General features: G+C 42.5%; 2 protein-coding genes and 1 long non-coding RNA gene across 6 annotated transcripts; 2 read left to right on the plus strand and 1 right to left on the minus strand.

Annotated features, from left to right (window-relative positions):
- Positions 1-52,288: 52,288 nt before the first annotated feature.
- On the minus strand, positions 52,289-207,858 carry LOC137383907 (ras association domain-containing protein 5-like). 3 transcript variants are annotated; one of them, XM_068057289.1, is made up of 6 exons: positions 207,437-207,858; positions 146,330-146,451; positions 61,848-61,958; positions 58,376-58,673; positions 56,282-56,397; positions 52,289-53,086 (listed from the first exon to the last, which is right to left on the minus strand). In XM_068057289.1, the coding sequence occupies exons 1-6, from the start codon at positions 207,756-207,758 to the stop codon at positions 52,937-52,939; spliced, it is 1,119 nt and encodes a 372-aa protein (XP_067913390.1). In that variant the 5' UTR covers positions 207,759-207,858; the 3' UTR covers positions 52,289-52,936. The 3 variants fall into 3 exon arrangements, with proteins under 3 accessions (XP_067913390.1, XP_067913391.1, XP_067913392.1); XM_068057290.1 differs by lacking the exons at positions 146,330-146,451; positions 207,437-207,858 and adding an exon at positions 123,055-123,608; XM_068057291.1 differs by lacking the exons at positions 146,330-146,451; positions 207,437-207,858 and adding an exon at positions 92,178-92,304.
- Positions 119,327-121,197, plus strand: LOC137383908 (uncharacterized). Its single transcript, XR_010977485.1, has 3 exons — positions 119,327-119,383; positions 119,769-119,793; positions 120,946-121,197. It is a non-coding gene; the product is annotated as an uncharacterized lncRNA (long non-coding RNA).
- A 50,836-nt stretch (positions 207,859-258,694) lies between the features above and the next one.
- On the plus strand, positions 258,695-276,060 carry psma5 (proteasome 20S subunit alpha 5). 2 transcript variants are annotated; one of them, XM_068057292.1, is made up of 9 exons: positions 258,713-258,925; positions 259,131-259,197; positions 265,086-265,212; positions 266,985-267,052; positions 268,278-268,385; positions 269,060-269,118; positions 273,302-273,404; positions 275,049-275,135; positions 275,742-276,060. In XM_068057292.1, exons 1-9 carry the CDS (start codon positions 258,897-258,899, stop codon positions 275,823-275,825), a joined length of 732 nt encoding a protein of 243 aa, XP_067913393.1. In that variant the 5' UTR covers positions 258,713-258,896; the 3' UTR covers positions 275,826-276,060. The 2 variants fall into 2 exon arrangements, with proteins under 2 accessions (XP_067913394.1, XP_067913393.1); XM_068057293.1 differs by lacking the exon at positions 275,049-275,135 and having other exon boundaries at positions 258,695-258,925.
- The last annotated feature ends 12,298 nt before the right edge of the window (positions 276,061-288,358 follow it).

The raw sequence follows: 288,358 nt of genomic DNA on the forward strand, positions 1-288,358 counted from the left end.
CAGATCCACACACACACACACAAAACATTTATTATTATCCTCCCGCCTTCTAGAATTGAGGAGCTGTTTCTATCGTCGAATGGAGCTGCCTTTTACAGTTACTGTTGCAATTGACAAGCCTGCTCGATTGATCACGAGAATTACAACAAACTCCTCTGTATCGTTGTTCTGACACATTATCACGATATGTTAAAGTCCACATTGACTGGAGGCGAGTGTAACAGGCGCTGAATGGGGTATTTGAAAAGCATTTTACACTGGAATACATCATTGCAGATTTAACAATTGTGCAATGTCTCACCCAACCTGGCTGCAATGCTTTAAATAAAAACAAAAAGTGCTGGAAATACTCAGCAGGTCCGGCAGCATCTGTGGAGAGAGAAGCAGAGTTAACGTTTCAGGTCAGTGACCCTTCCTCAGAACTGGCAAAGGTTAGAAATGTAATAGGTTTTAATCAAATAAAGTAGGGGGTGGGGAAAAAGAGAACAAAATGGAAGGTGTTGATAGGACATGGTCACAGAGAATAACTGACCAGGAGGTCATGGAGCAAAGGCAAAGGGTGTCTTAATGGTGTGTCCTATCAACACCTTCCCTTTTGTTATCTTTTGCCCCACCCCCACTTTATTTGCTTAAAAACTATTACATTTCCAACCTTTGCCAGTTCTGATGAAGGGTCACTGACCTGAAACATAAACTCTGCTTCTCTCTCCACAGATGCTGCCAGACCTTCTGAGTATTTCCAGCATTTTTTGTTTTTATTTCAGATTTCCAGCATCTGCAGTATTTTGCTTTTATTGCAATTCTTTAAATGTAGTCTGTAGGCGAGACACATGTTAGAAATGAAACCAAAAGATTTGGGAAGAAAATTTCTCAAACTAATCATGTTCCAGCTTCCCCAAATTTTGGAACATCCCCAACCGCTGAAGTATTACAGATGGAAGAGTAGATTGACCCATAGATCTGTAATCTGTGTGTGAGGCACCACTACACATCAGGGTGTGTTCTACCCTGTATCAAAGAACAAGCATCTGTCTGTATCAAGTGGAGAGGTTAACTCTATGTGCGCCTGGCGACTTTTTCACTTTCCCTCTGGACCTTCTATATTCAGCCTGGTTCTCAATAGTATTTTCTACCTGGCATCTGTCATAAGCACACTTTTTCTTCTTTATCTTAATCTCTATCTCTTTTGTCATCCAGGGAGCTCTGGATTTGTTTGCCCTAATTTTCCGCTTCGAGGGAACATACCTTGACTGTGCCCAAACTATCTCTTCTTTGAAGGTAGTCCATTGTTCATCTACTGGTTTTCCTGCCAGCTTTTGATTCCAATTTATTCGCCTCAGCTCCATTCCTATCCCATTGAAGTTGGAATTCCCAAGTTAATTATTCTTATCCTGGATTGCTCTTTGTTCTTTTCCATAGTCAGCCTAAACCTTACGATACAATGATCACTATCCCCTAAATATTCTCCTACTGATACTTGATCCACTCGGCCCACCTCATTCCCAAGAACCAGGTCCAGCAGTGCCTCCTTTCTCGTTGGACTAGCAACATAGTGTTGTAGAAAATTTTCCTGAACACACTCTAGGAACTCTTGCCCCTCACTGCCTTTTGCACTACTATTATCCCAGTCTATGTTTGGATAATTAAAGTCCCCCATTATAACTGCCATATAATTTTTGCACCTCTCTGTAATTTCCTTGCAAATTTGTTACTCCATGTCCTTCCAACTAGCTGGTGGTCTGTAGAAACACCAAGCAATGTAACTGCACTTTTTTTGTTCCTTAGCTCTAGCCAAATTGATTCTGTCCTCGACCCCTCTGGGACATCCTTTTTCTCCAGTACTGCGATGCTCTCCTTAATCAATACCACCACCCCTCCCCCTTTTTTCCCTTTCCTATCTTTCCTGAACACCTTGTATCAGGGAATATTTAACACCCAGTCCTGCCCTTCTTTGAGTCAAGTCTCTGTTATAGCCACAACATCATATTTCCACACGGCAATCTGCGCCTGTACCTCCCCAGTTATTAACCACACTCCATGCGTTCACATACATGCACATTAACCCTGATTCAGACTTTATTACTTTCTCCCTTACTCTGACCCCACCTAATAACTTTCTATTCCCTACTCTAGTGCTATCTATCTCTCTCAGTATTTTGTGCACCTTGGTATTCCTCTCTGATACTTGCTCCTGGTTCCCACACCCCTGACAAGTTACCAGTTTTGCTTCCATCCAATCTGAGCTCCCTCTCAGGTTCCCATCCCCCTGACAATTTAGTTTAAACCCTCCCCAACAGCACTAGCAAATCTCTCTGCGAGGATATTCGTCCTACTCATGCTAAGATGCAACCCGTCCATCTTGTACAGGTCCCAGCTGCCCCAGAACCGGTCCCAATGTCTTAGAGATCTGATGCCCTCCCTCCTACACCAGTTCTCCAGTCATGTGTTCAATTGCTCAATTCCTCCCATTTTTGTGATAGGGATCAAGTAAAAACACATATGGTGGAGATTGCTAAAATTTCAGGATTACTATATCGGATTTTGCTTTTAATATTTACATAATAGAAAATGTATAGCTTGGGTAAGGACTATCAAACTGATGCTCCAGTCTCTGGAGTGTCACACTGCACAGAAAGAGGCCATTCAGCCCATTGTGCCCCTGCCGGCTTTTTGGTAAAGCTATCCAATTAGTTCCACTCCCCTGCTCTTTCCCCATAGCCCTGTCAATGTTTCCCCTTTTCACAATTATTATTGAATCTGCTTCCACCACCCTTTCAAGCAGTGCATTCCAAAGCATAACAACATTGCATAAAAAAACTTTTCCCCATGTCGCCTCTGGTTCTTTTGCCAATCAACTTAAATCTTAAATCTCTGGTTACTGGACCTTCTGGTAGTGGAAACAGTTTCTCCTTATTTACTCTATCAAAATCCTTCATCATTTTGAACACCTCTATCAAATCTCATCTTAACCTTCTCTGTTATAAGGAGAACAATACCAGCTTCTGCAGTCTCTCCACATAACCAAAATCTCTTATCCCTGGTACCATTCTAGTAAATCTCTTCTGCAGTCTCTCCAAGGCCTTAACATCCTTCCTAAAGTGTGGTGCCCAGAATTGAACACAATACTCTAGCTGAAACCTAACAAGTGTATTATAAAAGTGTAACATAACTTCTTTGATTTTGTACTCTCTGGGGGGAATTTTAACCTAACAAAGTGAGTGGGTTTGGGAGCGGGCGGCTGGTTAAAAGGGATGAAATTGACAACACATCAGTAAGCCAGCAACAATCCACCAACTTCTGTTTATAACAACAGCGTGTTCGACTCCATATGAGGAAACTCCTCAGGAGAGGCGAGTTGCCAATTTAAATATGTTAAATTAGCAGCTGTTTTAATTGGGCTTTTGGAATTTAACTCAGTGCACGGGTTTCCCAGATTTCCTGGAACTTGTCAGTGAAAGCAAGGCTAGAGGACAGCGAGAACTGAGGGGGCTGAACAAATGGCAGGCAAAAAAATCCGAAAAGTACTCAGACCTCACACCTGTTTCCTTTCCTAAGTAAAAGGCTGAGGTTGTGCTCTCAGTGCTTTGGAAGTGATTTCCAATACTTTAGAGGCCATTTCTACTACCTTGGAGTTTAGTGTATCTGATCCACACTTTCCATCTGTCAAGTATCAGTTTAGCACGGGTGCTGCTTATGCAGCTTTACCTTAGTCCTCAGATGAGGATAAAGATGAGCAGCAACAACAGGACTAGCAGGAGCAGCAGCTGCCTTCTCCTCACTGATCTGCCACTCCACAGGGCAGAGGAGATGAGCTCAGACGTGCAGCTTGCAGGAAGCGATACTCCAACACAGGGTTTACAGGAAGAGAATCAGCTTCCTGGACATGTCCGAGCATCTGTGCTTCAGGAGGCTCAGGGTATTGTGTCAATTGGTTGCTGACATTTGCAGCCTCCTAGAAGAAGAACTGCTGCCAAGTGGACCAGGTGGGCACATATTGCCAGTGGCTGTCAATGTCACCAACAGCCTTAATTTCTTTGTCTCTGGCCCCTTCTAGGGATCAGCAGGAGACATTTGCAGCATCTCACAATCTGCTGCCCACAAATGCATCCCACAGGTGGCAGATGCCATGTTTGCCAGGGCCAGGAATTAAGGGCATTTTGTGGCCAATGAGGCCAGTCAGAACTAGCGGGCACTCGGTTGTGCGGCTCTGTCTGACTCCCCACAGGTCCAGAGAGTCATCGACTGCACACATGTGGCAATCACGATGCCCCCAGATCACCCCAGAATCTTCATCAACCACAAGGGTTTTCATTCCATCAATGTGCAGCTCATGTGCAACAACAAAAAGATCATCATGCAATTTGTGCAAGGTTCCCAGGGAGCTGCCATGATGCTTTCGTCCTGTGCCACTTAACCCTCCTGAACTCTTCGTAGCTCAAAGTAGATTTAGCATCCGGCTCCTTGGAAAGAAGGGTCACTGAAGACTGAGCTGATGACACCCGTTGGGGGCCCAGGCAACGATGTCCAGAAGAGATACAATCAACACCACCTGACCACAAGAGTTGTCATTGAGCAAGCAATTGGAATGCTGAAGTTGTGCTTTAGATGCCTGGGCAGGGGAAGAAACCATGATCTTTGGCCTTTGATCCTGTTCCAGGTGGGTTTTGAGTGAAATGGCTGTAACCAGTTCTAGAGCTTCAGGCCAGGGAGTGTGTAACACCGTTCGGGTGGTGGTGCAGGATAATGGAGGAGGTACACCTGTTGACCGTACCTTCTTCATTAAGAAAATCCTTATTGATTGCTGTGGATTCCAAGCTGTGGACATCCTTTGTCTGCAGGACTTCCCCAGCAGTGAATATTTCGGCGTGACGTTCAAGAACGTGGTGGATGCTTCAAGTTCCTGAAGGTGTTCAAGGAGAAGGGAAACCAGACGCCGCTGTCAATCCTCACAGTGGAGCCGCTCTTCACGCTGCCGTCGCAACGCAACCGGGTGGTGACAATTCACCTCTACAGCCCCCATGTTCCTGTCATGGATGTACTCACCTTCCTCATCAGATACGGCGAGGTGTCCGGCAGCAGCACTGATGTCAAGGACCTATTTGGGATTTGGACCAGCAAGCGGCAGGTCAGGGTGACCTTGAAGGTCGATGACAACAGAGCCATCATCCACCCTCCCTCCAGCTTCACTATTGGGGGAAGTCGAGGCTTCTTGGTCTATATGGGACAGCCCAGAGTTTGTCACACCTGTGGCAAATCTGGTCACGTGGCAGCTAACTGCAACACAATCATCTGCAAGAAATGCAAGAAGGAAGGCCATCAGACCAAAGACTGTAAGCAGAGTAAGTGTTGTAACCTGTGTGGTGGGGCAGGCCCCCTCTACAAAACCTGCCCAAAATGCTGCCTCAGTTATGCTCAGGCGACAAGGTCCAAGAAAAGGCTGGGAGAAGGAATGGTGAATGCGGCTGGTGCTGAGAATGAGACAAACAACTCTTTCCGCAGTGAGGAAAGTCTACCTGAGAAGGAAAAGAAAGGGGAGGCAGCTGCAACCAGTGACCCAACACCTACCCCGTGCTCGGAAACCCCTCCTCTACAGACAGAATCAATGGAGGAGGAGGCAGCAGATGGACAAACTGGGCAGTGGCAAGGAGTACAAAGGAAAACCACAAAGAGAAAATCTCCAAAAAGGAACAGGCCACCACCCAAACCAATGGCAAGAGGAGGCTACCATCTGAGACAGACTCCGGCAGCTCCTCCTCATTGGACGAGGAAGGGCCAGAACGACGGCACCTGCAAAAGAAGCGGCAGAACTCAAAGGAGCTGGAAGATAAAGCCCCCCAGCTCCGGGGCACTGGAAGCTGTGATGGGCCCAGCACGCTCCAAACACAAAGTGCCAAACGCAGCGACATGACCAGTGCACCCCAGCTCCGGGACACTGAGAGCAAAGAAGCGTCTGGCGCACTCCAGCTCCGGTAAGCCGGAAACAATGATGTCTTCGAAGAGGAACAGAGGGGAAAGACACCAACAGCAGAGGACAGCCCAAGCCTTGCTGCCTACAAGACCTCCCCCCACCCCCCACCACCGATGTCACCCCAGCGGAGCAAACCCCCGATGAGTAACCAGGAGGGGTTTCTCAGCCCAACGGATGTGAAACAGCTTGTGTTCACTATGGGTATGCGGGAACATACCCAAGGACTGGGACTAGCAAGGACAACTGGTGTGGGAAGCAACAACCAACTTTAAAATGGGTATAAAGATTGCTTTGATTAACGTGCGTAGCATTAGATCCACTACACGATGTGTTTCAACCTTGGACTACGTCACCAAGGTCAAATCCGACCTACTGTTTCTGCAGGAGTGTGGAATACCACACCTCAGCACCTACAGGCAATGGTCACGATAGTTGTCCCACGGGCCATCAATCTGGTCAGGGGGTAATGATTCCCATTCCTCCAGCCTGGGTATTCTGCTGTGGTGAGGCAACCTCATCATCTCCAAAGTTAAGGAGGTGGTAGGCGGCCGCATCCTCATAGCAGATGTAATGTACAATAATGCTCCGCTCCGGTTGATCAACGTGTATGCCTTGGCTCAATGCAGCGAGTGACTGACGGTCCTCCAGCAGCTCCCATTGCTGCTGGCGACGTCCAGGCCGGTCATTCTAGGCAGTAACTTCAACTGCATCATTAACGCAGCTGGACGATCCAGCAGGGACGACAGCAAACTGGATGCTACGTCCAGATTCCTCATGGAAACAGTAGAAGATGCCAAGCTGCACGACGTCTTCAGCAAACCTGCAGATGGAGCGCAGCATAGATACACCTAGTCAAGACCGGAATGGGTCTACCCTTTCCAGGATTGAATTCCTGGTTGTGTCACATGCTGTCACGGTCAGATCCACCGACATCAAGCAGGTGTTCTTCTCCAACCATTGCCTCTTACTGGCCGACTGTCATTTACAGGATGACCAGCGGGTTGGCAGGGGGACATGGAAGCTCAATGCTACACTGCTAACCCTAGAGAACATTGAGGAACTCAAAAGGGATTACAAAGGTTGGAGAACTATGAAACCCCTCTTGGAGTCTCCTGTGCATTGATGGGAGGCGATCAAGCAGAACATCAAGAGGTTCGTTATCTTCAAAGGTGTTCAGCGGGCGAGAGAGAGACAGAGGGAACTGTCCTGACTCCAGAAAAGAATGCAAAATCTGCTCTGGTTGCAGTCGATGGGGGTTGAGGTCAAGGAGAATCTCCAAGAGGTGAAGAGCCAGCAGGCCTCACTCTTTGCCACGGAGGCCTCCAAGATCATTTCCAGTCCAGAGTCCGCTCCGTTGAGCAGGATGAGATGTGCTCATGTTACTTCTTCCAAAAGGTACACACAGAGAGCTCTGTGATCAGCAGCCTGAAGGAAGAGGATGGCTCTGTAACGTCATCCCAGTCCAACATACTAAGGATCAGCAAATCCTTTTATGCTGGGCTGTACAATGTGAAGCCCATGGACAGCACGGCCTCCCAGTCCTTCCTGTCATCTATCACAGAGGCCTTAGATGACAGGGTGAGGGAGAGACTGGACAAGCCGCTAACTCTGGATGAGCTGACAAACACCGTCAGGTCCTTCGAGACGAGTAAAACTCCTGGAAGCGACGGCTTACTGGTTGAGTTGTATTCGGCCCTGTGGGACTGGGTCGGCCCAGACCTGCTGGAAGTATACGAGAGTATGCTTCTGGCCGGCAGCATGTCAGAATCCATGAGGAAAGGCATCATCACCCTCATCTACAAGCGGAAGGGGGAGAGGGCAGAAATCAGAAATTGGCGGCCCATCTCACTGCTTAATGTTGACTACAAGATTCTGTCCAAAGTCATCGCCAATTGAGTCAAGTCTGCTCTGAAGTTGGTGATTCACCCTGACCAGACCTGCACTGTACCCGGCAGGAAGATTTCTGATAGTCTCGCGCTATTCAGGGATACGATCACCTATGTACAGGACAGGAGGGTGGACACCTGCCTCATCAGCCTGGACCAGAAGAAGGCTTTTGACAGGATATCACACACATACATGATGGATGTACTCTCCAAAATGGGGTTTGGGGAGGGAATCTGCAACTGGATCAAACTGCCCTACACAAACATCAATAGCGCAGTCTCAATCAATGGGTGGGAATCAGAAAGTTTCCTGATCAAATCTGGAGTCAGACAGGGCTGTCCTCTCTCCCCTGTCTTGTTTGTTTGCTGTATCGAACTTTTTGCTGAGTCCATTAGAAAGGATGCAAGCATAAGAGGGTTGACAATCCCAGGCAGCGGAGGCACTCAGGTTAAAACCTCCCTTTACATGGACAACAGCGACATCTTCTGCTCGGATCTGCTGTCCGTTCGCAGACTGATGAGCATCTGCGACCAGTTCGAACTGGCCTCAGGAGCCAAAGTTAACCACGGCAAGAGTGAGGCCATGTTCTTTGGGAACTGGGCTGACCGAACCTTTGTCCCCTTCACCGTCAGGTCAGACTACCTGAGGATGCTGGCGATCTGGTTCGGAAGGGCTGGGGCATGCGCCAAAACCTGGAAGGAACGAATATCCAGGATACACCATAAACTGAGCATGTAGGAGAAGCGATCTCTCTCCATTATGGGTAAGAACCTGGTCATCAGGTGCAAGGTGCTCACGTTGTTGCTGTATGTGGCACAGGTCTGGCCCATACTCCACTCCTGCGCCGTGGCGGTCACCCGAGCCATTTTCCACTTTATCTGGAGATCCAAAATGGACCGGGTCCAGAGGGACATGATGTTCAAACCTCTGGATAAGGGCGGGAAAAATGTACCCAATGTCGCCCTCATCCTGACGACCACCTTCGTGTGCGGCTGCATCAAGCTGTGCGTAGAGCCCCAGTACGCAAACAGCAAGTGTCACTACGTGCTGAGGGTCTATCTGTCCCCGGTGTTGTGAAGGTTGCGTCTGGTCACATTGCCGCGGAACGCTCCATCCAGTTGGACCGTGCCGTACCACCTATCCTTCGTGGGAAAGTTTCTGCGCGAAAACACCTTTGACCACCAATCCATCAGGCAGTGGTCTGCACAGAATGTCCTCAAGGCCCGACAAGAAAAGGAGATGGTGGATTCTGTCGGATGGTTCCCCGAGCAGACTGCCAAAGGCATTTGGCGGAATGCCTCATCACCAGAACTTTCAAACAAGCACCAAGACGTAGCTTGGCTGGTGGTGAGAAGCGCCCTCCCCATCAGATCCTTCCTGCAGCCCGGAGTCTCGCCCCCTCCACACGCTGCCCTTGAGGTGGCTGTGGTGGAGAAGAGATAGTTGCCCACCTCCTTCTGCAATGTGTCTTTGCAAAGTAGGTGTGGAAAGAGATGCAGTGGTTTTTGTTGAGGTTCATCCCAAGCAGCTCTGTAACACAGGAGTCTGTGCTCTACGGGCTGTTCCAGGGACACACACCGAGATAAACATCAACTGCTGCTGGAGGACCATCAATTCGGTGAAAGACTCTCTTTGGTCTGCCCAAAAGTTTCTGGTCTTCCAGCGCAAAGAGTTGTCCACGACCGAGTGTTGCAGACTGGCACATTCCAAGGTCCAGGACTATGTGCTGAGGGACGCACTAAAGCTTGGGGCAGCCGCTGCAAAGGCTCAATGGGGAAAGACCACTGTGTAAGGTTCTCCCACCAAAGTGAACTGAGGGGCTGGACCCATGGGAAACCCCTCGGGCTGTACACACCAAATATGGGTTTGCTGTAAAATATACATGGCATGTAAAATGGAATGGAAGGGTTGTGAGGCAACTCACTCCTGTATTGAAGAAAACTGATTTCCTTTTCACTTTTTGGAATGTCAACTTGGTGCTGTTTTGAATTGTTGTTAAGCATTTTTTTTATAGATTAAGGGAAAAAAATGTGCAGCAGTGAAGACTGGAGCTCCAGGAGGAAGACAGTGCTGAGCTCACTGCCTCTTCAGAAAAGGAGCAACATGAGGAACAGGAGGACGAGAAAGAACCTGATGTGGTGAGGGCACCAGCAGCAGCTGCCCGAGATGGCCTAATTTTGGCATGGTTCAGTTAGAATGAAGCAGTGCATCATCTGGTAGCCAAATTCTGAACCCACTTGGCCTTCCATCCCCCAACACACGCAGTTGCACAATCAGTAAAGCTTCCCTGTCACAGACACCCATTGTTCATTTTTAACACTTCTATTACCATTCATCACAATGAAAAGGCCACTTGCCAGGCAGAAGCAAAATTGGGAAAAAGGGGAACACGGTGCAAACAAATCATTTTAATCTGATAGAAAATTTAAACAGAAACTTAACAATCTAGCATTGTGTTAAACCATGTGTTTACCATTGTTCAACTACAAATCATCCTTTTTCTACAACTCCTACGTGATGCAACCCCTGTGGCTTCAGCAGAGCTGGAGGCAGGCTGCACATATCCTTACTCTGACTGCTCAGATACCCTTGGCCGACATCCTCTGCGTTTTGGAGCCTGCGAGGACCCTGTTAAAGACCGTCCCACCTGCAGCAGTGCTGGGGCAGACTTCACCATTGGGACAAGAGGCAGCATGTGGGGCACTGACTGAGGGGTGAGTGAGGAGGGGAAGCAATGGGCTCGAAATGGAAGCGCTTTGAACAGAGATCCCCCTTCCATATCTTTTTTCTCCAACTTCCCTCATATGGTGCTGGAGAGCACTTCGCTGCACCTCAGGGAGGCACTGAAGGGCCAAGGCTAGGTTTTCATCAATCCTGTTTAAGGTAGCAGTCAGAGTGCGTAAATCTAACCATCTCCCCTTCACACTCAAAGGCATTACCGTCACTGAATCCCACACTATCAACATCCTGGGGGCTACCATTGACCAGAAACTGAACTGGAGTAGCCATACAAATACCGTGGCCACAGGAGCAGGTCAGAGGCTAGGAATCCTACAGCGAGTAACTCATCTCCTGACTCCCCAAAGCCTGTCCACAATCTACAAGGCACAAGTCAGGAGTGTGATGGAATACTCTCCACTTGCAGCACCAACAACACTCAAGAAGCTCAACACCATCCAGGACAAAGCAGCCCGCTTGATTGGCACCACATCCACAAACATTCTCTCCCTCCACCACCGACACACAGTGGCAGCAGTGTGTACCATCTACAAGATGCACTGCAGCAATGCACCAAGGCTCCTTAGACACCACTTTCCAAACCACGACCTCTACCAACTAGAAGGACAAGGGCAGCAAATGCATGAGAACACCACCACCTGCAAGTTCCCCTCCAAGTCACACACCATCCTGACTTGGAACTATATTGCCGTTCCTTCACTGTCGCTGGGTCAAAATCCTGGAACTCCCTTCCTAACAGCACTGTGGGTGTACCTACCCCACATGGACTGCAGCGGTTCAAGAAGGCAGCTCACCAACACCTTCTCAAGGGCAATTAGTGATGGGCAATAAATGCTGGCCTGCCAGCAATGCCCACATCCCATGAATGAATTTTTAAAAAATCATTGGTCAGGGCCAGCATGGACTCATTTGACTGCTGCGTCTGATGCTTATTGCATGCGGCCACTCTTTCAAGGAATATGGGTATCATCTCAAAAGCCTACAACATCATGACAGTCATGCTAAAGAGGACTCCTCCAGTCTCTCTCCAAGAGTGCACACTGCAGCTGGGATGGTTCACAGCACCTCACACATTTTTGCTACTGCTCCAGAATTATCCTCTTCCTCAACGGCCCCAAGGCTCAGCATCTGCGTCCCGCTGGGCGGATTTTGGAGTGTCCTATACCCTTGAAAGGGGTCTCTCCCTCACTGATCCTGTCTCCAACTTGTAGTGTGTGAGACACCGTGTGAGAACCTAACTACCTGTCACAGCGGTCCTACCGAGGTGTGTGTATTTGAGCTGGTGGATGGTCTGCATGAGTCCTGTGACTGTGCATCCTCATAGTGAGTGACCTCTTCTGAGGAGTTTTCACCGTCCTCTTGAACCACACCCTGTGGGATTTTTGATGGGCCTGCGAGAGATGAAAGGCATGATTTAGAACTCTCAAGGCAAGACGATGTTAAGGAAACATTGTGCACATGATATTTCACTGGCTGCTGACATCATCAACATGAATGAGTGTTATAGGCCATGTGGCTGTGTGATTTTTAATTCTGTCACTAGATATGGCCAGACATGCTGAGATTCAGGACTTTTCTTCTGCCCCTTCTCTTCTGACTGGATGGATGGGCAACATTTGCGGAGGGTCACTTTGAGGATTAGGTAGACATTGCATTGAGATAATGTTGAGTGTCAGTGGTGGATGGTCATATGGGGATGTGAGGAGGTCCTAGACAGAGAGGGATTGGTGCACCTGCAAGGTACGTTGGTGTGAGTAATGACGTGCAGGAGTAGGCTTGGGAATGCAGAGTGAGGGGGATTGGATTAGACACACATCAGGAAATAATTGAATGTGTCATGCCTCTCTCCTGTCCTGATTGGATCATTAAACCTCTTCTGGCATTGTATCCAGCAGCATGGCACCACATCTCCTCCGCAATCTCCAACCATGCCTTCCTGTTCTCTGAGGCAGGCTTCTTCCTCTGATCAGCTGGGAAGAGAATCTCCCTGTGGGCCCGCATCATCAGCTCTAGGGAGGCATCAGTGAAGCGAGGTGCAACCTTGCAACATTGAGAATCTATTGTGCAATTTCTTGCTCTGTTCAAACACCTGAACAATCTAGCAGGATCCCTTTAAATAGCTCAGCTGAAATACACTCTAATTGGACGGAATAGCAGATGCTAATGTAGTGGCTGGGTTAAAAAGGGATTGACAAATACACTGCTGAAACTTCTGTGTTCTCCATGTACTACTGGGCTTAGTCATAGAGTCGTTATTTATGGCATAGCAGGAGGCTATTCAGCCCATCAAGTCCACACTGGCTCTCTGTGGAGTAATCCAGACAGTCTCACTTCCCCACTCGATCCCCGTAGCCCTGCAAGTTTATTTCCTTCAAGTGCCCATCCAATTTCCTTTTGAAATTATTGATTGTTCTCGCTTCCACCACCAACATGGGCAGCAAGATCCAGGTCATCACTACTCTCTGCGTAAAAAAGTTCTTCCTCACATTCCCCCTGTATCTCTTGCCCAAAACCTTCAATCTGTATATCTAGTCCTTGTACCAGCAGTTAATGAGAACAGTTTTTCCTTGTCTAATTTATCTAAGCCTGTCATAATTTTGAACACCTCTATCAAACCTCCCTCAATCTCCTTTGCTCCCAGCTTTTCCAATCTAACTTGTAACTAAAATTGCCCCATCCTTGGAACCATTCTGGCAAATCTCCTCTGCACCCTCTCAAGGACCCTCACCTCCTTCTCAAAGTATAATGGCCAGAACTGAGAGTGACAAAGTTGATTCTGAGACTAGGGTCCGGAATCTTAATAAAGGAAACTACAAAGATTATGAGGCTCAAGTTAGCTATGATGGATTGGGAAACGTTACTTAAAGGGATCAGGTGGCAGGACTATATCTCCAACACAGAAGTCCTTGAAGCGGCCAACATCCCCAGCTTATACACACTACTGAGTCAGCGGCGCTTGAGATGGCTTGGCCATGTGAGCCACATGGAAGATGGCAGGATCCCCAAAGACACATTGTACAGCGAGCTCGCCACTGGTATCAGACCCACCGGCCGTCCATGTCTCCGTTATAAAGACGTCTGCAAACGCGACATGAAATCGTGTGACATTGATCACAAGTCGTGGGAGTCAGTTGCCAGCATTCGCCAGAGCTGGCGGGCAGCCATAAAGACAGGGCTAAATTGTGGCGAGTCGAAGAGACTTAGTAGTTGGCAGGAAAAAAGACAGAGGCGCAAGGGGAGAGCCAACTGTGCAACAGCCCCAACAAACAAATTTCTCTGCAGCACCTGTGGAAGAGCCTGTTACTCCAGAATTGGCCTTTATAGCCACTCCAGGCGCTGCTTCACAAACCACTGACCACCTCCAGGCGCGTATCCATTGTCTCTCGAGATAAGGAGGCCCAAAAGAAAAGAACTTAAAGGGATGATGGTGGATAGGCAATGGCAAACATTCAAAGAGCACATGGATGAACTGCAGCAATTGTTTATTCCTGCCTGGCGCAAAAGTAAAATGGGAAAGGTAGCCAAACCATGGTTTACAAGGGAAATTAGAGATAGCATTAGATCCAAGGAAGAGGCATACAAATTTGCCAGAAAAATCAACAGACCTGAGGATTGGGAGCAGTTTAGAATTCAGCAAAGGAGGACCAAAAGATTGATTAAGAAGGGGAAAATAGAGTACGAGAATAAGCTTGCAGGGAACATAAAAATTGACTGTAAAAGTTTCTATAGGTATGTGAAGAAAAAAAGATTAGTGAAGACAAATATAGGTCCCTTACAGTCAGAAACGGGAATTTATTATGGGGAACAAAGAAATGGCTGACCAACTAAATGCATACGTTGGTTCTGTCTTCACAAAGGAGGACACAAATATCATACCAGAAATGTTGGGGAACACAGGGTTTAGTGAGAGAGAGGAACTGAAGGAAATCAGTATTAGTAGAGAAATGGTGTTGGGGAAATTGATGGGATTGAAGGCCGATAAATCCCCAGGGCCTGATAATCTACATCCCAGTGTACTTAAGGAAGTGGCCCTAGAAATAGTGGATGCATTGGTGGTTATCTTCCATAGACTCTGGAAAAGTTTCTACAGATTGGAGGGTAGCTAATGTAACTCCACTATTTAAAAAGGGAGGTAGAGAGAAAGCAGGGAATTATAGACCAGTCAGCCTGACGTCGGTAGTGGGGAAAATTCTAGAGTCCATTATCAAAGATTATATAGCAGAGCACTTGGAGAACAATGGTAGAATTGGACAGTCAACATGGATTTACAAAAGGGAAATCGTGCCAGACAAATCTACTGGAATTCTTCGAGGATGTAACTAGCAGAGTTGATGAGGGACAGCCAGTGGATGTGCTTTATTTGGACTTTCAGAAGGCTTTCAACAAAGTCCCACATAAGAGATTAGCGTATAAAAGTAAAGCGCATGGGATTGGGGGTAGTGTATTGTGATGGATAGAAAATTGGTTGGCAGACAGGAAACAAAGAGTAGGAATAAATGGGTCTTTTTCCGAATGGCAGGCAGTGACTAGTGGGGTACAGCAGGGATCGGTGCTTGGACCCCAACTAGTCACAATATATATTGATGATTTAGATGAGGGAACTAAATGTAATATCTCCAAATTTGCAGATGACACAAAACTGGGTGGGAGGGCGAGTTGTGAGGAGGATGCAGAGAGGCTTCAGGGTGATTTGGACAAGTTGAGTGAGTGGGCAAATGCACGGCAGATGCAGTATAATGTGGATAAATGTGAGGTTATCCACTTTGGTAGCAAAAACAGCAAGGCAGATTATTATCTGAACGGCTATAAACTGAGAGAGGGGAATATGCGGCGAGACCTGGATGTTCTCATACACCAGTCGCTGAAGGTAAGCATGCAGGTACAACAGGCGGTAAAAAAGGCAAATGGTATGTTGGCCTTCATAGCGAGAGGATTCGAGTACAGGAGCAGGGACGTTTTGTTGCAATTATACAGGGCCTTGGTGAGGCCACACCTGGAATATTGTGTGCAGTTTTGGTCTCCTTATCTGAGGAAGGATGTTCTTGCTATAGAGGGAGTGCAGCGAAGGTTTACCAGACTGATTCCTGGGATGGCGGGACTGACATATGGGGTGAGATTGAGTCGGTTAGGATTATATTCGCTGGAGTTCAGAAGAGTGAGGGGGGATCTCATAGAAACCTATAAAATTCTAACAGGACTTGACAGGGTAGATGCAGGAAGGATGTTCCTGATGGTGGGGGAGTCCAGAACCAGGGGTCATAGTCTAAGGATACAGGGTAAACCTTTCAGGACTGAGATGAGGAGAAATTACTTCACCCATAGAGTGGTGAGCCTGTGGAATTCGCTACCACAGAAAGCAGTTGAGGTCAACACATTGTAAGTTTTCAAGAAGGAGTTAGATATAGCTCTTGGGGCGAAAGGGATCAAAGGATATGGGGGGAAAGCAGGAACAGGTTACTGAATTGGATGTTCAGCCATGATCATAATGAATGGCGGATCAGGCTCAAAGGGCCGAATAGCCTACTCCTGCTCCTATTTTCTATGCTTCTATGTTTCTAACTGGATGCAATACTCTAGTTGGGGCCTAACTAGAGATTCATAAAGGTTCAGCATAACTTCCCTGCTTTTGTACTCTATGCCTCTATTTATGAAGCCCACGATCCCATAAGCTTTGCTAACTACCCTCTTAATATTATCTCCAGCCACCTTCAAAGATTGACGCATACGGACTCTGTTACGACCAGGTTAGAAAGAGTCTAGGGGTCCCTCTCAGCCTTCACCTGGTCTTACAGTAACAGGGTTCAATTTCAAACACATCGTGTTTTTAGCTCCCCCTTGGTGAATCCTTGTTCACTGCTTTCCAATTCTAAGGCAAAGAAACCAGCACAAACAGGTTTTCTTAAGTTTAAAGAAGAAAAGTTGAAATTTATTAAACTTGATCTTAAACTCTAATTCAGTTGATGTCTATGGATACACAACGTGCCCACGCTAGCATGCATACATGATACACACATGCAAATAGTAACAGAAAAGAGCAGCAGAAAAATAAAGTGGAAAAGTTTGAGGCAATATCTGAAGAGTTTTTGTGACAGTTCTTCGAGCTCACTGTAGAATCCTTGATTGTAGGTGGATCTTGCTTTTCATTGGGCCCCAGTATTCTTCTTAAACCTTATTCGCTGTAGGAGACTTTTCTCTCTTGGGCTTCATGTGTCTTCAGTGGATTCAGAGTCTTGCGAGAAAGAGATGGGAGGAGACAGGAGACAGATCTTCTCAGTCCAGGAGCAAACAATCTTTCTTAGTTCAAACTCTCTGTGGCTAGTTCAAAACATTGGAACAGCCAGTTAGTCATATGACCAGCTGGTCTAACCAGCCCTGGCCCCTGTGGATTGCATCACCTCAGCAGGCCCTGGAATGCACTTCCCCATCTTCGATGTCTGTTAGTTGTCATGGTCCTGTAGATTTTTTCCAGGAATATGCAGTTTGACTTTAAGGCTTGCAAGGGATCAGTATTGCTTTAAAAACCAGCAAGTCTCAAGAGTTATAGGAAGGTGCATTTTCGTTGCCTTAGAAACAGCAATTTGGAGACGGCGATTCAAAGGGTACATTCTCGTTACCACAGAAACAGTCACTGGGAGTGAGTCTCATGCGATACATTTGTTACAATTCAGTTTTGAACTGGTTTTTAGTTGAAGCCAGTTTGTTCTAACAGAACACACAGACAGAGGACACAGACAGACAGCTGTGCTGTTTCGCACTTGAAAAAGAGCTCTCAACAATTTAAACTGAAGGAACAGGAATTTAGTCTGTTTATTATTATCTCTCAAAATTCTAAAAAAAGCCAAAACAGAGATAATTTAAATTGAAGAAAAGGAAGTTAGACTGTGACAATTTTTTATCCCTCAAAAACTCTAAAGATGGCTTGATTCCATTGAAAGTGTTTGCAAGTCTTTAATTGTTGAAATTCGCTGGAGAAGGAAAGCAACATTCCGGGAGGACTTCAAGAAACATTGGACTGTAAATTTGCAATTTTTTCCATTTTTAATGTTATTTATATCTTCATAGTGTTTAAGAATTTAGTTTTTTTTAATTAAACAGTTAATTTGTTGATTGAAAGACACCTGGTTTGGTTAGCCTTATTCAGGGGTTAATAGACGGTACAATTTGGCTGGGTCTTTCTTTAACTTGGAAAGTTTTAAATGATATGTTAGCCGATCTGTGGAGCAACGGTTTGGATTAACAGTGCGTTGGTCCCACCACAATCAGAATCGCATATGTTGATTGGGAGCTTTGACAGGAGCGGTCGGTCATAACATAGGATGTAAATGTTTTTTTTTCCAGCCCTGGCTGATCTGTTTCACAAGTCATTTCCTCGCTCCAACAACAGTTAAAAATCAATGTTCATGACAAAATTATGTGCATTATTTTTGGCAGGTGGGGCCTAGCATGACAACCCCCAGGTTCCTCTGTTCTTACACATACTTTAGAACTGTGCTATTAACTCTATATTGCTTCCCTGCAGTCAGTGCTTCAGACAGTTAAAATCCAGCCCAATGCTCTATTAATAAAGCCAAAGTTCCTATATACTTTTGTTAACTGTCTTTGCAACTTGTCCTGTCACTTTCAAAGATTGTGTACATACATCCACAGGTCTCTCTGTTTCTGTACCCCTTTACAATTGTACCTTTTAATTTACATTGCCTCTCCAAAAATGTAACTCTTCACACTACTCCTCATGACATATTGTCTTCCATGTGCCTGCCCATTTCATCAGTCTGTTGACTTCCTCCTGAAGTCCGTTACTATCCTCCTCATTGTTTACGACATTTCTGAGTTTCTGTCATCTGCAACTTTGAAATTATACCCCGTATACCCACTTCTAGGTTATTAATATATGTATCAAAAAGAGCAGTGGTTCTAATAGAAAGCCATGGGGATATTATGTACTTCCCTCCAGTCTGTTTATTCGTTGTGGGGATTTCAGAGGCACCATACAGAAACACAATAAAGCGTTTCAAAGACACAATTTAAAAAAAAAATGTTATCATGATGTGGCCTTACACTTTGGAATGTTTCACTGTGTTAAATAAGCTGTACAAATGTAAATGTTTATACTTGTTAGTTATCTACTAACAGGGCGAGGGAGGTAAGAGCTCTCTTTGGGATTAATTTAGCTGCAAAAGGACTTGTCTGGCAGGCAGACGAATCCCTGAGCAAGGCAGGGTCACAGTGTTAACCTTAGTGGCAGAAATACATGAGCTGCAAACAAGATAGTTTTATGAATTTATTGCAAGCCAAAGTTGCTATCTCAATCCGGTCAAGCTGATTGAACGGAATCCAAGGGTTTGACATACTTTGAAACAGCGTAATCAACCAAGCCAATTGTGGATTCCTAAACAACAAAGATTAGACATGTCTAGTACTATATATGGTATGTCAGCAGCTCCATCGCAACAATATTAACTTACTCTTGTATGATCTTCAGGTAAGTGAATGTCTCAGAGTATTATCCAACAGATAGCTGGATGGCAAGTAGGAAATGAAGGAATTTAAGAGGTGGTAGAAGGTTTGGGTTTGGGTGGGGGTTGGGGGGAGGAAAACAAAGGCATGCTCAAAGGGATCTTGGGTGGCTTTTGAAGGGAGAGACAGAAATAGCAAGGTAAAGTTCCACAGAACATTTAAAAAGAAAGTCCGTCTCACATCCCCTCTCTGTTATTGTCCTATTGCTGTACTTTATATTCAGTAATACTTTCTGCTGTATCCTGCAAGCTCTGAATCAGTCCGGTTTTTATGCAATCTAAAATACAGAATGGATTGATATTGTTCTTTTAAACTAGAAATGGTTATAGAATTTCCTTTGAATGCTATTTATATTGACTGCAATCTCCAGTTCACGGAGGAATAGGAAACAAAAGGCTGTTCTTTCTTTCTCGTGGCCAGAGCTATGAAGGCTGAACTGTATATTGAAAGTCTAACCTTGTAAGTCAGTTTCTATACATTTATTCAGTGAATGTACTGTAAAATAAACCAAAGACTAATTGAGTCTTATCCATTGGAGCAGAAACTAATACGATAAAGTGGGGCTAGGAATTAAGACCATTTTATTATCCAGACTTTCGGTAATTAATTACACAGGCCTAGAAATTAGCCCACGCCATACCCGCTTAGGGGCACTGCTCAGACTACGAATGCCCCAATACAGAGAGGGCAGGAAGTCTACACACATTTAGGGACAGAAATGTGCTGCCCTAAATATGCCCCTATCTCGATCCCTGATGCAGGCTTCAATTCCTGACCCCAGACCCACAGACCCCATCCTGATCCCTGACCGTGGCCCCCATCCCAAAACTATTAGTGACCTAAATTTGGAGTCTTCTTCATCAGTGGGCTCTTGTTGCTTCACCAGCAACGTTAAAATGAGGCACAAGGCCCAATATTTGGAGAGCCTTGGATTTCATCATTCAGTCGTGGGTGGTGCGCATGACATGCACCCAAAAATGGTCGTGGCCCAGTTTCTAGGCCATAGCCTCTCAATTCAACTACTGAATGCGTAATTTTCTCTCACCAGCAGAGGGTGCAAGCTACACATTCAGTACCTGCACTAAGACAGTATAATTAGGAACATCCTTTTATATGGCGTTATTTATTTATTTACGGCATAGAAGCAGGCCATTTGGCCCATCGTGTCCATGCCATCTCTCTGCAGAGCAATCCAGTCAGTCCCCCTCCCCACCCTAGGCTATTTGTCTGGTAAATGCAGGATAAATCTGAGAATAAATATGACTACCCTTTTATTAAGTATATTTGGCTGATAAATTCAGGATAATTGTATGAATTGATACTGTGTCTTTTAACAAATTTACTAATGTGATTGGTGGCAGTGTGTCGAGTATTCGGTGACAAAGGATATAGTAGTGCAAACGAAAGAACATAACAGCTAGAAATAAGCAATTGGATTATTTGATATTTATTAATGATTTTGCCTTTTTGGAGTTAACTGCAGTAGGATGACTAAGCAAAACATACATGAGCCACATTTCAGGTAATGTGAGCTGCATATTTTTTCATTATAAAGAGAAAATCAAAAAGCCGTTTATGTTCTTCCTATTCAGACTAGAGAAGTATTTGGAAAGGGAAAGTATAAAGGAAATGGGAAAGAGACAAGACTGATAGAATAGATAGCTCCAGTTAATGAGTCATAATCGGCAGAGGTAATGAACTAATTGGCCTCCTTCTGTGTATTAAGGTCGATGATTTACAATAAGAGGTTGTTGAAATTGGAAGTCGATTTACTCAGAAATCAAGCTAATTATCAAACTTTTTAAAATTATGTAATAATAACCTGCAATAATAACAACAACCTACTTGTCGCTTTGGAATTGAAGACTTTTGGAACTCTGCATCCAGAACCCTTTTCTTCAGAGCAGAAAATATTTGACGATTTAGATAAGAAATGTGAAATTGAATTCTGTTGGATCCTGCATTTTATCATCTGGGTTCTATTTTCCTTGCTGTATCTAAGTAGAATGCAGTTTATCTTTTGTTTTCTTAAAACAGTTGGATACACTGCATTTCCATTTATCCCATTTTTTACTATCCATTTAACAGAACTTGATAATATAGCTAAAATACAATCATTATAGTTATTTTGTAAGAATCAGATATTTAAAAAAACTCAAACATGATTATAGGAACATAGCACTTAGGAGCAGCAGCAGGCCATTTGGCTCTTTGAGCCTGCTCTGCTATTCAATAAGATCACGGCTGATCTGGTTATGGTCTCAACTCCACTTTCCTGTCTGCCCCAAGAACCCTTGCTCCCTTGTTTATCAAAATCTATCTAACTCAGCCTTGAATAAATTCAATGACTCAGGCTCCATTACCTTCTGGGGAAAAGAACGGCCCTCGGAGAAAAAAATTCTCCTCATCTCTGTCTTAAAAGGGAGACCTCTCACTCTTAAACTGTGTCCCCTATTTCTAGTCTCCACCACAAGGGGAAACATCCCCTCAGCATCCACTCTATTGTAACATAGTTAATGGTAATGTCCACCCAGGATTCTCATGTATATATATATATAGCAGGTAGATGCTAATTGTTTATCTAATTGGAGGGAACTAGTTGATCTTACTTTAAATGTGCTGTACAACAACAACTTGTACTTCTATAGCACCTTTAACATAGTAAAATGTGCCAAGGTGCTTCACAGAAGTGTTATCAAACAAAGTTTGATATCGAGCCACATACGGAGATATGATAATAGATGGGCAAAGTGGTGTGCTTTAAGTGAGCATCTTAAAGGAGGAGACAAAGGCAGAGAGGTTTAGGGAGGGAATTCCAGAGCTTCAGGCCAAGGCAACTAAAGGCACGGCTGCCAATGGGGGATGCATGAGAGGCCAGAATTGGAGGAGCACAGAGATCTTGGAAAGTTGCAGGGTTGGAGGAGGTTACAGAGATAGAGAATGGTGAGGCCAGGAAAATATTCGAAAACAAGGACGAGAATTTTGAATTTGAGGAGATGCAGGACCAGGAGTCAATGTAAGTCTGCGAGCACAGGAATGATGGGTGAACAGGATTTGGTGCAAGTTAGGATATAGGCAACAGCGTTTTGGTCGAACTCAAGTTTATGGAGGATGGAAGATGGGAGGCCAACCAGGAGAGTAATAGAATAATCAAGTCTAGAGGTAACAAAGGCATGGATGAGTGTTTCAGCAACAGATGAGCTGAAGCAGGAGCAGAGTTTGGTGATGTCACAGAGGTGGTAATAGGTGGTCTAGGTGATGTTGCAGATATGTGGTCGGAAGCTCATCTCGGAGTCAAGCTTGCAAAGAGTCTGATTCAGCCTCAGACAGTCATCAGGGATGAGGGATGGAGTCAGTGCTAGGGAATAGAGTTTGTGGTGGGGACTGAAAACAATGGCTTTTGTCTTCCCAATATGCCGTTAGAGGAAACCAGCTTTTTCAGTACTGGATGTCGATAAGCAGTCTAACAATTAGAGATGTTAGAAGGGTTGAGAGAGGTTGCAGTGAGTTAGAGCTGGGTGTTATCAGCATTCATTTGGAATATGATGTTGCACATAGATTCAGCACAGAACATGCTGTAAGACTTATTGCTGGTGTTATGACCAAGGTTGGAGTAATGCACTGTTAATTCAGTCTCACCACTCCACAGGTCATAGCATATCAAATAAAGTTTCCCACCTAATGGAGACTAGCCAAATTAAACACTATATTTTTCCCCCAGAATAAAACACACCAAACCAGGTTTCTTTAAACAACTACAACATTAACTATTTATTAGAAAAGAAATAATAGGTCTAAACTACTAACAAGATAAATCTATATATATGAGAACATTCCTTAATCCCTTAACCCTCATGCATACACACATACATTCAAGGTTAACCGGTTTCAAAAGGGTGTTTTGCATTACAACTGTTTCTTAGGAATAGAAGGAATAATAAAAAATAATTGAGGTTCACGTTCTGGTAGGATGTTTTTGGTATGGGGAGGTGTCCCAGAGTCAAATAGTTGGATGCCTCGAAGTCTCTCCAGGCGAGGTGTTTACAGCAATTTAACTCTAGCAGGCATCACATAGGTCTTCCATCAGGGGTGTAGCAACAGGTCTGCTTGGGGTTTGAAGCAGCAGTCTAGCTGTAGAAGAATTCTTCAGATTTCAGGATTTTCTTAAAACACAGGAAGCAGTAGGAATCTTACTGGTTGCAGAAATTCTTCAGCGACTGGAGGCAACAGGAATTTGCTACCTTTCAAATGTAGGATTCCTTTTCAAGAGATGCAAGTCTCCTTTACAGAGAGAGGTAACACTTTTCTGGGTCTTTTCTCTCTGGCTCCAGGCAGGTCAAGCAAAGATTTCAAAATGCATGCTCTTTGTCCAATTCACAGGCTTTTAAAGGGGCCAAAGAGGGTCACATGTCCAGACAGTGTCTCCCCAGTTTAAAAGCTGCACTGAAGAAATGTCAAACCCCTACGATATCCTTGAAACTGCTGACCTTCCTGTCCTTTTAGTAGTTTAACTACCTTTCAAAACACCCATAAAGTTTAACTCTTTGTTCTGAATTTTCTTCCAAAACATTGCTGGAATTCCAATTATTTTTGCAGGTGTCTTTCACTGAGCAATACCCTTTTTTCAGTTTTTTTAAAAACACATAGAAGTCCAAGATTTTAGTACTGTCTCAGAACTGTTTCTCCTCCTCTGATTAAAACAGTGTGTCTTTAAGACTGTTTAAAAACAGTGTGCCTTTAAAAAGCTAAGAGGCACAGTGTGCCAGCTGCACCTGTTTCCTATGCCACAGCAGGAGAGGGAGGTCACATGGTAACTTTTGACTGTGTGTAAAAATGGCTAAAACCAGTTTGAACTGGGATACCAGCAAAGCGTGCTGACATTGAAGGAAGAGAATTTTCTCACCAGAAATTCTACAATGAGCTACAGGTTGTGTTAATTGCCTAAGGAGGAAAAAAAACTCTTTGAAGAAAACATTTGTATTGCTGGAGGTAGCAAAATTCCTTTTCTTTACTTCCAATCGAAGAAGACTTTGCTTCAAGACTGACTCTCTCTTGACTGATTGTGTTTTCTGGAATTCGCAGTAAAGTTTCAACTGAAAGACTACCATTTTTAAAATCCAAATATAGACCTGTTGTTATACTCCGTGTTGAAAGGACTTTGTGATGCCTGCTGCAGCCGAAGTGCTTTGAATGCTTATCAAGTAAAGACTGTTCATCGAATTCGCGTGGAGACTTCGAGTGGCATTGATTGTTCTAATCTGGACACCTCATCAACCAGGAATGTATCTCACAAAGACTTACAACCCAGTTATTTATTTATTCTTAAAAAACAGCTAATTTTTTAAAACACTGTTTTTAAAACCGGTTTTGAATGTATGTGTGTGAATGGGGGAGTTAGAATAAATAAGAAGTTATAAGGTCTTTGGACATAAATTTATCTTAATAGTGTTTAAGATTCAGTTTATTAATAAATAGTTAATTTGTTGTCATCTACAGATGCCTGGTTTGGTCTATTTTATTCTGGGGGTTACTAAAATGTTTAATTTGGCTAATTTCTGGTAGGCGGGAAAACATTAATAATATGCTGCGACCTGTGGAGTATTGGGACTGAATTGACAGTGCATTACTCCCGCCTCAGTCGTAACAGTACAAAAATAAAACCTTTTGTGACACTGGTTGGCTTATTGTTATTCGGTTCATCTCTAATTAATTGGTACTTTGTCATTGAACAGGAATATGCTAACACTTATGAATAGTTGTGATATTTAGAAGCTTACAGTAAATACAGCAACGGTAGGTATATTTCTGAACCATCATCACTGTAAGTGCGAAATAGGAAATAATGTTACAAAATTAATTTATCTAGTAAACCTTGTACATTGAATGAATGAAAATTTGACCAGGAAAAATATAAAATGCAGACTGAAAATTGAAATCTAGGGCAAAGCAACAAACATCAAATCAGAACTGATGTCTAACAGCAATTCATAGAATCATAGAAGGTTTAAGGCACAGAAAGAGGCCACTTGGCCCATCGTGTCTGTGCCAGCCTAAAAAGATCCACCTATTCTAATCCCACCTTCCAGCATTTGGTCCATAGCCCTGCAGCTTACGGCACTTGAGGTATATATCCAGACTCCTTTTGAATGAGTTGGGGGTCTCTGCCTCAACTACCCTTTCAGGCAGTGAGTTCCAGATCATCACCACCCTCTGGGTGAAAAGGTTTTTCCTCATCTCCCCTCTAATTTTTCTACCAATCACTTTAAATCTATGGCCCTTCGTCACTGACCTCTCTGCTAAGGTGAATAGACCCTTCACCTCCCCTCTATCCAGGCCCCTCATAAATCTCCTCTGTACACTCTCTCGTGCAATTTCATCCTTTCTGTAATGAGGTGACCAGAACTGCACACAGTACTCAAGTTGTGGTCTAACCAATACAGTTCCAGCATAACCTCGCTGCTCTTATATTCTATACCTCGGTTAATAAAGGAAAGGATTCCATATGCCTTCTTAACCACCTTATCGACTTGTCCTGCTACCTTCAGGGATCTGTGGCCATTCACTCCAAGGTCACTTACTTCCTCTACCCTTCTCAGTATTTTCCCATCAATCGTGTATTCCTTTGCCTTGTTTGACCTCCCCGAATGCATCAACTCACACTTCTCTAAGTTGAATTCCATTTGCCACTTCTCTGCCCATCTGACCAGACCATCAATATCTTCCTGCAGCCTACAGCTATCCTCCTTGCTATCTACCACACAGACAATCTTTGTGCCGTCCGCAAACTTCTTGATCATGCCCCCTACATTTACGTCCAAATCGTTAATGTATACCACAAAAAGCAGGGGACCCAGTACTGAGCCCTGCGGAACGCACTGGAAACAGCCCTCTAGTCACTAAAACAGCTGTCAAATATTACCCTTTGTTTCCTGCCACTGAGCCAATTTTGTATCCACCTTGCTGCATTTCCCTGGATCCCATGGGATATTATTTTTTTAACCAGGCTGCCATGTGAGACCTTGTCAAAAGCCTTGCTAAAATCCATGTAGAACACATCAACTGCATTACCCTCATCTATCTTCCTTATTACCTCTTCAAAAAATTCGATCAAGTTGGTCAAACAAGATCTTCCCTTAACAAATCCATGCTGACTATCCTTGATTAACCTAGGACTTTCTAAGTGACAGTTTATCCTGTTTCTCAGAATAGATTCCAATAATTTGCCTACTACTGAGGTTAGACTGACTGGCCTGTAATTATTCGGTCTATCCTTCGCTCTCTTTTTAAACAGAGGTACAACGTTAGCAGTTCTCCAATCCTCTGGCACAACACCTGTGTCCAGTGAGGACTGGAAAATGATGGTCAGACCCTCCGCAATTTCCTCTCTTGCTTCTTTTAACAGACTAGGATACATTTCATCTGGCCCTGGTGATTTATCAACTTTCAAGGATGCTAATCCCATTAATACTTCCTATGTTTATCACATCCAATACTTCACACTCTTCCTCCTTAACTACAATATCTGCATTGGCCCCCTCTTTTGTGAAGACAGATGCAAAGTATTCATTAAGAACCATACCAATATCTTCTGCTCCTACATATAGATTACCTTTTTGGTCTTTTATGGGCCCTACTCTCTCCTTTGTTATCCTCTTACTCTTAATGTATTGATAAAACATCTTTGGGTTCACCTTGATTTTGCTTACCAATATTCTTTCATGCCCTCTCTATGCTTTCCTAATTTCCTTTTTGATTTCACCCCTCCACTTTCTATACTCCTCTCGGCTTTCTGTAGTATTGAGCTCTCGGTGTCGGACGTAAGCTTTCCTTTTTTGCCTTATCTTACCCTGTAGGCTCCTTGACATCTATGGGGCTCTAGATTTGGCCGCCTCACCCTTTTTCTTTGAGGGAACATGTTTACCCTGAACCCCTTGAATCTCCCATTTGAATACCTCCCACTGTTCTAACATCTTCAAGTAGCTGTTTCCAGTCCACTTTCACTAAATCACTCCTCAGCTTAGTAAAGTCGGCCTTGCCCCAATTCAGAACTCTAACTCCTGTTCTATCTCTGTCCTTTTCCATAATGATGTTAAAAATGACTGAATTATGATCACTACCACCAAAATGCTCTCCCACTGCCACTCCTTCCACCTGCCCATCTTCATTTCCTAAAACTGTCTAAAACTGCGCCCTCTCTTGTTGGACTTGCTACATACTGGCCAAAAAAGTTCTCCTGAAAGCACCTCAAGAATTCTGCTCCCTCAATTCCTTTCACACTAAAACTATCCCAGTTAATATTGGGTTAGTTAAAATCCCCTACTATTACTGCCCTATTGTTCTTGCACTTCTCAGAGATTTGCCTACATATCTGTTTGGGGGTCTATAGTACACTCCCATCAGTGTGATTGCCCCTTTTTTGTTCCTTAGCTCAATCTATTTGGCCTCACTTGATGAACCTTCCAACATATCATCCCTCCTCACAGCTGTGATAGTTTCCTCGACCAAAATTGCCACTTCCCCTCCTTTCTTATCCCCCTCCCTACCGCGTCTGAAAACCCTGTAACCAGAAACGTTGAGCTGCCATTCCTGTCCTTCCTTAAGCCATGTTCCCGCAATAGCTATGATATCATACTGCCATGTGTCTATCTGTGCCCTCAGCTCATCTGTTTTATTTGCTATGCTCCTTGCATTGAAATAGATACCCTTGAGCACTGCCAAACTCTTTTAAAACATTTTCTAACCCTCATTTCCTCTGTCTTCCAGACTCATCCATTAATTTTCTGCCTCCCATTTTAATTTCTGATTTTGTCCCAGCTGAGTCTACCCTCAGGTCCCCATTCCCCTGCCAAATAGTTTAAAAATGATTGCACAACGTTCAGCACCATTCGGAACCCCTCAGATACTGAAACAGTCCGTGTAGAAATGCAGCAAGACCTGGACAATATCCTGGCTTGGGCTGATAAGTGGCAAGTAACATTCGCGCCACACAAGTGCCAGGCAATGACCATCTCCAATAAGAGAGAATCTAACCATCTCCCCTTGACATTCAATGGCAATGGCTGAATCCCCCATTATCAACATCCTAGGGGCTACCATTGACCAGAAACTGAACTGGAGTAGCCATATAAATACCATGGCTACAAGAGCAGGTCAGAGGCTAGGAGTCCTGCAGCGAGTAACTCATCTCCTGACTCCGCAAAGCCTGTCCACCATCTACAAGGTACAAGTCAGGAGTGTGATGGAATACTCTCCACTTGCTTGGATGGGTGCAGCTCCAACAACACTCGAGAAGCTCAACAACATCCAGGACAAAGCAGTCAACTTGATTGGCACCACATCCACAAACATTCACTCCATTCACCACCAACGCACAGTGGTAGCAGTGTGTACCATCTACAAGATGCACTGCAGCAATGCACCAAAGCTCCTTAGACAGCACCTTCCAAACCCAGAACCTCTACCAACTATAAGGACAAGGGCAGCAAATGTATGGGAACACCACCACCTGCAAGTTCCCCTCCAAACCACACACCATCTTGACTTGGAACTACATCACCATTCCTTCACTATCGCTGGGTCAAAATCCTGGAACTCCCTTCCTAACAGCACTGTTGGTGTACCTACCTCACATGGGCTGCAGCGGTTCAAGAAGGCAGCTCAGCACCACCTTCTCAAGGGCAATTAGGGATGGGAAATAAATGCTGACCACATCCCATGAATGAATATTAAAAAAAAGCACTAGCAAAACGTCCAGCAAGGAACTCAGTCCCGGCTCTGTTCAGGTGCAATCCATCCGGCCTGTAAAGGTCCCACCTCCCCCAGAGCTGGTCCCAATGTCCCAGGAATCTGAAGCCCTCCCTCCTGCACCATCTTTCCGACCACGCATTCACCTGTCTTATCCTTCTATTTCTATACTCACTTACGCGTGGCACTGGACGTAATACGGATATTACTACTTTTGAGGTCCTACTCGCTAATTTCTTACCTAGCTCCCTAAATGCTGACTGCTAGACCACATCCCTCTTTCTACCTATGTCGTTGGTTCTGATGTGGACCACGACTGTTGGCTGTTCACCCTCCCCTTTCAGGATGCTCTGCAACTGCTCAGAGACATCCTTGACCCTGCACCAGGGAGGCAACACATCATCCTGGATTCACATCTGCGGCCATAGAAATGCCTGTCTGTTCCCCTGACTATTTAATCACTGATCACTATGGCTCTTCCAGTCTTCCCTGTACCCTGCTGTGCAACTGAGCCACCTGTGGTGCCATGGACTTGGCTCTGGCTGCACTCCCCAGGTGAAGCATCACTTTCCTCAGTATTCAGAACTGAATACCTGTTGGAGAGTGAGATGCACTCAGGGGTCTCCTGCACTAACTGCCTGATTCTTTCTGACTGTCTGGTGGTCACCCATTCCCTCTTCCTCTGCATACTCTTAAGCTGTGGGGTGACCACATCTATAAATGTGCTAGCCACATAACTCTCATCCTCATGAATGCATCACAGTGTCGCCAGCTGCTGCTCAAGTTCCAAAACCCATAACTCAAGCTGCTTCAATTGACGACACTTCCTGCACAAATGGTTCTCCAGGATACGGGAAGCATCCTGGAGCTCCCACATAGCACAGGAGGTGCACCTTTGAGGTTGAAGCACCCCTGCCATTTCTTTATTTATTAGTTGACCCTTTGCTACTGCTAGAAAACCTTACCACTACTACAACAGCTTAGAATTATTGATAAAACCTAACTGGTACTGATAATTCCTACTAAAAATCAATACATTCCTCAAGTTAAAATAAACCTTACTCAAAAAATACAGCTCCTCACATGTTACTTATTATTAAGCTATTTACACACACACCCTAGCAGTTCTGTACTAACCCAGCTATTTAGAGTTATTCCCTAACAGCAGTTACTCACCAACCAATCACCATGCAGCTTTCCTGTGATGTCACTGCTCACTTTATTTTCAAACTCCAGTGTGCCTGGACTCCTCTCCGCTGCTCTCCCAGAAGGTAAGTGCTCTAGGCCTAGATCTTCAGGCTATATTTATCCGCTTCTCGTTCCATGTTCCTCCTGCAGGTCCACTTCAAAATTGCCTTGGATGAAACCATCATCAAATAATTAAAGACAATACAGCATGGTCTAAGAACAAATTAAAATGGGTAAAATGAGTATCACAGATCCTCTGTTGTATGGGTCAGCACAAATCACGAGTAGCACAGAATTTAATAATGATTTTAAGATATAGAGCCATCAGTAAGCAATGCTTCATAGTCCTCACTGAAATGTCAATCAGAAATTTTAAATTACTGTAACTGCTAAAAATAAAGAATCTATGAGAAGTGACAGCTCATTAAAACATTTAGCTTGTACTGTTGCTCTTTTGACATTAATTGAATTCACTGCTGATGCGGAGAAATCTAAAGCAGCGCTATCCTTAGATTATGTTGGTGTACATGCGTAGATCAGTAAACCCAACCAACATTTCTGTCAAAGTACAAATACAAATGCTATCATATCAAAGTATACTAAAGACTTGTCAAAATATGTGTGAATTATTTGTTCCTTTGCCTAGAAGTCTACACTATTTATACCTTTGATGAATAAAAAATGAATATAAGCTTTCAGGTGTGTGGTGAGGTGTCAGTAACGAAACTATTCAATTAACCAGAAACGTGGATATTTTAGGTTCACATTTCCATAATATATCAAAGGTTCTTCCTTTAGCATTTTATTTATTACGACAACGTGAGTCTCAAAGTCCTTTCCGTGTGGAGGTCAGGAACTGTTCATCATCCCTTATAGAAAATGAAACACTTTTGCCATAACATTATAAATACAATTACTCAAATTTAGTTCTTAATTTTGCATTGCACTCTCATTTCCTCAGTGCACCCCTTCATATGATATAACCTGCCATCAATACAAGCTAAGCTTTATAGTAAAGGACATCAGAATTTAATGTCCTGTTTTATGGAGAAGTTGCTTTTTATTAGTTGTGCACAGTAAGATGGAGTTGCAAAATGCTATGAGTTCAAAATAGTTTGCAATGCCCTTTTGAACTCACAGAAATATTTTTGGAGAAAATTATAGCTTTTAGTTTAGTTCCATCATGTGGAATACAGTTGTTAACATTTCTCCAATTCAGCCCAGAAAGTTAAAAGATGCTACGGTGAATTTTTAAGAAATAGGTAGCAGCACGCAGAAAATGGTGGTCAGCAACCTACTGCCCCATTGCCACTGTTGCTATGGTCATGGGAATGATACCCTGGGCCTATCACTGGGTGCCTAGAGCAGCCTCTTAGAGTCAGGTTCCTTTAATATGCTAATCAGGGTCATATAATCTACACAGGAGCCTGATTTTTGGACTGAACAGGGTGGAGACGTGGGTTGCTTCTACCAGGCCTCCTGGATGAGCAGTGTGTCTTGTGATAACTAACAACCAAAATATTATATCGGACTGTACAATAAACTGGAAGAAATTAATGGTCACAGTGTAAATTCTGAAGTTAAGTTTGATACATTGCTGAGGGGAGAAAACACTTTCCAATGGATTTGCTGCTGCACTGAGCAAGATACATCACACCTGTGGCAAACGTATTCTCACTTTGTGCATCCAGTGTTATTTACAAAGCCAGAAATAATAATATATATTATGAAACCGCTCACAGTTACAGCTTGATCTGGCAAGTGGACCAACAAATTCAGAAACAGCACTGTTATTGTATTGACAACACCATACTACCTCTTTTGGCAATCTGTTCCAAAAGGAGAGCTACATAGCAGAATTAGTTTTGAAAATTGCATTGTGAACAAACTTCTGCTTTTCATTCAACAACTATTCAAATTGAGCTTCCCACCCTGCTGAATTGGAGTGGAATAATCGTACAGTCATAATACCCAACTTTTTTAAAATCACAGTGTTGTTTATTTTGGGAACATAGGCCTATTATTGATTTTTGTATTTGCAAATAGCAACAAAACTCCAGCTTTTCAGCCCACAGATGCAGTTGTCTGGTTATGTACAAATGTCACTTTTGGGAAATTTGTGAAACAAGTTAAAAAATAATAATATAAAAAGGGAAGAACTGCACATGCCGGAGATTTCAAACCAAAATAGAAAATGATGAAAATGCACCGCATCACAGTCAGCATCTGTAAAGAGAACCCCTTGCAGGTTCCACCCAAAGCATCAACTTATTCTATGAAAGGTTACCCAAAACAAGGTGGAAATAATTAAGATTCATAATTTTTGTCTTTTTTCGTGATCCCATCTTCTGATATAGTTAATTATCCTCTCTTCTCATTGTTACGACCAGGTGAGAAAGAGGTCTAGGGGTTCTCTCTCAGCCTTCACCTGGTCCTACTGTAACAGGGGTTTAATTTTAACTGTGTTTTTAGCTCCCCCTTGGTGAATCCTTGTTCACTGCTTTCCAATTATCAGGCAAAGAAACCAGCACAAACAGATTTTCTTAGGTTTAAAGAAGAAAGGTTGAAATTGATTAAACTTAAACTCTAATTCGGTGAATGCCTATGGATACATGACACGCCCATGCCAGCATGCATATGCGATACACACATTGCAAGTAGAGACAGAACAGAGCAGAATAAATAAAGTGGAAAAGTTTGAGGCAATATCTGAAGAGTTTTTGTTACAGTTCTTCGAGCTCACTGTGGAGTCCTTGATTGTAGGTAGATCTTGCTTTTCATTGGGGCCCAGTATTCTTCTTAAACCTTATTCGCTGTAGGAGACTTTTCTCTTTTGGGGTTCATGTGTCTTCAGTGGATTTGGAGTTCCGTGAGAAAGAGATGGGAGCAGACAGGAGAGGCTGTGGTGAGCCAGACAGGAAAGGTCTTTTCAGTCCAGGAGCAAACAGACCGTCTGACTTTAAACTCTGTGGCTAGTTCAAAAAACCCTGGACCAGCCAGTTAGTCATGTGACCAGCCGGTTTCACCAGTTTGTGGATTGTATCACCTTAGCAGTCTCTTAAATGCACCTCTTACACACAATACCTGGTGATCAAAGTCCATTTTAGGATATGTGGATAAGGGAAGTAACCTCTCTTGTCCCTGTTGGTATGAAAATGTCCTCCATTCAAGTCTGGAAGCCCTTGTAACAGGCCTTCTCTTCTTCCCAGCAACAATTTGAAATTTAATGTCCATATGGTGAAATTAATATGCTTCATTCTTGGCAGGTGGGGGCCCTGCATGACATCATATACTGGCTCCCTTTCTTTCAAATATGCCATCATCACCCTTTCCTCAAAAGATACATCTTTGACACCACCCCCCCAACTACTGCCCCACCTCCAACCTCACTTCCCTCTGCAAAATCCTTGAACATGTTGTCGAGTCCTAAATTCATGACTATCTTTCCTGAAACTCCGTACTTGAATTCATCCAAGCAGTTTTCTGTCCTACCACTGAACTCTACCCCACCACCACCTTCCTCTACCCTTACACCGTCACTGATTTGTCATGCTGCTTGTCCGACATCCAGTACTGGATGAGCAGAAATTTCCTCCAATTAACTATTGGGTAGGAAAAAGCCATTGTCCTTGGTCCCTGCCATAAACTCTGTTCCTGAGCCAGTGACTTCATCTCTTCCATGGCAACAGTCTGAAGCTGAACGATACCGTTCACAACCTCGATGTCGCATTTGACTCTGAGTTGAGCTTCCGACTGCATAGCTGCTCCATTACCATGACTGCCCACTTCCACCTCTGTAAGATCGCCCAACTCCACTCCCAACACAGCTCATATACTGCTGAAGCCCTCATCAATGCCTTTATTGCCTCGAGAATTGACTATTCCAATGTGCTCTTGGCCAGCCTCCCATATTCCACCCTAGTAAACTTGGTCATCCAAAACTCTACTGCCCGTGTCCTAATTTGCACCAAATCCCGTTCACCCATCGCCACTGTGTTCGCTGAACTACATTGACTCCTGCTCTGGCAATGCCTTGGTTTTAAAACTCTCATCCTTGATTTCAAATCTTTATATAGCCTTGCACCCTCCTTATCTCTGTAAACACCTCCAGATCTACAACTCTCTGAGATTTCTGTGTTCCTTCAATTGTGACCTCTTGCACATCCATGATTTTCATCACTGCACCATTCACAGCCATGCCTTCAGCTGCCTAGGCCTCAAGGTCTGGAATTCCCTCCCTAAATCTCTCTCTGTCCTAACATCTCCTTACATGGTTTGGTGTCAAAGTCTGCTCGATAACATTCCTGTAAAATACATTCAGATGCTTTACCACATTAAAGGTGCTATATAAATGTAAGTTGTAGTTAGTTGGTGGATGGAGGGCCCTGAGCATTGTTCTTTGTTTGTCCCGACCCAACAACGAGATTCCATTATATAGAATATTGATCTTAATGTAGCATTGGGGTGTGAGATACCGATCTTAAGGAAACATAAGGATTGTTGCAAAAGGCTACGGCAGGTTGTTTCAGGTTCAAACTATATCTGATAAATATAGAGGAACATTTTTGTAAGTCTTTGTACTGATCTTGGCTTCTTTCAGTACATAAGAGGTTATTTTCCAATCTGTGCTCTCAGTGAGTGAAACTCCTTGTTGCGAGGAGAATTACCCTCAAAATATCAGCATCAAGGGCCTATCAGATACAGCACAGTTTGATGGCAAAGCAAAGCTGCTGCTACACCGCCACACCCTCAGTGGGATAAATTTTCAATTTGCATACGAGCCGTAAATGTGGCTTTTCTGAGCGAGACAGGGAGTTTTTGTGTGCCAAACAATTGAACAGTTTTGTGGTGTGAACTGAGACTGCTCAAACATATTTTATGTCTGACCCTTAAAGCCAAATTCCTGGAGGCTCACTCGGCCACACAAAGTGTGGCAGGTTGGTATTTCTGGCCATCAGATTTCTCTGCCTTGACCTGTCCCAAATCCCTGCACTATTTACATAGAGGAGACAAGTGCCCTTAGCATTTACAGCACTCCCTGGGAGTGCTTTCTGCAAACACTAAACTTTCTGAACTGCGTCTTGCCCTCTGGCTCGAGATGTAACATTTAATTAAAAAACTATTTTTTGCTGCTGCTACTACTTTCCTAGCAGCCATCAAGCACCGAAGAAACTGGCATCGGGGTCCCACTTCCACCAGGATGATCTCCTGGCAATGTAAGCACGCTTTTGTGCAGGGTGACTTTGTGGTGGCAGAGGAAGCAGAAGTGAGAGAATTTCTGGCAGGTGACAACATCCTGTCAGTCTCTCCCCTTTTGCTGACGTCAGCTGTTGTGAGGTGGGGTTGGAGAGAGGGAGGAGTGGGAGGAAACACCTGCTTCTGAATTTGTTATGGTTGAATAAAGGGGTGGAGACCCAATGAAATCTGGTGAGGTACTGATTGGCCATGATCTAATTAAATGCCAGAGGAGACTTGAGGGCCAGCCTAGCCTGTTCCAAAAATATGTTTATTTGTCCTAAAACATGGAATTTTCAAGTTGAGCACTTCATCATGCCACTTTATATCATTTTGAGAAGATTTCTTTAGGATATGGAACATGCAAATCTCCTCCTTTTGTACTCTATTGTTCTTCTGAGTTCATGCTCTTATTTTCAATGGTCACAAGACAGCACAGAAGAAATCATCATTCAGACCATCGTACTTGTGGTAGCTCTTTGAAAGAGCCCACCAATTATCCAATAAATACAAAGCCATATCGGTTGGCTTAATTTTGCTGACCATATAGGTTTATCACACAGAAAGAGGCCATTCAGCCCATAATGCCAATGCTGGCTCTTTGCTAGAGCAATGCAAAACTCCTCTCTCTGCATATCCTTACAACTTCCTCTGCTTCCTATATATATATCTAATTTTCCCATTAAGAATGAAAAGACTTATGTCCTCAACCATTCCATGTCAAAGCAATGCTCCAAAATTTTGATGAAAAATCTATTCCAAAAATGTTAATACCTTTTTCAGATGTTTATTGACCTATATGTTTGCAGAATTTCCATTGCTGCTTCAGATTTCCAACTTTTCCTTTTAGATTAGATTAGATTAGAGATACAGCTCTATTCATTTTGGTTCATGAGTTTCCTCCAAATGTGATCATTATATTCATAATTCATGACAAGCAGAGCTGACATCTGCACTTGAATGCTTTCTATCTGTTTAATAACCTGCAGTTCAATGTTGAAAAATGGAAATTCTAAATAGATATGTTGAAAGCAAGAAAAAAATTGCTTGCTAATTGCGTGCATTTGAGGGTGTTGAAAACTTAGAGATCTGCCTCGTCTGTTTTCAGATAACCAGTTTTAAAAATGAAAAATCTACACCTATAATACGCAATGACTGCACCTTAATTATCTAACACTTGGTGTGATTTTAATGTTTAGTGCAAAGAGGATGCAGTATACTGCCCGTTGCTGCTTCTGTGAGGCTAGCCAATTTGAGGCCCGGGCCGCACATGCACGGATCCAGTTCGTCACGTGCCACAAATAAAATTAGCTGCACTGTTTTATTTTTACAGTAAAGCCTCAATAAATGAAACCAATTCTTTACTTATTTGGGTAAGTATTACAAATTCATGTTCCTTATGTGCGGCTTCACCTTAACAATAAAAACATATCGGGAATTCGGGTGCAAAGGTCAATAGACACTGCAGGATTTTCTACGCATTAATTTCACAGCTGAAAAATCCCAGAGGTCATGCTGCTATCTACACTTGAATTCTTCATATGTATTCCTGGCACACAAAACTCTGCTCCGGGAGTATTTTTTTTTTATTTCCAAAATATACTTTATTCATAAAAATCTGTAAAAATTACATTGCCAAACAGTTTCCAAACCGCACCAAAATTACAAACATTGCAAGGGAGATCAGTTTCCTTCAATACTGTCATGAGTTTCTTCCCAACCCTTCCGTTTCACAATTGTCATGTCAATTACAGTTTTACATTTACAGCAATTGAGAATATTAACGATACAGTTCGAGGGGTTTCCCATGGATCCAGCCCCTCAGTCCAGCTTGGTGGGGGAACCTTACACTGTGGTCTTTCCCCATTGAGCCTTTGCTGCGGCTGCCCCAAGCTTTAGTGCGTCCCTCAGCACGTAGTCCTGGACCTTGGAATGTGCCAGTCTGCAATATTCGGTGGTGGACAACTCTTTGCGCTGGAAGACCAGCAAGTTTCGGGCAGACCAAAGGGCGTCTTTCACCGAATTGATAGTCCTCCAGCAGCAGTTGATGTTTGTCTCGGTGTGCGTCCCTGGGAACAGCCCGTAGAGCACAGACTCCTGTGTTACAGAGCTGCTTGGGATGAACCTTGACAAAAACCACTGCATCTCTTTCCACACCTGCTTTGCAAAGGCACATTCCAGGAGGAGGTGGGCGACCATCTCTTCCCCACCACAGCCAACGCGGGGGCACTGTGTGGAGGGGGCGAGACTTCGGGTGTGCATGAAGGATCTGACGGGGAGGGCCCTTCTCACCACCAGCCAAGCTACGTCTTGGTGCTTGTTTGAAAGTTCTGGTGATGGGGCATTCCGCCAAATGACTTTGACGGTCTGCTCGGGGAACCATCCGACAGGATCCCCCGTCTCCTTTTCCCGTAGGGCCTTGAGGACATTCCGTGCAGACCACTGCCTGATGGACCGGTGGTCAAAGGTGTTTTCCCGCAGAAACTGCTCCACGGTACGGCACGTCCCAACTGCACGGAGAGTTCCGCGGCAATGTGACCAGGCCCATCCTTCGCAACACCGGGGACAGATAGAACCTCAGCACGTAGTGACACTTGGAGTTTGCGTACTGGGCATCTACACACAGCTTGATGCAGCCGCACACGAAGGTGGTCATCAGGATGAGGGCCACGTTGGGTACATTTTTCCCGCCCTTGTCCAGAGATTTGAACATCGTGTCCCTCCGGACCCGGTCCATTTTAGATCCCCAGACGAAGCGGAAAATGGCTCGGGTGACCGCCACGGCGCAGGAGTGGGGTATGGGCCAGACCTGCGCCACATAGAGCAACAACGTGAGCGCCTCGCACCTGATGACCAGGTTCTTACCCACAATGGAGAGAGATCGCTGCCCCCACATGCCCAACTTTTGTCGTACCTTGGCTACTCGCTCCTCCCATGTTTTGGTGCACGCCCCGGCCCTTCCGAACCATATCCCCAGCACCTTCAGGTAATCTGACCTGACGGTGAAGGGGACAAAGGATCGGTCAGCCCAGTTCCCAAAGAACATGGCCTTGCTCTTGCCGTGGTTAACTTTGGCTCCCGAGGCCAGTTCGAACTGGTCGCAGATGCTCATCAGTCTGTGCACGGACAGCGGATCCGAGCAGAAAACGGCGACGTCATCCATGTACAGGGAGGTTTTGACCTGAGTGCCTCCGCTGCCTGGGATTGTCACCCCTCTTATGCTCGCATCCTTCCTAATAGACTCAGCAAAGGGTTCAATACAGCAAACAAACAAGACCGGGGAGAGAGGACAGCCCTGTCTGGCTCCAGATTTGATCGGGAAACTTTCAGAATCCCACCCGTTGATTGAGACTGCGCTACTGATGTTTGTGTAGAGCAGTTGGATCCAATTGCAGATTCCCTCCCCAAACCCCATTTTGGAAAGCACGTCCATCATGTAGGTGTGCGATATCCTGTCAAAAGCCTTCTCCTGGTCCAGGCTGATGAGGCAGGTGTCCACCCTCCTGTCCCGTACGTAGGCGATCGTATCCCTGAGTAGCGCGAGACTATCAGAGATCTTCCTGCCGGGTACAGTACAGGTCTGATCGGGGTGAATCACCAACTCCAGAGCAGACTTGACTCGACTGGCTATGACTTTGGACAGAATCTTGTAATCAACATTAAGCAGTGAGATGGGCCGCCAATTTCTGATTTCTGCCCTCTCCTCCTTCTGCTTGTAAATGAGGGTGATGATGCCTTTTCTCATGGATTCTGACATGCTGCCGGCCAGGAGCATACTCTCGTATACTTCCAGCAGGTCCGGGCCGACCCAGTCCCACAGGGCCGAGTACAACTCGACCGGTAAGCCGTCGCTCCCGGGAGTTTTACTCATCTCGAAAGACTCGACGGCCTTTGTCAGCTCGTCCAGAGTTAGCGGCTTGTCCAGTCTCTCCCTCCTGCTGTCATCTAAGACCTCTGTGATAGATGACAGGAAGGACTGGGAGGCTCTGCTGTCTGTGGGCTTCGCGTCATACAGCCCAGCATAAAAGGATTTGCTGATCCTTAGTATGTCGGACTGCGAAGACGTTACCGAGCCATCTTCTTCCTTCAGGCTGCTGATAACAGAGCTCTCTCTGTGTACCTTTTGGAAGAAGTAACGCGAGCACGTCTCATCCTGCTCGATGGAGCGGACTCTGGACCGGAAGATGATCTTGGAGGCCTCCTTGGCAAAGAGCAAGGCCTGCTGGTTCTTCACGTCTTGGAGGTCCTCCTTGACCTCGACCCCCATTGACTGCAACCGGAGTAGATTTTGCATAATTTTCTGGAGTCGGGACAGTTCCCTCTGTCTCTCTCTCGCCTTCTGAACACCTTTGTGGATGAAGAACCTCTTGATGTTCTCCTTAATCGCTTCCCACCAGTGAACTGGAGACTCAAAGAGGGGTTTCACGGTCCTCCAACCATTGTAATCCCTTTTGAGTTCCTCAACGTTCTCTGGGGTCAGCAGTGTCGCATTGAGCTTCCACGTCCCTCTGCCAACCCGCTGGTCGTCCTGTAAGTGACAGTCGGCCAGTAAGAGGCAGTGGTCGGAGAAGAACACCGGCTTGACGTCGATGGATCCGACCGTGACAGCACGGGACACAAACAGGAAGTCAATCCTGGAACGGGCAGACCCGTCCGATCTTGACCATGTGTATCTGCGCTGCGCTCCGTCTGCAGGTTTGCTGAAGACGTCGTGCAGTTTGGCATCTTTAACTGTTTCTATTAGGAATCTGGACGTAGCGTCCAGTTTGCTGTCGTCACTGCCGGATCGTCCAGCCGCATCGATGATGCAGTTGAAGTCACCGCCTAGGATGACCGGCCTGGACGTCGCCAGCAGCAGTGGGAGCTGCTGGAAGACGGTCAGCCGCTCGCTGCGTTGTACCGGGGTGTACACGTTGATCAACCGGAGCGGAGCGTTGTTGTACATCACGTCTGCTATCTGCTCCGGGAGTATGAATTCATAAAGTACCCCGTTAAGACAAGCTGGAATCCAATCTAGCTTTTAACTCTGTTCAGTTCCTACAAACACTTCCATATTACACTTTTGCTAGCCAGATATTTGAACAGGAACAATCATTACAATGTAAAGACAATAAATAATTCAATCGGCTAAATCCCAGAGGATAAATTTTTATTTCATCCTCTTTTATTGGGGTACAAATCCCACACATAAATTGGTACATTCCCAATTTATTATTAGAATATGCGTGTTGTATTAAATCTACAATTTAATTGGCAGTTATTTTTACTTGTGGGGTTCAGAGAAATGCATCAATTGTTTGGGTCTGCAAAATATGCAAGTCGATCATGTCATGGGTAGCTGCTGCTTCATAAAAAAATACTAATTCCTCATCAGATGTGATTTGGTTAAAAAAACAAAATCCAAAAACAGTTTTTTGGCACACAAAACCATTCAAGAGAAATATGTGTTTTCTCTCTGGATGAATGGAAATTTCTCCAACTTTCTAAAGATTTTCTATCAAAAACTGTAACTGTTTAACCAATTACTATGATAAACTTTCCCAACACGAGCAGGATGATTATGAGTCACATTTAATCCTATAGACAGATCCTTTTTTGTAGCTATTCTGGAGTCTATCAAGCTTCCCTAACTGTAACTGGTTTGAAGATCTCTTCTCAGGGTAAACATTAATTTCCAGAGCAGGAAAGAAGAAAAAAGACCTTACAAAGTGGACTCTTTCACCAGAATGGTAAAGATTAGCTTTCGGCTTAAGCATTAATGTGATTTCTAGTGATACTGGCAGGACTCGAATAACTTTTAGAAAGATTTTTCGAGCACGCATTTCTATCACTTAGACTTTTTGATATTGAGTTTTATTTGTTGCACAATTCCTGGAAAAGGCAGTAGTGGAGCTTGTGAAATGAACTGCTCCAAATCAGGTAAATCCAGAAAACAATTCAAGATTGACCTGATTTACATTGGGAACTGACTCTGAATTTCAACCCAAGTGAATGGCATGACTACTGTTCCACTCTTCAAAGATGCACTTTGCAACATGAACCTCAATTTTTTTTAAACATGTGAAACTCAATTAATTAGCCTGAAGTTCGGGAAATGATACTTTGGCTGAGATTTAATGAGGAGGCAGTGGCCCTGCCCAATGGCTGGAAAGCTGGGGGTGAGTCAGCCTCTGCCGGCTCTGGAAGCCACAATGCTTTTTTGTGTGGCTCAGGCAATTAATTGCCTGAGGTCATAGCTTCCGCCCCTCTGAGGCAGGATGTCCAGCCTCCAAAATTTGCCAGCTAGCTGGCAGCTCTTCAGTCCCAGCAGCACCACCAGTCCCAGTGATGGAGGCTGGAGAAGAAAGGAAGTGAGGTTGGGGCTCACCGGGGCCAATCAACCAGGACCTGGCGAGGAGGAGGGGGTGCCAATTGCAAGGGCACGGGAGGGGGGGGATCTTCCAGCAATAGCGGCCCGTGCTGCTGGGGACCCCCCCCCACAGCCAGCAAAGAGGCTGCCAGGTTTTTCTGGGTGGCCTCCCCAGATGGCAAAGTACCCATTCGCCGTTAACAGTCGTGGCACAAAGAGACCCTTTAGTGACAGTTGATTATTAAGTCTTCTACAGATTATATTTATAATACAAAATTCTTGGCAGAATCCTGAGTTGTACAAATTATGAATTGCCAATGAACTCCTTACATAATAGTTACAGTGACAGTGGCCTAGAAATTGGTTGACCCAAAACAGGTGCAAAATACATGCCAAAGCATCCAATATAGTGGGCAGCCTGCCACATTGGTATGGGCATCAAAACAGGCATCCAAGGCCTGCACATGGAACTGATGTTGGACTGTTTGCAGATAAAAATAATGGTCCTTAAGGTTATTTGATGCTCCCATCACCAAATCGATTTCCCCTGAACACAGCTGGTGTTAGACCTGCTACGTTCAGGAAAACCAGCGCTACATGCTGCCAAACCAGTGGTCCTTAAAGGGACCACTGAAGACTGCCAACAAAAAGGTAAGCTTTTTAAACTTACCTGAATGTGTTGTTGGGTGACGCAAGAGTGCTCCACCCAGCTTTACATTGAAACAATGGGTTGCTTCCGACCATCACTCACCACCCCATCATGATACCTAAGTAACCCCTCCTCCCTAACCCTGACCCCGAGACCTACCTGAGGGATGCTGTTGGCAAAGCGGCAGCAGAAAATTTAAAATCATCCTCAGTCGTGAGGTGCCTTGAGATGCTCCGAAGGCGTCTGCAGCTGATTGGTCTGATGTAAGAGAAGGGCAAAGCCCAAAATGGGGTGGGCCATGTACCTACCTATTCCAGCACAGGAATTGCTCCCAGTGCCCAGTTGGCACTACCTTTCCAGCATACACCAATGTCTAGGTCAGTAAGTTGTTATATCCAAACACAGTTATAAGTAAACATGTCTACTCTTATCTGTTACATAACTGTGTCAAGGCATCACTGTGTAGAACCATGAAAAAGCTCTGAGTTGTAATTACTGAGGTGCCAGGTGCAATCATGTTTGAAAACACAGGTTCATGATTGACAGGGTTCTGAAATTCAGTCAAAGAAACTCTAATGTGAACCTTTAATGAATGATAAAATGTCAATCATTCACCCTTAGTGGCAATAGACCACTCAATGATGAGTACTCTGTTTGATGTGCTGCGATTTTAAAGATATTGGACCAGAAATTGCCAGAAAAATGATGCATTAGCAGCGCTTACCATTATTAGCTTGTAAAAAATCCAGTAATTTCTGATGAAGATGAAATATGCCACGAGTTTCACTGTAAATTGCTGGATTATTTGTGCTTTGCCCTAAGCCTCGACAAAACCGACAAATTACCTTCATGAACTGCCCCATTGAAGTTCATTGCAGGTCATGAAATTACTGGATTTATGATGTTAATGCAAATTAATCTCACTGCAGCCACTTAGGGCTGGTAATTCACATTGTAAGGGTCCTGTTAATGACATGATTTATCGTCCCAACGTCACACTCAACCTTGGAGGTCCAGAAAGGCAACAAGCTATGGAATTCCACTTCAGCAGGTACTGAATTATTCCAAGGGGTTGTAATAAAAAATGTTTTATCTGTCTTGACGGTATTTTTGTGCCAGTCTTGCCATTCATACACCAGATAGTGTTGGACTGGATCATTTTCAGGACACTCAGATATGCAAATTAGATAGACTTCTTTCAGAAAATAACATTTTGGGTTACAGTAAATGAGTAATTTGAGACATGATGTGGTAAGTGTAGCATGCCTTGGAGGAAAAAGATAACTAGACCTACGGGGGATGGTCAGATATGCGAACCGCTGCTTGAAGTAGCACTATACAGACTTATGTTAATTCTGTAGGGCCCACTTTGTTCCTTATTGATATCATTGAGGAATACCATGTGGGCCACACAGGTAGCCATCTGTGATGCTGTCTGTCCCCGGAGAATTGACACAGTCTGCCAAGCACTGCTTGAAGTGGCAGTACACAAATGGATTTTACTCCTAAGTTCCCAAAACTCTCCATCACTGGGGTTTTCCATGTGTCATTTCTGGCTCTGTTTTAAACTAATTCATAGATAACTATGATTAGTCAACAATATTGTTGTATCATGTAACTTCCAGAATGGTAGAAGGCCAACTAGAAGGTCCTTGGTTCTTTTCTTGTCTAGCAGGTCTGGCAGCATCGGTGGAGAGAGAAACAGAGATAACGGGCTGAATTTTATGAGCCCTCTAGGAATGGGCAGGGGGCCCTTGCGTGAAAAGATGGTGAAGGGAGTGCCCGTCGCCTTCCTGACGCCATTGAATTTTGTCAGGGGCTGGACGGTCGAGGACGGCCTTCCCACCCGGAGGCCAATTGAGGCCCTTAAATGGCCAACTAATGGCTACTTAAGAGTCTCATCGCGCTGCCGCTAGGATTTTACGAGCTACAGGCGTCCCACTGCCACATGCGGAGGCTGCCCAGTAGAACCAGGCTGCCTCCATGTGGGCTGGTGTGGGGCGGAGGGGAGGGAGGGGGGTGCTTCCCTCTGTGGCAAAGGCTACCCCTGCGGCATAACCCACCCTACCTGCCCTCAACAACCCACACCCCCACCGCCCCTTGCCAGGGTCAGCCTGACTGGCCCCAGCGAGCCTGTCCCCCACTTAATTGCAGACCTAGGCTCCATGGCTGCGCCATGTCCAGAGACTGCTGTAGTTTCCCAGTGGCAATGCTGAGCTGACAGCCCTCTGATTGTCCAGCAGCTCTTAGAGGCGGGATCCTCGTTCTTAAAGTTAATTGCCGAACACCATGTAGTGCAGCCAGGGGTCCTCCAAACAGCAAAGGCGGGGTTCCCCTTGCCTTTTTTGGCCCAGCATTTGGACTCTCACCTGTTGCACAAAATCTAGATCCACGTTTCAGGTCGATGACCAAAAAAAGTCATCGACCTGAGAAATTAACTCTGGCCAGAATTTTATCTGGGTGACTCAGCCTCCGGCACAAGGACTGCCGAGAACTTGTGTCACTCCTTCTGTGGGAGGCCTGCTGACTCAAGTGTCAATTAGGCACAACTGGATAGTGGCGGGCCTTCCATGTGATCAAGGACCCCAGCGACAGAAGTCCTGACCAATCAGTGGCTGGCAGTTCATTAACTGAACAGTGCCACCACAGAGGTGGTAGATGCTGCCAGGGGAGCACCCACCCGAGGCCAATGAGCGGCACTGGACCCAGGCGACAGGTAGGTCAGGACGAGAGGGGTCTCTGGGGTGGTGGGTGTTGGGACATCAGCACCAAAGGTAGGGGTGTGGCTCTCAGTGACCACCCCCCCCCACTTCCAGATGCCGGGCCCCTCTTTCAGGCACTAAGTGCACACTTAAGGGCCTCCGTTGGCAGACTTAATTTTGGCAGAGGCAGGAAGGTGGCAGGGTCCCCCGCCACCATCCTACCCGATTATATGCTCTCCCCGCCTCCAAAGCTGCCGTGAGGGAAACAACAATATTCCCCCCCTGTTTCTCTCTCCACAGATGCTGCCAGACCTTCTCAGCAATGCCAGCATTTTTCTGTTTTTACTTCAGAATTCCAGCATTCACCATATTTTGCTTTTGTGACAATATTTGATCCATTTAAGAGTTTCTCTTTATTTTTAAAAATCCAGGTTTTCCCCCAACCATACACAATGTGCTGCTCCTCAAGTAGAGGGAAGGAAGGTGGCTGTTTCTCAGTCTTGAAATGATGACACTCAGTGAATTGTTGCTACAAATTTAAGATTAGCACAGGGGAACTTGGTGACTGACTGCTCCTCTCCGCTTCTATGGGAGAAGAAATTAGTCTTCTGTTGGCAGCTACTCCTAACAATCCCACTATTACACTAGTTTTAAGGAAACTTGTTTTACATATTCACATGATTGGGACTTTTATTTTCCCAATTTTCTCCTCACATGGTGTCTGTGAAACCAAAGGAGACAAACAGCCCTCTTGCTGAAGTGACCATTCTTGATGAGCAATCACAGACAATAAGTAAATGCAGGCTAGTTGGTTATGGATGGCATCGTAGCTAGACCCATTCTCATCACTAAACATCTACACATGCTCACGTTTCACATGAAGAATGTGCAATCAATCTGTGTGGGTTTTATAAATGAGGAAAATGATGAGTTTAGTTGGGAGATGGTGGCATAGTGGTAATGTCACTGAACTAGTAATCTAGAGGTAATAAAAACAAGAAATGCTGGAACCACTCAGCAGGTCTGGCAGCATCTGTGGAAAGAGAAGCAGAGTTAACGTTTCGGGTCAGAGTGGTTCCAGCATTTCTTGTTTTTATTTCAGATTTCCAGCATCCACAGTATTTTGCTTTTATTTTAGTAATCTAGAGGCCCAGGCTAAAGCCCGACAGGGGTTCAAATCCCACCATGACAGCTGGTGGAATTTAAATTCAATTAATTAATAAAAATCAATTAAGTAATTAAAATATGAAATTGAAAGCTAGTTTCAGTAATAGTACCAAGAAACCATCACTGATTGTCGTAGAAATCCATCTGGTTCACTAACGCCCTTTAGGGAAAAAGATCTGCCATCCTCCTTACCTGGTTTGGCCTACATGTGACTCCAGACCCACAGCAATGTGATTGACTCTTAACTGCCTTCTGAAATGGCCGAGCAAGCTACTCAGTTCAAGGGGAATTAGGGATGAACAACAAATGCTGACCTGCCTGCGACACCCACATCCCATGAAGGAATATAAAAAAATTAGGGGCAGGAACCTGAATTTTCTTTCCCGCTTCTAGCCCAAGGCTGCCCTGGCCAAATGCATCATCTTAGCTACTGTGTTGGCTGAGACCAACTAACTCACCACAGGGCTCAACACGATTCTGGGGTAAGGATCCTTATATCCACTTCTCATAGGGAAGAAGAAAATCTGCTGGGCCTATAGAAAAAAACGCCTTTATGTAAACAACAATTGATAGTTTTAAAGTTTTTTTGTTCAAAATAGTTTTTTTTAAGATTTATTTAAAGAAAAAAAGTCATAAAATACAATACTTGTAAAACCTTCCACTCGACAGTTCTGCCAAATATATTTTGTAATGAAAATATGGGCCCGAGTCCATACTTACTATTAGCAGCTTGCCAATAGCAATGTCTACGCATGAACAGAAACAGAATTCTCTAAAGTGTAGCCTTTTATTGATCATTGTTATTTCAATATTTATATTGCATTTTCCATTCCTTCCTATGGTTGTTTATTGCCAGCAGCATTCTCAGTGCTGTGTTCCAGGGCAGAATGACTGATCAATGTGCAAGTAAATCCAGAGCCATATCCCTTGTATAAATCAAATAATTAGTACAGAAATGAAATAAAGTTACCACATTGTATTCCTGGGCATTTATCGCACTGGGGTCAAGTCCTTTTTTCTGAAGATTTTATTTAATGTAAAAAAAGAGTAATGATCTTGTTGGTTTAGGTGATAGTTCATGGCAGCAAAATAATATTCTGCACAATATATAAAGTAGTAACAAAAAAAAGACACATTGTACAGCGAGCTCGCCACTGGTATCAGACCCACCGGCCGTCCATGTCTCCGTTATAAAGACGTCTGCAAACGCGACATGAAATCGTGTGACATTGATCACAAGTCGTGGGAGTCAGTTGCCAGCATTCGCCAGAGCTGGCGGGCAGCCATAAAGACAGGGCTAAATTGTGGCGAGTCGAAGAGACTTAGTAGTTGGCAGGAAAAAAGACAGAGGCGCAAGGGGAGAGCCAACTGTGCAACAGCCCCAACAAACAAATTTCTCTGCAGCACCTGTGGAAGAGCCTGTCACTCCAGAATTGGCCTTTATAGCCACTCCAGGCGCTGCTTCACAAACCACTGACCACCTCCAGGCGCGTATCCATTGTCTCTCGAGATAAGGAGGCCCAAAAGAGAACAAAAAAAAAGCAATGTGACAAAGTGGGACACCAAATTTACATGAGTGTAACTCTTCCACAATTGTTCAAGTGCAAATTTTAAGAAATGGACAAGATTCATTCACAGAAAAGAGCATTTACTTGTCAAGCAAGAATATAGAATCAACACTGTTTTTGTTTACCCCATTTCTTACAAAAATATTTGGAAACAAATCCTACCCAATGCCATCAGATAGATCAAATCCTAATTAGATTTCATCACATTGTAGAAAATTCAATGAACAGGTTTTGTCCTCATTTAATATTTAGTTCTTTATTTAACTGTGTTTTATATGTTAGAGAAATAAATTACACAACAATTGGAAGAGAGAAAATATGATTTTTTTAATTTAACAAAATCATCAGAAGGGATTGTATTTTGTTGCAAAGGTCTTTGGAAAAGGTCCGTTTAATCCTAGGATATATGATCAAGACCCCAGTAACAATATGCCGTGAAAATTTAAAAAGAAAAATGTCAGTTTTTCTCTAATTAAAGACCTGCTAATGAAATTTAGGGTTTATAACATGCAATTTCTGCTAATTTCATTAATGGGTCTTAAATTAGAGAACACTAGACACTCTTCTGTTTGTTAAACCAGATATTTCATTGTCAATCATTTCTATGGGATAGGTGTAATTTTCTGCAGGATTGTTCAATAAAAGGTTTGTTCTGTTTTCGGAAGGTAAGTTTATAAAATAAAATAAATTAAAAAGCACAATATACACATATGCATCTCCTCTGCCACTTAAGGCTAATGGTTTGTTGCTGTAACTGTTTTTACAATATGCAGTTACTGTGCTAAAAGCAGACACTGCCTGCAGTTAGATGGGATGTTTCACTAAATACTGAACATCACTGCCTTTCTTCCTGAGGCTGTACTGCAGAAGTATTCCACTGCCATAATTACTGCCTGTCAAAGGAGGTTTGTCCTCTTTCATAAGTATGCAGCCAAGCTGACTCAGCATCTATATCAGTAGTCCATTAATAATTGCTTTACAATATCTAATTATTCCTTGAACGCTGACTGATTCAGAAAGAAAGAACTTGCAATTATATGCACTTATGTCCTCAGGGCATCTCAAAGTATTTTATAGCCAATTAATTATTTTTGAAGTGCTGTAGCTAATCTGTACGCAGCAAGATCCCACAAACAGCAGTAAGATATATGACCAGTTAATCTATTTTGGCGGTGTTTGTTGCGGGATAAACATTGGCCAGGATAGTAGGAGAACTCTACTTATCTTCAAACGGTGCTGTGGGATCTTTCACATCCATCATACGGCCAAATTATTTCTGAACGTTAAATTAGTCCATTAGTTTTCAACTATTGGTTCACAAACTGGATCTACTTACTTCTTTCATACAGCAAGAAATGTACATTCAGCTTGTGATATCCCTTTAATGTATATGGTAATAAAAAGGTCACTTAAAGGTTTTAGCATTCTGAGCGATACGGCATTTGCAAAGGACTCAACTAAATTTTGCGAAAAGTTGGGAGTCCAGAAAATTTATTAAAAAAGATTTTACAAATAGGAAATTAGTTAGGTATTTAATCTGCAAAGTGAGTTTATGGAAGGAACTATACAGGAAGTTGTTAAATAGCAATTTTCAGAAATCCCTATTTAGAGAATCAGATAATAGATGCGAGTCCGCCAAAAGGATTTTTGGGTGGTTTCCGAAAGCATAATTTTAGTGGAGAATCTTTAATGAAATAGTGCCCCATTTTGTTGGCCTACATAATGAAAACCACTATTCAAAGCCACCAGATAATCTAGTCTCATCTGTATTTAGCCTTCTTAGAATAAGGAAATTTGTGGAAAAAAAAGTTGGCAAGAAAATTTTATTATGACCAGGATAATAATCCTTTTTCTAGATAAAAACAAGTCTGGACGTTCTTTTAAAATTGCAAACTCATTCAAAATTCTAACACAAGCTTATGCACTTTCAAATAGAATAGAAATGAGTTACAGTTTCAAGAACAGTATTGCCTAAATGTTCCACTCTAAATAGCTATATTTCCCTTTTCCCCTTCAAGAACTGAGACAATAGGGATAACTTAAAGAAAACAAGGTGACAATAGTTTTTTGCTAAATTGTCTCAGCAAACTTACTGGGGAAATTCGGTTTGGCTTCAGGTTAACGGATGTGCTTCAGTGCAATTATTTGAAGTCGGCAGTCTTATTCTATTCATGGCATTATATCTGTTCTTGAGCTTTCACTGTGTCAAAGTAATACGAATAGGGTAAATAGAACTATCTTTCGCTCTGCCATATATGTATTCGGGGGATGAAATTCTTCTTGTGCAAAATGGTGATAGCACATTGGCAGCTCATTTTACACTCCACCCAATTGTCTATTGACTACAATAGAAAAGAAAATGTTGAAATGGGCTGCTCACACCGGTTTTGCACCAGTGCCCAAGGTGAATTTCACCCCCTTGAAAAATAAAAGCATAACTGTAAAATGAAGTGTCATAATCCATAACACTGGAAAAATAATTCAATTTTATGAATATTTTCAGTAAATCCTAATATCACACCACTATCCCAAGGTATGTAAAAGAAAATACTTTAAGTCACTTGGCATGATGAAGTTTAGCAAGAAGCACCTATGCAAAAAGGCCTAAAAATGTCAAGTTTCGGTTTTTATAGTGCAGCCAGAGTCATGAATAGAACAGATGTGAGGAACCAAATTTCATGGTTATTGTTTAACGTCATCATTGCATTCTGAATCAAGATAGCCAATCATAACAATGGGACATTATCAAACTCACGGAATCTTTGTGCTTAAATCCCATGGATTCACTCTTTTCTTCCCAGTAATTTTCTCCAGCTGTACAGCCACCCCTGTTCTCCCCGTCTTGTGCATCTCCCCATCACTAGGGTTTCAGCTGTCTAGGCCACATGCTCTTGAAATTTTCTCCCTAAACCCTTCTTCCTCTCCACCTCTCTCCTCCTTAAAACCAAACCTCTGACCAAGCTTTAGGTCATCCCTCCTAATCTTTCCTTTTTGGCTCGGCATCTATTTTGCCTTATTCTTCTGTGAAGTGCCTTGCGAGCTTTTGCTATGTCAAAGGCACTATACATATGCAAATTGTTGTTGTTGAAACACTTAAGCAGCAAAATTCCCAGATGAGGATTAGCACAGTTGCATAAGAATTTCTTTCCCTCTGCCCCAAAAAGTGCATTAGCGCACTTAACCTTAACCTCACTTACTTCTGTTGTGTGATAAATTGCATTTTCTACACTAGTTATCCTTTTAGCCTTTCTGAGATAGATTTCAGGAATAGCACTACATCCACCAGCAAATGCCTAAACTCACTGCACACAAGAAGACAGAGGAGACTTCCAGCCCTTGAAGGCTGAATTCAAATCCAAGTCCTAAAAGTGATAAGACAATGATGTGCTAACTCACTGCATTATCCAGAAAGTAATCTCTCAAAAGTAATTTTTAAATTAAAATCAACTGCGATCAAAGAGGAGATAATACAGAAATGATGGTGGAAGCAGAAAGGCACACTACCCCATGCAGAATGTCATCAGGCCACAAGAATAAAATATGCAAAGCCATTTCCAGCCAGTTACAAACATCAACATTAACAGGATAAAATACTTAATTTACTCAACACTGTTAAGAAGGACAATTTCTATCATTAGTTTTATAATAGAAGCTTAAACCCACTCTGTGGGCTGAATTTTACCAGCCCCTCGACGTCGGGGGCTTGGTGGGGAGGGCCCATAAAATACTTGCAGGAGTGGCCCGCCACGACCCCCGGCACCAAGAAGGCCCCGCTGCATTTTACCGGCGGTGGCGAGGCCTCAGTGTGGCCCTCCCGCCGCCAAGTGGCGGGGCCTTCATTTAAATATTACAATTAATTAAAAAAATATACAGATGAGCTCACCTGATTCTGGTGGCCTCGGAGTTCCGAGATAAAACACTGGTGGGGAGGGGGGAGGAGTGAAATTATCAGGGCGGGTGGGGGAGGGGGGAGTGGGGAAAATATTTTTTATTGGCTGTGGGGATGGTGGGAAGGGGCTGAAGTGCAAATGTGACGAGGTTGGGGGGTGGGGGGGCGGTTGAGGGTGGGAATAGAGTTAATGTCCGTCATATTGGCCAATAAAAAAATTATTGGGGGGTTGGGAAAGGGCCTCCAGCTTTTAATTATTTTAGTGAGATAAATGAACACTAATATCACTTTAAGCCCTTTAAAAATGGCGCCGGCACCTGTGCGGTGGCGCCAGATGCCATTGCCAGAGATGGAGCAGCCGCCCCCTCTACGTCATCAGGCGCAGCCGCTCCGCCCCCTCCATTTAATTGGGCCTCCGCGCAAAATATTGCAGGGCCTCAGTGGCGGTGCCTCCTTTTCTGAGGGCCGCCAACTTTAAAGTGTGCCGCCGTGATGTGCGGCCTGCTGATAAAATTCAGTCCTGCGTGTTTGTTTAGGATATTATAAATGCCAAATAGTGTAAATCTTTTCTCAATCTTTTTTTTTTTAAAAAGAGATATATAGGTGCTTCATTACTATGGATCAACACTTCAGATAATTATGTTTGGTACAGCTCTCCTTAAAAGTATCCAATTAAGAAAGCTGTATACTTTGAGACAACTTTAATTACATGATGACATTCTATGCAATTACATTCAGCACCCAGACATGCAACAGTTAATGAGAATTTTTTTTTAAAAAAAGGACAAGAATTAAAGAGTTTTGTCTAACATGCACAAAACAACTACCTGTTTTAATAGACACTTCTTCTAAAGCCCCAAATAGTGATTTGGTGCATTGCAGAGTAACCAGCATAACCCTCTAAGCACTGAATGCTCTCTGCAGCTTCTGAACTGCATGTCCATTTCTACCATACATTTTCTATAAATTTGCTATGCTGAGTATTAAGAAGCAAAGAAACATACAGAACCCGAAAGGGGTTTTTAGTTCACAGTATTCTTTGAATAGACTTTAAAAAATGATCCAGAAATATGTTGTAATTATGGTTTTGTCTTCAGTACTCAAAGAGCTAAATTAAAACATTATGAAAAGCAGCTGTTTTTGGTCAGTCCAACATTGGTAGCTCCATTGAGGCGGTAATGTTGCTAAATCCTGGCACCAGCTCTGCACTTTTATAGTTTTAAAGCAACATTTGTTGTTGCCTTGTTGTTGCACTTGTCCCTTGAGATAATCCTGCCCAAATGTCCTGAGCAACATTTAAAGATAGTCTTTTTTTTGGTTTCTCTGCAATCCAGTTATCCAGGCTTTCCAACTGCCTTCAAGGCCTGCTCCAGCTTTTGACGAAATGTGATGTATTTCTGCTGCACCTGTTGGATCCGTTCCTTTTCCTCTTTCTCTAATATAATGAGGAAATTTTGTAATTCTGGCACACTAAAGGCATCCCACTGTAGGAATGAAAATAAAATATAGAAAGTTAGTATCTTGTTTTAAAATATTAGTTTGAATATAAAATACAACTTGAACCTTTATGACCATTGGAGGTCATTTTGACTTGGGAAATAGTGTACAATAGGCAATATCGAATTGGCCACTTAAATACTTACCAAATTTCCTTCCATTGATATCAATGGAAAGGAAAATCAGGCATGGTGTTTAATTCAATCTTGCCTATTTTACACCATTGGTCAAAGGTAAAATTCCTTCACTATCTGATAATGTAATGAATCTAAAGGGATCCATTATCGTGTAGACATTGATGGAGGTGCAGAAGTGTTAGCAATCTGGTGCAGAAGTGTTAACAATCTCAAACAGCTAAAAAGGAAGAATTACTTTAAAATAAATGATATTTTCTCCAATGTATCTTTCCTTTTCTGCTGAAGGAGCTAATTCTTCAAGGGGTATGGTTGCCAAAGTACTCGCATCCTTCTGGTACTTCACCCAATTCCTTTATGTGAACCTGCACAGTGAGTGCCAACAGGGCATCACAAATGAGCTCAATCCTGCTCTCACTAGGGAGTTCAAATTTCTGTTATACATTATTTTTAGCAAATTGGTTAGTACATCTATGTCAAATTCCTATATGCACTATTTTAATTAAGTTATTAATTGGGGTAGCAAAAATGTCAATTTATATAGCATAAAATTTTTTTACAGTCCAGCATGTATAGTCTAAATTCAATTTTCTGTTAACATAATACCCTTATGTACTTCAAAACTTTGCCTATTACATTACTCAGATAAACATGACTGGCAGGACAGAAATCAGCTGCTCACATTTTCTCTGGGTCCTTTCAAAGCTTTCCAGTTTGTTATTTATATATACTATACATGCAGCTGTAATCAAATGTCAAATAATTAATTATTTACTTGCTCAGAAAGTTCTATGTTTCTGACAATGTAATTTAGCAAAAAATGTGGAAATATTTTAAAATACTGTCCAAAAAAATTTACATTACAAATTTGAAATGTGTTCGCATGAATAAGCCAACAGATGCAACAGGTTGTTTGCAAAATTGTTGTACTTCTATAAATGGCCTTGGCATTTACAAAGTGGGATCGGGTGTTTCACAGGAATCAGGTTTAGGACCACTGTTGTTCAGTATTTACATAAATGAATTAGACTCGGGACTTGGAAGCACAATATCAAAATTTGTGATGACAGCAAAATTAACAGAGGATATCTGTGACAAAATACAACAATAGGTGTCAAAAAACCCCCTGCAGAATGGGCGTGTAAATGGCAAATGAATTTCAGTATAGGGAAGTGTGCGGTGGTGCATTTTGGTACTGGAATAAGAAAGCCATCTACTCCTTGGAAATTAAGAGTCTAAATGAGGTACAAATACACAAATTATTAAATGTAGCAACATAGGTCAATAAAGCCATTTCTAGAGGAATAGAAATCAAAAGCAAAGAAGTTGTAGTAAATGTATATAGAACCTTGATTAGATCACACTTGGAATATCGTGCACTGTTCTGGTCTCCATATTACAAAAAGGATATAGAAACACTGGAGAAAAGGTGAAAAAAGATTTACAAGGCTGATACTGGAACTGAGCAAGATCAGGAAAGACTGAAGAAGCTGGACTCTTTGCTCTAGAAGACGGAAGACCAAGAGGTGACCTGACCTGATAGAGGAATTTAAAATGATGAAAGGGTTTGATAGGGTAGGCATAGAGAATAATTTTTTTTATTCTTTCATGGGATGCAGGTGTCGCTGCCCTTGAATTGAGTGGCTTGCTAGGCCATTTCAGAGGGCAGTTAAGAGTCGATCACATGTAGGCCAGACTGAGTAAGGACAGCAGATTTCCTTCCCTAAAGGACATTAGTGGACCAGATGGGTTTTTAACAACAATCGACAGTGGTTTCATGGTCATCATTAAACTAGCTTTTAATTCCAGATTTATTAATTGAGTTCAAATTTCACCACCTGCTATGGTGGGAGTTGAACCCATGTCCAATAAGCATTAGCCTAGGCTTCTGGATTACTAGTCCAGTGGCATTACCACAACGCCACCGACTCCCCTTAATAATGTTTCCACTTGTGGGAGAGCGCAAAACTAGGGGCCATAAATATAAGGAATTCAGGAAAACATCTTTACTCAGACTGGTACGAATGTGGAAATTTCTACAACATGGGAATGGGGGTTGACAATAATAGCCTAGATGCATTTAAGGGAACTAGATAAATACATAAGGGAGAAAGGAATAGAAGGAAATTTTGATAGGAGGAGATTAAGTAAGGTGGGTGGAGACTTGTGTAGAGCATAAACACCAGTGCAGACTAAAGCCTGACTCAGGTATAAAATTAAAACCCGAGCCGGGCCCAACCCGACCACAGCCAACCCGAACCCAACCCGAGCCCGAGCCCTTTAATTTTTGTTCGTGCCCGACCTGACCCAATCCTACATGAATATCCTTCATCTGTTCCAGCAGCAGGTTCTTCCTGCAGCTAGAGTTGTGGGGAATCATGGGTAAGCCTGATCCCGTGTCTTCCCGGAAGCAGCACTGTCCAGCCCGACCCGACCCGAGCCCGAATGCTGGACTCGGAATTTCGACCCAACCCTGTCACATGTAGTCGGGTCTAGTCGGGGTAGGGTCAGGTAGCCAGGCTTTAGTGTAGATCAGTTGGGCCAACTGGCCTGTTTCTGTGCTGTATTTTCAATGTAATTTGGTGTAATGTGATTACTCATGCAGCTAACTAGTTAGCAGTAATTAAAAATGAATCTTGAGTGATTCTATTGGCTTTATTGTCTCTTGAAAGAAAGGAAAGTAATGTTGGTCACATGTTGTTCTCTGTTGATTTGGGTTTTGAGTAACAAGAAGCAGGGGTTGGCAATGGTCATGTGGATTTTCCAGGTAAATTCAATCCTCTTTCAGAAACTCTAACTTCCAATAGTTTGCCTGCTAACATAATCTTACAGTCAATGCTCTTATGCATTCAAATTTCTTCTGAAGAAATTCAGCTTGTAATGCAGCAGTTTTTCCTTACAAGGGAAATCCAATAAATCACTTCACAGTTGTTCAGAAGTTTAGAATAACATGAAGCAATGAATAGCTCCTGTGGTGCTTAAATAAAAAAATGTACAACACAACTAGTGCTGTTTATTTATTGCTGCAAGCTTATCACTTTTACATACCTCAACTTCCCCAGTTTCATTCTCCTTCAATGCAAAACTTGAGGCATTTGTGTCCGGGCCAGCCAAAAGACGGATTAAAAGGGGATGCTCATTTTCTTTAAGTTTCTGCAGGTGCACTAGCAAAGATATTTTTTAAAAATGGGTTTACTGATTATAATTATTAAGTCCTTAGTGTTACACCAAAATAACAGACATAGGAATCAACATTATTACAAACCCCTGAAGTACTTGCTGCTGCTAATATAGAAGTCTAAGGATGAGATATGAGTATCTACTTTGGGTGCAATTGGGAAATTACGCACAAAATGCACCGATTAGGATAGGCTAGGCTAGAGGTTTCTTCTAAAATTAATTTGCATAACCACAAACAAAATTTTCCATGAACCAGTGCAATTGGGCAGTGTAATAGTGTCTTCTTTTTTCATTAAAATGTATTTCTTGATGTATTTCAGAGTGATAACCTGGTGTAGTTCTATTAATACAGCTGAAAATGGGTTTATCAGCAAAAATAAGCATTTTAATTAAGGTTTTCAGGCCTCCTGTCATGAGAAACCTGATGCAGAAATAAAATCACTGAAATCAATTACAAACACTATATTGAATCATTTAATAGTTTGATTGATTTTTACTGCCTGCTGCGGAGTTAGTAGAAGTGTTAGTAGAAGTAGCCTTTTAGTAAATATTTTTGATATAATTTTTTAAAATGTGCCTGCTAGTTTTTGTGCAAGAAAATGAGCGCAATTTGAAGAGCCTTACCAAACCAGCAAAATTTTGCAATTTTGACCTGGGATGTGGCCCGGACACCCCAACTGGCCACACTGTTGCTTCATAGCTGATTTGTACACTGGATTAATTCAGACATCCAGGTCACTCATTTGAAAGGAGAGTTGGAGCTGAGAAAATTCCTGGCAGGGCAGCTCGTTCCCCTAGTTTTTCGAACATCATGGGTTATGTTAGGGGTGTTCCCACAAATAGGGCCTGATGGGAACTCGTATTTTGATCTGAGACCAAGGGCAGGATTTTCTCCACAGGCTTCAGGACACCAACATCAGAAACAAATGGGGGTCAGAAGCCTGTCCCTGTAGGGAAGTTATCCGGATGTGCTTTTCAGCGAATTGGCTAATTAGCAGCCAGAGGGTGGGCTCGCCGTCTAAGGATGGCAGGCGAGCTCTTGAAGCTGGAGGACAAATAGGAGGCCCTCCTGCACTGAACAAGCAGCAGGCTGCCATTTCAGGTAAGAGAAATGACGTTTCGTTTTGAGGTGCCTTCTCTGCAACTTTTAAAAATATTAAATAAAAAGGTCTCCTCGGCAGCCAGCCCACCATTGTGCAGGGGAAACCCCACCTCAGGGTAGCCTGTGGCTGCAGCCAAGGCCAGGCAGGCGGGCAGGGCCTCAAAGCCTGCCTGGACTGCGGCCCACCACCCCCACCCTCTGCCTCCGCATGACTGGAAAATTCCAGTTGGCTTCTAACAATGGGCCTTAATAATCCTTTCAATGGGCTAAATTGGGGTAGCCCTGCCACCCCACCCCTCCCACCCACCATCCATCTCCCCTCCGGGAAAAAGGCTCAGGAGCAGGATGGTGTCGGGGAAAAAGGCACACTGGCTGGCGGGTAGAAATTCCTGTCCGCCCACACTGGGGCCTAAAAATTCAGCCCCGAGAGTAACCTAGTGCTTGTTCATTTTCCTGCGACCATGCTGTGATCCTGGCTAGCTCATACCAGGAGTGCGCCACTAGCCTTGTACAACTTTGGGCCATTAATATTCTCACTGTGAAGGTTAACCAGAATTTTTTTCTTTTTATTCCTACTTAGGAGTCAGAAACACTTGTTTTTAAAAACAACTATCAGACACCGCAGCTTTAAAATCCTGCATTAAAAACTCTTTTGTACTGGAAGCAATAGATATGAAAATGGATATAAAGGCAAGTCATAACTACTTTTTGGCAGTTATGCATAGATCTATATTTCTTTAGTATTGAGCAGCTGCTGTGTTTTGATAAGGTTTAGAAAGTTCTCCAACTACATTCTTCCTTTCCCTCCCACCCCCAAAAAGTGAACATAATTTAAAATATGTAAAATAAATCATGATTACCATCATTGCCCTTTTGTGTCTGGTAGAAGAGAGCAAATTTTTGAGGGTTATCAATCACCATGAACTTTTTTAGCAGGCCTGTGATCACTTCATTAACAGTGGTTTCACTACTGATGTGAAGCTGTTTGATTGCGTCCACCGGCAGGTAAAATGATGTTCGTTTGTTGGTGATTTCTGCCGGATTCACTTCCTTCAGCACATCGTAGATTGATTGTGGTCTAATGCCTGCTGGAACAGTGACAGGGCGGCGTAGTTTGAGATGAACTTTGATAAACCCAGTGTATGTGCCATCCGGATTCTGAAAAATAGCATGAACTTCGAGAATTTAAAAGAAAATGCCTATTTCAATAACTGCTAAACTATATGCACACTCAGGCAGTATGAAGTAACTGTTTCATGAACTCTCCAAACTCTCAGTTCCTATGTGTAAGCCAACATAAGTTTGTTTGTAGTTGATTATTATTTTTAAGATAACATTAAAAATATTAGTTTTTTGTTTGGCCCATATACCAGGAGGAAGATTTCCTCAGAACACTATGGGGGAATTTTATGCTCTCCCCCACGACGAGTCTGAAGATGGAGAGAGCATTTAAATTGGGCAGAATGGTGGCAGGAAGGTCCTGCCACCTTCCCACCTTCACCCCAATTATGTCCATGGCGGGAAGGCCCGTGGATGGCCTTCCAACACCACAGCCAATTGAGACTCTTACGTGGGCAATTAATGCCTAACTAAGGGCCTTATCCTGCCGCCACCGGTATTAGCTAACCCGTGCTGGTTGCTTGCCAGCTCCGGAGTGGGGGGGTTGGTTACTCATTAGAAGGCACAGTGCCTGATCGAGGGACCTGGCATTGGGAAGGGGGGTAGTCTGCTGAGAGCCACCCCCATGCTCGTGCTAGCATCCCCCATGCATCCCTTTCCCCGCAACTCCCACCCCGCTAAAACCCTCCCGCCCTGACTCACCAGTGGTCTGAGTTCCTCGCCTCCGGTGGGTCCATTACTGGAAGCAGCAACTGCTTCCACAGTGGCACTGCTCAGTAGAAGAATTGCTGGCCTCTGATTGGCCAACAGCTCTCAGCAGGCAGGACTTCTGTCGCCAGGGTCCTTAATCCTGAGCAGGCCTGCCGCTGTCCACTTAAGTGCCCAACTGGCACGTAATGCGGCAGGCCTTACCCAGAGGAGGCAAAACTTCAGCCAGTGGCTGAGACCCCACCATATATAGTGAAACAGACAAAATCTTTTCCCCTCCCCCAGAAAGGTTGAAATAGTTAAAAGGAAAGATGCAAAGAAGAAGTGGTTAGCTTGGGTTTTAAAAGCCTGTAGACAGTAAGAGGAACCAATGACTGAGGTAAATAAGCTATTCCACAGTCTTCAAGTCCTCAGAAAGAAACAAGATATCTGTTTACACACATGCTTATAATAAATAACATATTCCTACAGGCACTATTATTACAACTAGCTCCAAGATACTTGGGCAATAAGATTTTACCTGCCATAATACCTGCATCAATGGTGTTATTCTGTTATTTAACATCTTGGGTACAATTGCAATATTATTAGATTTTGTAGTTAATGCCAACCGTATGTCTAATATTAAATGACATGGTCTTATTTACAACTGTATGGACATAACTTTTGCATATGTAAGGACTGTCTAACCTGCTGAGATAAAATTAACTAGAAACCTTACAACTTGTTCTATTAAACAAAGTAATAATATAAATTTGTGTTGCTGTAGAAACTAACAAATACAGCTATAGTGAAGTTATGCAAGCAGGTCAATGGTGATCATGGTGGATCATTCTCATTTGTTAAACCAGTCTATTGCATATAGTATAAAATACAAAAAAACTGTATACTATAGGAATCAAGTTATGCTTTAAGATTACTATGTATTGCTCCAGCTGCTACAGGATCCCAAAAATGCATCAGTGCCAGACTTTAACCAGGTATACGTAGGAGCTGGAATTATTACCATTGAAAATACTTGTGTCTTACAGATTTTCTTTGCAGTGTATTACCATATTATGTTATGTATATACAATATAGAAGTAGAAATGAGAAGTAATGTGGTATGTTGGAGGACTAGCATATTGCACCACACAATGGTGAGACGCAGTTTATTGTTACATATTGTTACAAATGGGGAAAAGAGTGAAATATACTAACACACACCAGGCTGGATTTTAAGAGCCTGCTGCCGGACTTGGTGGCAAGCTCAAAAAATGGCAGCCCGCCTATGCGGGCCGCACGCCAAAGAGCCGCCATGATCTTAAGCGCGGCTTATTTAAATATCCAGGGCAGCCCACCAATCTCATGGAGGGGGTGGGCTGTCCGTCCCCAGCAATGGCGTCAGTTGCCTGTACGTAGTGGGGTGCTGGAGCCATTTTTCAAGGGCAGCCAGCCCTGCCATCCAATTTAAAATTTTAAAGTCCAACCCCCAAAACTAAATAAATAAATTTCAAACAACCCTTTCACACCCCCAATAACAATTACAAAAACTATTTGCCCTACCCTCCCCAAAAACTACATAAAGTTTAAGGTTGAACCCTTCCCACAATCCCCTACACCCATTATGTGTATTTGACCCCATTCCCCCCTTTTCCACACTAATAAACTTACCTCCTCCCCCCCCCTCCCCACCATTGTGGCGCCTTGTTTCCCTGGACGGGGATCTGAAGATGCGGGAGTGCCGGCCGTCACGCTGAAGATCACAGTGGGCCCTCAAGATCACAGGTAAGTCGATTTAAATTTATGAATTTTATTCATTTGCATATTTAAATTGTGGTCCTGTTGCCCAGCGGTGGGGCAGTCGCCACGTATTCTCGCCACCACCTGGAGGATCGGGCCGGGTCCTCCTCGCGTCAAGGTTCGAGGCAGGCCTCATCCGGAGCTATCTTCAGGCCCCCTCCTGCCATGGTAGCCAAAGACTGGGGGAGAACAAAAATCCAGCCTGCCATCTTGGCTAAGCATTCCACAGATGATGCTTTAGTTCCTGATGAAGTTCAGAGTGCTACTGCACAGGCATATATTCCTGAGTCATGAATGCCATGTGTATGTCCACAAATAATCATCTGATTTTTCAATGAAACTGGAGTATCCAGAGGGCATGTTTAATTTAATCCTGTTACAAACAGTTACATCTACTCAATAACACAGGTTTACCAGCTTGAGTGGCAGTTAAAAGTCATGTTGGTAAATAGCTAGGATAGTTTAAATGTGCATCTGACATTAAGATATGTGACTGCTTCTGCTTTTATCTCGCTGCCAGGGCAGCATTACTTCTGTGTTGACCAAACTTAAGTTAGGGTCACTGCAGGGAAAGCAGGTGAATCAGGAATGCAATTTTACTCCACATCAGGATTTTCTTGGGAAATTAAAGTGTTTTATGAAACTCATAGAATAAAAGAATTATTTACTGTGACTTCTATAACTATTACATTTAATTCTAAAACTGGTAAATTGAGTACTTACCAAGCGCATTCCCAAGCAATTTTTAGCCTTTCCATTATATTCCTCAATTTTTCGCTTTATCTCTTTTTCTGTAAAAACCTTAGGTTTTTCTTCTTCTTTTGTTGCCACATTCTGAAAAATGAAAACAAACCATAATTAGAAATCATTAAGATGTATTATACGCACTTAAATCCTAAGGAAGATTACAGAAAATTTAAAATTACTTAAAACACAATTTAAAACCTACGTTTATACCAACAGTGGCTTGAGTAGTATTTATAAAGCTTGCACTTGCTTCAGCCAAATATGCCCAATATTGTCACATGATAGTTAAAATAAACTGAAGTTACAATTTCTTCTATGTTCAAAGCTACACCAATGTAAAAACAGCTATGTCAATCTGGACAACACCTTTGAAATAACCCAGAACCATAAAGTTTATTTTGGGCGACATGCTGAATATCCTCAAATTTATCCCATTTTTAATACTGTGAATTACAGTCACAATCTTAGGAACAACAGGGCCTATTTAAGAGTACAGCTAGGGTACAACAATGAAGTTGAACATATATGCAAATAGTAATAACTGCAGATGCTGGTCCTCCTGGCTCCAGCTTTAGGTAATTTAAAAAAAAAGGAACTTACATTTTTTGGTTACAGTCTCCAGGAGTTCCTTAAGGACAGCCAAATTTGGCTGCATGTGGACCCAGTTAGCCTAAATGCAGCCAGGCCGGTTCCAGCTGTGTTCAGGGCAGCCCAGTTTTGGAACAGGATCCAAAAATAGGAATTCAATCCCTCACTACCATATGCACGGACCTAATGGATACTTTAGGCGTCTGCTCGAAACGTCTAATATTGGACCCGGCGAACATGGCAGTGGCACCAATGCTTGCATAGATTGGATGCAGGCCATCCCGTTGTTAAATGGAATGCTTTGTGCCCATTTTATGCCTAAAAAAACAAGCGCAACACACCAATTTCTACCCCAGAGGATATACGGAGGATGCAGTAATGATGCATTCTCTTCAAACAGTGGTTTGCAGGATAGAGTTTATTTTGAATAGACTTATTTGCATATACACACTATTACACAATCCTGTTTTACAGGAGGTATCGAGTCACTCACAAGCAGTTGAGGGGGGTTATTGAGCAAGGCAAATTAACAGGATCCTGTTCTTTTCTGACAAAAGCGGTGCTGTACAGGCAAACGGGAGGGTTTGGGGTGATTGTCGCTCTCAATTTTAATTCAAAAATGCCTATATATTATTCAAAACCATTAATCATAATCTACTATAAAGACATTGTTAAATTAATCTAAGCTATAATTCAAGCAAAAAAAAGCTGTCTCTCTCACTTATCTGCTAACACTTCTATGTGCCAGACTGTGGTATGGTTTTCTGGCTAAATCAGTTGGCATTCGAATCACCACATAGGAGTAACAAGATGAAATCAGGGGGGAGAAAAAAAAAAGAGCATATTAACTGGTGTGTTCATGCACAGCCCTGGGCAGATAGCTCAACAATACTCTTGAAAGAGGTCTGGAAGTAGAATACATATGTCCATGGTAAAATGGAAATAAAAAAGAAAAATTATGCAAATACATAACTGGTTGGTCAGAATTGATATAGGGGAGTTGAAGGGTGTAGTATACTTGGATTTTCAGAAGGCTTTTGATAAAGTGCCCCCACAGGAGGTTGGTTAGCAAAATTAAAGCACATGGGATTGGAGGTAATATACTGGCATGGAGTAAGAATTGGTAATAGGCAGAAAACAGAGAGTAGGAATAAATGGGACATTTTCGTGTTGGCAGGCTGTGACTAGTTGGGTATTGCAAGGATCAGTACTTGCGCCACAGTTGTTCACAATATATATCAATGATTTGGATGTGGGGAACAAATGTAATATTTCCAAATGCGCGGATGACATAAAACTAGCTCGGAATGTGTGTTGTGAGGAAGATGCAAAGCGGTTTCAAGGAGATTTGGACAGACTTAGCGAGTGGGCAAGAATATGGCAGATGGAATATAATGTGGAAAAATGTGAGGTTATCCATTTTGGTAGGAGGAACGGATGTGCAGAGTATTTAGAGTCATTTCTTAAACGGTAAGAGATTAGAAAGTGTAGATGTACAAAGGGACCCTGGTGTCCTAGTCATCAAGTCACTGAAAGCTATCATGCAAGTGCAGCAAGCAATTAGGAAGGCTAATGGTATGTTAGCCTTTATTGCAAGAGGATTTGAGTATAGGAGTAGTAAAGTCTTGCTTCAATTGGATAGAACGTGATATTATTGTCATAGAGGGAGTGCAACAAAAGGTTCACCAGATTTGTTCCTGGAATGGCTGGACTGTCCTATGAAGAGAGATTGGGGAAACTGGGCCTGTATTCTCCAGAGTTTTGAGGAATGAGAGGTGATCTCATTGAAACCTACAAAATACTTAAAGGGATAGACAGGGTAGATGCAGGTAAGATGTTTCCACTGGTTGGGGAGTCTAGAACCAGGGGACACAATTTCAAAATAAGGAGGAAGCCACTTAGGACTGAGATGAGGAGAAATTTCTTTACTCAGAGGATTGTGAATCTTTAGAATTCTTTACCCCAGAGGGCTGTGGAAGCTGAGTCATTGGGTGTGTTTAAAGCAGAGATCGACAGATTTCTAAATACCAATGACATAAAGGGATATGAGGATAGTGTGGGAAAAAGGCATTGAAGTGGATGATCAGCTATGATCGTAATGAATGGTGGAGCAGGCTCAATGTACTGAATGGCCTACTCCTGCTCCTATGTTCCTATCTGAAGAAGCTTAGGCTAACATTTGATGTAATTGTTCATTAGAAAACATTAAACATTGAGGCCACAAAATTCAGTGTTATGGTGCCCCTATTTTTTATGCTATGGGTGCAGTTTCATGTTCAAAATGGCATCTGCATGATATGTGCAAATTTCTGGTGTGGGTCATGCTGGATGACATTTTGATAAGGGTGTTAAGTGCAAGCATAGGAGGTATGCAAATTATGATCGTCAACGTACAATGCTGATTTGACACCAGTGGTGCCATTTTCGATCTTAATGGTCCAGCTAATACCCTCTCAACCTCACACAGCTGAACATGTATTTAGCAGCAGGAAGGACTTCCCAAAGTGCAATTATAAGAGATCATCAGGTTAGTTACTGATTGATTTCTACTGGCTGCTACCGGGTTAGAAGCGTTAGTAGAAGCGGTTTGTATTGCATTTTAAAGTTGAAGTCTAAAGGGAAGTCTATGGCATGTGGTGAAGGTTTTGGTTCTGACTTCAAGGGTTCTGCTCAGAGAGGACAAGGGGGGTGGGGGGGGTAGGTGGTTGAAGAGAATGTTTCTCAGCAGGAGTGTCTATCTGCCCAGGGTCATCAACGAGCAATTATCCTGCCTCAATTTCAGTGAGGGGAACAGAGCGTTAGGCGCTTCTGCTGCACCAAGAGGGTATTCACTGAAATCTGCCACCTGCTGCAACCCAAAATACACCCGCAGAACAGGGTGAGGATGCATCGCCAGTGACTGTGAAGGTGATAAACAAAGAACAAAGATAATTACAGCACAGGAACAGGCCCTTCGGCCCTCCAAGCCTGCGCCGATCCAGATCCTCTCTCTAAACATGTCGCCTATTTTCTAAGGTTCTGTATCTCTTTTCTTCCTGCCCATTCATGTATCTGTCTAGATACATCTTAAAAGACTCCATCGTGCCCGCGTCTACCACCTCCGCTGGCAACGCGTTCCAGGCACCCACCACCCTCTGCGTAAAGAACTTTCCACGCATATCCCCCCTAAACTTTTCCCCTTTCACTTTGAACACGTGTCCTCTAGTAATTGAATCCCCCACTCTGGGAAAAAGCCTCTTGCTATCCACCCTGTCTATACCTCTCATGATTTTGTACACCTCAATCAGGTCCCCCCTCAACCTCCGTCTTTCTAATGAAAATAATCCTAATCTACTCAACCTCTCTTCATAGCTAGCGCCCTCCATACCAGGCAACATCCTGGTGAACCTCCTCTGCACCCTCTCCAAAGCATCCACATCCTTTTGATAATGTGGCGACCAGAACTGTACGCAGTATTCCAAATGTGGCCGAACCAAAGTCCTATACAACTGTAACATGACCTGCCAACTCTTGTACTCAATACCCCGTCCGATGAAGGAAAGCATGCCGTATGCCTTCTTGACCACTCTATTTACCTGCGTTGCCACCTTCAGGGAACAGTGGACCTGAACACCCAAATCTCTCTGTACATCAATTTTCCCCAGGACTTTTCCATTTACTGTATAGTTCACTCTTGAATTGGATCTTCCAAAATGCATCACCTCGCATTTGTCCTGATTGAACTCCATCTGCCATTTCTCTGCCCAACTCTCCAATCTATCTATGATGATGGCCATGAATTTTTATGTGTTCTTCCAAGCTGGAGCTGGCAATGTTTGCAATGTCTCTTGGTTTGCCGTCAACTGTTGCATGAGATGAATGAGGCTCTGTATACAAAGAGAGCGCAACACGTTTCATTCTATCTTGCCAGAGAGAAGGAGGCAGAGAGAGCACGCGGCTTAGCCAGGATTGCAGTCTTCCTCGTGGTGCAGGGTACCATTGGGTGCACACACGTTGCTTTGTGGGCACCACATGTAAATTCTGAGATGTAGCGTAACTGGAAAGGATTCCACTACCTCAATGTCCAGTCGGTGTGCAGTCATACTCAGTTCATCATGCAGGTCAATGCTCGATATCCTGACAGCAGTTATAATGCCTTCATTCTGCAGCAGTCCACTGTACCATCTGCATTTGAAACACCATGGCAAACCAAAAGATGGTTACTGGGTGACAAGGGATATTCACTGACCACTTGGCTCATGACTCTGGTGCACAACCCACAAACACATGGGCAGCATGCATACAAGGAAAGCCATGCACAAAATTTAAGTACATTGAGGTGCTTAAGAAATGATTCCGCTGCCTACACTGCTATGGAGGAGCTCTACAGTACTTGCCAGAATGTGTGCCACAATTCATTGTGATCTGCTGCATGTTGCAGTACCTCGCCATCCTAAGGGCACAGCTTTTTCCACCAGGTATAAGGTGAACAGCTGAGGAGGAGGAGCAGGAACAAGTGAAGGAAGCAACTAACACATCCCCTTCCTGGCTGGGCAATCCATGGTTGGCTCATCTGACTATGTATTAGTGAACACAACTCCAATTTCCCAATCACTAACAGTCCCATACTTTACCTTACCTCTGGTACGGACCATCACAGCATCTTCTTGGCCACATTGCTGAAATAAATATCAACACAAACAAAAGTTCCAAAGCAACTTTATTAATCAAACTATCCAATATTCCATACAAAAGTCAACTAATCACCCTTGTACATTCCTTTAGTGTCTGTCTTCTGTGTGCCTTTGACTGTCCTAGTGCTCCTACACAGTGCTACCTCAGTGGCTGCAGCATGGCTGGTAAAAGGCTGCTGACTTTCAATGGGGTTGGGTGGGGAGAGGGTGCGGGGGTGGGGGGTGGTGGAAGAGTGCAGATGGCCTTGCAGGACAACCTTGAACAGCTCTGGCCCTAGAAAGCCTGGCTTCAGACCACCTCGGCATGGGCAGCAGCAGTCTGGGCTGCCTGGCTGACAGGCAACAGCAAAGGCACTGGCAGAGTGACAGTGGTGGGAGGGCGAATGCTGTCATCCTGAAAGAGGACAGCATGTTCATGCTCCTTGGAGCCACTGCCACTCCTAAGCAAATCATAGCAATGTGCTGGAATACAGACTGCTGGACTGCCATGAGACCCTGCAAGCCCCTTTGAATACTCATATCCACAGGATGATCGCAGTCGTCTGAACTTGCATGATTTCACTCTGAGTTTCCACTGCAAGCAGCCAGACATTGGCTCACTTCTGCTTGTGTTGCAATGGAAGCTGAGAGATTGGTCAGACACTGTATCATGGTTGGATCCACAAGTGTTTTAATTAAGTTGGTCACCACTTACACACAGGAAAAGATGGGCTCCAAGCTCTGAGCAAAGCCTTGTGCCAGGATGGTGGAAGACTCCTCCATGCTCCTTGACATTGACTGCTGACTTTCTGACTGGTCTGCCAATGCACCAAGCAATTCAGTGTGCATCCATCAGTCTTTTTCTGTAGGCCTGCCTAACAAAGTTCGCAAAGTCCTCTGCAGCAGAGCATATGTGTGGCCTCACCCTCCAGCAAGCTGGCACATGCGCTATCCTTGTACCCCACAGGCCACACATACAGTGTCTTATCACATGCAGATCCCGCCTTTAAGCTATTCTCTAAAGTATGTGCAATCACTATCTGAGCTGCTGGTTGTGAGTGTGGAAGCAAGTGATGGTGTTTCTTCTTCATCACAGTATTCTTGCTCTTCCACCACTGTCTGGCCAGGTTGCAGTTCTTAGGTATCTGAAAGGAGAACGGTTGTGGTGAAGGGGGCAGGGGGCAGCTGCATGTTTCTACCATCTGCAGCTTGTAAATCAGAAGAGATTGTGGGATAAGGGGCAAGTGATACGTCAGAAGGAGGATTAGGGATTAGTTTATGAATGTTAGGTTTGAGTCATGACTGATGAAGATTGCTGGTAGGTGAGTGTTGGGGGTGTGGTGCATTGAGCAGTGTGTGAGGCTACTGGGGCTGCTGATGGGATATGGCATTTGAAGATGCATTTATTGACCGTGACCAATCATGTGAGGTCATTGAACTTCTGTGGCACTGCACCCAGGTCCTCGGGCTGTAGTCCTCACAATGAGTGCCACAACTATCCATTCTAACTTGCTTCTGAGAGCTTGTCCTGTGATTATATGACATTTCTCCTCCTCTGCATCCCCTCGACCAAGGTCTCCAGTGCAGCGTCAAAAAATCTTAGTGTCTGTTTATTGTCATGTGTAGCCATCATTGTGCTCTTGCTCACACTTTCTTCTGCAACCAATTGCAACATCTGCTGTAGCCAGAATGCACCTCCCATTGAAGAGGTGCAGGCTGGCTTTACGTAGTGGAGGCTAGCTTTAAGTGGTGCTAGCCTGTCAATTTTGCGTCCCCTGCTCAGGTGTGTCGCCACTCAACAGCATGCTTAGCACTGGCTGCTCACAGCATTTAAATGAGCAGGAAGCACAAAATTTGTGTGCATGCGGGTTAAGCGCGCATCACAATCTTCAAGCCTGTTTTTGGGTCTTATTGAATTTTGCAGCCCCTAAATTTAACCTCTTAACCAGCATCTTTCAAATGTTGAAATTGTTAACTCTGTTTCTCTCTCCACAGATGCTGCCAGACCTACTGAATATTTCCAACACTTTCTGTTTTTATTTCAGATTTCCAGCATCTGCAGTATTTTGCTTTTATTTCTTTCAAATGCTGACCAACCTGATGTGTGTTTCCAGTATTTTCTGCTTCTATTTTGCATTACAGCATTTACATTTTTCTTATGCGAATTTCTCCCCTTTCTGCTCCTGAAGCAGAGAGCACCAAACACACTTCCTTAACTCGCACATATTCATATGTTTGTCATATGTGGGTAGCGACAGTGAACACAGATTATTTTTATCATAGGGACAACACAGCAGAGCTCAATCTTGTATGAACATTGAGTAAGGACAACTGCAGAGGACAGAGTTGGAACCTTAGCTGCACAGATCAAACAGAGAACCTGGGAGCTTCTGGTTACTATAGCTCAGCTATATGCTGCCTCTACCAATCGAGCTGCCCAATTCTTGTTTTAATCTCTGGCAATTATAATGGAGCACTTACCCATTCTCCAGAGTTTTGGATGAATGTTCTCCAGCCACTGCTTTCACACATTATAGAAATGACAAAACTTCTAATAGGGACTTGTTTTCATCAATAATGCAAGATTTTAAAATTAAGTAATTACACACTGAATCAATCTCCCTATGATGCTGAGGGATTCTTCACTAGATTGGTAACTAAACTAGTCCAGGTTGAGTTTATCTCTCTTGCTGCTGAAATGAATACAGTGGTACATGGTTCAGGCTTTCCTGCCTGTCAACATGTAATTACAGCAGAGAACTCCTTTGTTTAATTTTAAGTATAATTGTTTCTTACCAACAGAAATATCTTTGAAATATTTGACTTCAACAAAATATCCAAAATTTCTGCGTTTTTTTGTTACAGCAAGTAGATATAAAATTTTTTTTTATTCAGATAGTTTAATTAAAATTTTCTGCATGCTAATCAATAAAATCATTAGTTCTCACTTATGATATACCACAGATGGTGACAATGTAATTTGGATTCTGCAAGATAATATGTGGAAATATGGCTAATAAATAATTCAAAGCAGAATAACACTACTGCATTTGGCAAATTTGTAGAGATACAGGGTGAGGATCTAAAATTTTCTATTTCTATTCCATTAACAGAAAAAAGGCCCACTGAAATAACTGAACAAATTGGGCCCATTCCCCCTCTTGTGCCCAATTGAGATTCGAAGGGAGATCAGAAGTTAACCATGGAGGCTGATAACCAGCACACATTTGGGCACAGTGGCGCAGTGGTTAGCACCGCAGCCTCACAGCTCCAGGGACCCGGGTTTGATTCTGGGTACTGCCTGTGCGGAGTTTGCAAGTTCTCCCTGTGACCGCATGGGTTTTCGCCGGGTGCTCCGGTTTCCTCCCACAGCCAAAGACTTGCAGGTTGATAGGTAAATTGGCCATTGCAAATTGCCCCTTGTGTAGGTAAGTGGTAGGGAATATGAGATTACTGTAGGGTTAGTATAAATGGGTGGTTGTTGGTCGGCACAGACTCGGTGAGCCGAAGGGCCTGTTTCAGTGCTGTATCTCTAAATAAATAAATTACCTTCAGTAGGTCCTGCTCTGTCTTTGATTGTCATTGTATTTTATAATCTTCCTGAAGTGACTCACAGATGATTTAGGGGTAATAATTAACTATACAGATAAGAGTGTCTCACCTTCAGCCTCTCTTTGTGCAAAGTCAGCCAGGGCTGCAATGGTGTTATCATTGCTTTCTGTGTTATGCTCTAAGAAGGCAAAAGAAAATCCCAGCTCTCATCACATCCCGTGGAAATGTGACTCTGTAGATGTCTGGTGAAAACACCACTGGTTTGGTTTTGTCGCTGTGTAGTCAAGTAGCTCATCAACATTCACTATCCAGGCTTATTTATGAAGAATAACCATGCAGGCAAAGTAACAGCTCAAGCTGCTGAGACAGCCCATTGAACCATGTCCCAGTAGTAGTCACCACAGTCAGGTGGGGTAGGGAAAATAGTTAGAGATCCAATGAAAAGAAGCAAGATGATTTATGCTAATAAATCTTCATTTGAACAGGATACAATGAATTGATTACATATCTCTCTTTCACTAAGGTATCATTTGGTAATGTTTAGCGAGAATCACAACAACTGCTTCCTACTAACAATGCTCTCGAACAATGCAGCTTCCAAAATAGATCAATTTCCAAATGTACGAAGTGTATTAAGCATTGAAGACCTTTACCAAGTGATATACTGATCCTACAAGCTACATGATTTACCCTCTATTTAATTTCTTCTTATTAACTTTTACTGATTAATTTTATTAAAGCTTTTCTCAAAGGAGACAAATTATACCGCAGCCTCACAGCTCCAGCGACCCGGGTTCAATTCTGGGTACTGCCTGTGTGGAATTTGCAAGTTCTCCCTGTGTCTGCGTGGGTTTTCTCCGGGTGCTCCGGTTTCCTCCCACAGCCAAAAGACTTGCAGGTTGGTAGGTAAATTGGCCATTATAAATTGCCCCTAGTATAGGTAGGTGGTAGGAAAATATAGGGACAGGTGGGGATGTGGTAGGAATATGGGATTAGTGTAGGATTAGTATAAATGGGTGGTTGATGGTCGGCACAGACTCGGTGGGCTGAAGGGCCTGTTTCAGTGCTGTATCTCTAAAAAAAATATATAGATCAACTCAAACTCAAGTTTTATTGGGCCATATAGCAGTTTTTGGTTCTAATTAATGGGAAACAATAAACAGTGCTTAATGTACAGAGTTATTTCTTCGATTGCTTTTCATCTTTTTCTTTTAATTTCTTAACCTGCCAATTTATATACCTCCCTCCTACATGAGACTATAGTAACCATCAAAGAATAGGCTCCTTCACTGTTTTCAATATTCTTGTTACAACAGTAACAGTTTCCTTATTGAGTTCTGATGAAGCATTCCACTCAAAATGTTAACTTATCGTTTTACTTTCAGGTGCTGACTGATCTGCTGTTCATGTCCAACCGTTTCTCTTTTTATTTAACTTTGCTTAATGTTTTGGCCATTAAAATTAATAACTAGAAAACTGGAAGGGCTGTGAATAAGGCTAGATGAACTCCATGCCCAATTATCTGATATGCCCACTAGTCGAGGGAGGTTCTGTACTGAGTGCCACCTTGTACAAGTGACATCTGTGCTATGGTGCCAACTCATAAATTTTACCGGGACATAAAATGTTTGGTCCAGTGCACTCAGACTCTCCCAAATATATTTAACCCCACAGTAGAACAAGCACAACTAGAGTTTCATAGAGAAATGTCTCCCATCTTTGCTCCATTTCGTGTATTTCTGAATGGCTTCCTAAGTGGATTGGTTTATTAGTCTGAACATTTTACAATATTATAGCAACAGAAGTTCCACAATTTAAAACATAGAAAAGCAGTGTGCGATAAAGGCAGGATTTTGCCTTTTGGGTTGGGCATGTTGGAGTGAGGTTCTGTGCTGTGGTGTGGTACCAACTCACAATTTACCCAGTTATAAAATGTTGTTTGGTCCTGTGCACTCACAGACACTCCCAAATTTATTTCATCCCACAGTTGAATAAGCACAGCTAGAGTTTCTCAGAGAAATGTCTCCCATCTTTGCTCCATCACTGTACTTCTGAATGGCTTCCTAAATTAATCCACTTATTAATCTTCATATTTTAATAGGATTATAGTAGCAGAAGTTCCACAACTTAAAATGTAGAAAAGTAGCGTGCAATAAAGGCAGGATTTTGCCTTTTGGGTCAGGACCCCAATGTCAGGGTCCAATGGGGCTCTCAGAATCATTACAGTGCAGAAGCAGGTCATTCGGCCCATCGTGTTCACACCGGCTCTCTGAAAGAGCAACTCCCCCAGTTCCATTCCCCTGCCTGCTCCCCGTAATCTTGCACATTCTTCCTTCTCATATAACTGTCTAATTCCCTTTTGAATTCTTCAACTGAATCTGCCTCCACCACATATACAGGCAGCGCATTCCAGACCTTAACCACTCGCTGTGTGAAAAAGTTTTTCCTCATGTCACTTTTGCTTCTCTTACCAAATGCTTTAAATCTGTGCCCTCTCGTTCTCGATCCTTTCTCTCCATCTACTCTGTCCAGACCCCTCATGATTTTAAATACCTCTATCAAATCACCTCTCAGCCTTCTCTTCTCCAAGGAAAACAGTCCTAACTTCTCCAATCTATCTTCATAACTGAAATTCCTCATCCCTGGAACCACTCAGAATCTTTTCTGTACTCCCTCCGATACCCTCATGTCTTTCCTCAAGTGCGGCACCCAGAAATGGATGCAATACTCCAGCTGAGGCTGAACTAGTGTCTTATACAGTTCAACATAATTTCCTTGCTCTTGTGCTCTATGCCCCGATAAATAAAGCTCAGGATTCTGTATGCTTTATTAACCGCTCTCTCAACCTGTCCTGCCACCTTCAATGACTTATGCACCCCCTTTAGAATTGTACCCTTTATTTTGTATCGTCTCTCCATGTTCTTCCTACCAAAATGAATCACTTCACATTTCTCTGCGTTGAACTTTATCTGCCACCTGTCTGCCCATTGCACCAACTTGTCTGCTCATTGCACCAACTTGTCTATGTCCTTTTGAAGTTCTACACGATCCTCCTCACAGTTCACAATGCATCTGCAAACTTTGAAATTGTATCCTGTACACCAAGGTCTAGGTCATTAATATACATCAGGAAAAGCAACGGTCCCAACACTGATCCCTGGGGAACTCCACTACAAACCTTCCTCCAGCCTGAAAAACATCTATTAACCACTATTCTTTGTTTCCTGTCACTCAGTCAATTTCGTATCCATGTTGCTACCGTCCCTTTTATTCCATGAGCTACATGTTTGCTCACAAGTCTCCTGTGTGGCACTGCATCAAACGCCTTTTGAAAGACCATGTACACCACATCAACAGCATTGCCCTCATCAACCCTCTCTGTTACCTCCTCAAAAAACTCCAGCAAGTTAGTTAAACATGACTTTTCCATGAAGAAATTCATGCTGGCTTTCCTTAATTAATTTGCATTTGTCCATCTGACTACTGATTTTGTCTCGAATTATTTGTTCTCGAAGTTTTCCCACCACCGAAGTTAAACTGACTGACCTGTAGTTGCTGGGCTCATCTTTACATCCTTTTGTCATGCAGACCCCCGCAGCAAGAATGAGGCATATTAATTTTGTCACATGAACATTGATTTTAAACTGTTGCTGGAGTGAAGAAATGACTTGTTTGAAGATCACCAGACACTGGGCTGGAATGACATTTGCATACTAAGAGACACAGTTTGTGGAGACAAAGGGCTATTCCATGCTCCGATTAATCCAAATAGATTTTGATTACCAGACATTGAAGGAAGAGCATTTCAGGCCCTGCTAAGATGATACAATCCACAGAGCCAGGACTGGTTAAACCAACTGGTCACATGACTAACTGGCTGGTCCAGGTTTTTTGAACTAGCCACAGGACAGTTTGAATTCAGAAGGCGCTGAAACAAGCAAGTCTCTCGCCTGGCTGTCTCTCTCTCTCTCTTGCTTTCTCCCAAGCCACCGGACCCACTGAAGACACGTAAACCTCAAAAGAGAAAAGACTCCCACATCGGAACAAGCTGAAGCATGAACTGGGTCCCAACAAATTGCAAGAACTATCAGCAACCAAAGACTCCACATTGAACTTAAAGGACTGTAACTACCAGATATTGCCTCAAACTTTTCCCCTTTATTCCTTTTACTTTTTCTGTCTCTAATTGCGTGTGTGTTTACCACGTACGCAGGCTAGCGTGGTCGCGTCGCATATTCGTAGTCGTTAACCGGATTAGAGTTTAAGATTAATAAACTTCTACCTTTCTTGTTTAAATCTAAGGAAACTTGTCTGATTTCTTTGCCTTACAATTGGAGCAGTGAACAAGGATTCACTAAGGAGGAGCTAAAAATACGGTGTTTAAAAATTAAACCCTGTTACGGTTAAACCAGGCAAACGCTGAGACGGAATCCCCGAGACCCCTTCTCACCTGGTCGTAACACGTTTTTGAACAAGGGTGTAACATTTGCAATTCTCCAGTCCTCTGCCACCACCCAGAGTCTAAGGAATACTGAAAAATTATCGCCAGTGCCTCTGCGATTTCCACCCTCACTTGCCTCAGTATACTTGGATGCATCTCCTCCGGCTCTGGTGTTTTATCCACTTTAAGTATAGATAGCCTATCAGCCTATCTAATACTTCCTCTATCAATTTTAAACCCCCCTAGTGTCTGACTTACCTCCTCTTTAAACATTGCCTGGGTTGCATCTTCTAACTAGGGACCACATAGTTAATTATAACAATTTAGTAAGGATTTAATAAGTATTTATTTATTTTATATTATTTAACTAATTAGTGCTAGAAATGACAGTTAGAGGGGTGAAGTGCTTCACCTGTGAGATGTGGGAGGTCCGTGACGCTTCCAGCGTTCCGGACGACTACATCTGCAGGAAGTGTACCCAGTTGCAGACCTCACAGACCGCATGGATTGGTTGGAGCGGCAACTGGATGCACTTAGGAGCATGCAAGTGGCAGAAAGTGTCATAGACAGGAGTTTTAGAGAAGTGGTTACACCCAAGGTGCAGGCAGATAGATGGGTGACTGCTAGAAGGGGCAGGCAGTCAGTGCAGGAATCCCCTGTGGCTATCCCCCTCTCTAACAAGTATACCGTTTTGGATACTGTTGGGGGGGATGGCCTATCAGGGGAAAACAGCAGCAGCCAGAGCAGTGGCACCACGGCTGGCACTGTTGTTCAGCAGGGAGGGACAAAGCGCAGAAGAGCAATAGTTATAGGGGACTCTATAGTCAGGGGGACAGATAGGCGCTTCTGTGGACGTGAAAGAGACTCCAGGATGGTATGTTGCCTCCCTGGTGCCAGGGTCAAGGATGTCTCTGAACGGACAGGGGGCATTCTGAAGGGGGAGGGTGAACAGCCAGAGGTTGTGGTACCAACGACATAGGCAGGAAGAGTGATGAGGTCCTGCAGGGGGAGTTTAGGGAGTTAGGTAGAAAGTTAAAAAACAGGACCTCTAGGGTTGTAATCTCGGGATTATTACCTGTGCCACGTGCCAGTGAGGCTAGAAATAGGAAGATAGTGCAGCTAAACACGTGGCTGAACAGCTGGTGTAGAAGGGAGGGTTTCAGATATCTGGACCATTGGGATCTCTTCAGGGACAGATGGGACCTGTACAAGAAGGACGGGTTGCATCTAAACTGGATGGGCACAAATATCCTGGCTGCGAGGTTTGCTAGCGTCACTCGGGAGGGTTTAAACTAGTGTGGCAGGGGGGTGGGAACCAGAGCAGTAGGACAGCAAGTGAAATAAATGAAGGGTAACTAGTAAATAAGGCCAGTAAGAATAAGAGGAAGAGCAGGCAGGGAGATGTTGCGGAGAACAGCAGGACTGGTGGTCTGAAGTGCATTTGTTTCAATGCAAGAAGTATAACAGGTAAGGCAGATTAATTTAGAGCTTGGATTAGTACTTGGAACTATGATGTTGTAGCTATTACAGAGACTTGGTTGAGGGAAGGACAGGATTGGCAGCTAAATGTTCCAGGATTTAGAAGCTTCAGGCGGGATAGAGGGGGATGTAAAAGAGGTGGGGGATTTGCATTACTGGTTAAGGAGAATATCACAGCTGCACTGCGGGAGGAGGACACCTCGAAGGGGTCATGCAGCGAGGCAATATGGGTGGAGCTCAGGAATAGGAAGGGTGCAGTCACGATGTTGGGGGTTCACTACAGGCCTCCCAACAGCCAGCAGCAGGTAGAGGAGCAGATATGTAGACAGATTTTGGAAAGATGTAAAGGTAACAGGGTTGTAGTGGTGGGTGATTTTAACTTTCCCTATATTGACTGGGACTCACTTAGTGCTAGGGGCTTGGATGGGGCAGAATTTGTAAGGAGCATCCAGGAGGGCTTCTTGAAACAATACATAGATAGTCCAACTAGGGATGGGGCCGTACTGGACCTGGTATTAGGGAATTAGCCCGGCCAGGTGATTGAAGTTTCAGTAGGGGAGCATTTCGGGAACAGTGACCATAATTCCATAAGTTTTAAGGTACTTGTGGATAAGGATAAAAGAGTAGTCCTCGGGTGAACGTGCTAAATTGGGGGAAGGCTAATTATAACAATATGAGGCAGGAACTGAAGAATTTAGATTGGGGGCGGCTGTTTGAGGGTAAATCAACATCTGACATGTGGGAGTCTTTCAAATGTCAGTTAATTAGAATCCTGTGAGGAAGAAGGATAAGTTTGGCAAGTTTCGGGAACCTTGGATAACGCAGGATATTGTGAGCCTCGTCAAAAAGAAAAAGGAAGCATTTGTAAGGGCTGGAAGGGTAGGAACAGACGAATCCCTTGAGGAATATAAAGACAGTAGGAAGGAACTTAAGCAAGGAGTCAGGAGGGCTAAAAGGGGTTATGATAAGTCATTGGCAAACAGGATTAAGGAAAATCCCAAGGCTTTTTATACGTATATAAAGAGCAAGAGGGTTACCAGGGAAAGGGTTGGCCCACTCAAGGACAGGGAAGGGAATCTAAGTGTGGAGCCAGAGGAAATGGGCGAGGTACTAAATGAGTACTTTGCATCAGTATTCACCAAGGAGAAGGACTTGGTGGATGATGAGCCTAGGGAAGGGAGTGTAGATAGTCTCAGTCATCTCATTATGAAAAAGGAGGTAGTGTTGGGTATCTTGCAAAGCATTAAGGTAGATAAGTCCCCAGGGCCTGATGGGATCTACCCCAGAATACTGAGGGAGGCAAGGGAAGAAATTGCTGGGGCCTTGACAGAAATCTTTGCATCCTCATTGGCTACAGGTGAGGTTCCAGAGGACTGGAGAATAGCCAATGTTGTTCCTTTGTTTAAGAAGGGTAGCAAGGATAATCCAAGAAATTATAGGCCGGTGAGCCTTAAGTCAGTGGTAGGGAAATTATTAGAGAGGATTCTTCGGGACAGGATTTACTCCCATTTGGAAACAAATGGACTTATTAGCGAGATGCAGCATGGTTTTGTGAAGGGGAGGTCGTGTCTCACTAATCTGATTGAGTTTTTTGAGGAAGTGACGAAGATGATTGATGAAGGAAGGGCGAAGATGATTGATGAAGGAAGGGCAGTGGATGTTATCTATATGGACTTCAGTAAAGCCTTTGACAAGGTCCCTCATGGCAGACTGATACAAAAGGTGAAGTCACATGGGATCAGAGGGGAGCTGGCAAGATGGATACAGAACTGGCTCGGTCATAGAAGACAGAGGGTAGCAGTGGAAGGGTGCTTTTCTGAATGGAGCGATGTGACTAGTGGTGTTCCGCAGGGATCAGTGCTGGGACCTTTGCTGTTTGTAGTATATATAAATGATTTGGAGGAAAATGTAGCTGGTCTGATTAGTAAGTTTGCGGACAACACAAAGGTTGGTGGAGTTGCGGACAGTGATGAAGATTGTCAGAGGATACAGCAGGATATAGATCGGTTGGAGACTTGGGCGGAAAAATGGCAGATGGAGCTTAACTCGGACAAATGTGAGGTAATGCATTTTGGAAAGTCTAATGCAGGTGGGCAGTATACAGTAAATGGCAGAACCCTTAGGAGTATTGACAGGCAGAGAGATCGGCGTACAGGTCCACAGGTCACTGAAAGTGGCAACGCAGGTGGATAAGGTAGTCAAGAAGGCACACGGCATGCTTGCCTTCATCGGTCGGGGCATAGAGTATAAAAATAGGCAAGTCATGCTGCAGCTGTACAGAACTTTAGTTAGGCCACACTTAGAATATTGCGTGCAATTCTGGTCGCCACACTACCAGAAGGACGTGGAGGCTTTGGAGAGGGTACAGAAGAGGTTTACCAGGATGTTGCCTGGTCTGGAGGGCATTAGCTATGAGGAGAGGTTGGATAAACTCGGATTGTTTTCACTGGAACGACGGAAGTGGAGGGGCGACATGATAGAGGTTTACAAAGTTATAAGCGGCATGGACAGAGTGGATAGTCAGAAGCTTTTTCCCAGGTTGGAAGAGTCAGTTACTAGGGGACATAGATTTAAGGTCAGAGGGGCAAAGTTTAGAGGGGATGTGCGAGGCAAGTTCTTTACACAGAGGGTGGTGAGTGCCTGGAACTTGTTGCCGGGGGAGGTGGTGGAAGCAGGTACCATAGAGACGTTTAAGAGGCATCTTGACAAATACATGAATAGGATGGGAATAGAGGGATACGGACCCTGGAAGTGCAGAAGGTGTTAGTTTAGGCAGGCATCAACATCAGCGCAGGCTTGGAGGGCCGAATGGCCTGTTCCTGTGCTGTACTGTTCTTTGTTCTTTGTAAAGACTGATGCAAAGTATTCATTTAATACCTCAGGTATGCCCTCCATATGTAAATCCCCTTTCTGGTCCCCAATCGGCCCCACCCCTCCTTTTACCACCCTTGTACAATTTATATGCCTATAGAAAAAAATGGGATTTCCTTTAATGCTAGCTGCCAGTCTCTTTTCATACTCTCTCTTTGCTTCTCTTATTGGCTTTTTCACTTCCCCTCTGGACCTTCTATATTCAGCCTGGTTCTCAATAGTATTTTCCACCTGGTATTTGTCATAGAAACATAGAAAATAGAAGCAGGAGTGGGCCATTCAAAAAAGATCAAGGCTGATCGTCTAATTCAGTACCCTGTTTCTGCTTTATCCCCATATCTCTTGATCGCACACTTTTTCTTCTTTATCTGAACCTCTTTTGTCATCCAGGGAGCTCTGGATTTGTTTACCCTACTTTTCCCCTTCAAGAGAATATACCTTGACTGTGCCAAATTATCTTTTCTCTGAAGGTAGCCCATTGTTCATCTACCCGTTTTCCTGCTAGCTTTTGACTCCAATTTATTCGCCCCAGCTCCATTCTTACCCCATTGAAGTTAGCCTTCCCCCAGTTAATTATTCTTACCCTGAATTACTCATTGTCCTTTTCCATAGTCAGCCTAAACCTGACGATACAATGATCACTATCTCCTAAATGCTCTCCTACTGATACTTGATCCACTTGGCCCTCCTCATTCCCAAGAACCAGATCTAGCAGTGTCTCCTTTCTCACTGAACTAGTGACATACTGTTGTAGAAAATTTTCCTGAACACACTCTAGGAACACTTGCCCCTGACTGCTCTTGACATTACTATTATCCCATTCTATGTTTGGATAATTAAATTCCCCCATTATAACTACACTATAATTTTTGCACCTCTCTGTAATTTCCTTGCAAATTTGTTCCTCCATGTCCTTCCCACTAGCTGGTGGTCTATAGACAACACCGAGCAATGTAACCCTGCACTATATGGGAAACAGTCACTCGACAGTAATTTTCCCTGAATTAGCCAATTAGTGGCCAGAGTTCGGACTCACTGTCCAATTAAGGATGATGGGTGGGCTCTCAATGCTGGACAGCCAATAGGAGGCTCTCCAGCACTGAAGGAGCAGCAGCCTGCACTTCAGGTTAAAAAAAAGGACAGTGGGCACCCTCATTTTGAGGTACTCTCTCTCCATTTTTAAAACACTCAAATTTAAAAATGTCTTCAGCAGCGCAAGCACCATTATGGAGCGGAAACCCTTCCTTGGGGTGGCTTGCAGCAGGTGGGGAGGGCCTCAAAGCTTGTCTGGAGTGCTGACCTCCAGGTCTGGTGCTGGGAGCCACCACCAGGTAGTTGGCCTAGTCCCCGACACCTCATGCAGGCCTGTAGGCTGACTGGAATGACAACAAGCCTTTAACTTTCGTTAATTGGCTACCTGCTACTTGTGGGCAGGTAGTCCTGCTGACTCTGATCCCACCTCCAGAAAAATGGCCCAGGGGTGGGATGGAGCCAGAAAACCAGCACACCTACTGGCAGCATGAATTTTCACATTTGCCCACCTCAGCACTCGCCCCCTTTCAGGATCTAAATTCCTGCCCAGAGACAGTAATTCTTAAATTTATGTCAAACCCCACCCCTTCTCTTCCCTTCCCCCAACTCTTACTCAACTCAGAGTAAGTCATTTGGTTAGCTGAAACTAGGTTATATATCAAAGCAGTTCATTGGCATTTTTATCCTCTAGTCTGCTGCCTGTGCAATAAAGACAGCTGCATGTGGGTAATCTGTGAGGATTTATTTTGATCTACATCAGACTTCAATGTCACAGACCTTGCAGAATAGGTTTCTGACATCTTTTCTTTCTCAGAATTCCAATTTGTGCACTCATAACTTGAAAGCAGAAATGGACATTTGAAAGAGGACATTCAATTATAACCAAAAAGCTGAAAGTTCATCTGTTTCTTGTTTGTGTTTATTGACAGCATTAAACAATACTGTAAGATCACTTCTATCAAATTAGAACAGAGGTACTAAATTAACGTTTCATCGTTAAAGGCCATATAGAGAGAAAGACCTACTTAAGTTTTTCCCCCCGATTAAAATGGCCTACTTGAAGGTAAAGTTTATTAACAAAATGTTCAAAAGAAAATATGATCTTGAAGAAAACTTCTTTCATACCATTAATGTTTGTACATTTTATGAATTATTCAGCTGACCCCCCCCACCCCCAACCTGCACCCACATTCCTCAGCGCTAAATACATAAAATTTAAGCAGATGACCACCAAACAGTTCCTCCACAGAAATCAGTTCCCTCACTAGAGAAACTAGTTATCATAAAATCAACCTGGTCGTAAGTACATGGTTTTTGTCTTTTCTGCTTGTATTGTATTGTATGATCAGTGGCCAAGTGTGTATAGACAGACCAGCAAAATAATAGTTGTAAAAAGTGGTTTAAAACTGCAGAAATTGCTCGTGAAAATCTCCAGCCTTCTGACTCAAACTCCTCACTTCTGCTGTCTCAGCTGATGCAAGCAACTGCTGTGCCGTATAATTCTTAGTTTAAGTTACCCAGTGCTTTGCATGTGTAAAAGCAGGAAACTCTGAACTGCAGTATCACTGGTCCTCATTATAATATGAGTAAATACATTTACTCAGAGCTCAGTGGGTGAGCCTTGTGAAGGGAAAAGTGCAAGCAAAATCGGGGAGCAATTGTGTGGTGGAAAACTAGCGTAAATCTCATGACCATTTTCCTGCCACAAGATGTTCCTTATGTTGATTATGTACTGAAATTACGGCGAAGGTGACATGGAAATTCTTATCAATGTGTATTATTGGAGATTAAATAGGATTTGGTTTAAAATAATGTTTATTTACTTAATACTGCAGCATTTCTAGAAAAGGCTTCCACTTCCAAAAATATTGGCACCAGGGAAGACGTTTGGAACGTTTGCACATTTCTCTTTCAAAATGATTAGAAATAGACCACAATGGCATACAGGAAGCAGAAAGTTTGTGCTGAGCTGCAATGTGGGTTGGTGCAATCAATGCACATCATCTGTTTATCAGCACTGAAGGCAAAGCCGATCACTAGCTAGTGAGTTCCCCAAAATACTTTATAAAATGCATCAAAGAAAGTAAATGTTGATGACTTACCCAAAGAATTTTTTATTCATTCATTATAAATGTATATATGTTTTAAATGAAACCCAGCAACTGAATTGTTTGTCACCTTTCTAATCACAATTTCTTCTTCTTTTGGGCCTCCTTATCTCGAGAGACAATGGATACGCGCCTGGAGGTGGTCAGTGGTTTGTGAAGCAGCGCCTGGAGTGGCTATAAAGGCCAATTCTGGAGTGACAGGCTCTTCCACAGGTGCTGCAGAGAAATTTGTTTGTTGGGGCTGTTGCACAGTTGGCTCTCCCCTTGCGCCTCTGTCTTTTTTCCTGCCAACTACTAAGTCTCTTCGACTCGCCACAATTTAGCCCTGTCTTTATGGCTGCCCGCCAGCTCTGGCGAATGCTGGCAACTGACTCCCACGACTTGTGATCAATGTCACACGATTTCATGTCGCGTTTGCAGACGTCTTTATAACGGAGACATGGACGGCCGGTGGGTCTGATACCAGTGGCGAGCTCGCTGTACAATGTGTCTTTGGGGATCCTGCCATCTTCCATGCGGCTCACATGGCCAAGCCATCTCAAGCGCCGCTGACTCAGTAGTGTGTATAAGCTGGGGATGTTGGCCGCTTCAAGGACTTCTGTGTTGGAGATATAGTCCTGCCACCTGATGCCAAGTATTCTCCGAAGGCAGCGAAGATGGAATGAATTGAGACGTCGCTCTTGGCTGGCATACGTTGTCCAGGCCTCGCTGCCGTAGAGCAAGGTACTGAGGACAATTTCTTATTTAGTACTCATTTCTATCCCCTGATGCGTCACAGAACAAATGCTTCAGTACAGATAAACTGATGATAAATGAACTGACTGCACCACAACGGGTTGTCTTTTACCTACTCCAGCTGGCATACTGTAATATAAAAGAGCAACTCCATAGGGTGGACTTTTTCTGAGTGTGAGGCATTACCTGGACACAACACAAAGACAAGAAATGGACAGGAAGGATTGCATGGTTGTAACAATGCTGACCCAATTTTTATTCCATTTAAATTAATGGACAGAATATTGGATAGGCTTTGTCAAGGTTATGCGACACTCCCTACCCAATATTCCTCTATGCTGCAGCAGCAACAACTTGCATTTTATATAGCACCTTTAACGTAGTAAAACGTCACAAGGCGCTTCAAGGGAGTGCTAACAAACAAAATATAACACTGAGCCTTGAAGGTCGAGAGTGTGGTAGAGAGGCAGAGTTTTACAGAAGGAGTTCCAGACCTTAGGGTCGAGCAGCTAAAGGAACAGCTGCCACTGGGTGTGGAGTGAAGGTAATCAGGGATGCACAAGAGGCCACAATTGGAGAGGAGTGCAGAGATCTCAGAGGGTTCTAGACCCATCTTTTGTTTCGTTCATTGTGTCATTACCACTTCTGCCTTGAACCATCCTCACTTTTATAATTTATCACTCCTGCCTTAGACCCTATCAGAGGCTTTCCCTTTTGTTTTGTTTTTGTCCTCTCCTCCTTTCCTGGCCTCTGTAACTGCTTAAAACTTGATATCTACAACATTTTCCAGTTCTGATGAAAGGTTATCAACCTGAAATGTCAACTCTCCTCAGAGATACTGCCTGACCTGTTGAGTACTTCCACCATTTTCAGTCTATATTCCAGATTTCAAGCATCCGCAGTATTTTTCTTTTGAGATGAGGGTTGTAGGGCTGGGCGAAGTTATGAAGATAGGATGAGTGAGGCCATGAAGGGACTTGAAAACAAGGATGAGAATTTTAAAATTTGGGGTGTTGTTGGATCAGGAGCTGACGTAGGTTGGCGAGCACAAGGGTGATGGGTGACCGGGACTTGGTGTGAGTTATGAGATAGGCAGCAGAGTTTTGGATAAGCTCAAGTTTATGGAGGGGTAAGGTTCGAGGCCAGCTAGGAAAGCATTAGAATAGTCGAATCTACAGGCAACAAAAAAGCATGGACTGGCCTCTGTCAATGCTTCACGCTCAGGCACTAAAGATGAAAATCCACCACCATCTTTTCAAGGCTCTCCAGGACCAGACTTTTCCTGAGTTATAGGAGCGGTTGGCAAATGCATGGATCAGCTTCCTACTGACCTTTCCAATGCCTTTAACAGCTAAAGTAAAAGGTGGCGAGTAGCAGTAGGAGGTCACAAATTTCCATTTGAACTTCATTCTCTTGGTGCTCCAGCATGAATATAAAAGTGTCAGACGAATACAAATAAATTTACGTTGTGCCTCTGATCACAATGCTAACTAGCTGTACTTTAACAAAATATATTTCTTCTTCATTTCAGGTAATAAGGATCGTAAGCTTTAACGACCTTTGGATGTCAACCAATCTACTGGCCCCTCTTCTACTAACCCAAGTTCTTCTTCCAATCTCACCCCTTGCTGTATTTTCACTATCCTCTCTAACAAAGACTCTGGACAGAAATGAACTAATTTGTTGTGTGTGCCCAGATGTTTCAGATTTCCAGCCTTTGCAGTTTTTAGCTTTTTGTTTACAACGGTAACCGCATTGTATTATAGTCGGAGATCAGAGAATATAGTCTGAGACCAGTCTTCAGCCTCAGTACTGGTTCTGTAGTTACAATGTTCAATGCATAATGACCTCTAAGATGTTTTGCACATCCAGATACTATAAATAATTCAAAAGTATTTCCCTACTGGATCTTGCAGAAGATACTTAAATAGCAATACTTTGATCTAGTTGCCATAATCAGTTGGCAGGCATTCTTGGGCAGAGTATTAATGATACATTGATAACATATGTAAAAGGATGAAGTTTTTGTATAGTAATTGGTGTTTGTTCACCAGAATGTGGCCTGCTTACTGCACAGATCTGATTCTAGTTGATTGCCAACTATGTATATATGTGACAAACAATTTAGCACCAATGTTTACTGTAATTATTACAATTTCTTAGAGACAAGGCAACATTAACAATTTGTGGAGAATAATTTCTTTTAAAATTTCATTACACAAGGTACGGTTGCATCTGACCAGGTTTTTAAAAATAATTGTGCCTTCACATTTCACCCTTTTGACCTGAAGGCACTGAATCCATTGAAGCACAGTTCCAAAGGGCACCAGACATTCTCAGGATACTTTATCCAAGTGAAGGTAGTGAATATTAGCAGGATATTCAACATGAGGCATCACCATGAGCCCGAAACAAACTTTCACCCATAGTTTACCTACTTTATGACTCGCAGGTGTCAGTGGATAGTAATCAGGAGTAATGACTATTCTAATTTTCTCTCTTCTCTGGCCCAGAGGTGCTGAAGTCAATGATATCACCCCTGTTGTCTCACTGGCTGAGATCAGCTAACTCAGAATAAATCAGCAATGGAATCTCAGGCTTTCCTAGTCTGTTTGGCTTAGTTTGATTGGGCTGTGAATTCACCCACTGAGCCACTCGGGCCCCCATTTCTTCTTTCTGGAAGGCATTATCTTTTTAAAATCCCATTTTGCCACACCACACAAGACTTCAAGAATGAGGTATAGTGAGATACATGTTTTGTGATTCATTTGCTTTTGTTGTCATACAGCACATTGTCCTAAAAACATGATCAGAGTACTGAAAGATGGGTTACTGCCCTTCCCACAAGTAATCCACCTGAACATCTGACTAAAATCCAGCAGCAATATCACTATTTCTCTGGTATTGAATCAAGTGCAATATTTTATTTTAAATCAGTATATTTAAAACTAACAGAGTCCTTCAAAACATTTACAATGAAATTAGTATTTTTTCTTGCCACAACACATCTTTAATTCCCCATCCCACGCCATTGCTCTCATGCCATCCCCATCCCATTTCTTTCATCCCTCTCATATCATCCCCATCCCATCTTCCCAAGTCATCCCCCAGTCCTCCCATGCCATCCCATACCTCCCATGCATTCTCCAACCCCCCCATACTATCCCTCATTCACCCTCCTCTCATTCCATCCCGTTTCTGCCATCCCCCCCCCCCCCCATCATCCCCAATTCTTCCTGTCAGGGTAACTTTGTTGTTGGATTCCCCTGACCTCCGAACCGCAAAACATTTGTGGTGCAATTAGTACCTTTATTGCAACAGTACTTGTTTAAATCCCCATCCCTTTATTTTTTCATATCACTCCCATCCCATCTTCCTATGCCATCCCCATTCCATAACTCCCAAGTCATCCAAACCCCCCATGTCATTTCTCCTCCCCATGTGTCACCCCCTCCCTCCCATGCCATTTCCTCCCACCCCCCAATCCCTCCAGCCAGGGTAACTTTGTTGTTGGGCTTCCCTTCCCTTCTGACCCACAAAACATCTGTGATGAAATTATTATCTTTAGGGAACAATACTTCATTAAATCCCCATCCCATCCCTCAATGCCGTCCCTCCCGAGCTAGTCCCATCCCATTCCTTTTGTCCCTCTCATATCATTCTCATCCCTTATTCCAATGCTATCCCCATCCTATCCCTCCCTGCCATCCCATTCCCATCCCCCAATACATACCTTCCATGCATTTCCACACCTTCCCTTCCCCTCCACTCAGCAATCCCTTCAGCTAGGGTAACTTTGTTGTTGGGCTCCCCATACCTTGCGCGGTTCTTTTTTTCCAACATCCCCCACCCACCCACCCCACCTCCACTAGCAACCATCGCCCCCATGTGCCTCACGCAGTCCAGTTAACACCACATCAGAGCAGCTACTCCTCAAAGCAGCAACCACCAACTAAAGCTCACAGAAAAGTTGGGCTCTCTTTGGTGTCAAAGAGCATGTAGACAGACACAGGTTAGAGCGCTGCTCCTCTCACTTTCTGATCTCTTGACCTACATTCACGGAAGAAATTGAAATGTCTCCCAAACATTGTTTCACTCAGTAACCTTAGCATTGCAGTTACAATATCTACTTAGCCAACTGTTATGCCACAGGTGCAAAACATCCAACCAATCAAAACAGTCCAGACAGACAAAAACTGTGTCGCATTATTATAGATTCATATGAAAGGTTTGATGAAATTTGAAATGTTAACTCTGTTTCTGCCTCCGCAGCTATTGCCTGACCTACTAAGTATTTTCAGCATTTTCTATTTTTATTTCAGATTTCCAGCATCCGCAGTAGTTTGCTTTTGTATTGAAAATGCATTGTACTTTGTCAGCAGCAGTATCTATTGGCAATTTTACCACTAGCACAGTGCTGTGGCATAATACTTCCTTAAGAATTAGAAGTGAAGTTAATTTTACACATTCTGTCAGTTGTTTTTAAAACAAAAGACGTACAATCTGTCATGGAAGATCTGAGTAAAAACAATTTCCCACACATTGGACTTAACCAACTCTAAATGCCTCCTTTCATTCATTATTGCTGCAATCCAAACAAAACCACCGAGCTCCCAGGGTGTTGCTACGAGTCTATTTTTGGAACAATCAGTGTCAGTCTTGTCTCAATTTGTTTTCTTTTGCTTTGTCTTTGAGCTTAATACCCTGTCGTTTAATATTAAGAGACAGGTACTTAAAGAGGTGAAAATAAAATTGAGTAGGATCTAATCTCGCAAGGTAAATATGAGGCGAAGCAATAAAATGTACAATTTAACAGCCTAACTTTTCATTACTTTCTCCCCACAGTTTCCTAAATCAAATACTTCCAAAATAATAAGCATGCATTCATTTTATAGCAGAATACATTGGGCAACTTTTTCTTTTACCACCAGAAAGAGTTACTGGATTTGATGTTGAGTCTAATCCCGTCAATGATCAGCTGTAATTGAATTACAAGGGGTGTTGTGACATAGGTGCACACTTCCGTGTGACACAACAGTAAACTTTCTTTCATTTTTTGAAGTATGGCCTTGAACACAAAGTAGAGTACTTTATATTAAAAGTAATTTTCAGCTGATTCTGACGGATTAGATGTTTGGTTCTAAATGTAAATTAAGAACCAATGAAATTTCCCAGTTTTACAATAGTATTTTTTCAATACCACAAAAATATTATAGCTCTTCCTGTTTTGTACAACACGACGATTACTGACCATCATGAAGGATACTCATACAATAACAGACTCCATAGTCAGACACATTAAAATACTTTAACTAGTCCTAAAGAGCTATGCATATAAAACAGAAATTTGAAAATGCTGTAAGATCTTAAGCCCAAGATAAATCTAATCCAATTCTGAACGAATTGTATTGTTTCTTAGACAACAGAAGAATGAGATCTAATTGGCCAACACATAGCATATTGGCCCAATAGGCTCATCTTTTAAAGAATTTTTTGTTAAATGTTCTGCAATAAACAGTCACATAAACATATGTGCAACTTTCAGATAACAAACTGCTCCGAGGCTTTCTTATAATTGATTTCAACACATTTGTCAGTGCAAAACAGTTTCAGCCTTGCACCAGTGTTAAGCGTGTGGAGTACAAATCGGGTGTCAAGCCTCAAATTGATCCCTCAGTGAAGTTCAGGGAGAATACTTCCACCACCCCTCTCCCAACTGCCAGGGAATCTCAGGTCAGGTCTCAGCCTCAATTCAGGTTTTATTTACAATGTAACTTAGCTGTACTGTCAAATGTCCTCCAAGACTGTTACTTGCTGTGGCTCTGCTGAACTGTTCTTTCTAAAATGTATTACTTGTCAAAATCAATTGTAATAAAGCCTTGGAGCATTTTGTGATCTGAAAGTTTATGTAGCTATTATTGTAGAACGCTTAACACAGAAAAATTATCTTTAAATGATGAGTTATTTGGGAAAATATGCTGTGTTGGCCAACTAATTCTAAAATTCTTATGTTGCCTATGAAATTATACTATTGTTATGAAAGTGCTTCTATTTTTTGTTAAGTTTTTTTTGAGGACTCGTATTTTAGAATTATGGACATTGTTTTATTTGGGACAATTGAAAAGGGTTCCATGAATGTTTTTTTTCCACTGAGGTTATTGAAGGGACACTAAGAGGTCTTGTTTGAAAACAACATTTGCTGGAAGGCACCTGTCTTCAGATAAATACCCAACAGGGATCTTTTTTTGACCTGGGGAAGATGTTTACAGAGAAGTGACAGGTCAAGATTTCTAAGGGTCAGGAGGCTTGACTCGAGTAGTTGTTTTTGGTTTCGCTTTGGACAGTGAGTTGGGGTGTGGAGTGTTTTGAAAGGAGTTTTAAAAACCAGCCAAGAGAGCATCACCCCAGCTCAGCCTTTTCCATCTCTTAGAAAAGCCTGCCAGCCCTTTCATCTCTTTAAGAATCTCTTTGAAGTGAGTGTACGAAATAGAGAAATTCATGCTGCATTCCTCCTGAATGGCCTACCAGAAACCCCTGATGCCACATTTCACCCGGGAAACCTGCCAAACAGATCTTCAACATCGCCTGAAAAGAACTGTTCTAAAAAGATCCCTGTGACAGCCGTCTATGCACATTTGGGACGTCAAACCTAAAAAGGGACAATGACATCTATCCATATCTTCGCTTTTTTCCCCCCAAGATTTAGCAAGTATTTGGCCAAAGTATTCTTGTTTGTCTTTTTTTTTGTAACAGAGCTCTAAAAGGAACATCTCTTTTTTTGGTTAACCAGTGTGTGTGTCTGTGAGGGGCTAAGGTAAAAGGGAACATTTGTATTTCAATCTGTGTGATAATACTTTGCTTCTTTACTGATTATGTCTTGTTTTATAATAAACTGAAACTTTTGTTGTTTAATAAAGAAACCTGGTTGGTGTATTTTATTCTGGGATAAAGAGTAGAGTCTATGATTGACCGTATCGGTAACTGGGTCAACAATTAAATATATGTTGTGATCTGTGGAGAAGTGGAACTAGAAAAGACAGTGCACTCCTCCCACCTCGGTCATAACGCTATTCAGCCAGTCTTTCAGAATTGGATTAGACTTATCTTGGAAAAACAATAGGGCTTCTGGGAAGGGCTTTTTCCCATCTTTAAGTAGGATATTTTCCAGATTTGGCAGTCAGAGACATTGGGGTAGAGTTTAACTATTGGACAGACAACCAGGGGAACACACCTGTGGGCCACCCGCCAATGTCAGGGGAGCACCCAGTACATTACCATACATAAATGTTCTTTCCGCAGAGGGTGGTGGGTGCCTGGAATGCGTTGCCAGCGGAGGTGGTAGACGCGGGCACGATAGCGTCTTTTAAGATGTATCTAGACAGATACATGAATGGGCAGGAAGCAAGGAGATACAGACCCTCAGAAAATAGGCGACATGTTTAGATAGAGGATCTGGATCGACGCAGGCTTGGAGGGCCGAAGGGCCTGTTCCTGTGCTGTAATTTTCTTTCTTTGTTCTATTTCACAGATCGAGCCTCATTACCATGCCATTGGCAGGCTGCGGGTGCCTAAGAGGTGTAGTGCTGCAGTTTACCACCTCTGGGCCAGTGCAATACCTTGTGATCCAAATGCTGACCTGACCAGCAACAAGGCAGGTCTAAGGGGCTGGGGGAGACCACGTCGGTGGGGGCTACCAGGGAAGTGACCCACATTCTTCTTGTGGAATCCAGAGGAACTTTCTTGTTTTACAAAAATAATTTTAAACTTCCTCCTCAGCTGTGCTGATAGATAAAACTGGGCATGTCCTGCTGTCTCCTGAAAGGTAACAGGTATGTCAAAACAGGTAACAGGCTAGGTATGTCAAAAGTTTCAGATATGCATATTAAAACTGGGGGCAGTTGGATGGGGAGTGAAAATCAGCTGATAATTTCTCTTGCGATTTTCAGGATGCTACTGCCCCATTTCAGTCCATTAGAGCCAGTACATATCTGTCTTATTATTTCATTTCTGTAGGTTTATAGATGGAAAGGTTTTTTTAAAAAAAACAATTAAATAATTAACTGGCTGAAACTTTAGGACAATAAACTGAGCAAAAATGTAACAGAATCAGCAATATCACTGAAGTGCTGGAAGCCCAAGTATGTGAAATGTTTGTACTCCTTTTGGTTAGCACACTCTAGTAACTTCTTGTTTTCAAGAAGTATTACATTAACCTTTATTTGAACTTTACTCATTTTCCCTGAAATGTTGTATGCATTTTTTGTGCTATTTCCAGTTCAAAAGGCAAGTTATATATTTTGATGAGTACTTTAATTCTTTTGTATAGTCTTGTAGTCTAGCTCTTCTGTTGGTTAACTCCTAAGATTTAATTTCCTCTGGCAGCACACTACCTAATGTTTCAGTGTTAAATTCCTTTACATGTTATTTTAATGCAGGTTAAAACAAACTGGTTAACAACAGTATTAAAATAGTGTGGAAAAAAACATTTACATTAACATGTAAAGCACTGTACCGTAAGAAATTAAACCCAACTGTACCAGACAACAGGTGCGTGGGGGGTTAGGCAGCACTGCAACATACATGTTCAGTTGTCCTGGGTTGCATGTTATACTCACCCCAAGATTGCATTAAAATGATTCAGACATGCAGTCATTGCATACTATTTGTTGGCTGCATACTTATTTGGGGGGTGGTTGGAGGGGGCGCAGTGCAGGTATGCAGAAAAGTGGAAGATTGGCCAGATTCCACCCACAAAAAAAAACAAATCTAGCCTGACCAATTACTGTCCTATCATCAGTAAAGTGATGGAAGGAGTCATCCATAGTGTCCTCAAGCAGCACCTACTCACCAATAACCTGCCTGCCGATGCTCAGTTCCAGTTCTCAAAACCCCTCAGCTCTTGACCTCATCATTGTCTTGACCCAAACGACACAAGAGCTAAATGGCAGAGACATGCCTTCAACATCAGGGCAGCATTTGACATCTTACCTAGCAAAACAGAAGTCAATGAGGCGGGAGGTGGTGGTGATCAAGGGAAAAATCGTTCAATGGCTAGAGTCATAAACAACACAAGCGAAGATGGTTGTGGTTGTCACAGCCACAGGAAATCACTGCAGCAAAGTGTTCTCAGCCCAACCATCATCTACTGCCTCATCAATTCCCTCCATCGCAAGGTAGAGATGCGGGGTGTTCACTGACAATTCCACAGCATTCAGCTCCATTCTCAACTCCTCTGATAATGAAGTGGCCAATGCCAACCTATTACAGGAACTAAATAACATCAAGAAGCAGGCTAACAACGGGTGGCACAGTGGTTAGTACTGCAGCCTCACAGCTCCAGCGACCCGGGTTCAATTTTGGGTACTGCCTGTGCGGAGTTTGCAAGTTCTCCCTGTGACTAGGTGCTCCTGTTTCCTCCCACAGCCAAAGACTTGCAGGTTGATAAGTAAATTGGCCATTGTAAATTGCCGAGGGAAGGTGGGGATGTGAGAGGGAATATGGGATTAATGTAGGATTAGTATAAATGGGTGGTTGATGGTCAGCACAGACTCAGTGGGCCGAAGGGCCTGTTTTCAATGCTCTATCTCTCTATGACTAACAACGTAACATTCATGGTACACAAGTGTTCAAGTAACGACAATCTCAAACAAGAGAAAGCTGCTACCTGCCCTTGTCCTTCAATGGGATCACCATCACTAAGTCTCCCACCACCAACACCCTTGGGGTCACCAATGACCAGACGTTGCACTGGATCAGCCATATCAACATCATGCATACAAAAGCAGGCCATAAACTGGGTACTCTGATGAATGACTTACCTCTAAAATCTATCAAACCCTCTCCAGTATCTACAAGGCTCTAGTCAGCAGCGTGAAGGAACGTTCACCTCTCACATGGATAAATGCAGCAATAATTGCACTCAAGATGTTCATTATCCAGGACAGAGTAGTTAATTTTTGCTATGGCATTGGACTCATCATACAGCATGATGCATTATGGCTGCAGTATGTACAATCTAGGGACCACAGCAACTATTCAAAACTACTTCAAAAGCATTTCCCTTCCCTGCAACCTCCACCACCAAAAAGAAAATGAGGTCCAGTGTTGTGAGAACAGCAATCATCTCCAAGTTTTCCTCCAACTTACACACTATTGTTACCAGGATTCTTTTGTATTAAAACTTAGGATTCTGTGTTTTTAAAAACTGAAAAGGTTTTCAGTGGACATTGAGACATCTGGAAATAACTGAATTTTTTGAAAGGAAGTTCAACAAAAGCTGAACTGAAACAAGAACTGGAATGCAGGTAATTTCAAGGAAACCAGCAGGGGGTTTGACCTCCGAGCTACCCTCTGTTATGACAAGAGAATTTATGACTGGGCATGTGACTTGTTTATGGAAGGTTTTGGTTTCATTTTTGAACTTTAAAAGCCAGTGGGTTTGGACTAAAGCAGGCATTTTGAAATTTGATTTTGACCTGCATGGAGATCAAAAGAAGGACTAGGAAAAAGTATTACCCCTCTGTAAAGAATCCTTGCTCTGGAGAAGCAAAGGCTTGTATGAAGTTGCACTGTTGACTCCTGCATTTTTGAAGAAAGCCTGAATTTGCAGAAAATCTTGCATCTTTAAAAAAAAACGACTTTTGCATCGAATGTGAGAACTGACACCTGTTGCTATACCCCTGATGGAAGACCTATGAGACGCTTGTTGCAGTTGAATTTTCTTGAATGCCTACCCATCAATATATTCGCTGGAGTTCAGAACAGTGAAGGGGGATCTCATAGAAACCTAGAAGATTCTAACAGGACTTGACAGGGTAGATGCAGGAAGGATGTTCCCGATGGTGGGGGAGTCCAAAACCAGGGGTCATAATCTAAGGATACGGGGTAAACTTGTCAGGACTGAGATTAGGAGAAATTTCTTCACCCAGAGAGTGGTGAGCCTGTGGAATTCACTACCATAGAAAGTAGTTGAGGCCAAAACATTGTATGTTTTCAAGAAGGAGTTAGATATAGCTCTTGGGTCTAAAGGGATCAAAGGGTATGGGGTGAAAGCGGGAACAGGTTACTGAGTTAGATGATCAGCCATGATCATAATGAATGGCGGAGCAGGCTCAAAGGGCCGAATGGCCTACTCCTGCTCCTATTTTCTATGTTTCTATGTTAACTTCACCTGGAAAGACTTTGAGTGGCATCCAACTATTCTACTTTGGGACACCTCATCAAACCAAAGAACTTCTTCCACATCATGACTGTCTACGTTTATTATTCCTTTCATTCCTTTTGAAACAGCTGTAACCAAAAATCCCTTTTTTCCCAGTTAACCAGTTTTTGGATGCGTGTGCATGAGGGCTGGGGAAAAATAAGGAGCTTCAATATCTCAATTCATATATAGATCTACTTCATTATTGGTTAAGACTTGGTTTTATAATAAATGGTTAATTTTGTTGTTGATTAAATAAACCTGGTTGTTGTGGTTGATTCTGGGGACAAACAGAGTATCTAATTGGCTGTTTTGGTAAGTGGGAAAATTTATTGATATGCTGTGACCTGTAGAGAAGTGGGACTGAATTAACAGTGTACTCCTCCTGCCTCAGTCCTAACACTATACGTAGTTGAACATATCACCCTTCCTTCATCATCAATGAGTCAGAATCTTGGAATTCTTTACCAACGCCATTGTGAGAGCACAAGGACTGTAGCCATTCTCAGAGCATATCAGTAGAAGTGGCTTTATCAGAATTCGAAAAACATGTTTGTTTTTTCAAAAGAAACACTGGCAATCAATTGTTTCCTAAATCATTCGAGGTTTTTTGTCTACTACTACTCCACCTGTAAGCTTATTCTTCATTGATCAAAAGTGTAGCCTATTTGGGAGAACCAATGCAACATATTTATGTCTTGATGCTGACTGCTGGTCTGTTGAGCTTCAAGAAACTGCTTTTGTTTTATTGAGCTGTTTCCAGTGCTCTAATGAAACATTATTTTATCCCTCAATCACCATCAAATGCAAACTAGTCATTTATCTGTTGTAGGACCTTGCTGTGTTCAAGCAGGTTGCTACATTTGTCTATATAACAGGGACCATTAAAAAAAAGTCATAGGCTGTAAAGTGGCAAGGGATGTCCCAAGGATGTGAAAGACGCTGTATAATTTCAAGTGTATTCTTTCTTTTTTAGTGACACAGTAATGGCAGTAAGTTTCACATGTGCCTTTGCTCTGTAATAAGCAGGAAGGTTCATATGACCCAAGCAGAGCCTTAATATCTTTGGCTACGTTTCACCTTCAAATGCCTCCCATACTTACTCCATTTGAGTTCCAAGGGCTTGAATTACTGAATAAAGACAGTTGTTAACTCACCCAAAGACAGACATTCAATCAGCTGTTGAAAGGCTCAACGATAGAAGCAAGAAAGTCCAACTTCGTACTGACCATATGCCTAACAGGCACACTGCCAAGGTTAGAACTGCTGTCCACATTTTTTGTGTTAATCTACCATGCACAGCATAAAAAAGACACAGGGGTAGGAATTGTTTGTGCTCCCACTGAAGATTTTTCATCCACCTTTATTGAAGGGAAAATCATGCAGTGGTGAGTGCAGAAGCTGAGTTTTTACCCATCAGTCTGTTTGCAAAAATAATTGCACAACTGGAGTTGCAGTGATGAGATGTCTTTGTGGCAATTGACAAGAAGCTGCATCATTCTTCTTCCCTCATGATCAAATTAATGCCTCTTTAAAGGAAAAGTTATGCTATACTGGGGACATTTCAATAACCAGGACAATCATGAATTATCTGTTTAGAAATTTGCAGGGAAAATTGGCACTGTTGCACATACTTTATCAGATGCATTGAAAATATTTCCATGTATTTATCTTCCTTGAAAATAGTCAAAGTAGTCCAAAATAATGAATATGTCATGATGGGCATAGTTTTTGAAATAATTACATCTTGCAAGACTACCAGTTGGGAGTGCCCTCTTAACCTATATAGAAGGCAACCAGAGAAGTAACCCTTGCCACAGTTAACATTGTAGATGTTTGCCAAATGGTACACATCTGAAATGAAAGGGCCAAGGAAGAGATCAAATTTCAATTTTAAAGAGGAGATTTTCTGAGTCCTTGCTTGCAGCTGCCATTGGGTGAAGGTTCAAAATTACCCACTATCCTCCAGAATAATTGGCTTGGGGCACAAGGGACTGAATTTTCATTCTGAGATTGGGACCCTGGCATTGGGTACATTTCTGAGTTCCAACCCATGGGCAGGGTGCGCGCTTGCCATTCAATTAAGAATGACAGGCAGGCTCCTGAGGCTGGAGGGCCAATAGGAAGCCCTCCAGCACTAACAAGTCAGCAGCCACACTGTCAGAGGTGGGCGCTGCTGATGTAGCTAGGAGAGAGAGAGGGCACCTCAAGATGGAACTACCTTCTGAACAGCTTTTTAAAATTATCAAAAAGGCAACAGCTGCCAGGCTGTCATCCACCCCCTCCACTGGACTGCCTATGGAGGCTGCACAGGGGGTGGGATGAGTCCTAGCTGGATGGAGCGCTGGAGCCCCCCACCCCTCCAATTTTGGTCCACCACTGGAGGCCCCCTCCATCCTTTGGCAGTGTTTTGGCCTCAGTGGGGGCCCGCAGGCAGACTGGAAAATTCCAGTCAGCTTGTGAAGGGTGGCCTTAATAGGCCCTTTAATTGGCCTAATGGGCTACCCAAACCCTCACCCCATCACGATCCTGCCTGAATGAAAAAAGGTGGGAGACTGGCACGCCGGCTGGCAGCAGGAAGTTGTGGGCCCATCCGCTTTGCATCCCGCCTCCATGGCTGTTTGAAAATTCAGCCCAAGACTTGCTTTACAGTTGGATTCATTTACATCATAAATTATACAGGACTTTGTCACCCTCCCTGCAATGTTTTATTATATAAAAGAGACACAATTAACTCTAAGTGCTTGAAGCATTTGAGCTGCCGTAACAATCACATCACAAAATACTGGAGCGAATTATAAGTGGGATGCTAAGAAAAGCAAAAATCAGAATATAAAAAAAATACACCTGAAATTAGGAGGCTGGAAAGGCCAAAGTGGCTCTCTCTTTTTAAAACAGCAGCTTTCATTTATATAGCGACGTAAAGAGTAGTAAAATGTCCCAACGTGCTTCATAGGAGCATTATTAAATGAGTTCTGACGCAGAGATATTAGGACAGAAAACCAAAAGCTTGGTCAAAGAGTTGAGTTTGAAGGAGCATCTTAAAAGGAAGAGAGAGGTAAAGAGGGAGGGAATCCTAGAGCTTAGGGTCTAGACAGTTGAAAGCACAGCCGCCAATGGTGGAGTGATGAAAATCGTGGATGCGCAAGAGGCCAGAAATGGAAGAACACAGAGATCTCAGAGGGTTTTTCTCCCAGAGGTCATAGAGGGATTTGAAAATATGGATGATTTTCTTAAAATGCAGCCACTGCCAGACCAGGAGCTGATGTAGGTCAGATTCTATATTAATCAGAGCTTTCCCTAAGAGAGGAAATTGCCTCCATTTCATGCAGCACTGTGATGCACTTTATTCTCATTTTATCTTTACACTTCGAGTGTGTCAATACAAAGGCATGCCAGAAATAATATAAATGGCCTCATTCATATCTTAAAAAGATGAAGTGCATAGACTAGTTTAAATATTGTCTTGAGGTATGTGCATCAGTGCATGAATGTCAAATTAAACAACATCCCACAAACCATTATTAGTTTGCAATATTATCTGATTCAATTTTCATAACAAATTGTAAACCTGAACAGTGCTAAAATTAGCAGTTTCACACCAATAAAAAGATTCTTGTGAAACCTTAACACATATTGTAAATTTCAAACATTTTCCTTTGTTTAGCTAATCATTATGTTCCATACTCAACGCAGAATTTTTCCAGATGAAGTACACTAACAGTTGCTGCCTACACTGCCAGCTCTTGCCAGAATTTAAACAAAGAAACGTGAATTAGCCTCCTAAATTGAAACACTAACAGCAAAATATTAATAACACTGATCTGAACACTTTCATCAGATCACCATCTGACATCCACCAAGTTGTGTGATACACACTAGCCTATTAAATAGTACGATGCACTGTTGAAAAACATGCCCAGAAACTGGAATAAAGACAGAAAATGGTGGAAATACTCAGCAGGTCCGGCAGCATCTATGGTGAGAGAAATAGAGTTAATGTTTCAGGTCGATGATCTTTCATCATAACTGGAAACAATTAGCAATTTAATAGGTATTAAGCAGGTGAAATAGGGGAGGATGAGTATAAACTAAAGGGAAGGTCTGTGATAGGGTGGAAGACGGGAGATTAAATTATAAAACAGTTAGTTGTGCAGGGCCAACGGCAGTGGTGATGGGACAAGAAAAGAAACAATGAAAAAAGATGTACCCAGAGCAGGTGTGAATGACAAGATGATGAACAGCTGCCATTCGAAATCAAAAGCAAGAGAAAAACAAAGGTAGGACGGAAACGCGCAAAGAAAATGAAACAAAATGGGGACAGAGACTATGGTCTGAAATAGTTAATTGTCAATTTTGCGTCTGGAAGGCTAAGGTGCCTAATTGAAAGATGAGGTACTGTTCCTTGAGCTTCTTTGGAACATTGCAGTGGGCCAAGGACAGAGAGGTCAGCAAGAGAGCAAGGTGGAGATTTAAAATAATAGGTGACCGGTAAGTAGGGGTTACGCTTGTGGATTGAACGGAAGTTTCAATCTGCATTTGGTCTCCCCAACTGTAGAGCAGACTGCATTGTAAATTGAAAGAAATACACGTAAATCACCGTTTAATTTAGGAGGGGACACAGTCTCAGAATAAGGGGTAGGCCATTTAAGACTGAGATAAGGAGGAATTTCTTTACTCAGAGGGTGGTGAATCTGTAGAATTCTCTAACCCAGATGGCTATGGAAGCTCAATTATTGAGCATGTTCAAGACAGAAATTGATCGATTTCTGAATACTAACGACATCAAAGGATATGGGGATAGTGGGAGAAAATGGCATAGAGGTAGAGGATCAGCCATGATCTGTTTGAATGGCGGAGCATGTACAATGGGCCAAATGACCTACTCCTGTTCCTATTTCCTATGATCCTATGAGTGTTTGGGGCCTGGGACTATGAGGAGAGAGGAAGTAAAAGGGCAGGTGTTGCATCCGCTATGCTTGCATGGAAAGGTGCTATGGGAAGGGGATAGGGTGATTGAGGAGTCGACGAGGGTGTCGCAGAGGGAACAGTACCTTCAGAATGCTGAAGGGAGGGAGGGGCCGGAAGATGTATTTGGTGGTGGCATCATACTGAAGGTGGCGGACATGGCGGAGGAAACTGGAAACCTAGAAATGGATCCTACAGCAACCATTTTTCAAGCCAAGATTTAATTCTTCAGTGCAGGGCCCTAATCCCAGTGCTAGATTTTAAAAGCCCGCTGTCAAGTTCAAAAAAATGGCGGCCCACACGCCAAAGAGATGCCGCGATCTCATGTACGGTGGCTCATTTAAATAGCCAGGGTGGCCCGCCCCCCCCCAATCACGTGGAGGAGGCGGGCTGTCCATCCCCAGCAATGGAGTCAGCTGCCTGTGCGCAGGCGCTGGCACCATTTTTAAAGAAACACCTTCCAAAATGTATTAAATAAATTTCTGACGCCCCTTTCCCACCCCCCAATAACAATTACCCTAACTATTTTCCCTTCTCCCCCATCAAATCTGACCACCCCTCCCACCAAGACTGCACAAATGTTTGAAGTTCATCTCTTCCAACTATATCCTACACCCATGATGTTTATTTGACCCCGTTCCCCCCACCCGCACTTAAATTCTTCACTCCTCCCCCCTCCCCACCAGTGTCACAGTGCCTTTCCCCAGGCAGGGAATTGAAGATGCAGGAATGCCAACCGCCGCGCTTAAGATCGCGGCGGGCCCGCAAGATTGCTGATAAGTCCATTAAAATTTCTGCATGTCATTAATTTAAATATGGAAATCCAGGTCCTTTTGCCCAGCGGGGGGGGTGGGGGGGTACCATGGCATCTCGCTGGCGGCGGGAGGATCGGGCCGAGCCCTCTTGATGTCAGGCTCCATGGCGGACTGCCGCCGACCCCATCTTTCATACTCCAACCTCCCACCACAGAGCCAGATGTCGAGGGCTTGGTAAAATCCAGTGCCCGGATTTTAACTCAGAGTAAACTGGTTGGGTGGAAAGCCCCATGACTCAGTCAGCTTGAGGCTGGAGCAATTTTAACTCCCAGACTTCATTTCATCCCCCTGCTTAACCTGGTGACAATCACTATCTGGCAGAATTTCTGGCTGCTGGAGGCTACTGCCAAAGACCTGAGGGAATGGTAATTGGTCAGGAGAGTAGAATCCAGAGAGGATTATTGTCAGGGAAGGGAAGGCCCAAGGTTTCCTTGTGGAGCTTGAAGGAACTGTCCTGTTCATAAGGAAACTATAGAAGTTATATTTGCATATCTTCCTGGGGCTCCCCTAGCTCTGCTCTTGCTTCTTTGGAGCTTCCAGTAATGTGTATGACTTCCACAATGGGGAGATAAAAAGGCCTCAGGGTTCAAACTGTACTACAACGTCTACATATTAATGACATTCCCCATCTCGCCTATGGTGAGCACCAAAACTAAACCAAAACTGGCACGGTTAAAATGGAAGAAGGTCAGGAGTGCATCATGAACCAGCAGGAAGTGCATGACTGCCATTTTAACTACCTACCCATCCCATTCTCATCAGGCAATTAGGGTTAAAATTGGGCCTTTAGTTTCTATAGTTTATACAGCAGATGTTGCGGAGAGAGTTAAAGGCTGTAATTCTCTCTCAAGAATCTGCTGACATTCATAAATTGCTTACATTGCTTTCCTTGGGTTTAAGACGTCCCCAGAGTGCCTGAATTAAATTATAGCCTTCACAGTATCCAATATTCTGAATGGATTTCAGAACAAGCTGTTAAAATTTATAGTTGAGTATACTGGGGGATGTCATTAGATATTTACCAGAATATTCAAAGTTAAGGGAGTGAAAGTTATCTTGGGCGATAACACAAACAGGCACAAGCAATGGAAAAGAAAATTGCACAGAGTGAAAAACAGGTTGCTGATTCCCTACTACCCATTTTGTGCTTCTCCCAAAGATGAATGCCACCATTTAGATTGCAATAGTCTTTTAGAAATTGTCATATAAAAATTAAATACAGATTCTCATTGCAGATACTAAGTTCACCTGGTATTTTTATTTAGTAGCTGTTTTAATTTGGTTCTTTTGTAACAGAGCTTTTATCTGATTCTTCAGGACAGGCTTATAAGTCACAATTTCTTAGTATGTGCTCAAAACTTCTTGCATGTCATTTGTGGGCACAACTTCCTCTTTTTCTACTATGTAGTCTGTTGCAATATCTGTAAAATATAATTGAAGTGTAGAAACTGGCTAAGTGACCTGCTGATATGCTTCTGTTATTGTTGCTGTAAAACCAGTTTGCAACTGTATGAATTTTCCTTTCAGGGCTCCCTCCATTTGGGGGATGTGCAAATTTTTTTTGTGCCAACCCTTACATACCAGACAAACCAAGAAATCACCACATGAGGGAATTGTAGGCAAAAATCTATATTCAGTTACAGTCCACTGGAGGACAAATGCATTACACTGCTGTTTAGGCCACTAGTTCTACTTTTAATTATGCTTCAATCCCAGGTCTTTGATAGTAATGCACTTCCTTTATTTTAGTGGCTGCATATGGAATTATTCAGAACCAACATCCTCTAAGATTCACATGGATCGTTAAATTGCTAAATATATGATCAAAATACAAAACATAATTCATCCTACAGGTATGTGAAAGTACATACAGTTAGGCCCTAAACTTTAAGAGCACCACTTACAATATAATCAATCAGTAATCTTTTGAAGTTCAAAATATATTAACCTTATAAACAGTATAACACAATGGTGAAATCTTATTTATTAAAATCTAACATTATTTGTTCTAGCTTTGATAGAAAATATTCTGTATGTTAGTATGTATTTGGTTTTATCCATTAAATATGTATATTTTGCTTTCATGACTGACATACTACATTTGACACCACCTGATCTAAAACTGTAAAATGCATCAAATAAGATTTCATACTCTTCTCAAGTATGAACTGATTATGTCAGTAAAATCAGGCATCAAGTGAGCCAGTACAGCTGTGATCCTAAAATGTGCCAGGCCTGGAATTTGGTAAACATGCAGTTGTACTTTCCACTGTCTAGCAACAGTTGTTCATCTAGAAAGATCAAATAACATGCTTCACATCTTCTGCTGTTATTTTGAACAAAGAGGCTGAGGCAACTGTATTCCACAGAAGCTATTAAAGTTCAGCACTGTCACACAAATTCATATCAAATAAAACTAGTTTTGGAAAATTGTACCTGACACTCAAATTTAGAATTGTTTATTTATTTTTAAAAACTTACCTTATTGTGGAGCTAGAAGAAGCAGGAGTGTTCCTCAGTCACCTCCCAATTGCCTGTCTTCTAATAGTCTCAGCTGGTGTTGAAGCCAACTCGATTTTGCTGTCTCTCCCAAAAATCCCTTTTCATCTCACCACCCTCAGGTCAGGTGATCTGCCTCTCGGGTACGACTGGTGCCTGCAGCCCATCCATAACAAGCAAATGAGTCCAGCAGATTAAGTTGCTGTGGTCCTGGCGTCAACCTCACTAGGATAGTCAGTTCTTTTTATTCATTAGGAATTAAAATGTGGTATGGTGTGTCGCCTAAAGTTTCCTCTAAACTTAGAAATCTTTTCCAAACCATGTCATAGCCATCAACACAAAATCTCTGCCAAGGTTGAATCAACCAACTCACATGGCAAATCCATCCACATTTGAAACAAACAACCAGCATTTTGGAAGCCCAGTCTGTTTCTTTACTTACAAACAAAAATCAGTTCAGACCAGGCCCCAGCCTCAACGTAATTCTGTGTAATTCCTATCCAAGTCCTATGGCTGCACCTGCTGTAAGTCATAGCAGTTGCATATAGCCGCAAACTGTGAGTGGGAATTATAAAAACAATCAGAAATTCTTGCTCACAATATGCAGTTGCATTCAATCACTTTGGGTTGCAGCATCACCAACAAGTAAGAGAGCTTGGGAGCAGCACAGGAGTAAGGGTGATGCAGAAAGATGGTGGCAGCAGGAGGGGAAAAGGGAAGAATCCCAGCATGGAGGTAGGGGAGGAGAATGCCAACATGAACTGCAGCAAAACCATGGGAGGATGACCAAATGAACTCAGCCAGGAAAGATTGTCAGTATCAATCCAAGGAGGGGGAATTGAATGCTGTCAGTATCAATCCAAGGAGGGGTAATTGAATGCTGGCATGAACAGGAGAAGGTAGGGGCGGAGTGTGTCCCAGCATAGACTGAAGAAGGGGAAAGGAGGGAACAGAGTGGCAGCATAAATTGGAAGGATTTCAATAGGAGTTTGTTTCTCTGTGAACTAAATGAGGATCTAGAAGAGTGTAAATTGTCTCTGTAACCTTAGAATGGATGAGTTAGAGAGTCTCTATGTACAGAAGCAGAATTGGAGGAGATAGTTGGTGAGATTTTAACTAACTCAAAACTCATTCACTTGTACATAGTTAAAATCAAGTTTAGTGTGTCTGTGAACTGTGTGAGCAGTTGAAGAGGAAGAATGACAGTTGAGGTAACTTATGGGGAAGTGATAGTCTGGTTGGTTTTTTGAAAATCCATAGAACACTTATTATTCCTATTTTTCTTAGATTTACTTATGAAGTCTAAAACTATTTAAAATGAACCAAACTGCAATATTGTTAACGTAAAAATTCAGAATTTACAACATCCCTGACTAGAATGATCAGTGGGCTTGAATTTTCTATTTGCTAGTCAGTAATTTTTATAATATAAAAAAGATTAATCTCCAAATGTAACAGAGAGTAGTTTTTAATAAATTAAGCAAATTTATCTTCCATTTTAGCTGAAAAAATTGCAATGATACTGTTCATTGTAGGTACCAACATGTTTGGGAAGGTAGTTTTTTTTGATGGATGTCCCCAAACCCCTCAAGAAATGAAAAACTAGGCAGGAATTTTACACTGGGCAGGACCTCCCGCCCACCTGCCAAAAAGTCGGGGGCAAGCATGCCTCCACTGGGCCTGTGAGTTATGTGGCCCAGGCCCTTAATTGGATGAGGACGGGACTTCTTGAGGCAAAGAATGGGGGTGGGGGAGGGGAAACTTTCTGTCAGTGGGAGCGGTTGGAGCTTTGGGGGATGCCCTTTGTGGGGCACAGGGTGCCCGATCAGGAGGGCCCCCTCAGCCCGCAAGGAGGCCGCCAGGTTTTACCTGGCAGCATTCTGGGAGCCTGGGGCGCCCACCCACCGCTGGTAAAATACCAGCGGCAGCGGGAGGAGGCCCTAAAGTAGCAGTTAATTGGCCACTTAAGGGCTTTGATTGGCCTGGGGCGAGCAGGTTGTTTTTCACCGCTGCTGCCCCTGGTAAAATTGTTCCTGTGGGGGGGCCATAAAACTCCGGTCCTGGATTTTCTGAGAATCAATTCTTCTGTTGGTAGAAAATCGTAGAACCGAAAATGCAGTCTAAAACTTATGCCTTCAACAGTGTATCTCTCTTCAGGTTTTCACGTACTCATCATTCTTTTTTCCCTCCAGCAAAAAAGAAGAAATTTTGGATGTAGTTGTCAGCAATAGCTCAGTCTTCGCATTTTTGCCTCAGAATCAGAAGGTTGTAGGTTCATGTAGCACTACAGAGACATCCGCACATAATCTAGGCTGACGCTCCAGTGCATTTCTGACAAAGTAATGTACTGTCAGAGGTGCCAAATGACAAAATGATTCAGGATGCGAGGTCAAAGGGAGTGGTAATGGGACAAGTAAAGTAAAGTGTCTAGAGGAGATGTGAATGGCAGGATCCTGTATAGCTGCCATCCGAAAGCAATCTTGTCATTTAATCTCTCCTGCCTTCCACCCAATCACAGACCTTCCATTTTGCTCTTCATCCCACCCTCCCCCTTTTCACTTGATCAAAACATATTACATTTCTAATATTCCCAGTTGTGATGAAAGATCACAGACCCGAAACGTTAACTCTGTTTCTCTCTCCACAGATGCTGCCAGACCTGCTCAGTATTTCCAGCATTTTCCGGCTTTATTTCAGATTTCCAAGATCTGCAGTATTTTACTTTAGTATAATTAAACACTTGGATATGCAGCTGAGGCGACATAACCTACAGGGCTACGAAGCAAGAGCTGGAAAGTGGGAATAGGCAGGATAGCTATTTTTTGACTTGCATGGACAAGGTGGGCTCAGTCGCCTCCTTCTGTGCTGTAAATCTTTCTATGTTTCTATGTTTCACAGCCAACCACTCATACATGCCCTTAGGCTGTGTACATTTGTTATGAATACCTGCTCATAGATTAATGCTTATTGTGAGGGTAATAAAGGTAATTTCCAATTGTGAAAAGTAGTTGAAATGCTCGTTTTCAATAACTTGGCACATAAAAAGAGGCAACAACTAATTAGCAATGGATTGCAAAGGTTATACAGCAGATATTTCAATGCAGCAGTATAAGACCACAATGCAGAAAAACAAACTGTGTATATAAGGTAGCCACCACTACCAAAACCAAAAATATAGTCATTCACATTATAAATCATACAAGGCTACACCGTCATCCTGCAGTTTAGGCAACAGCTATAAATTGGCCAAATTTTAGTTTTGGGGTCTGCAGTGCTCTCTGAATCAGATTATCACCCCATTCCCAGGTATGCATTATTCTCTTGCCTTCTCCCCCTCACCCACACAATCCATAATCTGGAACAGAAAGGTTCTTGTCAATAAATGTTTGGATTTAATTTGTTAACTTTAGATATGCTACCTTGCAGAGTAAATTTCAGCATTCATAATCTGAGCACCTTAATGATACATCACAGAATTTTAAAGACTATGTAGTTAACTTTAAACAACTATGACTCTAGCAATTTAAATGCAGATTGAAAATAGCAGTGGATTTATTGCAGAATGCTTAATTTAGCCACCATTTTGAATACATCCCATTGTGAAAATTGAGAGTGTGAACAAGGTTTATAATTTAAAGTTACCTCAGTAAATACCAACAATTTACTCATGTTGATAATGTTATACTCACTCCGATCATTTGTGTTCCAAAATTTGGGGTGGCATTGTGCATACACAGCACACATGAAAACATCATAACATGTTTTGCCTGCTGGAGCTCTGTGCTGCATTAAGACTACTATTTGAGTGGGTTTCTCTGAGCTAGGCAATTAAAGCAAAAGTCATTTAGCTTCATCACATTAGGACTTTCATGCCATATTAATGCCTCTACTGACACAAAATTCACACCATAAACACATTTGTCAATTTTATCCCATTAGTTCTCAATTAACAGCAGTTTTGTGCTACAGAATATGCTCAGTCTAAACTGGGGCAAGACTGCTCCAAACCCATTTCACATATCTAGATGCAATGAGAGGAAATGTGATTTCATCTCATCAGTATGGCTTGTTTTAAACCAAAAAACAATTGAAACCAAATAGGAACTCTCAGGGAGTGAGGGAAATAAGTGCTAGGATTCAAGATCAGGAAAAGACATAACTTTTTCTGATCCAGTATTGTAAGCACAGCAAAAGGTCCTTACACAGATAAAGAGACAAGCCATTTTATGATAAGTTTTCAAGAAGAACTTAATTTATAAATAATCACTTTTTGGTATGTTTTAAGAATGTGACAATTTAGGGCTTATCTAGGAATATTCTTCAAAATATGCCCATTTTCTTGGAAGGAATCATTATTGCAGCTTTAGCAAGCACAATAGCAATCTCCTTTCTTAGGGTGCTGTAGATGCAACTATAATTTTACATTCAGGTGATTAAGCCAGTTACTTGTGTCAGGAGTAGTGGAGTATAACACTGTGAGGTTTCCTTCATATCTGAATTGGGCATTGAGTCATTATATGTTCATGGTCCGTTCTGGGTGACCACAGTCGCACACTGGGGAGTTTTTAATTTTCTATTTGTGTATCAGGTATCCACAGCTGACATGCAGTTTAGGGTTGCCCATTCGCTTCATGGAAGATCAAAAGCAGGAATTTTTCACATTGGGTCTTTCACAAGGTGTGTGTTTGTGACATCTCGTGAACTCCATTCAGTTTTCCAAGCTTCATTAGGGTTGAAATTGCATTATCAAAGCATTTTGGTCCAAGAGCGCTTGCCAACTTCAAGCGTTTTGGATGGATGTTGTTGAGCAGTAATGTTTTTGGACATGGATTGCATTTGGGAATTGAGGTTAGGCAGATTGGTTTACAGTTTGGTCATTAAATGCCCCATACAAATCTTCTGTTATCCATTTAGGTACAAGTGGTTGTGGAATACTGCCAAGATTACTGAATTGTCGTTTTTATTTAAAAAAAAAATCAAATCCACAAAATACCTGTATAAATCTTGGATTGTTCCAGAATCTCATACAACAAAAATGAAATTTAACTTATTTAGTCACCATAATCCTTCTTGGCCCTCTCATCACTCCCAGCTCTGACCCTGTGGACTCTGCCAGTGGATCTGCTGTCATCACCGTTCTGCACGCCCCCTCCAGAATGTGAACAAGGCCTTTGACATCCATGAACTTATTGTGGATGATCACATTAATATCATGGCCTTGATAGAGACATGGCTGAGGGAGTGATGGCATCTTTCCCCTTAAGGAAGCTTCCCCACCTGGCTATACTTTCCACCATTTGCTCTGCTCAAACCAGCATGGTAGTGGTGTAGCCTTTATCTCTAAATCGCACCTTGGTCCGTCTCCATACTTCCCTGGCAACCTTGCCTTTGAACATCTCACCTTGTTCCACCCCTCACACCTCTTATTTAACATTCTTGTTCTGTACCGCCCATTTAAGTATCACACAAAGTTTCCCACCAATTACCTTCTCTGCTTTCCTCCCTCTCAGCCTCTGTACCAATTTCTCATCTTCAGTGATTTCAACCTCCATCTTGACTCTTCTTACACTCCCTCCTGAGTTCACAGCTGTCATTTACTCCCGAAATCTTTCCCTCCATATAAACACTCCTCTTATTCACGGCCACGCCCTTGATCTTACCATCTCACATGACCTCACTACTCCCATCATAAATATCACTGATAAGGCAATCTCTGATCATTTTCTTGTATTGCTCTCTATCCTTATTCTCCTTCCCCCTTCAAACCCCACATCGTTGTGTCCACCCCAAGAAAACCTCTCCCTCAAGTCATATACCACTGTGAAATTCCCAACTATTTTACCTTTAGACCAAAATTCATGACTTTTCTGCACCTAACACTTTGCTAAATCACACCATCTCCACAACCTTTTAATGGTCTTGTCCCCATAAAACCATTACTCTCTCTCACCCTAGTCATTTGTCCAGTATACCCCTCAACTCTGCTTCCTTAAGTTCAAGGGACACAGATTTGAATGTCTTTGGTTTAACTGGATTGACCATCCATCGCCAGATCTGACTCGACCACAAAACATTAACGAATCCTGCTATCCATCACTAAAACTGCTCACTACTGAAAGGTCATCCACCAATGCAAGGATTACTTCTGGCTTCTCCTCTCTACCACAGACCACCTTCTTGAACCACCCCCTCCACCCTCACCTCCAACAAGTATGAGAAGCTCATGGATTTTTTTTGTAACAAAGATTAAGACTATCTGTTAAGCTGTCACTGCCGCAATCCTCCCTTTCCTGAGCCCACCAGGCCAAACCTTTCCTCATGCTCCCCACTGCCTAAACTCGTCTACCTCTAGATTCTGTCCCATCTCCAGCCTTGCTCTCTCCAAGCTCATCTTGTCCATGAGACCCACCTCTTGCTCCCTCGATCCTATTCTAACAAAACTGTTGAATACCAACTTCCCTTCCTGGGCCCCATGTAAGCTGATACTGTTAACGGTTCCCTCTCTTCAGGTACTATCGCTTCCCCTACTTCAAATCTGCCATCATCACCCCTTTCCTCCAAAAACACATGCTTGACCGATCTGTCCTTGCAAACTAACACCCCAACTCCAACCTCCCTTTCCCCTCCAAGGTCCTTGAAAGTGTTGTCGCCTCCCAAATCAATGCCCATCTTTCCTGCAATTCCATGTTTGAATTCCTCTAATTACTAAGTCCTAAAGTCACAAATGGCATTCTTTGTAATTGTGACCATGGTAAACTATCCCTCATCCTTCTTGACCTACCTGCAGCTTTCGACAGAGTTGACAACACAATCCTTCTCCAACACCTCTCCTCTGTCATCCAGTTGGGTGGAACTGTCCTTGCTTGGTTCCCTTCTTATCTATTGAATCATAGACAAAGAATCACCTGTAATAGCTTCTCTCCCCACTCCCATACTGTTACCTCTGGAGTCACCCAAGGATCCATCCTTGATCCCCTTCTATTTCTCATCTACATGCTACCCCTCGACAATATCATTTGAAAACACAACAGGTTTCACATGGACAATGACAATGCTCAGCTCTATCTCACCACACCTCTCTGGAGCCCACCACTGTCTCTGATTTGTCACACTGTTTGTCCGACAGCCAACTTTAGATGAGCAGAAATTTCCTCCAACTGAATATTGGGAAGAGGGAAACCATTGTTTTTTGTCCCCACCACAAACTCCATTCCCTGGCCACTGTTTCCATCCGTAGCAACTGTCTGAAGCTTGGCCAGACCGTGTGCAACCTTGGTGTTGTGTTTGACCAAGAGACGAACTTCTGACCACATGTCTGCTCCAGCACAAAGACCACCTCCTGCAACCTCTATAACATCATTCGGCTCTGACCCTGCCTCAGCTCATCTGCTGTTGAAACCATCATTCATGCCTTTGTTAGCTCCAGACTTCACTATCCCATTGTTTTCCTGGCCAGCCTCACATTTTCCACTCTTCATTAACCTGTGCTCATCCTAAACTCTACTGCTCGTACCTTAACTCACACTCTCATTCAAGTCTCATTCATCTATCAGCCGAGCTTGCTGACCTCCACTGCCTCCTGGTCTAACAATGCCTCAGTTTCAAAATTCTCATCCTTGTTTTCAAATCCTTCCATGGCCTCGCCCCTCCTTATCTCTGCACCTTCTCCCGACCTGCAAGCCTTTGAGATCTCTGTGTACCTCCAATTCTGGCCTCTTGCGTACCTGATTTTAATTGTTCCACTACTGACAGCCGTACTTTCAACTGCATTGACCCAAAGCATTGGAATTTCCTCCCTAAACCTCTCTGCTGCTATCTCTCCCTTTTCCTTTAAGATACTCCTTAAAATCTACCACTTTGACCAAGCTTTTCATTATTTGTCTTGATACCTCCTTCTGTGGCTCAGTGACAAAAATGTTTTTATTGCTATTGCTCTTGCTAAGTTCTTTAGGAAGTTTTGCTACATTCAAGGTGGTACATAAATGCAAGTTGTTGTTGTAAACCAATCACCATAATGTTAAAGACAATCTTGGAATGCGATCCCTAAAAAAAAATTGAATCCATGTAATGAAAACAAAATTTGACTTATTCAAGCGCTGTAAATCATTGGCCTGGATTATTGGTCAGTTGAAAATGTTGATCCCGATCTTTACTGTGGTGCGCTTTCAGGGCGGGGTTGGGGGGAAGGAATTATGAATGGATCTATGGGCTTCCTGAACATCATCTAGTTTTTAAACTTTAGGGCACATTTGTTTCTACATTTTTTCTTCCAGATTTCCTGTCCAGCAGCCAATTAGCAGGCTGTCTGCCAGTCAGGTGGAACAGAAGGATGCAGTGGAGGAGCAGGTAGGTGGTGGTGGTGGAGGTGGGGTAGAGCGTAGTCAGAGATATGGGGCAATATTGTAGTCAGGGTGGGGAGGAATGGGCGGGTGAGATCGCAGGGGATATTTACAGGGTTGCTTGTTGGGGCTGAAGGAAACACTCCTACTCATTCTGGCCCACAAACATTTCTGTAAAGGCATTTACTTTGTGGGTCAGTCCTTGTTGCCTCAACTGTGGTACCAGAAGACCCCAGGCAGAAAAATAGAATGCACAAAGCCCACATGCAAAACAGAAAAGTGGCAACAAAGATATAAACCGACAAGGCAATATATGAATGTAAAGATGTAGCAGATAATTGCAATTTTTTTAACTTATTAACCTGGTTTAATTCTGTGCGACTTGAAACACTCCCAAGTCAGATGTGATGCTCAGCATAATTCTTTGCTGTACCAGTTTTACATTCCTATTTGCCTAAGTATCTTTGTGGGCTTCCTAAGTGATACCGCCACTTTAATGTCCAGTCCTGGGTAGTTTTGTGCAGTCAGCTTCCAGTTAGAAATGGATTAACACTTAGAGCACCGCTGCAACTGTGAGAGAGAGACACAGAGAGAGAGAGAGAGACAGACAGAGACAGAGAAGAGCTTTCAACCTCAGTCTAACCAAAAATGTAACTGAATTTTCCAAGCCACTGTAGGTATATAAAAGACAATTAGCAAACTTTAGCACCAGATATCCATATTTTGCCATTGCGTTGCAGCACATAATTAATTTGAATATAGTTTAATGTAGTAATCTAACAATGTAATAATTTGTGCTGCTTGCAAATGAGAACGTTTTCATTAATTAACCCATGACATTAAAGCATGAATATAAATGAAAATGCACATTTAAAATTGTTATTTTTCGGTCTAACCTGAAAAAGGTTACTATAAATTCTTAAGTAAGTATAATGATACGATCTGACCAGCTGCAAGTCATTTTTCTTGTGGTTGCATCTCTCAGAAAACGGAAATTCATGGCTGTTCTTCCTCTTTCCATTCTTTTCACACGTATTAAAAATGGTTAAAAATAAAGCACTTTTTATAATTTTAGGGTGTCTTTAACTGATGATTTCAAGGGGTAAAATTACAATTGATGAGATTGGAGCTACAGCACAGCTAAAGCTTGTGTCAGTAATAAAAATGGCTATCAAAAGCTGTCCACTCTAAGGTTGTCAGCCATTTTATTAATACAAGATTCTTCCAAATACTGTAATTAAATCTGTAAATACCCGAAAAAATTAAAAACTATACACACTTCTGACTAAACACAGCTAAGCAGATGTTCTGCATCTTTCAGACGGATACATTATTGAAACCAAAGCAAAATACTGCAGATGCTGGAAATCTGAAATAAAAACAGTAAGTGCTGGAAATACTCAGAAGGTCACGTAGAAGATACATCAGTGCCCTTCCTAAATAAATCCAACTCAGTCAGGTTGTGTTTCTTATCGTATCCTACATCAAGTCAAGCTCACCCATCATACTTATTCTCATTGGCCCACATTGACTCCCAGCCCCTCAATGCCTTAAATTTTAATTTCTGATATTTGGTGTTTAAATCCTTCAATGGCCTTGTCTCTTCCTATCTTATTCTTCAGTATAGTGCCTTGGGATATTTTTCTACATTAAAATGGTACAATATGATTAGTTGTTGTTGATTCCATTATATATAGTTCTCAAACTAATAAACTGAGCAAAGATACATTTTAATGTCTCATCACAACAATTTCAGCACAGTTTGAAGGACCCAAACATCTGTTGTGTACAGGCCCATACCCAGTGTTGTCAAAGCAATTGATGGATTTAAATTTCCAGCAATAAAATATTTTATAATTAATAACAAATTTAGCATAATACTGTTGTTGCTTCTATATGGAACTTCAGCCAATTATCTTAACACCCATACAATCAATGTCATGCAATCCTCTTGGTAGCTGGTAAAATTTAGATTGGGAGACTTATTTTAATCCTGTTTTACTGAACTTCAAAATAAACTGTAATAAGCTTGACACTGCATTGCAGCTATATTCCATGCAGTGCGAAGCTGAAGTGCACTCCTCTAACAGTCCGATTGTGACATGGCCCTAAAGGTATACAACAACTTTTACAGCGATGCAAAGATGGCAATATAACTGCATCTCGATAATTATTGCATTACTGGCAATCAGTGAATTCTTTCATGACCACATTTTTAGTTAAGAGTTCACAAAAGTTATATAGTTAATAGGTACATGGTTATGAATAACACAGGGCTATGGGGAAAGAGCAGGGCAGTAATTGGGTAGCTCTTTCAAAGAGCCAGCACGGGTATGATAGGCTGAATTCCTCCTCGGTGCTATAAGATTCTATGATTCTAATGTCTTAAAAACATACCGGTGTATGTTGCAAAAGCAGTTTCAAGAGGAAGCCAAATTAGCAAACATGTACAGTGGAAGTGCTGGCCATACTCATTTTAGTCATTTCCTGTTCACCATGAGTTAACAAAATGGAAGGAGTAGACTACTCAATAGTATAGAAACATTTCTAAAATAGTTTTTCTCCATTGTTATCAATGGCTTTCTTCTCCAAAAATTAGTTTTAAAGATTAATAGAAAGATCACTTTTATTTCTAAACTGACTTACTGTATGGTACTGCTGTTGATGATGGCACTACAGATAGCATATCTATATTTCTGGAAACTCCAGGGCTGTTTAGGACAGTCAGCAACTGTTCCCCAAATTTAAAAGGCTCTCAAATTCCAGAGAACAGCTCTCTCATGTCTAGCCTCTGAAATCTCATTGACACGGAGAGCAAGCTTATAAATACTTCTAAATCTTGTGGTATATAGAAATACTGAATTAGCAAAATAAATAACACACTACAATCTGCTATAAAAGTGGCTCAATATACACTTGCTGGATGGGGCCTACTGACATGTCAACATGAACTGCTCCTCTGCTGATTTATGAGCAGCATGGGCAGAGTCTGGGAACTTGTTGCTTTCCAACTTCTGTTTTCAAAATGGTACAAGGTGTGGGAGAACCTCAAAGGATGCTCATATTTTCCCTGCACTTCATTGTACTGAATTATTAAAATTTGTTCTAAATCAAACTGCTCTGCGCTGCACAGGTTATAGCAAAACATGGGACAGAAAGTTTCTGTTGCAAGCTCTCACTAGCATAAAAAAAAAGTCTAAGCTGCAAAAGCTTTTCAAATTTTTACTCATAGTTTCTCAAGGGCAATTAGGGATGGGCAATAAATGCCAGTGCTGCTTACATTCCAGGAACAAATTAAAAACAAAAATTATTCTATTAACTTGCATACAGCCTGCACTTTTTAACAAAACAAAACTGTTTACATTGGACATGTTAATAATTATTATTTGTTGTAGGAAATACTCAATGCAGATGCATATGTCAGTACGGTGGCTAACTTCTTATTCAGTCTTATGTAGAAAGAATAGTATTTTTTTTAAAGTACCTTATCTTAGCAAGAATGTGGTAGCTTTATAGAACTGCAGGTTAAAGGCACAGTTATACTTTAATGCCTGTTTTCATGTCATTTTAAATGATTAATGAATAGATGCAAGTTTTCACAACATTTCATTAACGCTAATTTTGGGTTGCTAGTGTAGGGCACTTGTATAAGGTGACAGCACAATAAATATCATGTAGTACACCAATATAACAGGTACCCACTCTCCAGGTTAAGGAAAACTTATTCCTGTGACTAAACAAAATGGTGCATCACTGCACTGTCTAATCAAAGTAATAGCGAACAACTCCTGTTTCCCATAAAGTAACTCCCATTCTCAGTAAGGTAATTAATGGTTTGGGATGGTGGATGAGGGCCTAATGACATGTCAACATCAGCTGCTCCTCTGCACCTCCTAATGCTGGTTTGTGAGCAGCAAGGGCAGAGGCTGGGAACTTGTTGCTTTCCATCTTCGGTTTGCAAAGGTGCGGGAGAACCTTAAGGGATGCTCAAATTTTCAAATGACTTAAAAATAAAATTGAATCTATAAAAACAGAACTCCTATATCAAAAATTCATTGAAAATTCTTACAATTCGAATAAAAGCAAGTTGGAATGCTTTTGCGAAACATATTCTTACAGTTGCACCTCTCTGTACAAGAAAAATATAGATCTATTTAAGGATAGTTATAACACCAAGTCCACTCCAAGTAGATTTGTCTTGAAAGTGATGTTAGATTGAAGTGAAGAGAGATTGATAACAAAAACTTTAGCACCACACAAATGGCTGATTGATAAAACTGTTCATAGTTTACATGGTGTTTCTCAAGATTGGGTTCAACAGTGGTACTTCATATGCAAAAAAGTGTCAATAATGTGGATCATGGGTGTAATAATTAAACTTCATTAGAGATGAAAAATGGTCAATGAATAACGAAAATATATAAACAACTAACACTTATACAAAATTACATCTATATCTCAGTAAACTAATTGCAGATTAGTTACAAGAAGATCAGATGAAAGAGGCTACAGCCTGAATTTGTTGTTTTCACACCATTTTTACTTTTACTCCAGTGCACAGTCAACATCACAAAGGAAATGAGTTGACCACTTACATTGTCTGTTAATTTGACGCGAGACTTAAACTCCTTTAATTTTTTGTTCTGAATTAATCATGGTGAAAGACCTTATAGTAAGAAAGCATCCAATTGTTGTTTATCTCCACAAATGGACTTGATCTGCAATGTATTTCAGGCATTTTCTGTTCTTGTTTCAAATTTTTACCATCTGGAGTATTTTGCTTTTTACTTGTTGGTAAATGCAACCTGATGTTAGAATAAAGCAGTACAAAGATTCCCTTGCTATACCTTGGAAATACTTTAAACCTTCATATTTCATTCACACAGCAAGTTTAGTGGTCTCACAAAGCTAGTTCCTTTGCAACAAACATAAATCTATGGAATGTGAATATACCATTAGTGCTGGAAAAGGGAACATTTTTAGCATCAATGTCAACTTCAACTCCCAAGTCAGGTGCAACTCAATTAGATGCAGGCTAAAACTTTTTAATATTAATTCCCAACAATTTGTATTAGCCACAGCCTCAAAAGAGCAATTTGAAATGCATTAATGTACTATTTTTCAATTACCTAGAACTGTAGTTGTGTGCTGTTTCTAGGGAAGATTGCCAATTGTGGTATGGGCTCCCATTCACTGAAAACTAGAATGAGACTGTAAAAATCCATTTCAAATAGGACCCTAACAGTCAACAGAGGAAATTTTCATCCTATATGAACCCAGTTCCCAGGAGTAAAATATTGGTATCGACCCTGTTTCCATTTTAACCTCTGTAAAATTCGAATTCCTTTTGTGGAGTTATATGTGAACAGTAACATTCTTTGGGCATATTCCAAGGACATAAAAAGTATAGCTTCAGTTAAACAAGTGAAGAAGCTTCATTTCACTCCAATTAACCCTTCTTCCATCTTGCCTCGTGGTGATTGAGCAGAATCTAAGACTGGAGCAGGAGAAGAGGAGACTTTTACTTTATATAATATCTTAAATGTACATGTTGGTGTCTACTGAAATCTAGTAGTGTGTAGCAAACTGGAAATTGTTGAAATGGAAGCTTCAATGATGACTCTGAAGCACCAAAATATAAACAACTCTGCTGGGACCTTCAGCAGTTTGTACAGGCTCCAGTATCATCCTGTACAAATTTCAGACTATGGTCGGAATTTTACATTGTGTGGGAGGCCCCACCCACCGGCCAAAAAGCCGGGGGCGTGCCTGCCTCCACCGGGCCTGGGGAGCCACGCCGGGATTTTACGTTCCCCAGGCCCTTAATTGGCACTGGGCAGGACTTCCACCTCTCTGAGGCAGGAAATCCCGCCTCAAAGAGTTGCTGGTCAATCACCGCGCCAACAGTGCTCAGTCCCAGCAGCACCATCAGGAGCTGTGGCCACTGATGGGACTGCACCCAGCCAAGAGCAGCAAGAGGGATGACAACCCCGGAAACAAGTTAAGTTTTTGAGGCCTCGCTGGGGACAATCGGCTGGGCCCCAGCAAGGCAAGGGGTAGGCCTGGGGGTGGGGGTGGGGCGGTTAAACGGCAATGGGGGCGGGGGGACGACTCTATTTCAGTGGGGTGGTTGAGGCTTTGGGGATGCCCCTCCGTGGGGCACAGGGTGCCCGATCAGGAGGGCCCATCGCAGCCCGCAAGGGCTGCAATGTGTTTCAGGCATTTTCCGTTTTTGTTTCAAAATTTTAGCATGTGGAGTATTTTGCTTTTTAGTAAAATACCAGCAGCAGCGGAAGGAGACCCTTAAGTGGCAGTTAATTGGCCACTTAAGGGCCATTATAGGCCTGGGGCGGGTGGGCCATTTCTCACCACTATCACCCCTCGGAAAATTGCAGCGGGGACAGGAAGGCATCAGGAACGGCAGCACCCGCCTCCCACTCAATTTTACGACGCCACCCCCCTCCACCAGCCCGCTCCTGTGGGGGAGCATAAAATTTTGGCCTATATTGCACTTTGCACTAAAGAATCCAATATAAATAAGCATAAAGATCAACTATTTGAAAAAGATACAGTTAACTCATTCAACTGTCTACAAATAAAACAATAGATGCCAATAATGTATGTCATCATAAGTGCTAAACTTAGTAGAAATAAGTAGCAAATTGTTTTTTGCTCAGAAAAACAATATTGCAACCTGCTAAAATTAAGATATTCTTTTAAAACAGTGAGATTGAAAGATTACATTTTTCACAAAAAACTGATCACTGCAAATCAGGGAGACTGGACAGGACTGATAACCTCAAACTGCTCTATTTTTGTCAAACAGCTAAAATGTGTTTCTTGAAGCAAACCAACTTCCTGTCCTACTTAACTGAACATTAGAATAAAATGGGTTGTTAATAATTGTTATATGAGCTTCAGTCATTGACTGGGTTGTTATGGTACCACACATCAACTAGCACCAATATGATTGTTTGGAATTCTCTGGAAACGAGGAATATTCACCTGAGATAATACAGTCACAAATACATTCTATTAATTATTGTTAGATAATTGAATTTATGTTTTGCAGCTCATTTGCAAACTTACATGTGCATTCTACCACATAAACTAATGGAATAAGCACCAATACTCTATATCCTGCATGTGCAGGAAAACAATCTTTATTCAAATTTATAAAGGCAAAACAGTTTGTACTCTATTAAAATTGAGTTGATTTGCCTCAGAGATCAAGTGCTAAAATTTCCTTTGATTTTGTAACCAGCATATTTGGTATGAACTATCCTCTCTGCATCATTCATTACATTTCCTCGAACAAAATGAATTCTGTGAAACTCGTAACTGAGATACTTACTTTGCTTGTTTTAGACATTGAAACCAGTTTATTTAATATTAATTTTCTATAATCCTTAATCATAGGATTTACATCATGTCACTAATGAATTGAAAAGATCACTTCCAATCACACAATAGCACTCTGTATTATGGTTTACAAAATATAGAAAAAAGGGCAACACCAGGGGGAAGTTACATCAATGCAGCAATAAATCCGTCAAATAACCTCTGACAATTGTATACTTGTATTATTACTTCACTGATGGAAGAACTGCTTCATTATACCCTGGAATAAAGAGTCATTTACAACTTTTATAAGCAAAGATAGTCATTAATATTCTATTCCCATTGACTTCTTGAAGACACATTGGGCTGAATTTTTGGCACGGTATATGTGGGACTTGTGCACCGCTGAGCCCCCGCGATATTTTGCACGGGGGCTCATATAAATGGAGGAGGCAGAACAGCCGCCCCCGATGACTTAGATGGGGCGGCCGCACCATCCCCGGCAATGGCATCTGGCGCCATCGCACAGGTGCTGGCACCATCTTTAAAGGGCTGCAGGCCCTTCATTCTCATTTCAATTTTTAAAGGCGCCATTTCACTACAACCTGCTGTACAATTTTATTTCAACTTAGATTCCCCTCTCCCACTGCCCCCACTGAGTCCTCATTTAATACATTGACATTTCCCCCCTAAAAAGCACCTTTTGATTTTCTGAACTCCCCCCCCCCGCACCCCCCCAACTTCAGAACCTTCCGATCATCCCCAAACCAATTACAATAGTTCTCCCCGCTCCCCCTCCCACCCTGAGAATTTCACTCCTCCCCCCTGCCCACCAGTGCTACGCCTCGGATCTCCAGACAGAATATCGGCATGGGATGGCCGTCAGGACAAAGTAAGTTTATTTGCATCAATTACAATGTATTTACATATTAAAATTAAGGCTCTGCTGATCAGCGTTGGGGGGGTGGGGGGGGCCGCACCAAGGCCTCGCTGTGACCGGTAAAATGCGGGGGGGCCTTCCTGGCGTCGGGGGTTGTTCAGCCCATTAAGAATTCTATTGGAATTTTTAACATGTTTTCTCATTTTCAAAATTTTAATTTTTGTTTGAACTGCCAAATTTTAAACATATCATAGACTTTCTCTTTGCACTCGCATCCATTTTCTAGATTATGAATATTTTGCACTGTGTAAAGAGAATCCCACAAGCAATAAAAATGTTAATTAGCCTTGTCTATGTTTCGGTCACTAAATGAATCCTTATCATTTGACCTTTACAGGTGCCTTTCTTTTTGCATCAAATAGGTAAGAGTAAAATATTCTACCGTTCAAAGAACATTTGGAATGTAGGAATAGAATGGTGCTGTGATATAAAATAATATTGTGCTACTCTTAAAGAGTGTGCTTTGAAACATAAAAGCCACTCTGCACCAAATGATCCAAGGTATATTACTCATATCGATCAACTCTTAAATGCGTTGTACTTTTGTGAGTCAAATTTTACCATCTTATACTAACCATAAGAATTATTTGTATGCAAAATATGTTTCATTTGGTTCAACCACTAAATAAGATCTGTACAAAGGCAAGACCTTTTATTATATCATTGGTCCATGGCTGATAAATGTGTGCATGTTCCCTACCAACTTTATTTTAATCTGTTTCATTCTATTTAACCCACTGTACACTGAAGAGGCACGGCCATTTGTGTGTGGGGGTCTAAGTAAGGCCAACTTAATTCTTAAACTTTTGTTGGAGGAGGAAACCTTCAAACAAACACAAAATTCTTTTGCACAAACATGATACATACTATAGAGGAGGGTGTGGTCAGAGTTTTCAGGCAGGCTCAGTTCCTGGCAAGAACAGCCCAATTCAAAAACTCCATCTCAGATTTAGCATGATGGATGCTTTATACTGTTGGAACCATATCTGCTTCAACAAAAACAATGCCATTTTTTTACTGCTAAACTCAATCCATGTTTTTTTAAGATGACCCACCTCAATCACCTCAGTGTACAAAGCTGGTAAAGTGTTCTCCAAAATACCTTAATATAGCAAGGCCATTCTTGTTACAGCTTGTACTATTTAACTTGATCTAGTAATGATACTGATTAACTTCTGATGAATTCTAAAATCATTTTTAAATCTAAAGTATGGTTCAGATAATTCAGATGGCCCCTATTAGGCACGAACAATGACAAGATGTTATGACAAGCATCCCCTGAAGCCGAACTATAAAATCAATATCACAAATCTAAAGTCCAGCTTTATGCTCACTTTCTAACAAAGAAGACAAAGCATCATCAAAAAGTCTGATAAGAACCAGCTGAATTTTAAAAACCAGGAAGAGCAGTCAAAAACCTAAATCTGAAAAAAATCCAAATGCTCGTGGCCAGCAACTCTTAAAGCACGAATAAGAAAAGGTCCCTCAGTCCAATAAGCCCATTCTTTCTACAGATAGTGGATATCTGCCGTGAATACATTTAATCGGCGATGGAAATGGGTTTGCAAGACCACACTGAGGACAACACGATGATGCATCAACAAAAGTAGTTTACCAACATTGAAATGTCCACTAAAGATGAGACTACTGAACTTTTCAAATGTATAATAAATGCTTGAATCATGTTTTGTACAGATTATTTGTATGAATACCAATTACTAATCTCACTACTAAAGGATAGGGTATGAGCTATTTTTGTCTCAACATGTGGGAGTTGAAATGTCATTTATTTTACACAAATGTATTTTTTTTTCCAAATTCTTATACTCCAAGTCTCAAATGTTCCTTTCTTGATTTGATTCTTCAGCATCATTTACATGTTAACCTGCTCTGGATATTCATATATGCTAATGACCAATCACAAATAAGGCTCTTGGCACAATGAGAATGGTGTTAAACACATTAGAGATGAAGTATGAAACAGCCCTAGACTATTGCTGTGATGTTGGGAAAAAGCACAGAAAGCAAAGTAAAAAAAGTCAGACTTTTAAAAGGCAACAGATTATAATATATCAGCCATAAAGGCAAGTGTTTTTCTAGATGTTAATAGAAATATCTGTTGTAGTACTAGATCGGAAAGTGGGGGGTGGGCTGAAATCCATAATGTGTTGCATATCTTGCATTATTACTGAGTAAATCTCTTATGAACTAGTGATGGCATCATAGTTACTTTTACATAGACTTTATGTTGAAAATGTGCAACAAATTTACATTGCTGAAGAAAGAGCTATGGAAAATTAAACCACTCTCACTCAGTTGCAGGGGATTACCTTAAGTTTAACATCTTCCAGTGGATTTTCAAAATCTAACTTTGAGATGGCTACGTCAATGGATTACTAATACGAATATACTACACATAACATTTTCCTGAAAATTTTCATTTCTTCTAAAAGAAAATGGCAAAATTAGATTTGATAGCTAATACTTGAAAGTCTTTTACTCCTAAATGTGCAAAGAGTGACCTATTAAAAACCAAAAATCATTTGTGTGAAACCCATTAATTTTGTATTTGTTCAGGGGTGGGGCGCAGTGGAAGTAATCAGTATTTTAATCAAATTGCTAAGTCTCCAAATAGTTTCTGTAAGTCTTAATTATTAATTAATCTAATTTTTTAATTAGCCATGGCTCAGTTGGTAGTACTTGTGCCTCTCAGTCAGAAGGTTGTGGGTTCAAGTCCCATTCAAGAGTTTCAAGCACAAAAATCTAGGCTGGCACTCCAATGAAGTACAGAGGCCATGCTGCACTATCAGAGATACCATCATTCGGATGAGATGCTAGAGCAAATGGGGCCACTGTTTTTCAGGTGGATGCAAAAGATCCAATAGCACTATTTTGAAGAGCAGGGCAGCTATCTCCTTGCACCCTGGCCAATATTTATCCCTCAATCAACAACATCACACAAATAAAGTTACTTGGTTATTATCACGCTGTTGTTTGTGGGAGCTTGCTCTGCGCAAATTGGATGCCACGTTTCCTACATTACAACAGTAACTACACTTCACAAAGTACGTCATTGGTTTTAAAGTACACGGAAGTTGTGAAAGGCACTAAATAAATGCAAGTTTTTTTTTTCTTTTTAATAACTGCATCTGCTTTAAAGCAAACTATATCTTAGCATATTCATTTGACACATTTAATTCTGCTCAAAAAAAAAATGTTAATTACATCATTACCTATGCTTGTCACCCAAAATCTACTTTTAACTACTGGCCATTGTTGTGATTGAAATATGAAATGATTTGAAAGGATATTTGGAGTAGATTCTTATATTATAAATAGGCTACTGGCTGAATGAAGAGAGCATCAATTTGAATCTCAAATCTGGCACTTTCACCATGCAATTTTGTAAAATACTGATTAAAGCAGACCAATCTCTGTGTCCTTTCTGAAGCCAGTTACTGTCAAGCAGCTGAGAAACACCTTTCTTTCAATATTTGCAATTTTACATGGTAAATAGTTTCATTGCCTCAAGAGATTTTCTCAGTATAGTAACTAAAAAGTGGACTTCTTACAGACTTCAGTCAATACAGCACTCAATCTCATTGCATATTCAAAAAAGTTACCTTTTCTAAAAGCTTGTTCTGAGGTTTCCTGAAGAATGAAGTCTTAGCAGTAAAGAAACAGTCTTCTAAGTCTTCATCTAGGCTGCAATATCCACTGCTCATACTGGTATTCCAAGTCAGCCAATGACTTAATTTGGTGGTCAAAAATCATCAGAATATCCTAGAGGATTTAGTGTGATCTTTAACAGACTCAAGAGCTTAAAATACAGGACCCCTGTACTGTGATTTCCCAATGCAGTCAGGAGTTGCCTAGCATAAGGCAGGAAAAGGGCATCATACAACACATACACGCAGAGTCTTCACTATTCCTGGAGCAGCAGCAGCAGTTTGCTTTTATTTCAGTTGTTGTTAATGTTTAACAACTTAATCCTCTATGCACTTTACGTCTTCGCCTCTGTCACCAAATTACTGTATTTACACATGGGCTGTGTATCTATTTTTCACTGCCATAGAGAAACTCACTGCTGGCAGCCGGTTTAACATGCTGTAGTTGACAGCCTGGCTGTGGAGCTTTTGGCTGCTGTGCTGCACACCATCTGTGGCTAATCAGCTATTTGCATACATACACGAGCTGAGTGAGGTCAGCTCCTTCCTGCCTCTACTTCTATGTGTTTCAACAAAGCAAAGCCACTTCCTGCTGCAAGATTTAAAATACTAAGTTCACACATACATGTTGATTTATTACAGCCATTTTAAGTGCCCCTGAAATTCTCAAAGAATGTATATGGCATTGTATTTATAAGCAGCCGTGACATTCTTAAAGAATGCACACAGCATTTAAACACTCATACCCTGTTAGTTTTAATTCTATTCCAGACTACACCATCAGCAATGTTTCATTAATCCAACAATCTATCTTTTTAATTCCTATATAACATTTAAAAAACTGAAACCGTTATTACATGTAAGATGTCAGGACATGATTGTCATTTATTTGCAAAATATATGAATATAAGTTAATTCGCCTAACAGCAAAACCCTTTAAATAAGCAGGCTCATCTGGTGAAAAGTCTTGCAAAATTTCTAAACATGACACAATGATGCACGTTGCATCACTAACTGGATTGTTTGATGCATTTAAAAAAAAAGGTAAAAATATGCATTGCAAAATTTGAAACTATGAAATTTAGTCTGCAGTCAACAGAGCAGCATTTGAAATGTAATAAAATTATACCAGGAAGTTTGTCTTTCCAAAAACTCCATAATGTAACAGTCCTATCAGAGCATGTTCCTTGTATATACCAACTCTAAAGTCAAATAGAAATTATGAAAATGTAAAACCTTCAAGAGTTTTATTTTGGGTTACTGATAATGCTTTTGTTGGCAAATCCTGTTATAGTTCATCCTTTTTAAATAGCTTATTTGCTTATAAACTAAGAATAAATTGAGTAGTGAAAGTTAAAATCTAGTCTACCCTTCTGCAGAGCAGGCTCGAGGGACTATATGGCCTACTCCTGCTCCTATTTCTTATGTTCTTCCTCAATTAGAAGGTCATATTTCCATTAAATTCCAATATAAAGTGATGGCCATTGATTTTAGTGCATTTTTTGTGCCAAACAGAAAGGAATGCGCTTGCATTTATATAGCACCTTTAACGTTCTCAGGAAGTCTCAAGCGCTTCACAGCCAATGACGTGCATTTGAAGAATAGGCACTATTGTACTGCAAGCTCTCAAACAGCAATAAGATCAAGTGACCAGATAATCTGTTTTAGTGGCTTTGAGGGATAAATGTTGGGGTCAGGACACCAGAAGAGCTCTTTTACTTTCACCTAAGACATACTCATTTTAACATCTCACTCAAAAGATGGCACCTGTCACGGTGCAGCACTCCCACAGTATTGCACAAGTATCAGTCTAGATTATATACTCAAATCTTCAGCCTGGGACATTAACCCATAACTTCTGCCTCAGAAGTGAGAGGTGAGAGCTATATCACTGAACCAAGGGATAATCAGTGTGCTGAGGATTAAAAATATTGAATCAAATTAACCTAATGGCTCAAGGAGTTTATCTATCTAGTGTCTGAGCTATGTGAACCATAATTGACCCCAAGTTTATACTGAGTTATCTTCCATCAGTTATGGATGCTATAGTTAGCCCTCATGATCTTGGGTTATGGAAGGGAGAAAATGACCTCTGCTGGCAGGGCACTTGTGTAGATTTTATGTCATGATAGGGAATCCAGCTTGGCTGTTACGACTTTATAGATGATTAAGTTGTATAAGACTTTGGTTCGGCCACATTTGGAATACTGCGTGCAGTTCTGGTCGCCACATTACCAAAAGGATGTAGATGCTTTGGAGAGGGTGCAGAGGACGTTCACCAGGATGTTGCCTGGTATGGAGGGCGCTAGCTATGAAGAGAGGTTGAGCAGATTAGGATTATTTTCATTAGAAAGACGGAGGTTGAGGGGGGACCTGATTGAGGTGTACAGAATCATGAGAGGTATAGACAGGGTGGATAGCAAGAGGCTTTTTCCCAGAGTGGGGGATTCAATTACTAGGGGTCACGAGTTCAAAGTGAGAGGGGAAAAGTTTAGGGGGGATATGCGTGGAATGTTCTTTACGCAGAGGGGGGTGGGTGCCTGGAACGCGTTGCCAGCGGAGGTGGTAGACGCGGGCACGATAGCGTCTTTTAAGATGTATCTAGACAGATACATGAATGGGCAGGAAGCAAAGAGATACAGACCCTTAGAAAATAGGCGACATGTTTAGATAGAGGATCTGGATCGGCGCAGGCTTGGAGGGCCGAAGGGCCTGTTCCTGTGCTGTAATTTTCTTTGTTCTTTTATTAGCTCACACATAGAAGAATATCATTTAGGTGAGCTACCAAATGGAGCTTGGCATCTGTCATAGAGTACTGAAACAGGCCCTTTGGCCCACCAAGTCTGTGCCAACCAACAACCACCCATTTATACTAATCCTACATTCATCCCTACCACATCCCCACCATTCTCCTACCACCTACCTACACTAGGGGCAATTTATAATTGTCAATTTACCTATCAACCTGCAAGTCTTTAGCTGTGGGAGGAAACTGGAGCACCCGGTGGAAACCCATGCGGTCACAGGGAGAACTTGCAAACTCCGCACAGGCAGTACCCAGAACTGAACCCGGGTCGTTGGAGTTGTGAGGCTGCGGTGCTAACCACTGCGCCACCCCCAGGGAAATATTCAATGTCTTGAAGAGCAGAGGGTTGGAAATGCACAGGCAGGGAAAAAATAGAATAAAACATCCTGGGAGCTATAGACCATATAGATGTATCAGTGAGATGCACCCTGGGAACAATGGGACAGTGGAATATATTCAATTTAACATTTTTGTAAAGACTAAAACCAGGCATACTTTATTGTATTTAATTAAAATCTGGAATTCTTCTAAATCTTCATTATTTCAAGACAACTCACTTTAGAATTAGTGGCTGCACTTACCTATGGTAAGATAACACCACTGACTTCTCGACTGATTCAGTATAATGCATAGCTAACCTACAGGACGTCTTTGGGCATCTTGAATCAAATTAGGGCTGAAAGTTGCATCATAATAAAAAGTGATTGCATATATTCAATTCAGCAACTGTTTTATTCTTTTATCTCAAATGAAAATGCATTTCATATCCAGAAGCAATTTATTTTGAATGAAGATTGCAAGAGGGCATGCCAGGAGCAGCACCAGGCATACCTCAAAATGAGGTGTCAACCTGATGAAGCTACAATCCAGGACTACTTGCGTGCCAAGCAGTGTAAGCAGCATGCAATAGACACAGCTAAGCGATCCCACAACCAACGGATCAGATCTAAGCTCTGCAGTCCTGCCACATCCAAACATGAATGGTGGTGGACAATTAAACAACTAACAGGAGGAGGTGGCTCCACAAATATCCCCATCCTCAGTGATGGGGCAGCCCAGCACATCAGTGCGAAAGATAAAGCTGAAGCATTTTCAACAATCTTCAGCCATAAGTGCCGAGTTGATGATCCATCTCGGCCTCCTCCTGAAGTCCCCAGCATCACAGATGCCGGTCTTCAGCCAATTCGATTCACTCTGCGTGATATCAAGAAACGACTGAAGGCACAGGATACTGCAAAGGCTACGGGCCCTGACAACATTCTGGCAATAGTATTGAAGACCTGTGTTCCAGAACTCGCCGCACCCCTAGCCAAGCTGTTCCAGTAGAGCTACAGCACTGGCATCTACCTGGCAATGTGGACAATTGCCCAGGTATGTCCTGTACACAAAGCAGGACAAATCCAACCAGGCCAATTACCGCCCCACCAGTCTACTCTCGATCATCAATAAAGTGATGGAAGGTGTGAGTGACAGTGCTATCAAGCGGCACTTGCTTAGCAATAACTTGCTCAGTGACCCTGAGTTTGGGTTCCGCCAGGGCCATTCAACTCCTGACCTCATTACAGCCTTGGTTCAAACATGGACAAAAAAGCTGAACTCAAGAGGTGAGGTGAGAGTGGTTGCCCTTGACATCAAGGCAGCATTTGACCTCGTATGGTATCAAGGAGCCCTAGCAAAACTGGATGCAATGGGAATCAGGGGAAAACGCTCCGTTGGTTGGAATCCTACATAGTGCAAAGGAAGATGGCTGTGGTTGTTGGAGGTCAATCATCTCAGCTCCAGGTAGTGTCCTAGGTCCAACCATCTTCAGATCCTTCATCAATGATCTTCCTTCAATCATAAGGTCAGAAATGGGGATGTTCGCTGATGATTGCACAATATTCAGCACCATTCGTGACTCCTCACTGAAGCAGTCCGTGTAGAAATGCAGCAAGACCTGGACAATATCCAGGTTTGAGCTGATAAGTGGCAAGTAAAATTTGCATCACATAAGTGTCAGGCAATGATCATCTCCAATAAGAGAGAATCTAACCATCTCCCCTTGACATTCAATGGCATTACGATCGCTGAATCTCCCACTATCAACATCCTGGGGATTACCATTGACCAGAAACTGAACTAGAGTAGCCATATAAATATCGTGGCTGCAACAGCAGGCCAGACGCTAGGAATCCTACGGCGAGTAACTCATCTCCTGACTCCCCAAAGCCTGTCCACCATCTACAAGGCACAAGTCAGGAATGTGATGGAATACTGTCCACTTGCCTGGATGGGTGCAGCACCAGAAACACTCAAGAACCATCCAGGACAAAGCAGCCCACTATATTGGCACCCTGTCCCCAAACATTCACTCCCTCCACCACCGATACACAGTGGCAGCAGTGTGTACCATCCACAAGATACACTGCAGCAATGCACCGAAGCTACTCAGGCAGCACCTTCCAAACCCACAACCTCTACCAACTAGAAGGACAAGGGCAGCAGATGCGTGGGAACACCATCACCTGCAAGTTCCTCTCCAAGCCACACACCATCCTGACTTGGAACTATATCGCCACTCCTTCACTGTTGCTGGGACAAAATCCTGGAACTCCCTTCCTAATAGCACTGTGGGTGTACTTACCCCACATGGACTGCAGCAGTTTAAGAAGGCAGCTCACCACCACCTTCTCATGGGCAATTAGGGATGGGCAATAAATGTTGGTCTGGCCAGCGACGCCCACATCCCATGAAATGAATAAAAGAAAAATTTGGTGAATGCTATTGATTTTAACAAAATTTATTGTCGGGAAATATAGCTTTGACTTGGATTTCCAGCTAAGATTAAGGAAAACTATACCGGGTGTAATTTAAAAACAGTTTAGGTTTAAAAGTTCCAATTACTTGAACAGAAATAGTCACATATCAGGTATCCATTTTAGTGGAACTAATTATACTGTATCAAAAACAAAAATCGCTCTGATGAAAGGCTTTATAGAAAATTTACAATACAGAAGGAAGACAGTTAGCCCATCGTGTTTGTGCCGGTCGACGAACAACTACCCAGCCTAATCCTACCTTCATACAATAAGTCCGTAACCCTGCAGGTCATGGCTCTTCAAATAGACATCCAAGTACTTTGAAAATGTGGTGAGAGTTTCTGCCTCTACTACCCTTTCAGGCAGTGAGTTCCAGATCCCTCTCACCCTCTGGGTGATAAAATGTTTGCTCATCTCCCTTCTAATCCTTCTACCAATTACTTTAAATCTGTGACCCCTGTTTTTTGACCCTTCTGCCAAGGTAAATATGGGTCATCTCTATTTACTCTATCTAGGCCCGTTATCATTTTATACACCTCAATTAAGTCATCCCTTAACCTCCTGTGTTCCAAGGAAAACAACCCCAGCCTATCCAATCTTTCCTCACAGCTAAAATTTTCCAGTCCTGGCAGCATCCTCATAAATCTCGTCTGCACCCTCTCCAGTGTAATCACATCTTTCCTGTAATGTGGAGACCAGAACTGTACACAGTACTCAAGCTGTGGTATAACTCGTGTTGTATGCAGTTCCAGCATAACCCCCCTGCTCTTATATTCTATGTCTTGACTAATAAAGGAAAACATATCATATGCCTTCTTGATCACCTTATCAACCTGTCCTGCTACCTTTAAGGATCTGTGGACACACATTCCAAGGTCCCTCTGTTCTTCCACACTACTCAGTATCCTCCCATTTATTGTGTACTCCCTTACCTTGTTGCACTTCTTAAAATGCATTACCTCATATTTCACTGGATTGAATTCTATTTTCCACTTTTCTGCCCAACTGTCCAGACCATCTATATCAGGGGTGTCCAAACTTTATCGCATGAGGGGCCACATTACAATTTTTGTCCTACATAGGGGGCTGGTGAACAAATTTCAGAAAGATAAAGGCATTAGAAATTTATCTTACTATTACTCAAAACAACAAAAATAGTGCATTTTTGTGAACAAGTTTTAAATGAGAAGACTAATTTATTAACTTAACTTTCTCTTCACTATGTTGAACATCAATTTAGTGAGATACCTGCATTGTTTTTGCTTGCACAATGTCTGCCCACACACTTGATGTAGTGATGCAGAATATTCTGAATAGATGTCCATTGTCAGGACTGATCTTTCTGTCTCCCCTACCCTGTGTGTCTCCCCACCTCTCTCTCAATCTCTGCATCTCCACCTCACTCACCTCCTCTGTCTCTTCACCCTCCCGCGTCTCCCCGCCTCTCCTCTATCCCCACCAGTACTGTACCTGTGTTATACAGTGACACACCTGTCTCCGCCAGGACTCTATCTCAGTGTTATACAGTGACACCTGTACAGCAATGCAGTGGAACATCCATCAGTACTGTAAATATTTCACAAGGGAAGTGTTTGCACGGTAGTGGCTTCTTAGTGGCAATAACAAGCCAGTTAGGGACAATGGAGAGGCTCCAGGCAGTGCCGTGACATTTCCGATTAGAAGTGAGAACTGATGAACAATGCCACTGCTTGAGTTTCAGTTGAGTCTCCTGACCAAGCAGGCCCTCGGTCGGATGCCTTTCCAGTGAGCTCCTTATTCCTACAGTGCCAGTTCTCAGTACAAGCCCAATAACACTGGCGAGTCATAGCCCTTCACTAAAGAGCAAACAGGGGAACAAAAATAAGATGCTAATCCCCACTGAGACACATACTTATTTCCGCTATAAGAGCGACTGGATATGCAGCAGCTGTCCCCACACGCTCAGGTTAAATTGCTTACCTGCCTCATGAGGCAGGTAGGACAAGTGTGCGATATCCAGTGCTACAGGCTGGGTGAGTGTTGGGACCATCACTCTGCTGGAGCAGCCAAGCCACGGGAAGCCTGCTGTCAGTCACACAGGATTGGCAAGCCAGATTCAAACCTTTGGCAGGCCAGATTCTGGCCCGTGGGCCGTATGTTAGACAATCATGATCTATAATGTTCCTAGTCGAGCTTTCCCCCTCAATATCAACCACACAGCCAATTTTAGTATAATTTGCAAACTTCTTTATCATGTACCCCACATTTGAGTCTAAATCATTACTATACTACTGTTGTGTATTCAGAGTAAAACTAACATGAGGGACTGAATTTTACCAGCCGCTCAATGCGGTGGATCGCGGCGGGGGGGGGCCTGTAAAATTCAGTGGGGAAAGGCCCGCCTTGACCCCCAACATCAAGACGGGCCCGCTGCATATTACCGCTGGCGGGCGACCTAGGTGCGGCCCCCCCACTGCTTAGCAGCGGAGCATTCATCTAAATATTTAAATAAAGAATAATGCGATATAAATTGACCTATCTGCAGGCAGCAGCTGTGCCATGCCGATTTTACCGCTGCTGAACGTAGTTCATGTACCTTCGGAACGCTGTACAGTGGGGGAGCACGGAAAACAATTTTAATTGGCTGTGGGGATGGTGGGAAGGGGTTGAAGGGCAAATGTTAGAAGGTTGGGGGGGAAATTTGAGTAGGGAATAAAGTATGTTTTGTCAAAAAGGCCCAATTAAAAGACCATTGGGGAGTGTTGGGGAAGGCCCTCCATATACTAATTGCTTATTTAAAAAAAGTCAGGACTACTGTAACTTTAAAAATTAAAATCTCTGCTAAGGGCTTAAAGCCCTTTAAAAATGTCACCGGCGCCTGCGCGGTGGCACCGGACGCCATTGCCGGGAACACAGCAGCAGCCCCCTCTACGTCATAGGAGGCATCCCCCTCTATTTAAAGCAGCACCCGCACGTAATATCGCGGGGGCTGTGCGGTGGCACTTCCATGTCGGAAGGCCGAGTTCAAAGCGTGCTGCCGCAGAGCGCAGCATACTAATAAAATCCAGCCCAACGTCTTTGCTGGGAGCACCCAAGTTGGAAACCTTATTTATGCCTCCCAACAGAGAGGGCAGCAGAAAGGCAGTACATAAAAGATATTACGCCCATAATTGTTCGTGTCCCTGCCGCTCCGCACATCAACATCCGCCCGATCAAGCGCTAAGTCATCAATTAGCGTCTTGCCAGCAGAGTTTTGAACAGAAAATGGGCACATGGATGGGAAGGTCAGTATTAGCGGGGGCAGGACAAGAGCCGGAAGAAGGTGCTGAAAGCTATTTAAAAGGGCTGTCAGCACCTTTAGTGGCTGAGAAGGCTGCTGTCCTTTCACTTAGTCGATACCAGGCTGCAGGGAACAGGAGCTGTCCTTTCACTTAAAGGGGCGACCCACCATCATTATCCATAAAGCTACCTGTGACCTTGGAGGATCAGAACCCACTTGTGGCAATAGCAGAGAGAACCAACCGCATGGCCCCAAGGTTCACAGATGACTCCCTGCATGTCCTCCACCAGGCGGCTGAGGCAAGATAGGAGATCCTCTTCCCAACAGACATAAGGAGGAGGCCTCCCCAGATCACCAAAAAGGCCTGGATTGAGTTTGTGGAGGTCAGCAGCCAGGGTATAGTCAGGTGGACATGAATCCAATGCCGCGAGCGGGTCAATGACCTTCTCCGCTCTGCCAGGGTAAGGGGCATGTCTCAGTCCTCATTGCTTTGTTCTCATATGGGTGGGTAAGCAGGTGTTGATGCTGCAAAGTGGAAGCCATCCATCTGGAGTGAATGGCTGCAGCCCTGTCATGGGGCATATGCCAGGCACATCTGAGCCGCACAATGGACCAGAAGCATGCCAACTGTACATTTGGATGGCAATGGTCCCAGAGGCAGCATGCAGCACAAGAAATGAGCGGGTGCTCCTTCAAATCAAGAAACCTAAATGATTGTCACGTGTCTCCACAGGAGAAGAGGGCCCAGAATGCTTGTGAGAGAGCATGGACCAGTGGCAGCATGCCTAATCAAGCATTTCGCACATGTGTGGAGGAGGAGGCATTGTTGCTTGCTGGGCAGGACGGAGGCTGTTCAGTTGCCGATGGTGAGGACAGAGCACCTGGCCAGGAGGGTGAGTTCCCCAGCGTGTGAGCATGGGGTGCGGGGAGTTGGGGGGGGTGGTGGTTGCTGGCTCAAGCAACGAAGGTTGTTTGCGAGTTCAAACTCAGATATTTGGCCACACTGCAGTCTTTGACATGCCCTTCAGTCCAGAGTGTCGCTCACACCTGATCATTCTGTTTTTTCCTGCAGGGGAAGAGCAGCAGCGGCCAGGCAACGTCTCAGGTGGACATCCGACCACCTCTCAGGAGGAGGAGGGGACCTCAGAGGGTGCAGAAACACATATTTTCCCAGCACCAAGCACCAGCTCAGATACAGTCCCCTCGGTTGGGCTGGTTGTGTCTTCGGATTCGTGGTCACAACCTTCTGCTAGCACCGCACAAGTGCTGCACCAGCTGCCAGCGGCAGTATCGGCCGATGCCTCTGACACTCGGAAGACTGTGGGAGGCTAGCCAGTGCTGGGCCCCAGCTGATGATGAGCCTCTGGAGGTCAACCATTCGGCGGGAGATGCTGCAAGTGCAGCGTGAGATGCATGGAGATCTGGCAGAGTTACCAGAGACGATGCATGCTCTGGCACAGACTTTTGAGGTATCCTTCCAGGCCATGAGTTCAGCACAGTCCCTGTCATTTGCGTGACTGGCTTCCTCCATTGACAGATTGGTGACTGCAGTGGAGGGCCCGCTCCAGCAGGCCAACTAAAGCCTGCCCGAGATGCGCAGAGAGTGCAAACCCTCGCAGTGTCTGTGAGCTCAATGCAGCAGTGGCTCTGCGAGGTAGGAACAAGGCTCCTGGGGTATCCTCCAGGTGCTCATCCCTCTGAGGTCAGCAGGGAGGCCCAATTCAGCCTCGTGAGGGCACAAGAAAAACAGTAGTATGCATCAGGGGGCTCGTCTCAAGGCGCTCTTGATGCATACAGCAGTTCCGTGTCCCCTCTGCTAGTGACATTAGCACCTCAGAATCCCAGGATGACAGAAGGTGGTCCTGAGATTGCTCAGGGTCACCTCAACATGCTGGGGCGCTCATGGCCTCAAGCAGCCAGAGGACGCCCACCAAGGTCATCCCAAGCCAAGAGGCATCCTGATCAGCCACCTGCCTCTGTCGTGGCTGGAGGCGAGGGGTCTTGGACACGCGTGAGCACCCACAAACGTTTTAAGAAATCACATTAACAGCACTTAGGGTTTACTGATGCGATTTGGAATGATGTTAATTTATGTTCTACTCTCCACAAAATTTATTAAATTTCTCATTTGGCTTATTTATGTCTCAAGGCACTGATGATGCAGGAGGCGATCTTTTTCTTCTGCAGGAGATGGAGACTTGGGGGAGGTGCACAATTGGGCCATGGTGTGTTAGATGGAAAGGTAGACCATTGCAGCGGAGATTAGCACCTGCAGGTGAGTGCCTTTGCGCTTCCAGTAGATGTGAATGGCTGAATTCAGATCGACATATCAGTCACTGGCATACTACATGGGTCATGAACTTTGGTTGGGAGAAACGCCCAAGTATTAGTGCCTCCCAAGCATCCCATCTCCTGCAAACCTCCAACTGCTTCCCCCAGTCGTTCAGGTGGCTGTGCCCCACCCACCTCCTCAACCCCTTCTCGTCTGAGGATGCCTCGTGCTGAACAATGTCCTCAGCATCCAAGGCCTCCCCCCTCTGCAGCGCCAGGTTAGGTAAGGCGCAGCAGACAACAACAATGAGAGATACCCTTGCTGGCGAATGAAGGGTACCACCTGAGTGATCCAGGCACCTAAATCTCATCTTTAGAAGACCTATAGTCTGCTCAATGGTGACTCTGGGTGACCATCCAATGCCAGTGGCACTAAAAGTGACAGTTGTTCTGAGCCTCTATGTATCAGGCTCACCAGGCTTCCACAGGAGACATGTGCAGAATCTCACAATTATCAATGCAGCACTGTATAAAGGTGGTAACTGATGCCATATTCAGGCGTGCCAACAAGTTAATCAATTTCCAGACAGGCTCCACCAGTCAGGCCGAGAGACCCAGAGGCTTCAGCGCCATCACTGGGTTCCACGTGGTCCAAGGTGTGATTGACTGTACACATGGCCATCGGAGCACCTGCAGGTCTGCCAGGGGCATTCATTAATCGAAAGGGGTTTCACTCAATGAATGTGCAACTTGTCTGTGACCACTGTAAGAGTATATTGCAGGTGTGTTCTCGTTATCCAGGAAGCAGTCACGATGCATTCATTCTGCGGAACTCACAGGTGCCAGCGCTTTCCAACGCCCGAGTGCCTAGAAGGATGGATACTTGTAACGTTCCTCTGCTTCATTCCGTGAGTTCCTCACAGGTGTCATCAGCCATGTCTTCAGCGGGTAACCCCTGTCACCAAGTATCCATCCTTCCAGACACTCAGACACTCGGGTGGGGGAGGGGGGGGGCGGGGCTGGAAAGTGCTTGGGAGTTCTGGAGAAATGAATGCGTTGTGACTGCTTCCTGGATAACGAGCACACACCTGCAATATATTCTTACGGTGGTAACAGACAAGCTGCACATTCATTGAGTGAAGGCCCCTGACAGACCTGCAGGTGCTCTGATGGCCACATGTGTACAGTCAATCACACCCTGGACCACTGGGAACCCAGTGATGGCGCTGAAGCCTCTGGGTCTCTTGGCCTGATTGGCAGAGTCTGTCTGGAAATTGATGAACTCGCTGGCATGCCTGAACATGGCATCAGTTACCACCTTTATGCAGTGCTGCATTGATGATTGTGAGATTCTGCACATGTCTCCTGTGGAAGCCTGGAATGAATCTGATGCATAGAAGTTCAAAGCGATTTGTCACCTTTAGTGCCATTGACATTGGATGGCCACCCATGCAGTTGGAGCTGACCTCCGCTGCCATCATTTCACACAGAGATGTGACAGTCTCTCGGGACAGGCGCAGTCTAAGGCACTGGCGCTCTGAAATCTGCAGAAAGCTCAGCTGCTGCCGGTACATCCTGCCTACTGGGTAGACACGTCTCCTCTTAGGTGTTTGCTCACGGTGCACTCTGTGGCCTTCTGCCCCTCACCCAATACCAGGCTGCAGCTGGCCAGCAAGTCTCCGATTTCCCTGGCCACTTGTCCTTCTGTCCCTCCATGTGGCGTTCTCTTCCTCGCTAGAGGACCCTCCTCCAGAGTGGACAATGCCCATGGCTGCAGTGTCCCAAAGATGTATTAGGGACAGCTATTTGCTGCCCACTGCAAGGACAGGCACTCGCAAACCCCCTCCCCTACCCAGGATAATTCACATGCTATGGCCCTACCAGGAGTTTTACTCATGCAGGTGAGCCCTGGTGAGCCAGCAATATCAGCCCTGACCTTGCAAATTAACTCATAAATGCAACAGACAGAATTGAAAATTCAAGTACCTCCAGCTCCTTCACTGCCAATTTTGAATCCAATTTGCCACTCACCCTTAAATCCCAAGGGCTTTTATTTTTTTGACCATCCTGCCATTTGGAACCTCGTCAAAAGCCTTGCTAAGATCCATGTAGACTACCATATTGCCCTCATCAACCCTGCTTGTCACCTCCTGAAAAAATTCAATCAAATTATTCAGACATGACCTTCCCTTAACAAATCTTTGCTGACTTTCCTTGATTAATCTATGCCTTTCTAAATGACCTGAAGTGTTAAGTCTGCTTCTTTCTCCACCAAAGCTGCCTAACCTGCTGAGTATTTCAAGCATTTTCAGTGTTTTTATTTAATTATACTGTGGTTGGGATTTTATCCCAGTGACGGACCATAAAGGAGACCCCACGTTGGCCTTCCGTCGGACCCCCGTTGCAATTTCAAGGCGAGCAGCCAATTAAATGCCCACCATCAGGGATGGCATCACTTTAAGGGACGAGCTCCTGACCAGAGGGCCAGCAGCTCTGCAGAACTGGCAGCGCCGTGAGGAGTAGCGGCCACTGCCAGTATTGCAGAAGGCCCGCATTGCTGAAGATGGAGGCTCTGGGATGCAGGTAAGTGGGGTTGGGGTCACCAGGGCTAGTCAGGCAGGCCCTGGAGACGAGCGGCGGGGAGGGTGTTGCCGGGATAGGCGGTGGCCATCACTGCCGAGGGGGCCCCTCCAGCGGCCATGATTACCCCCAAAGGAGGGACCCACCTCTCCATCCATCGTCAATAAAATCGGAGCAGAGGCGGGAAGCTGCCCTTAAGTGGCCACTAATTGGCCACTTGAGGGCCCCAATTGGCCTGGGATGAGAAGGCATCCTCGGCCTTCCCTGCTTCAGAAAAAATGGCAGGGGGCCAGGACTATGTCAGGCCCACCACCCCTTGCCATTTTGTGTGCCTTCCCCCCACCAGCCTCCATTCCTGTCTCCAAGAGCAGGATAAAATCCTGTCCTGAATCTCTATTGAGTAATTGGCTGTTCATTTATTTTTATTATACTGCTCACCAAAAAAATTAAGATTGTTTTCACTGGTATATCGCTGGTACTGCATTTTATTTAAATTACAATTAAATTATTTATTTGTCCTATAGTTGCAATGTAAATTACTATTCAGACTGAATGACTTGCTAAGGAAAAGAGTAAGTAAAGTTGGTCCTCTAGAGAGTGAGAATGGGGTGTTAATAGTAGATAATAAGGAAATGGCAGATGAAATGAACAAATATTTTGCTTCTGTCTTCACTATAGAGGATACAAAAAACATTCCAGTAATAGCTATAAATCAGGAGGTGGAAGGAAGAGAGGAACTTGGTGAAATTACAATCACCAGGGAACCGGTACTGAGCAAACTGATGGAGCTGCGGGCTGACAAGTCCTTGGGTCTTGATATAGAAGCCTACTTTAGGTCGGGAAAACGAACCTGACCTGAACCCGACCGAACCATCGTGGACCCGAGCCCGACCCAGCCAGAGACCCTCCGCTTTTGCCCCAAGCCCGAACTGACCCGACCATCCGTTTACTTACCTCCCAACTCGGAACCTATACGAAGCTGCCGCGCATGTGTGATGACATCATAGTGACGTCACTCGTTCACTGTGCAGACTCAAGTTTCCTCCTGGACTCCCAGCTCAGGTAAGTTTTTTATGTTTAATACTTACCAGCACAGCACTGACCCTGCATGTCCGGCCCGACCAGACCCGACTCGACTTGGACTCGGCCCGACCCGACACAAGCCTGAAACATGTTGTCGGGTCCCATCGGTTTCGGGTCAGGTAGCAGGCCTCTATCCCGATGCGATTCATCGTAGGGTATTAAAAGAGGTGGCTAATGAGGTACTAAATGCGTTAGTGTTAATTTTTCAAAACTCGCTAGATTCTGGAAAGGTTCCATCAGACAGGAAAATAGCAAATATAACCCATCCATTCAAGAAGGGGGAGGGAGGCAGAAAACAGGTAACTACGGCCTAGTTAGCTTGACGTCTGTTGTGCGGAAGGTGTTAGAATCGATCATTAAGGCGGCTATAGCTGGGCACTTAGAAAAACTCAAGGTAAATCGGGATAGTCAGCATGGTTTTCACAGAATCATAGAATCGTTACAGTGCAGAAGGAGGCCAATCGGCCCATCGTATCCGCACTGGCTCTCTGAAAGAGCAATTCCCTCAGTTCCATTCCCCCACCTTCTCCCCGTAACCCTGTCTAATTCCCTTTTGAATGCTTCAATTGAACCAGCCTCCACCACGTTCTCAGGCAGTGCATTCTAGACTGTAACCACTCATTGCGTGAAAAAATTTTTCTTCATGTCACTTTTGCCTCTCTTACAAAATAGCTTAAATCTGTCCCCTCTCATTCTCGATCCTTTCACGAGTGGGAACAGTTTCTCTCGATCTACTTTGTCCAGACCCCTCATGATTTTAAGAACCTCTATCGAATCACTTCTCAGCCTTCTCTTCTCCAAGAAAAATAGTCCTAACTTCTCCAATCTATCTTCATAACTGAAATCCCTCATTCCTGGAACCATTCTTGTGAATCTTTTCTATACCCTCTCGAATGCCCTCACGTCCTTCAAGTGCGGCGCCCAGAATTGGGTGCAATACTCCAGCTGAGGCCGGATTAGTGTCTTATACAAATTCAACATAACTTCCTTGCTCTTGTACTCTATGCCCCTATTAATAAAGCCCAGGATACTGTATGCTTTAGTAACCACTCTCTCAACCTGTCCTGCCACCTTCAATGACTTATGCACATATACACCCAGGTCCCTCTGCTCCTGCACCCCCTTTAGAATTGTACCCTCTATTTTATATTGTCTCTCCATGTGCCTCCTACCAAAATGAATTACTTCACATTTCTCTGCATTGAACTTCATCTGCCACCTGTCTGCCCATTCCATCAACTTGTCTATGTCCTTTTGGAGTTCTACACTATCCTCCTCACAGTTCACAATTCTTCCAAGTTTCGTATCATCTGCAAATTTTGAAATTGTGCCCTGTACACCAAAGTCTAGGTCATTAATAAATATCAGGAAAAGCAAGGGTCCCAACACTGATCCCTGGGGAACTCCACTACAAACCTTCCTCCAGCACAAAAAACATCCATTAACCACTACTCTTTGTTTCCTGTCACTCAGCCAATTTTGTATCCATGTTGCTATCATCCCATTTATTCCATGAGCTACAGGTTTGCTCACAAGTTTGTTGTGTGGCACTGTATCAAACGCCTTTTGCACAAGTAATACAGTAGGCTGAACTTTGTTCTCAGTGGCCGGTGAACGAATGGCACCAGCCAATCACTCGGTACACTTGCCCACAGACTTTATATGGGTTTTTGCACTGGAACATACTGTAATTATAGAGCTAAAATGATGTGAGCCCCTCTACAGGGGATCTGGGAGCTGTGTGAACAGGGTAAGCAACTGTATATCTTCATAACCAGATCGAAGAAGGGTTAATGAGGCTGCACCAGGAAGTGTCAGTCTGAATATTTAATTCAATGTTAAATCAAGTGCAGAAAGCGAAGTAAAGAGAAAGGGGATGAATGATGGGATAAAAAAAGAGAGATAAACGAGATGGAAAGTAAGAAAAAGACTTTTTTTTTAAAAAACTCCAATAATTAAAATCTGAAGGAATGAGACTCCACACCTGTAAAAATTAATTTTCAGTGCCAGAGAGGTTGTTTGCCAATAATTAAGGCTTATCAGATCACTAGTAAATTTACTGACACTGGAATGGCAAACTCAATATGTAACCATCATGCAAGTATAGCAACTTCATATCATTGCATGTACTTCAATGCAGAATCTCTTGGCGAGATACTGGTATAGCGCAGCTTCTGGAACACTACCCAGAATGTTAACTTGGAGAGGAAATGGGTAGGCAGGTTCTTTCTATACTTTTGCATCTGCATTACTATTGCCGTCATATGATAGTGTATTTTCCCATGAACTGTGTGCTTTTACAGAGATAGCAGAGAGTTTAAATGTCCAGTTTTATACATGACATACCTCATTACCAAGATTATTTTCATTCACATATGAGTAAAACAAGGCACATACAAGATTGGGTTGCCTCCTGATAATGGCTTCTGCCCACTTCCTGTTTTGCAGTTGTAGAATATTTGTTGAAATTCTAGTTCAGCTGCATTTTACCGATGACTCTACAGCAGAAGATATTGAAGTAGTAATTCAAAATTCAAAGGGAAAGGATAAATAGGAAGCTACATAAATTATCTAGCCTAAAAGGTTGAAAAAGAGCAAGATCTAACTTTAGCACAGTCAACAATTAGCCCCAGTTAACTGTTACTGTAATTTGTATTTCTATTGTGCAAAATTCACTTACTTTGTTTAGCTTGATGTTGTAAAAATACAAATGGTACATCACTTGCAGGACTGGAAAGTACAACCAGGAACACAAGCAGACTTGAAATGAAGCTCCAGCAATCAATATTTTATCCTACAAGGTCATTTGCAATTTAGCTGGCCAGAATAGCTGCATGTATGCTGTACATATTATTCCAAATAACAACTATGATTTATTTAACATCTGAGGGGCATCTGCCTGAATAATCTACTTCATTTCAATTATTAAAATATTTTATAGAGGAAAATATACCATTAGATCTGCAGAACCAAGTAAATTCACATGCTTATTGGAATGCAATTCTCCCAAAACTGTACTGCACGTGCATACATGTCCACTTCCCTCCTCTGGCCTAGCTATGTTATTGCAACTGTTCAAGGCCCTTTTGCAGGTCATCGCGAACACTGAGAATAAAGGTTTCAGGCATGTTGCTGTATCTTTGGATGCCATTTCCAAGTATTCTAAAAATAATTTTTTGAGAGAACCTAACATGGCAATACTAAATGTTCATTTAGAACAATGTTAGCTTAATTTCCAGCCCTGCTGAGGAGGACAGAGATACTGGCTTTAAAAAAAAAGAATAAAAAGATTGCATTTGTACAGCACCTTTCATGACCACTGGATGTCTCAAAGCTGGTAACCAATAAAGTACATTTGAAGTGTAGTCACTGTTGTAGGAAACATAGCAGCCAATCTGTGCATAGCAAGCTCCCACAAACAGCAATGAGATAATGTCCAGATAATCTGTCTTTGTGATGTTGATTGAGGGATAAATATCGGCCAGGACACCAGGGATAATTCCCCTGAACTTCTTCGAAACAGTGCCAGGAGATCCACCAGAGGGAGCAGACAGGCTCTCAGTTTAATGTTTCATGAAAAAGACAGCACCTCTGACAGTCCAGCACTCCCTACATACTGCAATGGAGTGTCAGTTATGATTTTTGTGCTTACATCCTGGAGTGGGACTTGAACAGACAGCTTTCTGACTCAGAAGCAAGAGTGCTTCCAACTGAGCCATGGCTGATATCAGTCCCTAAAAGAAATCCACTTTCTGCACACATACAATTTTTTATGGTATTGGAAAGCCAAACTAGAAGCTGTTGCATCATGGTGTGATCCACTTCCAGATTGTGTTGTGGTTTTCTGTTGCAGGGAGTCAACACTCTCTAGTCGACCACAGAGTGTATGGTCATCACAATGGACATTACAGCCAGGCTCTCACATCAGGGGTCTGTCACCAGCTCTTTTAGCTTTGAAACAAGCCATTCAGGTTCTGCACCATCTGGGAAAGGCTGGTGGACACCTCAATAGAGGGTTCAACCATGCAGCTGATCTCACTTGAACATCGGCAGTCTTCCACTAGCCATGCTGAACCCACTGCAGCAGCATCTCATGGGAGTGATAGGGCAATTAGGAAAACATTTTTAAAAAGTACTATAGATTGGCACATAAATGACAAATGATGTTGAGCTATATTGTGTGAGCCAATAATGTCATCTTTAAAAAAACTTTTCAATTTTGTCTGCAATATATTTTCATAGCAGGAACTGAGCCTGCAACTTCAAGTGTTGTATATACGAAGTTGACTCAGGGGTTGGTATCGCAGGTGGAAGAGCTGACTGCTAGAGGTGGTTAATATGGGGATGGGATGTTTGAGGTGAATGGTTAAATTTAGACAAAGCACTGAGCAATCAACTGGTCCCAAACATCTCTGGCTACCCTTCCACCATGTTCCTTCCTCAACTTCATCCGAATCAGATGTGGGAAGGTCCTCTTACTGTCCTGACTCTATGTGCATTTAATATTGCACAGAATGATTGTGCACACATCCACAATGCAGGAGGCTCTCTGTGGGCGTTACTGCAGAGAGCACCCAGACAGATCCAGACAATAAAAATATTACTTGAACAGTAATGTTCAAGTTTCTTGTCTTCGATAATGATTCTGGCATTTCAATGGCTCAGATTTTATCCATCTTGGTCAGCGAGCTTGGGTTACATAAAGGCATCATAAATCATGTGTTCAGGAGGTAGCCCTTGTCCCCTAGCAGCCATCCCTCGACTTCAAAAGTACTTCATTGGCTGTAAAGTGCTCGAGACGTCCAGTGGTTGTGAAAGGCGCTATATGAATCCAAGTCTTTTCTTCTTTCTGAGATGGGCCAAATAGTGAGGAAATAATTGACTGGTGCAGAATCAAAGCTTTGTGATAGCTGCCAGGAAACTGGCTCGTATCAGCGTGGGCCCTTTGTACATCTACACTTTCTTCCAGATTTATTAATGGAATTCAAATCTCACCATCTGCCGTGGTGGGATTCAAACCCATCACCCAAAAGCACTAGCCTGGACTGCTACACTGTAGTCGCCACTACACCATCCCCCAAGGAGTCAACAAGCAGTTTATAACACCTGCAGTTGTAGGAAGCCAGATACTGCAGCAAAGCCCACAGCTCTTTCATGCTGACATGACTCTAGGCCTGTAGATCCTATGGGTGGGTAAGGCCTTCTGCAAGCAGCCCCCTTCACGACTGATCTCCAAACAGAACCAACTGTGCTGCTTGTGGCTTCCCAGCCTCATGCTGCTGCTTTGGTTGCTTCTCTTCCTCTTTTTTATAAGAACATAGGAGCAGGAGTAGGCCATTCAGCCCATCAAACCTGCTCCGCCATTCAATATGATCATGGCTGATCATCCACTTCAATGCCTTTTTCCCACATTATCCTCATATCTCCTCATGTCATTTGTATTTAGAAATCTATCAATCTCTGCTTTAAACATACTCAATGACTGAGCTTCCACAGCCCTCTGGGGTAGAGAATTCTAAAGATTCACAATCCTCTGAGTAAAGAAATTTCTCTTCATCTCTGTCCTAAGTGGCTTCCCCCTTATTTTGAAATTGTGTCCCCTGGTTCTAGACTCCCCAACCAGGGGAAACATCTTACCTGCATCTACCCTGCCTATCCCTTTAAGTATTTTGTAGATTTCAATGAGATCACCTCTCATTCTTCAAAACTCTAGAGAATACAGGCCCAGTTTCCCCAATCTCTCTTCATAGGACAGTACTGCCATCCCGGGAACAAGTCTAGTGAACCTTCGTTGCACTCCCTCTATGGAAATAATATCCTTCCTAAGAAAAGGGGACCAAAACTGCACACAGTACTCGAAGTGCGGTCTAACCAAGGTTCTATACAGTTGAAGCAAGACTTCACTACTCCTGTACTCAAATCCTCTTGCAATAAAGGCTAACATACCATTAGCCTTCCTAACTGCTTGCTGCATCTGCATGTTCACTTTCAGTGACTTATTGATAAGGACACCCAGGACCCTTTGTACATCTATACTTTCTAATCTCTTCTTTTTTCTTTTCTTTTCTTTCTTTCTTCTTTTGGGCCTCCTTATCTCGAGAGACAATGGATACGCGCCTGGAGGTGGTCAGTGGTTTGTGAAGCAGCGCCTGGAGTGGCTATAAAGGCCAATTCTGGAGTGACAGGCTCTTCCACAGGTGCTGCAGAGAAATTTGTTTGTCGGGGCTGTTGCACAGTTGGCTCTCCCCTTGCGCCTCTGTCTTTTTTACTGCCAACTTTTAAGTCTCTTCGACGCGCCACAATTTAGCCCTGTCTTTATGGCTGCCCGCCAGCTCTGGCGAATGCTGGCAACTGACTCCCACGACTTGTGATCAATGTCACACGATTTCATGTCGCGTTTGCAGACGTCTTTATAGCGGAGACATGGACGGCCGGTGGGTCTGATACCAGTGGCGAGCTCGCTGTACAATGTGTCTTTGGGGATCCTGCCATCTTCCATGCGGCTCACATGGCCAAGCCATCTCAAGCGCCGCTGACTCAGTAGTGTGTATAAGCTGGGGGTGTTGGCCGCTTCAAGGACTTCTGTGTTGGAGATATAGTCCTGCCACCTGATCTTACCATTTAAGAAATACTCTGCACATCCGTTTCTCCTACCAAAATGGATAACCTCACATTTTTCCACATTATATTCTATATGCCACATTCTTGCCCACTCACTAAGTCTGTCCAAATCCCCTTGAAGCCGCTTTGCATCTTCCTCACAACACCTAGCTTTGTGTCATCCGCAAACTTGGAAATACTACATTTGGTCCCCACATCCAAATCATTGATATACATTGTGAACAGCTGGGGCCCAAGCACTGATCCCCGCGGCACCCCACTAATCGCAGCCTGCCAACACAAGAATGACCCGTTTATTCCTACTCTCTGTTTTCTGCCCGTTAACCAATCCTTAATCCATGCCAGTATATTACCTCCTATCCCATGAGCTTTAATTTTGCGAACCAAACACCTGTGGGGGACTTTATCAAAAGCCTTCTGAAAATCCAATTATACCACATCCACCAACTCCCCTTTATCAATTCAGTTAGTAACATCCTCAAAAAACTCCGACAGGTTCATCAAACATGATTTCCCATTCATAAATCCATGTTGACTATGCCCAATCAGATCATTATTATCCAAGTGTCCATTTATCACATCCTTTAGAATAGATTCTAGCATTTTCCCAACGACTGATAGAAGACTAACAGGTCTGTAATTCCCTGTTTTCTCTCTCCCTCCCTTCTTAAAATAGTGTGGTGACATTTGCGACCTTCCAATCTGCAGGAACCACTCCACAATCTATAGAATTTTGGAAGATGATCACCAATCCATCCACTATCTCCGTAGCTACAAATTAAAGTGTCAACATGGCATTTATCCATGTTTGTTGGATAAAGCAGAATAAATGTTCAACAAATAAATGTCTAAAACAATATTGCCTGTGGAAACCCAAACACTATAGCAAACAGAATCCAATGATCTGCGTATTCGGAAGTTAGTGCCCCTTTAAATGCCACTTCGGTCTGCCATTTTAAAATTAATTCCATCCAGTAGTACTGAACGGGGTCAGGGCTGTTGGAATTAAAATAGATTGAGAATCCAAATTTAATTATAAGGCCCCAATCTGAATACATCAATGAAGCTCCAGCTTGCTTCAGACAGATAACCTTGGTTGCCTATGAAAACTTCAGAGGAAATATGGTAGGCAGAAAGTAAGTAGAAAGAGGGCAATTTTAAACTCAGTTAGAGCCCAGTTTTGCTGGGCAGAGGGAGTTAAGTTCACTCCCTTTATTTCTGTTCATGCTACTATCTTGCTACCCATTGCACACACTCTCATAACCCTTCAGCATTACATAACTAAGGGCACAACAGAACTATTGAAAATAAACACAGTCATGTAAAATAAATCCAGCATTAAATTTGAAATAATAGATCACCAATTTCTAAACATTAATCGTTCTCTACAAGTAGCCCCATGTGCAAACAAGGTTCAAGGTTCTTTTCAACCTTGGTAGTGTCTGGCACTGATTGGTCTTGCTCCTCCACCTAGGTTTATCAATAAAACAACGTGGACCCATTAATTAAAATCTGGCAACTTTGCGCAGTCACCCGAGAACTGGTAAATAACTACAAGAAGAACTTCATTGTTCCAGAAGTTCAAATTCAAACTATTACCAGACCAAATAAATACTGAAATTACAGAACTTGGTCAAAATAACATGACTAAAGTAAAAAAGCAAAATATTGTGGATGTTGAAAGTCTGAAATAAAAAACAGAAAATGCTGGAAAAATTCAGCAGGTCAGGCAGCATCTGTGGAGAGAGCAACAGTTGACATTTCAGGTCGATGACCTTTCATTGTGCAAATGGAAACATCAAGAATCAATACCTCACTTTCAGGCTGGACCACTGTGTTTTCAGGAGAGATTTTTTCTTCTGAAAGTTGCTCCCCTTGCTGGCAGTCAAGTTTGATGAAGTTCCTGCACACCTGATGAGTGGTGTAATTACAATCTGTATAGGTGGAGGAATAAATTAAGAAACATAAATCAAAATCAAATGGAATTCTGCTTAACAATGCAGGTTTTGTATATAGTTTTAAGACAAGAGCAAGAAATATAGCAAAGTGAGCTAAGAACATGGGAATTGCTAGACAAAAAAGGTCAAGATTTGAATTTATCCCCTTCAAGTACAGCCTATGTCCTCTGGTTCTACACTTCTGGACAAGGTAAAATAGCTCGTCATGGCAGTAGATGCATAGAGATGTGATAATTCAAGTTTGCAGAAGCAATCAAATAGTTACAATTTTGAATATTATGAACAAACTAGAGATTTTCGATCACTAGGTAGCTTTGGCAGAATAACGACACAATTTTGTACAACTCACTCAGTACAGAACCACAATTGGCACTGAGACTCTTGAATTAAAGGTTCAAATTTTATCAATGAAACCACTGCAGCAACAAATTAAAAAATGAAGAAATGTTAAATGGCACTGAAAATTATATGGAGTAATTCTTACATAGTGTCTGTACTCAGCTGCCGGGTAGGATCCTAGGGTTAACTGTAATGTACTTAAATAAAATGTGTTAAGGAAAGGGTTGCAGGTTTAAGGAAAAGTACTTTCATCTGATAAAGAACTGGAAGGCTACCAACATCTGGAGAATTGTACCTCAGCAAGGAATCAATGCCTTAGGGGAGACAAAGGTAGTGAGTGAGGTAAATAAGACTGAATAATTGTAAAAATAAACAGGATTCTCTGTGTTTCCCCCAACCCCATCATCTTCCCTTTCCTCCAGATTAACCACTGCATAAATGTTGTGATCCTCAAACAAAAACAAAGTCCAGCCCATAGCTTTTCAACCACATTTTTCCATGATCAACCCACTAGAGGGTGCAGCTGAGTGGCTAAAGTATTGCAGAGGAGAGAATTCAACCATACGGAGTTTCTCTTCTCTCCTCAGACTTATCCCTTCTTTGGTGCAAAGAAAAAAGGTCAGCAAAAGCTAGAATTGGAACTCAACTCCTAACTGAGGGTGCAGCACTTTAACATTCCCCATTAATTTTCGTATTACAGGGCAACATGGGTCTGTAGAAGTTCTACGGGAATGGTAATATTTTCAGACTGCCCTTTGTGTTAATAGTTTCATAAATTTACTCTGGGTTGTTTTAACTAGCATTTAAATAAAGAAAATCACACTGCAGACTATTTTAAAAGGGGTTTAGATGTTACTATTAATATGAAATCTATATGCAAAAGCTATGCATACAAGTAGATTCAAAAAATAATCACCATTCTGTACCAGAGTTTAAAAAGCCACCAATACTTTATTCTCCCCTCCTTCCACTGTAGCTATTTGATCCCCAAATCTCACTGTGTAAATAACAGCTATAATCTTTGGTCGGAAGTTCCCCCACAACAGAGTAGGCAACTGGATGTCAGCTGTGGCTCAGTTGGTAGCACTCTTACCTCTGAGTCACAGGATTCTGAGTTCAAGTTCTACTGCAGGGCTTGAGCACAAAAAACAAGGTTGACGCTCCAGTGCAATATTGAGGGTGTGCTGCAATGTTGAAAGTGCTGTCTCATGGATGAGATGTTCAACAGAGGACCCATATGCTTGCTCAGGTGAATGTAAAAGACCCCATGGCATTATTTCAACGAAGAGCAGGGGAGTTATTTGTGGTGTCCTGGCCAATATTTATCCCTCAATTAACAACACAAAACAGATTATCTGGTCATTATCACATTGCTGTTTGTGGGAGTTTGCTGTGTGCATACTGGCTACCGAGTTTCCTGCATTACAACAGTGACTACACTTCAAAAAAAATACTTCATTGGCTGCAAAGCGATTCAAAGATGTCCACTGGTCATGAAAGGCCTTATATAAATGCAAGTTTTTTTCATAATAAATCTGAAAAATATTCCCTTTTCCTTTCTTCCTGGATTCTTGTTGATAAAGGCTCCTTTTTCTAAGAAATTTGAAATGCAGATCACTTCAATTTAGGAACACAGCCAATTCTGTCAGATGAAAAACCAAACAACTTTAAATACAACTGAAGCAGCTGCTACACTTCTGCATGAAAAGATTGTAAGTTGAATGTTTTCAGTAGCTGAAATCAGTCCAATTTGAGCCTTCAGCTTTGGTGTTGCTGCAACTTCATCCAGTTCAAAATGAACATATTAATTCTTCAGACATACCATTTTTAGTTTAAAGAGGGAACTGGTCAGAATACTAAAATAAATTCTTTCACCACTTTAATCTTTTGTTGTTGATTAAGCTGTTAGCAATATGGTCAAGTATATTAAAAGAATGCAAACAATAAATAACACCCTATTTCAGTCTGGCAGTATGATATTTTCATGCTTCACAGATTGATGAGGTTGGGGCTGGGAAATTTCTCTTGCTCACTAACTGAGCAACTGATGATCCATTGGGGATTTTTTTTTTTTTGAGTGTGGTGAAGTCACATCACACATGGAGTTACCCTTAGTTAAATTTAACTGCAGTGTCATGTACAATTCACAAACCATCTCCAGTTTTGTCAAAATGTAAAATCAATTTATACTGGGCGGCACAGCGGTTAGCACCGCAGCCTCACAGCTCCAGCGACCTAGGTTCGCTTTTGGGCACTGCCTGTGCGAAGTTTGCAAGTTCTCCCTGTGACCTGTGTGGGTTTCCTCCGGGTGCTCCAGTTTCCTCCCACATGCCAAAGACTTGTGGGTTGTTAGGTAAATTGGCCATTGTAAATTGCCCTTAGTGTAGGTAGGTGGTAGGAGAATTGAGGGAAGGTGGGGATGTGAGAGGGAAATGGGATTAATGTAGGATTAGTATAAATGGGTGGTTGATGGTCGGCACAGACTTGGTGGGCCAAAGGGCCTGTTTCAGTGCTGTATCTCTCTATGACTCTAATTTCTGATTTAAAATCTCTTCCTCAAACAGAAGAAATAAATGGAATGTCTCTTGATTTTTATTGTGGCAGTGAGAAAGGAGTTGTTCAATTAGAATGTTATTTGTAACTTAAAGAAGGGGCAATTCTCCTCTTTGTTATGATTGGGGAACATTCAACTCCCATGCGCAGTTAAGTGGAAATGGGAAGGGAAACACAATGCGTCAGTTCTCTGCGACCATTACATTTTCTCAAGATTTTCAGGGCGCGCAGGCCCAGCATAAGCATTATAGTGAGGCAATGTTCCTGGGCTCCTGACTCTGAACTCAAGTGTCAGATGACTTATCACACCAAAAAAACCCTAATGGGTCATCAGTTAATGAGCAAGAGAAATTTCCCAGCCCTGACCTCTTCAATTCATGAAACATGAAAATAACATACTTTCTTTGAACCAATGGGATACCCAAACAGAAGAAATTTGCAGCCAGACCTGTTGAGGACTAGAGGATCTGCAGGAGTCCTGGGAGCATCCTGAAGAAAAATTATGAGTTTCAAATATTTTTGCTTAAATTCACTCATGACTAGAACAATTTTCAAGGCTCTGGGACTTCTGGTTAGGCTCTGATGCCAATAACCAGGAATATAGCTGCAGGCCCCTCAGATCTGCAACTTTGCTTCAGTTTTCAGTTCCCCAATCCCAGTGGTTGACCCTACCAGAGTGTGTCCATGCCATATAAATAGAATGCATCCTGTCCTTACAGACACAGTGCGTCTCTGACCTCTGACCCACTTGGACTGAATTTGGATAGCACTGGCCTACTGGTACAGTAAGGATAGGCCAGATGTCTGATTAAAATTACGCATTTAATTAGACCAGAAAGCTGGAGATGTCTGAGCCTGCAGCTCATCGGGGACTGTTGGTTAGGCTGTGTTATATATCTAGTTGTTATGTGTAACTGTTCCAGTGGGGCCACATTCATGGCTGCACTAGAGAGTCATGTGATATGTAACACAAAAAACAGTTTCACCAGCCCTACAGCAGGCAGCATGGTGAGCTGTATTAAATACAAAGAGCTCCAGCCATTCCAAGTCTAAAGTGTGGTTATTTCTAACATCTGGGAACCAGAAAACAACAAGAAGACATAACAGGCTGCATATAGCCTTGGCTATCCTGAACGCAGTAGGCCCAATTAAGTCTGCATTCAGGGTAACACAATTTAAGGACAGTGTCCTGAAACAAGTGCTGGGCCCCCTATTTGCATTTGAAAAGGGCATGTAGTATAAGGGTCAGAAAGAGTTATTATGAGACAGTGTAAAAAATACCTACCATGATGATGTAAGAGATCACATGCGAGAGAGACTTGAAGATAGATGCAGCATGGCTTTAGAGGAGTCACAGAGACTGGTGTGAAGCTGTACATTGTTATAATGCAATACAGGTTAATGTTCTAATTACTCCAGACTAAGGAATCTCTTTAAGCTAGACTAACTAAGCATATTAAGGTGGCAGCATACCAAACAAACATACAATATGGTGATCAGTGGTAAGATCGAGAACAACAGTGGCTCTTACCATGCGATACCCAGAAGAAGAATTTGAAGACATTTTGAAGAGGGCTCACCTGTAAGAGCACAAAACTACAAAACAAGAAAAGGCTGTGGAAAAGCTCCAAAATTCCAGACACGAAGAGTCAGGGAAATGGCAGGAGAAATCTAGTCCAGCGATCGCAGGCTTTGAGTCGGAGAGTCAAGCAACGATCGAGGATCTGATGAGCAACCCTGAAAGAGGGTAAAACATTTGTCCCTAATGGCACTAGGCAGGCAGCACCGGGAAAATCTTTAGCGAGCGAGGGCTGATCAGAGGTCGGTACCATTACACTTGGCAACCAGAGCGAAAATATAAAAACAAACAAAGAGGCTGTAAATACTCGATTATCAAAAAGAAGGGAGTTAAAGGAGTATAGCAGTAATGTTATAAAACTGAGTTTAATAAAAGGAACAAATAAATCCTGAGTCTAGTGGCAAGGTTTCAAAGGGAGAAATGTTGGCCATAGTGGGAGTCAGCGTGGGGCTGAAAAAGCGTGGGAAGCTTCCGATACTGGAGGGAAAAACTCAAAAGTGAAAGTAAAACAATTGAAGCTATGGATCTTAAATTCACAATACCAGAGAAGGAAGAACCAAATCAAACACAAAATTGGTCACTGGCGAAAAAGATTCCTGAGATACAGAAATGCTTCTAAATTAGAGAGCCAGTCTGAAGCAGAGCAAGTTAACACATTGTTATATTCTATTGGGACTATAGCAGATGATGTTACTGCAAGACAAGGCATTAATGAAACATATGCCAAATTCGACAAAGTTTTAAAAGCTTTTGATTCTTATTTCAACCTACAGAGCAATAAGGTTTTAGAAAGAGCAAGATTCAACAGCAGGGTCTAGAAACCAGGCGAAACAGTCAATGCTTTTATCAATGACCTTTACAGACAAGCTGAAGGATGTGAATATGGAAACCTTAAAGCAGAATTAATAAGAGGCCGCATTGTAGTAGGTATTGCTGATGAATCCCTATCAGATTTATTGCAGTCTAAAGACAACCTCATCCTGGACAAAACCATTCAGCAATGCTGAGAGGTCAAGAATTCTGAGGGGGCTTGACAGGGTGCATGTGGCCAGGACGTTTCCTCTTATGAGAGAATCTAGAATTAGGAGTCACTGTTTAAAAATAAGGGGTCACCCATTTAAGACAGAGATGAGGAGAAATGTTTTCTCTCAAGAGGGTTGTGAGTCTTTAGAACTCTCTTCCTCAAAAGGCGGTGGAAGCAGAGTCTTTGAATATTTTTAAGGCAGAGGTAGATTGATTCTAGATAAGAAAGGGGGTCAAAAGTTATTGGGGGGGGGGGGGGGGGAAAGAGAGAGGAAGGGATGTGGAGTTGAGGTCACAATCAGATCAGCCATGATCTTATTGAATGGCGGAGCAGGCTCGAGGGGCCGAGTGGCTTACTCCTGCTCCTAATTCGTATGTTCGTATGTAAGAAAGACCTTTATTCAGGAAACCCCCAGCAACTGTACATTTCCTTAACAAGAGGGCTGTAAAAGAAGCACCAGAAAAAAAAAAGTACGGGGGTGCCAAAAAGTACCCACAGGTGCAAACAGTGTCCTGAAAACAAAGCAGAATGCCTCCACTGTAAGAAAATAGGACATTTTGGTAAAATGTGCCAAAGTTAAACCTCTACTCCACAAGTTCAAAGAAAAAGCATTCAAGCATAGAGTGGTTAATCAAGTTAGAGAACCTCCATCAGGAGTCAATCAAAACACTTTCTTCGTAAGATCAATGATCCTAATCAGACACTTTAGTCTGCAGATATATAGGTCAATGGACATATCGCTAATTTTAAACCGGACACCAGAGCAAGTGTAACGGTCTTAGCAGACAAAGAGCCGTAGTTCTCAACACATTTCCTGCAGCCAACAGAAACGCAATTATGTGGCCCAGGAGGGGTTGAACTTGAATTAAAGGGGAAGCTACAGGCAATACTCTAGTACAAGGGAAAGCAGATATAGGAAACACTGTATGTTCTAAGGAATCAGGAATTCTCTCTCAAAGTAGAAGAGCTTGCATTGCCCTTCATCTTATAAACAAAGTGGAAGAAGTTAAGCAACAAGATTCCAGGAGTCACTTCCACAAAGAATTACCAAAATTGTTTACTGGTCTAGGGAGAATGAAAATCGAATATAGTATTACTTTGCGAAAAGATGCTGTACCAGTATGTTTTTTCATGCCTTGGAAGATTCCACACCCACTAATGCAGCAAGTCCAACATCAATTAGAAGACATGACCAGGATGGGAATCATTTCTCCTGTTACTGAATCTACAGAGTGGTGTTCAGGAATGGTTCCAGTTCCTAAACCGAATGGTGATCTTCACATTTGTGTAGACTTAACTCAACGTAATAAGGCTGTGACAAGAGAAGTTCATCCGATGTCCTCAGTGGATGAAAATTTGGCAAAATTATCAAAAAGTACCATCTTCACAAAGCTTGACGCGAAAAGTGGCTTTTGGCAAGGTCCATTGGATAAGCAGTCAAGGTTATTGACAACCTTCATTACTCCGTTTGGAAGATTTTGTTTTAACCGTCTACCACTCGGTATCACATCAGCATCGGAAATAGTCCAAAGAACTATGTTGAATATTCTACAGGGCCTTGAAGAGGTAATATGCCATATGGACAACATCTTAGTTCACGGTGAGTCTACTGAAGAACATGACCTAAGGGTTAGAGTGGTTTTGAATCGTCTGCATGACAAATGCCTGACACTTAATCAGAAATGTGAGTTTTCAAAAACGTCCATTTGTTTTTTTAGGACGCATTGTCAGCGGTAACGTCATAATAGCAGACCCCCAAAAGAGAGCCCTTAGCAGATTCTCACTTCCTACTTCTCTCCATGCCCCCATGATCTTCAACGGTTTCTTGGCATGGCCAATCAGTTGGCAAAATTCCTACCTAATTTAGCACAAGTTACTGAGCCTTTGCGACAACTATTCAGGGAAGCTCAAGCACTGTGCTGGGATGCACATCAGGATCAAGCATTTCAAAGGATCAAGGAGATGCTGATTTCGCCGGATGTCTTCATGCATTATAACCCTTCACTCCCAACCACAATTGCAGCAGACGCCTCGTCTACAGGGATAGGGACAGTCCTTTTCCAAGAACAATCAGATGACCTGTTTATTACACGCCACAAACATTGTCTGACACTGAGATGAGGTATTTTGTGATAGAGAAAGAAGCTCTCGCAGTCACCTGGGCTTGTGCAAAGTTTTCAGACTATATTATCGGCTTAAAGGTTGTTATAGAGTCAGACCAGAAACCCCTAGTTTTCTTACTTGTCGAAAAGGAACTCGCTAGGATGCCTCTGTGGATCCAGAGATTCCGGTTGAGGCTAATGAGGTTCACATACGAAACAGTATACGTACAGGGCAAGCAACAAATGACAGCAGATGCATTATCCAGAACTACGATTGACCATCCTACTCAACAGGATGTTAACTTTATTGATGAAATTGAGTTATATTCTCAGGTCACTGCATCACAACAACAACAACTGAAGCAGTCATTCGAGTATTACAAGAAATCTTCGCAACACATTGTACACCTGATCAGATAGTGTTCGATAATGGTCCACAATGTGCAAATGACTATTTCACGCACTTTGCGGAAAACTGTGATTTGTACATCTAACAAGTTCCTCTAGGTATACAATCTAATGGAGAAGCTGAGCAAGGAGTCAGAACTAGGCACCTGTTTTACGCCTGCAAAACGTTGCAGCATTATCAAATTTCTAGGCCAGGTTTCCAATGTGCTTCTGTCAGGCACCCACCAAAGAGCCAGAGGAATGAGAAAAAAAAAATCAGCATTGTGGTTCCCATTTTGCTACAGACTGATTCTATTATTGGCCTCAATCTGTTTCCTTTTTGATTGCCCATATTCAAACTGATTATCCAAGTAATGAACAATGTAAAGGTTTCCATCGGAGTTTTATTAAATTACTTCCATTTGTTATTACTACAGAAATAAAATTTAGAATACATCTGCTACGTTCAGTGGATCTGGCATTGCAAACATGACTGGTTGCAGGGTCCAAAATCCCCATAATGCTGCAGTCTTTGTATTTTATATACATCTATTCTGTAGGGATGAATGTAAATCTGGGCCAAACATCTTTAAATAAAACATTTTATTGATTTTCCAGAACACAGAAAGCAGAAATCCCAGAAGAAAACGTTTTTGTTGCATTCCAAGTTTCCATTGTGTAATTCCTGTCTATAAGCACAAGAGCATTTTAAGTATTTCCATAGACTTGTATTACAATGTCTCAGAGACAATCAACTTGCAGGTTATAATTCCATCTAAAGACATGTTTATATTAAAATGAAAGATTTTTTAAAAATGTGAAGTGTTTAAACTTCTGAATCTACCGAGCCATTGCTAGCTTATGCATGACAATGTGCAATTTGGTCTTTTCTTAAGAAGTTATAATCAATCATTCAGTCCACTTGGGTCACCTGGATGTCTGGTGTCCTGAAGAGCCTCAAAAAGGCTTTAAGATTCCACTGGAATTTAGACAGAAAGTTGTTCCAGAAATTTAATTCAGATCAGTTTTCAGGGGCCAAATGGGAGGTTATGGAAGCTCATGGGCCTCAACATTAGAAACACAGTGAGCTGCTGACACCTATCAAGCCTCTAGAGACAGCTCACCCAACTGAAACAGCGGATTTTGGGTCGCTTGCCTTACCAGCACTCAGCTAAGTGCTGAGGAGAGGGGAGAGAAGTGTGAGGACAGCAGATGGTGCTTGATTGTTGCCCCAGGATTGCTGTGGAATTAAACTTACTTTAGTGTGGCTTCTGGGTAGGCCACATCCAGCCCTAGAAAGTTCCACTTGGGCTGCCCAATTTCCCTGAGGAGTCGTAAATTAGGTATTTGACCTCTTTCATGTTAATGAGTGGCTTGATGCCAGTTTTTGTCAGTTGTCTCAGATGCCTGAAAAAAAAAGTTCAACCCAATTTTGGCTCAGATGTTTTAGGTATCCTTTTTTTTTTGCGAGGAGCAGCTTTGACAGAACGAGGTGCGGAGCGAACTTACAGCTGAGAAGTCAATTTCAGTAAGTTACAAGTTAATCCCCTTTTGTTTCGGAGGACCAGGGGACTGCTGGGTAAGGGAAAACTATTTATTTGGGCAGTTTTAAAATCTTTTTCTTTTTGCGAGGAGCAGCTTTGACAGAACGAGGTGCGGAGCGAACTTACAGCTGAGCGGTCAATTTCAGTAAGTTACAAGTTAATCCCCTTTTGTTTCGGAGGACCAGGGGACTGCTGGGTAAGGGAAAACTATTTATTTGTGTCCCTGCTGACTGCATCTGCGGGAAGTGCACCCAACTCCAGCTCCTCGCAGACCGCGTTAGGGAACTGGAGCTGGAGCTGGATGAACTTCGGATCATTCGGGAGGCGGAGGGGATTATTGACAGGAGTTATAGGGAGGCAGTCACACCTCAGGTAAAAGAAGTAGGTAGATGGGTTACCGTCAGGGGAAGGAAAGGGAACCAGCAGGCAAGTGCAGGGATCCCCTGTGGCCGTTTCCCTCAACAACAGGTATACCGTTTTGGATACTGTTGAGGGGGACGACTTACCAGGGGTAAGCAATGGGGTGCAGGTCTCTGGCACAGAGTCTGTCCCTGTTGCTCAGAAGGGAAAGGGGAAGAGGAGCAGAGCATTAGTCATTGGGGACTCCATAGTTAGGGGAACAGATAGGAGGTTCTGTGGGAACGAGAGAGACTCACGGTTGGTGTGTTGCCTCCCAGGTGCCAGGGTACGTGATGTCTCTGATCGTGTTTTTGGGATCCTTAAGGGGGAGGGGGAGCACCCCCAAGTCGTGGTCCACATAGGCACCAACGACATAGGTAGGAAGAGAGATGGGGATTTAAGGCAGAAATTCAGGGAGCTAGGGTGGAAGCTTAGAGCGAGAACAACCAGAGTTGTTATCTCTGGGTTGTTGCCCGTGCCACGTGCTAGCGAAGAGAGGAATAGGGAGAGAGAGGAGTTGAACACGTGGCTGCAGGGATGGTGTAGGAGGGAGGGTTTTGGTTTCCTGGATAATTGGGGCTCTTTCTGGGGTAGGTGGGACCTCTACAAACAGGATGGTCTTCACCTGAACCAGAGGGGTACCAATATCCTGGGGGGGAGATTTGTTAGTGCTCTTCGGGGGGGTTTAAACTAAATCAGCAGGGGAATGGGAACCTAAATTGTAGTTCCAGTGTACAGGCTGTTGAGAATAGTGAGGTAGGGGATAAGGTTACAGGGACGCAAGAGGGCACTGGCAAGCAAGAACTTGGTTTAAAGTGTGTCTACTTCAACGCCAGGAGCATCCGGAATAAGGTGGGTGAGCTTGCAGCATGGGTTGGTACCTGGGATCCTGATGTTGTGGCCATTTCAGAGACATGGGTAGAGCAGGGGCAGGAATGGATGTTGCAGGTTCCGGGATTTAGATGTTTCAGTAAGAACAGAGAAGAGGGTAAAAGAGGGGGGGGGGTGTGGCATTGTTAATCAAGGAAAGTATTACAGCGGCAGAAAGGACGTTTGAGGACTCGTCTACTGAGGTAGTATGGGCCGAGGTTAGAAACAGGAGAGGAGAGGTCACCCTGTTGGGAGTTTTCTATAGACCTCCGAATAGTTCCAGAGATGTAGAGGAAAGGATAGCGAAGATGATTCTCGACAGGAGCGAGAGTAACAGGGTAGTGGTTATGGGGGACTTTAAATACTATAGTTCGAGTACTTTAGATGGGTCTGTTTTTGTCCAGTGTGTGCAGGAGGGTTTTCTGACACAGTATGTGGACAGGCCAACCAGGGGCGATGCCACATTGGATTTGGTACTGGGTAATGAACCCGGCCAGGTGTTCGATTTAGATGTAGGTGAGCACTTTGGCGATAGTGATCACAATTCGGTTAGGTTTACCTTAGCGATGGGCAGGGACAGGTATATACCGCAGGGCAAGAATTATAGCTGGGGGAAAGGAAATTATGACGCGATTAGGCAAGATTTAGGATGTGTAGGATGGGGAAGGAAACTGCAGGGGATGGGCACAAACAAAATGTGGAGCTTATTCAAGGAGCAGCTAATGCGTGTCATTGATAAGTATGTACCTGTCAGGCAGGGAGGAAGTTGTCGAGCGAGGGAGCCGTGGTTTACTCAAGAAGTTGAAGCGCTTGTCAAGAGGAAGAGGGCGGCTTATGTTAGGATGAGACGGGAAGGCTCAGTTAGGGCGCTTGAGAGTTACAAGCTAGCCAGGAAGGATCTAAAGGGAGGGCTAGGAAGAGCAAGGAGAGGACACGAGAAGTCATTGGCGGATAGGATCAAAGAAAACCCTAAGGCTTTCTATAGGTATATCAGGAATAAAAGAATGATAAGAGTTAGAACAGGGCCAATCAAGGATAGTAGTGGGAAGTTGTGTGTGGAATCAGAGGAGATAGGGGAAGCGTTAAATGAATATTTTTCGTCAGTATTTACAGTAGAGAAAGAAAATGTTGTCGAGGAGATTACTGAGATACAGCCTACTAGGCTAGATGGGATTGAGATTCACAAGGAGGAGGTGTTAGCAATTTTGGAAAGAGTGAAAATAGATAAGTCCCGTGGGCCAGATGGGATTTATCCTAGGATTCTCTGGGAAGCCAGGGAGGAGATTGCAGAGCCGTTGTTGTTGATCTTTATGTCGTCATTGTCGACAGGAGTAGTGCCGGAGGACTGGAGGATAGCAAATGTTGTCCCCTTGTTCAAGAAGGGGAGTAGAGACAGCCCTGGTAATTATAGACCTGTGAGCCTTACTTCGGTTGTGGGTAAAATGTTGGAAAGGATTATAAGAGATAGGATTTATAATCATCTTGAAAAGAATAAGTTCATTTGTGATAGTCAGCACGGTTTTGTGAAAGGTAGGTCGTGCCTCACAAACCTTATTGAGTTTTTCGAGAAGGTGACCAAACAGGTGGATGAGGGTAAAGCCGTGGATGTGGTGTATATGGATTTCAGTAAGGCGTTTGATAAGGTTCCCCACGGTAGGCTATTGCAGAAAATACGTAAGTATGGGGTTGAAGGTGATTTAGAGCTTTGGATCAGAAATTGGCTAGCTGAAAGAAGACAGAGGGTGGTGGTTGATGGCAAATGTTCATCCTGGAGTTTAGTTACTAGTGGTGTACCGCAAGGTTCTGTTTTGGGGCCACTGCTGTTTGTCATTTTTATAAATGACCTGGATGAGGGTGTAGAAGGGTGGGTTAGTAAATTTGCGGATGACACGAAGGTCGGTGGAGTTGTGGATAGTGTCGAAGGGTGTTGTAGGGTACAGAGGGACATAGATAGGCTGCAGAGCTGGGCTGAGAGATGGCAAATGGAGTTTAATGCGGAGAAGTGTGAGGTGATTCACTTTGGAAGGAGTAACAGCAATGCAGAGTACTGGGCTAATGGGAAGATTCTTGGTAGTGTAGATGAGCAGAGAGATCTTGGTGTCCAGGTACATAAATCCCTGAAAGTTGCTACCCAGGTTAATAGGGCTGTTAAGAAGGCATATGGTGTGTTAGCTTTTATTAGTAGGGGGATCGAGTTTCGGAGCCACGAGGTCATGATGCAGCTGTACAAAACTCTGGTGAGGCCGCACCTTGAGTATTGCGTGCAGTTCTGGTCACCGCATTATAGGAAGGATGTGGAAGCTTTGGAAAGGGTGCAGAGGAGATTTACTAGGATGTTGCCTGGTATGGAAGGAAGGTCTTACGAGGAAAGGCTGAGGGACTTGGGGTTGTTTTCGTTAGAGAGAAGGAGGAGGAGAGGTGACTTAATAGAGACATATAAGATAATCAGAGGGTTCGATAGGGTGGATAGTGAGAGTCTTTTTCCTCGGATGATGATGGCAAACACGAGGGGACATAGCTTTAAGTTGAGGGGTGAAAGATATAGGACAGATGTCAGAGGTAGTTTCTTTACGCAGAGAGTAGTAGGGGCGTGGAACGCCCTGCCTGCAGCAGTAGTAGACTCGCTAACTTTAAGGGCATTTAAGTGGTCATTGGATAGACATATGGATGAAAATGGAATAGTGTAGGTCAGATGGTCGGCGCAACATCGAGGGCCGAAGGGCCTGTACTGCGCTGTAATGTTCTAATTCTAATTGGCAAACATAGGAACATAAGGTCCAATTTCAAACCCTATAATATCCAGTAATGAATTTGTAGTCCTCTTTGGTTGGCAGATTCACTGAATTTCAAGACTAGTCCAGGGCCTTAATTTTTACTTCTGGGCAGAAATGCAGCAAAGCGAGTGGCAAGCTCATCCAGGAAGGCTCAGCTGATTATAATGGCTGGGCCTCATTTGCATGCCACTTGTTGATCTCCCAATCAAGTCATTTGGGAAGTTGGCAGCAAGCAGCTGCCTGGCTATTAAAATCAGCAGCCCTCAGGAACCAAATGGAGGCTAAAATAAATGGATAGCCAGGGCTTGGGTAGAATCCTATTTTGGGATGGGGGAATCTCAGAGCAAGGAAGGCCCAAGGTTTCCTTGTGGGGCCAGGAGAAGCACTATAGTAAACTGCGTACAGCTCATTTGACTCCCTTTGATATCGAAAATCATTTATTAATTCACAACCTGTATTTTGATTTGGTAAGTGTGTTTATCCATTTAAACACAGAGAGAGTGAGAGTGAGAGTGAGAGAGAGTCATTTAGTAAGATATTTGGGATAAAAAAAAAGTGCACTCCAGATCACGCGATCTGGCTAACAGAATTTGAAAGCCCATTTTGTGTAATAATCCAAAAATGAGAAACAAATATAAAATTTGATCAAGTACACAGGAAATTAAGAAAACAGTTTCTTCTACAAATGAAAACCCAGTTAAAAAGAAAATTAGGTCAGTCACACTGTACAGCTACACAGATTATCCTTTCAGATGGGGAAAAAGCACAGAAGAGCGTGTCTGAGGCGACCACTGGAGCTCCAAGTTAGAGACCTGAATTTAGCTCATGTCCTAACTATATTAGCATACGGAGTTAATTTATCACACCTAATTTCCCTTCTTTCTTAAGATCAAGTAATAATTTGACATAAATGAATTAGTAACTTGTACTTGTAGATACTGAAAATGTACGAAGTTTTACTGCACAATAGATTGTAGAATGCGTATTTTTACCAGATCAATTGGTTTAATGTATTGCATTACAAAAATTCATACTTGGCCTCATTTTAAGGTGTGCAGAGAATACACAAGGTATGATGTGCAGACTAATCATTTTGAAAGGGCCATAGTTATCTTCAAAAATTAGTCATGAGTTTTATATGGTATATAAATGGTAATGCAATTCACATTGTTCAAATGCTCTTGCAATGCAAATGACACACAGTTGTACATCTCAAAAGGACTACTTTTCTGGAATCTATTTAAAAAATCTTCCCTCATACACAAATTTGTTTCAAACAGGATTTAAATGAGGCCCAGGAGTTAAAATAGCTCAGGACTAATTTCTGGAACAGCGGATGAGTTTCCAAATCACTTCACTGCTCAACCACCAAAAACCTACCCAGAATGTTTTTTGGTAGCTGCCACAGATCAAGCATGCCAATCTTGTTAAACCTATTGCTGCAAACACAATGACCTTTGCAGTATCCTACAAAAGCTGTTTTTTGCCTGGATGAAACAAGATGTTGCTGTTATACATAACCAAAAAGGTCCATTAAAATTGAAACACATCAAATTTCTGAGTCATTTATGCTTCCAACAGGAAATTTAACAACAATGCCAGCCCATTGTGTATGATATTATTGAAATTAGTGGTCAAAAAGCTGTATTATTGTTTCATATAGTAATTTTTTTTACTGCATTGTTTTACTGTAAAACTCATTTTTTTCCAGTCTGTAAATTACAGTGATGCAGCTTTTTTGAGATGTAAAAACACATAACACTAGCTTTCTATAATATCCCAGCATAATATATCAAGCTTATATCGAGAATAACGAGTTCCAATTTCCACTGGAATGTTAAGTTACAAGATTTCATCTGGACTTTTACTTTGCGGATGCACCTTCACTACTAGAATAACTTTGCCAAAACCATAGTAAGTATGAACTTCAGCTACAGAATTTCATATGGCTAATAGCAATGTCTCCATTCCCAACTTTGTGTATAGTTTTATATGTATTGCATTATGTGTATTGTGTATAATCTGATACATCAGAATTGTTCATAACTTTCAGGAAATATATTTATTTTTTATATTTTGAGAAGGCACAACAGCAGCATTATACTGACTTATTCACAGTGTACATTAAAGGGCAGAAATCTAGCTTGATTTGACGAATCTAATCCCTCCATCTCCTCAAATCAATCATTCTGGTTGCCCTCTTCTAAAGTCCTGCTCAGGTCAGGAAAAAAAACCCGACCCGAACCCGACAGAACTACAACGGACCCGAGCCTGACCAGGCCCGAGTCACTCCATTTTTTCCCGCGCCCAACCCGACCCAACCACCAGAATGTTCACTTTATCTACCTTCACATTCCAAATCTGCAGGAAACTGCAGCATGAGCGCGATGACGTCATAGAGACGCTCACTCGCTCCCTGTGCAGTCTCAGTTTCCCTTCTTGATGTCCCAGACTCCCAGCTCAGGTAGGCTTTTCAACTTTTGACAACTACCAGCAGAGCAAAATGCAATACTTACTGCGTGTGTCTGACCCGACCACAGCCCGAAAGCTGGACCCAGAAGAGCGACCTGACCCAACCCAAACCCAGGGATCAGGTCAGGTAGCAGGCCTTTACTCTCTTCTGTATGCTTTCAATAGCTGCAATATCATTTTTGTACTGTAACATGCAGCAGAGCATACAATATTCCAAGTGCAGTCACACCAATGATTTATAAAATGGCAGGATTACCTCACCATTTCAACTCAGTAGCCCTGGGGTCAGCATTTTGGAGTCTGCCAAGTTCTCCTGGTAGGCCAGCATAAAGGGAGATGTGCCACATCCTCAACTGCAACACAGATACTCATCAGGCTGTTCCTGCACCCCCAGATCCAGTCATTTACCGCACACCTGACCACCATACATCTAAAATGGTTGCACGTGTACCAAAGATGTGTGGTAGCCATGCAGTCTCATCAGACTGGGTGACTAGGAAAGAGTTTATTTTTAAATATAAAAACACAGAGGGAGTAGTTCATCCCCATTCTGTACATCAGGAAGATGGAAAGACAATATAATCAGATTGGTCTTCTGTTGGCAGGGCGCTTCCCATGTAGCTTTGAAAAGTGACCATTAATGATATCTTCTGGATTTTCTCAAGGAAGTTCTTTACTGAAATATGATGCTTAATGCTAGGAAGCCAAATATTTGAGAGGACTACATCATTTGATGTTTGGTGGTCTCATGGTCCATGTTACTATTCTCATTGTTTGATTTAATTGTACATCAACTTGTTTTGTGGGGTAAAATGTTGATATGTTTTTGTCATGCATCCTGTGATTACTCTTTGGGGCAAATTAAAGCAGCAAACAGCAGACTTAATCTGAACAGCCCAGATCCTGTTACAGTGGGACTGGAGAAGTTAACATTAGTTCTTCCATTTTATTCTTTAACTTAATGTCAAGTGGCCATCAGCTGCAAAGCACTCAGTAATAGAGAACCTCGTGGCCTGTTAAAGTTGATATCAGTCTCCAAGACATTGATGTGGAATCCTTCCTTATTGGTAGGCTTCATCAGAGTCTATGACATTATTAGCTGCATCTTCAAGTGATTTATACTCTTTCAAAATGGAAAAATATTATAATGTGGATCACTTAAAAAATGTAATAAGATTCCTAAAAAATCTTGCTTAACCACTACTAATTCAGTTAAGATTTGTAGCCTGTACATAATTCATGTTACGACCAGGTGAGGAAGGGGTCTCAGGCCCTTTCTCTGGTTTGGCCGTAACAGGGTTTATCTTTTAAAACACAGTGATTTTAGCTTACCACCTCAGTGAAGTCTTTCTCACTTCACTCTCATTACAATTGCAAATGAACCAATCAGGCAGGTTTTCTTAGGTTTAAACAAGAAAGATGCAAGTTTCTTAGCCTCTTATCACTCCAACCCAGTTAAAATTACTAAAATACGCGACGCAACCATGCTCGCATGCATATGAACGGCACACACACCCAAATAGATACAGAGGGAAAGAAAGAATTGTGGGGGTGAGGGATGAAGTAGAGTTGGCTATAAATGGAATACAGGCATTGATGTAACGTCCTTGATCGAAGTTAAGGTCTGAGAGTCCTCGCTGGGGCCACATTCACAATTCCAGACTTGTTTCTCTAGTACCAGAAGGCCGATGAGGGGCTTTGTCTGTAGTCTTGAAGTCTAAGCTTCCACTGTGGGTTCCCTGGGACTTTGCTGGAGAGAGAGAGAAAAAGAGAGAGAGAGAGAGTGTGAGAGAGTGTGAGAGAGAAAAAGTGAGAGTGAGAGAGTGTGAGAGAGAAAAAGTGAGAGTGAGAGAGAGTGAGAGAGAAAAAGTGAGAGTGAGAGAGAGTGAGAGAGAAAAAGTGAGAGTGAGAGAGAGAGAGAGTGAGAGAGAGAGAAAGCGAGAGAGAGAAAGCGAGAGCGAGAGAGCGCGGGAGAGAGAGCGCGGGAGAGAGAGAGGGAGGATGTCCCACCTCAATGAGCTGCCAGCCAATCAGTGGGCCGACAGCTCTTAGTCCCAGCAGCGCCACCGGGAGCGCTGGCCACTGCTGGGACTGCTGAACACATGGAGCTGGGAAGACAGGTAGGTTTTGGTTGCCTTGCCAGAGGGTAATCGGTCAGGCCCTGGCGAGGCATGGGTGGTCGGTTGGGGGAGCAGGCGTGTTGGGTGCTGGGGGTGGTTGGGGTAGTGGGAGCGGCCCTCCATCGGGCACTCTGTACCTGATGAGTAGGGCCTCCCGCCCCGGGACAATCGCAGCCGCCTGGTTTTCACAGGCGGCTTTTCTCGGCTCCAGTACGCCCACTTGCCATGCGTAAAATCCACGTGAAGATGGGCGAAGGCCCTTAAGTGGCCACGTAAGGGCCTTGATTGGCCTGGGGCAGGTGGGCCATTTTTCGCACCCCCCATCCCTGCCCTACGTAAAAGGGGGGAGGAGGCAGGTTTCTCAACAAAAAAAAGTGCTAAATTTGAAAAACTTCATTTAACTCCAGAATTGATGAGTACTCGTCAGATCATTCTTCTTACTGTGCAATTCTGGCATAAACAGCATTTTATTCATCCAGATCCCATTCTTTACAAAATAGGATTCTACTGCTCTATTGGTATTATTCTGGAAAAATACTTTTACAACCTGCAAAAGCTAATCAGCAACTACAGAAGAAGTGTAGTTTATGGACAACATGGACACTTTCTAAACTGGAACAAATTAAAAGCAGACTTTTTTCTTGTAATATATCTTTGTAAAACTACTCATGGTGCAGAAAAACTTAAATAGCATATAAATCCAGAAAAATCTCCAAAATTAAATAAAAAACAGTTTCAATCACTTCTACTTGTCTAATACTCATTTCACAGGACTAAGACCATGCTGAACTGGACCAAAGCCAGACATTCTTTGTTGCATTAATGATCAATGGATTGGTTAATGAGAAGAAAAGTTTCCACGGAAGGAATACATTTTCTTTTCACTGAAAATCATGTGTTGGCTGACATCATTGACCATTACAGTGCTGATCAAATATAGTCAGTCTAACTGCATAAATTTTAAATTTTACTTGGATTATGACCAACAGTGTATGTAACGATACTTGCTTTTTAAATACTAAATGCAAAACTTATCCCAACAAAAAGAAACAAAAAATATGACAGCTCTTATTTTATATTGTCTATGTTAACACTGCAGTCAATGCAGAGCCCATTTAAAAATAATTAGTAGCATTTAATATTTCCAAGGACTGAATATAGGTAACTGTTCGGTCTGCTCTTCTGAATCATTTAAAATATCAGTGATCAGATGCCAGTAATGATGTTCCATGTGTCCGAGTAAGTATTGTAGATCTCTACATTCTATACTCCTCAGCAATGCCAACATGCTGTATAAGTATTGTTCCCTGAACACAATTTTTCAAACTGTTCTTTTCATCAACACACAACAGCACCCAGTTAGAAAGGGTGTGATTCTCTCAATGTATTTGCATATAGTTGGAATCCTTGATTTCGGAACTATCAGCTTATGGTATCTGCTGTCATTTAGACACTAGACCCTTGTGACACATTTGGTGTGTAGCTGAAACTTGATTCACAGTTTCTTTAAAAGAGTACAATGATAAAGGTAATGTTTTTTTTTAAATCACAATACCCACAAGAGTCCCTTGAAGAAGAGTGTTTTATCCTATTGTTTGTCATCAACACCAACAAATAATATTAAAAGTGGTATTTTTGTGATATCTCCTCATCATCTGAGAGACAAGCAATGTCCACAACATTGGAAAATACAATCTCATATATATAAATGGTTAGCCAGCACCTGAAAGAGAAAGGCAGTTAATAATGTGGGGGGGGGGGGTCTTCTTTACAAACTCTTCCACTTGATGCATTAATCTGTCTCATAATGCAGACAGATATAGACAGAACTGGAAAGTGAGTGGATAAACAAACTGTATTTTTAATGCTGTAAAGAACAAGTCAATGGGTTGGTCAGGAAACAGTAAAAGTTATATTGGCCACCCGTGTCTATTTCAAAAGAATACAAAGTTCTCCTTGTTATAAGAGTTCTTTTTTTTTGTAAAATATGTTTAAGGAATAATCGTTGAATTATGGACATTGATTCATCTGGGATCTTAAGGAGATGCTGAACTTTTGTGTTTTTTAAAAAGTCACTAGAAGGTTCCTGGATTTGGCTTGTAAACAAGCTCTTACTGGTGACTTGGGGAGATGTTTACAAAGAAGTGACACGTCAAGATTTATAGAGGTCAGGAGGCTTGACTTCTGGAATGTTTTTGTTTCAATTTGAATTGTTACAAAAGACAATTGTTTTTTGTCTGCCAATAAGATCCAGCTCATCTCTCTCTCTCTTGAAAAGAAACCCAGCATACAGTGTGTCAGTTTCCTATTTCCAACTGTATTTGAACAAACCCTGCATACCAAATGTGTGGGAACTGAAACCCTTGTTGCTGCATTTCTGCTGTAAGACCTGTCTGAAGCCTCTGTAGCTGCATTTCTTGAAAAGCCTACCCAAACCGATCTTCAACATCACCTGGAAAGAACTGTTCGAGGAAAATCCCAGTGACAGCCGTCTATATGCATTTGGGATGCCAAACCAAAACAATGGACATCTTTCCATTTTTCTTCTTCAAGTATGAGCAAGTATTCAGCTGAAGTGGGGATTTTTCTTTTTTTTTTTAAAAACCCAGCACTTTAAATAAAAATCCCTTTTATTTTTCCAGTTAACCGATGTATGGCTCTGTCTGTGTATGAGGGGCTAAGATAAATAAGGGGCTTTAATATTTCAATCTGTGTGCGTATGCTTTACTTCATATTTGGTTAAGACTTGATTATAAACTGATAATTTTCTTATTTATTAAATAAACCTGGTCGGTGTGTTTTATTCTGGGATAAAAATAGAGTCTATGATTGACTGTATCAGTAAGTGGGAAAAAATTTAAATATATGCTGTGACCCATGGAGAAGTGGAACTAGAATAAACAGTGCACTCCTCCAGCCTTGGTCATAACATATAACTGGGGGCTCTTGCCAGGATAAGCCCAATGCCGATGACGTATAATTGTAAGTGGGGTAATAATAATTGTGTCAGGCAAACCTCACTTGCCAAGACCGAGGCATACATTATTTCGCCACATGAACATTAAAACTTTAAAAATTGCAATCTCTGACTGGAAGGACATTTGCATAGTACCAGACAACATGGAAAGAAAGGGAGCCAGAACCCTTTTCCTCCAACATACAGAAGTGGTCAGAGCAGTTTTGGGTCACATGACTGACTAGCTGTTGTAGAGTGTTTGAATTCCCAACAAATGAATTGCCAGGCAGACAAAGCCGGGTGCTCACGGAGTAAACACCTCTCCTGGAACTGAAGCAAGAATTACAGTCTCTCCTGTCTGCCTGCTTCATCTCTTTCCACGGAACTGAATCTTGTGAAAACACATGAAACTAAAAGAGAGAAAGATTTCCTACGTGAACAAGGTTTAAGACTAATACTGGGCCCCAATGAACCGCAAGACCATATCTTCACTCAAGGACTACAGCAAGCTCGAGAAACAGTAAAAAGATATTGACTCAAACTGTTCTACTTATCTTTTCTTCTGTTCTTTTCTATTCCTATCTGCATGTTTTTATCGCGTGTGCATGCTAGATTAGATTAGATTAGATTAGAGATACAGCACTGAAACAGGCCCTTCAGCCCACCGAGTCTGTGCCGACCATCAACCACCCATTTATACTAATCCTACACTAATCCCATATTCCTACCAAACATCGCCACCTGTCCCTATATTTCCCTACCACCTACCTATACTAGTGACAATTTATAATGGCCAATTTACCTATCAACCTGCAAGTCTTTTGGCTTGTGGGAGGAAACCGGAGCACCCGGAGAAAACCCACGCAGACACAGGGAGAACTTGCAAACTCCACACAGGCAGTACCCAGAATCGAACCCGGGTCCCTGGAGCTGTGAGGCTGCAGTGCTAACCACTGCGCCACTGTGCCGCTAGCGTGAGCGCGTTGTATATCCGTAGACGTGAACTGTTTTAGAGTTTAATTTTTAAGGTTTTAATAAATTTCCTCCTTCTGCTTTAAACCAAAGAAAGCCTGTTTGTGCGTAGTTTTATGCCTTATAATTGGAAACTGTAAACAAGGATTCACACAAAAGGGGAGCTTTCAACACAGTAGGCTGAATTTTATTGGGGCGCTGCCATCCGCCACGGCGCCCTTTGAACTCAGTACAGCGCCCGCCGCAGAACTCCCGTGATATTACACGCGGGGGCTCATTAGCATGGCTGCGCCAAGCCTCCCACCCCAATATTACGTGGGGAGAGGCAGGACATTCGGTGCAGTGAGGAACCCTTTGACAGCTGTGCAGCAGGTGCTGTGGCCCTATTTTAAGCGCCCCAGCACCTGCTTCCTGACAGCTGACAAAGAATACTTACCTGACTGAAGAGTGGGGCTGCTGTCAATCTGGCAGCAAAGCAGAAAGTGCTGCAGAAATCCAGCAGGTCAGACAGCATCTGTGGAGAGACGCAGAGTCAACTTGTCCAAATTCACAGAGCTGAAAGTTAACTCTGCTTCTCTCTCCACAGATGCTGCCTGACCTGCTGAGTTACCCCAGCACTTTCCGCTTTGCTGCCACGTACTTACCCTGCTGTGTCCCAGTGTCCTGTGAAGTTGCAATCCTCTTCTTCCATCAAGTGTAACATTCCTTCTTGTAGGCGTGCTGCACCTGGGTGAATAATCTTAAATTTGCACATTCCAGGACGTGAGACTTAAATACACCATAAAAGGTATAACAGAGGGTTACAGAGAATACACTGACACAAATAGGAATGCATGAGTGTCACAGCAATGTAAATACGTCTTTCATTAAATGTTCTTCACCAACATGTGTGTCCTTTTCTCTGTGCAAATGATGTGTGCCAGCATGTAGCGCCAATGTCACATCCCTTTGCACCGTTGGCCCTTCAGAAGAGCCAACGTATGCAATATCATTGCCATGCCACAATTACACATGAGCGTCTTCACGGATGCAGTGACATGGACATTGGCTCAGTCAGCTGCTGCCTCTAATGGCTTACACAGGGATGCTGCAGATGTGGACTGGTGCACAGCAGGTGAGCGAGAGTGATGTGTGGCTTGCAGAGCTCGTGTCGGTTCCTACGGAGCAGACAGTCTTTGTTTGATATGCCACTTCCGTACATCCCTACCTCACTGCTAGCCCTGCGTGCAAAGCCTGGGTGCCATCTGCCCTCCCATGCGTCTTTCATATTGTAGGTCCTCAGCATCCGCATAGTCCGAGGGAGGAATCCTGTTGACGTCTCTCATCATGCCAGGCCTATTGGGTGCGTAGTTGTGCAGAGCAGCAAAGGAAGGAGCTGGCCTTTTTGGCCCATCGTACAGGGCATCACCCTATCCATACAGGCACTAGAGGCACGCTTTCAGCATGCCGATCTCCTGCTCATTGGCAGCTCATGTAGCTCAGTGGTTGGCATTGTATCTCTCCACTGCAGCAGTGGTGGAGTCTCTCACCGGTGTCGGGAGCCATGTCTGCAAAGGATAGCCCTTATCTCCAAGAAGCCACACCTTCATCTGAGCCAGCTCAGTGAACAGCAGTGGTAGCCGGGACTGACGCAAGACCCAGGTGTCATGGCAGCTGCCTGAGAAGCGGTCATACATTCGCTGCAAGCATTGCAGTGTTCACATACCAGCTTCACCTAGATTAAGAGGGCTCCTTTAATGGTGACATCTGCAGTTGGTAGCCTGGCAGTAGACTTGATGGCCACATGAGTGCAGTCTATAAACATTAGAATCTATGGTTCTCTGGCAATGGTGCCAGAACCAATGGCCCTCTGGGCCTGGCTGTGAGGGTCCGTCCTGAAGCGGACATCCTCACTGGCCCTCCGATGCAGGGCATTGGTGACCTCCCTAATGCAGCAGTGCACTGCTGACTGTGTGACCCCACAAAGGTCTCTGGTGGGCCCCTAAAAGGCTGCAGAGGCGTCAGCCTTGAGAACAACTGCCACTATGAGGAACAAAGGCATGGGATGTCCACCGGAGCTACAGGTCATCCTTGAGCAGGGCACAGAGATGTGTCACCACACTCTCTATATGCGCAATCTCCTCTGACACTGGTGCTCTGACATCAGATGGCAAATCATGTGAGGCCTGTAGATGCACGGCAACTGTAATGGCGGTCTCCCCTTGAGGGCTGCTGCTCACGACTGTGGGCCTCTACATGGATCACACCTGCCTGTTGATATTGCCTCTGGCGCATACAGATCCTCACGTGCAGAGGATCACACAATGTGGTATCAGCCATACCTAGTTCCATGTGATAAATAAAGTTGAACCGTGCATGTATTTGAAGATTCCTAACAGGGCATGGATTGGTGTTGACGGGTACATCAGATGCTTTCCTAGATCAACTATGTGGCGTGCCATGGCATTGTCCATCTTGGCCAACACACAGAGTGGCACAACATGACACATCAAGATCCTACCAGCTGAATCGATTGTCCCCATCATCCATAAAACCTTAATGCTCCTGCCCTTTCTGGCACCCTCCCCACACATAGGGTGCCTAGTGTGCCATTGCCCCCTCACAAACACAGAGTGTACATGGTTAACGAAGGGATGATACAGGGTACCTCACTTCATGGCAGCAAAGCTTTCCCTCCAATAAGCCCAGACGCCCTCCCTTTCAGAATGCAGAGTGTGACCCCTGTGTATCATGCCACCCAAACCCCCCCATACCCCCCCCTTTAGGAATGCAGAGTTAGACCCCTGCATATCCCCCCTCCCTTTAAGAATGCACAGTTAGACCCCTGTGTATCCCCCCTCCCTTCCATAATGCAGAGTGGGGACCCGCCGGCATTTTAGATCATGAACGGGGCAGCATGTGACGGCCGCCCATTAAATGAAAAATCTGGCAGTGTCAGTGCAGAGGCGGCGGGCTGCATAAACAGCATAGGTAAGTAATCGTTACCATACGTTGATTGTGGTGCCGTCATACGAGGAAAGATTGGATAGGCTAGGCTTGTATCCGATGGAATTTAGAAGAGTAAGAGGCGACTTGATTGAAACAGATAAGATCCTGAGGGGTCTTGACAGGGTGGATGTGGAAAGGATGTTTCCCCTTCTGGGAGAATCTTGAACTAGGGGTCACTATTTAAAAATAAGGGGTTGCTCATTTAAGACAGAGATGAGAAATTTTTTCTCTCAGAGGGTAGTGAGTCTTTGGAATTCTCTTCCTCAAAGGCAGTGGAAGGAGAGTCTTTCAATATTTTTAAGGCAGAGGTAGATAGATTCTTGATAAGCAAGGGGATGGAAGGTTATCGGGGGTAGGTGGAAATGTGGAGTAATCAGTTCAGCCATGAACTTATTGAATGGCGGAGCAGGCTTGAGGGGTCAAGTGGCCTACTCCTGCTCCTAATTCGTATGTTTGTATGTTCAAGATTGAATCTCTCTTGACTGATTGTTTGCTGGAATTCGAAGTAAAGTGTCAACTGAGAGACTGTCGGGTTTAAAATTCAAGTTGACCTATTGCTGTGCTCATCGTTGAAAGGACTGTTTGATGCCTGCCACAGCCGAAGTATTTTGAATGCCTATCAAGAACAGAGTATTTCATCAAATCCGCATGGAGACTTCAAGTAGCATTTGGTTATTTTCACATTAGAATATCTCACCCATTAGGAATGTAACCCACAAAGACTTACTTATTTATTTATTCTTAAGAAACAGCTATTTTTTTTTTAAAAGACTGTGATTTTTGAATGTCTGTGTGTGACTGGGGGTGTCAGATTAAAATAAGATTTATAAGGTCTTTAGAGATAGATTTCTCTTAGTGTTTAAGATTTAGTTTTAATAAATAGTTAATTCGTTGTTGTCTAAAGATACATGGTTTGGTCTGTTTTATTCTGGGAGTTACTAGAGTGTTTAATTTAGCTGTTTTTCTGGTTGGGTGGGAAAACTTTAATAATATTCTGCGACCTATGGAGTGATGGGACTGAATTGATGGTGCATTGCTCCCACCTCGGTCGTAACAAAGGCTATTATATTAAAATGGGGTTCTTATGAGGAAGTGGAGACCTCCTCACAGACCTGCGGACGAAGAATGGACGGTAGTTCACCAGAAAGTGGTACCACCAAAGTATTGCTGGGCCCTATTAAAGATAGCGCAGGAAATTCCTATAGCGGGATAGGTGGGGATCCGGAAGACCCAATTACGGACAAGTCAACAGGACGTGGTGCAGTTTTGTAAAACATGCCATGTGTGTCAGAATATGGGAAAACGGCAACCTGCCATAAAACCATCACCTCTAATTCTCTTACCAGTTTTTGGGGAACCATTTAGTAGGGTGTTGGTACTGTGTAGGACCTTTACCGAAAACAAAAGCAGGCCACCAATATATACTCACCATCAAGGATATGGCTACTCAGTTCCCAGAGGCCATTCCCTTGAGAACAATTTCTGCTAAGGTAGTGGTAGAGGCGTTGACCCAGTTCTTCACTCGATATGGATTACCAATTGCGATTCAGTCGGATCAAAGTTCCAATTTCATGTTTAAAATTTTCCAGGAAGTTATAGGTAATTTGGGTATAACACAGTTAAAGTCTTCAACATACCATCCACAGACACAGGGAGCTTTTGAAAAGTACCATCAGACCCTGAAAATGATGATCGGGGCATAGTGTCATGAGTATCCCTATGATTGGGATAAAGGGCTAGAATTTCTTTTGTTTGCCACTAGGGATTCACCTAGTCTGAGTCTACAGGCTTTCGTCCTTTTGAATTAGTTTACGGACATGAGATAAGAAGTCCTCTAAAACTAATTAAGGAAAGGTTTTAGAACAGAGGGACCATATCCTCTGTGCTAGATTATGTATCAGTGTTCCAGGAACAGCTCACAAGAGCTGGCAAAGTGGCTCAGGAACACCTTAATGCTTCCCAAACAACTATGAAGAAATGGGCAGAAAAGCATGCCAAGACCCAGACATTTCAACCAGGTGATGAAGTGTTAGTATTACTACCTTGCAGGGTAAACTGCTGAAAGCACGATTCAGTGGTCCATATAAAGTGGTCAAGAGAATTGATGAAGTAAATTATTTGATTGGCACCCCAGATTGCCAAAAAAAGAATCGACCGTGTTATATAAATATGTTAAAACAATATTGTCGCCAGGAGGAGGAAAGGCAAGCACAGGTATGTCAGGTAGTAAGGACAGTGAAGAATGAAAGAGATAGGTGAGGATGAGGCAGAAGGAGGCCAAGACAATTCTTAATTGAATGTCCTACTACCTGCTTAGCCAATTCTGAACTGCTAGGGACATTGGACACTATGCTTTCATATTTAGATGCAGAACAGTGGGCAGCACAGTGGCGCAGTGGTTAGCACCGCAGCCTCACAGCTCCAGCAACCCAGGTTTGGTTCTGGGTACTACCTATGCGGAGTTCGCACAGTGACCTGTGACCGCGTAGGTTTCCGCTGGGTGCTCCAGTTTCCTCCCACAGCCAAAGACTTGCAGGTTGATAGGTAAATTGGCCATGGTAAATTGCCCCTAGTGTAGGTAGGTGGTTGGAGAATGGTGGGGAAGTGGTAGGGAATATGGGATTAATGTAGGATTAGTATAAATGGGTGGTTGTTGGTCAGCACAGACTCAGTGGGCCAAGGGGCCTGTTTCAGTGCTGTATCTCTCTCGATGACTCTAACAACGAGAAGACCTAACAAGGCTACTCACAGCATTTAAAAGAGTCTGTAGGGATAAGCCAGGATGTACAACCTTAGCCACACATGATGTGGATGTAGGGGAATCCTTTCCTATAAAACAGCATGCTTACTGCTTAAATCCAGAGAAACAGACACAGATAAAAGCAGAAGTCCAATACATCAAATTAAAATTTAAACAAATGTCATTATGATTTCATCCTCAGGACACATCTTCTAGCAGCTAGTTTAGAACAGTATTAAAGGAGATTCTTACCTGCCTGCTATTTAGGCTAGAATTGGTGTCTGACATAAAAAGAAATGAAAGGCATTTATATGGCACTTTCCAAGCACTTTACAGCCAATTAAGTACTTTTGAAGTTTAGTCACTGTTGCAAGGTAGAAAACATGGCAGCCAATTTGTGGACAGCAAGCACCCAAAAACAACAATGTGATAAATGACCAGATAATCTTTTTTGTTATGTTGATTGAAGGATAAACATTGGCCAGAACATCAGGGATAACTCTCTTACTCTTCAAGATAGTGTCATAGGATCTTTTACATGGACCTGAAAGGACAGATGGGGACCTCAGTTTAATGTCTCTTCAAAAGACAGCACCTCTGACAGTCCAGCACTCCTTCAGTACTGCACTGGAGTGTCAGCCTTGTGACTCAGAGATGAGGGTGATACCAACTGAGCCACAGCTGACACACAACACACATAGATGAAGAAATAGGGAGAAAAGTACAGTGTTACCCCAAAAGTAGTAATATTCTACATGGTAAATCTCTGGCTAGTGCTACACATTTTCCAAAATTGTAACCTAGACTCTACAACCAATGGGACTCAGCTTTTTTAAATCTCATGTTATTAATGATCATTTGTATACAATGAGTCTGACATGAGCAGTTAGCAGCTCATCTGGTAGAGGAGGGAAATCAAACAAGAACTTGTGCCAAAACATACAGCTCCAATTAGGGAAATAACTTGCAGGGCTCTTCAATACTGAGAAAATACCAGACAAAGCAGAACCCACATTAGCATAAATGGAGAACCTCACTAAAAACCAACAACTGAAAATTCCACCAAGTATTTCTGCATTTTTTTCTTGTGACAGAAAAACTCAAGTGGGGTTTCCCTTTATAACAGAGGATGACCAGAATGTTGTGGTGCATTCCATCCTCTGAACAGAAAATGCAGTGCTATTTCCATCATGTTAATTTCTGTTTCACAGAATCACAGAATTCGGCCCATCGAGCCTGCACCGATGCATTAAAGACACCTGACCTGTCTACCTAATCCCATTTGCCAGAACTTGGCCCATAGCCTTGTAGTTATGACGTGCCAAGTGCTCATCCAGGTACTTTTTAAAGGATGTGAGGCAACCCGCCTCTACCACCCTCCCAGGCAGGGCATTCCAGACCGTCACCACCCTCTGGGTAAAAAAGTTCTTCCTCAAATCCCCCTTAAACCTCCCACCCCTCACCTTAAACTTGTGATCCCTCGTAACTGACCCTTCAACTAAGGGGAACAGCTGCTCCCTATCCAACCTGTCCATGCCCCTCATAATCTTGTACACCTAGATCAGGTCACCCCTCAGTCTTCTCTGCTCCAGTGAAAACAACCCAAGCCTATCCAATCTCTCTTCATAGTTTCTAAAAAATGATTCCCCTTCTCTTATTAGTACAGTTTGTTGAAGGCAAGGATATTCAACAAAAACAATGCACTGCCCGTCTGAAATATGAAAAGACAACACATTATATTTCCAAGTTTAAAAACCTTGGTCCAGTAAAATACCTCTCTTCCTGTTAAATGGTGCAAAGCCAAATGGCAAATCTTTTGTTCTCTCTGATCTGACTTTAGGAAACAGCTTCCTACATTACAACAGTGACTAAATAAGTACTTCATTGACTCGCATTTATATAGTGCTTTATAGTCATTCTTTTGTTCTTTTCCCCATTACTACTGGTTTGATTTGTAACTGCAAAACTATTAAAGGCCTAGCAACAAAACACAGATCTAGCACTTTTCTTCTAAATTGCCGTGACCCCAAAACTAGCAAAAGTGAATGCAGAATGTGTTATCACTGTTTAAACACACAAATAAACAAACAACAATTTATCTTGGAGCATAGGAACAGAGGTAGGCCATTTAGTCCCTCCAGCCTGTTCCGCCATTCAGTGAAATCAAGGCTGATCTGCAACCTAACTCCAATTACCCGTCATTGTCCATGTCCCTTAATACCTTTGATTAATTAAAACCTATCAATTCTGGTTTTAAATTTGACAACTGATCTAGCGTCAATCGTCATTTTCAGAAGAGTTCCAAACATCTATCACCAGTATTTCCTAACTTCACTCCTGAAAAGGTCTAGCTACATAATGTCCTCTAGTCTTGAACTTCCCAACCAGTGGAGATAGTTTCTCGCTATCTACCCTAACTGTTCCCCTTAATATCTTGAAACTCTCAATTAAATCATTCCTTAACCTTCTAAATTCCAGGGAATTCAACCCTAGTTTGTTTAATCTCTCCTCATAATGTAATGCTTGGAATCCAACCGGAATATAGATTAGTGCCTTTGATGTGGAAAAAACATCCCAAAGAACTAATGAACGGTCACAGACCTGAAAGGTTACCTCTGTTTCTCTCTCCACAGATACTGCCTGACTTGCTGAGTATTTCCAGTACTTTGTTTTATTTCAGATTTCCAGCATCTGCAGTATTTTGCTTTTATTCCAAAGGACTTCAGAGGTTTAAGGAAAAATAGATATTCAGCCAAAGAAGGAGGTATTAAAAGTAGTGATCATTGGTCAAATAGGTAGCTTTTAAAAATGGCCTTAAAAGGTAGAAGGAGCAAGAGTGGCAGAGGGGTTTAATGTCAGACTCCCACTGCAAGTGATGCGGCGAAGGGAGAAACTGATATGTAAAGAGGGCTGAGTCAGAGGAATGGGGGGTTTAAGAAGGTGGGGTTTTAATGCTGGAGAAGACTCCAGAAGTAGGGCTTTTAAGACTACAGAAGGATTTCAACAGAAAGATGAAAATTTACCATTTTACATACTGGAGGACTAGAAACCAATGAAGGTCAGTGAGGGTGGGGGTGATGGTCATGGAATTGAACAGCAAAGTTTTGATTAAGGTGGTGTTTATGTTGGCTGGAAGAAGGGAAGCTGGCCAGGAGAATACTGAATAATTGAAATTGAAGATTACAAAGGCTCGGAGGAGGTTTTCAGTGGCCAGAGACAGAATGTTACAGAATGTAAAGGAAAGAGGGACATCAGCTCTGCTTGGGGTCCGATTCAGTTTAAGAAAATGGCTTGGATCTTTCTAATGTTTAGCTGGAGGAAATTGCAGCTAATTAAATACTGGATGCCAGACAGAGGAGTGAAACCAAGCAAGGGCATTCCCACTTGGCTTGACAACAAAGATGAGCCTTCGGATGAGGATGGTGTGGTCAACCGTGTCAAAGGCTGCAGAGAGCTCAAGGAGGAAAGAAGGTATAATGTACCATGGTTACAGTCATGCAATTTTGGCACATTTTCCCCTTCATTGCCATATTTCATGGTCCTATTGCATCTAAATGTTATGCAGGCATTTTGGCGACACTCAAATACTGATTTGGGACCATATACACATACACTATAGTGATAGTTAAATGCTTGAAACCAGAAGCAAGATACAGTTCAATGGTTTTGGAGACATAACATGCATTTAAAAAATACCTAAAGCTAATTAACTTTCCCTCCCTGGTGTACTTTATTCATATAGAATCTGAGATTCATAAACATTCACAAAGCAAAATACTCTGGATGCAGGAAATATGAAATAAAAACTGAAAATACTTGAAATACTCAGCAGATCAGGCAGCATCAATGGAGAGAGAAACAGAGTTAACATTTCAGTTCGATGACCTTTCGCCAGAACACGTAGCAAGATGGGCCGAAAGGCATCCTTCTGTGCTTTAAGATTCTATGATTAGCTCTGGGCCACAATTCAACATAAGATTATTTAGTTTCAGTTCATTCGGAGTTTTAGCTTTTAGAAAATTTTCTGTATTTCTCTATTCAGTTCTCTAATCCTAATTTAGTACATTCCTCATTAGCAATATTGTCATGCAGGCCCTCACCTGCCAAGAATGAGGCACATTAATTTCACCACATGGACATTAAACTTCAAATTATTGCTGGGAAGAATAGAAGGCCTGTTACAAGGAATTGCCAGGCCCCTGGCCGGAATGACATTTTTGCATATTAGCAAATATTATTGGAACAAAGGAGCTATCCCCTGCTCTCAATACACAGAACAGACCTGGTCAAACCAGTCAGTCACGTGAACATCCTACTAGGCAAATTGGGGAGTTTCAAATTGTAGAGAGAGTGTTTGAACTAGCAGAAAGCTCTTGGCTCCTGGATTGAAAAAAGAGCCTCTCCTGTCTGCTCCCATCTCTTTCTCGCGGAACTCCAAAACCCACTGAAGACACATGAACCCCCAAGAGAGAAAAGTCTCCTACGGTGAACAAGGTTTAAGAATACTGGGCCCCAATGAAAAGCAAGACCATATCTTCAATCAAGGACTCTACAACGAGCTCGAAGCACAATAACAAAAATCCCTCCTCAGAGATTGCCACTTCATTTTTTCTTCTGCTCTTTTCTGTCCCTATCTGCATGTCTGTTTCACGTATGCATGCTAGTGTGGGTGCGTCATGTGTCCACAGACGTTAACCAAATTAGAGTTTAAGTTTTAATAAATTTCACTTTTCTTCTTTAAACCTAAGAAAGCTTGTTTGTGCTCGTTTCTTTGCCTTATAATTGGAAAGCGGTGAACAAGGATTCACCAAGGAGAAGGTCAAAACACAGTGTGTTTAAAATTAAACCCTGTTACAATAAGACCAGGTGAAGGCTGAGAGGGACCCCGAGACACCTTTCTCACCTGGTCGTAATAATATAAATAATCCCTAATGAAGAAGAGATAGACATATTTAGAAAACTGAAAAATTAATGGGTGGAGGTAAGAGTGAATTTACAAATGTTAACTGGCATTATCAGAAACAATTCCTTCTAAAATAAACTCTGTATTTAAGAATAATCAAGTCTTGACAGTACACTGTCAAAGCCAGACAGCATTATGCGCACTTTAGGAAAGATGTGAAGGCATTGCAGAGAGTACAGAAAATTTTCACAAGAATGGTTCCAGGCACGAGGAACTTCTGTTATGAAGACAGATTGGAGAAGTTGGGACTGTTTTCCTTTGAGGCTGAGAGGTGATTTAATAGAGGTATTCAAAATCATGAGGGGTCTGGACAGAGTAGATAGGGAAAAACAGTTCCCACTTGTGAAAGGTTCAAGAACCAGAGGGCACAGATTTAAAGTGATTGGCAAAAGAAGCAAAAGCAACATGAGGAAAAACTTCTTCATGCAGTGAGTAGTTAGGATCTGGAATGCACTGCCTGAGAGTGTGGTGGAGCCAAGTTCAATCGAGGCATTTAAAAGAGAATTAGGCTGTTATCTGAAAATGAAGAATGTGCAAGGTTACGGGGAGAAGGTGGAGGAATGGCATTAGGTGGATTGCTCATTTAGAGAGCCAGTGCAGACACGATGGGCCGAATAGCCTTTCTCTGCATTGTAACAATTCTGTGATTATAATGTGGGGTCAGTCTCTAAGGAAACCAGTGTAATACCAAAATGCCTTCAGCACAGTATCTATGTCATGGGTGTAGTAAAGCATACAGTCTGTAGATGATCCATTTACTCTTACTGTCTGCATATTAATGTTTCGGTAACTATTTCTAACTACTTACTACATATGATTCCTTTTTCCTCCTGGCCGTCAGCCTGTATTTTCTTCCCATTATTGTAACCTTTTGTCAAACTTTATCCAGCTATGAGACATTTCATCCATTTTTTGACAAAGATGGGAAGGGAGAGTGGAGGAAGTGCCCATACTAAATTTCCAGTCAAAATCATCAGAAAAATAAGTGAAAATATAAAATTGCTAATGTCAAAAATAGATATTTTGAGTATAAAAAAGTAGGGAAGTTTTACTGCATCCGTAACCTTGGTGAGACCACATCTGGTGTACTGTGTACAGTTTTGGTCTCCTTGTTTGAAAAAGGATATAATTGCAGTAGAAGCAGTTCAAAGAAGGCTTACTCGACTAATTCTGGGGAGGAAGGGCTTATCTTATGACGAAAGGTTGAACAGGTTGGGCTTATATCCATTGGAGTTTAAGAGAATGAGAGGTGATTTTTTTGAAACATATAAGACCCTGAGGAGACTTGATAGAGTGGATACTGGGAGGATGTTTCCTCTAATGGGGGGAGATTAGAACAAGGGCAAGAATAAGAATAAGAGGTCTTCCTTTTAAGATGGAGATGAGGAGTAATTTTTTTTCTGAAAGGGTTGTTAGTCTGTGGAATTCTCTTCCCCAGAAAGCAATGGAGACTGGATCATTGAATTAATTCAAGGCTGAGTTAGATAGATTTTTGGTAGACAAAGGAGTCAAGGGTTATGGGGGGCAAACAGGGAAGTGGAGTTGAGACCACAAGCAGAGCAGTCATGATCTTACTGAATGGCAGAGGAGGCTTGAAGGGGCAAATGGCCTACTCCTGCTCCTAAGTCCTATGTTCCTATATTTATTACAGTGGGACTGTGCCCTGCTGAATAAAGCAGTGTCAGGTTTTTAAAATCTTCTGTCTACAATATGTGATTATAAAGTCAAGTGTGTAAATAAATATATGGAAGTTCATGGACTAAAATTAACTCCAAATTGTACTGAATGACACCAAGAGTAATGACATTCAAATATGAGGTCAGTCAATCTCTCTCATCAGGATCTATCCCCCAGAGATGAACTGTAGGTCTAATGATTATTAACTGCATCTCACTGTAAAATATTGGATGAGATATTCTACTCAAAGCTATATTTGTGATGGAAATGCAACAGGAAACTGTAAATCCTTTGCGTTTTTAAGGTCAAATAGTCTAATGTGCCAGAAATTGTGAAACCTCCAGGACATTATGTTGTGATTAGTCAGTCGTTATATTTTCTGTAATCTTAATTTTAGATATAGTTATTAGAGAAAAAATACATTTCATTATTTAAGTACAAGACCTTATTCATTGCATTCCCCTTAAGTGTCCTTGGGTTGTATGTACTAACAATCTACTGCATACCACATAGGCTACAGTTCCATTTACAATGCTTCATTGATTCTATTAAATGCCTACGTCCCCTGCAGAGATAAATCCAGAGAGCAGTTACAGAATTCTAGTTGGCCTCCTCACTTATAGCATTTGCCAGCGACCATTTCAAATTTCAGTAGCTCAGCAACTTATTCCTATTGCAGGTCAAGAATCTTTCCTTAAAGTTAAGCTAAACAAACTTGATCAAGAAGATAATGGATGTTCTTTGGAAGAATAAACACATTCTTCTCAAAGACTGAAGGTCAAAGATTTTCCATTCTTTGAAGCATCATGTTACAAGTACGAAAATAAAATTGGTCCGGATTTTGATGTGTTAATGAGAGCAAAGCGATCAACATTTGCCATGATTACACTGATGAGAGGGCCAGCAACTTCATAAACACTGTAGTGCAGAATTCCCGTAGTTGCGGCGGGCCTTTCTCCGCTGCTCGAGGGTCCAGTCTTTAACTCACCAAAATTAACAGGGAAGAAATGGTATTGGCGAGAATTTGGGCTAACTGCCAACTTATAATGAAGTCTTCTCGGTACAATATTTTAGGGTTGGTGTTCCCAGGTGGAAGGAGCCTCCAGAATCAGTTTGCGGATAATTAAAAAATCTGAACCAATGGGGCCACTGGTACTGAAAAGCATTTCATATTTTAAAAATGGTTGTGGGAGGGATTCTGAATCTGACTTTTTAAAATAATTAAATTTAAATGACTTAATAAACATGTTTCTGATATGATTTATGACTTTATAAAATGTATAAATGTATGACTTAAAAAATGTATAATTGCTCAAATATATCTGAATCTTTTGTTCCAATGGTTTTTTAACATAACTATTATGACAGGTACTGCACCAGCTTAATTGTGACAGGCTGTGTGGGCGCGGCTTCTACTAATTGCACTATGTGATTTATCCTTTACACGGGATCCACGTTGTGAGGGAATTCTACAAGAGAAATTTTGCCGCTGACTCCAGAATCTGGCCCATTACTTTTCAAGCCAAGACACAAGACTAAAATCGCATAATTCACGTCTGGCATGAGTGACATTAACAATAATTCACTTTGGTGTTTCCTTTTAAATTCATGATCAATTGTTCGGCCGATAAAAATAAACATTTATTTGTATCTGTATTCCATAAATGATTTTTTTGTAACAGATTACTGGTAAATGGGGAATAAAAACAAGAAATGCTGGAACCACTCAGCAGGTCTGGCAGCATCTGTGGAAAGAGAAGCAGAGTTAACGTTTCGGGTCAGTGACCCTTCTTCCAGTGACCCGAAACGTTAACTCTGCTTCTCTTTCCACAGATGCTGCCAGACCTGCTGAGTGGTTCCAGCATTTCTTGTTTTTATTTCAGATTTCCAGCATCCGCAGTATTTTGCTTTTATTATACTGGTAAATGGGGGCTGGGGGAAGCCTATGTGTTAAAATTTTAAGATTAACAATATAAGTGGAAAACAAGTGCCCAAAATTCTGTTTGGTCATTTTTTAAAAATCCAACTGTGAACACATTTTCCAAAGTTCTTCCTACCCATGCCCTGCATTCCCCACAAATGATGTACAAGGAGATTAATAACTTCGCTGACACATTCCTGGAAAACTTAATGCTTTTGTCAATTGCTGCTGAAGGCAGTTAATGAAATATAGCATCTCATCTTTTAAAAATATTAAAATTTAACAGATTTAGATGAATGTTGGGTAAAAATTGATCACAAGCCAATTATGTGGATTTAAATAATGAAGTTTTCAACAGTAAATTTTAGCAATATTGTAGACCATTAGAAGGTTTTTGTATCAAGGAGGAGCATTTACAAAGCAAGGTGTTCTACAAGGTTCTCTGAAGCAGTTATCGCAGATTGCCACACAGTTGAGTGTGTTTTACTCTGGAACAGCAGTTTAAAATACTATTTAATTTATAAATAGATGAGAAGACTTCCAAAACTAGGAAAAGTAATGGATAACTACACATTCTCAATTCAGTGCACTTTTGTTTGAGGTGCCAAATAATTTTTTTATTGTCAATTAAGTGCTAATTCAGTTTTTCATGTTTAAAAATTATATCTACACTAAATTAAGACTGCATGAATTATGTGAGTTTTCTTTTTCTAGAGAAATACACTCTGGCAATAAAGCGTAAATGAGTAAGAAATGATTACTCTGGCTATGGCATTCTGCTTACTGCTGTTTAAAACAACACAAATTCAAGTTTTGCAATCTGGTTTTGTTTTATTTCTGCTTGGCAAAACCCTTTCCTTTGTGACAATTTCAAACATTAAAACAAATAAATCATTAATGTAACAAAATAACCTCACAATTTAATTTACTTTTAAAAAAACTTGTAATCAATGGACTTGTTTAAACTGTTGAAAAATGCAAACCTGGCATCTGAAAAATTAATTATATGATTAAAAATTGTCTCTGAACTTAGAAGGATCAAAAAATTAAGCCCCTTTTAACAAAAGTTTGCAAATGCCTAGTATCTGCTGCATTTTTATAACATAACAGCTTGTGATTACAACAAGCGATATTGCAGTTTGCTATTCTTGCCTTCTTTTATATTGTAATAAGGAATGCAATTCCAAAAAAACATAACTTTCCTCTCAAAGCCAATAGTTGATTAGTAATTTAAACCAACTTTACTATATAAAATAAATAAGTTACTGGGGGCTCAGAAGTATAAACTCACCTGCAGATCTCCAACATGGTTTTAATCTTCCTGAAAGAGACCCCAAGGTGGGGAAATTGCAAAAACATCTGCTGATTCTCCAAATAATTTTACCAAAATACACCACCATCTCTATCCTGTTTGTAGTCATACTTGCTGATGGGAATAAGCAGCTTAGGTTAGAGCAATCCAAAAAACTAAGACTGCAGGGAGTTAACACCATAGTGTAGTATGCAGTGTGTACCATCAGTAGCTACGTGCCACTTTACGGACTTTCAAATTAACCCAAACCTACACCAAGTATGTTGTACTTACTTATCACTGCTATTCTTGATTTCGTGTGGGTGATTGTGGGGGTGGGGGGGAGGGGTGAAGGCAGAGCAGTCAGTTCAATTTGCTCCAATGTACCTCAATTTCCTACAGAAAACATTCTATTTTGTTTCTTCATAAACAAGATATACCACTGCAAACTGAGCCTGAATTGGGAGTTGATGAAATTTTCCCATACTTACTGAGATCATATTTAAGTATTAAATCAAAAGACCACAGAACCTAAACCTATGTAAACTGAAATCAAATGTGCTTGCTTTATAAATTCACTTAGCTGTTAATTTGCAAGTAACCTGGAAAAAGTTTGAAAAAAATCATTTTCTAATTCCTTATTCTGTTTCCATTTTTAAACTGAACTTCAATATCGATTCCAATTTCTTCTACTTATTCTATAGTTGCTAAAAAGAGTTTTAAACACTTACAGACCCACTTTCCTCTGCCTCCTGATTCCTTTCCTCCTTTCCAGAAATGGAAGTTAAATCCAGCAAACTGAATTTAAGCTTCAAAGGCCAGTTTTTCCTGTCAAAGCAAATACTATAAAAATATTGGTATATGTCACATACACGAGGTCAACTGTTAATGCAATTTTTTTGCATCAAATAAACTTGTCCTACTGTTCAACATGTTGTCTTTCAAGTAGCCCAGTCAGCAAAGTGATGACAAAACAGCTCAACTGCAGTTCAGCAAGGGTTAATACTCATCTATGACCATCACATATTTAGCTCTGAATTTACAGCTGACCACAGAAATGATTCAGGAGCTAAAAATGCAATATTTTACAACAGCAGTGGAAAAATATTGAAAACACGGAAATTATTTTCAACGTTATTATTACTGACGACCAGGAAAGATTTCTATCCACATATCACTAGAGCCGCAATACACTTAAAAGACAGATGCTGACCAGCAACATGTACGGGATCTCCTCACTTCATGAACTTTACATTTCTGGAATCATGCTAAGCAAAGCAAGATTAAACATATTTACATACATATACTAGGATGCGCTAAATATATTATAACTAACTGGCAGAAGTAAATCATTTCAAGATTATAGTACTCAATGTTGGGCTTGAGGAGAAGTGTATTAGGCTTTTCATGTTAATTGAGCCTCTGAATTAAGTTTTTAGTTTTTTTAGTTTTAGAGATACAGCACTGAAACAGGCCCTTCGGCCCACCGAGTCTGTGCCGACCATCAACCACCCATTTATACTAATCCTACACTAATCCCACATTCCTACCACATCCCCACCTGGCCCTATATTTCCCTACCACCTACCTATACTAGTGGCAACTTATAATGGCCAATTTACCTACCAACCTACAAGTCTTTTGGCTTGTGGGAGGAAACCGGAGCACCCGGAGAAAACCCACGCAGACACAGGGAGAACTTGCAAACTCCACACAGGCAGTACCCAGAATTGAACCCGGGGTCGCTGAAGCTGTGAGGCTGCGGTGCTAACCACTGCGCCACATAGTTAAAAATGGTAAGTGGTCTCAAGATTCCAAAATATACTCCCACCAGTAGGTGGTACTGTCAATGTATCACTACATGACAAATTGAAAACATTTTTTTTTAAATTTGTTTATGGGATCTGACCATCACTGGCTAAGCCAGCCTTAACTGCCCATCCTAATTGCCCTTGAGAAGGTGGTGGTGAGCTGCCTTCTTGAATCGCTGGAGTCCTTGGCGTGTAGGTACACCCACAGTGCTGTTGGGGTGGGAGTTCCAGGATTTTGACCCAGTGACAGTGAAGGAACGGAGATATAGTTACAAGTCAGGATGGCGTGCGGCTTGGAGGGGAACTTGCATGTGGTGGTGTTCCTATGCATCTTCTGTCCTGTCCTTCTAGGTTGGACAGGTCGCGGGTTTGGAAGGTGCTGTCGAAGGAGCCTTGGCAAGTTGCAGCAGTGCATCTTGTAAATGGTACACGCTGCTGCCATTGTGCATTGGTGGTGAAGGCAGTGAATGTTGAAGGTGGTGGATGGGATTCAATCAAGTGGCCTGCTTTATCCTGGATGGTGTCAAGCTTCTTGAGTGTTGTTGGAGCTGCACCCATCCAGGCAAGTGGAGAGTATTCCATCACACTCCTCACTTGTGCCTTGTAGACAGTAGACAGGCATTGGGGAGTCAGGAGGAGAGTTACTTGCTACAGAATTCCCAGCCTCCGACCTGTTCTTGCAGCCACAGCACTTATATGACTGGTCCAGTTCAGTTTCTGGTCAATGGAAACCCCGATAGTGGGGAATTCAGCCAAGGTAATGACATTGAACATTAAGGGGAGATGGTTAGATTCTCTCTTGTTTGACATAGTCATTGCCCGGCACTTGCGTGGCACAAATGTTACATGCCACTTATCAGCCCAAGCCTGGATGTTGTCCTGGTCTTGCTGCATCTGGACATGGACTGCTTCATTATCTGAGGAGTCGCGAATGGTGCTGAACATTGTGCAATCATCAGCTAGCAACCCCACTTCTGACCTTATGATGGAGGAAAAGTCATTGATGAAGCAGCTGAAGATGGTTGGGCCTAGGACACTACCCTGAGGAACTCCTGCAGTGAAGTCCTGGAATGGAGATTATTGACCTCCAACAACCACAACCATCTTCCTTTGTGCTAGGTATGACAACCAGCTGAGAATTTTCCCATTGACCCCAGTTTTGCGAGGGCTCCTTGATGCCACACTCGGTCAAATACTGCCTTGACGTCAAGGGAAGTCACTCTCACCTCACCTCTGGAGTTCAGCTCTTTTGTCCATGTTTAGACCAAGGCTGCAATGAGATCTGGAGCTGGGTGGCCCTGACAGAACCCAAATTCAGTGTCAGTGCACAGGTTATTGCTGAGCAAGTGCCGTTTGATAGCACTATCGTGACCCCTTCCATCACTTTGCTAATGATCCAGAGTAGACTGATAGGGCAGTAATTGTCCGGGTTGGATTTGTCCTGCTTTTTGTGTACAGGACTGTCAGGCAAGACCCCCACCTGCTAAGAATGAGGAAAAATCAATTTTGCCACATGAACATTGATTTTAAACTGTTGTTGGTGAAGAAAGAACTTGCTTTAAAAAGCAATTGGAGACTTTAGTTGGTGAGAGACATTAGCATATCGACAGACAGTACTTCAAAAGGACAAAGGGGCTATTCCCTGCTCCAATTTAAACCACAATGGACTTTTTATTAACAGACGTTGAAGCATTCCAGGTTAACTACTAAGATGGCCGAAAACACAAACAGACATGGTCAGACCAGTTTAGTCACATGACTGGCTAACTGGTGGAGTTTTTTTTAAATTTGAACTGGCCACAGGGTTAAAACTCAAAAGGTTGTTTGCTCCTGGACTGAGAACACCTCTCTCCTGTCTGCTCCCATCTCTTTCTCACAGAACTGAAGAACCATTGAAGACACGTAAACTCAGAGAGACTAGTCTCCTACATGAACAAGGTTTAAGAAGAATACTGGGCCCCAACGAAAAGTAAGAGCTGTCTACAATCAAAGACTCTATGGCGAGCTGGAAACACAGAAACAGTAACAAGAAACCCTCTTCTGATTTTGCCTCAAACCTCTCCGTTTTATTTCTCTCCTGCTCTTTTCTGTCTCTATTTGCATGTGCGTATCGATGATGCATGCTAGCATGAGGCGCGCCGTGTATCCATAGGCATAAAGCAAATTAGAGTTTAAGTTCTAATACATTTCACTTTTCTTCTTTAAACCTAAGAAAACCTGGTATGCTAATTTCTTTGCCTTATCATTGGAAAGTGGTCATAGAGTCAGAGTTATACAGCACAGAAACAGGCCCTTCGGCCCATCGTGTCTGCGACAGCCATCAAGCACCTATTCTAATCCCATTTTCCAGCACTTGGCCCGTAGTCTTGTATGCTATGGCGTTTCAAATGCTCATCTAAATACTTCTTAAATGTTGTGAGGGCTCCTGCCTCTACCACTCCTTCAGGTAGTGTGTTTCAGATTCCAACCACCCTCTGGGTGAAAAAAAATTCCTCAAATCCCCTCTAAACCTCCTGCACCTTACCTTAAATCTATGCCCCCTGGTTATTGATCCCTCCGCTAAGGCAAAAAGTTTCTTCCTATCTATCCTATCATTGCCTCTCATAATTTTGTACACCTCAATCAGGTCCCCCCTCAGCTTTCTCTGCTCTAAAGAAAACAACCCTATCCAGTCTCTCTTCACAGCTGAAATGCTCCAGCCCAGGAAACATCCTGGTGAATCTCCGCTGCACCCTCTCCAGTGCAAGCACATCCTTCCTATAGTGCGGTGACCAGAACTGTACACAGTACTCCAGCTGTGGCCTAACTAGCATTTTATACAGATCCATCATAACCTCTTTGCTCTTATATTCTATGCCTCGGCTAATAAAGGCAAGTATCCAATATGCCTTCCTAACCACCTTATCTACTTGTGCTGCTGCCTTCAGTGATCTATGGACAAGCACAACAAGGTCCCTCTAACCCTCTGTACTTCCTAGGGTCCTACCATCCATTGTATATTCCCTTGCCTTGTTAGTCCTCCCAAAATGCATCACCTCTTCTCAGGATTAAATTCCATTTGCCACTGCTCCGCCCATCTTACCAGCCCATCCATATCGTCCTGTAATCTAAGGCTTTCCTCCTCACTACTTACAACACCACCATTTTCATGTCATCGGCAAACTTACTGATCATACTCCTAGATTCACGTCTAAATCATTAATGTACACTACAAACAGCAAGGGTCCACGCACCGATCCCTGCGGTACACCACTGGTCACAGGCTTCCACTCGCAAAAACAACCATCACCCCCTGCCTCCTGCCACTAAGCCAATTTTGGACCCAATTTACCAAATTGCTCTGGATCCCATGGGCTCTTACCTTCTTAACCAATCTCCCATGCGGGACCTTATCAAAAGCCTTACTGAAGTCCATGTAAACTACATCAACTGCCTTACCCTCATCTACATATCTAGTCACCTCCTCGAAAAATTCAATCAAGCTTCTTAGACACGATCTCCCCCTAACAAAGCCATGCTGACTATCCCTGATTAATCCCTGCCTCTCCAAGTGAAGATTAATCCTGTCCCTCAGAATATTTTCCAATAGTTTCCCTACCACTGATGTTAGACTCACTGGTCTGTAATTACCTGGTTTATCCCTGCTACCCTTCTTGAATACAAGATTTCCAGGATTCACCAAGGGGGGGAAACTCAAAACAGTGTGTTTAAAAATCAAACCCTGTTACAATAAGACCAGGTGAAGACAGTAAAAGACCCCTAGACACCTTTCTCACCTGAACGTAACAAGGACTTGCATGGTAATTTTCCACATTGGCAGGTAGATTTTTTTTTTTTTATTCATTCATGGGACATGGGTGTCGCTCGGTAAGACATCATTTATTGCCTATTCCTAATTGCCCTTGAGAAGGTGGTGGTGAGCCGCCTTCTTGAACTGCTGCAGTCCGTGTGGGGTAGGTACACCAACAGTGCTGTTAGGAAGGGAGTTCCAGGATTTTGACCCAGCAACAGTGAAGAAACAGAGATATACCTCCAGGTCAGAATAGTGTGTGGCTTGGAGGGGAACTTGCAGGTGGTGGAGTTCCCAGGCATCTGCTGCCCTTGTCCTTCTAGGTAGTAGAGGTCGCAAATTTGGAAGGTGCTGTCGAAGGAGCCTTAGTGCATTGCTGCAGTGCATCTTGTAGATGGTACGCACTGCTGCCACTATGCGTCAGTGGTATTGGCTGTACTGGAACAGTTTGGCTAGGGGCATAGCTAGTTCTGGAACACAAGTCTTCTGTACAATTGCCGGAGTCTTGTCAGGGTCAATAGCCTTTGCAGTATCCAGTGCCTTCAGCTGGTTCTTGACTATCACGTGGAGTGAATCAGATTAGCTGAAGACTGGCATCTGTGATGCTGGGGACCTCAAGAGGAGGCAGAGATGGATCATCTACTTGGAAGTTCTGGCTGAAGATGGATGCAAATGCTTCAGCCTCGTCTTTTGCACTGATGTGCTGGGCTCCCCCATCGTTGAAGATGGGGATATTTGTGGAGCCTCCCTTCCTATTAGTTGATTAATTGTCCACCACCATTCACGACTGGAGCTGGCAGGACTGCAGAGCTTAAATCTAATCCATTGGTTATGGGATCGCTTAGCTCTATCTATTGCATGCTGCTTATGCTGTTTGGCATGCAAGTAGTCCTGGGTTGTAGCTTTAGCAGATTGACACCTCATTTTGAGGTATGCCTGGTGCTGCTCCTGGCATGCCCTCACACACTCTTCATTGAACCAGGGTTGGTCCCCCAGCTTGATGGTAATGGTAGAGTGGGGGATATGCCGGGTCATGAGGTTACAGATTGTGGCCGAGTACAATTCTGCTGCTGCTGATGGCCCACAGTGCCTCACGGATGCCCTGTTTTGCATTGTTTGATCGATTCGAAATCTATCCCATTTAGCAGGTAGTGCCACACAACACAATGGAGGGTATCCTCAATATGAAGATGGGACTTTGTCTCCACAAGGACTGTGCTGTGGTCACTCCTACCAATATTGTAATGGACAGATGCATTTGCAGCAGGTAGATTGATTAGAACGAGGTCAAGTACATTTTTCCCTTACCACCTGCCACAGACCCAGTCTCGCAGCTATGTCCTTTCAGACTCGGCCAGCTCAGTCAGTACCGGTGCCAATGAGCCACTCTTGGTGAAGGACATTGAAGTCCCCCACCCAGAGTACATTCTGCACCCTTGCCACCCACAGTGCTTTCTCCAAGTGGTGTTCAACATGGAGGAGTACTGATTCATCAGCTTAGGGGGGACAGTAGGTGGTAATCAGCAGGAGGTTTCCTTGCCCATGTTTGACCTGATGCCATGAGACTTCATGGAATCCAGAGGCAATGTTGAGGGCTCCCAGGGCAACTCCCTCCCGACTGTATACCCATGCTGCCAACTTTGCTGGGTCTGTCCTGCTGGTGGGACAGGACATACCCGGGGATGGTGATGGTGGTGTTTGGGACATTGTGAGGTATGATTCCGTGAGTATGACTATGTCAGGCTGTTGCTTGACTCATCTGTGGGACGGCTCTCCCAACTTTGGCACAAGCCCCCAGATGTTCGTAAGGAGTACTTTGCAGGGTCGACAGGGCTGGGTTTGCCATGGTTGTTTCAGGTGCCTAGGTCAATGCTGGGTGGTCCGTCCAGTTTCATTCCTTATTGACTTTGTAGCAGTTAGATAGAACGGAGTGGCTCGCTAGGCCATTTCAGAGGCATTTAAGAGCCAACCACATTTCTGTGGGTCTGGAGTCACATGTAGGCCAGACCAGGTAAGAACAGCAGATTTCCTTCCCTAAAGGACATTAGTCATGGTTCCGATGAAGGGTCACTGACCCGAAACGTTAACTCTGCTTCTCTTTTCACAGATGCTGCCAGACCTGCTGAGTGGTTCCAGCATTTCTTGTTTTTATTTCAGATTGCCAGCATCTGCAATATTTTGCTTTTATCTACATTATCTGGTTCCTTTAGACTCCTAAAAACAGCAAGCATACACCTTTCAATTTTTTTCTTTCCAGGGAGAACCTGCCCAATTTACATAATTGCTCCTCATACTCCAATTCCTCAAATCATTCTGGTTTCATTTCAACTTCTGTGGTACTTATCCCACATGTCTGCATTCCCCAGCCACAGCATATCCAACACTGGCTGATTGTTCCAAGTGTTAGTCCCCTTATGATCACTGATCTAAATTCCCCTTTCTCAGCACTCCACTTCTCACCCTCTCCATTCTCCCTTCCTATACCCCTCCCTCCTCCATAATTTCCCCAAGCTTTATATTTGCTCAACCTGAAAAAACAAAATTGATCTTGACAACTACAATGCCATAAGAGATTAACTTGTAGTTTTCTAAGATAGTCATACAGTTATACAGCACAGAAACAGGACATTCAGCCCATCGTGTCCATACTGGCCATCAAGCACCTATCTATGCTAAACCCATTATTCAGCACTTGGCCCGTAACCTTGTATACTATGACGTTTCAAGTGCTCATCTAAATACTTCTTAAATGTTATGAGGGTCCTGCCTCTACCACCCCTTCAGACAGTGTGTTCCAAATTCCAACCACCCTCTGGGTGAAAAAAAATTCCTCAAATCCTCTTGAAACCTCCTGCACCTTACCTTAAATCTATGCCCCTTGGTTATTGACACTTCCACTAAGGGAAAAAGTTTCTTCCTATCTACCCTATCTATGCCCCTCATAATTTTGTATACCTCAATCATGTCCCCCCTCAGTCTTCTGTGCTCTAAGGAAAACAAACCTAGCCTATCCAGTCTCTCTTCATAGCTGAAATGCTCCAGCCCAGGAAACATCCTGGTGAATCTCGTCTGCACCCTCTCCAGTGCAATCACATCCTTCCAATAGTGTGGTGACCAGAACTGTACACAGTACTCCAGCTGTGGCCAAACTAGCGTTTTACACAGCTCCATCATAACCTCCTTGCTCTTATATTCTATGCCTTGGCAGTTAAAGGCATGTATCCCATATGCCTTCCTAACCACCTTATCTACCTGTGCTGCTGCCTTCAGTGATCTATGGACAATTACACCAAGGTCTCTCTGACCCTCTGTACTTCCTAGGGTCCTGCTACCCATTATATATTCCCTTGCCTTGTTAGTCCTCCCAAAATGCATCACCTCACACCTCTCAGGATTAAATTCCATTTGTCACTGCTCTGCCCATCTTACCAGCCCATCTATATCGTCGTCTAATATAAGGCTTTCCTCCTCACTATCTACGACACCACCGATTTTTGTGTCATCTGCGAACTTACTGATCATACCTCTTATATTCACGTCTAAATCATTAATGTACACTACAAACAGCAAGGGTCCCAGCAACGATCTCTGCGATACACCACTGGTCACAGGCTTCCACTCGCAAAGACAACCCTCGACCATCACCCTCTGCCTCCTGCCACTAAGCCAATTTTGGTTCCAATTTGCCAAATTGCCCTGGATCCCATGGGTTCTTACCTTCTTAACCAATCTCCCATGCGGGACCTTTTCAAAAGCCTTATTGAAGTCCATGTAGACTACATCAACTGCTTTACCCTCATCTGCACACCTAGTCACCTCCTCGAAAAATTCAATCAAGTTTATTTGACACGATCTCCCCCTGAAAAAGTCATGCTGACTATTCTTGATTAATCCCTGCCTCTCCAAGTGGAGATTAATCCTGTCCCTCAGAATGTTTTCCAATAGTTTCCCTACCATTGATGTTAGACTCAGCGGCCTGTAATTATCTGGTTTATCTCTGCTACCCTACTTGAATAATGGTACCACATTCGCTGTCCTCCAGTCCTCTGGCACCTCTCCTGTGGCCAGAGAGGATTTGAAAATTTGTGTCAGAGCCCCTTCTATCTCCTCCCTTGCCTCACATATCAGCCTGGGTTACATCTCATCTGGGCCTGGGGATTTATGCACTTTTAAGCCCGCTAAAACCTCCTCCCTTTCAAGGCTAATTTGTTCGAGTATATCACAATCCATCTCCCTGATCTCTACATCGTCCTTCTCCATAGGTGAACACAGATGAAAAGTAATCATTTAAAACCTCACCTAAGTCCTCCGGCTCCACAGACAGATTGCCACTTTGGACCCTACTCTTTCCCTGGTTATCCTCTTGCCCTTAATAATACTGATAAAACGCCTTGGGATTTTCCTTTATCTTGCCTGCCAGTGATTTTTCATGCTCCCTTTTCACTCTCCTGATTACTTTTTTTAAGTACCCCGCTACACTTTCTATACTCCTCTAGGGCCTCCACTGTTTTCAGCCCTCTGAATCGGCCATTAGCCTCCTTTTTTTCCCTTATCCAATCCTCTATATCCCTGGACATCCAGGGTTCCCTGGACTTCTTGGTCCTGCCCTTCACCTTTACGGTAATATGGCCCTGAACTCTCACTATTTCCTTTTTGAATGACTCCCACTGGTCTGATGTAGACTTTCCTACAAGTAGCTGCTCCCTGTCCACTTTGGCCAGATCCTGCTTTATCATATTGAAATTGGCCCAATTCAGTACCTTTATTTCCAGTCCACCTTTGTCCTTTTCCATAACTACCTTAAATCTTACAGAGTTATGGTCACTATCCCCGAAATGCTCCCCCACTGACACTTCTACTACTTGTCCAGCCTCATTCCCTAGGATAAGGTCCAGTAACGCTCCTTCTCTTGTCAGACTTCCTATGTGCTGGTTCAAAAAGCTCTCCTGTATGCACTTTAAGAATTTGTCCCCTTTAAGCCTTTTGCACTAAGACTATCCCAGTTAATATTAGGGAAGTTGAAACCCCCCACTATTATTACCCTATTATTTTTACACCTCTGAGATTTGCCAAATATCTGCTCCTCTATCTCTCCCTTACTATTTGGAGGCCTGTAGTACACTCCCAGCCAAGTGATTGCCCCCTTTTTGTTTTTAAGTTCTACCCCTATGGCCTCATTTGAGGAACCTTCTAAGCTATCATCCCTCTTTACTGCAGTAATTGACTCATTGATCAATAGTGCAATGCCACCTCCTCTATTACATCCCCCCTACCCCCCACCTCCCCACCATCAAGCCTGAAGATTCTATATCCTGGAATATTGAGCCCTACAACTCATTACTTTGTATTTGTACAATGGCTCCAATTTGTTCCCTAATACTACAACCTTATTTCCATTCCATGGGTCCAATATAATTTAAATTGTTTTGCAATGCATTTTGTGTAATGCCTCAAAGATTGTTAATTTGATATATAGATTTGCCTACAAAACCCATTTTAAATGTTAGATGCCCAAGGCAGGGGTCCATTATGGAGTAGTGCATTCAAATATTGTGTCATGTCTCAGTGTGCTATGATATCAACTCACATCCATGATTCTTCAGAGAGTTTGTGCTCCTAGATTAAATGCTCAAGTGGTTTCTACTATTCCTCTTTTGTCTGTTTCCTCTACTATTGCTGGAAAATAGATTTATTCTCATTTTGCACCTTGTACATGGTTATGTACTCAGGTTAGGTCAAATGAGCCAACAGACATGTTTGGCAGTAAAAGAATGTAATATCTGTCACAGTCTCCAAGCAATTGCTGCACTTAAAATATTAACAGTGAAGAAGTCTGATACAGCAGCATTTGGAAAATCACATTGGATTAAAGTGATTGACGTTTGATATGGGGCAGCTTAATTAAATCAATAATAACAGTCTATATTAAACAGTGAAGGAAATGTGATTTAAAATTATTAATGATAGCACTGCATTAGCAAGCAGTTTATTTCTCAATTTAATCCTTTGTACCCTGTTTTTGTACTTCTATATCCCAGGGACCAGTTCATTACTAGTATTGAAGATAAACTGCATCCATTTCAGGATTTGACTTTCTCATTCAAGTTTAAGCAGCAGCACTAACATAAGGAATTATTTATTCATGGCTATTCAAAAAGGTCATATGCACACTACTAAAAGCTCAATGGTCATAAATCCATTTTCCCAGGTCAAAGAGAGAGTGGAATTTGTTAATACATAAGTGTCTGGCACCAATTTTAATATTTTTAAATATGTATATTGATGAATATTGAAATAATCAATGCATGTCAATAATGAATCGGTCATTGATTTAATATTAAGCAAAAAGATCAAATAACATAAAAAAGCATGGAATTACTGAAGAAAGAATTTCAGATACTGTTAAATGAGGATTTTGAATAATATATACATATTTAGACAGAATTATACATGCACCGTATCTATATCCCAAAAACGTCAGGGACATTAAATCTGGAAAACACATAAATGGAAGTCAGTATGTTCTTTTAACTTTAGCAATCGTAAATGGCAAGAATTGAATACACCGGGATACCCGACCCCTCCCAGTAGACCAACATTTGGCCAAACTACAATAGAGAATGGTTTTGCTCTTGCTACCCGTTACTCCTCTCTATACTTTGATATTGTGAAATATTGTACAAAAGTACAAATGTATATTTCTCTGCAGGTGTAGTGTTCTCATTTTCTTTTTAAGCTCACTTATTCCAAAGCAGCCAGAATTGAGCTACATTAGAATATTCGGCCTACCGTAGATGAAGATTTTAGTTCCCAATATTATCGCGTTCCTAGTAATCATGTTCCCAACATTTCCCACGTACCTTACGCTGTTGCTCGTGTTGCCCTTCCTTTTTACTCTGGGTAGTAAATTTTAGCTGCTTGTTAATGCAGTGCTATCATTAATAATTTTAAATCACATTTCCTTCACTGCAAATATAGACTGTTATTACTGATTTAATTAAGCTGCTCCATATCATACTTCAATCAATCACTTTAATCCAAAGTGATTTTCCAAATGCTGCTATATCAGACTTATTCACTGTTAATATTTTAAGTGCAGCAACTGCATAGGGAAAATGTGGAAGCTCTCCTTTAGCACCACATCTTGGAACAACATATTCAAAAGTAGCACATTAAGTTGTGGCTGCTATGTTCACAAAATATCCTACCAATACCATTTCAGTGCTGAAAATCTTACTCAACTCTTACTTGTGGCTTTTGGTGATCATTGGCATCACAATTTTTTGAGGTTTGGCCAGCTTCATACCAGATACATAAGCTAATATAGGAAAGGAACCATATATAAAATAAAATGTGCTGTGATAAATATAGTAGTTACAGAAGTATTTCTAACCTTACTTGTACTTACCAGGGCAGAAATATTCACCTGCCAACTAATCTGAATCAAATTAACCTGTAGCATTTGCACGCTGAAAGATGTTGCCAGCTTGTATTAAAATCATTCCATTTATTTCTCAATTTCCAATCCATCATTAGCACTTTATCCACATGCTTCATGCATTCGATCCTTTGTACCCTGTTTTATATTTCCCTCTCCCATGTTCATTACTAGTATTGAAAATAAATTGCATCCATTTCAAGAATTTTCTTTCTCATTCAAGTTTAAGTAATGGAGTAAGAGATTTTTTTTGAAAAAAAGCATTAAAAATGTAATGTAGGCAAATTAAAAATCAATCCCACACCAGTGCCATTTCTTTTTCAATATTCATCCAGCATTGCCTTATCTGGCCAGTCTTAATTGATTAAATGACATCGATTCAGGGGATCACCTGTCCAAAGGATCACTATAACGCAACCCAAATCCACTATGTAAAGAATAACAAGCCTGTTTTTAAGACTTTATTTGTCAATAAATGCCACTGCTAAATAATCCCTTGAGTGGTCATTATAGAACTTTACTATAGCTAATGAGATTACAGTTGTGTCAAGCTATAACTGATCATTTTAAAAGGACATTTTACAAGTTATACAGTACTACTATGGATGTATTACATGAATGGGTCAAACCAGTTGATCACCCATATCAAAGTAAGGATGAGGATGTGATTATGGCAATAGGAAGTGAAGTGACAGTACATCCTTTGTTCTATATTAGTGAAATAATTGGCTACAGTTTCAGCATAGAAAAGCAGCAGATTGATAAAATAGGAACAGATTAATTCTACCACTGAAGTGAGCATGTACCATCACAAACATGTGACAAGTTACTATATTTGAAAAGTGAATATAAAAAGTAAACTATGGTTTGTGCCCAAAAAAAACTGTAAATTACATAAGGTTTTGTTTTTATGGACTTTGCAACTGCAAATTTTAATCAAAATTCAGCCAAATCTAGTTCCATGAAATGACCCAATTTATAATCTGTTCCTTAGATTATGGACAGTAACAATTCAGGAAATAAACATCCTATAACTATAGCAAAACAAAAGCAAAATACTGCGGATGCTGTAAATCTGAAACAAAAACAAGAAATGCTGGAATCACTCAGCAGGTCTGGCAGCATCTGTGGAAAGAGAAGCAGAGTTAACGTTTCGGGTCAGTGACCCTTCTTCGGAACTGACAAATATTAGAAAAGTCACAGATTATAAGCAAGTGAGGTGGGGGTGGGGCAAGAGATAACAAAAGGAGAAGGTGCAGATTGGACCAGGTCATATAGCTGACCAAAAGGTCACGGAGCAAAGGCAAACAATATGTTAATGGTGTGTTGAAAGACAAAGCATTAGTACAGATTAGGTGTGAATACACTGAATACTGAACAGCAGCAAGTGCAAACCTGAAAAAAAACCTGAAAAAAACAGTGGGTAAGCAAACTGAACAAACTAAGATGAAATGAAATAAATGCAAAAAAAAGATAGTAAAAAATGTAAAAAAGAATGTTAAAAAAAGGAAGAAAAAATAACTAAAAATGAAAGTAAAATGGGGGGCTGTCATGCTCTGAAATTATTGAACTCAATGTTCAGTCCGGCAGGCTGTAGTGTGCCTAATCGGTAGATGAGATGCTGTTCCTCAAGCTTGCGTTGATGTTCACTGGAACACTGCAGCAATCCCAGGACAGAGATGTGAGCATGAGAGCAGGGGGGAGTGTTGAAATGGCAAGCAACCGGAAGCTCAGGGTCCTGCTTGCGGACTGAGCGGAGATGTTCCACAAAGCGGTCACCCAGTCTGCGCTTGGTCTCCCCAATGTAGAAGAGACCACACTGTGAGCAGCGAATACAGTATACTACATTGAAAGAAGTACAAGTAAATCGCTGCTTCACCTGAAAGGAGTGTTTGGGGCCTGGGATAGTGAGGAGAGGGGAGGTAAATGGGCAGGTATTACACCTCCTGCGATTGCAGGGGAAGGTGCCCTGGGACGGGGACGAGGTGGTGGGGGTAATGGAGGAGTGGACCAGGGTGTCGCGGAGGGAACGATCCCTTCGGAATGCTGACAGGGGAAGGGAGGGGAAGATGCGACTGGTAGTGGCATCACGCTGGAGGTGGCGAAAATGGTGGAGGATGATCCTTTGGATATGGAGGCTGGTGGGATGAAAAAAGTGAGGACAAGGGGAACCCTGTCACGGTTCTGGGAGGGAGGGGAAGGGGTGAGGGTAGAGGTGCGGGGAATGGGTCGGACACGGTTGAGGGCCCTGTCAACCACAGTGGGGGGAAATCCTCGGTTGAGGAAAAAGGAGGTCATATCAGAAGCACCGTCATGGAAGGTAGCATCATCAGAGCAGATGCGTCGGAGACGGAGAAACTGAGAGAATGGAATGGAGTCCTTACAGGAGGTAGGGTGTGAAGAAGTGTAGTCGAGGTAGCTGTGGGAGTCGGTGGGCTTATAATGGATATTGGTAGACAACCTATCCCCAGAGATGGAGACAGAGAAGTCGAGGAAGGGAAGGGAAGTGTCAGAGATGGACCATGTAAAGGTGAGAGAAGGGTGGAAATTGAAAGCAAAGTTGATAAAGTTTTCTAGTTCGGGGCGGGAGCAGGAAACGGCACTGATACAGTCATCAATGTACCGGAAAAAGAGTTGGGGGAGGGGGCCTGAGTAGATCTGGAACAAAGAATGCTCGACATATCCCACAAAAAGACAGGCATAACTAGGACCCATGCGGGTACCCATAGCGACACCTTTTACTTGAAGGAAGTGCGTGGAGTTGAAGGAGAAGTTGTTCAATGTGAGAACAAGTTCAGCCAGGCGGAGGAGGGTGGTGGTGGATGGGGACTGGTTGGGCCTCTGTTCCAGGAAGAAGCGGAGAGCCCTCAAACCATCCTGGTGGGGGATGGAGGTGTACAGCGATTGGACGTCCATAGTGAAGAGGAGGCGGTTGGGACCAGGAAACTGGAAATTGTCAAAATGACGTAGGGCGTCAGAAGAGTCACGGATGTAGGTGGGAAGAGACTGGACCAGCGGAGAAAAGATAGAGTCTATAGCAAAACATCTATTCATTCTACAAGGGCAAATTTGCAAACCTTCAGCTTTTATTAGAATAGTTCAACAGGCAAAACTGGGGCCTAAAATTCAAAGCATCAAAACAGCAGAATATAGACAGATGACTTTCTTTCAATAGTATATTGGAAGGCTGTTAAATGTTCAATGAGAATTAAACATTTTACTTTTTTCTTGGAGTAATCTTTTCCATCAGCTTATCTGCATGCCAAAAATTGAAATATGTAATACTTTTGCCAAATTTGTGCATCTCACAGGACAATTGTACATCGCATGGAACAGCTCCAGTCTCATACCAGATGTGAGAGACTTGGAAATTCTACAAATGTTTGTGCAAAGAAGGCTCCACATGTGGCCCTCAAAAACTTATATTGCCACACCTCTTGAAGTAGATTCTACCTTGAGAAATGAGCAACTGTGTTTACCCCCAATTCAAGTTGTGTTTTATCCATGCAACTGCATGTTGGAACACCAACATGCTACGCCACTATCAAGCAGAGTTCTATCCTAAATAAGGATCCATTTGAACTTTCAGATTAAACAATGTGTTTGAACCATTCAGCTGAAGACAGCTAGATCGCCACTGTTACATTTACCTTGAGACGTGAACTTCTGTTCAGTAGCCATTTCTAACAGCCGTGAACAAAAAAAATAGCGTTTAGTTATACATTCTTTATATTCAATTTTTTTTAAACTTTATCTTTGTTCTTTCCTCACTGGAGGCTCCAAGAACACTAGTTTCAGCACTAAGCTAGATACTTCTCACCACTGAGTGCAATTGGACTATTGTCCTGAATGTATGGTATTCTTATCTCTATGTCTGGCAGGCAAGGTTCTGTTTCTTCTTTTGACTAGTATCTTTTTAAACTCATTTTAATCACATACTTTTCAAATCAGCTTGATTTTTTCCTGATTAGAACTAAGATAAAATGTTTTTCTAACTGGAAATTGGTTAAAATATTGATTTTTACTTTGAACGTTCATGCCCCATCCTGCCAAGTTAAGCCTTGTTTTTGACAATGTATCTGCAAACACATTAAAATATATGATGTATTTTCCACATTCATTTTAACATATAAAATACTTTATTGTGTCTCTAGATTATAGAAACCACAAATTCAGCAAAATACCTCATAATCTTAATCCATGAATTATACATTTCTGTTCATTAATGAAAACGTAGATATGTTTTAACAATGGTGCAATATCGTAAAAAGCATGAACAATTGTCTGTTGTTACCGATGTTATGTGGAATACTCCTGTGCAAGAATGGACTGCACGAAAACCGTGAAAAAAAGACTTGCTGTTTGACAAGAACTGGTTAAAGGCCAATAAAAAATAAACATTGACATGTTTGCATGTTGTTAATCTTACAAATCATTGTTCCTCAATTGTTTAAAGGCCAATATGTTAGCTAATGTTACAGTCATTGAAAACCCAGATTTTAAAATGGTGATCCCATTGCCAACATAGACAAAGTTTAAGATAATCTTTTTTCAATTATAAGGAAGGTCCAATTAAAGAAAAGATGGGTTTTATTAGGTCAAAAAGGTGTTAAATTAATGTTAAAAAGGACTGCGAAAAGCAGGAAATAGAGAATAGGTGAAATAATCAGAAAAATTGAAGTGTCTATTTTTTATTTTTATTAAAAAGTTATGTCTTAAGCATTTATTTCAATTCAATAGAATAAACATCATTTCAATAAAGCTGCTCCTCACATTGGAATAACTTTATTACAGTAATAATGTTTAATCTGCCCTTAACTCAACCCATCGGCTGCTGAAACTCTCATCCATGCCTTTATAACCTCCAGACTAGACTATTCCAAAGCTCTCTTGGTCAGCCTCCCACCATCCACCCTCCGTAAACTTCAGTTCATCCAAAACTCTGCCCTCCATATCCTAACTCACACCAAGTCCCAGTCACCAATTACCCCTCTGCTCGCTAATCTACATTGGCTTCCAGTCTAGCCATGCCTCAAATCTAGAATTCACATCCTTGTGGCCAAAACCCTCCATGGTCTTGCCCCTCCTTTTTTCTCTAACCTTCTCCAGCCCTACAGCGTCTGTGTTCCTCCAATTCTGGCCTCTTGCGCATCCCCGATTTCCATCGCCCTACCATTGGCAGCCATGTTTTTGGTCACCTGTCTTAATATATCTCCTTATGTGCTTAATGTCAAATTTTATTTGATAATGCTCCTGGGAAGTACCTTGGGATGTTTTACTACGTCAAAGGCACTATATGAATGCAAGGTGGTGTCGTTTGTTTCAACATTGTGGTGTTGAGCTGGAAACTTACAAGGGGTCTGCTCAAAAAGGCGTTCTTTGGAACTGTAAGCAATCTAAGAGAACCATTATAATAGATATCTCAGTGCAACGCATAGTCAGCAATCCAGAATTATCTGTCAGCTGGACATCACAACGAGTTCAGCTGACATAGTAGTTCTGTGTTCATGTGCTTGGTTGGACACATGTACAGAGCTCTGCTTCATGGGAAGGTCATTTTAATGTGACGACAGCACAGGCAAAAGCACCATCAACATAGATATCCAAAAACCAAAAGAACATATCAATAGCCCGATTGGCATTTAATTTAGTTTAGTTTAGAGATACAGCACTGAAACAGGCCCTTCGGCCCACCGAGTCTGTGCCGACCATCAACCACCCATTTATACTAATCCTACACTAATTCCATATTCCTACCACATCCCCACCTGTCCCTATATTTCCCTACCACTGACCTATACTAGGGACAATTTATAATGGCCAATTTACCTATCAACCTGCAAGTCTTTGGCATGTGGGAGGAATCCAGAGCACCCGGAGGAAACCCACGCAGACACAGGGAGAACTTGCAAACTCCACACAGGCAGTACCCAGAATTGAACCCGGGTCGCTGGAGCTGTGAGGCTGCGGTGCTAATCACTGCGCCATTGTGCCGCCCCTTTTGTACCAGCTCAAACTATATTAAAAATTTCACACTCAGCATGACGTTGAGCTCTTCTTCCACCGCCTTTGCCTCCATGCTTGCTTCTTTGACCAGGAATCTTTCCCCCGACCAGCAGACCCATTCACCCGCCTCCAGCATGCTCCATCCACCTGGACCCCTCCCTCTGCCCTGTTACCCACTCTTGATCTTTTCATTGAGAACTGTCAGCATGACATCAGCCGTCTCAATTTTCCCACTCCCCTCACTTACTCTAACCTGTCTCCCTCTGAACGTGCTGCACTCCATTCTCTCAGGGCGAACCTAGACATTGTCATCAAATCTGCTGACAAGGGTGGTGCTGTTGTTGTCTGGCATACCGACCTCTATCTTGCAGAGGCTGAGCACCAACTCTCAGACGCTTCTTCCTACCTCTCCCTGGACCATGAACCCATCACCGAACATCAAGCTACTGTCCACAGATCTATCACTGATCTCATCTCCTCCAGAGATCTTCCCTCTACAGCTTCCAACCTCATAGTCCCACAACCCCAGACAGCCCACTTCTACCTCCTTCCTAAAATCCACGAACAGGACTGTCCTGGCAGACCCATCGTTTCAGCGTGTTCATGCTCCATTGAACTTATTTCTTCCTATCTTGACTCTATCTTTCCTCCCTTGGTCCAGTCTCTTCCCACCTACATCTGTGACTCTTCTGATGCCCTACATCATTTTGACAATTTCCAGTTTCCTGGCCCTAACTGCTTCCTCTTCACTATGGACGTCCAATCTCCCTACACCTCCATCCCCCACCAGGACGGTTTGAGAGCTCTCTTTTTCTTCCTTGAACAGAGGCCCAATCTTTCCCCATCCATCCCCACCCTCCTCCGCCTGGCTGAACTTGTTCTCACATTGAACACTTCTCCTTCAACTCCCATCACTTCCTTCAAGTAAAAGGTGTTGCTATGGGTACCCGTATGGGTCCTAGTTATGCCTGTCTCTTTGTGGGATATGTCGAACATTCCTGTTCCAGTCCTACTCAGGCCCTCTCCCCCAATTCTTTTTCTGGTACATTGATGACTGTATCAATGCCGTTTCCTGCTCCCGCCCCGAACTGGAAAACGCTATTAACTTTGCTTCTAATTTCCACCCTTCTCATATCTTTCTTATGGTCCATCTCTGACACTTCCCTTCCTCGACTTCTCTGTCTCCATCTCTGGGGATAGGCTGTCGACTAACATTCAGTACAAGCCCACCAACTCCCATGGATACCTTGACTACACTTCCTCACACCCTGCCTCCTGTAAGGACTCCATTCCATTCTCCCACTTCTGATATGTCTTCCTTTTCCCTTGACGGAGGATTCCACCCCCCTCCCTGTCAGCATTCCAAAGGGATTGTTCCCTCCCCGACACCCTCGTCCACTCCTCCATTACCCCAATACCTCGTCCCATTCCCATGGCACCTTCCCTTGCAATCACAGGACGAGTAATACCTGCCCTTTTACCTCCTCTCTCCTCACTTTCCAAGGCCCCCAAACACTCCTTTCAGGTGAAGCAACGATTTACTTGTACTCCTTTCAATACAGTATACTGTATTCGCTGCTCACAATGCGGTCTCTTCTATATTGGGGAGACCAAACGCAGATTGGGTGACCGCTTTGCAGAACACCTCTGCTCAGTCCGAAAACATGACCCCAAGCTTCCTGCCGCTTGCCATTTCAACACAGTCCCTGCTCTCATGCCCACATATTTGTCCTTGGATTGCTGCAGTGTTCCAGTGAACATCAACGCAAGCTCGAGGAACAGCATCTCATTTACCAATTAGGCACGCTACAGCCTACCAGACTGAACACTGAGTTCAATCATTTCAGAGCATGACTGGCCCACCCCGCCCCCCCCCCCCCACCTTTTTTTTTAAGTTTTACTTTGTATTTTTTATTTGTATTTCATTTTATTTTAGTTTGTTTCATCATTACACTTTTTTCTAAAACCATGTGCCTGCCCACTGTTTTTTTCATTTTTTTATGTTTTTGCTTGTGATTAGGGCTTTCATTATTCTGTCATTTAACACCCTCTCTGCACTAACACTTGTATTTCATCACACCATTAACACACCCTTTGTCTTTTCCTTTGCCCCATGAACTCCTTGTTAGTTATTCTCTGTGACCCTCTATCCGATCAACACTTTCCCATTTGTTCTCTTTTGCCCCACCCCTGCTTTATTTGCTTAAAACCTGTTACATTTCTAACCTTTGCCAGTTCTGATGAAAGGTCACTGACCTGAAATATTAACTTTGATTTTCTCTCCACAGATGCTGCCAGACCTGCTGAGTATTTCCAGCACTTTTTTGGTTTTATTTTATATTAAAACAAATCACAAAGTAACAGTACATCATCATGTCCATTATTTTACTTTTTTACCAAATTAACTTTTACCTTATTGGGTCACCATTTACTGCAGCAAGGTATCTAACAGCAACTAACAGCTGTTAGTTAGACTTGCTTATGGGTTTTTGAATTTTTTGGCATGGCATGCTCCTGAAAAAGTGCAAACTGATAACGGCGCAGCAACAGAAAGGGGGCGTGCAACAGTATATCTACTTAAACAATCAGATTGAAGGACTGAAATTAACAATGCAAAGACAGAGAAGTAAGTGTAGTGTGGATGAATTCAATGTCAAATCAGGTACAGAAAGAAAAATAAAGAGGGAAAGAAAAATTGGATTAGGGAGAGAAAACAAAAGAGCCAGACAGAAAGCAAAAATAAATAAATAAAATTTGACTTTAAAATCTCCAACAACTAAGGACAACTTGTATTTATATAGCACATTTAACATAACAAAATGTTCCCAGGTGCGGTATAAAACAAAATTTGACGCCCAGCATATTGGGACAGATGATCAGAAGTTTGGCCAAAGAGCTAGGCTTTAAAGAAGGACATAAAGTAGCAAAGAGATGTAGCAGAGTGTTTTAGAAAGGGAATTCTAGAGCTCAGGGCCTTGGCAGCCGAAGGCACGGCCGCAAATGGTGAAGCGATCGGGGATGCGCAAGAGGCTAGAATTAGATGAGTGCAGATAGCTGAGTGGTGTGGGATTGTAGGAGATTAGGGAGGAGTGAGGCCAAGGAGGGATTTGAAAACAAGGATAAGAACTTTAAAATTGAGGCAATTTCAATTTCATTCAATGCATTTCAATGGTGAGGCAGACATCATGATGTCATTTTTGCAGAGCAGAGCAACAAAGTTGCTGTATACCATTTGTGAATAAGTAATGGAGAGCAGCATTAGCCTTACCATTATTTTGAAAGCAAAATATTGTTTAATTAATTTCCAACTGCCCATGACATTTCCCATGATCAGTTGGAGAGAGATAAATAGAGATCTCTCTCATTCATTCACTCACACACACACAAAGACCGGAGACTTCAGAAACTTACTCCAAGCAGCTGCCTAGTGGTCAAAACCTGAAACTACCCCTTAACATTGAATGGAAAATGTTTACACAGCAATTTTCAATGGTAAATGTTAACAGAAAAGCACAATCAAAAATTGTGACAACAGAAAGTAGTATTTGTGGACAGGAAGTGTATACCCTATGCAACAGAGTATAATATTAGATGATCGAACAGAGCCTGGGGGCTCTGCAATCCAAACCAAACCCAGCTTATGGCAATGACCATAATTCATTTGCAACTCATAAGTTATCAAGTCCACTCGCTGAAAAATCATAAATTATGTTTTTTGACACACACGGGACTGACTTTCCATACTGTTCAATTTACCCTTTTCAAATTGCATGAGGAGCGATCACCGTTAAAATATATTGTGTACACGGACGGGTATATTTCATTTTTTTTAAACAATTTCCCCCTCCTCCAGACTCCTCTTCCTGTCAGGGCAGGAGTCCAGCAATGGACAGGGTGGGACGGGGAAAGCAAAGGATGGATTTGTGGAGTGGCGATATATGACGAGCCAAAACCAATCACAATCGGGAAGATTTGCCACTTCCATAGGTTTAATTCAGGCCGCACATGACTGAAATCAACAAATAGCTTCACACCCAAACAAGCACAGGAATGTTAGTATCAATCTTTGCATGTTTATGGCAGGATTGCATTTATGCACATTAACATATCCAGAAAATAAATCGTGCCACTTGTAAGATTAGAATTATTGTAGCATATATAGCAAAAATACATCAAACTTTCAACACCATTTTTTTTAGTCCAATCAGGATATTAGCCACGGAATTACAGTTGCAATGTACTCACTTTTACACCTGAAAGCTTCATTGCACAGGTTAATCTGGTGGCCACAACAATCGCACCAAGTATGCACAGAACACCGAACGAAGCAATGCCCCTCTCCCTTCTCCTCCGGGACTCTGGGATCTTCAGCTTGGTGGAAGATGGTCCGAACATCTCTGGGCCGATGGGCTCCCTGCTTCATCCTGACCCGGCAGCCCTGCGCCATCCCTCCTCCTCCACCTGCTCTGACCATCTTTGCCAGACTGTGACCGGCGGCGTGAGGCGGCAGCTCGCCGCAGTTCCCCCCCAGCAAGACGCATCGCAAGATGAGCTCCCCGGACCTCATCTCGCCGGAGAAGCGCCTCAGTATCCTCGGCTTCTGGTGGTGAGGGGAGGGGGGCAGGCGGGGGATCGAATTCCTGCCTGGTCCTGGGTGAAGGAATACGGGAGGTGTGTACTGCCCAGAGGCGGTGTTGCAGCTGCTGAATGCGTCGCTGACGCAATGGGCATCCACAGCCGCTCGCGCCGAGCCCAGGCTGACAGTTGGAGCCGTTGAGCGCGCGCTGCTGCCTCTTAAACAGCAGCGCCGCGCCGCGCCCCGCCCCCCGCGCTCACCCTCTCACTCCGCAATGGACAAGACGTGCGTTTGCTGCAGCAACAGCCTGATCAAGGGACCTTCCTTCACTCAAGCTGCCGTCATCGCCCAGCTTCGTGTTTCCCCCCCGGCTCCCTAAAGGAAACCCCCACGTCTTTTCGGTCTTTTTTTGTCCTTTTTGAAATGAATCCCAGATTTCAGGGAAATGTTTCCCAAAGTGTCACTTTCGCCTCTGAGTCAGAAGGTTTGCAAGTTCAAGCTCCGCTCCAGGACTTGGTGTCCTGGCCAAAATTAATCCCTCACTCTACATGACAAAAACAGATTATCTGCTTATTATCACATGGCTGTTTCCTGGAGCTTGCTGTGTGCAAACTAGCTGCAAAGTTTCCCTACTTTACAACAGTGACTACTCTTCAAAAGTACTTCATTGCCTGTAAAACACTGTGAGACATCTGGTGTAGTTGTGAAAAGCATTATATAATCTGACGTGATGTTTCATCGTCTCTCTCCTGTTACTTCTCTCCAGTATCCTAGTTTAAAACTTAATGAACATCCGAGTGTGAATTACTTGTAGGCACTTGAAGCTATTTGGCATTATTTGTTTCATTTCCTCTCTTTAATCTCAGTGGTGGAAAAGCTTTTAGAAATGATAATTTGGGCCAAAATTAATAGTCACTTGGACAAATGTGGATGAGTTAAGGAAAGCCAGTATGGATTTGTTGAGGGCAAATCACGTTTAACTAACTTGCTTGCGATTTTGATGAGCTAACAGAGAGGGTGGATAAGGGTAATGCGGTTGATGTGGTGTATGTGGACTTCCAAAAGGCATTTGATAAAGTGCCACATAACAGGCTTGTCAGCAAACGGAGAGCCCATGGAATAAAAAGGAACCATAGCAGCATTGGTACAAAATTGGCTGAGTGACAGGAAACAAAGAGTAATTGTGAACGGTTGTTTTTCAGAATGGAGGGAAGTAAATAGTAGAGTTCCCCAGGGGTCAGTGTCAGGACCCCTGCTTTTCTTGAAATATATTATTGACCAAAATTTGAGTGTACAGGGCACAATTTCAAAATTTGTGGAAGACAAAAAACTTGGAAGTATTGTGAATAGTGAGGAGGATAGAGATAAACTTCAAAAGGACATAGACAGGCTGGTGGAATAGGAAGACAAGTGGCAGATGAAATTTAATACAGAAGAGTATGAAGTGATTGATTTTGATATGAAGAATGAGCAGCGGCAATATAAATTAAAGGGTACAATTCTAAAGGGGGTGAAGGAGCAGAGGGATCTGGGGTATATGTGGACAAGACATTGAAGGTTACAGGGCAGGTTGAGAAAGTGGTTAAGAAAGCACATGGGATCCTGGGCTTTATAAATAGGGGCATAGAGTTTAAGATGAAGGAAGTTATGATAAACCTGTATTTTTTTTATTCGTTCATGGGATTTGGGCATCACTGGCATTTATTGCCCATCCCTAATTGCCCTTGAGAAGATGGTGGTGAGCTGCCTTCTTGAAACACTGCAGTCCTTTGGGTGAAGGTACACCCACAGTGCTGTTAAAAAACTGGTTCAACCTCAACTGGAATTTTATGTCCAGTTCTGGGCACTGCACTTCAGGAACGATGTTAGAGCATTAGAGAGGATGCAGAAAAGATTCACAAGAATGGTTGCAGGGATGAAGAACATCAGTTATGTGGAAAAGCTGGAGAAGCTGGGTCTGTTCCTCTTGGAGAAGAGAAGATTAAGAGGAGATTTGATAAAGGTGTTCAAAAATCATGAGGACAGAGTAGATATGGAGAAACTGTTCTCATTGACAGAAGGATCCAGAAACAGAGGACACCGATTTAAGATATTATGAAAGTGATTCTGTTTGTTTTTGTTAAAATATTTTAAAATGAACTTATAGTTAAACTGAATAAATGTTGGACCAGTTTGTTTTAAAGACAGCCATCAAGCGGGGACTGAAGGAACTGGATTGGCAACAATGGGCTGGATTTTATTAGCACTTCCGACATGGAAGTCCCACCGCACAGGACCTGCGATATTACGTGTGGGGGCTGATTTAAAAAGAGGGGGCGGCCACAGCGTCCCCAGCAACGGCATCCGACATCACCACGCAGGTGCCAGTGCCATTTTTAAAGGGTTTCAAGCCCTGACAGCTGATGTAAAATTTTAAAGGGACTAGCACTGTAAATTTCAATAAAAACATCAAATTGAACATAGAAGCACTACTTCCACCCTCCCAATGATCAAACAATAAATTTATTTCCCTCTCCCCCCCGAAAAACTATTTTGACAGTCCCAACCTTTCAACCCCAAACTTTGCACTCTTTGCCCTTCAACCCTTCCCACCATCCCCACAGCCAATAAAAAATGTTTTCCCCGCTCCTTCACCCCTCCCGCCCTAAAGATTTTTATTCCTCCACCCTCCCCACCAGGTTCTCGCCTCAGAACTCGTGGGACGGCTGCTGCCATCAGGTAAGAGCATTTACATATAATTTAGGTCGATTTAAATGTGTAGATGAAGGCTCCTTTGTCAAGCAGCAGGGGGGGGCCGCACCGAGGTCCCCCCGCGGCCAGTAATATGGGCGGGCCCCTCCCGATGTCGGGGATCGAGGCGGGCTTCTCCCCGCAGAATTTTACGGGCCCCCCGCCATGACACATCGTGAAGAGGGGCTCGTAAAATTCAGTCCAATGCTACTGGTTGTCACATGACTCAAGCTAAAGTTGGAACAGAAACCCTGGTAACAGGGGCAGAGAAGTGACAAGTGACAAGTGATTGGACAAGCCCAGTAGCAGCAGAGCACACCTGGCATGGGCAGAAAACTCACAAGCATTTTGGTTGTGGGTGAGTGTGTGTTTTACCTTTTGGAGTGAGCGGCTGATAAAGGCAAGACTGCTAAAGAAGTGTAAAAAGGAGAGAAGACCACAACCCAGCTCACTTTCCAGCATCTCTGAGAAGTCCACTGTGTCAATTCATCTCATTTCCTGTGTTTGAAGAAAGCCTGCTAAATTACTTTTCAACGCTGGCTGAAAAGAATTATTCTAAAAGATCTCAGTAACCTGTCTACATGTATTCAGAAATTAGACTGTATGACAGTTTTGGAACAACATATCTCATCTGCTGTTTTCTTCAAAAATGAGCAAGTAATCTGCCCAAATTTTTTTTGGCTGCAACAGAGCTCTGAATTTATAAAAATCCCTTTTATTTATTTGGTCAATATGTGTGTGTGTGTGTGTGTGTGAGTGTGAAGTGACTAAGGTAAAAAGGGGACTTTAAAATTTCGATCTGTCTGTTTATCTTTTACTTCATTACTAGTTAAGTTTTGTTTTATAATAAACTGAAAATTTTGTTCTTCAGTAAAGAAACCTGGTTAGTGTGTTCTATTCTGGGAAAAATAAAGTATATGATTGACCTTATCGGTTAGTGAGAAAATTTAAAAATATATGTTGTGACCTGTGGAGAAGTGAGACTGGAATAAACAGTGCACTGCTCCCGCCTCGGTTATAACATATATAATTGGGGGCTCTCTTTCCAGGATAAGCCCAATGCTGCTGATGTACAATTGTAAGTGGGGTAATAATTAATTGGAAAAAGAAAAAAGAACCAGGTTTCTTGTGCAATAGAATAAAGTTTACTCGACCAGAATGTCTTTAGCAGTTGCTGCAACTTTTCTGGGGAAGGAGGATGTCTCCCTGAGTGATTTGAGACACTACAAACCAAGGTTAAACTAAAGGATTTGACAGAACTGTTAGTGTTAGAGTTAAAGCAAGGATTTAAGAAAGCAGACATAATTGAAGTAATAGCACACCATTTGAAATTGGAAGAAGAAGAAAGTAAACCAGAGGGCAGTGCAGTTGAATTAGCTAAAATTCAGTTACAGATGAAGCAGCTTGAGCTTGAGCAGGAAAAATAATTAAGAAAAATTGCTTGAGGAAAAATTGACAATAAAAAACTTGAACTAGAATTACAAAGAGAAGATGAGGAAGAAGAAAGGGAAGTTGAGATTAGAAAGTTGGATACGGGCACTAAAGATAGAGGCCACGTATGAGAACCTTAGGGAAAAATTTTTGGAAGAATTAAAAAATTCACTCCATCCGTTAGTAAGAATGATGTAGAGAACCAGAAGGTTTCAACAACCAGACATTCAGCAGAAATTGCTGATGATTATGAGCTTGTGTATAAGCCCAAACCCTTTGTCCGTCACCCCCACGAACCCGAGAAGGATAGAAGGTGGGACAGTGACAGGAAGGCAAGTAGCCGGGGACAAGAAGGGATAACTGGGAATGCCCTGCGATCTCCTCCTCAAGCCAGAAAGGAAGGTGCTGAGGGTAGAAGTGAGGTCCACAAGCCTAAATGTTACCATTGTCACAAGGTGGGACATCTTCGTGCAGAATGCTGGAAGTTGTGGGCAAACCCCATGGGACTTATTGGTGTGCACAAAGCCAATGCAGTGAAAGGGGCCTTGACCAAAAGTACAGCAGATCAGGCTGTAGCTCTGACTGCAGCTGTAAGGCCAAATATAAAAACCATTATGAGTGCAGGGGTTGTGAATAAAAAACCTGAGAGTTATATGGAATCCTTGTCGACAGGAAAAGTAACTCCTTATCCCTCAAGTGAGGCAGGTAAACCTATAATTATACTTAGGGACACAGGAGCAAACCAAACTCTTTTGCTGGGGAAAGGCATAACATTTCCACCAGAGAGCACACTGAATTCTAAGGTTTTAATGAATGGTATTGGCGGGGAGTATATACCCATACATTTGTATCAGGTGCACCTATACTCTAGCCATAGTCCCAAAGGAATCTCTCCTCATTAAAGATAGACAGTTGGTGACGTATAGCTTGAGAGTCACCACTTCTCAAGCATGGGGCAAGGTGAGGAGGCAGACCTCCATGAACTACCACAGCCAGTACAGGGATTGAACCTGCACTGCTAGCGTTTTTCTGTATTACACTCTAGCTGTCTAGCCAACTGAGATAACCGAACCTAGAGTGTGATCTAATGTCTGTAATGGTAACTGTAGGAGTTGTCCATAGTTTGCCAGTAGACAGAGTTGACCTACTCCTGGGGAATGATTTGGCCAGAGCTAAAGTAGTAGCTTCTCCAGTCTTCACGAACAAACCAAATGAAGCTAAAGAGACAGAACAGTTACAGGAAAAGGTTCCAGGAATTTTTCCTTCATGTGTAGTAACCCGAGCAATGGCTAAACGAGTTCATTAAAATAAAAGCAAAATACTACCGATGCTGGAAATCTGAAATAAAAACAGAAAGTGCTGGAAATACTCAGCAGGTCTGGCAGCATCTGTGGAGAGAGCTGTGACCTTTCATCAGAACTGGCAAAGGTTAGAAATGTAATAGGTTTTAATCAAGTAAAGCGGGTGTGTGGGAGTGGGGGAAGAGAACAAAAGGGAAGGTGTGTGATAGGACAGAGGGCCGGAGAGGTTAACTGACAAGGAGGTCATGGGGCAAAGGCAAAGAGAGTGTGCTAATGGTGTGGTGAAAAACAAAGCATTAGTGTAGAGAGAGTGTTAATGACAGAATAATGAACAGCCCTAGCCAAAAGCACAGAAAAAGCACAGTGAAGGATGAAAGTGATAGTGAGGATGAGGCAGAAGGAGACCTAGATAATTCTCAGATTGGACCTCTTACTATCCAATTAGCTAATACTGAATTGTACTTTTGACTAGGCCTGTTCATTATTCTGTTGTTTGTTCTCTTCCCCCCTACTCTCTCTATACTTGCTTAAAACCTATTAAGTTTCTAACCTTTGCCAGTTCTGATGAAAGGTCACAGATGTGAAACGTTAACTCTGCTTCTCTCTCCACAGATGCTGCCAGATCTGTTGAGCATTTCCAGCACCTTCTGTTTTGATTTTAGGCTAAACGAGTTCCATTGTCAACAGTAAAATTGACACCCCCGTCAGATAGCCAAATATCTGAAACTTTCTTTGGGGATTTGGATAATCCAAAGAAAATATTTAATATGTCTTCTCTGATCATGGCTCAGCAAGCTGATCCAGAGTTAAATAAAGTGGTCAAGAGAATTGGAGAAGTAAATTATTTGATTGACACCCCAGATCACCGGAAAAGGAATCGGCTGTGTCATATCAATATATTAAAACAATATTATCGGCAGGAGGAGGATAAGCAAGCACAGGGCTGTCAGGTAGTAGGGACAGTGAAGAATGATTGGGATAGTGAGGATGAGGCAGAAGGAGGCATAAACAATTCTCAAATTGAACCTCCTATTATCCGGTTAGCTAATACTGAATTGCTAGGGAGATTGGACACTATGCTTTCATGCATAGACTGCAGAAAATTTAGTGCAGTAACAAAGGCAGATTCCTACCTAATCCCTTGCTTGGAAGGCTGTATTGACAGAATGGGCAGTGCCATATTTCTTACAAAAATAGAATTGTTAAAGGGATACTGGCAAGTTCCTTTAACACCCCAAGCTAAAGAAATATTGGTTTTTATCACATCGGATGGTCTTTTCCAGTGCCGAGTGATGCCATTCAGGCTAAAAATTGCCCCAGCAACTTTCCAGAGACTACTGAACCGAGTGGTAGCTAGTGTTCCTAACTGTGTAGTTTACTTTGATGATGTGCTGGTATACAGTGACACTTGGAAGGACCACTTGGAACAACTAGAAGCTCGGTTCAAAAAATTACAATTGGCTGATTTAGTAATAAACCTTGCCAAAAGTGAATTTGAGAAAGTGAGAGTGAGTGACCTACCTCGGGCATGTAGTAGGGCAAGGACAAGTGTTACCAAGAACCACAAAAGTACCAAAAAATAGTGGAGTTCCCTAACCTTAAGACTAAGCGAGATATGATGAGGTTTTTGGGAATGTGTAGTTTTTACTGAAAATTTGGACTAAATTTCAGTACTGTAGCTGCTTCACTGACAGATTTACTACAGAAAAAGAAAACCAAGGTAGTGTGGTCAGGGGAGTGCCAAGCGTCCTTTGAGAGGCTGAAAGCCATTTCGATTAATGAACCAGAGTTGGGTCCTGCAAATTCCATGAAGCCCTTTAAGGTAGCAATTAATGCTAGTGACCTGGGGGTTAGTGCAGTCCTGTTACAAGACAATGAATCAGGGATAGAAAGTCCAGTGGGATAATTTTCCAAAAAGCTAAATCAACACTAAAAAAGATATTCAACAGTGGAAAAGGAAACCCAGGTTCATTATCAACTCTTAAGCATTTTGAAGTCTATGTCCACCACGACTACAGAGAGACACTGGTCCACTGGTACAGAAACACTGACCATAACCTCCTAGTCTTTGTGGAAAAGTTTTTAAACCAGAATGCCACACTATTCTGATGGAGTTTACTGTTATAACCTTATCATTTAAAGATTATCCACATTGCAGGTAAAAATGTTATTGCAGATGCTTTATCGAGAATCTAATTTTGTTCAAGTTATTTGAATGAAAAGAGGGTACAGAGCAGAATTGTATTGACTACATGAGTATGAGCGTGAAAATGTGTTTTCTATTTTTCCCACACTTTGAAATTAAATGCATTAAAGATGGTATTTCATTCCTCCGAGGGTGGAGGCATTATGAAAGTGATTCTGTTTTTTTGTTAAAATATTTTTAAAGGAATTTATAGTTAAAGAGAGCCATCAAGGGGGCACTGAAGGAACTGGATTGGCAATAATGTTGCTGGTTGTCACATGACTCAAGTTAAAGAAAGAACAGAAACCCTGGTAACAAGGGCCGAGAAGTGACAAGCATCCCTTGATTGGACAAACCCAGTAGCAGCAGAGCACACCTGGCATGGGCAGAAAATTCACAAGCTTTTTGGTTGTGGGTCAGTGTGTGTTAACCTTCTGGAGTGAGCAGCTGATAAATTGAAGTCTGCTGAAGAAGTGTGAAAAGGAGAGAAGACCACAAGACAGCTCACTTTCCAGCATCTCTGAAGGACCCTGAGATTTTGTCAATTCATCTCATTTCCTGTCTTTGAAGAAAGCCTGCTAAATTATTTTTCAACACTGCCTGAAAAGAACTGTTCTAAAAGATCTCAGTGACCCATCTATGTGTACTCAGAAGTTATATTGTATGCCAGTTTTGGAACAACATATCTCATCTGCTGTTTTCTTCAAAAATGAGCAAGTAATCTGCCCACATTTTTTTTGGCTGTAACAGAGCTCTGAATTTATAAAAATCCCTTTTATTTATTTGGTCAATATGTGTGTGTGTGTGTGTGTGTGAGTGTGAAGTGACTAAGGTAAAAAGGGGACTTTAAAATTTCGATCTGTCTGTTTATCTTTTACTTCATTACTAGTTAAGTTTTGTTTTATAATAAACTGAAAATTTTGTTGTAAAAATGTCTGTAACAGAGCTCTGAATTTATAAAAATCCCTTTTATTTTTTCAGTTAACCGGTCCATATGTGCGTGTGTGTGTGAAGGGACTATGGTAAAATAAAAGGGGACTTTAAAATTTTAATCTGTGTGTTTATGTTTCATTACTAGTTTAATTACATATTTCATTACCAGTTAAAACTTGGGCTGGGATTTTACCCTAGGCGGACGGGAGCTTCCGCCTGGCCTGGGGATGTGACCCGAATTTTGCGGGTCCCTGGGCTTTAATTAGACTGAGGCGGGACTTCCAGCTGCTCGAGGTAGGAGGTCCTGCATACTAGAGCTGCTGGCCAATCAGTGGGCCGGCAGCTCTCTGTCCCAGCAGCGCCACCGGGAGTGGTGGCCACTGCTGGGACTGCACCTAGCATTGCAAAGGAGATGTCGGAGAACCCTGGAATGCAGGTACGTTTTTTGTGCCTCACTGGGGTGATCGATCGGGCCCCAGCAAGGCAAGGGTGGTTGAATGGGGGAACGGGTGTGTGTGTTGGGTATTGGGGGTGGTTGGGGCATCCGCTGCGGCACTCTGTCGGGCACAGGGTGCCCGATCATGAGGGCTCTCTCTCCCCCCCCACCCCCCAGGCCGCCAGAAAGCTGCCTACTTTTGTCAGGCGGCTTTTCTTGGGTCTAGGATGCCCACTTGCCACGCATAAAATCCGCATGGAGGTGGGCAAAGGCCCTTAAGTGGCCGTTAAGTAGCCACTTAAGGGCCTTGATTGGCCTGGGGCGAGCGGGCCGATTTTCGCTGCTGCTGACCTGCAAAAAGTGGCGGCGGAGGCAGGAGCTGGTCAGGAAGGATCCCCAAGCCTCCTGCTCCATTTTACGTCACCCCCACCCGCCACCATCCTGCTCTTTGTGAGGGGCCCGTAAAATTCATCCCTTGTTTTATAATAAACTGATAATTTTGTTGTTCAGTAAAGAAACCTGGTTAGTGTGTTCTATTCTGGGAAAAATAGAGTATATGATTGACTCTCTCAGTAAGTGGGAAAATTTAAAAATATATGTTGTGACCTGTGGAGAAGTGGGACTGGAATAAACAGTGTACTCCTCCCGCCTCAGTCGTAACAAAGGTGATTGCAAAAGAAGCAACAGCAACATGAAGAAAATCTTCTTTACGCAGTGATTGGTTAGGAACTGGATTGCACTGCCTGAGAGTGTGGTGGAGACAAATTCAACTGAGATCTTCATAAGAGAATTGTATAATTATCTGAAAACAAACAATTTGCATGGCTACATGGAAAAGGCCAGGGAGTGGGACTTGGTGAGATGTTCTTGCAGAGAGCTGATACAGACACAATGGGCTGAATGACCTCCTTCAGTCCTCTAACTATTCTATGATTCTATTCTATGCTTTTTTAACCATATTACTTTGATTGTTTCAAAATTTCCTTTCTACTCCTTTTTTCTGACAGCTCTTAAAAGTTTAATTTACTGTGTTGTGCCACATAATGGTGGGGCAGTTACCACACATTTTGGGCCAGAAATTGCTATAACTTTAAGTGGATGTCGATGCTAACAATTGACATTGTGCAATATTTGTGTCACAAATATTAAGAACGTTGATCTGATAAGGCGCACCTATGTAAATGTTACATCTGAAACTTCATGAACATCATGGCCAAAAGCTCATATCCACAATGAAAGAAAAGGATACAAAAAGAAACACTGCAAAAGATGAAGAAGGGAACAGATGAATTAAGAGTGAAATGAAATATAGAGATAGGAAGAGGAATAAAAAGAGGGAAAGAGCAGATTGTGTCCCATTCTGGGCACCACATTTTAGGGTCTGAATTTTATCAGCCCCTCGATGTTGGGGGTTGTGGCGAGGGGCAGGGGGTGGAGGGTGGGGTGGCCTGTAAAATACTTGCGAGAGTGGCCCGCCATGACCCCCGATGCTGAGAAGGCCCCGCTGCATTTTACCGGCGGCAGTGAGGTCTCAGTGCAGCCTCCCCCCTGCCTTCTTTTAAATATTAAAATTAATTGAAACAACATGCAAATCAACTTACCTTGTGCCGGTGGTCATCCCACACCGATATTACAGCCGCCAAACGGAAGTACCGCGCCTTCGGAATGCTATACGGAGTTCCCGAGGCATGACATTGGTGGGGAAGGGAGAGGAGTGAAAATTTCAGGGTGGGGGTAGAGGGGAGAACTATTGTAATTGGTTGTGGGGATGATGGGAAGGGGTTGAGGGTCAAAGGTTCTGAAGTTGGGGGGAAAGTTCACAAAATGAAAAGGTGCTTTTTGGGGGGGATATGTCACTGTAATACATGAGGACTCAGTGGGGGTATGTAGGAGAGGGGAATTTAAGTTGAAATAAAAGTGTTTGGCAGGTTCTGGTGAAGCGGCTCCCTTAATTATTGAAATGAGATCGAAGGGCCTGAAGCCCTTTAAAAATGGTGCGGCTCCGGACACCGTTGCAGGACAGAGTGGCCACTCCCTTTATGTCATTGGGGGCAGCTGCTCCACCCCCTCCATTTAAATGAGCCCCCACGCAAAATATCACGGGGGCTTAGTGACGGCGCATCTATGCAAGCGGACTGCCGATATGAGAGCATGCCGCCGCGAAATGCAACACACTCATAAAGTTCAGCCCTAGGAAGGATGTGAAAGCTTTGGCGAGAGTACAGAAGAGATTTACTGGAATGATTTCAGGGATGAGGGATTACGGTTATTTTGATAAACTGGAGAAGTTGGGGTGTCTCGCCTCAGAGGAGAGAAGGCTAAAAGGAGATTTGATTCAGGTGCTTATCATCATTCAGGCATTAGATAGAGAAAATAAAGAGAAACATTTTCCAATGGCTGAAGGGTCAATAACCAGAAGGCACACAGATGTAAGATGATTGGCAAAAGAACCAGAGGTGACATAAGGCAAAACTTTTATACACAAAGAGTGGTTATGTAATGCACAGCTTGATAGGGTAGTGGATATATATTCAATAGTGGCCTTCAAAAGGTAAATGAATAAATTCTTGCAGGGAGAAAAAATTGCAGGGATATAGGGAAAGAGCAGAGGAGTGGGACTAACTGGATAGCTCTTCAAAAGAGCCAACACAGACTTGATAGATCAAATGGTCTCCTTCTGTGCTGTTTCTATTCTATGATTCCGTGATAACAATTTCTAGATGAAAAAAGAGCAAGGTTCATCTTGCTAACCTTCTATCATCCTGATGCAATGACAATGGAGTTGTTGACTAATCAAAGCAATCAATCTCTATTAATTAGTCTAATGAACAGACCGAGACACAAGGAAAACTACAGTGCAGCAGTTGAAAAAAAAAGCACCACCACCACCCTCTCAAGGTTATCTAAGAACAGGCAATAAATCCCAGCATTGCCAGTAATGCCCAAATCCTGAGAATGAATAAAATATATGATGTATCTATAAATATCTTTGATCAGCCTACATATTTATGGCAGTGAACACTGCCATTGTAGCAGCCTAATGACACAGAATGTTAATCAGGACTTCAAGAAAAGATGAAGCACAGAAATTAAACATTTTTCACATGAAGTGAAGAAAGGTGACTAGGCCATTCTGTCACACCTCCTAGTTGTAGTTCGAGGTGGGTTTGGGCTAACCTCTTAGAGAAAAATGTTTGGTCTTTGCAGGGCTTAATGAGGTAGGTAGGGGCGGGAGGGTGGAGTGGAAGAAGATTTATGATTAGGATGAAAATACTGGCACTGTCTAAATATTTAAAGTGTTGAAGTAAGCAGGAGCTCATACTGGCAATGACATTGAAAATCTACAGAATGCTTGATTTTAACATCATAAAATCATTCTGATGTGAGAAGCATCATAAATTGGTTCTGATCTATAAAACAATGTGATAAGGCTTTTTCACAGAATTCTTTCTGATTAAATATTAATAGTATTCAAAGTTACAGAATGCCCGTGTGAGTAATTGCCTCTGTAGTGTTAGTCGTCCATACTGGTAATTAAGAAAAAAAGCAATCACATTCATATAGCGCCTTATGCATCCACACTTCAGCAACCAAGTAATTACTTTGAAGTGCACTTGCGGTGTTGGTTGCCTAAAAATTTGTGTCATACTGTAAACAAACAGAGCATCGAACTTATGCCTGGCTGGACCCACAAGTAACATTCACGCCACACAAGTGCCAGGCAATGACTACCTCAAACATGAGAGAATCTAACCATCTCCCCTTGATATTCAATGGCATTACGATCACTGAATCCCCCACTGTCAACATGCTGGGGGGGGGGTTATCATTGACCAGAAACTGAATTTGAGTAGCCATATAAAAACCGTGGCTAGAAAATCAGGTCAGAGGTTAGGAATCCTGCGGCGAGTAACTCACCTCCTGACTCCCCAAAGCCTGTCCACCATCTACCAGGCACAAGTCAGGTGTGTGATGGAATACTCTCCACTTGCCTGGATGTATGCAGCACCAACAACATTCAAGAAGCTCGACACCATCCAGGACAAAGCAGCCCGCTTGATTGGCACCCCACCCACAAACATTCACTCCCTCCACCACCGATGCACAGTAGCAGCAGTGTGTACCATCTACAAGATGAATTGCAGCAATGCAGCAAGGTTCCTTAGCCAGCAGCTTCCAAACCCACGACCTCTACCACCTAGAAGGACAAGGGCAGAAGTTGCATGGAAACACCACCACCTGCAAGTTCCCCTCCAAGTCACAAACCATCCTGACTTTGAACTATGTCGCTATTCCTTTACAGTCACTGGGTCAAAATCCTGGAACTCCCTTCCTAACAGCACTATGGGTGTATCTACCCCACATGGACTGCAGCAATTCAAGAAGGTGGCTCACCATTATTTACAGGACAGAAATGGGCCATTCGGTCCAATGGGTCCCTTTATTAGAGCTAGGCCATTCAGAACTGATGTCAGGAAATATTTCTTCACACAAAAGGTAGTGGACTCCCCTCCAAAAGCTGCTTCTGCTAGGTCAATTGCAAATTTCAAAACTGAGCTTGATAGATTTTTGTTCAGCAGGTGTATTATGGATTGTGTAACCAAGGCAGGAAGATGGATTTAAGATACAGAGCAGTCATAATCTAAATGAATGGTGGAATAAGCTCAAGGGCTAAATGGCCTGGTCTTATTTATATGTTCCTCTGCTCCCTCCTATTAGGAAAAACAGAAAGGCAGAGTATTTCTTAAATGGTGAGAGGTTGGGAAGTGTTGATGTCCAAAGAGACCTGGGTATCCTTGTTCATGAGTCACTAAAAGCTAGTATGCAGGTGCAGCAAGCAATTAAGAAGGTAAATGGTATGTTGGCCTTCATTGCAAGGGGATCTGAGTACCGGAGTAAGAATATATTGCTTCAAGTGTAAAAAAAATTGGTGAGACCTCACTTGGAGTATTGTGTACAGATTTGGTCTCCTTATCTAAGGAAGGATATACTTGCCAGAGAGGGAGTGCAACGGAGGTTCACCAAGCTAATCCCTGGGATGGCGGGATTGTCTTATGAGGAAAGACTGCAGAAACTGGGCCTGTATTCTCCAGAGTTTTGAAGAATGAGAGGTGATCTCATGGAAACTTACAAAATTCTTACAGGGCATGACAGGGTGGGTATGGATAGGATATTTCCTCTGGTTGGTGAGTCTGGAACAAGGGGACACAGTTTCAGAATGAGGGGCAGGACATTTAAAACTGAGATGAGGAATTTCTTTACTCAGATGGTGTTGAATGTGGAATTCTCTACCGCAGAGGGCTGTAGAAGCTCAATTGTTGAGCATGTTCAAGACAGAAATCGATAGATTTCTGAATACTAACGACATCAAGGAATATGAGGATAGTGGGAAAAAATGGCATAGAGTTAGATGATCAGCCATGATCTGTTTGAATGGCAGAGCAGGCTCGACGGGCCGAATGGCCTACCCCTGCTCCTATTTCCTATGATCCTATACCTTGTTTATCCAACTTGTGGAACTTATTCATGAATTTTGCATATTAGTTTCCAAGTCTCATGCTACTGCCATTAAATGCTAATTTGTTTATCTTATTTAATTTTTGTTTAAATTATTTTAAACCAATTCTTTTTTGATATTCAACATTTTATTTGTTGAGAATTTTTTTAAAGTTACTTTCACAGTTAATAGGCAGAAATATTGCAACACTTTTAGCTTTACTGTAGTTCAAATCTGTTGTTGAAATTCATGGAATTGTGACTACTTATTTTGTTTTAAAGCAATTCCTTGTCATTAACAGAATAGTCAAGCTATGTTCAGAGTTGTTTTTAATGTTTGTATTAAGTTTTAGGATACTCATAATATACAGAAACAATTCTTGCAATTTCTGCTCAGTTTTATTTGGTTAAAGTGCACAAAAATAGCAAATACTATCTCTAATAATATGGGGAATATTACAGTAAATTCAATCAAACTTTTAAAACAGATTTACAACAACATTTACAGCCTTCATTTTTGTAAAATGTCCTAAGTACTTCACAGGGGCATTATTCTTACAGTCCTAGGCTTGCATTCATCAATTTTAAACAAATCTTGACTAATTCACTGATATTTAAAGGGCCACTATTAACAGAAATATTTTTACTTGTTTCAAACCTAGAACTGGATAATGCAAATTGTGTTGAAACATGTAGCATGTTACTTGTGCATGAATCATTGTGGCAAAAATGCAGTGCTGTCACCATTGGGCAAATCCTCAATGTGAGACTTCTGTTATGAGCCATAGAGCTAAGGAATCCACTGATGCAAAAAAGAAGAAACCTAATTAAAAGAGGCAAATTTTGTCTGTCACATGGGTTTTAGGGGATGGCCAAGGGGCTTTAATATTTTTTTTCTAATTTTCCTTATTCTCTTTTTCTTACAAGTATTACAAAATATTTACAGCACAGAAACAGACAATTCAGCCCAACAGGTCTATGCCAATATTTATACTTCACACGAGTCTCCTCCCACCCTTCTTCATCTAACCCCATCGATGTATCCTTCCGTTCCTCTCCCTATCATGTGCTTATCTAGCTTCCCTCAATGCATCTATGTTATTCGCCTCAACCACTTCGTGTGATAGCAAGTTCCACATTCTTGCCACTGTCTCGGTAAAGAAGTTTCTTCTAAATTCCCTATTGGAGTTATTAGTGATTTCTTTTGGGCCTCCTTATCTCGAGAGACAATGGATACGCGCCTGGAGGTGGTCAGTGGTTTGTGAAGCAGCGCCTGGAGTGGCTATAAAGGCCAATTCTAGAGTGACAGGCTTTTCCACAGGTGCTGCAGAGAAATTTGTTTGTCGGGGCTGTTGCACAGTTGGCTCTCCCCTTGCGCCTCTGTCTTTTTTCCTGCCAACTACTAAGTCTCTTCGACTCGCCACATTTTAGCCCCGTCTTTATGGCTGCCCGCCAGCTCTGGCGAACGCTGGCAACTGACTCCCACGACTTGTGATCAATGTCACAGGATTTCATGTCGCGTTTGCAGACGTCTTTATAGCGGAGACATGGACGGCCGGTGGGTCTGATACCAGTGGCGAGCTCGCTGTACAATGTGTCTTTGGGGATCCTGCCATCTTCCATGCGGCTCACATGGCCAAGCCATCTCAAGCGCCGCTGACTCAGTAGTGTGAACAAGCTGGGGATGTTGGCCGCCTCGAGGACTTCTGTGTTGGAGATACGGTCCTGCCACCTGATGCCAAGTATTCTCCGGAGGCAGCGAAGATGGAATGAATTGAGACGTTGCTCTTGGCTGACATACGTTGTCCAGGCCTCGCTGCAATAGAGCAAGGTACTGAGGACACAGGCCTGATACACTCGGACTTTTGTGTTCCGTGTCAGTGCGCCATTTTCCCACATTCTCTTGGCCAGTCTGGACATAGCAGTGGAAGCCTTTCCCATGCGCTTGTTGATTTCTGCATCTAGAGACAGGTTACTGGTGATAGTTGAGCCTAGGTAGGTGAACTCTTGAACCACTTCCAGAGCGTGGTCGCCAATATTGATGGATGGAGCATTTCTGACGTCCTGCCCCATGATGTTTGTTTTCTTGAGGCTGATGGTTAGGCCAAATTCATTGCAAACCTGTCGATGAAACTCTGCAGGCACTCTTCAGTGTGAGATGTTAAAGCAGCATCGTCAGCAAAGAGGAGTTCCCTGATGAGGACTTTCCATACTTTGGACTTCGCTCTTAGACGGGCAAGGTTGAACAACCTGCCCCCTGATCTTGTGTGGAGGAAAATTCCTTCTTCAGAGGACTTGAACGCATGTGAAAGCAGCAGGGAGAAGAAAATCCCAAAAAGTGTGGGTGCGAGAACACAGCCCTGTTTCACGCCACTCAGGATAGGAAAGGGCTCTGAGGAGGAGTCACCATGTTGAATTGTGCCTTTCATATTGTCATGGAATGAGGTGATGATACTTAGTAGCTTTGGTGGGCATCCAATCTTTTCTAGTAGTCTGAAGAGACCACGTCTGCTGACGAGGTCAAAGGCTTTGGTGAGATCAATGAAAGCAATGAAGAGGGGCATCTGTTGTTCACGGCATTTCTCCTGTATCTGACGAAGGGAGAACAGCATGTCAACGGTTGATCTCTCTGCACGAAAGCCACACTGTGCCTCAGGGTAGACGCGCTCGGCCAGCTTCTGGAGCCTGTTCAGAGCGACTCCTATATTTATGGCCCTAGTTCTGGTCTTGTCCACATGTAGAAACATCTCTGCATCTACCCTCTCAAACCCTTTCATAATCTTGAAGACCTCTATCAAGTCACCCCTCAGTCATCTCTTTGCTACAGCAAAGACCGCCAGCCTGTTCAATCTTTGCTCTATCAGTTCTCGTACCATTCTAATAAATCTTCTTTGTACGTCTTCATTGCATTTATATATTTTGTATAATATGGAGATCACAACTGTTCGCAGTACTCCAAGTATGGCCTCACCAAGGTTCTGTACAAGTATATCAAAGCTTCTGTGAACCCCAGTATTTTGTTTGCTTTACATGGCTTTATAAATCTATGTTGCTACTTTTAGTGATTTATGTATCTGTAACACAGGATCTCACTGTTCTTCTACCCCATTTAGATACTTAATTTCCAAGGAGTTTATGAATTTCTGATTCTTCTTACCAAAATGTACCACCTCAAATTTATCTATATTGAAATTCATTTGCCAAATCCACAACCATTCTGCAAGTTTATTAATATCATCCTGTATTTTGTCACAGTCTTCTTCTGTATCAACTACAATCCTAATCTGATAATATCTGCAAATTTTTTAATTGTACTTCCAATTCCCAAGTCCAAATTGAAATGTTAAATTGTTTTTTTTTAATTGTTCATGTGTAGATGTATTATTTAAACATTTATAGAAAATTTATCAAGGTCTGATATTTTACCCAATCACTAAACAATAACACTAAACAAGGAAATTATTTAAACATGTTACAATCAAAGTGGCTTGCACTGAAATTCTGCAATGGTGATTCCAATGGTGAACAGTGGTTGTCCTAGCCCCAATCTTTATGGAACACCACTTCCAATTATTTTTCAATCTAAGTAACCACCTATAACCCCTATATTCTGTTTTCTGTGTTGTTGTTGTTCTACTTGCCCCCTGACTCCAAATGTTCTGATCTTAATCATGAGTCTACTATGCAGTACCCAATCAAAGGCTTTTTGGAAATCCAAATACCTGGCATCCACTGCATTACACTTATCTATCCTGTCACTTCTTCAAAGAATTCAATATGGTTGGTCAAGCATGACCTTCTCTTTTGGAATCCATGCAGACTACTTATAATATTTTTAGTTTCTGGATGTTTTTCTATTACAACTTTGAGTATGGATCCCATTATCTTTCCTACCAACGATGTTAAGCTAGTTGGTCTAACATGCTGTTTTTTCTCTCCATCTCTTCATGGCTGACATTGCTGTGATCTTTACAAATATTTTATCTTGCTTTTTCTTCTCAAGAGAAGAGGAAGCATAAGACAGGAGCAGGTAAGACTATTCCAGTGTATGTAGCAATAAAAAAAGTCTTTCATTAAAAATATATTTCTTATAGTCCTCAGATAGTTAGAGCTGAATTAGCTAAAGCTTGATTTTTAATTTATATTGTTCCTATTATATTTGATTTGCATCAAATAATAAAACACACAGAATATTGTACAATAATCTTAAGACTTCAAGATATGCACAATTCCTAATACGTGTGGAGCATGACTAGAGTTGCAGTATCATTTTTCATTGCCAGCTGTCACTGTTAAATCAGGGAAATATTACAGGCAGTTTCTAGAAAAGAACGTCTGGAAGATTTTTTGAGTCATTGCAGAAACAAAACGTTACATTTTTTAGCATTGCCACACATCAGGCACTATCTTGTCCATGTGGGATAGTTAACTGCAGAAAAAAAATTACAAGAAAAAGCATGAATTTTGAAGAAATTGACAATCAAAATGTATTACTATAACAAACAAATGGATTAAAAATAACTACAAAACCTTACACTGCATGCTATGCTGAGCTGCTGAAAACAGGTATTTCACTAAATGTTTTTGTTCCACAATGAAAGTCAGTATAAATCAAAAGGCTATAGGCGATTCATTCCATATCTTAGCTTTTTGAAGGAGAAAGGAAGCATTGACTGTTTTTTTTCCTGAGGAAATAAACATCCAGATGTCATCATCATTGTCGTGACTGAAACATGAAATTGTTGTTTTTAAAATTGTTCGTGTGTAGATGTATTATTTAAACATTTATAGAAAAATTATCACGGTCTGATATTTTACCTAAACACTAAACAATAACACAGGAAATTATTTAAACATGTTACAATTGAAATTCTGCAGATTCCACAATCCCTATTGTTCTGATCTTAAGCCTGCTTTCTCCCATAATTGATGTGCAGTACGTGGAGATGATGAATACATGCTTCAAAGACGATCTTTGCATAACTAAAGGGAGGCAGTGCCTTATCTGACTGAACAGATATGGCTCTCATGCTTCTCATATCGTGAAGGTTATAGCAATCAATCAATCAATACCACTATATGTTTCAAAACCTTCAGAATTTCAGTCCGTTATTTTGGATGATTAATTTAGCATTATCAGCTGCAGCGCAGCCTAAGATATACAAACAGTGCAAATTTTCTTTTTTTAAAATGAATATTATAACTGATATTCCTGGCTGAGCATCCTCCTCACTGTTCAGCATCTTCCTTACAGTTTCTGAGGCCTTTCCTGAACAATACAAAATTGCACAGCACGTATTGAATTACCATAGAATATAAGGATGTAATTTATATGTCAAGAACAATATGGTTCATCATGGACCAGATTTTACTGGAGAGGGGCATCTCACAGCATGCACAATTAATTAGGTTTGTTCATGCACATTTAAGTTTTAACATATTTTGCCTACCAAGTTGCAGTAGTTGATAACAGCACAGCAAGGGCAACAGGGCAGAGGGACATTGGTGAACAATAGAACATTGGTGAACAATAGGGCAGATGGTGTATCTCCTTAACCAATGAGATTAAAAGATCGAAAAAAAAAAGGAAGGACTGAGAAGAAGGGTGAATTAGAGTGGGTGAATTCAATGTCAAGTCAGGTACAGAAAGCGAAGTAAAGAGAGGGAATAGATGAATATATAAAAACTTGACACTTATAATTGTTTACTTTCTGGGCAAAAGAGGTTGATTGGCAGCCCTAACAACAAACACATCATTAAAAGGGTACTTGTATTATTAATTACTAGACTTAACTTTCCGTGGCAAGTTTAATGGCCAATTAATGTGCAGATACAGCAATCTCAGGAAAATCACAAGACTTGCCTGGATGGGTGCAGCTCCAACAACACTCAAGAAGGTCGACACCATCCAGGACCAAGCAGCCCGCTTGATTGGCACCCCATCTACAAAAATTCACTCCCTCCACCACCGACGCACAGTGGTAGCAGTGTGTACTATCTACAAGGCTCCTTAGACAGCACCTTCCAAACCCGCGACCTCTACCAACTAGAAGGACAAGGGCAGCAAATACATGGGAACACCACCACCTGCAAGTTCCCCTCCAAGCCACACACCATCCTGACTTGGAACTATATCGCCGTTCCTTCACTGTCGCTGGGTCAAAATCCTGGAACTCCCTTCCTAACAGCACTGTGGGTATACCTACCCCCAATGGACTGCAGCGGTTCAAGAAGGCAGCTCACCGCCACCTTCTCAAGGGCAATTAGGGATGGGCAATAAATGCTGGCCTAGCCAGTGACGCCCACATCCCATGAATGAATTAAAAAAAATAATGGTGGAGCAGTGCAAATCAGCTAGCAACTTGTGGCAATTTGCAATTCATGGCAGACCTGTTGCTTGCTACAAGTTGCTGGCTGATTTACACTTCAATAACAGTGTGCATTGTTTAGACCCCTTTATTTTTTTCAGCAAAATCTGATGCCATATGGTTCTAATAGTAGAGCAATTTGAATGGCTTTGGAGTACCTTTAAAGCCTTTTGATGCCAAATTTTGATGTAACCTATCTACTTAACAACTTTGATTTTTGTATATGAACCAGAATTGGCCCAGATCAAATCACTTTGGATTCTGAATGTGATTAAGCTGTCATCTGATAAGCCCTATCACTTTCATAAGTTTTGATATCAATGCATTGATTGTTTTTCTTTATAGATTCCTCTATACTGTTTCCTATTATTCAAGAAATCACAGGTCTTATGTAACATATTTTTTTCAAAAAATATACTTCATTCATAAAATTTGTAAAAATACATTACATAACAGTTCAAATTTGACACTACATAAAGTGTAATACAGATCAGTTTCTTTCAATACAGTACATGAGGTGCCTCACTACACTTGCCATTACAGGTTTTATTTACAATGCGCATTTACGTTACATGTAATTTTTTTTAAATTCATGGGATTGTGCGTATCGCTGGCTATGCCAGCATTTATTGCCCGTCCCTAATTGCCCTTGAGAAGATGATGGTGAACCACCTTCTTGAACCGCTGCAGTCTATGTGGGGTAGGTCCACCCACAGTGCGGTTAGGAAGGGAGTTCTCGGATTTTGACCCAGTGACAGTGAAGGAACAGCGATATAGTTCCAGGTCAGGATGGTGTGTGTCTTGGAGGGCAACTTGCAGGTGGCGGTGTTCCCATGCAAATACTGCCCTTGTCCTTCTAGTTGGTAGAGGTCGTGGGTTTGGAAGCTGCTGTCTAAGGAGCCTTGGTGCATTGCTGCAGTGCATCTTGTAGATGGTACACACTGCTGCCACTGTGCATTGGTGGTGGAAGGAGTGAATGTTTGTGGATGGAGTGCCAATCAAGTGGGCTACTTTGCCCTGGATGATGTCAAGCTTCTTGAACGTTGTCGGAGCTGCACCCAACCAGGCAAGTGGAGAGTATTCCATCACATTCCTGACTTGTGCTGTGTAGATGGTGGACAGGCTTTGAAGAGTCAGGATGTGAGTTACTAGCTGCAGGATTCCCTGCCTCTGACCTGCTCTTGTAGCCACGGTATTTATATGGCTAGTCCAGTTCAGTTTCTGGTCAATGGTAACCCCCAGGATGTTGATAGTGGGAGATTCAGTGATGGTAATGCCATTGAATATCAAGAGGAGATGGTTAGATTCTCTCTTGTTTAAGACAGTCATTGCCTGGTACTTGTGTGGCGCAAATGTTATTTGCCACTTAGCAGTCCAAGCCTAGATATTGTCCAGATCTTGCTGCACTTCTACATAGGCTGGTTCAGTATCTGAGGAGCCGTGAATGGTGCTGAACATTGTGCAAACATCAGCGAATATCCCTGTTTCTGACCTTAGATTGAAGGAAGGTCGTTTATGAAGCAGCTGAAGATGATTGGGCCTAGGACACTAGCCTGAGGAACTCCGGCAGTGATGCCCTGGAGCTGAGATGACTGACGTCCAACAACCAAAGCCATCTTCCTTGGCATTAAGTATGACTCCAACCAGCGGACTGTTTTCCCCCTGATTCCCATTGACTCCAGTTTTGCTAGGGGTCCTTGATGCCAAACGCAGTCAAATGCTGCCTTGATGTCAAGGGCAGTCACTCTCACCTCACCTCTTGAGTTCAGCTCTTTTGTCCATGTTTGAACCAAGGCTGTAATAAGGTCAGGAATAGAGTGGCCCTGGCAGAACCTAAACTGAGAGTCAGTGAGCAGGTTATTGCTAAGCAAGTGCCACTTGATAGCACTGTCGACGAAACCTCCCATCACTTTACTGATGATCGTGAGTAGACGGATGGGTGGTAATTGGCCAGGTTGGACTTGTCCTGCTTTTTGTCTATAGGACATACCTGGGCAATTTTCCATATTGCTGGGTAGATGCCAGTGTTGTAGCTGTACTGGAACAGCTTGGCTAGGGATGCGGCAAGTTCTGAAGCACAGGTCATCAATACTATTGCCGGAATGTTGTCAGGGCCCATAGCCTTTGCAGTATCCAGTGCCTCCTTGACATCACGCGGAGTGAATCGAATTGGCTGAAGACTCTCATCTGTGATGATGGGGACTTTAGGAGGAGGCCGAGATGGATCATCCACCTGCCATTTCTGGCTGAAAATTGTTGCAAATGTTTCAGCCTTATCTTTTGCACTGATGTGCTGGGCTCCCCCATCATTGAAGATGGGGATATTTGTGGAGCAACCTCCTCCTGTTAGTCCATCCATTCACGACTGGATGTGGCAGGACTGCAAAGCTTAGATCTGATCGTTGGTTGTGGGATCGCTTAGCTCTGTCTATCGCATGCTGCTTATGCTGTTTGGTGCGCAAGTAGTCCTGGGTTGTAGCTTCACCAGGTTGGCACCCCATTTTGAGGTGTGCCTGGTGCTGCTTCTGGCATCCCCTCCTGCACGCTTCATTGAACCAGGGTTCATCCCCCGGCTTGATGGTAATGGTAGACTGGGGGATATGTCAGGCTATGAGGTTACAGATTGTGGTTGAGTACAATTCTGCTGCTACTAATGGCCCACAGCGCCTCATGGCAGCCCAGTTTTGAGTTGCTAGATCAGTTCAAAATCTATCCCATTTAACACACTGGTAGTGCCACACAACATGATGGAGGGTATCCTCAATGTAAAGATGGGACTTAGTCTCCACAAGGACGGTGCGGTGGTCAGTCCGACCAGTACTGTCATGGACAGATGCATCTGCAATAGGCAGATAGGTGAGACAAGGTCAAGTATGTTATTCCCTCTTGTTGGTTCCCTCACCACCTGCTGCAGACCCAATCTAGCAGATATGTCCTTGAGGACTCAGCCAGTTTGGTCAGTAATGCTGCTACTGAGCCACTCTTGGTGATGGACATTGAAGTCCCCCACCCAGTGCACATTCTGTGCCCTTGCCATCCTCAGTGCTTCCTCCAAATGGTGTTCAACATGGAGGAGTACTGATTCGTCAGATGAGGGGGGGTGGTGGTGGTGGTAGGTGGTAATCAGCAGGAGGTTTCCTTTTCCATGTTTGACTTGATGCCACGCGACTTCATGGGGTCCAGAGTCGATGTTGAAGACAGTCAGGGCAACTCCCTCTCGACTGTATACCACTGTGCCGCCATCTCTGCTGGGTCTGTCCTGCCAGTGGAACAGGACATACCCGGGATGGTGTCTGGAACATTGTCTGTAAGGTATGATGCCGTGAGTATGACTATATCACGCTGCTGCTTGACTAGTCTGTGGGACAGCTCTCACAACTTTGGCACAAGCCCCCAGATGTTAGTAAGGAGGACTTTGCAGGGTCAACAGGGCTGGGTTTGCCATTTCCAGTGCTTAAGTCGATGCTGGGTGGTCCATCCAGTTTCATTCCTTATTGACTTTGTCGACTTTGATACAACTGAGTGGCTTGCGAGGCCATTTCAGAGGGCATTAAGAGACAACCACATTGTTGTGGGTCTGGAGTCACATGTAGGCCAGACCAGGAGGACAGCTTTCCTTCCCGACAGGGCATTACTGAATGAGATGGGTTTTTATGACAATCGATAATGGTTTCATGGCCATCATTAGACTAGCTTTTAATTCCAGATTTCTTAATTGAATTCAAATTCCACCTTCTGCCTCGGTGGGATTCGAACCCATGTCCCCAGAGAAATACCCTGGGTCTCTGGGTTACTAGTCCAATGACAATACCACAACACCACCGCCTCCCCTATTCTCTGGTGCATACAGCCCGAGCAGTTTTACATGGTTTCCAGACTCTCAGTAAACTATGTTGGAAGGCCCTACACAGTAGCCTTTCCCCATTGAGCCTTTGCTGCAGTTGCTTCAAGCTTTAGTGTGTCTCTCAGCAGGAAGTCCTGGACCTTGGAATGTGCCAATCTGCAACACTTGGTCATTAACAGCTCTTTGCACTGGAAGACCAGCAAGTTTCGGGCAGACCAAAGTGAGTCTTTTACTAAGTTGATGGTCCTCCAGCAGCAGTTGATGTTTATCTCGATGTGTGCCCCTGGGAACAGCCCATTGAGCAGAGTCCTGTGTTACATAGCTGCTCGGGATGAAATTCAACAAAAAACACCACATCCCTTAACATGATGATATTGCAATACAATTTCCAAAAGTGACTGAAAAGTATTACTATGCTGAGAGCAATTAGTTTACTGCACTCTCAACAACAATTTTATTTTCTGCTACATTATCCTCATTTGTAAAAATTACTTCTTTGTTACAATCGAAATTGTAACTCCTGCCTATGTGCACAAATGTTTCTTAGAATTGTGAAATATAAAAGAATGATCTGCATTCAACATGTGTTTTACCTGTATATCACTATCAGGACTCTGTGGCATACCACATTCCTGTAAATATGCCCAGCCCAGTACTCCATTCAAAACTATTACTTAGCTCAATTTTGGTCTGACTCAGTTCAATCATCGGTGACTGTAGGAAGTGAATAGTAGTAGGCATACTTATTCTGTTGTAGTGTGACATTTCATCATCGAGTTATAGAAAATGACATCTAAAATAACAATTTCTGCATGCATTCCCAGGATCTTGCAGTAATGGAACTCTTAGGAATTGAAAATATTTCACTCAATTGTATTTATCTTTATTTATCAGGCAACAAGTTGGCATGCTCTGCCAGTGGACTATCCAATAGTCAAAATATAACCCCTACTGTGTCCCCACATCCATCTAATCTGAACTTGAAGCCATGCTAATAGAATGCCCTCCAAAAATAGGGGGAAAAAAGCATATCTCCATTTGAGTCTGTTAAAACACTGCCAATAGCCATTTGGGTCTAAGCAGGAAATCTAGGCCAGAGTGTCCAATCTATAAGCTTCATAATTCTTCAGGAATCCTTTTATCTCACAATGAGTTCAGGGTTACTTCTTCAAGTAGATAACCTTTTGAATTTCTGCATACATCATGAAACTGTCTTATTTGTGGTTCCACATAGCAGCATAAAATTGATGCATCAAACTCAACAGTTCTCTTGCTCAGTTTATCACTATATATACAAAAGACTATAAAAGTAAGCATTGGAGTTTAAAAATATATAAATTGACACACTGACATGAACTGTTGCAGACTATGAGATCAAGCCATGTCAAATATAGTGCTAAAATACTACATACATTATAACAAAAAAACTAACAATATCTTAACTGATAGCCTTATCTATTGATAGTTTACAATTGTTTGAGAGTTTATTGGAATCAACTTTTTATCATTTTAACATCATAATCCACATTCTTATATAGATTTCACATCACCAATAATTTCCTAGTCACATCTGTATAACTCCACCCATTTTTTGTTTCAAAGCATCAACTAATTTGTAATTTAACATTAACCATGCTCTTACCTAAACTGTGTGCAATTAACCTGCCCTATAACTTCATCTCAGAATGTAATCAGTGACCTGTAAATATTTAAAAGATTTTCACACCCCAATTCTTATGCGTCTTGCCTTTTGGTCTTTTATTCTGTTTTACATCTGTTAATTTTTACTTCCTTTAGATCTTTCTTTTTATTATTTATTGATTGATTTTGCTGTATTTTATTTTCCTACATGTACTTATTTTTAGTTTCCTGTTCACATGCTTGCAGTGTAGGCTGTCAGTTTTAGTACTATTATTGCTAACTTGGTGTAATGATTGATTCCACATTGGATTCTGTTGTGGTAAGTGAACACTCCATTAACTTCTTCAACTGCCTATTTGAGCAAGTTTCATAATTTATTGATTTTATTATAGTCTATGAACTATGCCAGTGAACCAATCACAAAAATTAAAATATGTCATATGAGTATGTTTTCATTTCTGCGATAATAAAATAATGCAAGAGTCTGCCAAGATGAAATTAAATGTGTGTTTTGCAATCCAAACCGCATGGGGACCACAGCAGTTTCCACGGTCACAATCAATATCTGTGCGCAGGCAAATTGCATTTGATGGCACAATGTGCCAGTTGTAATCAGGGTAGCTGTTTGCATCCATAGGCTGATATTGTTTCTTCTCCTAGCATGCAAAGAAAGGGACACAATTTTGTATAAGATATGCTTCAGGCAGATCATATCACATATTTACTTTTTTAGGTAAAAATTGCAACAAGGAAATTACTCGGGCAGAAAATTAGTATTATTTAATAAATCTAACAATTCGAATTTGATTGGTCAGGGGAATCTCTGCTACAAGAATGACAACAGCCCAGGTGTCACCAAGCATTTTCCTTCTTTATAACCCAGATTCCTCCCCAATTAATAATTTTGCAACTACTGGAGTACAATCGGTGACAATTGCTGTTATGCATAGACTACAAAAGGGATGCTTACTGAAACTAATAACAACTTTGAATGTGAAAATTTATTTACAATTTGGTGCTTATATTTATAATAGTTCAGAACTCAGAAAAAGACAGCTCTTTGTAGCAGTGCTCAAAGTCACAGCAATGCACCTTTATAATGCATCATAATATCTGTCCACTAATCAGTACATGGCATCACGTTTTTGCATGTAGATATCATTGACACTGTACTTCTGTGGTGATGATTAGTATCTAAACTTGAGACAGATTTGTGTTATCAAAGCATAGACACTCTAATGCCTTTTCTTTGATCTACTTTGGTTCTGAAGACTCTCATGTTTACATCAACAGCTTCTATTATCTGGGTTGATGCAGACAGAACGGTTAAAAGCAGATTTGAACTAAAATGAAGTACAGAACTAGAGGGGTTTATGTTAAATCCACTTGGACACTAAAACATGGACAGTACTGTGACAAATGTTATCATATAAATGTTTAACACTGTCATTCCAAAATGCCTCACTTCACTATTTCAATGGAGCTGTTAATCTGTTCATTTTAAACAATAATATCCATCCTCTCTAATTTCCACATATAAAGCCCTCTCTTTTAATGGCCAGCTCATCATGGTTAATTCCCCCGCTCTTCTTCAAAATAGTGCCATGGGATCTTTTACGTCCACCTGAGGGAGCAGACTTGCTTCGATTTCACATTGAACTCAAATGATAGCACCTCCAACAGTGCAGTACTCCCTCAGCACTTCACTGAAGTGTCAGCCTAGATTTTTTTATCCTCTTATCTCTGGAGTGGGACTTGAAACCGTAACCTTCTGACACAGAGGTAAGCATGATGCAAATTCACCAGTTATGGTGCTGAGCCAATTTAATTTGGGTGGAAAATCTTGGACCTGTAGCCCAGTAGGAGTCACTGAATAATGACTAAATTTTTTTCCCCTCCCTACCATGGGGCACTGAGGCCAATTGCAGTATTGCCACTACGAGAAACAGCTGAGAGATCAGTGAACTCAGCAAAAACCATGAAGCAAAGCAGGCGCCTGCTGATCTATTTGGCTTAAGGTACTTTGGTATTGAAGCCATTTTAATTCAAACCTGGGAGTCCAATATCTGTCAGCCGATTCTCAATGATTACACCAAGAAATCTGCCATTCATTGTCCGGCAAACTTGCAAACTAACAAAAAAACCTGCAGCTATGAGCTTGTGCCAGAACAGCAGAGGCAAATGTAGCAATGCCAGTCTCCCAGGATCTAACTGAAAACAATATCAATATTCTTACCCAAAATACCAATAGGGGAGGTCAATGCCAGAGCTCTTCCCCACATGATGCCCATTCTAATTTTCAGTCAGAGTTGAACGTGCACAAGATTCATCCAACAGTAAAAGTTATAGAATGCAATAAATAAGTTATATCAAACTAAAAGCAAAATACTGCAGATGCTGGAAATCTGAAATAAAAACAAGAAATGCTGGAACCACTCAGCAGGTCTGGCAGCATCTGTGGAAAGAAAAGCAGAGTTAACGTTTTGGGTCAGTGACCCTTCTTCGGAACTCTTCGGAATAAGTTATATCATTGTTTCGTCACCATTGGATTTACTGCAAAGATTCATACGAACGTACAAATTAGGAGCTGGAGTAGGCCACTCGGCCCCTCGAGCCTGCTCCACCATTCAACAAGTTCGTGGCTGACCTGATTGTAACCTCAACTCCACATACCCCCTACCCCCAATAATCTTTCACCCCTTGCTTATCAAGAATCTATCTATCTCTACCTTAAAAATATTCAAAGACTCTGCTTCCACCGCCTTTTTAGGAAGAGAGTTCCAAAGACTCACGACCCTCTAAGAGAAAAAATTTCTCCTCATTTCTCTCTTAAAGGGCGACCCCTTATTTTTAAACTGTGGCCCCTAATTCTAGATTCTTTCACAAGAGGAAACATCCTTTCCACCCTATCAAGAGCCCTTAGCCTAACAGCCTATACACTCACAACAGGTAACATATCTGCAACAGAATGAATGTAGTGAATAGCATTCCTAGGATTGTCTACAATGAGGAATAATGATATTTATCTCAAACAATGCAGGATGTATGGCTGATAACCCAATGAATTCCCCTTTGTTTTACAAATTTGTATTGGACAGAGGAACACATATCTCCGTTCCTAGCGTGGCAACCTGACACTAAACAAGCACATCAAACCAGTATATTCAACTGAAAACTATATGGCAGGAAATGTCATTTTCAATGTTTGTCTCCATTATGGCACAAAATATTTACTGTCACAACACGCAAGGTTCTGCCAAGGAATTAATATTTAGATACTCATTGGAATCCACTTCTAGGAAAGAGGAAATGGTCCTATAGGTCACAAAAATTGAACCAAGTTTTCCATCCTAATTATAAAGCTGGTGGAAAGAAGAAGTGGCATAAAAACCACCTGGAATTCCTAATTCACTTAGTCAGAGGTCAGTTTTTTTTTAAGAAGTGAGACATAATCTCTGAGATTACAGTACCTACTTCTCTTTCCTTCTTCAAGACACTGCTTAAAATTTACCTTTTTGATCAAGCATTTGGTTACCTGTCCTACTGTACCCTCTTTGGCTCCATGTCAATTTTTGTCTAATTCTGCTTTGGTGAAGCAGGAGATATTTGTTCAGGAGAATAACAAGGAGGAAAAAAAAGCAGGGAGGGCTTTGCATTACCGTTCCCTATTGGTGATATATAAAAATCATGCTTCATCACTATGATGCTTAGATGGTTTTCTGCAAAAAAAAAATGTTTTAGGTAATGGCACTTCTACATACAATAAAATACTAGCTGTAGTTGACTCTATGGTAGTAAAATGTGGACCTCCAGGTTCATTAGGTGATTACAAGTATGTTAAAATAATGATACACGATCACAAAGTAAATAGGGATAATGACGGTCATTTGGCTTATCTTTTTCATATCTCTGTGCAGAACTATTCAGATTGGAGATAATTAACTCTACATTACTTACCTGGCAGGGGAGAAACCTTGATCCTGCAGCAGGTATTTTATTTAGGTTTCAGCGCCGTATTTCAGCTTTTCACCCTTTGCGTGTTCTCCTGTGGTTGTTGTTTTCCTGCTGATGTGGGTCTTGGTGCATGTCCTGGAAAGACTTCAAGCAAAAAGTGGCTGCAACCAACAACAAAGTTCCAGGCCTGGGGGTGCGTTACACTGTTAGGATGGAGATGCACCCATGGACAAGACCTTCTGCATTAAGCGAGTCCTGTTTCAATGCTGTGATTCGAAGCTGCAGACATCTTCTGCCTGCAGGACTTCCCCAAGGTGGCTACTTTGATGTGATGTTCAAGAACATGGTCAGATGCATGAAGTTCCTGAAGGTCTTCAAAGAGAGAGGAAACCAGGCCTCTGTTGACCCTCACGGCAGAGCCGCTATTTACGCTGCCATTGCAACGGAACAGTGTGGTGACCATCCACCTCTACAACCCCCATATTCCTGTCATGGATGTGCTCACTTTCCTCATCAGGTACGTCGAGATGGCCGGGAGCAGCACCGAGGTCAAGGATCCATTCAGGATTTGGAACAGCAAGCGATAGGTCAAGGTGACCTTGAAGATGGACGCCAGCAGAGCCGTCCTCCATCCATCCTCCCTCCAGCTTCGCTATTGGAGAAAGTCGGAGCTTCTTGGTCTACACGAGGCAGCCTAGAGTTTGTCGTATCAAATATAATAATATAATATATAATATATTATATATCGAATCACAGGTTATCAGGGATAGATGGGAGTGTGGAATTCAAAACACAAACAGATCAGCCGCGATCTTATTGAATGGCAGAGCAGATTCGAGGAGCCAAATGGCCTACTTCTGCTCCTAATTCGTATGCTTGTATGTACCTGCAGCAAATCACATAACGTGGCGGCCAACTGGAACACAATGCTCTGCAAGAACTGCAAGCAGGAAGGCCATCAGACAAAGGACTCAAGCAGAGTAAGTGCTGCAACCTGTGTGGTGGGACAGGCCACCTCTACAAGACCTGCCCGGAACACTGCCTCAGTTACGCACAGGTGACAAGGTCCAAGGAGGGACACAAGGAAGGAATGGTGAACGTAGCTACTGCTGCAAAGGACACCAGCAACCCACCCCCATGGAGCCACTCAGCGAGGAAAATTTGTCTAAGGAAGACAAGGAGCAGAAGAGGGAGCTGCAGCAAGCTGCCAAACACCAGCCCTGTGCCTGGAGCCTCATCTTCAGCAGGCAGAATCACAGGAACGGGAGCCAGCAGAGGGGCAACTGGGTGAGTGGCAAGTGGTTAAGAGGAAAACCACAAAGAAGGTGGCCCAAAAAAGGGAACAGGCCACCATCCAAACCAAGAGGAGGCGAATGTCTGAGATGGACTACAGGGGCTGCTCCTCATTAGATGAGGAAGGGCAGGAAAAAGACAAATACTGCAAAAGAAGCAGCAGAACGCAAAGCAGCTAGAAGAGAAGGTCCCCCAGCTCAGAAACACTGGCTGTGATGATGGGCCCAGCGCACCCCAACCCCAAAGCTCCGAGCACGGTGAGACGCTCAGCACACCCCAGCTCCAGGAAACCGGGAGCAGTGAAGCACCCAGCACACCCCAGCTCCGGGAAACTAGGAGCAGGGAAGCGCCCAGTGCACCCCCGCTCCGGGAAACTAGGAGCAGTGAAGCGCCCGGTGCACCCCCGCTCCAGGAAGCTGGGAGCAGTAACATTCTCAAGCAGGAACAGAGAGGAAAGACATCACCAGCAGAGGACAGTCCAAACCTTGCTGCCAACAAGAACCCGCCCCCACCCCTCTCCACCCCCCACCGCCAATGTCACCCGAGCAGAACAAACCCCCCTGTGAGTGACCAAGACAGTTTTCTGAGCCCAACACTGTGCAAAGGTTTGCGAACACTGTTGGTATGCAGGAACATACCCAAGGACTGGGACTATTAATGACATCTGGTATGGTAAGCAACATACAGTTTTAATGGGTTTAAAGATAGCCTCCATTAATGTGTGTCGCATTAAGTCTACTATGCGATGTGTTTCGACTATGGGGTACCTTGCCAAGATCAAAGCCGACCTGCTGTTTCTGCAGGAGTGTGGAATACTGCACCTCAGCACCCACAGGCAATGGTCGCAATGGTGGTCCCATGGGCCATCGATCTGGTCGGAGGAAATGATTCCTGTTCCTCTGGATTGGGTATTCTGCTGCATGGAGGCAACTTCACCATCTCCGAAGTTAAGGAGGTGGTGGGTGGGTGGTCGTCTCCTCGTAGCAGACATAACGTGCAAAAATGTTCCGCTCCGGTTAATCAACATGTGCCCCCCGATTCAGTACAGTGAGTGGCTGACCATCCTCCAGCAGCTCCCGCTGCTGCTGGCGACATCCAGGCTGGTCATTCTAGGCAGTGACTTTAACTGTATCATCAATGCGGCTGGATGACCCAGCAAGACTGACAGTCAAATGGATGCCATGTCCAAACGCCTGATGGAAACGGTTAAAGATGCCAAGTTGCACGACATCTTCAGCAACCCTGCAGATGGAGCACAGCGTAGATACACCTAGTCAAGACCAGACGGGTCCGTCCGTTCCAGGATTGACTTCCTGTTTGTTTCCCAAACATTCACTGTCAGATCCACCGACATCAAGCCAGTGTTCTTCTCTGATCACTGCCTCCTACTGGCAGACTGTCACATATGGGACAACCAGACAGTTGGTAGGGGGACATGGAAGCTGAATGTGAAACTGCTAACCCCCAGAGAACATTGAGGAACTCAAAAGAGATTACAAAGGTTGGAGAACGATGGAACCCCTCTTTGAGTCCCTGACTCATTGGTGGGAAGCAATCAAGATGAATCTCAAGAGGTTCTTCATCCTCAAAGATGTTCAGGGGGTGAGAGAGAGACAGAGGGAAATGTCCCGACACCAGAAAAGCATGCAGAATCTGCACCTGCTGCAGTCAATGGGGGTCCAGGTCAAGGAGGATCTCCATGAGGTGAAAAGCCAGCAGGCCTCGCTCTTTGCCGGGAAGTCCTCCAAGATCATCCTCTGGTCCAGAGTCCACTCCGTGGAGCAGGATGAGACCTGCTCATGCTTCTTCTTCCAAAAGGTACACACAGAGAGCTCTGTGATCGGCAGCCTGAAGGAAGAGGCCGACTCGGTAATGTCATCGCAGTCTGAAATACTAAGGATCAGCAAATCCTTTTATGCCAGGCTGTATGATATGAAGCCCACGGTCAGCACGGCCTCCCAGTCTTTCCTGTCCTCTATCACAGAGGTCGTAGATGACAGTACGCGGGAGAGTCTGACCAAACAGCTAACTCTGGACGAGCTGACAAAGGGCATCATGTCCTTCGAGACGAGTAAATCTCCCGGGAGTGATGGCTTACCAGCTGAGTTTTATTCGCCTCTGTGGGACTGGATTGGTCCAGACCTGCTGAAAGTGTACGAGAGTATGCTTCTGGTTGGCAGCATGTCGGAATCCATGAGGAAAGGCATCATCACCCTCATTTATAAGCAGAAGGGGAGAATGTGGAAATCAGAAATTGGTGGCCCATTTTATTGCTTAATGTGGACTACAAAATTCTGACTAACATCATCGCAAATCGGGTCAAGTCTGCTCTGGAGTTGGTAATTCACCCAAACAGACCTGTACTCTACCCAGCAGGAAGATTTCTGATTGCCTCGCGCTACTCAGGGATACGATCGCCTATGTACGGGACAGGAGGGTGGACACCTGCCTCATCAGCTTGGACCAGCAGAAGGCCTTTGAGAGGATATCGCACACCTACATGATGGACGTGCTCTCCAAAATGGGGTTTGGGGAGGGAATCCGCAATTGGATCCAACTGCTCTACACAAACATCAGTAGTGCAGTCTCAATCAATAGGTGGGAATTGGAAAGTTTTCTGATCAAATCAGGAGTCAGGTAGGGCTGTCCCCTCTCCCTTGTCTTGTTTTTTTGCTGTATCGAAACTTTTGCTGAGTCCATCAGGAAGGATGCGGGCATAAGAGGGGTGACAATCACAAGCAGTGGACGCATTCAGTTCAAAGCCTCCCTGTACATGGACGATGTCGCCGTCTTCTGCTCGGATCCATTGTCAGTTCGCAGACTGATGAGCATCTGCGACCAGTTTGAACTGGCCTCGGGAGCCAAAATAAATCGCAGCAAGAGTGAGGCCATGTTCTTTGGGAACTGGGCCGACTGATCCTTTGTCCTCCTTACCATCGGGTCAGACTACCTGAAGATGCTAGGGATATGGTTCAGAGAGGCTGGGGCATGTGCCAAAAACTGGAAGGAACAGCAGCTGTGGTGAAAAGGAAACTGGTCATGTGGGAGTATCACTCCCTCTCCATTGTGGATAAGAACCTGGTCATCAGGTGCGAGGTGCTCACGTTGTTGCTGTACGTGGCACAGATCTGGCCCAAACCCCACTCCTGCACCATGGCGGCCATCCAAGCCATCTTCCATTTTATCTGGAGATGGACAATGGACCATGTCCAATGGGACACGATGTTCAAACCTTTGGATAAAGGGGGAAAAAACATACCCAACGTCGTCCTCATCTTGATGGCCACCTTTTACTATGGCTGCATCAAGCTGTGCGTAGACCCCCAGTATGCAAACACCAAGTGTCACTACGTGCTGAGGTTCTATCTGTCCTCGGTGTTGCGAAGAATGGATATGGCCACATTGCCGCGGAATGCTCCATTCAGTTGGTCCTTGATGAACCACCTGTCCCTCATGGAAAAGTTTCTGCAGAAAAACACCTTTGACCACAAGTCCATCAGCCAGTGGTCCACACGTAACGTCCTCGAGGCCCCGTGGGAAAAGGAGATGGTAGATCCTGTCGGGTGGTTCCCCGAGCAGACTGTCAAATGCATTTGGCAGAATGCCTCATTGTCAAAACTTTCAAACAAGCACCAAGACATAGCTTGACTGGTGGAGAGAAGGGCCCTCCCCGATAGATCCTTCCTGCATGCCCGGGGTCTCACTGCCTCCACACGCTGCCCTGGAGGTGACTGAAGTGGGGAACAGAACGTCGTCCACCTCCTTCTGGAATGTGTCTTTGCAAAGCAGGTCTGGAAAAAGATGCAGTGGTTTTTGTCGCGATTCATCCCGAGCAGCTCTGTAAAGTAGAACTCTGTGCTCTAAGGGCTGTTCCCAGGGACGCACATCAAGATAAACATCCACTGCTGCTGGAGGACCATCAACTCGGTGAAAAACGTGTTTTGATCTGCCCTAAACTTGCTGGTCTTCCAGTGCAAAGAGTTGTCTGTGACCGAGAGTGGCAGACTGGCACATTCCAAGGTCCAGGACTACGTGCTGAGAGACTTCGGGCAGCTGCCTCAAAGGCTCAATGGGGAAGGGCTACTGTGTAAGGCCCTCCCACCATAGTATACCGGAAACCGTGTAAAACCGTGTATGCACCAGAGAATGTTTTTGGTATGTAATGCAAAGGTGCATTGTATATAAAATGAAATGGCATGAATAGTGATGCACCTTATGTTCTGTATCAAAAGAAACTGATCTTTATTGCACTTTCTGTTATGTCAAATTTGAATTGTTTTGTAATTTTTTCTTTTACAAATTTTATGAATAAATTATATGTTTGCAGAAAAATGTCATTTGGCTTATCTTACCTCATCCACCCAGCAGTAACCCCAGCAGAACATCCAACTATCTTCTAAATAACTCCACAACTTTAACAAGGTTCCATTCCGAGTGTTGACACATTTTAAAGCCAAACCTCCCACCATCAGTCTGCCATCAGTTTGATTCTATTCCCACGTCTTTATTTTCACAGCTTATCTTGAAGCAGTGTGTCAGGTCTACTGTAGTGTTTGATATTTTTCATACCTCTATAAGGTTCCCTCTCAGTTCTTTCAACTATATTTTAACTATTCGGCGGCCGACAGAGAAAGCTGGCTGGCTACACGATCCCAACAGTGGAGGTGGGGGGGGGGAAATCAGGCTGTTTTGAGGGTGGGGCCTCATTACCATTATGCCAGCTTGACTGGCAGGAAGGTACGTCAAGAATGAGCCCTGGAGGGGCAGCAGACCGTATTATTCTTATAGGATTCAGAGGCGCAATCCAGCCTGGCCCCGCAAATGCAATTTTAACACTTACCTTTTCCGACCTGTTCGGCCATCCATGGAGAAAGTTTCACCAGTCGGCAGTTAAAATTGTAGTGCCATTCTGAGTGCATCATAGGACCCTGACAAGAGCATAAGAAAAGGAGCAGGAGTAGGCCATTCGGCCTCTTCGAGCCTGCTCTGCCATTTAATAAGATCACGGCTGATCTGATTGTGGCCTTAACTCCACTTTCCTGCCTGTGCCCCATCACCCTTGACTCCCTAGTAGATCAAAAATTAGACTAACTCAGCCTTGAATATATTCAATGACTCAGCCTCCACTGCTCGCAGGGGAAGAGAATGCCAAAGATTAACGACCCTCTGAGAGGAGACATTCCTCCTCGAGTCCATCTTTAAAGGAAGACTGCTTATTTATTGAAACTGTGCCCCCTAGTTCTAGATTCCCCCACAAGGGAAAACGGACATCACTCTTAAAGGCAATCATACAACAATCCTCTCAGCAGAGCAAAATTTCCACCTGATTCAGACAGGAGCCTTGGCTACCCAGCAAAGACCCCAGAAATGATGACAGCAGAGAAGGAGCAGGAACAGTAAGTCCACCACTTCCATTTTATCTCTGCTGTCGCACTGTTTCCACCAGATAGAGGGAATTGAGATTAATGGAAAGGGAAGTCAGGTGGTTTCTTTAATGGGCACCTGAACTGTGACAATAGTTTTACATTTCCACCATTAAGTAGAAAATAACCCTCTACAGAACATTGTTTTGTTGATTTCTGCATCACACTGCTTGCAAGTATTAAGTGACAAGTCTACAAACACCCCTAGATCTTTTAAATTTAGTTAGCTCAAAATCTTTCACAGTATACCTAAGTCACCCAGTATTTTGTTTGAATGTGCAGTTCTGGTTATTTACAAACTATTATCTAACTCGTTCTGTACCCAAAGGGGCAATGGTTGTTTTATAATCTGGAAAGCACAGCCAATATTAAGCTTTACTGTCTTCTTGATTAAACTCATGTAACAACATAAACATTTTACAGAGAGAATTTTGTGGCTGCAATAGATCTTCTGAGGTAGCAGCTGGATGCAGTTGGACTGTGTGGCAGGATCTGGGGCTGTCCGGTTTATGTTCAGAATTCAGGCCTGCTGGTAACTTATGCAGGGGTGTGGGGAATTGGAACTTTCATGCTTTCTAAACATGGCCCCTGACCTCAGAGCAAGCAGGATCAAAAGGAATTCATAAACAGGGGTATGAATTTCCCCAACTCAGCCTCTACCGCTGAGTGATCTAGAAGCCAAAATACACCCGGAATACAGGCATGCCACTGACAGAAGTAGGGCCCAGCTATGGTTCCGGGATTGGATTCTGGCCCCAGTATAAATTGTGGCTATATCACCATAATACCCCCACCCCTCCCCTGTATAAAGGAAACTGATTGGGCCTCATTTTTAAAGTATTCTTACTGTTTGTGCCAACTGTGGTACTACTGGTTTACAAGTGCTGCGTTTCCTGCAAATCTCCCCCATTCTCCCCCCCCCCACCCCCACCCCCCCTTTCATCTGGCAATGCCCATAATGGCAGTGGTACCAGAAGTATGAGTTCTGGGGTTATTCCATTATAGGCCTTCCATAAGGCACCATAATGCCTGAGAAAAAAGGTAACTGCTCCTAGAGACCATCAATTACCTAATGGAATGATAGAAAGTTTACAGCACAGAAGGAGCCCTCTTGGCTCATCATGTCTCCGCTGGCCAAAAAAAGACACCCAGCCTAATTCCACATTCCAGCATTTAGTCTGTAGCCCTGCATGTTACGCCACTTCAGGCGCACATCCAGGCACCTTTTAAATGAGACCTTGTGGAGTCAGGACAGTAACTCCTCTTCCTGGGTTGTCACTGCCACGGCGTCACTCTGACTTTCTGCGCCTCCAACAAAATGGATGCTACTGATGCGCCAGCTGCGAACATGCCAATGGCCCCATCCCCATTATTTGATATGAGGCTAGCATTCACAAGAGTGGGCAGAGGTTGGCACTGCTCTGCTGGACTTCCACTGGTAAGGCAGAGCCATTGGAATTTCAGTCCCCTAGATTTTTTTTTCAGCTGTATTTCAAGCTCTATTTTTAGTGTCAAAAACTGGGAAACATTTGGATCAGGGTGAAAATTGAACTTATAAAACCTTCGGTATATCTGGAGAAAATCAGACCAGAAGTCAAAGTAACACAGTCTTCAAAAATAAAATTGAAGTTGAAGGACAACCCATAATTATTTGCATGTTTCATAGACAGCATTTTTATGGGCATCAATGGCAGTTTCCAAAGCTCTGACAAGTATGTATACAGTGCATCACCCAGATTAAAACAAGCTTTTGATACTATAGAATGATCTTACATGATTACCTGCGTGCTATTCTCTTTCCAGATTTGTTAAGCAAGTGCATACTTTGGTATGGTCCATCAACATGCTTGCATCATGGTCCTAAGCTCTGGAATTCTCTCCCTAAATCTCTCCACCTATCTTTCCTCATTTGAAATGCTCCTTAACACCTACTCTTTGACCAAGTTATTGATCAGCTATTTTAATATATTTGTGTGGCTTGGTGTCAAATTTTGTTTGATCAAGCTGCTGTAAAGTGCCTTTATTTACTATGTTAAAGCTGCTATATAAATGTAATTTGTTGTTATTGTTGCAGACCAGAGATCATGGATGGAGCTAATCCCTGAGCTTTCCGCTTTCTGGATTTAGGTTGCTTCATCAAACACTTTGCATTACTCTCCCAGCAGCACTTCAACTTTACCTGGTTCACAGACTGATTTCTAGAAGCCCTATTGTTATCTGACAGGCATTGTAACTTCTCACATCTTTTACATAAATATATTTCTGTATCAAAGGATGCTTCAGAAACATTGGTGCTGGTCTGATCAGAACTATCTTCTCATTAATTCATCTCCAAAAGTCTAAAATTATTAATCTTAATTCTTCATTGAATTTGGTGTTGAAGTTCAGGTCGTGCAATGTGTATGCATCACATTCATGATGTCTTCATGCACATTATGTGCTGTATGTGCTGTAATGTGTCACACAATGTACATGATGACATGATCATTGTGATGTGTCCACATCTCAGAACCCAAATTTCAGCATGAAGAACAAGAGAATTAAACTTCACTTTCGGAAGGATAAGATAGATAAACTAGGAAATAACAGGCCTATTAGTCTCGCACCAATTGTGAGAATTTACTAGAATCTGTTGTTAGGGACAGAGTGACTGAGCATTTATACAAATATGAGCTGATCAGAGAGAGCCAGTGTGGATTTGTAAAGGGTAAGTCATGTCAAACGAACCTGGTTGAATATTTTGAAGAGGTAACTAACATGGCAGATAAGGGCAAAATACTGCGGATGCTGGAAATAAAAACAGAAAATGCTAGAAACACTCAGCAGGTCTGACAGCATCTGTGGAGAGAGAAACAAAGTTAATGTTTAAGGTCTGTGACCTTTCATTAACATGCTTTCATCAACAGGGTAGATAAGGGTATGTCTATGGATGTTATGCACATGGACTTCCAGAAGGCACTTGACAAGGTTCCACATAAGAGACAGTTAACAAAAATGAGAGCATATGAAATTGGAAGCAACCTGTTGGCTTGCATATGGAACTGGTTAGGAGGTAGGACACTCAGAATTGGGATAATGGGTATGTATTCAAATTGGCAGATTATGACTAGTGGTGTCCCCCAGGGATCTGTTCTGGGGACACAGCATTTCACTATATTTATAAATGACTTGGATGAAGGACTAGAGAGCCATATATCTCAATTTACTAATGACATAAAATTAGGTGCCACATTAAATAGCGACAATGGGAGCAGCAAGTTGCAAACAGACATTGATAGATTGTGAGTAGGCAAAACTGTGGCAAATGATGTTTAATGTGGGTAAGTGTGAGGTCATCCAGGACCTAAGAGAGGTGATCGGAGTATTTACTAAATGTTGAGAAGCTAGGAACTGTGGATGGAGAAAGAGATTTAGCGATCCAGGTATAGATATCACTAAAATCTAATGGACAGTGTTACGACCAAGGCGAGAGGAGTGCACTGTTAATTCAGTCCCACTTCTCCACAGATCACAACATATATTTAAATTTTCCACTTACCGAAACAGTCAATCATATATTCTATTTTTCCGCAGAATAAAGTACACCAACCAGGTTTCTCTGATAAACAACAAAATTATCAGTTTATTATAAACCAAGTTTTAACCAATACTGAGGTAAAACATGCACACACATTGAAATATTAAAGCCCCTTTTTTATCTTAGCCCTGACGCACGCATACATATATACACAACCAGCTAGCCAGGAAAAAAAAGGATTTTTGTTTACAGTTGTTACAAAGAAATAGAATGAGTAAAATAAAAGACCGCTTAGGCTGAAAGGAAGGTATGGAAAGGTGTTCTTTGTGTTGGTTGGGTGTCCCAAATGCAAATAGGAGGTGTCACTAGGATCTTCCCAGAACAGTTCCTTCCAGGCGGCGTTGAAGATTAGTTTGGGTAGGCTTTCCAAGATGCAGCTACAGAAGGCTCCAAATAAGCCTTACAGCAGGAAGGCAGCAAGAAGGTTTCAGTGCCCACACATTTGATGCAAGATTTCTTCAAAGATGCAGGATTTATTTTCAAGAGAAGAGATGAGCTGGCTGGATCTTCTTCTTTGATAGGCAAAACCACCAACTGGCGTTTTTAACCATTGAAATTGAAACTAAAACTTTTCCAGAAACAAGCCTCCTGACAACCATAAATCTTGCTTGTCATTTCCTTGTAAACATCTCTCCAAGGCAAAAACAACCCCTGCTGGGTTATTTGAAAACAGGTGCCTTCCAGTAACTGCAGTTCAAGCTCAGTCCAAACCTTCTGGTAACTTCTTTAAAAAAGAAACCCACAAAGTTTAGCCATCTCTTCAAGATTCCAGATTAATCAGTGTCCATAATTCAAATATAAGTCCTTAACACATATTTTACAAAAGAAATAGAAGCAATCTTGCAACAACAGGTACACAAAATTAATTTAAAAGGCTAACAGAATGTTGGCCTTTATCTCAAGAGGATTGCAATACACAGCAGTGGAAGTTATGTTACAGCTGTATAGAGCTCTGGTTAGATCGTATCTCGAGTATTGTGTCCACTTCTGAGCACCATATCTCAGGAAGGTTATATTGGCCTTGGAGGGGGTGCAATGCAGATTCACTAGAATGATACTAGGGCTAAAAACATTAAATTATGATGACAGGATGCACTGACTGTTGTGGTACAACCTTAAGAAGGAACCACCTTAAGAGAGGACAACCTTAAGAGATGTAAGTGAAGGTCACTGGAGGAAGTGATGTCACATCACACATGACCAGGGAGTTGTGGGTGTAGCCTGACAGAGTGAGATGTAATTAGCTGTGGCTTGTGCAGTAACTGTTTGTATATATGTTCCAGTCAAATTATACTAAAAACCTACATTTTCTTTGGATATTACTTGTAGTCCTGTGAATCTTACAATAGTTCACATATCAAAGGAACAAGTAATATTACATAAACTAGACTTGTATTCCTTTGAATAAAGAAGATTAAGGGATGACCTAATTGAGGTGTTTAAAGTGATTGAAGGATTTGATAGGGTAGATAGAGAGAAAATATTTCCCCTCGTGGGAGAATCCAGAACTAGGCTATTCAGGTGTGATGCCAGAAATCATTTCTGTACTGCAAGGATAATGTAAATCTGGAAATCTATTAAAAGGCTGCTGAGGTTGGGGTCAATTGAAATTTTCAAAACTGAGATCGATAAATTTTTGTTAAGCAAGGGTATTAAAGATTATGGAACCAAGGTAGGGAGATGAAATTAATGTATAGATCAGCTATGATCTAATTGAATGGCAAACAGGCTTGAGGGGCTGAATAGCCTCCCCCTGTTCCTATGTGGAGAGAATTTGGTTTTTTTCTCAGAGAAAATTGGGAGAAAATCTGTTTACCAGTCCACAAACCTCAAAATCCTGGAATTTATGATAGAGCTCATTAAAAAACAGCTTTAAATATGACATGCTCTTTCCCTATCTTTGCTGTCTATTAATTTGCTCCAAAAATCATCTTTTTTGGCTGGGATTTTAACGCCAAGAACCCCATGTTGCCTCTGCTGTGGGAGGCCTACTGAATCTACTGCCAATTAGGCACTGAACTGGACAGCAGTGGGCCTCCACAGGGTCAAGGACACTGGCGACTTAAGTCCTACCCACTGAGAGCTTCCAGCCAATCAGAGGCCGGCAGCTCTTTCACTGAGCAGTGCCACTGCAGAGGCGGCGGCTGATGCCAGTGGAATACCCACCCAGGCCAAGAAGCGGCGCTGGACCCAGACCACAGGTAGGTCAGGGCAGGGGGGTCTTGCGGGTGGGTGTCATGGGGGGGGGGAGGGCATTGGGGTTGGTAGCAAGGGCAGGGGGGTGGCTCTCAGTGGGCCGGCTCTCAGCGGACCCCCCTTCCCGATGCGGGCTCCCTTGTTCAGGTACTAACTGCCTTTTAACGAGGGACTTCCCCACCCACCCTCCCGACCCCCAGAGCTGACAAGCAGCCCACGTGGTTTGTTGTGCCGTGTTTCCCATGCAGCGACAGGGCCACCTTCTGCACGGCTAGCTGCGGCAGCGGAGGGACGAGACCCTTAATTTGGCATTAATTGCCCAGTTAAGGGCCTCAATTGGTGGCAGGGCAAGAAAGCCGTTCACAGGCCTTCCCGCCCCAGACTTAATTTTGGCAGAGGCAGGAAGGCGGTAAGACCCCCCCCTCCCGGCCACCATCCCACCTGATTATATACTGTCCCCACCTCCAAACTTGCCGTGGGGGGAAGCATAAAATACCTTCCAGTGTAATACCATGCATGTATTTAAGGGCGGCACAGTGGTTAGCACCGCAGCCTCACAGCTCCAGTGACCCGGGTTCAATTCTGGGTACTGCCTGTGTGGAGTTTGCAAGTTCTCCCTGTGTTTGCGTGGGTTTCCTCCGGGTGCTCCGGTTTCCTCCCACATGCCAAAGACTTGCAGGTTGATAGGTAAATTGGCCATTAGCAATTGCGCCTAGTGTAGGTAGGTGGTAGGGAAATATAGGGACAGGTGGGGATGTGGTAGGTATATGGGATTAGTGTAGGATTAGCATAAATGGGTGGTTGATGGTCGGCATAGACTCGGTGGGCGAAGGGCCTGTTTCAGTGCCGTATCTCTAAACTAAACTACAATTAATATTCGTTCTTTATTTCAGGGTGTGGCATCAAATCTCACACACAGGAGATACAAGGCTGAGGGGGCAGTGCCTATTACCAAGGTTACTAAAGCCCCACACCTAGAATCTCAGGCACTAGATTGATTAAGTTAGGCTGGTTCTGACACAATGAACTGATCTATTCGGGTTCAATAAAAATGTGCAGGATAGGTGGCTAAGATCTGCAAAAATGATCACCAGACATTGTGGGCTACATTTCTTTCACTGACTGGATGAGGGAAATCTCCACCTCGATGAAAGCTCTTTCCTATATTCTTATCAGTAAAACTCAGAATGTAATGTTGGACTAATAAAAAAGCCTGAATACTGACATAACATTTACATTAGCTATCAAGTTTGAACTCGTTCATGCATCTTGGCAAGTAAATAATGGGTGTAAGATTTCCACTGCTTGCCGTGAGTTAACAAAGTGTACAGATAGCAGGGAGAATTCCATTGTTCGGGTATTGGTAAAAGCTGAAAAAGGATTCTTTACAAAAAATGATTTTGTCAACGTTGCAATCAGATGAAATGTTCCTGTTATGTTTACCATGTCGTTCAGGCATAATGACCCTCTTATAGAATTTCAATATCATTAGTAATCTGGAAGGGCAAAACAGGCTTTCTGACCTACTGCTCAGTTATATCAACAGTCAGGCCATGCCAGAAGGTTTTCTTTTAATCTTGGCCTGCAGTGAGAGTGCACAGACTCCATATTCATAAAGACGGAGGACCATTTTAAAAGTTACAGTGTTGCAATGGGCATTTCTATTTTTTGATAACTTAAAATTAGATTTTCAGCTGCTGAGGTGAATTCAGTGGAGATTGCTGATTTATGTGAGGATTCACAATTTTTGGATGTTTGTGCCAAATTGCACATCTCAGTTAAAATAGTCCAAAATATTTGCGTAGAAGCGAATCTTTCCGTCATCCAGGGAGAATGAGACATAATAACCTTTAACAATTGTTGTGCTGCTGCATAGCACAAATACTCCTGCAAAAGCTAGGTTCATGGAGTTAAAAGAAATATGCCTACCAATGTTGAAAATTAATTGTGAGAAGATGGTCAGGGAAAGAAGCTTCTCAGTGCTCCTGCTAAAATTCATTTAGAACACAACTTGCCTTTGTGTTCTGAGCAAACTAAGCAAAATTATTTTTAAAAATTGAAGACTATTGGGGATGTGAAAAAAGCAACAGTTGGATCTATGAAATCTATTCACCATCAGTAAAAGCGTTGAAGATTAGACACTAAATATAACAACCACATGAAGGCCCAATCTAGCCAGGTTAATGCTGCTGACTTTGTTCTAATATGGGAAAAGAGACTAAAAGCCCTTGACAGAAACAAGCCATTTGGCCCAACTAGTCAGGGTCAGTATTTACTGTCCCCATGAGCATTAATTCTAATCCCATTTTCTCATTTGTTCCCATATCCCTTCAACCATTTTTCCTTTATCCATCTACTCAATCAAGCCTTGAACGCTGGCATAGTTCCTGCACTAGCCACTAACACCAAAAGTGAATTTCACAGCCTTGCAATTCTGTAAGAAGTTTCCAGGTTCCCCCTGCCCTTTGTGAAGCTTGGAAATTCCGAGAATATAGAAGGCTGAAAAACAAGCTAGCAATTTCATGTCTGTGCAGTCAGGAGATAGGGAATTCCCACATACACTTCACAGAACCAAACCACTACATGAGGAAATGACTCTCCTTGCACTTTTATGAAACATGTAAGATACAATATAGTAACAAACAGAAGAGGTAACAAGCGCCACAGTGTGGTGTCAAAAAGTACTACTGTTCAAAAAGAAATTTTAGAAATGTTTTCTCAATAAGGTGAAAACAATCCAAGCAAAACAGGAAAGCAAAAAAGCTGGCATTATGAATGCAAAAACATCCAAGCAAATGCACAATGGAATGACAATTACTTTACCAGTAATTTCAAAATCCTTGCAAACATAAGCACTGGGACTAGAGTCACCTACCTCTCATATTCGGGTATGTTAAACCAAGGGGTCAATTTTAACTTGTAGAGGATTCCTGTTAGGAAATTGCTCCAGTGAGTTAATTTCTGGTGCTCCAAAGGCAACAGAAGGCCATGGCAATTTTAATCGCCAGGCTTCATTTAACTGTTGCCGGTCCACATCCTGCTTGTTCAAGACACTGAGTGGCAGGGACAGATTAGACAGCCAAGTGCACCAACCAGATCGTAGGAGGAGGTTTTGGTTGTGTCTTGTAAGAGGGGGAAATCTAGGGAGGGGGAGGCCATGACCTGCCTTGTGGGGGCTGAAAGAGGTCTCCTGCTTCTCGAGGACCTGCACAGAAATTGTTCTTAATTTACCTGAAAGGCCTCTTCACCCTTCCCACCAACCTGGCATGAAAGTTTCTGCTGCTTCCCCACTCAGATCCCAGTTAAAATGCTATCAGTGTCCTATTGACATCATAGGACCTGGTTACCAGCGGTATGAAAATCGGAAATCAGCATATCTATTTAACTGCTTGCCTGTTCCATTCTGATCAATCAGGAAGAGTTAAAATACTTCTGAGGTTTTATCTGTACTTGACTCTTCCAGCATTTTTCTATATTAATTACTCTCTTTGGTACTTTGCTAAGAAAAAGAATTACTTCAAAATATTAATAAGCTAAACAAGAAGAAACAAAAATAATTCAAAGGTAGTAGTTTTAGGATTACTCCCCATGCCACATTCTAATGAGTATAGAAACAGAAAGAGAGTGCAGGAAAAAAAATGGGCTGATTCTTCTGTGCCCGCCGCTGGCAGAAAAAAACGGTGGCCCGCCCACGCTGGCCATGTGTCACCGAGCCGCCGCAATCTTCCGTGCGGTGGCTCAATTGAATGACTCGTGAGCCCCGTCCCTCCCCCCATCCCCCGCTGATCATGTGCAGCGGGCGACCTGTCTGTCCCCAGCAATGGTGTCAGCCGTCTTTCGGCAGGTGCTGACGCCATTTTTAAAGGGTTTCGAACCCTTCCATTTAATTTCAATATTTAAAGAAATAGGTTACCAAAAATTTTTAAAACAGTTAATTTGCCCGTCTCCTAGCAACCCCCCCATAACCATGCAATGCATTACTTGCCCTTTCACCCCACCAAAACACTTCCCCTGCCCACCTAACCTTGTTTCCCCACCCCCCCCCAAGTACATAAACTTTAAACTCTAACCCTTCCCACCATTCCCTACACCAATGAAATTAGTATGACCCCGCTCCCTGCTCACCCACACTGAAAAACTTACCTGCTATCCCCTCCCCACCAATGTGGCGCCTCGTTTCCTTGGATGGGGATCCGAAGGCGTGGGAGTGCCAGCCAGCCGCAAGAAGATTGCCCTGGAACGGACTGTGGGAGCGGGTAGGTCATTTATTCATTAATTTACATTTTTTAAAATATGTAGATTTGGCTCCTGTCGCTGAGCGGCGGGAGGGCCACCATGAGGCCCCGCCCCTGCCAGCAATATCGGGCTGGGTCTTTCTGGCGTCGAGGCCCGTGGTGGGCCTCTGCCAGAGGCATTTTCCAGCACCACCCCCCCCCCCCCCCACCATGACCCCCAATGTCAGGGGGAGAACTAAATGCAGCCCAATCTGTGGCTGGAGAAGTGGTGAAAGAGGGAGGGTTTCAGAATCTCAGGGTATTGGGAGTGGTTCTGGGGGAAGGAGCACCTGTTCAAGATGGCCAAGTTCTCACTGAAAGGTTAACTAGTAGTAGTTAACTAGTTCTGTTGGTGAGGGTTTAAACTAATCTGGCAGGAGGAGAGGAACCAAAAAATAGTAGAAAGGAGCAAAAGTGAGATCAGAGGACAGAGAGATATAAATAGCAGTAAAATCAGAAACAACCCAATAATTGAAGGGACTAGATTGAGGAAAAAAGAACAAGTGATAAAGGAGGTATTAAATTGTATGCACTTCAATGTCTGTAGTATAACTAATAAGGTTGGTGAGCTGCAGGCACAAATTGCTACATGAGATTATGACATGATTGCATTAACAGAAACATGGCTCAACCAAGATCAGGAATGGGTTCTTAAGTGTTCAGGAATGATAGAAAAGGAAAATGAGGATGGGGCATGCAATATTGATTAAGGATGATGTTACAGTTCTGAATAGAAAGGATTTACTAGATGGTTCTAGGACTATTTGTCTTGGGTTGAAGAACAGAGAGGGAGCTGTTATATTGTTGGGAGTGATTTCTAAAGCTTCAAACAGCGAGAGGAAGATTGATGAACAAATTTGTCGGCAAATTTCAAAGGCATGCAATATTAGTAATATTAGAACACTTTAATTACCCCAATATAGACAATATATATAATTTATAAACATAGTACTAAAGGTACAGAACGAGAGGAATTTCTGATATGTGTACAAGAGAATTTTTTTGATCAATATGTCTCCAGTCCAACATGGAAGTTTTGGATCTGGATCTAGGAAATGAGGTAAGGCAAGTGGATTGTGCAGTAGGAGGTCATCTAGCTAACAGTGCTCACAACATGATTCAGTTTAAAATCATTATGCAAAGAGACCAGAACCTATCAAAGGTAGAAATGTTGAACTGGGGAAGATCTAATTTGGGGAACCAGGGAAGCAGCAGTGATGGAAGGGATCATCGACAATTCTATCAAGTGGCATTTGTTCACTGATGCTTAGTTAGGGTTCTGCCAGGGCCACTCAGCTCCTGACCTCATTACAGCCTTGGTCCAAACATGGACAAAAGAGCTGAACTCAAGAGGTGAGGGGAGAGTGACTGCCCTTGACATCAAGGCAACATTTGATCGAGTATGGCATCAAGGAGTCCTAGCAAAACTGAAGTCAATGGGAATCAGGGGGAAAACAGTCCGCTGGTTGGAGTCATACCTAGCGCAAAGCAAGATGGATGTGGTTGTTGGAAGTCAATCATCCCAGTCCCATGGTATCACCAGAGGAGTTCCTCAGGGCAGTGTTCTAGGCCCAACCATCTTCAGCTGCTTCATCAATGACCTTCCCTCGATCATAAGGTCAGAAGTGGGGATGTTCGCTGATGATTGCACAATGTTCAGCACCATTCGTGACTCCTCAGATACTGAAGCAGCCCATGTCCAGATGCAGCAAGATCTGGACAACATTCAGGCTTGGGCTGATAAGTGGCAAGTAACATTCACGCCACATAAGTGCCAGGCAATGACCATCTCCAACAAGAGAGAATCTAACTATCTCCCCTTGATGTTCAATGGCATTACCATCGCTGAATTCCCCACTATGAACATCCTGGGGGCTACCATTGACCAGAAACTGAGCTGTGGCTACAAGAGCAGGTCAGAGGCTTGGAATTCTGCAGTGAGTAACTCACCTCCTGACTCCCCAATGCCTGCCCACTATCAACAATGCACAAAACAGCAGTGTGATGGAATCTTCTCCACTTGCCTGGATGGGTGCAGCTCCAACAACACTCAAGAAGCTCGACACCATCCAGGACAAAGCAGCCCACTTGATTGGCACCCCATCCATCTCTTTCAACATTCACTCCCTCCCACCAGTGGCAGCAGTGCGTACCATCTACAAGATGCACTGCAGCAACTCACCAAGTCTCCTTAGACAGCACCTTCCAAACCCGCGACCTCTACCACCTAGAAGCAGCAGATGTATGTGAACTCCACCACCTGCAAGTTCCTCTCCAAGCCACACACCATCCTGACTTGGAACTATATCACCGTTCCTTCACTGTCGCTGGGTCAAAATCTTGGAATTCCCTTCCTAACAGCACTGTTGGTGTACCTGCACCCCAAGGATTGTAGCAGTTTCAGAAGGCAGCTCACCATCACCTTCTCAAGGGCAATTAGTGATGGGCAATAATTGTTGGCCTAGCCAGCAACACCCATATCCCATGAAAGATTTTTTTTAAATTTGTGATTTAAGAAGGGACCCAGCACGGGTAGATTGGAAATGGCGCTTGCATGGTAAAGGAGTAATGGAGGGCCTTTTGTACCCTTGACTAGAAACCATCAGGTTTTGGAGAACTGTCTACCTTAATTCCCATAATTTTCATCATTACTATTATTAAAAACCTATTAAATCAACTAACTTCCTCCCCTTGACTTATTTTCCGTCCCCCGAAAAGGCTATTAAGTGCTGCAGAGTTTTTCTGTTTATTGTAAATGTCTTTTAAAAAGTATGACACGAATTTGCATTAGTCTGTAGATAGCATATCTATAAGTTTTTCTTCTTCTTCTTCTTTGGGCCTCCTTATCTCGAGAGACAATGGATATGCGCCTGGAGGTGGTCAGTGGTTTGTGAAGCAGTGCCTGGAGTGGCTATAAAGGCCAATTCTGGAGTGACAGGCTCTTCCACAGGTGCTGCAGAGAAATTTGTTTGTCGGGGCTGTTGCACAGTTGGCTCTCCCCTTGCGCCTCTGTCTTTTTTCCTGCCAACTACTAAGTCTCTTCGACTCGCCACAATTTAGCCCTGTCTATAAGTTTTTATGTTATAAATATAACAGATATGACGTGTAAATCGTTGAAATAAACAAAATTTCACATATTTGTGGAAGCATAATTTAAGTATGATTGACACAAAGTGGCAGCGGGTTGTCAATATATTTTGTTGCGTCTTTATGCTGTTTCTGGTTCCCAGATGTTGGAAAGAATCACACTTTAATCTTGGAACAGGCTGGAGTCAGTTTGGTTTATTTAGTACCAAGCTTTGTGCTGTGGAACCTGGTTCTTGTGTTACATATAACATGACTCCCCAGTGCAGGCATGAATGTGGTCCCCTACTGGAACACTTACACATAACAACCAGTTCCTAACTAATCAGTTCCTAACACTTAACAGATATTATCACAATATATACATATATATAAAGTATATATAATATATATTTGCACTGTAATTATATTAAATGTTAGTTCATTGCGTTGGTATTTGATATTATAACTTTAATGATGTTCACACACTCTTGGGGGGAGGGGGAATGACTAAGAGGAGCGGAACTAAACCTCCGAGTTGTTGTTGCCCCTCCGGTGGCCGCATAGTGTTACACAACAGCTCTACTCGTTCGTTTCCGCCTATGTCTATGGTCGATGTCTTTATTCGGCCCTGGGGGATATAATTTCCAGTTTCTTGGTGAATTCAGCGGTGTTTTTAATAGGAAGTTTGTAAATGTTTGAGTTGACAGTGACCTGCCGTGCGGCCTCACGTGTGAGATAATTGACAGGAGCCGCAGCCAATCGGAAGCATCGCCGCACGGGTAAGACCCGCCCCCGGCTCCTCGGCGACCAATGGGCGCAGGGCGGAGCGGCGCATGTCAGGTTGGGCTTCACTGGCTGGGTCGCAGCTTGTGCCTGTGAATTAAACTCAGTAAAGTTTCACAAACGGTTTAGTTTCTTCTTTTTAAGTTCCATTTTATTCGCCCGAAGCTCAATCTCTCCGGACAAAAAAAATCACCGAAAATGTTTATAATCAGATCCGAGTACGACAGGTCAGTGCGGCTGCTGTGGTTTTGCTTTGTCATTTTGAAGCAAGGCCTCTGTCCTTTTATTTATTACCATTAAACTTTATTACTGAGGCTTATTAAAATAAGTGCACTAAGGATTGAATAGTTCAATTTTTAAAAAACTTTTACGTCAATTATTGTTAATATATTTTTACTTTATCCATTGACCAGTTTTTGGTTTCACTTTTAGAGGTGTTAACACATTCTCTCCAGAAGGCCGGTTATTCCAAGTCGAATATGCTATAGAGGCTATTAAGGTATGTTTTTAAAATAGTGGTGTATATAGAATGGTTCTTATGGCTCCAATAATAGACTTTACTGTGGGAAAATGCTTAAAGAAGAAAATAGGGGAATTAATTTTTTTAATAAAGGTGAAATTACTCGAGGTAAAATTGAGCAATTCCAGTTTTTTTTTGAACATAAGAAATGGGAGTAGGCCATTTAGTTGGTTGAGTCTGCTCTGTCATTCAATAAGGTCGTAACTGAACTTTTACATCAGCTCATGTTTCCTGCCCTATCTCCATATTCCTTAATTCCCTTAGTGCTCAAAAATCTATCTCAGTCTTGAATGTATTCACTGACTTAGCATCCACTGGGGTAGTGAATTCCAAAGGTTCATATCCTTCTGAGTGAAGAATTAGTTTTCCATTTTTTTTGTTGATGGCATGTGAGCATTGCTGGCATTATTGCTCAGCCCTAACTGCCCTTGAGAATGTGGTGCGTTCTCGAACTGCTGCAGTCCTTGTGTAAGTACACCCACAGTGCTGTGAGGCAGGAATTTTCAGGATTTTGATCCAGCTACAGTGAAGGAACAGTGGTATAATTACAAGTGGTTGGAGGGGAACTTGCCGGTGGTGATGTTCCCATGCACCTGCTGCCCTTGGTTTTCTAGGTGGTAGAGGTCACGGGTTTGGAAGGTGCTGTCAAAGGACTCTTGGCGAGTTGCTGCAGTGCATCTTCTAAATGGTACACACTGATGCCACTAATGAAGGGAGTGCATGTTGAAGCTGGTGGATGGGGTGCCAATCAAGTGGACTGCTTTGTCCTGGATGGTGTCAGGCAGAGTGTTGTTGGAGCTGCACTCATCCAGGCAAGCAGAGAGGATTCGATCATAATGCTAACATGTGTCTGGTCGGTGGTGGACAGGCTTTGGGGAGTCAGGAGGTGCGTTACTCACTGTAGAATTTGGAGGCTGTGACCTGGTTTGTAGCCACACCATATGGTTGATCCAGTTAAGTTTCTAATCAATGATAACCCCAGGATGTTGGGGGGGGATTCAGCGATGGTAATGTTATTGAAGAGAGATGGTTAGATTCTGTTTTCTTGGAGATAGTCGTTGTCTGGCACTTGGCATCTGGCACAAATTCTACTTGCCACTTATCAGCCCAAGACTGAATGTTGTCCAGGTCTTGCTGCATGTGGGCACAGACTGCTTCAGAGGAGTTGCGAATGATCCCAAATGGCCAACTCTTTATATTGAGACTATGCACCCTGGTTCTAGACTCTCCAGCTAAAGGATACAGCCTCTCAGCATCTGCCCTCTCAAGCCCTCGAAGAATTCTATGTTTCAATGAAATCACCGGTCATTGTTCTAAACATCAGAAAATAGGCTAATTCTACTCAATCTCTCCTCATAATGCAATCTCCTCATCCTAGGAATCAGTCTAGTGAACCTTGGTTGCACCTTTCAGTGAGGAGACCAGAACTGTGTGCTACTCCAGGTGTGGAGTTGCAGCAAGACTTCCTTATTCCTATACTGCAAACCCCTTGCAATAAAGGCTTTTGCTTTGATAATTGCTTGTTGTACCTGCATGTTAACTTTGTGTGATTTGTATACAAGGGGTCTCCCCCCCCAAATACCTCTGCAAACATTTATTAGTCTCTCACTTTTTTTAAAAAGTTCTATTTTTCCTAACTGGATAATTTGACACCTCCCCACATTGTTCTCCATCTGCCACCTTCTTGACCAATCTCTTAACTGTTCTATATCCCTTTGCAGCCTCTGAGTCTTCCGTACAGCTTACTTTCCCACATAGCTTTGTATTGTCAGCAGACTTAGATATATTGCACTCTGTCCCCTCGTCGACGTCATTGATATAGATTGTAAATAACTGAGGTACAAGCTCCACTAGTTACACCGTCATCCCGAAAATAACCCATTTATTCCTCTACTGTCTGTCTTCTCTCTGCTAAGCAATCCTCAAGCCGTGCTAAAATATTGCCCCCCAATTCCAAGATCCCTGGAACTTAATAAACAACCTCTTGTTTGAATGTCTTCTGAAAATCCAAATATACGTTATACCCTGGTTCTCATTTATCTACCCTCAAAAAAAAACTCCCATACCTTTGTTAAACATGATTTACCTTTCATAAAACTGTGTTGATTTTGCCTAATCCTATTCTGAATTTCCAAGTGCCCTGTTACCACATCCTTTAATAATCTAGCATTTTCCCGACTATTGATGTCAGGCTAACTGACTTATAGGTCCCTGTTTGATCTCTCCCTCCTTTCTTGAACACGGGGTTATATTTCCAATCCACTAGGAACATTCTGGAATCAAGGGAATTGATTGAAACCAAGGCATCTGCTATCTCTGCAGCCACCTCTTTTCAAACCCTAGGGCGTAGGCCATCAAGTCCAGGGATTTGTTGACTTTTAGTCCCATCAATTTCTTCACTGCTTTTACTAATTACTTTGAAGTTCCTCACTCTCATTAGACCGTTGGTTTCCCTCAATTTTGATTTATGTAGATCCTTAAAGCAGTTTGTAAGTGTATCGGGTAGACATTGAAGCTGATACCTCTTTTTCCATTTTGCATTTTTTGTTTTACCTACTGAATTATACAATTGTAAACTTTTCCTAATTCTCTTGCAGCCAACCATGATTCTGAGGCTTTGAGGTTCTGGTCACATGTATACTGAGAACAGTCTTGTTAAAAGAGGCATTGCAACTTTATATTCTGCCAATATCTTGAGTGAAACTTTTAAGTTTATCAACATTAGAGCCAGAATGTACAGCACCTTGTCAGGTGCGGCACGCTCGATGCCGAGTTGGGCCATCAGTTGTACTTCTGATTTGGGGCTCAGGCTTCCAGCCTTCTGACCCAGCGGCAAGAGTGCCACCAACTGAAGTGTGCCTTCAGTGAGCATGCTGTGTTGCAGAAGTTTCCTGATGTAGAGTCTTCCAAGAAACAAACTAAATAATCATTACTGAAATGGAACATTCCCTGAAATAATTGAGGCCTGTCCATGTGTGAGTAATCAGCTTGCCACACTTGATTGGTATTAAGCAGCTTCCTCCAGTTTATGTTGGACATCCACAGGCTTCTATTTCAGCTGTGGCTCAGTGGGTAGAACTCTCAACTTTGAGTTAGAAGTTGGTGCGTTCATGTTTTACTCCAGAGACTTGCACACAAAATCTAGGATGACACTTCAGTGCAGTACTGAGAGAGTGCTGCACAGTTGGAGATGTCGCCTTTTGGAAGACCGGTTAAACCAAGTCCTATCTGCCGCCTTGTGGATATAAAAGATCTCCTGGCACTATTTTGAAGAAGAGTAGTGAAATTCATCCCAGTCTGCTGGGGAACATTTATCTCCCAACCAACATCACTAAAGCAGGTTATTTGTTCGTTATTCCATTGCTGTTTGTTGGACCTTGCTGTGGTTAAAAGGCTGTTGCATTTCCTGTATTAAAACAGCGACTAGATTTCAAAGATTCTTAATTAGCTGTAAAATACTTTGGGACATCCTGAGATTGTTAAAGGTGCTACATCAATGGAAGTTCTTTTCTGAATAATTTGAGTAATCATGTTCTAGCTTACGAGGTTTATTTTTGTGTCTCAAAGACCATCTGCTTCCACCTCAAACATTGTCTGTCTTCAACCTGTGCTCAACCAAACTGCAATCAAAACCTTCATCTGTCCTTTTGTCACCTCTGGATTCAAACAATCCAATGCTCTCCTCAGCAGTCTCCCATCCTTCACCCTCCATAAACTTCGGCTCATCCAAAACTCAGTCCATATTCTAATCCACACTAAGTATTGCTTGCCCATCGCTGCTGCTCACTGACCTAAATTGGGTCCTGATCTTCCAAACTCTCCAATTTAAAAATTCTCGCATTTGTATTTAAATCCCTTCATAGCATCACTTCCTATCTCTGTAACCACCTATAGCCCTATGTGAATTCTGGACTCTTGTATATCTCTTTTGTATTCTCCTCCTCCCTGCCATTTAGTGGCTATACCTTCAGCTGTCTAGGCTTTTAAGATTTCGGGTTTTCTCTCAATCTGTCTCTTGTCCTTGCTTACCTCTTTTACCTGTTTTTTTTTTGGCACCCCTGTTAAGATCTATATCTTTGGCACGGTGCTAGTTTTTGGCTGAATATTCTTCTGTGAATTGCCTTGGGATGTTTTTCTACATAATTGGCACTATAGAAATGCAAGTTGTTATCTAAATGCTGAGCTGAATTTATTTCTGTTAGGTCACTTCCAACTGTTAACACAGAGACCCCCCCCCCAACCCCTCAGTAAACACTTCACTGAAGCTGCTAACTTGCAGAAGGTTCCATGACATCAATGACCATCACAAACTTTGCTCGTTCTTCAGTTTAATTATCTAATTGAATGGCAGAACAGACTGTAGGGACTGGCTGGCCTACTCCTGTTCCTTGTAAAACAGTGGAATTGATTACCAGGATTAACTTGAGTATTATCTGTACTGTAAAACAGCAGTCAATGTGGATTTTGAATGGAAAGCTCCTCAACTGCATTTGAGGAAATGAGATCCCGAGTGGAAGTCCTATGATGCAATGGACTGAGTTCCAAAAAGTATTGGACAAAATTCACATGAAAGGTTATGAGTTAAACTTACAGCTGTGGGAATTAATACTAAATCCTAGAAATAGATGAGGAATTGACCACTGCAATATCCAATTGTTTCTTAAGTGATTCCAGAGTTTTCAACACAACTACCCAATCTGAAACAAAAGCAAAATACTGTGGATTCTGGAAATCTGCAAATGCTCAGCAGGTCAGGCAGCATCTGTGGTGAGAAAAACACAGTTAATGTTTCAGGTCAATGATCTTTCATCAGAACTTTCTAATGAAAGGTCGCAGACCCAAAACATTAACTCTGTTTCTCTTTCCACAGATGCTGCATGACCTATTGAGGATTTCCAGTATTTCCTATTTTTACTCCATCTGAAAATCTATTCCATACATTAGTCACTGTGTAAAGGATTTTTTGACACTAGTCTTAAATTTACTTTTTACTAGATTGCATCAGTGACTCATGTAATTTCAAGTAATATTCTGGATTTTATCTTTCCATACCTTCAACTAGACTAAAAGCTTAAATTCCGTCCCTCATAATTCAAACCTTTGACACGAGGAATCCACCTTTTGGCTCTTCTCTGCATTGCTTACAATTTAGTGTCTCCCTTGGTTCTTCACGACCATACATGGATGCAGTACTTGACTTGCAGTCTACCAGACTGTACAGTTTAATCATAACTCACTCTGATTTGTATTCTACGGTATTTTCTATTTAGGCCAACATTGCATTGGCTTTGCTGATTGCTGCACTGAATGGAAGGTATGGAAAAGTAAAGAGAGCAGTTGTGAAAACTCTGGAATAATTTAAGAAACAATTGAGTGATTCCAAGGTGACTCTGTCAAAAGTGCACACTCACCCAGTACTGCATTGAAATGTCAGTCTAGATGATGGAGTCTATGACTTGACATGGGTGAGTACTGTCACTAAGATGAGATTGACATAGTGGCTGATATGAATTAATGCTGCATCAGATAAAATGAATTGACTTAAAGGTGGTGTGGGGAACATGCCAATACTAAAAACTGAAATAAAAATAGAAAATGCTTGAAATACACAGCATATCCATCAGTATCTGAAACATTATGTTGCTCTGGGTAGATTCTTTGCATCAGGACTATTCTATGAAAAGGTTTGTACCCTAAAACCTGTTTTTTTTTAAAGACACTAGTATAACTATTGTATTTCTAGCATGTTCTGTCCTAGTTAAGTATACAGATTTTGACTTTCATTTTTGGGATTTTTAATGGTATACTGTTATAAAGCTAGCTAAAACAGTCAAAAATTTTAACTGTTGCTCCTTTTATTTCTGCAGTTGGGTTCCACAGCAATTGGAATCCAAACTTCTGAAGGTGTTGTTCTTGCAGTTGAAAAGAGAATCACTTCACCTCTGATGGAACCAAGTAGCATTGAGAAAATTGTTGAAATTGATGCCCACATTGGTTAGTACACTTGAAAAGAATTCACAGAACATTATTTATTGAACCTTTTATTCTTCAATACTTCCTAAGTTATGAGTGCAATAGCTAATTTTACCAATGAATATATGGGGAAAAGGTTGACTAAGTAAAAAAAAGATTGCTATACATATTACTGCTACTCAAGACTGAATAAAATGAAATACATGACACATTTGAGTCTGTGTCCAAGTCTTATTAGGCACAGGAGTATATTTTGTATTTTTTTTTTGGTCCCTCAAGATTAATCCACATGAATTTTCTGTTATTCTGCATACCTGATAAATCCAGAAAATTGATTACCTAATAGTGTTTCTACTTATTTCCCAGAAATATCAAAGCCAACATTTCTAAAGTCCTGTTTTCTTGTAGCAGGCGTTATTTGTTCTGGCCACCTAAATTTAGTTATAAGACCTGATGAAATCTAAGTAGACAAAAGATGTTGCCTAATTCCTTGAGCTACAAATTTTTACAATGCTTTATTTTCATTAGGTAATGCTTTTTTCAAAAAAGCTACAGTTTGTAGGGGGCAACAGTCACTAAGTGATGAGGTACAAAGGTGGAATGAGACTAATTGGGGAAGCATATAGGTTTGAGTTCCAGTCTGAGTTGTATTGAGTAAAGAGTAGCCAAGCTGAGGCGGTGACATCTCTTTGTGGAAAAGAAAATACACACTAAATAAATCTTTGACAGAAGTAAAGGAGCAGGGAGAATTGGTTGTTCAGATATACAAATATTTAAAAGTAGGTAGCACAATTGATGAGGGAGTTGTAAACTGTTTTATAAAGAGGGGAAAAATAATACAAAAGCAATGAAGCATGTTAAAGTTATTCAAATCATTCATTAGGCTATAGTCAGACTATAACTAGCTTTGAGCACGCAATATTTAGGAAGGATATGAAAGCTACGGAGAGGGAATAGAAGACGTTTACTAAGATAATACCAAATGGGAGGCTTTAGTTATGAGCAGACTAGAGAAATTGGGCGCTGTCCCAACAGAAGGTTAAGAGACAGTCTAATAGAAATTTTAAAAATTGTGAAGGGTTTTGTTAAGTAAAATAGGGGAAACTTACACTCGATAGCACCAAGCAGTGGATCAGCAATAGAACGAAAAGTGAAGTTGGATGGAATTTTTAATGCAGAGGATCATTGGGGCATTGAATACCCTGTTAGAAACAGTAGTAGAAGCAATTCAAAATTGCATTTAAAAACAAAGTGGATATGGAAATAGGACAGACAAATGGGACTTTCAGAGGGCCTGCACCATATGATGGGCTGAATGGCCGCCTGATGCTGTAAAATTCTGATTTGGTCTTGGTGGTCCCTGTTTGGCATTGGCAGAGGCTTGGAAGCAGGTTGTGTATCTGCTCTTGACTGGAGAAGTGTCAAATTAGTTCAAACGCATAAAATAAAATTATAAACGAAATGGGGAAAACCTGGCCCTCGTAAATGCAAAGATATTGTTTTAGACAAAAACCAAGATCAGCTATGTATGCTTTACAACAATACTCCTAAGACATTACATTGTTTTGACATCTTCCTGAGCTTTACTCTTAATGTTTACAAGTTCCGCTTAATGATATATAATGCATACTTTGTTACAATGTGCAAAATGTTTGAGTAGCTCTTATGAGCGTTCACAATTTATCATTTTGTGTCAATATTTATAAGTTGATGTGTAATATAAATTAAAATGTCAAACTCCATTCAGTCCTTTTTTTGGAATGTCTTGTCTTAATTGTTAACTATTTTGTTAGGTTGTGCAATGAGTGGATTAATAGCTGATGCAAAAACTTTGATTGACAAAGCAAGAGTTGAAACACAGGTAATAGTTTTTAGAAATGAAACACTATGAAGTCTGTTTTTTAAATGTTCAATAAGTTATTTTTGTAATGTGACCTCCGATGAGTACAGTGCACGTTTTCCCATCAACTTGATGTTTTTATTAAATAAAAAACAGAAAATGCTGGAAATACTCGGGTCAGGTAGAAGTGGTTAGCACTGTAGCCTCACAGCTCCAGCGACCCGGGTTCAATTCCGGGTACTGCCTGTGTGGAGTTTGCAAGTTCTCCCTGTGTCTGCGTGGGTTTCCTCCGGGTGCTCCGGTTTCCTCCCACAGCCAAAAGACTTGCAGGTTGATTGGCCATTATAAATTGCCCCTAGTATAGGTAGGTGGTAGGGGAATATAGGGACAGGTGAGGATGTGGTAGGAATATGGGATTAGTGTAGGATTAGTATAAATGGGTGGTTAATGGTCGGCACAGACTCGGTGGGCCGAAAGTCCTGTTTCAGTGCTGTATCTCTAAATCAAATAAATCAAAATCGAATCTATCACGAGAGAAGCAGAGTTAACATATCAGGTCGACGACCTTTTGTTAGAACTGAGAATGTTTTATATATTGTTTCTCACCTTAACTAGCAAAAATGTGTTAACTCCCAGGTTAATCAAGTAAAAGTAATTGCAAAATTCTGTGTATATAGAGCTGTTAAGTGTTTCTCTTAAGGGATTGTGAATAACTATTCTATTCAGGTGACTGTTTTATACTTCCAAATGTCAGTATAACCGGATAGGTTAAACGAATAAATACTGTAGTGGAGTTTTTTGGAAAGCGGATAGTCCAGCATCAGATATTTGTTTTTGAAATTACTTCCTGCTTCAGTATATTTTAAACAGAATTTACAACTAGAACATACATATTTATGTGCACTGTTGTATAATGGTTTGTAGTTGTCCTGGATAGTAAGGACTGTCCTCTGAGCAAAGCAAAGTATGAAAGAGGAAGATGTTTAACAAAAACACCTTTATGTATTCACAAACTACAGCTTGGTGTTCCTGATAGATTTGTTGCCAGCATTTTGAATGTACTTGAATGCACACCACAATCTGTGGTATTATTTAAGCGCTTTTAAAATGTTTTGTTTGCTGTGCCCCTAAAGATTGTAAAAATCCTGCAAAGTGTATCTTCTGACAGTCTCCTTGTGTATAATAATTGTAATCATTTGAAGTTGCTTAACTTGGCAAAAATTACAACAGTTTTTCTATTCTTTAGAATCATTGGTTTACCTATAATGAAAATATGACTGTGGAGAGTGTGACACAGGCAGTCTCTAACCTGGCCTTGCAATTTGGCGAAGAAGATGCTGATCCTGGTGCAATGGTAAAATTTCTAACTAAATATTTAGATACAATAGCCTGGAACTTGCAGTTGTAATGATGGCGAAACTGCTGCGCTCGCCAACAGTATTGTGTAAAACTGACAACAACTTGCTGCATCTGCACATGCGCAGTTGAATGTATAAAGCGAGAAGTTGTTGTCGATGATGTATTACAGTACTTTTTAATAAATTTCAAGTGTCAGCTGGTTATAGTGATCTTTCTGTATGTTTTAATCATGGAAATAGAACAGATTACACAATAGATTTGCTGCTTTTAAAGATAGCTTCACAGTTTTGTTACACGCAGTGCATAGAAGAAATCTCTTGCCCATTTTCCCCTGCCCTACTGTAGCAAGATGCGGTACTTGATTCGTGGTTCTGTCATGGAGTCCCAAGTGATTTGCAAATATTGTAACATGTATGGAATTCCATGTGTTTAAAGCAGACTCAGCCAGAATGGTATTTTCTAGGCTGATGATGGTGAAGGAAAGGACAAAAATGGCTCAAGGGTTTTTTTTGCTTGATCACAAAAAAACCTCCACTTAGTTGTATCATCATTCATCTATCATTGTTTTCTTGAGTGGAGGAGGGTAGAAGAATAACCTTTTATGTATAAAGTCATTTGTTTACATGCTTAGAAGGAAAGACACGCTTAAAATTACTTTTTTTTTTTTAGAGCCGACCATTTGGTGTAGCATTACTGTTTGGAGGGATTGATGAAAAGGGTCCACAGATGTGAGTATAATTTCTACTGCAAGCATTTTATTGTATTTCAAGCCAGTGCATTAGGGCACTTTGAAAGTGTCAGAGTATACCAATTTAAGCATGTATAATATGCTTGACCATCTAGATTGTCTGTTTTGTGGTATACATTTCATTACCTTTTACTCTTGTTGTAAATGTCATGAGTATCTGCTACAGTGAGATCAGTTCATAACTTAACCCATTAGAAATATTGAAGCATTCTCATCAGGTTCTGGGTTCAGGTCAAATCTTGGAGAGCTCTACGACCCCAGTAAACACCTCTTGACGCTAAGCCTCACAAGCAGCTTCTGACTTATTAAAATTTTCATGATGGACTGTATGAGCAGCTCAGCCTATCTACATATAAATATTATATCAAACTGGAAACACTTGGGTTTATATTTGAATTTCATAAGTGACTCAAGCTCTTAGTTTCATCACAAACTGAGCATTTTTATAATTGTCCGTCTCATTTTTGCATCTATAAGCAACAAATTACTACAGTAATTCAAAATACTATTTTCCACAGATTTGATGTGAGTGAATCTTAGGTATTTTTCAGGTTGGTGGCTTTGAACTGGTTAACAGCTTAACCTTGTAAATTGAGCTGTGATTAATTGAATACATTAAATCAAATTTTAACCACCTTAATGAAAATGCTTTTCTGCCAACCGGAGTAATTATAATAAAATACAGCTGTGGCTATGATTCTGCTGAGGTCATTGCAAAGGTAAACATGATATGGTAGCTTCTACAGTAATGTCAAAGCGAGGCAGCTAACAAACTTAAATTCCAATAAATTTAGATAAATATTTGCAACATTGTGCATGGTGACACTGAACAAGTTTCAGCTCTGAATTTTCAAGCACGCGCTATCAAATTTACTTTTGCAATTGTAACAGTTTTGCTGGCAGTCCCACTGGAAATCAGCTACCTTCTCATAACTGAATTAACTTGGCCAGTGAACCCTGTTTATGTAAGTTGATGAAGCACAAATTATCTTTTTGAAGTATCAGATTTGGATGTTGTTACCTTTCTGAAGTTGCGATGTAATCACCAGCTGCTTTGTCAACATGAAGCATCGGAGTTTCAAAAGTGGCATTCTGCAGTTCGAGTTAGGTTCTGATTTGACTCATGCAACTATATTTAATAATTAGTATTGGAGATTTTTTTTAATTACTTGTTTTTATGTTGTCACTTAGCTCTTTCTCTTAATCCCATCTTTCCCTCTCTTTATTTCACTTTCTCTATATGATTTTGTATTGAAGTAAATCTAACTTGTACTTCCTGGTTCAGTCTCGATGAGGATTCTTCAAAATGGTTGAAGAGACACTTTTTTTTTTTGCCTTGCTTGCATGCACCACAGATCCCCTGTGCAGGCTGCTGTCATACAGCACAGAAACAGGCCCTTCAGCCCATCGTGTCTGTGCTGGCCATCAAGCACCTAACTATTCTAATCCCATTTTCCAGCACATGGCCCATAGCCTTGTATGCTATGGCATTTCAAGTGCTCATCTAAATACTTCTGAAATGTTGTGAGGGTTCCTGCCTCTACCACCTCTTCAAGTAGTGAGTTCCAGATTCCAACCACCCTTTGGGTGAAAAGAATTTTCTTCAAGTCTCCTCTAGACCTCCTGCCCCTTACCTTAAATCTATGCCCCCTGGTTATTGACTCCTCCGCTAAGGGAAAAAGTTTCTTCCTATCTAACCTATCAATGCCCGTTATAATTTTGTATACCTCAATCATGTCCGCCCTCAGCCTTCTCTGCTGTAAGGAAAACAACCCTAGCCTTTTCAGTCTCTCTTCATAGCTGAAATGCTCCAGCCCAGGCAACATCCTAGTGAATCTCCTCTGCACCCTCTCCAGTTCAATCACATCCTTCCTATAGTGTGGTGCCCAGAATCTATACACAGTACTCCAGCTGTGGCCTAACTAGCGTTTTATACAGCTCCATCATAGCCTCCCTGCTCTTATATTCTATGCCTCGGCTGATAAAGGCAAGTATCCCATATGCCTTCCTAACCATCTTATCTACCTGTGCTGCTGCCTTCAGTGATCTATGGACAAGTACATCAAGATTCCTGTGACCTTCTGTACTGCCTAGGGTCCTACCATCCATTGTATATTCCCTTGTCTTGTTAGTCCTTCCAAAATGCATCACCTCACACTTCTCGGGATTAAATTTCATTTGCCACTGCTGTACCCATCTTACCAGCCTATCTGTATCGTCCTGTAATCTAAGGCTTTCCTCCTCACTATTTACGACACCACCAATTTTCGTGTCATCTGCGAACTTACTTATCATACCTCCTATATTCACGTCTAAATCATTAATGTACACTACAAACAGCAAGGGTCCCAGCACTGATCCCTGCGGTAGACCACTGGTCACAGGCTTCCACTCGCAAAAACAACCCTCGACCATCACCTTCTGCCTCCTGCCACTAAGCCAATTTTGGATCCACTTTGCCAAATTGCTCTGGATCCCATGGGCTCTTACCTTCTTAACCAATCTCCCATGCGGGACCTTATCAAAAGCTGGTTTACTGTGCTGGTTTATATACCTGATGCCAGAAAATTGCTGCTCAAGCCCACAAAAAGTCTATGGGCAGTTGTCAGTGTTTTGAGTGATGTTTTGCTGATGACTGCAAAATCCAGGCCAGTACATTTTTTGGAAGAAAAAACAGGAATATGAGGATACATTTGATGGAAAGACACTGAAGACTTTGGATAAACAGTGAAACCTAGGGATTCCAATACATAATTTTCATAAAATACAAGTGAAGGTAAATCAATCTATGATAAAAGCCCAGTAGAATTTTGGGTTTTATAAGTCAGGCCAAAGAGTACATAGTAAAGCAATCTATAGAAAAAATTGGTTAGGTTATAGTTACAATACTCTGATGTTTTGGGAACCAATTACAGAAGGACACTAAAATGGTAGCAATTGTCAGTTACATTTACTAGCATTGATGTAAGGGATGGGAAACTATAGTTATGAGGAGAGACTTGAGATACCACTGGAATGGAGAAGATTAAGGAATTTCAAGAATCTTGATAGACTTTTCCAATTTATTCTGTTTCTGGTGGGGGAGTTGTATTAGAATTGTGATGAGGAATAATTAATTAAAATTTATTACTAAACATTGGGGAAAGGGGTCAGGCAAAACTTCATTACACACAGGTTTGTTGGAACATGGAATGCTTTGTTACAGAGATTTGTTGAGACAAAGACTAGATGCGTTTAAGGGAAAATTGGATAAGTATTTGAAATTGATACAATACTTTAGGGAGAGAGAGAGGGACAGTGTGATTAATTTTGGATTGTGTCCTCAAAGACTTGACACACTCACAATGGGCTAAATGATCTCCATACTATAAACTTAGGATTTTAATTGATCTGCAAATTCACGTCAGAAATGCATTCTGTGTTTGTAAAATTTAGTGTTCGATTTGATGGTGTAAGTGACATCCAACAGATTGGTTTAAGCATGGGTGTTTTTTTGGTTAAGTTGTTGTGTGATATCCTTGAAGGCAGACTTAATATAACAAGTACTATCAGTAATGGTGCATCACTTGTATTAGATGTAGCACACCAGGAATGTTGGCTGCTGCATGACTCTGTAAATAGCTGCCGCTGATCCTAGAACTGCAATTCCAATTCAGAGGTTAACTCTGTTTAGATGGTACAGTGGCTGAGCAGAAGCAATATCAGCAATATCTGGGGTTAGTTATAGTATTCTCAGATTCACATCCTATGCAGCAGCTGATGCTGAATCGCAATATTAATCCTGCTCAGTGGATCCAGTGTGTTACGGCTCAGTTGCAGGAATTGAAAGTATTTGAAGGGAGATATCAGCTGATCCCAATCCTATATCAAATGTATTATCTACAATGGATGCTAAATATCCAAATAAAATGGCATTAATTTCCATTGTAAGGAATACTTTTACAATTGAATTACTGTTTGATTTCAGATTTGAGGTTTTGACAATTAGTAAGCAATTGAATGCCATATCTGCAGCCAATGCAAGGGGGTTGCACTGTATCATCCAAGATCAATGGTGTTGGGTCTCTAGCCTATACTTAGCACAGGCAATTTGTGTATTATTTCATTACTAAATGTTAATGGTGTATTTGTAATTATGAGCACAACTTTAATTTCCTGTGCAGGTATCATATGGATCCGTCTGGGACCTTTGTACAATGTGATGCAAGAGCGATTGGTTCTGCTTCTGAGGGTGCCCAGAGCTCTCTCCAGGAGGTTTATCGTAAGGTACAGGAACTGACAGATATAGGATGATGTATATGGTCAGGAATGTAATCCATTAATTTCATGAATGAAAATATTTTAATATTTGTAAGCACTGCCAGGAATAACACATAATCTGCGGGGATTTAGTGATATAAAATATACACTGCTACTAGCAGTCATGATGGACATATTTGTATGTTTTCAGCCAATGCAATCTGTGACTTTCTGAAACCAGTGTATGTTTTTTTTGATATTTCCTAAATCTGCAGGAGCATTTTATTGGCTGACAGATTAGTCTTGAAATTTTAAATCTATTGGCCTGGATTTAGCAATGGTGAAACTGTCAGCGTTACTCCATTGAAACTGACAGCAACTTCAGGAGTCCGCATAGGCACAGAATAATGTGGAAATCCAGAATTTGCTGTCAGTTATTCCACACTTCTCCAGAGGGTGTGCGATGAAGGGTCCAACCCACCCCCTGCCCCGCCCCCACCAATCAGACTGCAAACACTGGGAAATCTATGAACTAACTATCTTCCACTCTTGCGCTTAATCTTTCTGTAAAAACCCTTCAAAAAGTTGCACCTTATTGAATGAGGTGTCACAGGGTATTTAATGGCATAATTACTGCTAAACAGCTTCACTGGCCCTAAAAGAATAATTTTATATTTTAATGTCAAATATCTCCATTATGATTAATTCCAATTTTAAAATTTTAAACTTTGATATTTTAGCTTCTATCTTAATCCAATCATCACTTTTTATTTTGCTAGCTGAAAATGAGGGATCAAGTGCTTTTAACTTCCTGGTTTGCTGTGTGACAATCCTTCAGTGTGATTGGCTGCTTGCCCTGCATGCTGACATCACTGCTGCTGCATGCCACGGGATCCCCTTTTCTTGGCACCTTATTTAAACTGCCATAGGAAAAGGGGAAGACCCATCAGAGATTGCTAGATCTTTGAGGTCAGTGGTGAATACTGTTGCTTTGCCGCTGACCACAAAATCTGGCCTTTATTTAGATAATACATTATGCATGACAATTGTATTTGGAATCTATTGAATTTGGACGATCCTGCTGAATATGGGTACAAAGCGTAGGATTTTGTTATCCAAACTTCCAGTAGCATCTTGCAGCTTTGAACACACTCTAAGGTAGCATATACATTTTTTGTACCTTAGTATTTTTGCCATTGACTTATGGCAATAAGCCATTGTGATTGAGTTTTACTCTGTAGCTTCATCATGTAACCAGAATCAGACATGTTATAGGCTCGAGTTATAATGGATGTAACTGATCAGAAAATAATGTTTCACTTCAAAAAAAAAATTAACAAAACGCTTCCTTATACTTTCTTAAATAGTTATGAAGTCTAATTTCCCATTGCATTTGTTCATACTTATCTCAACAGATGTTTTACTAATTCTCTCCCTAATTCATTTCCCATGTTATTTCTTGTCACTGCCACCTTTCTTTCCATGAAAAAAGTTAATGCTTCACTACATGGGCCATTGTGAAGTCTCTCTGAAAGAGTATAAATCTACCTCCCATTACCTCAAAAATTTCAGCTGCCATTTTAATGTAAGAAACTATTGTGAAGATTAGCAGAATGGTGTATTTAGTAGTACATTGGATGAATGCTTAGATTATTGTTTTTGACATTCTAGTCAATGACATTAGAAGAGGCAAAGAATGCAGCACTCACCATCCTGAAACAAGTAATGGAAGAAAAACTGAATGCTACTAATATTGAGGTATGAAAGTTTAGCCAACGGTAAAATCAGAAGTCCACCAATCTACTGGGGCTGTCTACTTTCATTTAATACTTCTAATGCTGAAAGTTGGCAAGTCTTATTCTGATCATTTATGATGATACGTATAGCTCTTGCAGACAGCTGGCACAGGCCGCATGGCCTCCTGTGCTGTACCATTCTATGATTTTATATTCCTTCTTTCCCTGCTCTTCACTTCCACACCCTGATCAACAGAACGGATGTGAACACAGCCTGGGTAACTGGTCTTACTTTTATCTTAACTAAACTAAGTTTGATAACCTTGCATGTTTACTAATGACAGTTTTGCAAAATTGTATTGGTAGAGACCTGGAAGCAGGTCACCTGCCTGTCACCTTGGACAGCAACTAGAGGATGGGACTTCAAGCAGAGGAATATAGGGGAAAGTATAATTGAAAATGCACTCCGTAAATGAAGTTAGAAAGTGGTATAAGCTTGAGTATAAATTCCTGTTACATATCCAGTAAAACCAGCTTCACTAGTAAATGTCGTACTTTTTTTAGCATCTCTGTAGCGGCCAGCCATGGCAATTTGCAAGAGTATGGTAACTGCTTAATTCCTTTTCAGCTTGCAACAATGGAACCTTCAAAAGTATTTCATATGTACACAAAGGAAGAGCTGGAGGAAGAAATTAAGAAACTGCAAAGCTGAATATTGGCACAACTACTGCTTCCTTGAGTGTGATTTGGAACATAATCAAAGTTACATGCTCTGTTGGAGATTTTGTTCATAGAATAAAACTTATTTTATTGTCGGACAGCGATTTCAGATAATGTTTTTTGTTTATGTATTAGTCTTTTATCTCAAGGGTTTGAAAAAATCTCTGTACATAGGGCATTGAAAACTATTGTGAATCAAATGAGGCTAAATAAATCTTTGTTACTTATGCTGTGTTAAAATCTTTGTTCCACTTTACATAGAAGTACTCTTGCACCAAGAAAGGTTGAGGCAAAAGTAAAGATACAGTATATAATTCAGTTAAGGCTCAATATTGTTACTTTAAACCTCCACAGTTATTAACTTTAGTCCTGTCTGTTTGTTATAAATTGGAAAGAGTTCAAACTGAAATAAACCTCTGATATGAATTTGTAAAAACAAAGAAGCTTTTAGGACCAAAATTGTTTGCACGCATGTTTTTCTTTCAACAGAATGATTATAGGGTGATTTAAATTAACATCAGCACCTATCATTAATCAAGGGTGTGTCTCCTTTTTTCTTTTCTTTCTTTCCCCCACCTCCAGCCCCAAGATCCAAACATCTGCCAGAATATGGTGACAAAGATTCTAAACACCCTCTATTACATTGTCTAAGTAGCTAGCCTGCCCAGTGACTGTTGACAGAATGTTTTTTTGTCATGGTGGTAATCACAGCTCTTCTCAATTTATCACAAATGAAGTCCACAAATGAATGCTGTCTGGCAAGGGGCGTTGGATAGGAACCAGAGGTTAAGGGGTGGCTGATATTTACCACCCACTCCCAGCACAGTAGAAATCCATTGCAACACCCCAACTGTTGGCCTGGCTGAGGTCAGTCAGCTGGGGACTGACTAGGCATTGAACCTGTGACCTGGTGAATAGGTCAATATTAAACTGCATGGTGTCTTTACCTGCTTTATCAACAGTACTTAAAATTAACAAGGAGACAGCTCAGAATTCTTGAAGAATAATCAAATTATTTACAATTTAAACTGTTTTTGAAAAGGTTGCTGATGGACATGACTTAAACTTGCAAAATAAATCTAATTTAAGAATATCGGTTTAACACCACCACCTGTTGTCTATATAGATCTTGGGAAAGTGTTTGTTAATCAGCCTTTTATGTGGTACTTTAACAAAATTGAATCTGGGGGGAATTTTATGCTCCCTCCTGCGGCTGGTTTGTAGGTGGGGAGAGCATGCATTCAGGTGGGGTGGGAAGGGGGTGAAATTCAATACAGAGAAATGTGAGGTGATGTATTTTGGCAAAGAGGATAGGGAGAGGCAATATAAACTAAATGGTACAGTTCTAAAGAGTGTGCAGGGACAGAAGGACCTTGGGGCCCATGTGCACAGATTCTTGAAGGTGGCAGGACATATTGAGAGAGTAGTTAGCAAAGCATATGGGATCATGGGCTTCATAACTTTGAAGGAGTTACATGTGCTGTGGATAAAGGGCAACCGGTGGATGTATTGTACTTAGATTTCTAGAAGGCATTTGATAAGGTGCCACATCAAAGGTTATTGCAGAAAATAAAAGCTCATGGTGTAGGGGGTAACATATTAACATGGATAGAAGATAGGCTAGCTAACAGGAAATGGAGAGTAGGCATAAATGGATAATTTTCTGCTTGGCAAGATGTAACGAGTGGTGTGCCACAGGGATCTGTGCTGGGGCCTCAACTTTTTACAATTTATATGAATGACTTGGATGCGGCACCGAAAGTATGGTTGCTAAATTTTCTGAAGCCACAAAGATAGGTAGGAAAGTAAGTTGTGAAGAGGACATAAAGAGGTTACAAAGGGATGTAGATAGTTTAAGTGAGTGGGCAAAGACTTGGCAAATGGTGTATAATGTGGGAAATTGCCCACTTTGGCAGGAAGAATAAAAAAGAAGCATATTATCTAATTGGTGAGAGGATGCAGAGGGATCTGGGTGTCCTAATGCATGAATCGCAAAAGGTTAGTATGCAGGTACAACATGTAATTAGGAAAGCTAATAGAATGTTATTGTTTATTGCGAGGGGAATTGAATACAAAAGTAGGGAGGTTATGCTTCAGCTATACGGGGCATTGGTGAGACCACATCTGGAGTACTGTATACAGTACTGATCTAATTTAAGGAAGTTTGTAAATGTGTTGGAGGCAGTACAGAGAAGGTTTACTAGACTAATACCTGGAATGGGCGGGCTGTCTTATGAGGAAAGATTGAATAGGCTAAACTTGTATCTACTGGAATTTAGAAGAGTAAGAGGCGACTTGATTGAAACATAAGATCCTGAAGGGTCTTGACAGGGTGGATGCGGAAAGGATGTTTCCCCTTGTGGGAGAATCTAGAACTAGGGGTCACCCATTTAAGACAGATATGAGGAGAATTTCTTACTCAGAGAGTCGTGAGTCTTTGGAATTCTCTTCCTCAAAAGGCGGTGGAAGCAGTGCGTTTGAATATTTTTAAGGCAGAGGTAGATAGATTCTTGATGAGCAAGGGGGTGGAAAGTTATCGGGGGTAGGTGGAAATGTGGAGTAATCCGTTCAGCCATGAACTTATCGAATGGCGGTGCAAGCTCGAAGGGCCGAGTGGCCTACTCCTGCTCCTAATTCGTATGTTCGTATAAATAGAGGTATTGAGTACATAACTGGGAATTTGTACCGAACCTTTATAAAGCTCTGGTTAGGCCACAACTGGAGTTCTCGTCACCACGCTTCAGGAAGGATGTGAGTGTCCTTGAAAGGATGCAGAGGAAATTTTCCAGGGATGGGGATTTTAGTTACAAGTTTTAAATTGGAGAAGCTGGTGTTGTGCTCCTTGGGATCGAGGAGATTAAGGGGAGATTTGGTAGAGTTGTACAAGATTATGACTGGTTAGGATAGAGTAGACAAAGAAAAGCTGCTCCCATTAGCATATGGTACAAGGACTAGGGGACATGAATTTAAGGTTTTGGACAGGAGATGCAGGGGGGATGTGAGGAAGAACCTTCTTATGCAGTGAGTGGTAATGACCTAGAACTCGCTGCCTACGAGGGTGGTGGAAGCAGAGATGAATGATTTCAGGAGTAAACTGGATAGGCACTTGAGGGAAATAAATGCAGGGCTAGGGGGATAGAACCTGGGAATGGGACTGATTGGATTGGTCTACAGAGAGTCAGCATGGATCAATGGGCTGAATGTTATGTGCCTGTACCGTTATGCCAGGGGGGTTACCGTCCTGTTTCTCGAATCATTTTTTTCCATCTCTATGAAATGATTTGGGAATAAGTTCTGTTTAAATATATTTTAAAACAGTAAATTTGCCCAAGTTTAAAAAGCCACAGGCTGCAGTCTCTGATGGAGGTAGAAGGGGGTCAAGGTGTTAATGGATATGCTGCTCAAGAGGGTTTTGTGACTGAAGATGATTCTATGTATATCCAGCATGAAGGGTCAGATCGGAATATAATCAAGCAGTTTGGTTCACAGATTTGCCAGAACATTCCTGACAAGTAAAGGTATCAGAGGCTCCACCCTTCCACTTCCTGTAAAGGCAAGGAGAGAAAAGAGACAGCTGTAAATTCAGCAAATCTAACTACATCGAGGAAGGAAAAAATAATTGCTACTTTACAAGTTCATTTTCTGTCTGTAAGCTTGAAGGCTACCATTAGGTCACAATTCACTAATGCATTTTTAGTCTGCTTATTGAAAGACTAAGGAATAGCAGACAAGGGTACAGATGAAAGACGGTATTCAGTTCAAATCACAAGGGGGTCCTATTCCTACATTACCAGGTTATGCAATCATACAACTAGATACCGGACAGTACAGGCACACTCCTGGGCATAAGAAGCTTAAATGTGTTGATGGAAATATCGGAGCATTTCTAAGGCAGATCTGAAATTTCCCCTGTAAGTCTCCTACAAAGCAGGTCATAGAGTCATTTATGGCACAGAAGGAGGCCATTTGGCCCATTGAGTCCATGCTGGCTCTCTGCGGAGCAATTCAGTCCCACTCCACCTGCTCGATTCTCTGTGGCCTGCAAGTTTATTTCCTTCAAGCGCCCATCCAATTTTCTTTTGAAATCATTGATTGTTTTCGCTTCCACCACCATCATGGGCAGCAAGTTCCAGCTCATCACTACTCTCTGTGTAAAAAAGTTCTTCCTCACATTCCCCCTGCATGCTTTGCCCAAAACCTTCAATCTGTATCCCCTAGTCCTTGTACTATCAGTTAATGAGAACAGTTTTTCCTTGTCTAACTTATCTAAGCCTGTCATTATCTTGTACACCTCTGTCAAACCTTCCCTTGATCTCCTTTGGTCCAAGGAGAACAACACCAACTTTTCCAACCTAACCTTGTAACTAAAATCCCCATCCCTGGAACCATTGTGGTAAATCTCCTCTGCACCCTGTCAAGGAATCTCGCATCCTTCCTAAAGTGTGGTGAGCAGAACTGGACACAATATTTCAGTTGGGGCCTAACCAGAGGCTTATAAAAGGTTCAGCATAACTTCCCTGCTTTTGTACTTATGAAGCCCAAGATCCCATGTGTTTAGTTAACCACTCACTATGTCCTGCCACCTTCAAAGATCAATGCACATGCATCCCCAGGTCCCTCTGTTGCTGTACGTTCTTTAGAACTGTGCCATTGCGTCTATATTGCCTCACCCTATCCCTTCCGCCAAAATGCATCACCTCACCCTTGACTGTATTAAATTCCATCTGACACTTCTCTGCCCATTCTGCTAGCCCATCTATGTCTTGTTGCAGCCGATTCGTATTGTTTGCCATACCTCCAAGTTTGGTATCATTGACAAGTTTTGAAATTTTACTTTGTATTCCAAGGTTTGCGTCATTTATATATAGCAAAAAAAAAAGCAGTAGCCCTAGCACTCGCCCTTGGGGAACACCACTGTCCACCTTCCTCAAGTTTGAAAAACAACTACCATGACTCGCTGTTTTCTGTACTTAAGCCAATATTTTATCCAAGCTGACACTGACCCTTCTATTGCATGATGCTCAATTTTGTTGACCAGCTTTTTATGTGGTACTTTCTCAAAGGCTTTCTTCAAATCTATATAGACAACTTCCATTGCTTTCCCTTTATCAACCTTCTGTTACTTCATCAAAAAATCAATTAGATTAGTCAAGCACGATTTGCCTTTTACAAATCTGTGCTGGCTCTCCCTAACTAACTCAAACCTCTCCAAGTGCCTAGTGATTTTCCCTGATTATTGTTTCTAAAATCTTACCCACCACAGATGTTAAACTGACCAGCCTGTGGTTAATAAGAATGTCCTTACACCCTTTCTTGAATAAGGGTGTCACATTTGCCACGCTCCAATCCTCTGGCACCTCCTCTGTATCTAGGGAAGATTGGAAAATTATGGCAAATCCTTCCACTATCTCTACTCCCACTTCCTTTAGTAAAAAGGGATGCAAGCCATCCAGACCAGGTGATTTATCCATTCTAAACATAGCCAGCTTTTCCAGTACATCCTGCCTATCAATTCTCACCTCATCCATTTCCTCTACCATCTCTGCTTCTACTGATATTTTGTCAGCATCCTCTTCCTTAGTAAACACCAATACAAAGTATTCAGTACATAATCTAGCTTTGCCCTGTGCCTCTAAGCATATATTACCCTCTTAATCCCTAAAAGGCCTCACCCCACCTCTTACTACCCACTTACTATTTACATGCCGGTAGACGATTTTTAGGTTCCCTTTTATGTTAATTGCCATTCTATTCTCATATTCTCTCTTCGCCAGTCATATTTTTCTCTTCACTTGCCCTCTCAACTTATTGTATCTGCTTGGTTCTCACTTTTTAAAAAAACACATGGTTCAATCCTACCACTGCAAAGCTTGGCTGTTTATGGCATAAAATTTTGTTGACCAGCTTTTTATGTGGTACTTTCTCAAAGGCTTTCTTCAAATCTATATAGACAACTTCCATTGCTTTCCCTTTATCAACCTTCTGTTACTTCATCAAAAAATCAATTAGATTAGTCAAGCACGATCTGCCTTTACCTGATTATTATAAAGGAGTAGCTAGCATCTAATGCAATTAGGCATGCTGTGATTCTTTCTGCAATGGAGCATTCTTTTCCCACTCTGCCTAAATTGTTTATTATTATATCCAAACAACTTGATTGAAACTCAAACAGAATTCAATATAATCATACTGCCAGTATTAGATATATGAGATAAATAAAAAGGATTCCTACTGAGTGAATAAATGACTCCAATGCTGCAAGATAGGGAGGGCAAGGCCATGGAGGGGCTTGAAAACAAGGATGAGGATTGTAAAATTGAGGCATTGATTGACTGGGAGTCAGTGTAGTTAAGCGAGCACAGGGGTAATAGGTGAACGGGGCTTGGTGCAAGTAAGGACACAGGCGTCAGAGTTTTGGATGACCTCAAGTTTACAGAGGGTAGAACGTGGGAAGCCGGCCAGGAGTGTGTTGGAATAGTCAAATCTAGCGGTAATAAAAACATAAATGAGGATTTACATTGTGACATAGATGAAAATAGGTGGTCTTAGTAAGGGCGTGGATATGTAGTTGGAAGCTTGTCACAGGGTCAAGCATGACACCAGGGTTGTGAACAGTCTGGTTTGGTCTCAAGTAGTTGCCAGGGGGACAGTGTCGGTGGCTAGGGAACAGAGTTTGGAATGGGGAGCCAAGAGAATGCTTCAGTCTGCCCAATATTTAATTGGAGGAAAATTCTGCTTATCCAGTACTGGATGTTGGATAAGCAGTCTGCTGATTTAGTAACAGTAAAGGAGTCAAGAGAGGTAGTGGTGAGGTAGAGCTGGGTGTCCTCAGCTTATACGTGAAAACTAACGCTGTACTTTCGGATGATGTCGCCGAGGAGCAACATGTAGATGAGAAATAGGACGGGGTCTGAGGATACATCCTTGGAGAACAACTGAGGTAACGGTGTGGGAGTGGGAAGTCAAGCCATTGCAAGTGATACTCTAGCTTTGATTCTAGATAAGAATGGAACCAGGCGAGTACAGTCCCACCAAGCTGGATGACAGTGGAGAGACATTGGAGGAGAATGGTGTGGTCAACTATATCAAAGGCTGCAGATATGTCTAGAAGGACAAGGAAGGATAGTTTACCTTTGTCACAGTCACATATGATGGCATTTGTGACTTTGATAAGAGCCGTTTTGGTACTGTATCAGGGGTGGAAAGCTGATTGGGGATTTAAACATGGAATTCCGGGAAAGATGGGTACAGAGGTGACAACATGTTCAACAACTTTGGAGGGGAATGGGAGGTTGGAGATGAGGCAGTAGTTTTCAAGGATGGAAGAGCCAAGGGTTTTTTTTGAGGAGGGGGTGATGATGTCAAATTTAAAAGAGAGAGGGACAGCCCCTACAGGAGAGAAAACCATTCACAGTGTCAGCTAACATGGACCAGGAAGGGAAGTGGGTGGTCAGCCGTTAAGTGGGAATAGCATCAAGGGAGCAGGAGGTGAGTCTTCTGAACAAGATGAGCTTGAAGAGGGCATGAGAGGAGATAGTACAGAAAGATGCGAGTTTAGGGCTAGGGTAGGGGGAATCTTTAGAGGACATTTGGCCCAGTGGGCTAGTGGAAGGGAGGGAAGCAGCAGAAGCAGTTGATCAGATTTTCTTAATATTAGTGACAAAGAGCTCCATGAGCTCGTCACGCTTAATGTTGGACTCAGCCAATAAATCAACTGTTAACGTAGTTGAGTCTTCAAGTTAACCAACATAGATATGCATTTCAGCAGCAGTGTCAGTGAGGTAAGGATACTGATGGTAGTAAGAATGTGGTATGTGAATTTTATCTCGGGCTCAAATAGGACATTGAGTTTGCGTACCATCAGGCATATCCTGAGCGAGCTGCCATGGATGGAGTTGAAGGCTAACATACAGAGTTTTTGGTAGGAGGCAAATACAATTGCTACAATTTTTCCAGTGTTAAATTGAGGAAAATTCTCTCTCATCTATGACAGGACTGCAAGAGATGTAGCTACTTGTCCAGGACTGCAAGAGATGGAATATATTCAGTTTAAGTTCACTTAATTAAAATACCCACTTAAGCGGAGTCAACTGTAATCCTGTTGCTTAAAAGTTGTGTTTAAAATGTCTCATTTACTTTCAGCTGGGAGTAGACTGCTGAGGAAAACTGATAGGAGGGGTCATAATTAAACATAATTTGCAGTAAATACAGTTTTCAAACAGTACCTGCAGTTAAATGTGCCAAGCTTGCTGTTTGGAGTTGATGATTTTACTGTATGAGATTTTACTTTTGCAATGCCAGAAAATGCATTGATGGCAATGGCTGCTTTTCAAGGAAAAATAATCACCACGGAAAAGTTTACACAGTGCCATTTAAGTTTCTCATTTATTATTTTTATTGAGATTGCATCAAAAATCCTGTGTGTGCACACACTTCCTGTTGGTACATTTATCATGGGAATTCCTTATCTCAGTTCACTTTTTGTTGATTGTTACTGCATGGGGTATGACATGATAAGTCCCAAATCTTCTTTCATCTAGATCCCTTTTCGCTTAATCTTCAGCTATTTCTATAGTGTGACACCATTTTTCTTTCCAATATGTACTCACTTGAACTTGCCTGTATTAGCTTTCATCTGCCATCAGGTTGCACATCTTATCCATCAACTAATTCTGGTGGTAGCACATTCATCTCTGAATCAGAAGGTTGTGGGTTAAGACTCCACTCTAAGAACTACAGTGCAGTAATAAGGACATTCTGCATTTCAAATGAGATGTTAAACTAAGGCCCCTCTGCTTGTCCAGGCTGATGTAAAAGATCCTAAGGCTCTATTTGAAAAGCAGGGAGTTCCCCTGGTGTCATGGCCAACGGTCGTCCTTCAACGAATGTCAGTGAAAGAGGCTGACTTTTCCATTATTTAATTGTATTTTTGTGGAGACTTGCTGTGTATAAGTTGGCATGTTTGTGCATAAAAAAGTAACTAGACTTCCAAGTAATTTTATTGGCTCTAAAGCACTTTGGGACATCTTGAGGAAGTGATGGGCACAATATAAATGGACATTTTTTTCTCTTGTCCCTTCCCCCAAATTTTGTTTCTTCTGTGAATTTAACCAGCTTCAATTGAATTTTCAAAACTATCTTGTTAATATAAATTTAGGGATCCCAGCAATAATCCCCACTGCAATTAGTACCTCCTCCTGCCCTCATTCAACATCATTCTGCTAATATGTTCCTGCTATTTTGTTTCCTTCAGCCAATTCCTTACCTGCATCAACATTGACCTTGAATTTCTGCTGCTTTTAATTTCAGTATCAACATTTTAGGAGAAACTTTACCAAGGTGCCTTTCGGTGCACATATGGTTTTCTGTTGTTCTGTTAAAATTTCCAATCTCGAGGTAGCTTTTTCACCCCTTCTGAACACAGCTTGGCTAGTATTTAGTCGATTATTCTGATGTGGGTAGTTAAGTTTGTTCCTGATCAATTCTACAATTTTACCACTTATTGGATTCTGGAATTACTCAGGTGAATGTGTCCCCTTTCTTGAATATGGATACTACTTTAGCTTGTTTCCAACCTAGTCAGACCTAAACATTCAGTGACTTCCTCATGTTTGCAGCACATCACAATTTTTATTCAGAGTTTCTCTTGATACGTTGAGATAGATATCATCTATCCTTGGAGATTTGTTTGCTTTGAATCCTTTAAGACACCAACACAGTCTTGTTAATGTTGAAGTCTGTTTGTCTGCCTGGATTATTTCCATTATTGCAAGGCAAATTACTCTAGTCTTCTATTCACTGAGCATACCAAATACTTGCACCTCAGGTAAGGACTAGATCGTGCTTGACTGTGATCTGCTCCACACTTGAATAGCCTGTTGGTAACCATTGCTGAGGCTTACATATAAATAATTGTATTTTGGATGAGGCAGTAGAGGACAACTGCCACCCAATGGTCTGGCATCCAAGTAGGCTTCAAAGCCTTGAAGAGAAGAGAAAGAATTGGAAGGGTGATGCAATTAAATTAATAACATTTGTAAGTAACCTTGTTGATTGTGCTAATCTGATGATCCTACAACACGTTATATTACTTGCAGTTAGGTATGTTGACAAATAATAGGGTCCACTTGCCAAGTTATAATGTTAGCTGTGCCATCAGAGAATGGGTGCTTGTCCTCAGAGAGCAAATCATTGCCGACTGTCTCTGTTTATCCACTAGTAATTGACTCCAGTGTACCACTCATGCCCAGCTTCACAGCTGGAGCACATTGTGTAGCCTATAGAAACGCACAGAGAGGGAAAAACCACCTTAACGTTTTTTAAATGTATTTTTTAAAGAAAACTTTCTATTTTCCCATTTTCCCTATTGATCACCAAGCAAATTCATGTATTGATTGGATAAATTATGTTGTTGCCATAATTCATAGGCTTACATAGGATATACAGCACAGAAACGGGCCATTCGGCCCAACCAGTCCATGACAGCGTTTATGCTCCACTCAAGTCTCCTCCCATCTTTCCTCATCTAAATCTATCATTGTAACTCGCTATTCCATTCTCCCTCATATGCTTGACTATCATCGTAACTCTCTATTCCCTTCTCCCTCATATATTTGTCTAGCTTTCCCTTAAATGCAACAATACTATTAGCTTCAACAACTCCCTGTGATAGCAAGTTCCACATTCTCAACACTCTTTGGGTAAAGAAGTTTCTTTTGAATTCCCTATTGGATTTCTTGGTGACTATCTTATATTAATGGCTTCTAGTTTTGCTTTTCCCCATAAGAGGAAACATTCTCTCTCTATCCACTCTATGAAAACATTTCATAATTTTAGATACATCTATTAAGTCACCCCTCAGCCTTTTTTCAAGAGAAAAGAGACCCAGTCTTTTAATCCTTTTCTGATATGTCCTCCTGCAATTTGTTGCAGTCCTCCTCAGTATTGACTATCCCCCCAATTTGTTATCAACAACAAATTTAGAAATTGTGTTTTTTTCATTCCAAAATCCAAATTGTTAATGTAAATTATGAACAGCAGTGGTCCCAGCACTGATCCTTGTGGAACACCGCTTCCCACCTTCTGTCACTCTGAATAACTACCCTTGACTCCCACTCTCTGCTTTCTGTCTTGAAGCCTGTTAGCAATCCATTCTGTTACTTGTCCCCTGACTCTACATTCTCTGATCTTATTCATTAATCTATTATGGGGCACCATATCGAAAGCCTTTTGAAAATCCAGATAAATTACATCTAATGCATTACCATTCTCTACTCTGTTATTTCCTCAAAAAACTCAATGAGGTTGGTCAAGCAAGATTGTCCCTTTTGAAATCCATGCTGACTATTCATTGTTACTTTTCATTTCTAGATGTTCTTCTATTCTCTCCTTTAGTAGGGATTCCATTATTTTTCCTACCACCGATGTTAAGCTGACTGGCCTATAATTTACTGGGCATGTTCTGGCTCCCTTCTTAAATATCGGAATTACATTAGCTATCCACCAGTCTTCTGACACCACACTTTTATCTAACGAATTATTAAATATGTGTAGCAATGCCTCTGCTATCTCTTCCCTAGATTCTTTTAAAATACGTGGATACATTCCATCTAGACCAGGGGCTTTTATCCTCCTTGAGTTTGATTAGTTTACTCAAGACATCCTTTTTTTAATTTTAAATGTACTTTATCTCATAAGTCAATAAATTAGTCTTCTGATTTAAAGCTTCTTCACAAAGATAAATCTTCAATACCTTTATATTTTGAAATTTGCTCACCGACCCCCTTGGCTGAGCAAAAATCGCAATGCGGCCCTCTGCCCGAAAAGGTTGGACAACCCTGTTATTCATCAATGTTTGCCAGTATTGTTGCCCAAGTATTCAATGTTTTAAAGGGAGATGTCTCTAGACTTGCTGGACTCTCTTGAGTCAACCCTTGTTATTTTTTTCCTTTTATTGTTCTTGGGATGTGGATGACATCAGCAAGACCATATTTATTGCCCATTGCTAGTTGCCCGGAAATGGTGATGGTCCTTCTTGGTTAACTACTGCAATCCCTGTGCTGGTGGTAGTCCCAGAATAGTGTTTGGCAGGATTTTTACCCAGCAGCAATGAAGGAATATGTACAAGGCAGGATAATATGTGAAAGAGAATTTCGACGTGACAGTGTTCCCATGATCTTGCTGCTTGTCCTTCTTAGTGGTCGTGTTTGGGCGAATAGGAGTAAGCTTAGTGAGTTTCTGTGTTGCATTGTGTAGATAGTACATACCACGGCCACATTATACTGGTGATGGACAGGGTGGATACTTAATCTCAATGGCAGTGGCACCAATCAAGCAAACTGCTCTGACTTCAATGGTGTCAAGCTTCTTTATTGTCTTGACTGTCCCTTCCAAGTAAGTGGTGAATATTCCATTATGCTCCTCATTTGAGATGTGTATATGATGGAATGGCTTTGAGGGGTCAGGAGTACCCAGTCCCTACTTTGTTCTTGTAGCCACAGTATTGATATGGATAGTTCTATTAAA

The sequence above is a fragment of the Heterodontus francisci genome, chromosome 25 (assembly GCF_036365525.1).
Source record: "Heterodontus francisci isolate sHetFra1 chromosome 25, sHetFra1.hap1, whole genome shotgun sequence".
NCBI classification, from domain to species: domain Eukaryota; kingdom Metazoa; phylum Chordata; class Chondrichthyes; order Heterodontiformes; family Heterodontidae; genus Heterodontus; species Heterodontus francisci.

Bases quoted from the DNA above. Each gene is read 5' to 3' on its own strand.
- psma5 (XM_068057292.1), top strand. From the start codon at position 258,897: ATGTTTATAATCAGATCCGAGTACGACAG. The intron at 259,198-265,085 runs GTATGTTTTTAA...TTATTTCTGCAG, and splicing joins ATGCTATAGAGGCTATTAAG to TTGGGTTCCACAGCAATTGG. The intron at 273,405-275,048 runs GTACAGGAACTG...TTGACATTCTAG, and splicing joins TCCAGGAGGTTTATCGTAAG to TCAATGACATTAGAAGAGGC.
- LOC137383907 (XM_068057289.1), bottom strand. From the start codon at position 207,758: ATGAGGTCCGGGGAGCTCATCTTGCGATGCGTCTTGCTGGGGGGGAAC. The intron at 56,398-58,375 runs GTAATCATGATT...TATCTTTGCTAG, and splicing joins GACACAAAAGGGCAATGATG to TGCACCTGCAGAAACTTAAA. The intron at 53,087-56,281 runs GTATGTAAAAGT...TCATTCCTACAG, and splicing joins ATGAAACTGGGGAAGTTGAG to TGGGATGCCTTTAGTGTGCC.